This window comes from Schistosoma haematobium, chromosome 5 (assembly GCF_000699445.3).
Source record: "Schistosoma haematobium chromosome 5, whole genome shotgun sequence".
NCBI lineage: Eukaryota > Metazoa > Platyhelminthes > Trematoda > Strigeidida > Schistosomatidae > Schistosoma > Schistosoma haematobium.
Genome location: NC_067200.1, coordinates 3,803,921 through 4,092,278, shown reverse-complemented (window position 1 = coordinate 4,092,278; position 288,358 = coordinate 3,803,921). Strand labels below are relative to the sequence as shown.

The 288,358-nt window shown below is 36.6% G+C and overlaps 7 protein-coding genes across 9 annotated transcripts; 5 read left to right on the top strand and 2 right to left on the bottom strand.

The window, feature by feature from the left end:
• The first annotated feature begins 2,072 nt into the window (after positions 1-2,072).
• On the top strand, positions 2,073-33,285 carry MS3_00008986 (uncharacterized protein). The gene is made up of 7 exons (XM_035729578.2): positions 2,073-2,118; positions 4,365-4,509; positions 15,076-15,206; positions 19,727-20,072; positions 26,849-27,326; positions 31,088-31,161; positions 32,344-33,285. The coding sequence occupies exons 2-7, from the start codon at positions 4,384-4,386 to the stop codon at positions 32,758-32,760; spliced, it is 1,572 nt and encodes a 523-aa protein (XP_035586387.2). The 5' UTR covers positions 2,073-2,118; positions 4,365-4,383; the 3' UTR covers positions 32,761-33,285.
• Positions 33,286-42,699: 9,414 nt separating this feature from the next.
• Positions 42,700-67,762, top strand: MS3_00008984 (uncharacterized protein; the record flags this gene model as incomplete). 2 transcript variants are annotated; one of them, XM_035729577.2, is made up of 10 exons in its annotated part: positions 42,700-42,957; positions 42,997-43,110; positions 45,764-46,014; positions 51,915-52,047; positions 54,799-54,988; positions 56,353-56,944; positions 60,450-60,723; positions 62,479-62,635; positions 65,736-66,392; positions 66,499-66,567. In XM_035729577.2, the coding sequence occupies exons 1-10, from the start codon at positions 42,788-42,790 to the stop codon at positions 66,565-66,567; spliced, it is 2,607 nt and encodes an 868-aa protein (XP_035586386.2). In that variant the 5' UTR covers positions 42,700-42,787. The 2 variants fall into 2 exon arrangements, with proteins under 2 accessions (XP_035586386.2, XP_051064714.1); XM_051217328.1 differs by lacking the exons at positions 42,700-42,957; positions 42,997-43,110; positions 45,764-46,014; positions 51,915-52,047 and adding exons at positions 48,577-48,860; positions 48,913-48,994; positions 53,246-53,347 and having other exon boundaries at positions 54,761-54,988; positions 65,736-67,762.
• A 3,622-nt stretch (positions 67,763-71,384) lies between these two features.
• MS3_00008983 (uncharacterized protein) lies at positions 71,385-76,717 on the bottom strand (the record flags this gene model as incomplete). Its single annotated transcript, XM_035729576.2, has 4 exons — positions 71,385-73,759; positions 73,801-73,869; positions 75,557-75,622; positions 76,576-76,717. 4 exons carry the CDS (start codon positions 76,715-76,717, stop codon positions 73,614-73,616), a joined length of 423 nt encoding a protein of 140 aa, XP_035586385.2. The 3' UTR covers positions 71,385-73,613.
• Positions 76,718-111,805: 35,088 nt separating this feature from the next.
• MS3_00011108 (uncharacterized protein) lies at positions 111,806-124,690 on the top strand (the record flags this gene model as incomplete). The annotated part of the gene is made up of 17 exons (XM_051219514.1): positions 111,806-111,842; positions 111,891-111,947; positions 112,581-112,619; positions 112,903-112,968; positions 113,430-113,489; positions 113,577-113,666; positions 114,475-114,531; positions 115,648-115,704; positions 118,472-118,525; positions 119,338-119,400; positions 119,521-119,568; positions 119,617-119,673; positions 120,306-120,344; positions 120,628-120,693; positions 123,584-123,643; positions 123,731-123,820; positions 124,629-124,690. The coding sequence occupies 17 exons, from the start codon at positions 111,806-111,808 to the stop codon at positions 124,688-124,690; spliced, it is 1,002 nt and encodes a 333-aa protein (XP_051064713.1).
• Positions 124,691-158,483: 33,793 nt separating this feature from the next.
• Positions 158,484-183,399, bottom strand: TTBK2_1 (Tau-tubulin kinase 2). Of its 2 annotated transcripts, XM_051217326.1 has the most exons (3): positions 182,874-183,399; positions 166,432-166,842; positions 158,484-164,561 (listed from the first exon to the last, which is right to left on the bottom strand). In XM_051217326.1, the coding sequence occupies exons 1-3, from the start codon at positions 183,162-183,164 to the stop codon at positions 160,842-160,844; spliced, it is 4,422 nt and encodes a 1,473-aa protein (XP_051064712.1). In that variant the 5' UTR covers positions 183,165-183,399; the 3' UTR covers positions 158,484-160,841. The 2 variants fall into 2 exon arrangements, with proteins under 2 accessions (XP_051064712.1, XP_051064711.1); XM_051217327.1 differs by lacking the exons at positions 158,484-164,561; positions 166,432-166,842 and adding an exon at positions 182,479-182,683.
• A 13,226-nt stretch (positions 183,400-196,625) lies between these two features.
• On the top strand, positions 196,626-256,219 carry SEC31A (Protein transport protein Sec31A). The gene is made up of 20 exons (XM_051217325.1): positions 196,626-196,665; positions 199,230-199,373; positions 202,308-202,400; positions 212,216-212,570; positions 215,040-215,135; positions 216,941-217,078; positions 222,567-223,002; positions 225,978-226,486; positions 228,137-228,199; positions 228,666-229,154; positions 232,475-232,550; positions 234,081-234,177; positions 235,865-236,193; positions 240,044-240,234; positions 241,392-241,748; positions 244,701-245,005; positions 246,485-246,805; positions 248,657-248,990; positions 250,057-250,812; positions 252,577-256,219. Exons 2-20 carry the CDS (start codon positions 199,246-199,248, stop codon positions 252,856-252,858), a joined length of 5,355 nt encoding a protein of 1,784 aa, XP_051064710.1. The 5' UTR covers positions 196,626-196,665; positions 199,230-199,245; the 3' UTR covers positions 252,859-256,219.
• Positions 256,220-256,714: 495 nt separating this feature from the next.
• Positions 256,715-275,760, top strand: MS3_00000671 (uncharacterized protein). The gene is made up of 2 exons (XM_051208351.1): positions 256,715-269,806; positions 274,645-275,760. Exon 1 carries the CDS (start codon positions 269,498-269,500, stop codon positions 269,798-269,800), a length of 303 nt encoding a protein of 100 aa, XP_051064709.1. The 5' UTR covers positions 256,715-269,497; the 3' UTR covers positions 269,801-269,806; positions 274,645-275,760.
• Positions 275,761-288,358: the final 12,598 nt, after the last annotated feature.

Here is a 288,358-nt window from a genome sequence, read left to right as displayed (position 1 = left end):
ACTTCGCGAAATGCTGTCATTATTTTCTGTGCCGGAGGATGACCCTAGACAAGTGAGTTTGGATTCCCTCAGAATCGCATCGCACTCTTCGTTTGTTATGACGTAAAAGACACTACTGGATGGGATACAAACGAACTAGTAACAACAGTGCATTCGGACAATTCAAAACAAGTAAGGAACATATGCACAGAAGCAATAAAAGAAGACAGGCTTCAGTATCAGCTAAGGTCTATCAATGAATTTGTAAACAATCCGAAGAATTTAATCCGTTATGCAGCCTCTCTTCTACAAGCCAAAACTGAAGTTTCCCAACTACAAGGTCCTAGTGGTTCGACTAATAACGACGGTGACGCCTCTACTGGCTAAGCAGTACTCTCGGACATTTCGACCGACCCACACTAACTCTGTTGATGAAGGCTTCAACCGCCTCTTCACAGGACATTAAGAAGTGAACCTGAGCGCTGACTTGCTGTACTGGAAACTGCAGTACCTAAACAAGGACACTTCTATTGGCCCGCATATGGTTGATTCTGCTATACTCAGGGAAGTAGTTTCAATTTTGGCAATACTGCTTAGCGTGCTGTTCTCACATTCACTAACCTTGGACAAATTATCGGAAATTCGGGAGCTGGCTCACATCAGACCTCTTTTCAAAAAAGGTCGACTTAGCGAACCTTCGGGCTACCAACCTGTGGATATTCTCTCTATACCTTCAAAAATTATGGAGTCCCTGATATTCAACGGTTTACATGAATACTTACTATCCATAAATTTTTTTTTAACACAACAGCACAGGTTCAGAAAAGGTCACATGCTGACTGAATAGACAGATAGACAATCATCCTTGATCGAAAGGGGACGTCATGTACCTTGACTTCTCTCAGGCTATGGAATGTCCTAGTGGGGTCCCCCAGAGCTCAGTACTAGGGCCCCTTCATTTCATGATCTATATAAACGATCCTCCACAACAAGTGTCGTCTGACTTAATGATTTTGCCGATGATGTGAAACTCTGAGGAGAGATATGCAGCCAAGAGCACATACTGGCACTTCAGGAGGATCTAACTCGATTTTCAAAGTTGGGCAGATGACAACGAACCTACCTTTAACACTTCAAAGTGTAAAGTAGTCCATCTGCGTCATGTTGCAGATTACAGTTACAACTTAGACGACTCCCCTCTCGAAGTATCCCAAGTTGAAAAAGATTTAGGAGTGCTCGTACCCTACGATTTGAAGTTATGCTAACTGTGACAAAAATGCCATTCGAGCAAGTCTTCCACTGGTAACATTGAAACGCATTTTTGGTCAATTAGACGGAAAAACTTTCCACATGATCTTCAAAATTTTCGTTCGTTCCCATTTAGAGTACGGAAACACAGTATTTCCTCCCTCACTCTAAAAAGATAAGGACACCCTAGAGAGTATCCAAAGGCGAGCCACGAAATCAGTTCGGAGACTCAAATTCAAGCTTTTTGAAGAGCGCCTCCAATCACTAAACCTTCACTCGTTAAAGAATAGGCATCTTAGAGGTGATCTAATGGCTTACAGTATCCTTAACACTTCCTAAAATCCCGCTTAAACACCTACTTAGGTTCGGCTCCAACTGAAAACTAAGAGGTAACACCCAGAGACGTGCGATACAACACAGAAGAATGGACCTTAAACACAACCTCTTCTCCTTAAGGGTTGTCAAATGCTGGAATTTGCTGCCGGCCGAGCTAGTTCAAACGACTTCGCAGGAGAAAACGGCTTCTTCTTAAGGAATAAGGCTAGAACCTTAATGTGACTTACAAACATATTTTTCTTTTTCTTCCTTTATCGCTGATATACCTAGGTTCCTACCCGGAGGCATCGGCGATACACTGCTACTAGACACGGAAGCCCGTTATGAGAAAGCTTCTTCTATTCCGTCCAGAACAATCTGAGCTATTCAAATCAGTAGTTTTCCTGTGAAATTTTCACTTTGTTTCCATGAAAAACTGTTAACGCAATTATCAGAAGAATTGCACTTGAGAAATACAAGCATATGAAAATCGTAGTAGTTACATTGAGTGTTGAATTGAATATTGAAATGCGATACTTTGAGCGTTGCGTTTCTCAGTTGCAGGAAGTTTAGCAGGTTGTTTGACCATGTCGCATTTGCATAATTATTTGTGTGGTATCGTCAGCTTCTTAACTCGTAGGAATCCGTGTGTACTAGTGTTAGTGGCGATAAAAAATTGAACACTAACGAATTTCTAAAGGGACAGAAAAGTTATTACTTTCATAGGAGAGTATAGGGCTATGTTCAAATCGAAGATTTACAGTATACGTGGTATTGTGACCTCCACTCACACTACTTCCAGGTTCCGCTCATGGTTTTAGTTACTTCGTAAGCATCAATCACGATTTCTAATGAGTTATTCGACAATGTCTTCATTAAGCTATTGTCAGTTTGTTAAACCACTTATTATTCCTTATACCCTGCTCCCATTCTACTCGAACTAAAATCAGGGAAAGCAGCAGGTGTAAATAAGTGAGCATCTTCGTCATTTTATTGTACTATCCCGGAAATGAAGTCAATAGACAGTACATATTAGGTTAGTACTTAACGTAAGATAACTCATGGTTACTTCTTTCGGGAATTCGGATTACTAACATAACCTGGTGTTCACAATATCATACGGTTTCGTTTACGAAAATTGTTACTAAAATTTCGGGTTATATGATTGATAGCGAGTCTGCGAGTTGCATATAAGCCTAAAGCACTTACTGTTTTGTTTTCATGAGATCAGTCGCTCCTTATCTTCTGTGGTAATAACAGAGTTAAGCTGAACAATAGCTTCCGGATTACGTACTCATGCTGCATAAAACCGAAGCTAAAAACTAAAGAACGGAACAGTTTCTGAATTTTATGGTAAATAAAACAATCATTTCCTGTTAAATACCTAATAGTAAGCAAGAAACTGTCAGTCGTGTTCTTCAATCAGAATATAGGGTTCGAATTGTCATTCTCAGTGCGGCAGGTGCCTAACCAGAGCATCGCCCTAATGAAAATGCTTTTTAAGAAAATCAGTTACCTTAAAGCTAACAGAAAATTTTCATTGAAGTCTTTTGTAGGGTTGTCATCACCAAACTAGGGAAATTCAAATAAACCCAGGGGATTTTTGGCGAATAAACTACCGACGGAACTGTTTTTATATTATGTTATTTATTTGAACACAAATATTGGTACAAAGGGGCACCGAATACATATGAGCCATACAGGTCACTTGACATGTGTGTGGGCTGTGGTACTGCTCGGGTGCCCAGACCGAAGCAGGAACTGTTAGATCTGTTTCCTGATTCCCACTTTTCTCTTGATCAGAATATTCAGTGACAAACATGCTTAACAGTGGTTAACTGTCTAGGTTGATGAGAAATACAATCACATGATGAACGAAATGCATTGGTTATTATCATTTTCAAAGTGATATCCAAATGTGATAAAACGATTAAGCAATTAGTCTAAGTGTTAATTGTAGAGTAACAGGTAATTTTATATCAGTTTGTCTGTTTGTGATGCTATACTACTATCGACTTAGCTGACGATCGCATTACGTATTCTCAGTATCATGTACCGTTCGAAATGAAGATGAGGTGACTTCATTAGACTACAAGAAAATATAACGTGTCTATGCGAAAAGCTCTTGTGAATCCAAGTAATCGGAAACTATTGATGTAGCTCAAAGTCAGTCACTATTCCAAATACATCTCATATTTACCGCACCGTATTTACTGAATATCTGATTATATTTTAAATTTGTTATCAAATATTGTCGACAATAAGTCACATTAATATCATGTTTTGGATCATCAGTCAGACCATATTCAACAAAACGTCAGTTGTCATACTTGTTGGTCATCAGCGTACAGTCCACTAGACATCATTTTATGTAAACGGAGCTTATATGATTGCTTTCTTTTTCTTAGTTACGAGAGTGGGTCAGTTACTTAAAACCTTCAAGTGGTATTTCACGCTTTATTGATTTAGATACACTTCAATAAAATCACATGCTCGAAATGTACTAATTTTTTAAGAATCTTAGTGGTTAAGACATTCGTCATCCAACCGCTAGGTCAAAGGCTAAAGTCTCACTCCACTTAGTTCGATGTGGGTAACCTAATAGTATCACTAGCTCAAAGTCTCGAATACGCTAATCTGTACTTCGTAAATGATTTATACTCATCTCCATACCATTACTTCTACTCTTCTTTGTTAAATGAATCTTTCTAATCTCTCTGTTAATGTTGTGGCAACTTGAGATAATCCAATTGTTTACCTAGGTTTCAAATTGCTTATGACTGAAAATTCAATTCATTTAACGATTAGCTTTTTCATTGCAGAAAGAAAATGGGTGGTAGTATGACAAAAATATTACCTGGTTTGTATGTTGGAGGTTTCGATAATGCCAAAAATGAAGAAGAATTAATGGCAAATTGCATATCTCATATTATTATTGTTCAAAATTCGAAAAACGACATTGAAAGAGTAAGTATTTTCGAGATGGTTTTAATTGTTGGTTGATACAGCATAGGGGAGTTTTTGGTATTTTTTCCTTAAATGTGGATATTAAGACCTCTTCCATCCGCTCAGAATTTGTGCTGATTGTCTCCCATTTACTAGATGTATCTAAAAAGCGGTGGATGTATACACACTTTGAATCGAAAACCGCATCAATGTCTTCCATTTTGAACCGGTTTACGTTCATGTAGTCGGTCAATAACAATGTAGAACTTCGTACGTACATACCTCAGTTCGAGTTGCCACACCACATTAGCACACAGATGTAGTGGCTGATTCAAATCCCGTAGTGGTAGAGGTAATAAGAGTATAAGCAGTAATCGGGAAAATTAGGGTTTGGAGATGTTATTTAAAGAGTATAATACAGTGAAATAAATTCGGAAAGAGAAAAAGAAAGGGACATGAAGAATTCAGAAGATCAAAATTTCGGAGAACACAAAGAGTGTATGCATCTGCGCCATTGCAAACGATTTTGAGCCATGTCATTCAGGGTCTCTAACCATCGGTTGCTATCGTCTCGCGGTCCCCAACCAGGTAGTCTACACCTACCAACATGACTCAGTCCACTTGTCAGTGACTTCATAGACTTTCTTCCAACCTACTCCTATACCACTGAACATCTCACGTCGAGGCAGTCGGTGGTTGGACATACGTCACACATGTCCCAGCCATCTCAACTGATGAAGTTTCACTACATCACCAATTGATTTGCCATCCTTACCTAGTACTCGTTTTTTGACAACTGCGTTACTTACTCGATGGTCCCAAGATATACGAGCAATGTTTCGAAGACACCTATGGTCAAATACAAGTAACCTACGAATATCCTCTACTCTTACCGGCCATGTTCCACTGCCATAAATTAGGACAGAACGAACTGCTGTACAGTAAACACGTCGTTTGTTTGATAGTGAAAATGACGGGACGGCGAAGGAGGTCCTTTCGGCCCACTGGTTATGCAGGCCACCCACCGGAGCAGGCGTAATTCTCGGTAACAAAGTAACCGCCTCCATTGCCCGACGTTCATGTAAGATTAACGATACCTAATTTATTTGAACCACTGAATTTCGTATATACTATGACATAAAGGATGTTTCTTACAATGTGATAAATTGAACTTCAGATGAATAAACTGATAAAGTATGATGATCAGCAGAGCCGTTTGATAAGGTTGCCATTATCTTCAAATGTGTTAATGTATGCTTTTTGTAAAGTAGGTTTAAAAAAATATATGTCAGATGCTTTATTTCCCATTTCTTGTGTTTTAAAATTATCTTTTATTTTTTGGATTCATTCTCGGGTCATTGTCTGTACATCTACTGTGCTAGCATTGATCATATAACTCTATAAATTGTCTTGATAACTTCGTCTGGCTGTACTGATTGTGGTGTGATGAATTGAACCGATTCACTTATGTGTCAGTTTCTTCGTTGCTTATTTCTGACTGACTGGCTTAATGAATTTTAGTGTTGTACTCCGAATGACACACTCCACAGTTCATTATTATTATCACTAAATTGCAAGAAGATCCAGAGATTATCATTTCAACCTATTTAGTGTGTACAAGGCTCCACGTTACTTATGACTAACTGAAAAAAGCAGTTATATATATATATATATATATATATATATATATATATATAATTATGAATCGGTCAGTTTATGTATTACAAGGAATTTCTTTCCTAAGTGTGTGATAACGGTTGTCTTTAGTTTTCTAAACAATACTAATGGCAATACAGGTTATTTCATGAATGTTTAAAATGTGATTACTAGTTTAAATAACTTGAGGTATTAATTTGCTGTGGTTTTTTGCGTATTTGATGTCGAATTTCTTGAATGTAATTTTACATTTGTTAGTACTCATCAATGAGGTACCTATGCTAACTCAAAGAAATCCTTCCTTCTAGTATCTGAACTAACGTTCAATACTACATAAAGGTGTTGTAATTAAATTGTTTTGCTTGTGATCGGTCCTACAAAATCTATGCAGTCGTCCTATACACGAATCCGATCAGCTTCTTAAACAAAATGATGGAGTGAGAAAGGAAGTTTATTTGATCAACTGAACAGTCTTATTTATATATTCATTCATGTATTTGTTCGCCCTTAGCAAATGTAAGCTATTTCTTATCCAATCGTTTTCACTTGTCAGTTGACCGATTTTGAACTAATGTATCAGCACTACTACCACGTTTTTTTAAATTTTTCCTCTGTTAATTTCCTTTTGGTTATCCTAATTTGAAATATAATAACTTGAACTGATGCTAATTTGTACCAGCTTCTAGATTGTTCATAACTGATTAATTTATATACTCCTTTCCATCAATGCACTTTTATATAAGTTATGAGTGAGCACACATGGAATTTTCAATTGTTATTTATGATCATTCCAAAGAAGAATTTTTCGCTTTTGAAGTAAATGATCAATTTTGATGGAGTTTTGTTCTCTGAGCTGGATGGTTTGTTCGTGGAGCTTTCATCGTTCTTCTGAACGACATCATCAGCAAAAAAAATTCAGGTAGAAATGAAGTGTTCGTATTTAACGTCAGCAAGAACCAATCAACATCGAGGTGTACACGATAAGCTGTGAACCACATGTGGAGAAATCCGAACACTTTTACCTGAAGTTCGTGCTGCTGATGATGTCTTTCAAAAGAACAATGAAAACTTCACTACCAAACCATTCAGCTCAGAGAACAAAACCCCATCAGAATCATCCACCTGTGCTACAAATCTCCACCATCTCAAAACGATCAATTTTTGGAGACTTTTATATTTTGCGACCATACTATTATCAGTATTATTGTTTATAACAATAGTGTGAAATAGTCTCTTAATCGTATACTCTGATATTTTTCTCAAAAATTACTTTTTGTACAAATGAATTTCTGTAAGTCTTATGATAAACACACACAATCAGTCAGTCAGTCAGTCAGTTACAACGTAGGTCCATTTATAAAACGATTAATTTCTGTAGTAGTAGTAGTAGTAGTTTGGAATAAAACTTTGACCTTCAATAAATAGTATTTCATTCATGAGTTGATCAATCGATAATCCAGACATAGATGAATTATATGTGCTTAGAGGTATTCGATAAACAACCCTAGATATGTGTTAAATAGTAGAAATATTTACAAAAATGCTCTATCCGTTTTAAAGTATAGTTGTCATTTGAATACATACACTAAGTAGTAGGGCAATTAGTTTAATGAATTAGTTCTTTTTTTCAATGAGTTTACTTTTAAAGCTTTATATTTACATATAATTGCCCCGACCGAAGCTGCTACCTTGACGCGGTGGTCGAGCTTGCCTATCGTGATGACCCAACCGAGCTATATTGGCTGGAACATATGTTCCTACAGGCTCCACCATGCCAGGCAGGTCGATTGGAGAACGGTAAGACTAAAAGCACCAACTCAAGGTCTGAGGGCGAAGTCGTACTGCTGACTGTAGAGGGGTGTGATAGCAGTAAGGTGTTTCCCTCGGACAACCAGCATCTGCAGCGATGCTGCCTTCCCACAAGGAGGGGTGGGGTTAGAAAAGGTCGACCCTAAAAATGTCAAATCACACGGATTTCCGTCTCCGGCGGTAAGGCCCTTTCAAGAACGGAGTTACCACAATAAAAACATTCCACGAAGAATCCGTGCGCGACCGGCCTCAAGCAATTGTCCCTTAGGCTCTGAGGTCACGCTCCCAGGTCGTTAAGACCAATAATAATCCAATTTCTTTTTCAGGTCCCTCAAGAAATACCCTTCCACGGTGTGGGCAGCCGGGAAGAAATATCAGCCCTCATACCCGTAACAGCACACGAGACCAAGTTGGTCACATTCAAATCCTTCCTACACCTCCTAATACCTCTCTTATCTTCATGACTAACCCTCCTCACGTCTCTTTATCACCTCGCACCGCTAGGGCAAACGATCGGAGTAAGCGGAACGCTATTCCTGGTCTCCTGAAGTTACGCTCCAAACTACACGTAGGAGATTTTAATGTCCGAACACTGTGTCGAACAGGACAACTGGCTTCCTTAGCTAGGACTTTAGAATCTCGCGCCATCGATGTGTGCTGCGTCTCCGAAATGCGCATACAGGATCCGAGTAGCGTTATTCATTTGACCTCATCATGTCATAATAAAGAATCAACTCGATTTACGCTTCGTGTATCTGGAAGCCCTGATTCTGCTTCCCGTGGCCTCGTCGGCGTAGGTATAGCATTGAGTCCTAGGGCAGAACTAGCTCTCTTAGAGTGGATCCCAATAGACAGTCGTTTGTGCGCTGTCCGACTGAACGGAACAGTAAGGATCCGAAAAGATAGGGACACTCGTCGTTGCCTCTTCGTCGTCTCTGCCTATTCTCCCACTGACTGCAGCTCAGATGATGTAAAAGATGAGTTTTACAGAAAGCTCTCTGACCTTTTCCGAAAAGCTAAGCGCTCTGATGTAGTAATAGTGACTAGTGACTTTAATGCTCAAGTAGGTAAACTAAGCGATAGGGAAAGACACCTAGGTGGATCTTATGGTGTCGTGGCTCAAAGAACAGATAATGGCGACCGTCTGTTGCAGCTATGCTCAGATAACCGCCTGTTCCTTGCAAATACTAACTTTAAGTATAAGGAAAAACATCTTTTAACATGGCGACCCCCTAATTCGTCCCAACATTGGACCCAAATATATCACATCACTATCAGCCACCGATGGAGGGGCTCGATAGAAGACTGTCGCTCATTCTGGAGAACATGCTTAGATTCAGATCATGCTGTAGTACGAGCGCGCATTTGCCTGCGTCTTACTGGGGTAGGAAAGACGCTGCAAGGAAACCTCTTAGGGGCCTACTTAATGATAGTCAAGCTAAGAGTATATTTCAGGAACAACTAGGAAAACAGTTGGGCAGCCATGTATGTGATGCCCATCGCGAGGCAGCATGGAATGATATCCGAAAGGCTGTGGAAACAGCAGTGATATCTGCAAGTACGGTAAACCACAAGGTAAGGGAGCAACACTGGATCTCAGCAGCATCTACCGCACTGATAGATGCTCGAAAACTCATTCCATCTGTCTCTGAACATAACGAAGAGCAGCAGGCCCTGACAAGTTTACTCCTGAGATTTGTAAGGATGGTGGTCCAGTATTAGCAGTGAGATTAACTGAGGTCTTAGGTAGAATTTGGGAACTGGACGTAATCCCATCTGACTGGTCTCAATCACTGATTCTGTCAGTCTATAAGAAAGGACAAAAGTCCTCTTGTGACAATCACAGAGGAATCAGTTTGACTAATATAGTGTCTAAGATATTAGCTTCAATAATACTTCGACGCCTAATGAAAGCTCGTGAAGAACAGACCAGAGAAAATCAGTCTGGTTTTCTACCTGGACGTGGTTGTATAGACCAGATATTCACACTACGTCAGGTTCTAGAACACAGACACACATTCAGACGCCCCACAATCGTAGTATTCCTCGACTTTAAGGCGGCATTCGACTCTGTTGATTGTGAGGTTCTATGGCAGTGTTTGTCACTGAAAGGAGTACCAAAGAAGTACATTAACCTTGTAAAGGCTCTCTATTCGAACACAATTGGTAGAGTGAGAGCTTATGGCGAACTGTCATCAAAATTGATTACCTCAAGTGGTGTTCGTCAGGGTTGTCCACTCTCCCCTTTCTTGTTCAACTTTGTCGTTGACGTGCTTTTAGAGATGACACTTTCCTCATCTAAATTTCCAAGGGTTGAACTTGCACCGGGAGGTTCACTTGTTGACTTGGAATATGCTGATGACATAGTTTTATTTGTTGAAGACGCTGACAAAATGCAGAGTCTTCTGACCACTCTAAGCAACAATGCAAGCATGTTCGTGATGCGATTCTCCCCCTCGAAATGCAAAATGTTGCTTCGGGATTGGGTTGCATTGACACCCGAACTAATGATAGGGAGTGATGTAATTGAGCGTGTCGATCGCTTCACTTATCTTGGAAGTCTTATCAGCCCTTGTGGTTTGGTGTGTGACGAAATCTCAGCACGGATACAGAACGCCCGATTAGCTTTTGCCAACTTGCGTCACTTATGCCGTGGGTGAGATATCCGTCTACCAAGAAAAGGACGTGTTTGCTGCACAACAGTTCGTTCCATCCTACTTTATGGCAGTGAAACGTGGCCGGTAAGAGTAGAGGATATTCGTAGGTTACTTGTATTTGACCATAGGTGTCTTCGAAACATTGCTCGTATATCTTGGGACCATCGAGTAAGTAACGCAGTTGTCAGGAAACGAGTACTAGGTAAGGATGGCAAATCAATTGGTGAAGTAGTGAAACTTCATCAGTTGAAATGACTGGGGCACGTGTTACGTATGTCCAACCACCGACTGCCTCGACGTGAGATGTTCAGTGGTATAGGAGTAGGTTGGAAGAAAGTCTATGAAGTCACTGACAAGTGGTAGGTGTAGACTACCTGGTTGGGGACCGCGTGACGATAGCAACCGATGGTTAGAGACCCTGAATGACATGGCTCAAAATCGTTTGCAATGGCGCAGATGCATCCACTCTTTGTGTTCTCCCAAATTCTAATCTTCTGAATTCTTCATGTCCCTTTCTTTTTCTCTTTCCGAATTTATTTCACTGTATTATACTCCTTGAATAACATCTTCAAATCCTAATTTTTCTGATTACAGCTTATAATTTTATTACATCTAGCACTACGGGATTTGAATCAGCCACTACATCTGTGTGCTAATGTGGTATGGCAACTCGAACTGAGGTATGTACGTACGAAGTTCTACTTTGTTACTGACTGACTGACATATAATTGCATGTTTGTAAGCAAATTATAAGTGTATCAGTCAGTCAGTCAGTCAGCTACAACGTAAGACGCCAGCAATATTTCTGAGGCATCTGTGGTCAAATACTAGTAGCTTACGAGTGTCTTCTACTCTTAGTGGCCATGTTTCGCTACCGTAAATTAAAACAGAACGGACTGACGCGCAGTATACTCGTCTTTTTATTGATAGACGGATATCTCGCCTTCGCCATAGGTGACGTTAGTTGGCAAAAGCCAAGCGAGCTTTTCGAATCCGTGCTGAGATTTCATCAGACACCAACCCATTAGGGCTGATGAGACTTCCAAGATAAGTGAAGTTGTCAACGCGTTCAACTACTTCACTCCCTATTCTTAGTTCAGGTGTTGACACAGACCAGTCCTGAAGCAACAACTTGCATTTAGAGGGAGAGAAGCGCATTCCAAACATTATGGCATTGTTGCTCAGTGCTACCAAAAGACTCTGCATTTTATCAGCGTCTTCACCAAACAGGACTATATCATCTGTGTATTCTAAGTCGATAAGTGGACCTCCTGGAAGGAGATCAGTACTCGAGAATTCAGTAGACGAGAATGTTATTTCCATCAATAGGTCTATGATTAAGTTAAACAAAAATGGAGAAAGTGGACAGCCTTGACGGACACCACTTGAGGTTGCAAAAGTAGATGACAGTTCGCCATAAGCCCTGACTCGACTAGTAGTGTTCGAGTAAAGAGCCTTCACAAGGTTTATGTACTTCTGAGGTACGCCTTTCAATGACAGACACTGCCACAGAATCTCGCGGTCTACAGAGTCAAATGCTGCTTTTAAGTCAAGAAAGACCACCATTGTTGGACGCCGATAAGTACGCTTGTGTTCTAGAACCTGACGAATGGTGAATATGTGGTCGATGCAGCCACGACCAGGTCTAAAGCCAGCTTGGTTCTCTCGAGTTTGTAGTTCACGAGTCTTAGTTAGGCGTTTGATAATTATCGAGGCCAGTATTTTAGATACTATGTTTGTTAAACTAATCCCTCTGTGGTTGTCACAGGATGATTTTGACCCTTTCTTATATATTGGGACGATAAGTGATTGCGACCAGTCAGATGGGATAAAGTCTAATTCCCAGATCTTAGCTAAAATATTAGTCAACTTAATCGCTAAAATTGGACCACCATCCTTAAAGACCTCTGGAGCCAATCCATCTGGACCAGCTGCCCTTCCTCGTTTCAGATTAACTATAGCCTTTTGAACTTCAGCAAGAGTCGGGGGACCTACTTCACTGTTCCATTCACACTGTCTGGTAATGGTGGGTAGTTGTAGAGTAGCTGAAGGCCAGCTGAACTGTTCTCTGAAATGTTCCACCCATCGTTCTAAACGTCTGGACTGAGAGCAGATGAGAGTGTCGTCTTTTTCCAAAATAGTCTGATTTACACTTGATTTATTAATTCCAGTTTCTTTTATTAGTCTGTAGAGCTGTCTTGTGTTCCCTATAGCCGCCGCCTTTTCTATCTCGTTTGTTTTCGTTGCCCACCACTGCTCACCGTTGTTCCTTAGACTTTTGCTTAACCTAGATCTGATTTGTTGTCGCTCTTCATCGTGTTCAGAGCCTGATGGGATGAGTTTACGAGAATCCATCAGTGCAATAGACCTAGAGGAAATCCATTGGTTCTTTGTAACCCTGTGGTTTAAATCACAAATAGATGTCACCGCTGTTTCCACAGCTGTTTGTATAGCTTTCCAAGCAACATCTGGGTCAGCCTCGTTTTCAGAACTACCTAAGTGTGACCTCAGTTGTTCCTGGAGCCTACTTTTGGTTTTCTTGCTACTCAATTCAGTTCTAATGGGTCTTTTTACTGAGGTTTTTTTGCGTCCAGTGAGGCGCAAGCAGATGCGTGCCCGTATTAGGGCATGGTCGGAGTCCAAGCATGTACTCCAGAATGAGCGACAATCTTCTACCGACCCTCTCCAACGATGACTGATGGCAATATGGTCTATTTGAGTCCATCGTTGGTTTGGTGTAGGGGGTCGCCATGTTAGACGATGTCTCTCCTTATGCTTAAAATTTGTGTTTGCTAAAAATAAACGATTGTCTGAGCACACGGAGGGTGTATCTCGTCGGGTCTCCGTTTTGTCGAGGTGAGGTCAAGTGAATGACCGCACTGGGATCCTGTATGCCTGTTTCAGAGACACAGCATACATCAATGGTATGAGATTCTAGGGTTCTAGCCAAGGAAGCCTGTTGACCGATTTGACATAGGGTGCGTACATTGAAGGCTCCAGTGTGTAGTTTGGAGCGAGGTTTCAGTAGACCTGGGACAGTGTTTTGAGCATTAGAATCGTTGGCTATGGTGACATTTGAGGAGGAAGCCGAAAGAAGAAATTTAGAGTTGAAAGTCGATGTAAGAGGAATAATAGGAAGTGAAGACAGAGGTTGATTATGAATACAGTGGTCTTGAGTGCTGTTAGAGGTATGAGGGCGGTTATCATTTCCCGGATGCCCACACCGTGGAAGGGTTGTTCTGGAGGTACCTTAAAAGGAAATTGGATTAGAGGTGGTCTTAGTAACCTGGGAGCGTGACCGCAGTGCTCAAGGGACAACTGCTTGAGGTCAGTCACACACGACCTTTTTGTGTTAGCTCCTTACTTGTTGAGACCCTACCGCCGGAGATGAATATCTGTGGGATAAGGTGAGGTGTGCATTTTTGTGGCCGACCTTCTCTAACCCCACCCCTTGTTTTGGGAAGGCAGCATCTCTGTTATGCTGGTTGTTTGGAGGAAACACTTTACTGCTGTCACACCACTGTACTGTCAGCAGTACGACTTCGCCTTCGGACCTCGGGTTTGTTGCTTTTAGCCTTACCGCTCTTGAACCGACCTGTCTGACATGGTAGGACCTTGAGGAACAGTTGTTCCAGCCAGTATAGCTTGGTTGCTTCATCACGATAGGCAAGCCCGATCACCATACCTGACCACCACGTCATGATAGCAACAACGGTCGGGGCATTAGTTTGTAATTGCTTCGGTCTGGGCACCCGAGAATTATCACAGCCCACGCACAAATCAAGTGACTTGTGTAGCTCATGTGTATTCAGTGCCCCTTTGTACCAATATTTATGTGTTCAAATAAATAAATATTAAATAATAATTGTTTTAAGTGCGATCTATCATTTTTCTCAATATAAATCAACTGATAGTGTATCATGATTTCTTTTCGCTGATCCATAAAGTTTGAGGAATTCACTGAGATTCCTGATAAAAAGACAACAGAGTTGCTCGAATCAATAACCAAATAGTGGTTTATTTGTGTGCTAGAATTTGAGTCACTCCTACTGATACTCCTTATTTGTCTAGACTGAAATTAAGTTAAGAAAAACAACCCTTTGGATAAAAAAAATCAATATAGTCTACTCTGATTGTCAATGATTATCAAACCGGGATTAATACTAACCTAGTTAAACTCATTTGCCAGGTACGAATTCATTTATTTGTCTCCGAGCCATACTATAAGTATGCATGCTAATGAGTGATACGACCTAGTTGCACAAACTAAACCAGGGGTTTGAACTCGTCGACTTGTGGCTAAGAGTTGAATGACCTTACACATCGAGTTACTGCTCTACAAATACTGTCTAGCTCATTATTTCACAATTCATTTGAAGTATAATTTCCTATTTAATGTGATCTTCCTCCTTTTATTTTGCTTTATACTATCCTTTCTTTTTTTGTAACTTTCAAAATAATATAGTCAATAAGTCGTCAATATTTACATCTTATTGTCAATGAAAAATTAGAGAATAGTTTGCTAAATCAAATTCAATTGTCTAATGATTTTATTCATCGGGCCCGATTGGATAGTGGAAATGTATTAGTGTGCAGGTAAGCTCTCTCTCTCTATATATATATATATATCATTCGATCATATTGTGTATTTGTGCAGGTGTAGTACTATTACCCTTAAATCCGAATTATATATATATGCCTTGGTACGGCTGAGGGTGGAAGGAGTCCGCTCTCCTTCTCGAAATGCCCTTACTTGGTCACGTGTATACAGCCTCTGCCAGGGAAATCCTACTCACTGCCTTCTCGCGGCATTACTGTTGTTTACGAAATTGAGAGGACAAAAAGCAAATGCCCGACGCTTGGACCGGATTAGTGGTTCAGTCTTGTGTGCTATTAGAGGTATGTGGGTGGTTATCATTCCCGGGTTTCCCACACCGTGGAAGGGTTCTTCTGGATGTACCTGAAAAGGAAATTGGACTAAATGTGGTCTTGATGACTTGAGAGAGGGACCACATTGTTCAAGAGGGCGAGGACACACTGCAGCACACTGGCAGCACGAAAAAATGAAGAGAAATACCTGAAGGACATATTTCAAAAGAACGGCTACCCAATCAACTTCATCAAAAAGCACCAACGGCACACAGCATCAGAACCCAAGTCAAGCACAAAAATCAACAAAAGAATCACCCTACCGTACATACAAGGAATATCAGAAACCGCAACGAGACAGCTGAAAACCTTCGGGATAGGTGTGGCACACAAACCAACAAAATCACTACAATCAATCTTATGCAGACCAAAGGATGAAATAACAAAGGAAAACAAATCAAACATCATCTACAAAATAAATTGTACCAACTGCGACAAACACTACATCGGACAAAGCGGACGCCCCCTCCACCTACGCCTACATGAACATCAATTAGCAGTCAAACGCCATGATATCTCTTCACTTATATCAATACACGTGGATAACTACGGACACTCATTCGATTGGAAAAATGTAGAAATCTTAGACAGAGGAAACTCCAAAAACACCAGAGAATTTCTAGAAGCATGGCACTCAGGTCAATCAGCGATCAACAAACATATTGAAATCAATCCAATTTATCAACCAATCAAGAAGATCATGCATAAATATAGGAACAAGAATCAAACCAATGGGAGACACAACCAAAACAAAGAAGTAACCAATGATAAATTTAAGGTCAACAAGAAGCACTCAACATCGAGGTGCACAGAACAAGCTGTGAAACACATATGGAAAAATTCGAACACTTCACTTCTATCTGAAGTTTGTGCTGATGGTGTCGTTCAGAAGAACGATGAAAGCTCTATGACCAAACCGTCCAGCTCAGAGAACAAAACTCCACCAAAAAGGGACCACAGTGCCCAAGGGAAAACTGCTTGAGGTTGGTCACACACGACCTTTTTGTGAGTAATTTTTGTGTTAGCTCCGTACTTGTTGAGACCTTACCACCGGAGACGGATATCCGTGGGATAAGGCGAGGTGTGCATTTTTGTGGTCGGTCATTTCTAACCCCACCCCTTGTTTTGGGAAGGCAGCATCTCTGTTATGCTGGTTGTTTAGAGGAAACACTTTACTGCTGTCACACCACTGTACAGTCAGCAGTACGATTTCGCCTTCGGACCTCGGGTTTATTGCTTTTATTCTTATCGCTCTTGAACCGACCTGTCTGACATGGTAGGACCTTGAGGAACGGTTTTTCCAGCCAGTATAGCTTGGTTGCTTCATCACGATAGGCAAGCCCGATCACTATACCTGACCACCACGTCATGATAGCGACAACGGTCGGGGAAATAGTAGTTACACAGGATCCAACCAAGAGAGTTGGCGAGTCCTGTTTCCAAACCAATCTTACACATGGGCTCTAGTATCAAATGGCGTATGAACCTATTGTTGGTCACTGGCTACCATGAGACTGCATCTCTCGACGTTACCCCACTGCCTTGTGGATCAGACTTTCAGGTCGAAGGCTTAGGGTGTTGTCTCTTAAGAAAATCACCTGCTTCGATCTGGGCACCCTGTTAATATCACAGCCCACACACGAATCAAGTGACTTGTGTGGCGCATTTGTCTTCGGTACCCTTTTGTACCAATATTTATGTGTTCAAATAAATATAAATAAATAAACGTTTATCAACTTCTGCGCCTGCTTACGACTGATTGATTGTTATTGAAAATACCATACTTAGTAATAAGGAAATAAGTTTGTATGCTCAGTTTTAAACCACATACATTTTGGGACCACTAAGGACATTACTTGGTCATTACAACCACTGTAGTTAATCAAACATGATTTGAACTTGTGAGCTCATGTTAATTAAAATTAAAATGCTTTACACATTACATTATCGCCTTAAATCTTCTGTTTCAAATATAATATCTAATAAACATTATATGTTTCCAACAAATCAATATAACCTCATTTCTTTAGTTGGTACCTATCGATTGTTCTGGCTATTATGAGTTATTAAATAACATTTTGATTAAATTGTTTAAATCGTGCCTAATTTAGATAGTTCTAATGTGTATCTGGGCTACCTGTTCCTGCCATCTAGATATTTCAACAAGTTCATTCACTGAAGTGCTAACATCTAACTGGCGATTCCTCAATATTTATCGCCAGGACCGACCAAGAAGAAAGAAACGGAAACTTGTTGAAATACTTTGCGCTGAGAATTCTATATTGTACCAAAATTATAATATTGAATAAAGCTAATAATAATAATAATAATAATAATAATAATAATAATAATAATAATAATAATAATAATAATAATAATAATAAATAAACACTGAATGAAAACTAGTATGTCGATATTTGTTTAAGATTATCCATCTGTACAACCATTGACGATAGTTTCACAAAATTGCCAATTGATTGAAATTAGAAATGTAAACTATCGGCTACTAACTCACTAATTTAAAGGTTGAACATTCATTACCAGACCTAGTGATCTTATGTTCCATCCTCGGTAGGGTAATGGACATTGATTTCAAAGTGGTCGCATAGTATGACAACATAGTTGTTCAGTGCTTCCTGGTTTGTAATTATTATGACTTTTGCCTCTATCAGTTATCACGTGACAGAATCACCAGTCATGATACTGACTTATGTGATCTTGTTCTTGTTCTAAACCAGTGATACGTCAAGTAGCACTAGCAGCCCTGCGTCAACTCTGAAACCTTATTGGTCTTCGTGTAGCCCTTCCCGCTGAGTCCGGCAATCAATCTTAACCTCCACTGTATGATTAGTGTATATCAAACATACGTAGTTTATGTACAAGCAAATGAGACTGCAAAATACCATAGAGTAGAAGATAACAATTATACAAGATCAAACGAAAATGTGGCTGTGAGTGTAAAAAAATCTGTAACTAATAGATTGGGAATAAGTTAAGAATGGTAAATCGTATTGTAGGTTAATTGAATGCTTATATATATACATAATAACAGTATTAATAGTTCCCGGAAGTTATCCATTATTTAATCTTCCTACGAATACAACAGTAATGTTTATTAAACTATCATCGTCTGTTGGTGTAAACTATGAAGATCGATATCCTGTTATGTTTTTGTTGGGGTGCTATCACAAGAATGAATCCAACATATAACTAGATTGATTGAACAACTCATACAGAACAATGACACTTCAATGATTTCATAAAAATGAACATTAGCTATAAAAACGAAAATTAAACTTTATAAAATAATTCTTTACTTCAAGTAAACTCAATGAAATTAGAAAACACTACTCAATACATTTATACAGTATTTTACATAATCGTGGGGAAAACATTTGTCAATATTTAATGATTGGTTATTACTGAGAATTGGGATGTTGTGACTGGTGTCACTGTCTAGTTGATGAGCCTGAATAGCAGAATGATATAATAAATATACTACTACAGGAAGTTTGTGGAGATTGCTAAATTTCATAGGTTACATCATAGACTAACATTAGTTAGACAGCCGTCGAAATTTAGATAGTACTGAACAGCTATCTCATCCCAGTTCACGACTTCTCAGCTGTACACAATCTCAACTCCAGTTGGGTTAATACCAGTTATCTTTAGGTCTCATGGTGAATGCTTAACTTTCAAACATCCGGTCAAGCTTTCAATAGTGTGCATGTTTAGTTTATCAATACGAGATTATCGTCAATTATCTTTCAATACTTGAGTTCAATCCTATATGCAGTCGTGGATAGGCACTACGAAATAGTCTTATACTAGGATAAAATAACTATCCAATGCTTTCTGACTTTTAACAGTTGGTTAACCAAGATTATATAAAAACTTTATTAAACAATATAAGCAAAGATAAATTGTGGCTAGTAATGAAATCCATGACGTGCGTTTCGTTCTATTTTGGGGCTCATCGGCTGAATGTGCCTAGATCCAAGGGTTCATGTTCATTCCGTGACTTGAACTCAATACTGTTCGCTTCAAATGCCATCACATTCTCCATTTAGTTACTGAGTTCATATAGTCACTAACTTGTGCAATGGGTTGAAATTGTAATTCATTTTTGTATTGATTTGTTTATTAAACAATTTTTTTTTGTTGAAAATTTTTCTTTTTTTAATTAGTGATTCAGGTCTATCAGCTAATGTAGCTGTTGTTACAGCTTATTTAATGACTGTTTATTCATTAGATTATTATTCAGCTATTGGAGCTTTAAGAAGTTTACGATATGGTGCACATCCAGTTGAACCTTTACAAAAACAATTAATAGAATTTGATAGTGAAACTAATGAAAAATTAGTTAATAAACAAAATCATACAAATAACACTCATCGAGAACAACAACAACAACAGACTGAATTATTAGATTCTTCTAAACATCCATTGAATTCCATAATGTATTTAACTATCACATCAGCATCAGAACGTGAACGATTGAATTCAATTTACGGTGAATGGCCATATCTTGAAGTATGTTTTCTTTTTTTTCTTTTACTTTATTATATTATAATCGATCATTATTATCTAGTGTATCTTCCAGTTAACTTGTCTAGATTTCTTCAGGATAAATAATCGAAATTAAAATAGTTCATGTTATATAATCAAATCTAGACACTAAGTGATTATGCAATCCTATTAGGAAATGAATTGGCTTTAATTGTTTGCATAATCTAAGTCAGTTAAATGTGTATCATGTGAAAAGTTCACAATGTCAATTGAAATGAATGAGTGATTGTGTGTGTGTGTGTGTGTGTAAGTTCGAATAAATAATAGTTAATATTTAGTGTTAATTTGTTTAAATTTTCTCGAGTATTGATCTCCTTCCAGGAGGTCCACTTATCGACTTAGAATACGCAGATGATATAGTCCTGTTTGGTGAAGACGCTGACAAAATGCAGAGTCTTCTGGTAGCACTAAGCAACAATGCCAGGATGTTTGGAATGCGCTTCTCTCCCTCTAAATGCAAGTTGTTGCTTCAGGACTGGTCTGCGTCAACACCTGAACTAAGAATAGGGAGTGAAGTAGTTGAACGCGTTGACAACTTCACTTGTCTTTGAAGTCTAATTAGCCCTAATGGGTTGGTGTCTGATGAAATCTCAGCACGGATTCGGAAAGCTCGTTTGGCTTTTGCTAACTTACGTCATCTATGGCGAAGGCGAGATATCCGTCTATCAATAAAAGGACAAGTGTAGTGCGCGTCAGTCCGTTCTGTCTTAATTTACGGTAGCGAAACATGGCCATTAAGAGCAGAAGACACTCGTAAGCTACTAGTACTTGACCACAGATGCCTTAGAAATATTGCTCGCATCTACTGGGATCACCGAGTAAGTAATAGTGAGGTTAGACGCAAGGTATTAGGGAATGATGGCAAATCAGTTGATGAAGTTGTGAATCTTCATCGAATGAGATGGTTGGGCCACGTGTTACGTATGCCTGAACACCGATTACCACGACGTGCAATGTTAACCGGGGTAGGGGATGGTTGGAAGAAAGTTAGGGGCGGCCAAACCAAAACGTGGCATCAGTGCCTGAAGTCACTAACTTCTAGTCTGAGCCATGTTGGTAGATGCAGACTACTTGGTTGGGGTCCGCGTGACCATCGTAACCAATGGTTGGAGACTCTTGGTGACATGGCTCAGAATCGATCACAATGGCGTCGGTGTATACACTCCCTGTCTTCCCTTAAACTAAGAGACTAAAACCACTTCATATCTTTCTTTCTACGAACTAATTCTTTCTTCCTGTACTATATCCTTATTGCAACCTTTGACCTAACCACTCCTATGAATCCGGTGTTCATCTTGCTGTGCTAATGAGGTATGGCAACCTGGACCGATGCACATATGTGCCTGGTCCTACGTTGTAGCTGACTGACTTAAATTTTCTTTTGAAACGTTTATTTGTATATGGTCAGTCAGTCAGTCAGCTACAACGTAGCATCAGGCACGTATGTTCATCGGTCGAAGTTGTCATACCTTATTAGCACAGCAAGATGAACACTGAATTCATAGAAGCAGTTACTTCAATTGTAGTGATATATGAAAAAAAACGTTTGTGTACATGGATATAGTACAGGAAGAAAGAATTAGTTCGTAGAAAGAAAGATATGAAATAATTTTATTCGCATAATTTAAGGGAATACAAGGAGTGTATACACCGACGCCATTGTAATCGATTGTGAGCCATGTCACCAAGAGTCTCCAACCATTGGTTACGAAAGTCACGCGGACCCCAACCAAGTAGTCTGCATCTACCAACATGGTCCATACTAGAAGTTAGTGACTTCAGGCACTGATGCCACGTTTTGGTTTGGCCGCCCCTAACTTTCTTCCAACCATCCCCTACACTGGTTAACATTGCACGTCGTGGTAATCGGTGTTCAGGCATACGTAACACGTGGCCCAACCATCTCATTCGATGAAGATTCACAACCTCGTCAACTGATTTACCATCATTTCCTAATACCCTGCGTCTAACCTCACTATTACTTACCCGGTGATCGCAGCAGACGCCAGCAATATTTCTGAGGCATCTGTGGTCAAGTACTAGTAGCTTACGAATATCTTTTACTCTTAGTGGTCACGTTTCACAGCCGTGGAGCAAAACAGAACGAACTGCCGCATAGTATATTCGTTCTTCAGTTGATGAACGGATATTTCATCTTCGCCGTAGGTAATGTAAGTTGGCAAAAGCCAAACGAGCTTTTCGAATCCGTGCTGAGATTTCGTCAGACACCAACCCATTAGGTCTGATCAGATTTCCAAGATAAATGAAGATGTCAACGCGTTCACTCCCTATTCTTAGTTCAGGTGTTGACGCAGACCAGTCCTGAAGCAACAACTTGCATTTCGAGGGGGAGAAGCGCATTCCAAACATTCTGGAATCGTTGCTCAGTGCTACCAGAAGACTGCATTTTATCAGCATCTTCACCAAATATGTGAAATAAATATGTTGGTTAGAGATAGGGTTTGATTACTTGTTAATGAACATTTGCCATGTGGTAGCTAATTGAATACCATTTTTCCTGTTGAGTTTTTTGTTATTAGCTCATATATACGGCGCTTCTGCTGCCAATCCTTCTGTATACATGATAAATCCTTTCTGAAGTATTTTAATCTCTTCAAATTTATTCTTGTGTCCTGTTTCCAATGCATATAACTTTATCGCCGACCTATTCTCAAGTTTCTATAAATCATCCGAGGTTTAGGAACATATTTCAAACACTAATTGTGTTCTTTCAACCTCACATTCAATTATCCCGAAAAAGCCTCACTTCAGTCATAACAATTGATCTCTCCCTAACTTTCATTAATGCTGATCCTATACTATCACTAGGCCGAAAATACACTCTCATATATTATATATTCCTCACCATTTCTTTCGATGCTTTTTTTTCACGGCACGGGATGATCATAGTTTTCTTCCTTAATATTCTCTTCTAATATTTGGTTCCCAATTTCTGTCAAACTATTCATTTAAATATTGACAAATACTTGTATACATTGATAACATTTATTCTTCCTTTCATTCTTTTCTTTTTGGTTTGTGTTTGTGCTTGTTTTTTCTTCTTGTTCATCATAAAATTTCAATAAGACAATCAAAAGAGATAGAGTTATGCTTTCACAAACATATGATCTATTTATGATATCACTCATACTTTTGATCAATCTAATCACACACTACTAACTGTGAAGTCATTCTGTTTTTTTAGGAAAATTTATAAAAGATAATGAAATAAATAAAATTTCTAATAAACACAAGGTGATAATTGTAAATAAAGAAGAATAAAAAGAAAAGAAAATTGATTATGTAAAAGGATATGAAATTATCACATCACTTTAGGGGTGTAAAATCAGTCAGTCTGGAGTGGTGTTAAAGGTATGAGGGCGGTTATCATTTCCCGGTTGCCCACACCGTGGAAAGATTCTTCTGGAGGTCTCTAACCATCGGTTGGTATCGTCTCGCGGATCTCAACCGGGTATTTTACACCTATCAACATCACTCAGTCTGCTTGTCAGTGACTTCATGGTTTTGTGCCATGTTTTGGTCTGGCCACCCCCAGCTTTCTTCCAACCTACTCCTATACCATTGAGCATCGCACGTCGAGGCAGTCGGTGGTTGGGCATACGTAACACATGTCCCAGCCATCTCAACTGATGAAGTTTCACAAAAACGGTCGGGAGTGTAAAATGGCTTGAAGATTACCTAGGGACAATTAATTCTGGCTCATGATAAGCTGTTTTTGTACAAATAAGGGATGAGTCTAAATTTGTGTATAGGCAAAACTTTTCTAAACCTAATTATTCATCCTTCACTATTTCTATATGACATTTTTAAAGGTTAATTGATGTTAATTCTACGATTTATTTCAGTGATATATAAAACAATTAGTCACCATCATCCTCTATTGCTAAACATATAATTGAAACAGATCACAAGATTGATCTAAATTCAGCTTTCGTAGTGTTGTATAAAAGTGTAAAAGGGTGTATACTAAGGTTTATTGAAGCCTTCGCTATACGAAAATTCAAACCCCCTTTGTGTGTTCAAAAACAGTTTGTTCTTACCCTAAACCTACCCTGGTAATATTAACTTATTATCCAGAGTGATTAGGTTACGAATTGTGTTCACATTATTATTATTATTATTATTATTATTATTATTATTATTATCATTATTATCATTATCCTTATCTCCTCTTACCCCATTTCCAGTCTAGTTGACCTTTTATTTATATGTATAAATGCTCTTATCAAGTATATGTGTGATCAGATTGTTCGAAATGTATTGCGCTAATATATCACATAGTTCTGATAATCTTCGTCTTCTTATTACATTAGTGTTCAATTAAGCGGACTGATAAATACATTCAGTTATAATTATTTTCCTCATGATCAAGTTTATGGGTAAATGTTCTCCAGTTCTGCAACACTATTTTACAATATGAATGTTAGACACTAACACCATTGGATGCCGGCTTAATGGTCTAGTAGGTTAAGCGTTCGCGCGCGAGACTGAAGGCCCTTGGTTCGAATTCTGCGAGCAGGATCGTGGATGCACACGGCTGAGGAGTCCCACAATAGGACGAAACGGCCGTCCAATGCTTCCAGGTTTCCAACGGTGGTCTAACATCAATCGGTTCATGATCTCAATTAAAAAATTAATCTCCACAACCACTATACTGGTAATATAGATGTAGGTAAATCGATACAGTCATTCATGAGGGCATTTATAACATCATTTAGTTGGAGTTATCCTGCAAAAAGTATTAAAACTCGTTATAACAGGTTGTAGATTTCTATAGGTTTTTTTCTTTCGAATAGTACACCAATGAATGAAATCGCTATTAGTAATTTAGTCATTAACTATACGTTAATTAGTTGGATTTCCGTCTCCGGTGGTAAGGTCTCAACAAGTACGGAGCTAACATGAAAATTACTCACAAAAAGTTCCTGTGTGACCGACCACAATCAGTTACCCCTTGGACATGACTTTCTACTTCTTATATTTATCGGAGTTATTTGACATTAAGACGACTGCTTTATTCACAATTAGATAATTAGAAGGAATAAATAAAAATAATATATTTGTAATATCCCAATGAGTAGAAAATTGGATTTTCTGATGTTTCGTGACTTAGTGTAAGTCACTTCTTCAGAGTAAATAAATAACCAAATTAAAATTAATCCAAGTTTACATAGTACAACGGAACAATGCAATAATAATATTTGATCAATCAAAAACAGGTCTGAACAAGTTAATGTCATGTCATTTCGGTCAGGGAGATTCATAGGTTATATGCATGTGAATTTGTGTGTGTATGTGTGCATTGTTTAAGAATGAAAAAAACTTGTGTGACCTTTATGGTAAGACAGGATAGAGTTTAAATTTGTAATATGATAGTGTGTCCACACAGAACTGCGTCTACAAATTAGGTTGTATTGATTGTGATGCCTATTATATTGGAGAGTCATCCCGCGAAATCGTGACTAGAGCCAAAGAACATATTAGGTACACAAAGAAACCTCCTAACAATCCTGTAGAATTGAACGAACTTCAAATTAAATCGGCAATAGCAGTTCATGCCATTTTCAACAACCACCAAATCGATTTGAAAAATATCAAAATATTGCAAAAAGGCTTTTCCAACTACAAAGAAAGGAGGATAGCTGAGGCGTTCCATATAATGCTTAACCCTACTTCTCTCAATAGAAAGGAAGGTCTTACTATACATCCTACTTGGACCATCTATCCTAACCATTCAGTCTGATCGTATTCACAATTTCACACTATCATATTACAAATTTAAACTCTATCCTGTCTTACCATAAAGGTCACACAAATTTTCATTCTTAAACAATGCACATATACATACACACACAAATTCACATGCATATAACCTATGAATCTCCCTGACCGAAATGACATGACATTAACTTGTTCAGACCTGTTTTTGATTGATCAAATATTATTATTGCATTGTTCCGTTGTACTATGTAAACTTGGATTAATTTTAATTTGGTTATTTATTTACTCTGAAGAAGTGACTTACACTAAGTCACGAAACATCAGAAAATCCAATTTTCTACTCATTGGGATATTACAAATATATTATTTATGTATTTATGACAATCAACCCAATGCTCAATTTATTCGAAATTATCAAATCAAACCTTGGTAATGACACCTAATTAGAAGGAATATTGAACTATATGAATGGCTACGTCAGTTCAAGTAGCCATAACTCATTAACGTAGAGACTTGAAATTCTCAGGTCAAATTCCAGAATGGTAGAGTTAGCAACAGTATGCATATTAATTTAAAAGATAAAATGTCAAAGATGCGATTCAAGAAATTATAAATTAGTGAAATAAAAACACAAAAACTAGTTATGAGGAATTCAGGAGTTCAGAATTTGGAGGAAGACAAAGAATGGATGCACCTGCACCATTGCAAATGATTTTTGAACCATGTCATTCGAAGTCTCTAATCGTTGGTTACGACAATCACGTGGACCCCAACCAGGTAGTCTATACTCATCAACATGGCTCAGTCCAATGTTCAATGACTTTATGGACTGATATCATTTCTTGGTTTGACCGCCTCTAGTTTCCTTCCATCCTACTATTATGTATAGTCTTGAATGCAACATACAAAGTATACAATTTGAAGCATTAAATACATGGATCTACATGCAAATTGTGTCATTTTTTTTTATTTTTTTACTTTTTTTTTTAAAAATCAAGGAAGATTTACAAATTCTTCATACTGCTTTAAATTCTCACTTGAATTCAACTGAAGAGTCAGAATTTCTATTTAATAATGAATATGATAAAACTATACAAAATGACAAAGAATATGATGTTGATATTGATAATAATGAAAATAATCCAACTAATACTCGTACTACTGTAGTAATAGCTAATGTTGAAGATAATCATATTAATCCTAGTATACATGGTATCAGTGATACTTCTTCAATTCTCAGTGTTATTGAACACACTAAGGATCATGGTAGCCTAACTGATTCAGAGTCAATACAATCTAGTTCAAAATATTTGGATAAACGACAAGATAATACAATATTGAGTAATAATGATAACAACAATAATAATAATAATACTGATGACGATGAAGATGGTTGTGGTAGTGTTGGTGTTTGTGGAAATGATCTAGATAGTATACCGTTTGTAACTGTCCCGATAAATGGTGTCCTTATATCAGGTTAGTTTAATATTCTATTTAAAACAATTAATCCCCTTGATATATTTGGATGATTCGATAAGAAGACGACGGTTATCAGAATTATATGATATATTTATGCAATATATCTCAAACAATCGGATCATACATATACTTGTTAAATACACTTATATATGAGAAATTAAATGGTAAGTGGAAACAAAGATGATAACAATAAAATACACAATATGAAAACTATAATGTATAATAAGTCAGTATTACCAGGGTAGGATTAAGGTTAAGAATAAATAGTTCTATGAATTTGACGCTCATCTTGTTTTGCTAATAAGGTGTGACAAGTTGAACCAATGCATATATGTGCCTGGTCCTATGTTGTAAGTGACTGACTGACATAAAATGAATTTCAGTTTTCGTATAGTCAAGGCTTAAAAAAACACCTTAATATACACCTTTTAAAATTTTGTACAAAATTACAAAAGCTGACTTGATATAAACAGTATGACCAGTTTCAATCAAATGTTTCACAATTGTGAAGGATATTTGCCTATCCTGTGTTCTTATTTGACTGTTGGAATTCATTTATTTTTGCAGCCATTTAGGTATGTGTTTGGCTACCCTTATTCGCAGCTCGCCATTGCTCCTTCCTATGTACGTGTTTTTACACATACACATAAATTGATAGACAAAAGGGGATGTGACAGTATCGCTTACATGCTGTTTAAATTTTCAGTTAAACATGAACCTTGACTTTTCGATAAGGACTAATTGATAGTTAGTTAAAGTATTCATTTGAACATGAGACTATTTGAGACACCTCTGAATAGTACGATATTATAGACTCGTTTTTCGGGTTTCATAAACGTCATATCTCTCATCATATTAATGTCTTCCCAACGGCTCATAAACTTCAATAAATGACCATTATTCATCAGTGTTTCAGTTAAGAGCCTCACGTCTCCCTCAATAGTATCGTTAGTACAAATACGACTGATCCTATTAAATAAGCCCTTTAATAACCCACGTTTGTACTGAGTTGAACAGTGGCTATAAAAACTAAGATATTGACCTGTTCATAATGGCTTTCTATATTCGCAACGTGGAGCCATCATCTGTTCTACCAATCAATATGTCTAGAAAAGGGAGCTGATTATCCATCTCTTCTTCGTATTGTAAAAGAAATATTTTTCTTGATTTATTTTGAGTTCCCTTAATAAGCAGATTACATTTTAACTGCAATTCGTTTTATGTGTTCGAAAACAATTTTTTCTTAGCCTTAACCCTACCCTGGCAATACTGACTTATTATCCACCATAGTTTTCATATTGTGTATTTTATTGTTATCATCTTTGTTTCCACTTTTTAATTCTTCATATATAAGTGTATTTAACAAGTATATGTATGGTCAGATTGTTTATAATGTATTCGAGTGTTTTGCTAGATTATTTCTTGCAAGATGTCGAAATTCATTCATTTTATGATCGAGATCATGAAACGATTGATGTTGTACCACCATTGAAAACCTGGAAACACTGTACGGACGTTTCGTCCTATTGTGGGACTCCTCGGTAATGCGCTTCCACGATCTCGCTCGCGGGGTTCGAACCCATGGCCTTTGGTCTCGCGCACGGAACCCTCAACCTCTAGACCACTGAACCGATTGGCATCCAACAGTGTTAATGTCTAACCTCATCCAATTCATTTTACATTGACAGATCTATTTACTTTGTAAATAATGCAAAATTATGGTTTTTTTCACAGTTATGGCTGAATATCTTAAGGCTGTATTGGATAAAGCTCTTAATTTTCATTTGGTGAATCTCAGCTTTTTATTTCAATTCGAGTTGCTTGAATATTATGAATTAGATACATAAAGTATACATGTATTTGTGAGTAGTTGTGAACAAATGATTAGTTTACTGAATTGTTAAATTGATTTAATAATGACTCGATACCACCAAATTAGTGGATATCAAAAAACAGAACAAATCAGTCGGTTATAAAAGTAGAACAACACATATAAGCGTTTACACACACCAATTTTCATTCACCTTTTAAAAGCTATGCTGGGGAATGTTCTGAAATACGTTTAGAAAGTGTTCGATTTGTTCAGGCTATATAACTTGCCCCTCAAGAACAAGTAAACTTATAGATTCACATCGATATGGCCCTAACATATATGTGAATAGCAGACCTGCTTAAGAAGAAGACAATATGAAGCTTAGTTGAGTATAAATTTTTTTTATAAAGTATTTTGTAGCTCATCTTTTCAAGATTTCTGTAGCCTTTAAATTCGATATTCATTAAAGTAGCTTTCTTTTGAACTGTTAACAGTCTTTTAGCCCGTAATTTTGGGTGGTAAGTTTCTATTGATGAATCAGGATAGATAGTCATTTACGATGAATATTTGTTGTCAAAATGAAAACAGTTGGTTGTATGTCGTTTCATTACGGCATATTTGCCTAGTCGTCCACTTACTCTTACTGGACAAGTTACCTTTAACATAAAAAGCAAACGCTTTACAAAAATATGCTGATTATTAATAAGAAAAGTAATCATGATTAGATGTTATTTAAAACATGGACAGTTACATGATATGGGCTTTGTGAGTCCACTCCCTAGCAAATGGAATTGAAAACTAGCTATCAAGTTTTGTTCTTGTCAGCGATTTAGCTAGTTAGTACCTGTGTTAGACTTTACATCTAAAGTACGGCGCAAGTTGAAGTAACATAGGATTGTAATTTGATTACTGAACTATATTGATTGTTGTAATTATTCTCAGTTATTACTATAAACATTTTCTTGAAGATTGTTGAATTTACATTGAATCATCAACGGGGATCAAACCCGCAATCTCCAAGTTTGTAGCAAGCACTTAACATTCAGACAATTACTTAGAGTCATACAATGACTTGAGTTTTCGTCTTCTTCATATTCAGTTACTTTAAATTCATATCGATCATGCAGTCTACTAACTTGAATCAACTTTGTTGAGTTGCCAGTTCATATTCATTAGTATTGTTTTTTTCGGAAAGGTTATGCAACATAAATGTGATAATTGTAGCTAATGGAGCGTATATATATGAATACATTTACTATTATCAGTACATGTAATTCCTATCGTAGAACGTTTGCATTTCCTTTCATATACTGATAACCATAATCAAATTGTTCATACTACATATATTAGGATTATAATGTCGACGATGTACAAACCTTAAATTATTTTTGGAAAGCCATTAGTGAATATTGTAATCTACTTGGTCTATTCTTAGTTTGTATTTATGGCACATATGTTGATTGGAATTGAATATAACAGTCTTACGTTTCTATCATTATTTAAAGTGCATATTTTGTTTCATTTGGTATTGTTTGTTTGAATCCTTCCATTTATGTTTAGGACTGCAATTGATCAGTCTCTTATAGGTATATGTGTATCGCGTGAGGATTGCCTCGACAATGCTTTAAGTGGAATCCAAGACACGAACTTCATCTTATTTAAGATTCATCAACTGGATGTACCTGCATCCCAGAGTTCGAGTCCCTGAGTGAACATCAATTCTAGGATGCAGGTACATCTGGCTGATGAGTCCCAAATGGGACAAAATTTACGCCTTGGATTCCACTACCAGTTAACATTCGTTTATGCCTATAATGTATATTTCGTTGCTTACATATTTTCTGATCCTAATCTTGGCTCTGTACACTACTACTATTAATACCAATGTTTTTTTTGAAATAAAAAAAAACGATTAACTGATTTATGTTTTTACTTTTCCATACAGATAATGTAATTGAAAAGAGTTCTTCCAAACCATCTTCAAATGAATCTGACGTATTCATCGTTGATTCAACACAGGTCAAGTCGTTTTTGACAGACAAATTTCTATTTTTTTATATTATTACACGTATTTTTACTGAAATAGTTTCTAATCTGGATTAAGGTTAGTTTTCTACACAATATCTAGGTAATAATGTCTACTTTGACGTTGGAATTTCGCGAACTATATTCATTCCAAAGTTACTTTACACCAAGTATTTTTAAAGATAGGGAAGCGCTTAACAGGTATGTTGTTTTAGTATGAGACCGTTTTAGTCGATTGGTTCTTTGACCTCGTCAAAAATCAGGTCTATGAACTTGGGGCTTCGTGAGGAACACCCTACTTTTAGCTTATCGTATCATATATATTTTTTCACAGTTGAAATCACGAACTGATTTTAGCTAGTCCATCATTGATAACCTTGAAGTATTAGACGGACACTTTGTCCTAATACGGAACTACTAGGCAGTGTGCATCCACAATTTTGCACATGGTACTCTAACCCTTGACCTTCAGTTTCGCGCGCAACCTCTCAACCTCCAGATCACCAAGGATTGTTTAATATCATGGACTGATTGAATTTAGACATTAACATCGCTGGATCCCAGCTCAGTGGTCTATAGTCTGAGCATTCGTGCTTGAGACTTAAGGTCAAGGGTCAGAGTGTCACGTGCGGGATTGTGGATGCACACTGCCTAGTAGTTCCATATTAGGACGAAATGTCTCTTTGGTGCTTCCAGGTTTTCGATGGTGGCTTAGCTAAGATCAGTCCGTGAGTTCAACTATGAAAATACTACAATCTCCACAAATACTCCATATATATATATCAAATAGTTCACATTTCTAACTCACAACAAAGATTTATTTAGGTTCTGTATTCTATCCAAATTCGATAGCGATGACGTCTAATTTGAAGTTGATAATGCAGTTAATATATTCCATCAATACATCGAAATTCTCATATTAACTCATTATATACTAAATGAATTGGATAATTCCTGCCATCAAAATTTATCTATTTTGTAAGTAAGAGTATTTTCGGATGCTAATTTATACTTGGAACTGTTTATGTTATCAGTAAAATTCAATAGTCTTCACAACTTTATGCTACTACTTATAAGTAGTTTAGATAGTTTCAGTAAATATTTAAATGGACATTTTTTAAAAATGACTCTTGCACGAGTACTTAGTCTATTCTTTTTCAAATATCATTTTTACAGTTACCTAAAAGTTTGGATCGTCTTTCCAATGCTAGTTCATCAATTCAAAGTGAAAATTCAATTGAAATTGGTTTTGAATTGAAAGATGATCTTGATGACAATATACCTGGAGCTATTGAAATTCCAGCAGTTGATTCTATGCATATACGTAGTTATGGTACAGCTCATACATACAATAATCAATATGGTCGATCGAATCCATGTCATAGTATATATAAAACTGCTCATAGTTTATATCCTAATACTACTACTACTAATATAAATAATAAATTTACATATCAACAAATATGTCCAAATACCACTTTATGGAATCCTTATAATTATGATAGAACTGAATTAATGCATACTACTCAATTAAAAAATTACAATAATCTGTCAACTACTGCTCCAAATTGTGACATCTATTTTAGAACTTGATCTTATTTAGTGATTTGTTATTGTCTTTGTTTACAATTGCCTTCAATTTCATTTATTATTATTACTATTATTCTCTAAACATGTGTATCATGTTTATTTATTTAGTTAATTTCAATTATTATTTTCATTGCTATACACATCATTTGATGCATAAAGAAGTTACATTTTGTTGTAGAGCTTAAAAACGAACTAGATTTTATTTTATAATTAATCAATGTGAAAGCATCAAAAAAAAAGAAAGAACAAATATTGTCGGGATTTGAATATCACGAAAATATTTTCACTTTTCTTTGTAAATATATATGTTGTTATCTATTTGAATGAAACTGTGGTTATCTTTATTATTCTCCATTGATTATAATACTATGTGGGGGGATTTTTGATTGATAAGAATGATAGGGTCCCCAAATGCCCTTGTACACGGCCGAGGATGAGGAGAATCAGCTCTCTGTCTTGAAATGCCTTTATCTGGCCACATATATACAGCCTCTGCCAGGGAAGTCCCACTCAATGCATGTTCTGGAAGAGATAATCCTAGCTTTGTTATTCGGTGATGTTCGTAAACCAATATTCCACAACTGTGAATTTTTGGCACAATAAACACACTATTGTACTGAAGTATATTACAGTTGATTAATCAGTTATGCCTAGAACAACTCCATGTCCCAGCATCAGTGGTCCTGCCACGTTGAAAGAAATAATGTGATACATCGCTTAAATTATTTGTTCAGAACATAACTCAGTAGTAAGTCTTAATTTGTACTTCCAATAGAATTCAATATGAAACAAAGCTGCTATACCAGTTACTTGGATGCCAACCCTAAAAATAGCCGAAATATGGACAACATCCCGTTTTTTATAGGCCGTATGACTCCTAGAGAATGCAGCATAACATACTGATGACCTTGAGTTCCTTTCTGCCAGTCAGAAAACAGCACCTAGTTAAATCGAGTTAACAGCAGGAAGCCATATTATAACAGTGGTATGATAACTTCGATCTCAATGATCTACTCATATGTCGAATTATTATTTTTAGTAAGACAAAACCGCTACGTTTCGCAGGTCGAGTATCGAAGTAGTGTTTTTAGCTAGGGTTATAGTCCCATGAAGTTTTCATCATCTACTAACTTCATAGATAATGCAAAACGTTTGAGTATTAGGGTTCGGGCTGGAGTTCTGGGGTGATTTTACAAGCTGTTGAAGGTTTTCGTCGCAAACTGACGTCAGCTATCATGTGATATATGTTACTCTTCCGTTTGCAAACATATGTGTTGTATCCAAGTGAAGATTAAATTACGAGTAACGTCTGAGACCTAATAATGGGGTAATATTAGTTATACATTCTTATGGTATAAATGTTCAGTAACTAGATTATGTATATCTATATTCCCACTGTTATAAGCTTTATTTTGACCTAGAGATTATTATTATACGATTTAATGCTCTTATGTTCAGTCTATTGACTACAGTCTCCCATGTTCACAGCCACTTTTTGTCTTGAACTTGTATAAATGTTATTTCCTATTTTATGGTGTGATGCGGTCTGTTTATCTGGTATATAAACTCAGTATGTTTGAAATACATAACTCGTATAATGAAAGCTGTTATTGGCGTTCTGGACTCAAGTGGACAAGCTTAGCGAACAAAGGATCAATAAGGACTCTCAGCTGCACATACCAGTCGAACGTCATTAGTTTAGCACAGTGTCTAGACTGTATAAACCGTATTTCGACTGGCGAACTAATCGCGTGATAACTAGCCGGGCTTAAAGTCACAACTATTCTAGTTTTATGACCTTATATCCAGACAGTGTTAAGACAATCAGAGTGACATGAAAATGAGGGAAATATTAAAGGGCTTCAAAATAACTTAAACATAGTACCCAATTAGTCTGACACTTAACAAAAGTTAATCAATGATACTAAATGTATTGTGATTATGAAGAATTGAATGAATACATTTGTGATGACGTTATACTTTCTACTTTACTAACTCACGGAGATCCAAAGCTTATTATTATTACTATCATGAAATAGATAAATACTAAACACTGTTCCACAGTTACTTCAACAATATTTGGGAACAATCCTGGGCAATATATAGAGCGTTCGACTATAATAGAGTATTACTAAGGTAAAAGATACAACACACCATGTACCAGTCGAATCACACTTATTGGAGAAGCTTCGGAAGATGAAAAAACCCTCACATATCTTGGTAGCATCATTGATGAATACGGTGGATCTGGTGCAAACGTGAAGGTGCAAATCGGTAAAGCAAGAGCAGTATATCTACAACTGAAGAACATCTGGAACTCAAAACAACTAACAACCAACACCAAATTCACAATTTTCAATACAAATGCCAAGACAGTTCTACTGTTTGGGGTGGAAACCTGGAGAACTACGAAAGCCATCAACCAGAAGATACAAGTGTTTTGTAACAGTTGTCTACGCAAAATATTTCGGATCCGTTGACCGGACACTATTAGCAACAACCAACTATGGGAGAGAACAAACCAGATCTCAGCGGAGGACGAAATTAGGAAGAAGCGCTGGAAGTGGAAGTGGCGAGCAACGGACCAATAGGACGTTAAGCTGATCAGACCGGTCGGACGTCATTGGTTTAGTACAACATAAGAGCGAATAAGTTTCATTTTGATTGGCGAATGGATTACATGATAACTAGCGGGCCATAAAGTCACAACAATATGAAACTTGGAATTAAAAGTAGAAATAAGAACCAGAGAAGAAAAAAATCTGACATCGCGTAACAATCTTGACTACGTATTGAATCACGTCAAGTACTTTGCCATACATTATGCCTTAGGAAGATGTATGTCCTGGAATTCAGCCCAAGCACCATTTTAGATCCAACTTCTAGCTGCATGAAAGAGATTTTGATGGACAAACATTGCCGGCATTAGCTTCCTTTTTAATAACGATAGGGTTTTCTATCACTTGACTTTAAATTCTGCCCAAGATACACTGGGCTTCATCGTGGATTTGAGTAGCATAAGCAAAGCCGTCAATACAGCGTAGTTTTCCTAGTATCAATAGCTCATATTTTTCACTCAGAATCCATATGACGTCATCTGTTTTACCGAATATTACGACCTGAGTTCCATAGATTTTTGTTCACCAACATTTTGTCATCCTGCTTCTGCAACGGAACCTTTTTTAAACGCGTTATTAATACTAAGTTGACGGGTTTTTCAGCAGTAAATATCGCAACATGTACTTCGGATCTTCCACGTTCATCGACGATGTTGTCTACTTAAAAGTTTCTAGAGTTTCTCCATCAACTGTGATTCGGTTGATGGTTCTCCGTGTTGTTTTTGAGGATCTTGATTTTCACTTGTGTATATTGAGGCCTACTGCTGCAGAGTCTACGGCTACACTGGCTTTCTTTACCTGCCTTTTTGGTGTGTATGGAATAGAAGGGTCAGTTCATCCGCGAAGTTCAAATCATGCAAGCTTTTTATTGTATTCCGTGTTTCCTCTGAGGTATATTCTTTGTAATCCAGTCGACCGACAGAAGAATGAGAAAGGAAGAGGGTAGGCAGTCTTGTCTGACACTGATGTTTACTTGCAATGCATCTGTGAGTTCTCCTCCGCGCACGACCTTGAAGTGTAGTCCGTCGTGTGAAATCTGTATGATATTGATGATCTTCTCAGGAACACCATAGTATCGAAGATAGTTCAATGATTTTCTCCTATCCACACTGTTGAATGCTTTCGCATAATCGATCAGGATGATGTATACGGAGAAACTCCATTCACTTGGTTGCTCATCAATGATCCGTATTGTTGCGATTTGGTTTGTGCACCACCGATTCTTACGGAACCCAGACTGTTCGTTTTGAAGTTGGGCATCTACTGAATCTTTCACTGTTGAAAGCCTTTCCTGATACTGATAGTGGTGTGATTCCCCTCTAGTTTTTCCATCTGCTCAGATCTCCGTTTTTGGTGTATTGATGAGGTGTCCATGTTTCCAGTCCACCGCCTCTTGGGTGATTCAAATACAATCCATTTCGTTCTCTGTATTGTGATCAAATAGTAACCATGTAGCTTTGTGTATTCATTTGTGGGGTATATTGTGCTGTTTATGATCATTTTTTTCGAATGCATATAGATTTGAAAATCTTTTACCATTCCACTTCCTTTCTCCCAGTCAGTTCATATTGTCGCATTATATATTCACACCCGGTGTTGTCCATTCCGACTCTCACGTTTAGATCTCTAATCAAGTTATTCCAGTACTTCAAGCACTGTTATAAGATTGACTGCATCCTCTCAGGAAACTGATCTTCATTATTCTCATCTCTATTATTGGCGATTGTTTTGCACTGGTTAACATTCATTGTGGTCCTCTCATTTGTTTCGGGGGATGCTTTGATTATCCTGCATCCATGAGAATCCCATTCTACAAGTGAATTTTGCGCTTTTTGGACAGCGTCAGTGCAACTTCTTGTGTCTATAGAGAATTTCACTCTCCATAATCTGAGTACAACAGTATATTTTCCCAATATATTCCGTTCTGTCTAACTTGGGTTCTATCATTTTTGCATCTACTCGACCAATCCTTTCGGCCTTAAACAATGTCTGGTTTTTTCATGTTATAATGTAAAGAGAGAAATAACGGAGAGATGCTAGACAATGAAGGTCAGTTTATAGGTCATTGTTTTTCCTCATTCAAAAGGTCAATTACTAGAATCTAGTTTTGAAACGAATCGCAAACTTTTGTTAATGGTAAAGATTACTGTCATCTTGTTTTGCTACAAAAATTGCTATTTCAAACATAACTACCGTATTTGATGTTTCCATTCTAGAGTCGCAGTCAGTATATAGACATATTCTTTGCGTTTCTTGTGGATTACAGCTATGTTAATTATGCATCAATTTGAACATTTTTATACATTGTCAAAACACTGGTTACGGTTTTATAACTCGTAGTTGTGACGGACAACAACCAGTTTTCATAAGGCACTACTGATATCGAGGATATTGTTAGTTTTGTTTGATTGGTAGATTCACAAATCTGCTTTGTTTAACTACTTGTTTTCCCAAGATAATTTGTACCCACCTACTCTCTACTGGTCGTGTTGAAAAAGATTATTAGGGAAGCACTACAGGCTTTGAAGCTTTTAGCTTCTCTCCATTTAATTTTTCCATTTATACTCGTCGTGTTTATGACTGGAACGCGACAGTACCTGTTAGCGGAAAACGCCTTGTCCAGATGATATTTCCCTTAATAGTAATATATTTCCGACACGTCAAGTTAACTGTTGAAGTTTTACACTTATTTTTATACGTCTCACTCAATACACTGCTCTTCGTTCTCTCACGCACATATTGAACTTCATAACGAATATCATAATCACCTCAGCAGTTAAACATATGTCCCCTAATGTGTGAAGCTCAAAGGGTGTCTGTACGTTGACTAAAAATCTCCATCACGCTTATTTTATATTGTGCCGAGGCCGTATAAAAACATAGATCATTCGCAACCTATGGTTATTGCAATAGATCCAAATCCATTAACAAAGTAGAAAACGTGAGGCCAAAAAACATGCTGACCAATACACAACAAACTCTGGCCTCATTATAACTTGATTAGACATGCACCATGTACTCGGGTTTATTTATTGCTAACTTGCATCTCGCCCATAGATATAAACAAAACCAACAACAAACCGTGTAGCTCGGAATCATTTAGTACTTCTTAAAGTTTACTCAAAAGCGTCAGACACTGTGCACAGCTTTTAGAAAAAGCGGCTAACCCTAATCCATCAAAAGACTGACAGTGGGATACTCTTTATAACGCCTTACAGGCTAGAAGTCCGCTTGCAACAAATGGTTCACTGATGTAGATCGAGACTGTTCACTTCAAGATAGTATTTTTCTCACATATATATACATATGCATGTTGTAATATGAGTATCTCATAAATAGCTTCTACCACTCACTTATATTCATCGTTTGATGAACAAGCGGATCAAAATCAAACGGCTAGTATGCATATTTAATCTGTTTTAAAATGTCTGGGTTCTTACTATTTTATCAAGTGAAGAAAAGTTATTGCGAACTCATTACATGAACATATATTCAGAAATCACGATGAAAAAATATATATGTTGGTTTGTGAATAGCATACTTAAGAGCACCAATAATAAGGCTGAGTAAATGGTTTTTCTAATAGTAAAACCGACCGATTTCAAACATATCCGGTTTTACTCTTATATTCTAAACAAAAGCTTGAAAAAAATCAACCTCGTGATGGCGAAGAGTAACTCATATTATTTTTAAGCAGTTCAATGTCTTAGAATTCCACCTGATAATTGAATGCACCACGTTCACAGCTGCAGGATTTTTTAAGTGGTCTGAATGACTAACCACGTGGTTCTCAACCTGGTTATCGTCATCTGCCGACAGTAGATGCGAAACATCGTCCTTACGTTCGACAGAAACACAGTAATACAAGACTGCCCAGTCACTCTCCTGACCGCAACTCTGTAGCAACAAGTCGATGGCTATGTAAATTAATGACGTAAAACTGACGATGTAGTCTTATAGTGAGATTGATCCCCAGCTATACGATTCTCGAAGCTAAATATATAACTACTGAGAGAAGATTAACATTCAACATGTAGCACTTGGAGGAAGTCGATAATGGTGAACGTGAGAACAATAATTCAAATTGGCATTATTCAGCTATGCAGGCGTGGTCACTCTATATAAAACCTACTGCATCTTGCATAAAATATATTACTCTTAATCCAGCCCAAATGTGTTCTTCAGAAGTATTTAACATCACATCGCTTATTCTTACGATAGGACCAGTCAATATAGATAATGATGTGGCTTCCAAGTAAGATCTCATAAACTAGTTTTTGACATCATGACATATCTACAATTTTGAGATTAAGTGTATTACTTGGCAGCTAAGGTAAATGTACTTATATAGAAGTAGACCATAATTCAACAGTCTCTTCCTTATCATCAACTATATCCATAATTTATGTTTTTAAATGCTTTAAAGGATGAATTTATAAGTTTACCGGACCAAATTTCATTAAGAGCTTGAAGTGAGTGGTAGTCATTAACCAACTTCTCCAACGGATCTTTACTCTCTGTCGAGCCCAACATGCTACCGAACACATAAGGAGCGAAGTACTTTATGTATGTCTTTGTCCAACGATCTCTATGTCAAACTAAATCTATTACGGTCAAAGGTATCAACAAACCCGCACTTACTTTCACGAACTAGATCCTTGGTAAACACATACAAAACATGACCACATGTCAACATGTAGTCATTGAAACTCTTACAATCAATTCGTGAGCGCGAAGCATCATAAACATAAATTACGGTCTAGTCACAGAAGCTAATATATTCATTCCCTATTCGAATAATTTTACTTCGCCGTTTGACCAGACGAACTGTAAGATACCGTCGGTGCGTTTAACGTGTAAGATCTAATAATGATAATGTAGGTTTAACAACTTGGATATAACTGAGACCTCATTTTGAAGCCGTAGTCCCTAATCTCTTTATTTCAGAGAAAATTTGGCATTTTCATAAATGTCATATTAAAATTCATGGGTTTTCTTAAAGTCTATGGAAACTTTGGGAAAACCCAAACTTTTTCGAAAAGTTTGAGGTTTTTGTATCATTTCCTTAAAATTGATAAACCTGTGTCCAAAATCGTCGACTTCTTTGTCACTGTGTTTACGTCTATATGTACAACCATAGATGACGTGAAATACTTTAAAATTGGGTCATTTCAGCCCTTTTACAGACTGATGGGACACAACAAGTATGAATATATTGTACAAATAATTATTGTTAACATGTCTCATTAACACATATGCTTCTTTCGGGAAGGTTTTAGAATAAACCCAACTAACAAATAGACGCGATAGCATAATATCACAGAAGGTTTATTCTATAATATCTTTTGTTCGGTCCCGAAGAAATGGTCAGCCTGCGACACTTATGTAGTACAAAATACCTCATCGGCGACAACAGATAAAAATAACTACAATGGAAACAACTTATTTTAAGCGTTGCGGAACTACAAACAAGAATTTGGCGGAAAGTCATCGGCATGATGAGCAATTTATCTACACACTGGCCTCCAGTTCATGGAACATGATGTGAATCAGTCTCAGTCTTCTGACGCCTCAAGATATCATTCTGTAGCTGTTGCTGAGTATTGTATAAGTCAGATTCATGGTCCAAAACATCTTTAAAATGTCACGGGAACTTGAAGATTAACAACGTCTTTACACGTGACATTTTTATGACCGAAGTAGACCAACACAGTCACATCAGAAGCGAAGAGGCCCGAAGTTATATTTGGAAGGATGTCGGTAAATCGAGAGGCGTTTGATATCAGCTGATTAACTGTTGCAAAGGATGAGTGGTATAGTGTACCTAATCGTGATCTGATGCGGGTGCGTGACAAAGCGCCTTTAGCTAGGTGTGCCCAGTAAAACTAATGACATAAGCATCGAGTGACGAAGACTTACGGAACTGTTCATTTTTGGGACCTATTTACCGCTACAAAGGATTGAGAAGTATGATAGCATAACTTTTGTCACTTGAATGATCGAGACTTACTTGTTCAAATTCAAAATTAGAACGATATATATGGACGAACAACATTGTTTACTGTTAGAAATTCATCAGGCATTAGTGTGTAGGTCACTAAGGTAGATTATCTATGACTTGAAGCCTACTCGAGTTAGACCGGAATAGTGTGACGAACCAGCTAACATCAAAGTCACACCACACGGTCAGCACCTAACATGAATTACCAAAGTGCTATGGTTGCTTTGTAGACCGTATAACACAAAGGACATTGTTACAGAAATATATTAGTGAAAGTAGTTGCTAGTGAGAGGCTGTGACCACCACCGCGTGGGCCAGCCCACGGTGTGCGATAAATTGGTGCGCATTGGTTGTCCTTGGCTTTGAAAAAGATAGATGAGCTTTCGACACTCAGTGACTCGATTGTTGGATGATTTGAATAGAGCTCGGTGACATTTTACAAACCCTACAACTGTAACGTACTGTAATATTCATACGCGTATACGACCTGGTTAAATCAATCAAGACAGTCTAGGATACAATAATAACAGTGGAATAGAATACGTAAATAAACATAATAAGTAAAGAGTACAAATTGATTGTGTGATGACAAGTGTACGAGATGTGACAAATATAATAAAATCTCGTATCCATATTTCATAATGGCAACTTGATCAATGATCTAAAAAATTTAGGTGATGAAATAACACTCACAAAAACCACAAGACTATCTTGATTTCTCTTCACTCCCTCCCGCCTATTTATTCACAGGTATATGCTTCATTGTCCAATTGTCTGAACACTTCTCACTACATAGTCTTATGATCCTTATGTTCTTTCAGCATCTGTATTTTTCATATCATTGATCAAATTACCACTATTAAAGGTGGATGCAAGGCTTTATTATTTTTGTCACAGCTAGTACACTTGTCATCACACTGAAGATGGCAAAGGTACTCAGTGCTTGACAACGCTTTAATCAGTAACACCTTCTAATATGAAGCGCACCCATCAAGTGAAATCAAAAGACAGAAGCGAGGAGGTTTGAAGATATATTTGATAGGCTACCAATATATCGAGGATCGTCTGATCTAATCTGGCTAGCGATTGCAGGGGTTGTTGGGCGCGGCGTTCCCACTCGTGATCTGGTGCGCATGCATGATCGAGTGCCCTCAGCTAGGTGAGTCCATTAAATTTAATCTGGTCAGCATCCAATGTCGAAAACTTATAGAGCCATTTATTTTGAGGATTTATTTACCGCTACAGACCACTGCCCCCTAGTGGGGTAGTGATGACCCTAAGACGTGGCCAGCCAGAAGTTTAAACCCAACGAGTTTGTCGTTGGTAAACACTCTTCTGATAGCTTGCTTCTGTGAACGACTCAAATCATCCAGGTGACGCACTAGTCGTCTTACGGCTATTTGACCTTCAAATGCACAGTGACCTCTACAATGAACAATGCCACTGGGTCGTTGCCGCGTTTGCACGTTTGCAAGGTGCTGGCATGGCTAAGTGTTCGTTCATCCGACAGCTGAAGTTTGCTACCTGGTCATTTTGCATCTACTTCATTGTTTGCATTCTTCTCGGCGCGCCAATATTCGAGTAAGCTGGTTACATCACGTATTTTATAGTTATATTCAGACAATGGAAAGAAACTGGTTTAATGTCACTTGTGCTCACAATATGTACCAACATTCCATTCCTCATGTTTTTCGAAGGAAATCTTGATAATCTGAGATCAGTTCTTGCTCCGTCGTAAGTCACGTTTTCTACATAAATCTGTTGATGCTAAATTTCGCTACTGGTTTATGCTATAAATCCAAGTAACTCGAAATAGTTTCATGGGTTCATATCTATCTACATTAAATTATGATTGTCAGTATTACGGCTTAATTCACTTAATTTTGCGCACTTGGCTATCTTTTATTTTGAAATTTTTATTGCAATTACTGAACATGTGCTTTATGTCGTAGGATTATTTTACTAGTAGTATTTCCAAAACAAGTTTTTGGGTCAATTGACCAGTCAAACTAACTATTCTAGTTTATATACTTAGGAATAATTTAAAACTAGAACGATATATCTCGACTGTACTCTAAACTATTGTTATGTATAACTGTAGTTATTTTTACGCTATGCATATAGATATATTTTTTGTAATCTGACACGCTCTTTTAATGTTTGTCATTTTTCTATGCAAGTCACTATCAACCGACTTGGGTGTTCTTACGTTCCGTCTACCACGTCATCTACCCTTTTTGTTAGATTCTGGCAGAATACTTAACTGCTTACCTTATGTAACAAACCATATGGACAAAGCCAAAACGCAGACTCGGTTATACAGTGAAACGTATCACAGGCTATCAGATCGGTCTTACAACTCACTTTGTAGAGCTGCAGAGTAGATAGTTGTACTTGGAATTTTATTGGTGTTGTGTATTTGAACCCGTCATAAACTGTTTCAGTCACACTTTGTAAAGGACAGTAGGCTAGTTGGTCTGTCAGTCTTGGCAATGGTCGTCTCTCAGTTGATGAAACTTTCTTTTGAGAGTGTCAACATATGGAGTTTCAATCACGTGTTGAGGTAATGAATTCTATTCGTTGATGATTCGATGGGAAGATTGGTAATCTGCTGACAAGTGATTTGTTATGGACTGGCAAACGTTTTTAGAGTGCCCTCATAAATTCCCTGTTTTGGAAGACAAGGATAATGAGGGCGTACCAAATGCAAATTTATCACTAAGTGATTTGAAAACTGACCAAGTCGCCTCTGTTTCTTCTATATGACGATGGAAATAGTTCGGGTTTAGCCTCTAGCGCATTATACGGGAGCTTCGCCATTCCAGGAATAAGCTTAGTCGCCGTTCTCTGAACTTCTATAGAAAGCCCAGTCTTTTTTCAAGCAGGGACTAGCCGCTTGCATTCGGTACTCAAGTTTAGGAGGCACGAATACTGTATACAAAGTCAAAGTTTTTAGCGTCGACCTGGCTAAAGGCCCTACGTATTGACCATGGGGTTCTAAAACCTTTGGTGGCTATCGCACGGCAGTGTGCAGTAGCTTTTAAGTCCTAAGTTATTGTGTGTCTGGTCAACAGGTAGCTCAGTGTTATTCATCATGTATGTATCTGTACCTTGATGACCAACATGCATCACAATGCACTTGAAAGTGTTTATCGGCAGCTGCCAAGTTTGAGGCCATTCATATAATTTCTCCAGGTCATTTTGAAGCTCTAAGCTATCACTTTTACTCTTTATTGCCCTCCATATCTTAAAATCGTCGGCAGATAACAAAACCGATGATGATAGAAGACAACGAAAGTCATCTACATACAGGAGGAACATCATTGACCCGAAAGTTGTATCTCGAGGCACTCCATTGAGCACAGTTTCCCAGCTAGACAACTTGGAGTTCACCCGTACGCCTTGTTGACGCCCAACTAAGAAGTTCTTTTATCCACATTAATAAATCGCCTCCAATCCCAATATTACTTAACTTATATGACATTTGGTTGTGAATGACTTTGTCAAACGCCTTGCTGAAGTCAATGTGAGCTACATGTATGAGCAACTTTTGATCTTTAAGAGCGTACCGGCTTTCACGGGCTACTAACATGTTTGTGAGACGTGAATGACCTGTTCTAAAGTCGTGCTGCTCACCAGAAAGAATCCCGTCTTTGTTAAGATACTGAAACAACTTCCGAATAATCTTTTCTAAAATCTCTCGCAATTAATTCGTGGTTGGAGACTCAAACATGGCAAATTGAAATCTCTAAAGCTCTAGTTAACACCATTGACATGGTAAACACTCTTTGTTAACGTTTAGTTATTTTTATGGTTCTTCTTAAGTCCTGGATTATTGTATAATTTCTGTTTCCTGATTTCATTCCTTCTTCCACTTCACCTCGTCACGTTGACCATATAGGCTGATAAATATTTTCTCCAGGTTATAAAATGACCTACATTTACTATTGGTCTAAGGCAGTTTGGTAAGTGCAGATTTCCTGTTTTTAAGCTGGAAAACCATCTTTAATTATGTGGTCAGAGACTTTCTGGTGACTTGAAATTGTTCTCAATGGTCGAACTGCATTCATATTATTTCCACAAGATTTTAATCTTAGTTTCTTCATTCTTAGGGTGTATTCGTTTATTTTTAAATCATATTTGTTGCTTGACTTTTGCTGTTAATAATATTATCACTTCACTTCTCGTTTAATTAATGTTCACTGCACTTATGTGATGTAGAAACATTAACTAAATAAGGCTTATACTGTATTCGACTTCCAGAAATGATTGCAATCTTATTGTACTACTATCAAACCAAACGTGTATATCTTAGCTTGGAAATGTCTTTTTAACCAGTCAGTTATTTTCTTATTCTAAGAACTATATTTTTATTTGTTATTTTTAGGCTACCAGAAGAAAAGTTTGTTGCCTTCATTGGTTATGGTTGTGTTATTGGGGCTTGGTTATCAGCTGGTTTCTTAGTTTTAGATTGGGACAGACCTTGGCAAGCGTGGCCTATTCCATGCATCATTGGAGCTGTTTTGGGAACTTTCACGGGATGGGTGATCTTCAAGTTAATCTCTTATTTATCGCGATATCGAATTTCAAGTGCTTCAAGCTATGGATCGTTTTCTCAAGTCTCTTCTGATAAATATCGTTATGACTAGGTTTGGTGATATATATACAACAGGAAGTTTCTGTGATAAACACTCTAGTGTCCCTAACTGTTTCTTTTCTTACGAAAACTATCTAATTTATGTACACTTTTTGCCTAATATATATATTACTTTTTACAAATTTGTTTTATAATTATTCTAAGCCACTGTTTGGTTGAACATGGTGCGCATTCTAAAAGTCCACGAGCATGATGTCTTCACATAGTACTTCGCTTACTTGTACAGAATTGTTAGCTGTTATGAATTCATTGGTGAACATATATTTGTCATAAGGTTTCATAAACATTGGCCACAGAACTTAGTGTCGTTAAAAGCACTTTTGTGTACTTCTATAAGTTCATGTCACAGATATAGTATTATATTCTCTGAACTGGTTATTTTAATTGTTGAGCTTCAATTGTTCTCTTTAATAACATCATAAGCGAATTCCTAGAAAAGAATCGTACTGTTTAAGTTATTCGCCATTGACTGACAGCTTGTTCAGTCTAGCTACAATTGATAAAGTATTATTTATAATTGTGAGGCCATTGTTTAGTTTATTTTGGTTATCTTCTCCCCTGATGTGATCTCTACCTTAGAGTTTGTCTTTTTTTAATTAGCTGATAGATTTGGCTAGTGTTCGTTTATCTGTTGACAGTGCCTAAATCAAGTGTTAATTTTCTAAACTCTCACTGTCTTTCTTTATATATCTTTTGCTCAGTGTTTCGACACTTTCCTAGTTGAGTTCGTCTGTAAGTATCCACGTTCATTGGTATAAGTTGTAGGATGTTGTAACGCTTACCAGCTACCTAACCTTAACTTGAACAGATATAGCGGCCACTTCGTCCACTGTATTACTTATCACAGTTTGCTTCAGTTTATCCTGGGAATGGTATTTTGTTTGTCTTCCTTTGTCATTGTGTCCTTTGAATTAGATAATATTGATTGTAAAACTTTTGTGTGGTGCACCGATTTTCAGTGGCGAATAGTTACCGATTTGTGTAAGTTGGCTCCGGTGAGATTATGATTTATGGACTACCTTTGAGCGACGCTGAATTGACCTTGAGAGTGTCCACCAAATGAGAGTTATAAACTAGCGTGAGGAAATGGAATTATGATTTGCAGTTGATGGTTAAGTTTAAGAATTAGATTTAGGGTTTTCATCACGAACTCTATTTAGCCAAATGGATGAATGAATTTCGCGGCAAAATCCGAGACCTGTTATCTTATACTTGATTGGTTCGTCCATAAATTATAGTCTCACCGCTGGCTCCTCATGTTTGTATTATGTAAACACGCTAATTGTTTGAAATCTGGATTTACTACTTACAAGTTCTGTGTTGTATGAATGAAACCGCTAGTTAATATTTAGAAGACTCGTCGGATTGACGAAACTTTTTGTTTCCTAACGTGTTGTTACATTTTGTATTACGCATTATCAAGATTTATGATAACATTTAGTCAGGTTTTATGAATTTCGAGTGTGATGTGTCTGAGTCTTTAAACCGAACACAATCTAATTCACTAGTCTATTCAGTATAAGAATTTTGTAGGTTATTGGATACAATAGGTGGAATGTGGCTGGTAGTGGAATTCATGACGCACAGTTAGTCCCATTTGGGGCTCACAGTCTGGATCTACTTAAATCCTTGAGTTGATATTCACTCTGATATGAAGGTACGTCCAGTTGACGAGGTTTAAATAAAGTGAAACGCTTTCTGGATTCCACTGCCAGTCATATTCAATCTGTCCTCTATTAACTTGTTGCATAATGGCCATATCAAGACAATCCGCGCGGGTTGCACATTCGCCAACCAAGACTGATCATACACATAGTTGGTGCAGAATAATATGGTGGAAATTCCCATTTTGACATTTGGTAAATAAAAAAGGAACGAATCGAGTAAAGAATTTTCTTTTAAATTGGTTTTTCATTATGGCTCTACACTAAAATATTTATGCATGATTTACAATAATGAAATAATACTCATCGAGTAGATACGTTACATAATAATTATATAAAGACATCGATTATAAACTAACATTGAGTAATTGGAAAAAAGAGGATTATAATAATCAAACGAACTATTCGAAAACCAAGCAGTTGCTACGTTGCATGATGTATAAAAAACAAGAAGGAACTAACAAAATATTTTGATGAATGGTTAGTAATATAGTAGTTGTGTAATAATCAAGAGAAGAATGTTGAAAATAAGTAAAATACAAAAAGCGGAAGGAATACGAAAATAGTTTATCAAAGTTCTGCTACAAACACCCCTATACCAATGGCCAGGGTAGCGAGAGCGGTTGTACGTACTTATTTTGTGTTGTAACGTGTGAATTGCAGTTTAGATGGAGCAGCGTTTATATATCGATCGATTACAGTGACACGTAAAACACGTAGTGAACGACCTAGAGTCCCGATTGGTCCCGCTTCCCTGTCTAGCCCAGCCAGTTGAGTCTAGAACGTAAGTCACAGCCTCTGAGTTATGAATCATTATATTTCAGCCATACTCTATTTATATACCAAACAAACAAACCACATCGTACCATAAAATAGAAAACAACATTTACACAATATTTACCGAGTGAAATAAATAACGGCCAATAGGAAATGTTCATTTAACGTCCAAGGACATCATTAGACTTAACATGATAATGATTGGCACATTATTCCTCAGCATCCATAACATTTTGGATGCAAAGATTTGGTTTGTGAACATGTATTCCAATGGCTGCAGAAATGTGCTAAAGACGACCTGGTAAACCATACGGCGAATTTGATGGAATATGATGGATAACCTTAAAAACTTTATTCACTTCGACTTGATGACCTGTGTCCACCAAGTGAGCGAGAATAGAACTCTTAATCACTCTTATCTTTCCTTGCTCAACCAAGACAGATGATGTTCTGTTATGCGATGACGGGTTTGTCGAGCTTTACGCTCTATATAACTGGTTCCGCAGGAGCAGTTGAATCGGTAAATGCACATGGATGTGGCAAATTTAGACAAATTGTCTTTATTAACCTTTCTTATTTTAGATCGGTTTTAGAAAATAGCACGCAGTCTGGCTTCATTAAATGTTTTCTGTACCGCCTTTCTTAACCTTTGAGTCACAGTTTCCTCGGTAGCATCGTTTAGGAATTTTAATTGTAAGAACAGTCAGTCAACTCCAACGTAGGACCAGGCAAATATATGTATCGGTTCAAGTTGCCATACCTCATTAGCACAACGAAATGAGCACCAAATTCGTAGAAGTAGTTGCTTCAATGATAGTAATATATAAAAGATTGTGTATAAGGATATAGTAAATGAAGAAAGAATTAGTTGATGGGAAGAAAGACAGCAATTTTAATCTCATAGTTTAAAGGCAGACAGTGAATGTATACACCAAGGACATTGTGATCGATCGTGAGCCAAGTCACCCACACTCTCCAACAATTGGTTACGATAGTAATCTTTTTCATGTGTTTGTCAATGAATTTTGTTGGGTGTCCATTCTTACTAAGCAAATTACGAATATTAACCAATTCATCTACAATGATGCCATCCGAGCAGATCATTCCAGCACGGATGAGTCAGGATCTTTAATTTTTTTTCTGTATCCGATTTGTACAGTACTATAGAAATGAGTGTATTGTCCAACTGTAAACTTTTTATGTATCCCTCTTTTTAATGTTCCATCTGATCCTCTAGTTAGTTGGACATCTAGAAGCGATATGCTATTATTCTGTTCTTCCTTTAGTTTTAAAGTAATCGATGAATGAATATTATCAAATATATTAAGTAAATTCACCTTTTCATGTTCTTTTTCTAATACTATGAGAGTATCATCTATATAGCGACAATAAGATATTAGATGGTTAATTGTGTCCTTAATTGGTTCATTTTCTAGTAGAGGGCCCAATGGTGACCCCATGTCTACCCCATCCAATTGTCTATAGTATTCATTGTCAAATCGGAAATGGACATTCATGGTACATCTAAGAATTAACTGTTTTATTGAGGATGCGGAAATTAAAGTCTCTATGCGCTTCTCTGTTAATTCATTACAAATAAAATCCATCGTTTCAAATAGGCTCATTAGCTGCTTACAACCTACAATATTTAAAATCAACGTTATAACAGATATTGACATACTTTTAAATATAAGGGTGATTAGAGATGAATATGTGTATCATGATGTAGTGAAGATTCCGATAGAGTGAATAAGGTCATAGAAAATTTTGTTTCGGATAAATAACGTTTGAGAAGGAAAGTTTCAGAACATTGAAATAACAACTAGAACTCATGGAGTTAGTTGTATAATGAAGCAATTGAAAACAGATTAATGGTAGTAAAGAAAGATCTGAATTGAAATCAGTCAGTTATGAATTGAAGAAAAATAACAATAATTTAATCAAACTTCAGAAAGAGTTGAAATAATGAATGACGTAATCAGTAAAAAAGGGGTGTAATGTTACCAGGGCAAAGAAAGATTTATTACTACCTCGTTTTAGATACATCGGAATCTTCGCTACATCATGATACACATATTCATCTCTAATCACCCTCGTATTTATAAGTATGTCGATATCTGTAATAACGTTGGTTATAAAATATTATCGACTGTAGGCAGTTGATTCGAACCTAACGAAACATAATGAATTCATATTATTCTGCATCAATCTTCGTTCTTACTCTTTTCAAGACTAATCAACTTTCAGTCCAAACTATCAACAACTGGGTAAGCCAATGAATTTCACATTGAATTAGGTTACTGAATATTGTTTAGCTATAAATAATTGTATAGAATGTGGTATGCTACTTCTAGGAGATTGTTTTCAACAGTGATGTAGATTTTCACACAGTTTTAACTTGTATTGCTCATACTTTCACATGTAAATTTAGTAGTATAACAATTTTTGTAGTTTCAATTCCCCTTTTTTGTATACTGATTCGAAGGATTCTATGGTTGTAGACGTCCTATATCCAATTTATTTTTAAAGTAATAAGTTCCTTTTATAAAATTGGATAGTGTAATAAGAAGACGAATATTATTAGAACTATGTACTATATTAGCTTAATACATTTCGAACAATCTGATCATATGTATACTTGTTAAGAACATTAATATATATAAAAATAAATGGACAAATAGGCACATCTAAGGTAAGAGTAAGCAAAGATAATAAAGGAAACAATGTGAAACTCATCACGTTGGATGACAAACTAGTATTAACAGGGTAGGTTTAAGGTGATGACAAACTGTTTTTTGAATACAAGATTTTAATCGCTGGGAAATTTCTGTCATATTTGATGTGTGAGAGTGAAACTAAAGGACGACTGATTGTTGAACATGGACAAATAGCCACATCCTACAGAGTGTTACATGTGTGATTTCTAATCTTGACTTACTGAGTGTGACTGCTCATAATTGTTAATCTGATCCTTTATTTTGGGTCGTGAATCTTGTTTCTGATATAACGTGATTAGCCTTATAAAAGTATTATTGTAATATACATGTAGAGGGAGGAATATATTGTAAACCTTACGTTATATCAATAATAAAACACAGATGTACGGGAGAATATTCTTTTCAATTATAACAATTTCTCTTCAGGTTCTACAATTACTTATCCAAATTAATAGTCCAAAATTTTAGTTATTTATTTGATCAGATAAACAATGATACAGGGGGAGCACCAAACAGACATGCACCATATAAATTACCCGATCTATGTGGGGGTTGGAATACTACATGGGTGCTCAAACCTAAGCAGGTGGTTTTCTTAGGTGCCACACCCGGAGCTTCCGACCTAAAGGTCTAATCCACATGGTAGTGTCGTAACGTCAGGAAATGCAGTCCCCATGGTAACCGGTGACCAACTATTGGTTCATACGCCACTCTTTCCCTCAGGATCCTGTATCCCATGTGCACCATCGGTTTGGAATCAGGGTTTGCCAACTCTCCTAAGTGAATCCTCCGTATCCACCAACCCGGTTCAAGTACTGAACATTCGGTTTTCGTCCTCTCAATTTCGTAAACAACAGTAATGCTGCGAGAAGGCAGCGAGTAGGACTTTCCTGACAGCGTCTGTATACGCGTGGCCATGTAAAGGCATTCGATGCTCCTTTGTGACAATATTTATGTGTTCAAATAAATAATTGTAGAACTTGAAGAGAATTTTATTGAAAAGAATATTCTTCGTTCACATATCTATGGTTTTCAATTCATCATAGGGCGTTTGAATTTTCGTATGGCCAAGTCTTCATTAAACCTTAATATTTTCCCTTTACTACTTGTATTACACCAAAAAAGCCGTGTTAAGATCAATCTTATTATCTATTTCAACTTTATGTTTGGTAATAGAGGATTTTGGATGTTTATTGTCTACACTTGTAAGGTCATTTGATTTTAATTGTTTTTGAAATCATATAGATACATAATCAGACACACTAATTTGAAGATCACGATTATCCTTCCCTATATACGTGTGGCCACGCACATATTTAAATTGGTAAACAGAGTAGAATGTGACGCAATCGTTTCCATACCTTTTAGGTTTTTGGTGATGGATGGACCTTGTTTTTTCTTTGATAATAACGTTTTCTGTGTAGTACGTTTTGTTAGTAACTGTTTTGACCCTTTAGTTCACTTGATATTGTTTTACTTGAATCTTCCCATTGATGTTTTAGGACTGAAATTGATCAGTCTCTTATTGGCATATGTGCATACTGTGCGTATGCCTCGATATTGCCTTAATTTACAAACATTATAAGCAAAGATGGATAGTGGCTAGCAGTGGAATCCAGGACGCGCGTTTCGTCCTGTTTGGGACTCGTCAGCTGGATGTACCTGCATCTCAGAGTTGATGTTCACTCTGGGACTCGAACTCAGTGCCGTTCGCTTCAAACGCCATCGCGTTATCCACTTAGCTACTGAGTCCTGGATTCCACTGCTAGCCACTATCCATCTTTGCTTATAATGTTTTAACCCATTGTTTGAATAAAAGGCTATTTTATTCACCTATGAACGGTAAGGCGATGTAGACAGGCTTTTTTTATATCCTAAATATAATAGGTTTCACTATACCTTTCCATAGATTTAGGAATTTTAAAGGATAACCATTTTCCGTTTATGTTTTGTTTAATAACGTTTCTTCGTCATCAATAAAGTCTTTTGTACAAATACGATCAATCCTGTTAGATAGTCCCCTTACCAAACCCCGTTTGTATTGAACTTTGTAGTAACCACAACACAAAGAAGGTACGGGCCTGTCCAAGTTAACTTTCAAAAAATCAATCGTTTGGTTGAACCATCTTCTCTTCTACTTATAAGTATATCTATGGTAAGTAGTTGGTCATTTTTCTCCTTATGTGGTTTTCAAGAGGGTTAAGTTTATTCAATTGACAATTCATATCCTCCGGCCTTTCATACATAACCAAGATGTTATCTCTATATCTCTTTTAAAAGGACATGTTTTCGATTAGGTATTCAGCTAGATTTTTATCATGTACCATGAACATGTTATTTAATATTGGTTCTAATGAACTATTGATAGCGATCCCATCGATTAGGCGAAAGTATTTACATTCAACTATGAAATGGACTTCGTCATTGCATAATATTAATAAATCTTAAAGAATTTTTAAAGGAAAGATTGTAAGAATACATTGGAAATTTCATGTAGACTAATTATCAAGTGGGTTGTTTTCAGACTTGTTATGTCATTTTTTTCGCCGAACTGGACTAATTGCTTAACAGGTTTCATAATTTAAATCACGAATTATTCTTAGTTGGAATACCACTGAAAACATGAAATCATTGAATAGCTTTCTCAACCTGGTATGATACTCTTCAGCAGAACGCATACAATACTTCGCAGTGGGGAATCAAACCTAGGACTAATCTCATGTGTTAACTCGTAACCCTGGGACCACTAGGTTGGCATCCTATGGTTTATATGTCTAGCTCGTATCGATACACCTCCATCCACTATCTGTGATGAATAACTATCTCATACCTGTTATAGTTAGAGTTTTGATGCCGGCTCAGTTATTTATTTATTTATTTTAACACATAGATATTGGTACAAGGAGGCACCAAATACATATTCGTCACATATATCTCATTTGATATGTATGAGGGCTGTGATACTTCCCGGGTGCCCAAACCGAAGCAGGCGGTTTTCTTAGGGGCCACACCCAGAGCCTTCGACCTGAAGTTCTGATCCATAAAGCAGTAGAGCGATGTAAAGAGATGCAGTCCTATGTTAGCCGGTGACCAACGATTGGTTCATACGCCATTTATTTCTTCAGGAGACTAGAGCCCATGTGCGCCATTGGTTTGGAATCAGGGTTTTCCAACTCCCCTAGGTGGACTCTTCATGTCTATCAACCCGGTTAAATCACCAGACATTCGCTCTTCGTCCTCTCAATTTCGTGAATAACACCCCCACCATGAGAAGGCAGTGAGTAGGACTTCCCTGGCAGAGGCTATATACACGTGTCCATGTGAGAGCATTTGGAGAGGGAGAGCGAACTCTCCTCACTCTCGGCCGTACCAGGGCATTTGGGGGCTCAGTGGTTCGAAGGTTAGACGTTTTCTTACACGTAAGATCAAAAGTTTTTGGTTCGATTTCCCGTTACAAAGTTGTGCATGCACACTGTTGAAAAGTTTACGGTTTCTATAAATCTCCGAAGATTAATTTATCAATCATTTTATTCTTACCTTCTACTTATCTACTATTTTGTTATTTTGTAGTGGTATATATATATGTACACAATATGTCATCCAATAGTTTAAATGAACTCATTCATAATCTGCTCATATTCATCTTAGAATATAATTGGATATATAATTTTCAATGGATTGGTGATTTATGTAAGATTAATAAAGATTCTTCTAATTTATGTATATCATCTATTATTGAAAGTTTACCAACATCTTGGAAAAATGTATTAAAGAGTGCAAGTCTTCAAGAATTACAAGTAAGTTGATTAGAAAAAGAAATGTTGATAATAATTAAATGAAGAGAATAATTTGTTAAAGTTTAACATTGTTGTTGTTGTTGCTGTAATATTCACGCTGACTGATTGCTAAATAGTAGTAATGATCAGTGTTATACTTGTCTAACCTTTATCCATTGATCGAATATTATCAATTTAGTTGCTTTGTGTTGAGCATTAAGAGTAAAAGATATTCGTAAACTACTAGGATTTGATCACAGATGCCTTACAAATATTGTTCGCATCTGCTGGGATCACCGGGTAAGCAATAGTGAGGTTAGACGTAGGGGATTAGGGAATGATGGTAAGTCAGTTAATGAGTTAGTGAATCTTCATCGACTGAGATGGTTGGGCCATGTGTTACGTATGACCAACCACCGATTACCACGATGTGCAATGCTGACTAGTGTTGGGGATAGTTAGAAGAAATTTAAGGGCGGACAAACCAAAATGTGACATCAGTCGTTGAAGTCACTAACTTCTAATCTGAGCCATGTTAGTAGATGCAGACAACTTAGTTGGGTTCTGCGTGACTATCGTAACCAATGGTTGGATTATGTGGGTGACATGGCTGAGAATCGATCACAATGTCGTTGGCGTATACCCTCACTGTCTGCCCTTGAACTATGAGATCAAAATTACTTTATATCTTTCTTTCTACGAACCAGTCCTTTTTTCCTGTATTATATTCTTACATACAACCGTTCTTTTATATATTACTACCATTCCAGCAACTGCTGGAACAAGTACACGAGTGGGGACAAACGAATGTAGTTAAGTACAAAATTACAGAATATTTCAATAAGATCTGAGAACCATATAGTCAATGAGCAATGATGGATAATGGTTAGCAGTGGAATCCAGGACGCGCGTTTCGTCCTATTTGGGACTCGTCAGCCGGATGTACCTGCATCTCAGAGTTGATGTTCGTCTCAAATTTGTCTGTTTCTTTTGCAAGTATCAGTCCATTGTCTCAGATTTAATGGTTCATGCATTTTCATACCAATTGCGTCCCGTCTCCTTCCTTTCCTTATCGATCTTCTACTGAAATACATTCTATGCCTGATTACCGTTTTATACTAATTATGTGGATATAAGTAACCCATATCCCACAACTACTTCTATGAATTTGTTGTTCATCTTGTTGTGCTAATGAGATATAGCAACTTAGACTGATACATATATATGCCTAGTCCTACGTTGTAATTGACTGACTAAACCGCAATCGTAAACATTAACCAATACAAAAATGAATGATCATCAAGTATCTTATTTACTTTGTCTACTAATCACTATATTATCAATAAAATCATATATGGTCCCCATTTACATCTTTATCATTTTAGATGTTTGTTTTGGGTACTTCAAATTTATCCCATTGGCCTAATAGTCTTATAAATTTATCTAATCAATGTCGTCAATTCACAAGATTATTATTTCAATATATGATATTCAAATCAAATAAACAATTTCCTTGTTGTTATTTCAATTCTAATAGTATATGTACAGATTTAATAACATGTATACAAATGAATAATATAGAAAAGAATTATCTATTAAAATTATCCAAAAAGAAATCATATGAACTTAAACAAATATCAATACTTATTCAAACAATCTTATTATCAGTTGTGAATAGTACTACTACGACGACGACTACTACTGCGACGACAACGACGACGACTACTGCGACGACAACGACGACGACTACTGCGACGACAACGACGACGACGACTACTACTACGACGACGACAACAACGACGACGACAACAACGACGACTACCACTAATAGTAATAATAATAACAATGAAGTTGTTAGTTCTTCACAAGATATATTCCACTTTAATGAATTTCTACTGAATAATGAACATATTAGTGATCATTTTCAAAATATTCCTTTAATCAGTAATGAATTGATAGAAAATAGTATTATGAAAGGTTAGTGAAATGTTCATTATTGTTATTTATGATTAATTCAATTCCCCACTTCGACAAATTGTTGTGAGTTTATGTCCGACTTTTTACCATGTGATTTATCCACTAATCAAAATACGACTTATACAATCTTAACATTGTGCCAAACCAATGACGTTCGAGTGGTGTGAGCTGTCTAGCGTCCTTATTGGTTCTATCTTCGCCTAGCCCGTCCAGTTGAGCCCAGAACACCAAATACCAGCTCCCAGTATGCGAATCGAATCATTTATTTCAGACATACCGAGTTTATATATCAACTAAACAGACCTCAACGTACCATAAAATAGGAAATAACATTTGTACACAATAAAGTCAAAAAGTGGCTGTGAACGTGGGAGGCAGTAGTCAATAAACTGAACATAGCTTAAGAACCGTAAATCGTACAATAATAAGTTATAGGTCAAAATATAGCTTATAATAAGAGGAATATAGATATACATGATCTAGTTACTGGATATTTATACCATAAGAATGTATAGATAATATTGATCAATTAATATGTCTCAGAAGTTACTCGTGATTTAATCTTCGCTTGGACATAACACAAATTAGTGATGTTGTTTAGAAGTTAACGCTGATGTTATTATTATTAATAATGGTTTTATTCAATAGTATATTTTTGGTACAATATGGAATTCTGAGCACAAAGTATTCCAACAAGTTTCCTTTTCTTATTTTTTGATCGATCATGATCACCAGTTAAATGTTAGCAGTTCAGGAATCGACATCTGATTAATGTATATTCTTTCGACGATGGATACGGAGAAGTTTATTTAGGAGAGTTGTAAAACCTTGATTTCAAACCAATGGTTTACATGGGCTTATTGTTGGTTATCGGCTACCATAGGACTGAATCTCCTTACATTGCTCCACTGCCATGTGGATTAGACCTTTAAATCAAAGGCTTGAACTGTGGCCATATAAAAAAACCACCTGGTTCGATTTGGGCATCTGTGTAGTATCCCAACCCTCACATAAATCGAATGATTTATGTGGTGCATATCTATCTGGTGCCTTCTTGTACCAATGTTTATGTGTTTAAATAAATAATAAAAATTGAATTGAGCATCTGTCATTAACCGACATAATGAATGGGTTAAGTTAAATAATCCCTTCTACTTAAAATGTGATTACATGTTGCAGACAATTTAAAAAGTAACCAATTACACATACTACATAATTCCAGTCAATTCAGTACACTTGTTCACTAATAATAAGCTATAAAAGTTTTGTTTTGTTTAAGATGTTTAAGACCATTGTTCAGTTAGAGAACAATGAATTTTGGTGGAGTTTTGTTCTCTGAGCTGGATGGTTTGGTCGTGGAGCTTTCATCGTTCTTCTGAACGACACCATCAGCACAAACTTCAGATAGAAGTGAAGTGTTCGAATTTCTCCATATGTGTTTCACAGCTTGTTCTGTACACCTCGATGTTGATTGGTTCTTGTTGACCTTAAATTTATCATTGTTTACTTCTTTGTTTTGGTTGTGTCTCCCATTGGTTTGATTTTTGTTCCTATATTTATGCATGATTTTCCTGATTGGTTGATAAATTGAATTGATTTCAATATGTTTGTTGATTGCTGATTGACCTGAGTGCCAAGCTTCTAAAAATTCTCTGGTGTTTTTGGAGTTTCCTCTGTCTAAGATCTCTACATTTTTCCAATCGAATGAGTGTCCGTAGTTATCCACGTGTATTGATATAAGTGAAGAGATATCATGGCGTTTGACTGCTAATTGATGTTCATGTAGGCGTAGGTGGAGGGGGCGTCCGCTTTGTCCGATGTAGTGTTTGTCGCAGTTGGTACAATTTATTTTGTAGATGATGTTTGATTTGTTTTCCTTTGTTATTTCATCCTTTGGTTTGCATAGGATTGATTGTAGTGATTTTGTTGGTTTGTGTGCCACACCTATCCCGAAGGTTTTCAGCTGTCTCGTTGCGGTTTCTGATATTCCTTGTATGTACGGTAGAGTGATCCTTTTGTTGATTTTTGTGCTTGATTTGGGTTTTGATGCTGTGTGCCGTTGGTGCTTTTTGATGAAGTTGATTGGGTAGCCGTTCTTTTGAAATATGTCCTTCAGGTATTTCTCTTCATTTTTTCGTGCTGCCAGTGTGCTGCAGTGTGTCCTCGCCCTCTTGAACAATGTGTGTACGCAGTTGATTTTGTGAGCTCTTGGGTTGTTGCTGTTGTAGTTGAGAATTTGATCTGTATGGGTCGGTTTCCTATATACTTGAGTTTCCAGTTTTCCTGTATCAGTTCTAGTGATCAATATATCCAAGAATGCTAGTTGGTTGTTTGACTCCTGTTCCATTGTAAACTTGATGTCGTTGAAAACGTTGTTGATTAGTTTGTATGTGTTTACCAGTTCATTCTTTTTGACGATGACGAAGGTGTCGTCTACGTAGCGAATCCAAATTTTTGGCTTGATCACTGGTAATATCGTGGCTTCTAGTCTTTGCATCACTGCTTCTGCGATCAGTCCTGATATTGGTGATCCCATTGGTGTCCCTTTTGTTTGTTCGTAGATTTTGTTGTTGAATTGAAAATATGTTGTTAGGCATAAATCGATGAGTTCCTGTAGACTTTGAATTTGAAGCTTCGTGTATTTGGTGAGATTTGTGTCGTTGTTGAGTAGCAGGGATATAGTTTCTTTTGCTAACTGTGGTTCAATTGAAGTGAACAGTGCTGTTACGTCGAAGGATATCATGAGTTCGTCGTTGTTGATTTGAATATCTTTAATTTGGTAAACAATGATAAATTTAAGGTCAACAAGAACCAATCACCATCGAGATGTACAGAACAAGCTGTGAAACACATATGGAGAAATTCGAACACTTCACTTCTATCTGAAGTTTGTGCTGATGATGTCGTTCAGAAGAATGATGAAAGCTCCACGACCAAACCATCCAGCTCAGAGAACAAAACTCCACCAAAATCATCCACCTGAGCTACAAATATTCTCCACCATCTCAACAATGAATTGTTTGAAAGATAAAAAAAGCTGACATCTACTTGTTTCACTGAATACCTATTCCAAAGAACCTATGTTTTAAAGGATAACAAAGTCTTCGTAGTATGGTTAAACACCTTTTACTTGGTATAGGATACGACGTTGATAAGATGAGCTTATTCATAATCAACACAATTATATAATATTGATAGTCACAGTGGCTACAGGAGGATAAAACCATGTCCTTTTCTAAAGTCCTAAATCCAGCACTACTGATTAACCATTCCTACATTTATTTATCCAGAGTTAGAATTAAAAATTTGGAGTTCGGCTCAGGATTGAAGGCTAGCAATTAAGGGTTTGTTTGATTTACGTGTTATATATAATCTAAACAGCAAGAATTTAGCATCCGATATGTTTTACATTATCAAATATACTTTATATTTGTAGATAATGACTTGTTATTATCTTATGGTTCGATGATTTATACTTTCACCTTTATGATTTACTGTTTTCCAGATGGAAATTCAAGCATCCCACTTAAGATTGTTGATATTGGTTCTGGATTAGGCTATTTATCTAATTATATTGGTTATCATCTAATACTTAAATATGGGGATTTATTTACAGAACCTCAAATTATTGCAGTTGAATGTGATGAGGGTTTACATCTTAAAGCTTTGACGAATTTAAGTCAGTATAATTCAATATTTCAAGTGAAATCTTTAACTTCAGTTGTGAAACGATTACTATTTCGTGTTGAATCGACGAATTTAGATTTGTTACAAACAAGGTTTGTTAATTTTTGTAAATTAGTTTAACTCTTTTAAACTACTTATAATTAATTCAATAGTATGCTATGACGTTAAAATAATCCTTAGATGAATAGCATTTAATCTAACTCGTCATAGAAAGGAATGTATTGGTAAGTTGAATAGTCGGTAGCAGAGGAATTCGAACTCACGGTTTCTTCTTTTCGTCAACCTTCAGCTGGATCTACTGGACCTAACATTCGAGTGATAATTTGACCTGAATTCACTATGTTTTGCTTCAAACACTATCTCGTTGTCCATCTAGCTACTGAATTCAGCCCACAATCATGAAGCAATCCATTCAAGACGTATATATAGTCATGAAGACTGATCATTTGAGGTTTGTGACATTAAAGACATGAAAATATAGAGCCGTATAAATATTAGTATTGATTGTCTGGTGTTCCATGTCAGTGATTCTGTGCTGAAAGCGATAAATTCTAGGTTCCAGTCTTTTTCTACTTATTTAACTTATCATAAAGAATCAAGCACACTTCATAGAATCCACTGTTCTAACCCCTGTCAGATATAAGCACTTTTGTACTCGGTTTTTAAGTTAGTTTCACTCATAATTCATTGTTTTTCATGTTAATCACTTCCAGGATTTCTGAACTTAAGTATTTTCATTAAGATATTGAAATTGTTTCTTCTTAAGCTGATTATCTTGTTCTTTTAATTTTTTGTTACCTTTTCTGGTAAATATCATTATTGTACTAAATTATCATTCATCGAATGAGCAGTGATGTAGTCGATTTGAATCCAAACTGAGTGCCCATATGATCTAACTGTACTACTAATTAAATATATAAATTAAGCGGTTTAGGAGTTGTGGAGAATGTCAAGTTTTTTTATTTATTGAGATTATGAACCGATTGATGTTAGACCACCATTAAAAACCTACTTACTGCCTTCTCGCAGCATTACTGTTGTTTACGAAATTGAGAGGACAAAAATCGAATGTCAGGCGCTTTAACGAGGTTAGTGGATATGGAGGATTCACCTAGGGGAGTTGGAAAACCACATGGGCCCCAGTATCCTGAAGGAACAAATGGAGCGTGCACCTATTGTTGGTCACAGACTATCATGGGACTGGATCTCCTGACGTTGTTACACTGCCTTGTGGATCAAACCTTTAGGTTGAAGGTTCTGGGTGTGGCTCCCTAATGAAACTACCTGGTTCAGTTTGGGCATACTGGTAGTATCACAGCCCACACACAAATCAAGTGACTTATGTGGCGCATATGTATTCGTTGCCCCTTTGTACCAATATTTATGTAATCAAATAAAAATTTTTTATCCTTAAGCATTCAATATTACAGTTTACCATTTATCTAACAAATATGATTGTAAGCTAATGTTCCAATTATTCTCTTTAAATTTGAACTGTTTAATCTGATATTACTCTCCATAAAGGCTGTGGAACACACAAAATGTCACTACTATTTAATAAACAACTAATACATCTTCACAATCTTTCTAATTAGCGTTTTTGTAGCGACTTAGTTTTCTAAGGGATGAGGTCATTAACCCCATGTTCAACCCTCCTCCTTTATCTCGGTTGGGGACTGGTAGTAGCCTCAGAGGGTCTCCAGGCGGAGTTTCTTCACAATATGATCCATTTGAATTCAATTTCAATGAATTGATTCAATTAATTATTGTAAATTTTTCGAAATCTTCCAATTCTATACGAATATTTCATTTATCATCTAAATAGGTATATTCTCCTTTTTTTCCAGACTTTATCAATTCACTTCTGGTTATAATTACTTATTACTTGGTTTACATTGTTGTGGAGATTTAAGTCAATCTATGATTGAATTATTTCATCAAGATTGTTCAGCAAAAATTCTACTATTAGTCGGTTGTTGTTATCATAAAATGACAGTGGAAAAGGTAAGGATTTTAATTAGTCGATCATTCATTCATTAGTCGATCTATGCTAGACTACCGTTGAAAACCTGGAAGTACTGTACAGCCGTTTCGTCCTAGTATGGGACTGCTCAATAGTGCGCATCCATGGTTGCACATACAGGACTCGAACTCAGGACCTTCGGCCTCGTGCGGGATTATAGATGCGCACTGTTGAGTAGTCTAATCCTAGGACAAAATGGCTGTAAAGTGCTTTCAGGTTTTCGATGGTAGTCTAGTTTAGATCGACTCATGAACTCAACTATTACAATTACTCCAATCCCTACAGAAGCCTTATTCTAATAATACTGTTGGGTTATTTTCGATATTACATTGAAACTCTTTAACAGATTTATAAGTTAGGTAAAATGTGTTATCGAAAATATGAAATTTAGATTTTACTTTCTTCCAGAATAGAAAGTTTGTGTTGATTACTTAGTTTTAATTGGTTTGGTTGTAAGTCATTAAAAACAAGTGAGAGGATTAAAGGTTTGTTTCCTGCTAGTTGTGGACTTCTCAAAAGCACTCACCTACAGCCATTTTAAGTATCGAACTTAAGACCGTTACTTACTTTTAGATAACTCAGTTGTTATTAAACTATTCATATTTCCAACTTTAATCATTTCAAAAACTCTTATTCTATTAATAAACATTTTCTCATTGACGAGTTTTTTTTTGAAAAACTATAATACCGGTGACGTCCAACGTCGATCAGGGATGTTTACTGTGAAATATTCTGTATTTACTAGATTTGAAAATGTAAGCAATTAGTTACCAATACGTTCATCTGAACGTGATGTACTCTTTGTGCAACCTGACAGTTCTGACTTAAACGTCTAGCAGAGTAATTCGTTTATTTATTTATTTAAACACATAAACATTGGTACAAGGAGGCACCGAATATATATATTTTTCTGGTTAGCGTTTTTTTAGCGAGTTAGTTTTCTACGGGATTGGGACGCTAACCTCATGCTCAATCCACCTCCTTTATCCGGGCTTGGGACCGGCATTAGCCCCCGGAGGGACTCCAGGCGAAGTTACCGAATATATATACACCACATAAATTATTCGATTTATGTGAGGGTTGGGATGTTACTTTGGTGCCTAAACCGAAGCAGGTGGTTTTCTTAGGGGCCACATCCGGAGCTTTCGAGCCAAAGGTCTGATCCACAAGGCAGTGGAGCAACGTAAGGAGATGCAGTGCGATGGTAACCGGTGACCAACAGTTGGTTCATATGCCGTTCTTCTCCTCAGGATACTGGATCCCATGTGCACTAGTGTTTTGAAATCAGGGTTTTCCAACTCCCCTAGGTGGATCCTCCGTATCCACAAACCCGGTTAAAGTGCCAAACATTCGGTTTTCGTCCTCTCAATTTCGTAAACAACAGTAATGCTGCGAGAAGGCAGTGAGTAGGATTTCTATGGGAGTGGTTTTATGTACATGGCTATGTGAGAGCATTTGGAGAGAGAGAGAGCTGACTTTCCTCACTCTCGGCCATACCAGGGCATTTGGGTCAGTCACTGGTTTACACTGAATTGGAGTTTTAAAATCAGATTAAAACATCTGGTTTTATTTGGATGCATTCTTAAATATTCGGAGTACTAACTCGGTGTGTTTTTTAATCGTGTTATCTCTACATGGCTTTTGTTATCATTTAACCTCAACACAAGATCTGTTGAGTTTTAGCCCAAATGGTACAGCAGAGAGTGGGGAAAGTCAGCTCTCTCTCTCCAAATGCTCTCACATGGCCATATGCATAAAACCACTCCCATAGAAATCCTACTCACTGCCTAAGGAAACCACCTGCTTCAGTTTGTGCACCCGGGTAGTATCACAGCCCTCATACATATCAAATGAGATCTGTATGGCGCATATGTATTTGGTGCCTCCTTGTACCAATATCTATGTGTTAAAATAAAATAAATGATAATTAATGATTCAACCACTTGAATACGATCCGCTTAGTTCCAACCTGATAACTCGATCTATCATACTCAATCTAGGCAGCGTTATAGTATCGATTCTTCTTAAATGAAATGTTTATGTGAAAAGCTGATTGTATAATTTAATATTTGGCAAATATGTTGTCAATCAAATTTTCTCAATTTTGTGGGTTTTATTCTGTCACTTACTTACTTTCGCCTGTTACTCCTTATGGGGCATAGGCCACCGACCGGCATCCTCCAACCCATTCTGTCTTGGGCCTTCCCTTCTAGTTCTATCCAATCTTTGTTCATTCTTTTCATGTCTTTCTCCACTTCTTGGTGTAATGTGTTTCTTGGTCGTCCATTGGCCTTGAAGATTCCATGTGAGGGCTTGCCTTGTGACTCAGTTGGGTGATTTCCTCAATGTATGTCCTATCCACACCCAGCGCGTATTCCTGATCTCTCCGTTCACTGGAATCTGGTTTCTTCTCTCGCACAGTAGGTTGTTGCTGATAGTGTCTGGCCAATAGTTCCGAAGTATTTTGCGTAGGCAACTGTTAATAAACACGTGTATCTTTTAGATGATGGCTTGACATTTGTATTGAAAATTCTAGTTTTGGTGTTGGTTGACAATTGTTTTGAGTTCCAGATGTTCTTCAATTGTGGATATGTTACTCTTGCTTTGCCGATTCTGTTTCTTATAGATTTTTAGCTAATCAATTGTGATAAGTTTGACATAGAATATGTAAGTATATTAGAATAAAACCATTTTTTCCTTTCATTCTATCAGTTCAACGCATAATTGTTTTGATTGAGATCATGAACCGATTGATGTTAGACCATCATTGAAAACGTGGAAGCACTGGACGGCCGTTTCGTCCTATTGTGGGACTCCTCAAGAGTGCCCATCCGCCGCCTCTCCCCATGCAAGATTCGAACCTAGGACCTACTGGTCCCGCGAGCGGGATCGTGGATGCGCACTGTTGAGGAGTCCCACAATAGGACGAAACGGCCGTCCAGTGCTTCCAGGTTTTCAATGGTGGTCTCAATTAAAACTTAACAATTTCCACTTCCCCTATACTGATAATTGTTTTCATTTGGAATGTATTTCTTATTGAAGTTTTTGTTGTTGTTGTTGTTTTAATTTCTATTTATTTAGTTTCCTACGAGTGATTACTTACGTAAAGCGATGTTAAATTGTGATATGAACTTTATTGAAAAATGTATTACACCAGCTACACTACGTTTAGCCTGTCAACATTCACCTTTAACATGGTTAAATTGGACAGAATTAGATGCTAATAAACATCGTATACGTGTATTGGCTCGTATAATTTTAGATTTGATATTGATCAAGTATAACAACTTGTCTATGGTATTTGAACGATATAAACGACTTGATCTAGTGACACAATGTGATGCAATAAAGAAATTATTAGCTACTAATTATCATGAAAATGATGCGAATGATAATCCTCGATCACTTCACTTCAATGATGTGTATCCACATATTATCAACTTTTGGCAAAAGTACTTAGCAGATATTCTATGTTCCAATCAGTCGACTAATAGTGACTTATGTTTCACGGAATATCGTGACTATTTTGAACAGATATGGAATCTGATACCAGGTCTATTAGCTTTACAGCAATTATTTCAACCATTACTTGAGACAATTGTACTGTTTGATCGTTTATGGTATCTTAGAGAATATGGCAACATAAATGGAAAATATGATCAAGATGATCCTTATCAATATTCTGGTTATATACGTATTTTTGACCCAGTTTTATCACCACGTTGTATGGCATTGTTAGTGTGTAAAAAATAGGAGAATGTATGGAGATTTATGATGTCCTGTAAGGTGACTTATTTTATATTACCTTTTATAAAGTATATTATTTATAATTTATCATTGATAGCTTTCTAACATTTGTGAAATGATGCATTTAGCTGTCGGTCAATCAGAGAAATGTTTGCATATCAAGTAATCAGTTTTAAGATGGAATTGATTGAAGTTAGTACAGTCATGTAGTACGTTAGATAGCAGCAGCTCACTGATCTAGAGGATAAGTGTTCGTGTGTATAACTAAAGGTGATTGGTTTGATTCACGGATATAAGGGTTGTGGATACTCACTTTTGAGCAGTTCCATAGTAGGATGAAACGTTTGTCTAGTGCTTCCAGGTTTTGAAACATGCTTCATGCTTGATTATAAGTAAATTGGAACGGTAAAAGTATGGTATATTGACGAGTTAATCACGATCAAGAATGACACTTTTCATATGCAACGTAGAATCTAGCACATATCTATTCCCAATCATCTTGGTTACAAGATATAAAAAAATAGAGAGAGAAACTTATCAAAACAAATCCCACGTAGTATATGTGGTTATGGTATCAATGGTAGTGGCAAAGATTTAGAATAAACATTATTGTTCAAGAAGAGAGGATGAATTCACTGAGTAAGAAATATAAGGTCATTTCTAAACTTTGGATCCAAGTTGAAATTAAGAGTGAATGTATGTATTTCATTCCAATCGATTGTGTATCATATTTATCCAACCATTTATTAAAGTAATCTTAAAAGCTTAAGTCATGTTGTTTGCGTCAACCAACACAACTGCTGTTGTTTGTAGAATACACTTTCTACGCCTTATCAAGACTTCTTGATCGAGTTAGCTGAGTCGAAGACAACCGACCAGAATAGTCTATTGAGTCTCTGAATCCTGAGTCTTCATTCCGTTCCGAATAAGTCGAATCAGTAATATCCTCAAGGTTAACGAACCTAACACATACACTAATATCCTATTTTTCCAGATTACTCTTACACCAACCCACAGCGTATACCGATATAGGTGGTGGTCAAGTATAAGTAATATATGTCCATGGCACCTCAGTTGATGATCACTGACTACTGTATCAAACGATTTACCATCTTAGTCTAGTGGTCTCCAACTTACTTCAAGATTCCCATCAAGCGCAAGACATAACTGACCACTTAAAATCTAGAGATACTATCGACAAAGTGAATTGAATTAGTGTGAGTAAATTTCTCTTTTCTACTATAGTCACAGTACTAGATTCACTACTGAGTAAGAAATCAGTGTTACTTGAACATCGAGATCAATATAATTGTAAATATTATAAATATGGAGTTAAGGCCATTTGAACCTCTGTATAAAAGGTAAAAAAAAGTCTTTGGCTTATAACAATGCGAATGATCACCTCATTATTTACGACTATATGGAAATTGTCAAAAATACCATTGACGTTAATCGGCCGATTATTACACAATATCCTGTACACATTAAGTGATAAGTCGTCTAAGTGAACGTATGAATCGGTTTCCTAAGTTCTAATAATCTCAGACTAAATCTACACGACGATTTGCAAATGAGAGAAGACGCAAAGTGTGGAAAAGAGAAGCTTTACTTCTAGCTTGGTCCATGTACAGAACATCGAAGATATTTATGGTATTTCAGATAGTCTTGAGCTTCTAAAAGTTTGTCGAACTATACTGAACATAGCTGCATGATAGGTAATCATAAATAGGACACGTAACTCTTCCTTATCTTAGATATTTCTGTGAAACGTCTGTATAACACTGACTGGATAAAATGTTTCTCAGTGTTTTCATCGCCGTTCTGAAATACTTTTGATCTCCCGAAACATCTTTCTTTGATGAGACTATAATTTATGGACGAACCAATCAGGTATAAGATAACAAGTCTCGGATTTTGGCGCGAAATTCATTCATCCATTTGACTAAATAAAGTCTTGGCATTATAACTGATGTCAGTTTGTGAGGAAATCCCTAAATCAAATTCCTAACCCTAACCATCAACTACAAATCATAATTCTATTCCCCCATATGCTAGTTTATAATCTTCATTTTGTCCTAATTATTAGGTGGACACTCTCAAGGCCACTTTAGCGTCACTCAATGGTCGTTCATAAAATATGGTCTCACCCTTTCTTCTTCTTCTTCTTTTTCTACAAACTAAGACTTCATCTTACGGTCGACTTACCATATCAGTAGATACATATTACCTTATAATCAATAGCGTCAAGTTTATTATACTACTGAAATGGTTAAAAGTAAGACTGAAAAAAAAAGAACTTCATTTCAATAAAGTCACAATCATACAATTAATTTCACTATATAACAGTGAAATGTTTCATTCTGTTGTTTACTACACTATTATCTTCAATCAATAGCGGTAAACTATTCTTTTTGAAATAGACAATCACTGTCAATCATTACATAATATAGAAATGGAATAAAAAAGAAAAAAGAAGGTCTCCTTTTCATTTAAAGTAAACATTTTTTTTCTTTTATATCTTGAATAACTTTATATAGAGATGTAGTCAAGCCTAGACGACAAATGGTTCAGAATTATGTACTAGACAATGTTATTGTCTAGAATACATATTTGTTTATTATAAGGTCATATCAATGATATTTGACATCTTGTATAAACAATATTATTATATTTGGCAATGAGATATACACGTTTGAATTTAAATATTGAGTCATGAATTGGCTCACACATCTATCTAATTCAGATTATTTTGTTTGGCTTCTCTGCACTTCATTCTCTCCTATTATCTGTTCTGATCAATGATTGTAAGAAATTCATTCTGATATTTAACTTACTTTATTCCATTATTCACTAATGTGATTAAAGTCGATGATTATATACGAGAGTTGGCGGTATGTATATCTCGATGACAATCAGAAACGATCTAAGTGGATTGAGATATAGGACCAATAAATTGGTAAGCCTGTTGATAACATTAAAGGGCCTAACATCAGGTATATTATACGTTGTTATCATTCAGTTCGTCTGCAGCATTATCTTGAAATGAGACAAGCACTGCCTGCACCTATTGGGGAGGCTTAGTCGAGAAAAGCTGTCTAAACAGACCATTGTCGAATGTTCGTTGACCAATAACCTCTCTCATTCGTTGCTGAACCACTTTGCAGCCCAATGTTTTGGAAGGGTTCGTCTATTATTTGTCAACCGGCTAATGCTCCACACCTATGAATAGCGATTTTTAAAGTTTCTCAATGTTGCATAACATCGCTAGTACACATACTGGATGTGGCGTATTTTTTAAATCACGCGGTAGTGCTTTCACCACCGAGAGGAATTGTACATGTAGTTCTGTCACGCGTGCTCGTGGAAGCCAGCTTCTGTGTAGCGGAAGCAGACTTCTATATTGTCGGGATAGAATGGCACCAGCTGAAGGATGAGAGGAGAAAGGGATTTAATCTTGAGTGACTTGAATGTCTGATCCATCTGATAAAGATATAATATACCAATACTACTACTACAGTGCACGCTACTTATCTGGACATATATAACTAGTGTATAACACCAGTCAGTAGTGGAATGCCTGATAGTAGAGGATTGAGAAGATCAAATTGAAGAGAACAGAAATGTGAACAGAGGACAATTGTAATAACGATGAAATTTTATAAAAGACTATTTATGTAAGATTTGCAATTCATGTATTTCGCCCTAAATTATGAATTGATCTTCCTCACCTGAATTCTCGTTCACTACACTATCACTGTTACTAATACAATGCTACGACTTCTTCATCATATCAAATTCTGATTTAATAGTTGAGATCATGAGTCAATTGAAGCTAGACCACAATGGAAAACCTAGAAGCACTGGATGGCCGTTTCGACCTAGTATGGGACTTCACAGCAGTGCACATCCAAGACCCCACTCCAGAAATTCGAACCCACGACCTATTGGTCTCGCGTGTGAATGCTTAAGCAACTAGACCACAGAGCCGGCAGGTATCCAACAGTTTTAATGTCCAACTTCAAGTAGTCCACGAAATTGAGCGACGCATCCACCATTGACATCAGTCAGTTACTCTCACAACAAACCCGGCTGAACTCCACCCATCGCTGATCTAAATAAAAACATATCGTTTAGTGACGAAATAATTTATTGTGAGAAATATTTTGGGAATTATGACCTTGTTCAATAGTTTCTGAAATTGAGATATAAAATATTTACAAATAGAAGTAATAGATTTCTAGGTTTAAATGATTGAGATCATGAATCAATTGAAGCTAGACCACCATGGAAAACCTGGAATCATTGGACGACCGTTTCATCCTAGTATAGAACTCCTCAGTAGGGCGTACCCACGATCTCACCCCGCGAAATTGGAACTCAGGACCTATCGGTCGCGATTTCGTGGATTGGCTGAAGTTAGACCTTAACATCGTTGAATAATGGCCGGCTCAGTTGTTAAGTGGTTAAGCATGCGCGCATGAGACTGATAGGTCCTAGATTCGAATAACGTGAGGCGGGATTATGGATAAACACTGCTGAGGAGCTCCGCAATAGAACGAAATGGCTGTGTAGTGCTTCCAGGTTTTCCGTGATGGTCTAGCTTTAACTGACTCATGAATTTAACTATTATATGAAATAATAATGTCATTCTATTCATTTGTTCAAATGAAACTTTAAATTCATCACATTTATTTACATAATGGCATTTGGAAATCTCATCGAGAATTATATATATATATATTGATAGAGTTTTATTTTCTAAGCTGGTTGGTTTGGTCGTTGGGGTTTCATGGTCATCATCAGCATTTCCACCTGATGTTTATACTGATGTAGTTCAGAATAACGATGAAAGCTCCACGATCAAACCATCCAGCTCAGAGAACAAAACTCTATGAGAATCATCCACATTAGGTACCAATCTTCTCCACCCTTTCAAAAAAATATATGTATTATTTGTTATATATTCAAAGGTACTAAACGATAATTTCTTACAAAAGTTTATACTTTTGAATTATTCAATTATGTTGAACGTTTATCAAATTTCTGTAGCATCACTTAGAAACTGGTGATTGACTACTAATTTCTTCAAGAAGTCTCCATAAAAGTTGATGATAAACTAAAAGTTTAGAAAAGAAATAAAACGTTTATGTTATAACTTGTGCCATATGTCCCTATCAATGTATAATGTAATCATACCGCCAATTAGAGAACAGTGATTTATCGACTGGATCAAATGACATATAAAACATGTACGAGTAATCTAGCGTCCTTATCGGTCCTTCTTCCTGCTTAACCGCGCCTTTTAGAGTCCAGAACACCAATCTCAACTTCTGCAATCTGAATCATGTATTTCTAACATACTGGGTTTATATACAAACCAAACAGACTACATCGTACCATAAAATGTGAAACAACATTTGTACAAGATCCAGCCAAAAGTGGCTGTGAATGTGGGAGATAGTAATTGCTAGACTGGGTATAACTCAAGAATGGTAAGTCGTGTAATAACAATTCATAGATCAAAATAGAGCTTATGATAAGAGGAACACGAATATGAATAGCTTAGTCATTTAACAATTATACAATAAAAATATATGTATAGTATTAATCCAGAAATAGATTGCAACAGTTACCATTCATAATCCTCATCGGGATATAACATTTTATGATTGAGATCATGAACCGATTGATGTTAGACCGCCGTTGGAAACTAGGAGCACTGGACGGCCGTTTCGTCCTATTGTGGGAATCCTCAGCAGTGAGCATCCACAATATGTATGATTATAGTATAGCCTATGAATCTAAGAGAGGTCGGTGATACTTATTAATATCATTTAACCCACTGAGCCGGCATTCAATGGTGTTAGTGTCTAACATCAACCAATCCACGAAATTGCGCGACCATCTTCCATTGTACTGAGTTAGATACCTGTCTCTACCTGACACGGATCAGATCCACTGATCATGGCTTCTCACTAGAACTCCGAGAATTACCTCACGAAGCTAGTCGGCCGTCCAGTGCTTCCAGGTTTCCAACGGTGGTCTAACATCAATCGGTTCATAATCTCAATCAAAAACTTAATAATCCCCACAATCCCTATTCTGGTATATAACAGTTTAGTACACATAAATGAATAATTATTATTGACGTAGGATTAGGGCAATTTATAGTGAAATAAATAAGGTGTAAAAAATAGTGAATGCGAAGTGTAAATCGATGTTCTAAGGATGGATGAAGTGTTTAGTTGTGTAGACAATTCAATTATGAAATGGCCATTGTTCTAGATGAGTTTATTAGCAACTTCCTTTTGTAGAAGGAAGTTTTTCAATTATCCCAAAAGAAATGAATCACTTTGTTTAAATGACTTAATTTGTGATTAAATGTATTGTTGATCTTTATGGCTCCCAAATGCCTTGGCACGGCCGATATGGATATGGAAGATCCACATAGGGGAGTTGGAAAACCCCGATTCCAAAACAATGGTGTACATGGGTTCCGGGATTTTGAAGGAACAAATGGCATATGAACCAATTGTTGGTTACTGGCTACCATGAGACTGCATCTCCGAACATTGCTCTACTGCCTTGTGGATCACACCTTTAGGTCAAAGGCTCCGAGTGTGGTCCCCTAAGGAAACCACTTGCTTCGGTTTGAGCAACCGGGCAGTATCATAGGCCATACACAAATCAAGTGACTTGTGTGGCGCATATGTATCCGGTGCCTTTATCTACCAATATTTCTGTGTTCAAATAAATAATAATAAATTACTTTTATGCTACTCTATGTTGATTCTTATCGTTTCTTGATATCTGATCAGCTGATTGATTAACTATTTTCGTATACATTGATAAATTATATGTAAATCTTTGCTTTCATTGACTACAGTTTATCATGAGTTGTCTGATTTGAGAAACATCTTCCAGTTGAATTCATGTTCGTACTTCCACGTGTATATATTATTCATGACAGCGATTTCAAACGGTTTCATTCTACTATTGCTCTATATGTATGAGTACATGTATCGGTAGACTAATATGGTTAGACATTTTCAACTTGGTTGAATAATACAATAAACGGTGCTTTGATATTTCTTATTATTTGATCTGATGAGATGAAATGGAATGATTTTGTTAAGTTGAGAGAAGTAATAATTCGAAATGAATCTCTTTTGATTGATTGAGATCATGAATCGATCGATCTAAGTTAGACCATCATTGAAAACCTGGTAGCACTGGACGTTTATTTCGTCTTAGTATAGGATTCCTCGGTAATGCACATCTACGATCCCCCTTGGCCGGATCAATCAAAAACTTAACGGTCTTCACAACTCCATACTGAAATGAATTTGTTAAAGAATCTAAATTATATATGTACAAAGAAGAATAGTATTTCCCTTACATAGTTCTTTATTGAATGCTCTTAGATAATAGAATCGTTTTGAAATTAAATGTTCGATCACTTTGATATCTGAAATAACATAAATATAATTATAATAGCCTAAAATTTCTAACAAATATCAGTTTATATCAAAGGGTTTTTGTGGTTGAGATTATAAGTCAATTGAAGCTAGACTATCATGGGAAACCTGAAAGCACTGGACTACCGTTTTGTCCTATTGTGGGACTCCTCAATAGTGCGCACCCACGATGTCGCCTCGTGGGATTCAAATCCAGGACCTATCGGTCTCACGCGCGAGCGTTTAACCTCTAGAACACTGAGCTGGCCACTATCCAACAGTGTTTATGTATAATTTGAACTAATCCACGAAGTTGAACGACACATTCACCATTTACATCATTGAGTTACTATCTCACAACAGACCCGGTTGAACTTCACTGGTCACTGATTCTCACTAGAACTCCAGGAAATACTTCTTGAAGCCAGTCACTAGTGAGCATATGTTGATTCATTTCAGAAGGTGTTTTGTGGATATTATAGTAATTTCAATGGTTCAATGAGTTAATTGAAGCTAGATCGCCATGGAAAACCTGTAAGCACTGGACGGTTTATATGAAGAATTCTATTCACTATACAATTATGTTCTTTCAAGGTATGTGCAATGGCACGCATATGTAAATTGACAAATGCAGTAAGAAGTACTGACAAAGAGGACCTGTTAAGTTTTTTTTGTCTGAGTGAGCAGTCAGTTTCACATAATGTCCTCAGTCTTGCTGATGGATAAGTTACGTTCAATGCGGACATTATCCTATGGTTAATTATACCAGTGATTTCATCTCCTTTGAAGCGTATATATAAGAATCAGTTTTTCTTATCATCTGAATGGTATTTAACCTGTAGGTTGGTTTTGGCAAACGTCTTCATGAATTTTGCTAGATATGCATTTCCACATAGGGAATTTGCAACGAAAGCAAGTACTTCTTCAAGGCTTTCCTTCGAGAAAAGTTTACGAACGCCATCGCAATGTTTTCGTACAAAACCCATTTTGTATCTAATCAAACAGAATCTGTTGTGATTAGATAAGCTCCATTTCAGGTGGTTTTGCGTTAAATGTGTCTTAATGATGTGGGTGATTTTCTATGAACAATAAAATATACGATTGTAAATCATGTATAAGAATGTGTATACAAGTGGGAAACAGACATATTCATTAGGAAAATTTACCTCGTATATTGTTAGAAGTGGGTAACTGACAAGTCTCATTTCTGTAGTCATTCTCCAATTCTGGATCGGTGTGAGAATGAAAGGACAAATGTTACAGAATTGCTCAATCTATAAACAATAAGTCAACTATCATTCATTATCACTATTTTAACGAATAGAAACGACGTAGAAGCTACTAGATGAACAGTCTAGATGGACGCTTCTCATATAGAATCAATCACGTTGCACACAACTCAAATAAGTAACCTATTATCACCAATACATGGAATTTCACGTGTCTGTGATTCGCACAACATCGATCAACATTGAATCATTGAGTGATTCATCACACACAAAGTATCATCAATTTCAAACATTTCAGTGATATATTTACTTTGTACACTTCGAACAATCTGATTAAAGTCATAATAGACAAGACATTTCATATGAAAATTAATGAGCATTTCCAGCAATATACACAAAACACATCATCGTTGAATAATTCAAAGGAAACATAAGTGTCAAACACTCGTTAGTAAGTATTCACACTTACTTGTATAAACTGACTGTTCTTCAGTCAAACACGCCTTCATTGTATCAGAATTTCGAACAGTTGTTCCTACAATTCAATAGTCAAATAAGAAGGTTTACATTCGGTAAGATTACAGAACCACAACTATGTAGCACATAGAGTTCGTCATCACAGACATTCAACCACATTATAGAAACATTCACAAGTAAATGGAGTGTTGATGTCAAGTATATTAAATGATGATTGTGTTCCCATACAAACTACACTTATCATCAACACATTTCAAATATTGTGAAAATGTTGATGAAATGGCATGAATACCGTTTCAGCTGTCAAACACGATCAGTACACTGGAGGAAATTACACATACCATGTATGTTTTCTTGTATTCTCATTTCATTGATTAACTCTAAACATTGAAGGAGAAGAGAATGTAAAGTAGCAATGAAACACATTGAGTGAGAGATAAACTCGAGTGATAAATCATGTTTCACTATTCTATCATTTATTTATTTGCTTATTTGTTCCAAAATATTTTATTCGTAATTTCATTACATCATTCCGACGATTGATGTGAGAATTTGGCGACAATGATCGAAATACAATAATGTTGAGATGCTTATCACGAGACTTGATACGAGGCAATATCGGTATTTGTATTGGTGTGAAACCACCAGTTTGACATGTGCCCATTCAACAAACTCTTGGTGTGTGTGTTTGTGTGTGTGTGCGATCACCTCATCTGTATGCATAATTGATGTGAGTCGGTCGGATGTTGAGTGTGTTCGTTGTGAAACACTCAAATACTGTCGAACTCCATGCACACTGTTGCAATGTGTCATGTTACATGTTCTACAGTTGAGTCTAGCTCCAAATCCCATGTCTGTATGATAAACACCTCAAATTTTCATATTAATAATCAAATCATCAGATGCATAAATACTTCACACACACATCATCATCATCGTCAACAACAACAACAATTTGCAGACGATCAAATTCACCAATTCCGAAGTGAAATACATTCGGTACACACTGACCTCCCATAAGTATCTTTTGTTCGATAGATTGATAAAGTTCACTTCTGCACATCATATCTACAATCATGAGGTAAGTTTGTTTGATTAGTTCATATTTCAACATACATTGATCAATTGATTGATGTTCAGTTGACAATTCCATATTGATTTTATCTGAAATGTGTACTAGAATTATATTTGTTATCTTTAAACAATAAATGATGAATGTTAATTTGGGTCACGGCTTCTCACTAGAACTCCAAGATTGCCCTCAAGAAACTAGTTACTAGTGAGCACATTGTTATTATCAATATAGGGTGGTGGAGATTATGAAGTGATTGATTGAGATTATTAACACGACTGATGTTAGACCACCACCGGAAACATTTAAGCGCTGAACGGCCGTTTTGTTCTATTGAGGAATTCCTCAGCAGTGCAGAGCCATGATCACGCTAGCGGGATTCAGCCTATTATCCCTATTTATTATCTTTAAATTTACGTTTTATGCTTAACATTTGAGCTTCATTTTCTCTGAAATTTTCAATTTCTTCTTTTATGTTCTCTGTAAATTAGGTAAAAGAGAATTGAGAATAGATAGTATATGAAACTAATATTATTCTTCACTTCTTAATAAATACATATTTCATAAACATAGTCATTTCTTCTTATAACTGTTTGGACCAAAACTACTAAAATTCAAGGAAGAACCATTCCAAGTACTTTTACGATAGCTAATATTGGAAGGTAGTATGTGTGAATTGTCCTATTCAAGGATTTTTCAGCCGAACGTATATTCATTGTGACTGTGAGGTTGAGTAAAACGAGATCGAATCAGTCAGGGAGCATTAGTTCCCTCAGGATTACAAGTACACCTTGCTGACGAGCACCAACTGGCATAAAATCTAGGTCCAGAGTTTCCTGTTGACTACATACAACCACCATCTCATCTCAACATAGTGCACGCGATTTCGAGCCACCTAGACTGGTGGCCACATTGCAACTTGGTTGATAGGATTCGATCTGCACTATGAAGAACCTAACACGCATGACGTCGATCACCACATAGTGATCAACCAATTGTAAATACATCTCAGTCCTACAGAAGGTCGGTCGTTGTCCGGATTGCTCAGTGCTAATGTCTCTAACTATGAAGTTGGGTGATACAGGATCGAATCCATATATTCATTCTTGTGTTAATTCTCACTCTGAAACTCGAATCCGTCTACCATTTGATTCAATATGATCAAATAATTGTGATGAATTCCGTGAAGTCATAAAAACATAAATGTCAACAGTTTCTTTTATCAAATCCATAATATAAAGATAAAACATTTGAAAGGGAATTTTAATTCTTTAAACTAAGGCATACGTTCTGAATTTTGGAAGTTGAACTCAATATCATCTTTTTTCATTATCAATTTTTCGTCTGTAAAAAAATGAAACAATCATTCAGTCAAAATGTAGATCCTTCACTGTTTTATACATAAAAATAGTATCTGATCGGGTTCTGGGTTGAAGTCTCACAAGGCGAGATTGCGGGTGCACACTGCTCAGAAGTCCCATACTAGGATGAAACGGACTTCCAGTGCTTCCAGGTTTTCCTTGATGGTCCAGCTTCAATTGATTCATGGATTCATTTCAACGAGTGATGTTTAATTTAATACAAATTAGAAAAAATACAAACAAAAAGTTAGTTTTTTTCTGAGAAGAGATGGATAATGACTGGCAGTATAATCCAAGACGTGCGTTTCGTCCTGTTTTGGGCTCGTCAATTGGATGTACTTGCACCTCAGTGTTAATGTTCACTGCGGGACTCAAACCTAGCACTGCTTACTTTAAACACTATAGCGTTGTTTACATAGCTTCTTTGTCCTGATAACCACTAGCTTGTGAAATTGTGTGAAGTTTGAGTTCATTTTTGTATTGGTTGTTTGAATCTTTCCGTATATGTTTAAGATTATCACTTACTTATTGAGATATATGCATCTTATGCAGATTGCCTTGATATTGCCTTAAATCACAAGCATTGTAAGCAGAGATGGATGGTTGATAGCAGTGTATCACAGGAAACGCGTTTCATACTAGTTGAGACACCTTTGCATAAGTCAGTGGCTAACGGACACACAGTAGCTTAGTGGATAATGCAATAGCGTTTGAAGTGAGTGGTACTATGTTCGAGTTCCAGGGTATACATCAACTCTGGAATTCTGATATTTTGGCCAATGAGTTCTAGATAACACAAAACGCATGTCCTGGACTACATTTCTAGCCAATATCCATCTATGCTTATAATACTTGTAGCTTAAGTTAATACGAATCAATCTGCATAAGATGCACATATGCCAACATGAGACTGATCAGTTGCAGTCCTAAACATTAATGGGAAGACATAAACAACTATAACAAAAATGAATGCAACCAGTTCCTTATATTGACTTACATTTTGATAAACGTTTAGTAATTTCATTGGCAATGTTTAATTGAAATTCATATGTAACTGAAATGACAAATTAGAACAATAATTGGATATATACTACTGATAAAATAATCACCATTAGTGTTAATTAAGTAGTTAATTTCGATTTATCCGAAAATTAAATCACTTGTTATATACACTGTACACAGTATGAATAAAGTTGAATAGGAACAATTGTAGTGTATGCTACTGATGTTGACAGTGATATAAGTAGTATGTGTATCATTGATCGAAAGTGAAATGTCTGGTGGTAGTAGAAGATTAAGATCTAAGGAAAAAGAACGACATCAAACAGTGATTGATGTGGAAACGAAAGAAAAAAATCAAGTCTGAGACGATTGATAGACATTTTGCAATTGAAGTATTCAGTGCATGGTTCTTAGATTTTATAAAGATTTTCTGTGATGATGTATTCAAATACATTCGACTGTCTTCATTTATGTACTCATTCATTACAGTATTTATTCATCTGAAAATGTTATTCTTTGGAAAATCTGAACAAAAAAAAATTCTACTTACATAATCTATAATTGTAATCTCGAAGATGGCGATATTGTTTCGAAATCATGGTACGTAATGGACGGACAACTATAAAACATGAAGTTCACACTGTTTAAACCAGGAAATGAATATTGCTTTTATGATACATGAAACATGATCTATCTCTCTTAATATTGATTAATTAGTTGATAGGGACTATATTACTTTGAATCAAACATTCGAATAAAGCGGTCTACTTGAATATCTGGGCTATGTGTTCCTGTCAACTAGATATTTCAACAGGTTATCTGTTTACTTATTTGTTTAAACTCATCAATATACCTATTAATCGCATAACGTATTCAAGTGCATTTGTGAAAAGTTTACAACATTTCAATGTACAAGTTACGATAATGTACAATCAGAGACATCGTGGTTACTGGTAGACAATATGCATATAGTTGAATTCATGAGTCAATTGAAGCTAGATTACCATAGAAAACCTGGGAGCACTGGATGGCCGTTTAATCTTAGTGGACGGTGGCGGAACTTCGTGGATTGGTTGAAGTTAGACATTGAGATCGTTGGGTAACGGCCGACTCAGTTGTCTAGTGGTTAAGCGTTCTCGTGCGAGACTGATCTGGACTCGAATATTGCGAGGCAGGATAGTGGATGCGCACTGGAGTCCCATACTAGGATGAAACGGAGGTACAATGCTTCCAGGTTTCCCATGGTGGTCTAGCTTCAATTGACTGATGAATTCGAATATATTTATAATATATTATTCAGTCTATTCAACTTATTTATATTCATTATATACTATACTAATATATCTTCAAAATACCTTCCAACTGAATTCTTTCATGAAAGTAATTCAAACTGATTATATGTTTATGATTTTAAGTATTAATAGGCTCGTAAGCAATTGATGAGATACAAATGAAATAAGACAGAGTGAATTCATGATATTCTGTTATAGTCATTGTTAATGAATTAAATATAAAACGTTATCCATTAACTTTAATTTATCTCAAATACATAATTAAATATTGTGGTGATCGACTGGATCATGAAGAAGTCAACATCTGGTCGGAAGCATGAGATACAGTGGACAGATACGATACAGCTCGAAGATCTAGATTTCACAAATGATCTGATTCTTCTATCGAACACACAACAACAAATGAAGGAGAAGACGATCAGTGTGGCAGCAGCAACCTCAGCAGCAACAGGACTCTACATACACAAAACGAAAAGCAAGATTCTCTGATACAACACATCATGCAGCAATCAAACTACACTTGATGGGGAAGCTTCGGAAGATGTGAAAACCTTCACATATCTGGGCAGCATGATTGATGAACACGGTGGATCTGATGCAGATGTGAATGCGCGGATTGGCAAAGTAAGAGCATCATATAACCCATCGAACTACATCTGGAAATCAAAACAATTGTCAACCAACACCAAAGTTAGAATTTTTAATACAAATGTCAAGACAGTTGTACTGTATGGGGAGGAAACCTGGCGAACTACGAAATCCATCATCTAGAAGATACAAGTGTTTGGTGACAGTTGTCTACACGAGATACTTCGGATCCGTTGATCAGTCACTATCCGCAACAACCTAGTGTGAGAGAGAAGAAACCAGATTGCAGTTGAGGAAGAAGTGATAAAGAAGAAGAAGAAGAAGCGTTGTAAGTGGATAGGACACACATTGAGGAACGCGACGAACTGCATTGCAAGGCAACCTGTCACTTGGAATCCTCAAGGTGAAACGAGAATAGGAAGATCAACTAACACATTATGCCGAGAAATGGAAACAGACATTGGAAGAATGAACAAAATTTGGATAGAACTGGAAAGGAAGGCGCAGGTGAAAGTGACCTGGAGAATGCTGGTCGGCGGCTTATGCTCCATTAAGAGTAATAGCCGTAAATAAGTTAGTAAGTAAGTAATATGGTATTATAAAATGTGGATTATTCAAGTTTACCTTTTCTAGAATATGTACTATGTCCAATGCATGTATCCTTCGCATATTTAGAACGTATTTCTATTAAGAAGTGGAAAAAATGTTCATTGAAAAGTTAGTATAGATTTAGTTTTATTTTTATAGAATTAAGTTTAGATAATTCTGTTCATTATTTAGTCTATTGTTATGAATTAAATAAGATGAAATGATGATTCATGAACGAATCAATCAGATTTAAGATAACAGGTCTTGAATTTTTGGCGCGAAATTTATTTATCTATTTGGTAAAATAGCGTTTTTTGGCGAGTTAGTTTTCTACGGGATGGGGACGCTAACCCCATGCCCAAACCTCCTCCTTTACCCAGCTTGGGACCGGCAGCAACCCTATAAGATACTCAACATCCATTGGCCGGATACCATCAGCAACAGCCTTCTGTGGGAGAGAACAAACCAACTTCCAGCTGAAGAAGAAATTAGGAAAAGACGATGGAAATGGATAGGACATACATTACGCAAATCGTCAAACTGCATCACGAGGCAAGCCCTAACTTGGAATCCTGAGGGGAAGCGAAAAAGAGGAAGGCCAAAGAACACATTGCGTTGGATAATAGAAGCAGATATGAAAACAATGAATTACAACTGGACGGAGCTAGAAAGGATTGCCCAGGACAGGGTTGGATGGAGAACGCTGGTGAGCGGCCTATGCTCCTTCACGAGGAGTAACAGGCGTAAGTAAGTAAGTAATTTGGTAAAATAATGTTTTGACATTTTAGCTGATGACAATTCGTGATGAAAGCCATGAACCTAATTCCTAACCTTAGCTATCAACTGTAGATCATAATTCGAATTTCTTACACTGGTTTATAACCTTCATTTCAATAAACTTCTCTAATATCTGTCAAATGTTTATCAGTTATCTAATCAAGATCATTCATGATTGATTGATCACTGAAGGGTGAACAATGTCATGTGTGTAAAGTCCTTCTTAGTTCAGATCGAATGATATCGACTAAGTTGCAATGTGGCCACCAGTCTAGGTGACTCAACACTGCGTGCACTATGTTGAGATAAGATAGTGGTTGTAGGTAGTCAACAGAAAACTCTGGACCTAGGTTTCATGCTACTTGGTACTCGTCAGCAAGGTGTGCCTGTAATCTTGAGGGAACTGGTACTACCCTGACGGATTCTATCCCGTGTCACCCAGCTTCACAGTCAGAGACGTTACCACTGGGCTATATGCTGGCCGCAACCCACTTCCTGTAGGACTGAGATGTAATCACAATTGATTGATCGCTGGGTGGTGATCTGTGTCATGTGTATCAGTTTGGTCGCGGTTGGATAAGAAAGATGTTACTCAGTGGAATGATATTGTCTAGTTCAGTATTTATTTGAACACACTATAGATGATACTATAAGGAAATAATTTCTATATTTTCCATAAATATCATAGGGGGAGAAAAAGGTCGTTGAAGTCTGTCATTATCAAACACATTACATGAAATAAAATTTGTTGTTGGATACATAGATTGTGTTAATAGTGACATTGTAGGTGTAACGGAATATCATTTAGATTGATTAATTAGAAACTGTGCATAAATCAAATCACGCACTACGGATCATTGTTGAGCAACCAATTGAATGGAACTCATAAATATACATCAACTTCATTGATTATGAGAAAGCAATTGACAGTGTGGATAGGAGAACCATATGGAACCTTCTTCGACACTATGGTGTACCTGAGAAGATTATCAACCTTATCCGGAGTCAGACAAGGCTGTCTACTCTCTCCCTTCCTCTTTCTTCTGGTGGTCGACTGGATTATGAAGACCTCGACATCTGAGGGAAAACACGGCATACAATGGACAGCTCAGAACCAATTAGGTGATTTGGACTTTGTGGATGACCTAGCCCTCCTATCGCATACACACGAACGAATGCAGATAAAGACAGCCAGTGTAGCAGCTGTCTCTGCACCAGTAGGCCTCAAGATGCAAAAAAGGGAAAACCAAGGTCCTCAAATATAGCACGGAAACCAGCAGTCCAATCACACTTAATGGCGAAACTCTGGAAGATGTTGAATCCTTCACATATCTCGGAAGCATCATCGATGAACAAGGATGTTCGGTTGCAGACGTAAAGGCGAGAGCTGGTAAAGGAATGGCCGCATTCTTGCAATTGAAGAACATATGCAACTCAAAACAACTTTCAACCAATATCAAAGTGAGAATCTTCAATACGAACGTCAAGGCAGTTCTACTGTATGGAGCTGAAACTTGGAGAACTACTACAACCGTCATCAAGAAGGTGCAAGTATTTATAGATAGTTGTCTGTATAAGATACTCAATATCCATAGGCCGGATACCATCAGTAATAGCCTTATGTGGAAGAGAACAAAGCAGCTTCCATTTGAAGAGGAAATCCGGAAAAGACGTTAGAAGTGGATATGAAATACATTACGGGTGGAGAGTTCTGATGGGCGGTCTATTCTTTCTTATGAGGAGTAACAGGCGTATGTAAGTAATCAGAAAGCATCAATTTCCTTGTATTCAAACTGAACAACTATTTGAACAACATCCAACTGAAGAGTTCAAAGTAGGACAAAACAAATGTCCTAGATTCCACTATTAGCCAACATTCATCGTTGCTTAGAATGGTTTTATTACAATTACATATTTCATACAATATGAATCTACTTCAAAATCACAAGTTGTTAGTAGTAAATTTCAGTATTATATTACATAAGTATAAAAATAAATTTACGTTTATATGTTGATTGTTGTTCATTGTAACAGTCGATTAATTTCGAACTTTCCGGTATTATTACTCCTATGAAATATTATTAAAATAATATGAACTTCAAATGAGAATGTATTGTGTACATCAAACTGTTGGGATGATCCAGAAAATTGCTTACAAAAGACAAGCAAACATCAGGAAACACTAAGAAGCATTTCATTCACTCAGTGTTCACTTGAAGTCTTAGCCAAAAATATCAAGGAAGCGAAATGTCACATACAAAGGCTTTGATTGGTTGACTGCTACACTGCTACTATGTTTAGTAGCATTCCAGAATCTTTTAGCAACCCAAAAACATTTAAAATATTATAAAACCCCTGTATTTTCTGTATTAAAATGAATCATGGAGTAAACTACTTCTCGCATACTTTGAGTCTTCTCTTTCATGTTCAGGTCGCTATCTAGTTCTAGCTTAGGGGTTACAGAATAGCTTAAGGAGACGAATATAGCGTTCAATCTGCAAGACTTATCACAAACATTAATTGATCAATTACTCAGAATAATGAATCATTAACAAAACAAAATGATGATAAACTGATGAATGAAATATAATGTGAAAGGAACTAATGATATCCATCTTGTAATTATTTTCACTCCGCCAGGTGCCTCTTTGGGGCTATTGCCAGTCCCAAGCTCAGATAAAGTAGGAGGATTGGGTATGGAGTTAGTGATCTCATCTCATTAGAAAACTAACTTGTTGAGAACAAAAACATCACCCAGAAATTGTAAATATTCTATTGAAATGGTCAATACTGTTAATGTAAATTATGTAATACTAACTAATGATTACCATATTCATTTACACCATTTTCTATAGTCTTGATTATTTCTACAAAGATGTTAAATAAGAAGCGATTACATTTAAAGCTTACCAAAGTATGTATATATATATATATATATACTTGATTTATCAGTATTACGAACAGAATGTTTGCCTAATTAGAACTGCAACTGACCAGTCTCTTATTGACATATATTGTATCATATGCGGATTACTTCGTTATTGTCTGAAATAACAAGCATGGATGGATAATGGCTAGGATGAGGATTTTGCCCTATTCGAGATTCATCAACTGAATATACTTTCATCTCAGAGTTCATGTTCAGTCCGGAGTTTAAATTCATCAAAGTTAAGAATAATTTGACAATCTTATTTAAACAATATTCATTGAATAGACTTGAAGAGTTTCAAACAATTATAATGCATAATATAAAGACACTTATCAGTATGGAGTTGTGTAGATTATTAAATTTTTGATTGAGATCATGAACACGATCGATATTAGACCACCATTGAAAACAAAGAATCACTGAACGGCTGTTTCGTCTTATTGTGGAACTCCTCAGCAGTACTCAGTGAGCCCGCCGGGGTTCGAACTCAGGGCTTTCGGTCTTGCATGTGAACTCTTAACCTTTATTGTATGTAGACAAAGTGACAAACACATAAATATAACTATTCAAATTTATACGATAATTATCAATATAGGATTGTGGAGATTGTTAAGTTTATCGATTGAGATCATGAATCGATCCATGTTGGATCATCATTGATAATTTGAAAGCGCTGGATGACTGTTTCATCCTAGGATGGAACATTTCAATATCGTTAAACAAGATGACTTTAATTGATTACAAAAAAAACAAAAAAATAAATAAATAAACGAAAATAATTGGCACAATAGTTTGTTTAAACTACTTGTCATTAATGAAGCACCAAAAAATGCTTCCGCTTTTATTCTACAACATTCTATATCTAAAATAATTCGTTTGAATTTGTCATAATAAATTTGTTTGTTTACATACAGTTATTAATTGATTTGTTATTACCAGATATTCCTTTATTGAATTGATCTACAATAGAATAGATACAAACAATTAATGTAGTGCAAAACTGATTTATAAGTAAAAATGGATAATGGCTATTAGTTGTAGAATCTAAGTCGCTTGTCACTTCGTCCTGTTAAGGATGGCGTTTGAAACGAACGGTCAGTCAGTCAGTTAGCGAACACGTAGAACTTTGTACGCACAAACATCAGTTCAAGTTGGCATATCACATTAGCACAGAGATACAGTTGTCGATTCAAATCCCGTAGTAGTAAAGGTAGTAAGAGTATAAGCAGTAATCGGATAGATTAGGGTTTGAAGATGTTATTCAAAGAGTATAAAACAGTGAAATAAATTTGGAGAAGGAAAAAAAAGAAAGGGACACGGAGGTTTCAGAAGATTATAAATGGCGAGAACACAGAATCGATGCACCTGTGCCATTGCAAACGATTTTGAGCTATGTCATTCAAGGTCTCTAACCATCAGTTGCTATCATCTCGCGGATCCCAACCAAGTATTCTACACCTAGCAACATGATTCAGTCCACTTGTCAGTGACTTGATGGATTTGTGCCACGTTTTTGGTCTGGCCGTTTCTATCTCAAAAAAGATAAAACGCTCTTCCTGAATTTCACTGCTAGCCACTGCTATCCATCTTTGCTTATAATGCTTGCGAACTAAGATAATATTGAAGCAATACGCACAGTATGCACATATGCCAACAAAAGAAACTGATTAATTACAGTCCTAAACATCAATGGGATGATTCAAGTAAAACAATATCAAGTAAATTTCGGCATTCTTATTTAGTTAGAAAATTAAAAGAAATTTATGAATTTATAAGAACTTTTATCTTAATTGTGATTGAATAGTTTCACAATATTTGGGCGCCGAATCGATGCAAGACATTTAAGAGGAAGAATGTACCTGTAAAATCTCAAGCGAATGAATTTGAATTAGATTCAACGTTTCGTCTGGTAATCTAGTTCAAGGTTTTCAATGAAATATTGCCAGGCGAAACGTTGGATTTACTTCAAATTCATTCACTTGAGATTTTACAAGTACATTCTTCCTCTTTAAATACATGAATTATCTGTGAACAATACAATTTGTCTGAATCATACAGTTATTCTAGTCAGTATAGGGGTTGTGGAGATTATTAGGTTTTTGATTGAGATCATGAACCGATTGATGTTAGACTACCGTTGGAAACCTAGACGCAATGGAAGGTCGGTTTGGTGATTTCGTGGATTGGTTGATGTTTGACACTAACACCATTGGATACCGGTCTAATGATTCAGTAGATTAAGCATTTGCGCGCAAGACTGAATGCCCTAGGTCCAAATCCTGCAAGCGGGATCGTGGATGCGCACTGCTGAGGATTCGCACAATAGGACGAAACGGCTGTCCAGTTATCCTGATAATTCACTAATCAGTATTAATGATGATGCAATACTAATCTAGATCACATTATTCATTTATGTGAACTGTTCAACTCACTGAATGGGACAACATGTTCAGTATTTAAACTATGATATTTTAAGAACCGATCTTAACACAGAATTCTTAACTTTAACAACTTCCAGCGAAGAAAATTCATAACCTTCATTATGATTATTTGTGTATTGTAAAATACAAAGTATAAATTTCAATACTCATACAATACTGTACACTTATTCACAGTTAGTCTTCGTATTCACAATAAACTTACGTTGCCAATCATCACATCTTAAATTACATATCAACATGGATCAAGCTTTTACTCGAACGTTGATCCATGAGTAGATTTCAATTAAAGCTAATCATCTTCTTTAAAATACTATATCAAATAAAATTCACATCAATTGATGCAATCCAAACTACCGTTTGGATGTTGAAGAATAGCCTTCCGGAGACTTTAGACACGCGCCCTTTCCCGTCGAAATCAGAACAAGTAATCGGGTTCTTGATAAATCATATCATTTGGGGGAACCCCTGCAAACTGGGCGGCACAATCAAGGACCACTCTAAGATCTGGTTTTTTCATGTTTAATACTGCACGATGAGGTAAGTACCATCGAGGGCGATAATAAGACTGCAGATATATTTCAAAGACCCTCTCCGCATAAGTCTTAGTAAAATCACTTTCAGTACTTTTGATATACTTGATGTGCAGACTGACATCCTTCGACAACATACCCTTCAAACTTTGTAATCTACGGTTTTCTACTTCATAGTTATCCACTTTCATATCTGGATTCTTTTTCCAAGGCATAGAAACTACAAAATGACCGTTGTCGAAGCGCATGCCACCTTCCACAATCTTTATAGCCACCTTGTCGTCTACTGATAATGATTTATCACTTGAATAAGCATCTGAAAACTCTACGTCATAAGGCTTACGTATCTCGTTCTCTAATGTCTGTATCTTACTGGTATGATTAACAACTCTTTTCCTATATTCCGGGCATGATGGCTTATCATTTACGACGTTGCTTGTCGAGTCAGTGTGCAGCAGAGCGTGATGTCTCCTCTCGCAACTGTCAACCTTACAGAGCCTTGTCATCTTACATTCATTAACCTTATGTCCTTGTCTAAGACAGACTAAACAGATACCCTTGCTTTTAGCGTGAGACCATCGGTCTTGAACTGTAAGCGCTAAGAACTGTGGACATTTATCAATGGCATGGTCGTAGGAACACATACTGCATTTAGTTTTCATTGTCGAACTATTCCCTTGCTCTGATTGCACGTGGCAGTTCGTCTTTACGTTATGTCCTTTTCTAGAACGGTTTGCTAACCGTCCAAATCTACTACAAGCCACTCTCGCACGCGATGCGATAAACTGAGTGAGCTCGTCGAAGGTCGGTTCCCTGTTATCTTCAGTCAATTTATCCACTCAGTCCGCCTACTGGGCTTGCATAGGTTGAGGCAAGAGTCTCACTATTCTTTCCAAGGTAACTAAGAAATTTAGATCAGAAGTATAATTCATCTGCTCCAAGACCATGGCACAGTTTTCCATCTTAATAGCCAAATTTGATAGTTGGTCCCCGTCAATATACTCAAAATTCACAGCACTGAATAAGTCCTCTAGTGTTTCTCGAGCAATTACGTGAGACTGTCCGAAAAAACGTTTTAAAATCTCCCTTGCTCTTTTATAGCCAGAGGATGCCTCCATCATGACGCAACCTTCAATAGCTGTTTTAGCCTTGCCCTTACAGTAGTGTATCAAATAGAGCAAGCGATGGCTATCATCCGTGACTCTTGATGCTACATACGTCTCGAATTGCTTTATAAACTTCCAATAACTTCTTGGCTCTCCATCGAAATAACTCAGTTCAACCTTTGGTAGCTCTGGGCCAAAAACATGGACTCTAGACAACATGCTCTTTCCTAGTAATTCAGACCTTTGCTCCTCCTTTAAACTAAGATTTTTTACATCATCTGACATCGAATTAAGACTCGAATCACTGCCATGATAATTAACCCTATTTAAGTCTGAACCATGACCCTTAAGGACGTCAAAAGGCACTTGCTTGACAATGGGGGATTCTTCGTTAACATCGACGAACTTTGAGTCTGATCTCCTTCGACGATTAACTGGCATTATAAGCGACACGACCAATTATTTCCAGAAAATCCGTGAACGATTACCAAAGGATTTCGGCCAAGAACACATCTACACAACTTCAAACTCTGTGTATAAAGTACAAATGTCTCATTCGAAACTCTCTCTCTATACGAATTACTATGATGTAAGCTATTCGATATTGTGGAACGATTTATGGCCATATGTATGTGTGAAATGTGATCACTATCATTCGTTGTTTGCTTAATTGATGTTTATCTCTTTACCGAAATCTATTTGAAAATGCTTACACATCTGATTTGATTGGATTGTACTAGATTTGTACAGCTAAATAGACATTGAATATTTGATAATTGTTTGTATCGAACACAATAATGAAACTGCTTAGCTCGACGATACTTAGGTATATTTGCGTCTTCCATAATAGATTTCATGAATCTCGACAATAATGTTATCATTCTTTAAATCATGAAATAGATTAGCAATTGTATAAATGCAAATCTATCACAGTGAATTATGTTCTATCACTTGATATACTACTTTTACATTTAGTCATTTACTTATTTGTGACACGTTTCCATTACATCAAGAATTGAGAGTAGATATGAATAGGATGAATAGTAACTGGGAATAATTGCCCAGGAGACAGTTAGAAAGAGAATAGTGGTAAGCGGCATATGCTCCTCCATGAAGGCTAACAGGCATACACTAAGTAATTAAGATTTGTATGTTAGTATAGTATACCGAAGTGATGATAATATAATAATAAATGTCATTGTATATATATATGTGTACATCTATTTAAAAGGAGAGATTTGAATTACTTTGTAATGTCTCAATTTCATCTAAAGCGTCTATTGCATATTTCACATCCTGTTTAGTTTGATCTAAAAGAAACAACATATTGAAAAGAAATATTTATTCATGATACTTCTACATACTTGAAGAACTCTTCAGGTTGGTAGTGATCGCTTGCCTTTGCTGGTTCTTATTACTGTAGTCTATTTATCATCTTAACGTAATTGATAACCCATGATTGATTCAAATTCTACAAGGTATAATTCACTTTATGTCACCTGGTTTAGTTATTCCAGTGTTATAATATTCGGACTGTAATGAAAATTGAATAGTTATGATAATGACATACTACTACTACTACTAATACTACTACTACTACTACTACTACTAATACTACTACTACTACTACTACTACTACTACTACTACTACTACTACTACTACTACTACTACTACTACTACTACTACTACTTAATAATCAGTTCATTTGTATCTTAGACTTTCAAAATGTTATAGTTTTATTAACTCAATACTAAACTGTATTCATTGAATTTATTCGGTACTAATATTATTATCATTGAGGTGAACGGTACAGTGTTCAAGTCTGGTAGTGAACATCACCTCTAGGACGCAAGTATATTCAGCGGACAAGTTCTAAATAGGACAAAATATACGTCTTGGATTCCATTTCTAGCCAGCATTCATATTTTTTAGTATTCATTAAAATTAATAAAATAATTAGTTAACAAGGATTATACTTTCAATATAAGTTTGTCCATCTGAATTTGTCCATATCAAACGAAATAAACGTACTTCTAGTTTGTTCAATTGAATATTCAATGGATAATTTCTTGGATCTCAAATGTTCAACTGAAAGTCAATAGAATTAGATGAGCTTAATAATATCGTTAACGATTATTATCAGAATGGGTTTTGTGGAGATTTTTTAGAAATTTCACTTGTTGAAATCATGATTCAATTGAAGCTAGATTGGTTGAAGTTAAACATTAACACCGTTGGATGCCAGCTCAGTGGTCTGGCGTGAGACTGATATGTCCTGGGTTCGAGTCCCACGGGGTGCGGGATCGTGGATGAGCACTGCTGAGGAGTCCCATACTCGGACGAAACGGCCGTCCAGTGCTTCCAGGTTTTCCATGATGGTCTAGCTTCAATTAACTCATGATTTCAACAAGTTAATGATTATGTTGAACTCTTGCTTATATCGAGTATAAATAAAGATAATATATATGATATGAATAATATTTTGATAATTAGTAAATATCAGTATGAGAATGTGGAGATTTAAACGACTCATGAATCCACTCATGAAATCATCAAAAAAACTCGCCTTCTGATAATATAGTTTTCTTTTTTTAAATAGTTGAGATCATGAGTCCATTGAAACTAGACCATTATAGAAAACCTGGAAGAACTAGACATCCGTTTTGTCCTATTGTGGAACTCTTCAACAATGAGCATCCACAACCCACTAGTACGAAATGGCTATCGAATACTTTCAAAGTTTTCCATGATAATCTACCTTAAACTGACTCATGAATTTAACGATCAAGTTAATAGAATAGTGATACGTTTATGAATGATAAACTACATTCATCATTATAATATGGTATAAACAATATGAATATAGACAATTGAATAGTTAACTATATACGAATAATAATACATACCATCTTGGATTGATAAATTAATTAACGAAAAAGTAATGAAACTGACAATAAACAGTAATGTACGATACATTGTTGTTGTTGTTGTTGTTGTCGAAACTATTTCCTTTCTCTTCTTATGATTATTCTGTATTTATAACCTTAGAAGATCATATCGATGTGTTGCTATGGCATCATTCTATGGTACCATTCCATGTGTCATTGATTGGTCAACTGCCAGAAGAAAAAAACAAAGAGACAAACATTTGAATACTTCATCACAAAACTGAGTAATATTCGTTCATACAAAAAACAAACAAACAAACAGTCTATTGTGGCCGGCGATCTGACTTCAATCTGATTATATAATAATGATAATGTAATAAGATTTTCCGCCTTTTGTCCTACATATTTATCAACTTTATTCATATTATTGAATAATAGAATAAAATATGAGTACAATTTTGCCATATAAATATTTCATAAACTCATAACTGTAGACAGACAACAAAAGAAACTATGCGATGAAAATGTGGTTGCCAACTCGATTTGATAAGGTGACTAATTTGAGCAAAATAGAAAAATAAGCTGAACATATATGATGAATGGAATAAGTGATAAAAGTATATACACAAATGTATATGTTTATGTAAAATTAGTCAAGTTAAGGTTGCTTACTCTCACCCTTTCTCTTTCTCCTGGTAATCGACTGAATCATGAAGAAGTCAACATCTGGGCGGAAGCATGAGATACAGTGAACAGATACGATACAGCTCGAAGATCTAGATTTCACAAATGATCTGATTCTTTTATCGCACACACAACAACAAATGAAGGAGAAGACGATCAGTGTAGCAGCAGCAACCTCAGCAGCAGTAGGGCTCTACATACACAAAACGAAAAGCAAGATTCTCTGATAAAACACAACGTGCAGCAATCAAACCACACTTGATGGGGAAGCTTCGGAACATGTATAATCCTTCACATATCTGGGCAGCATGATTGATGAACACGGTGGATCTGATGCAGATGTGAATTCACGGATTGGCAAAGCAAGAGTAGCATATCACCCATCGAAGTACATCTGGAAATCAAAACAATTGTCAACCAACACCAAAGTTAGAATTTTCAATACAAATGTCAAGACAGTTGTACTGTATGAGGAGGAAACCTAGCGAACTACGAAAACCATCATCTAGAAGATACAAGTGTTTGGTAACAGTTGTCTACACGAGATACTTCGAATCCGTTGATCAGTGTGAGAGAGAAGAAACCAGATTGCAGTTGAGGAATTAGTGAGAAAGAAGAAGAAGCGTTGTGAGTGGATAGGACACACATTGAGGAACGCGACGAACTGCATTGCAAGGCAAGCCGTCACTTGGGATCCTGAAGGTCAAAGGAGAATAGGAAGATCAACTAACAAATTATGCCTTGAAATGGAGACAGACATTGGGAGAATGAACAAAAATTGGATAGAACTGGAAAGGAAGGCGCAGGTGAGAGTGAGTTGGAGAGTGCTGATAGGTGGCCAATCTGTAAGTAACTCAATTTTCTTCTTCTTTGAGTAGGTCTTATAACGCTTGAAAACAATTGCTGAGAGTTATCTTAAATTCTTTGAGTTTGACAGTATTTTGAATGAAGGCTGTATTGAACCTTTGTAATACTGTCTCCACAGTTGTCCGGTGCTTCTTTCATCTTGGCAGTTTCATCTTGGCGACCATCAGTTGGTGGTGATCTGAAGCTACGTCAGCTCCTCTCTTGTTTCTCATGTCCTCCATTGACCTTCTGAATGTCTTAGTGATGCAAATATGATCGGTCTGGTTCTCTGTATTGTGATCTGGTGTGACTCATATAGCTTTATGCATGCGTTTGTGTGGGATTATTGTGCTGCCTATAATCATTTGCTTGAATGCATATAAATTTGAAAATCTCTCGTCGTTCTCATTCCTTTTACCTAGTCCATGCCGTCCTATGATATCTTCATACCCGGTGTTGTCCATTCCGACTTTTGCGCTTAGGTCTCCTATCAGGGTGGTCAGATCATCTCATGAGTACTTCACTACGATCAATTGCAGCCTCTCATAGAACTGATTTTTATCCTCGTCATTGCTATCATTGATAGATGGATAACACTGGATAACATTTACTGGGATTCGCTCCTTCTTTGTTTTGAGAGATACTTTGATGATCCTGGATCCATGAGATTCCCACCCAATAAGTATATTTCTTGCTTGTTTGGACAGCATCAGAGCAACTCCCTGAATATGTGTACAACAATATCTTTCCCAAATCTAGCCTTTTCTGTCCAGCTTGAGTCTAATGAGTTTCACCGATTTCGAGCACCGTCAAGTAGTCTACTCGGTCTCCCAAATTGTCCGAACATTCCATGTACCTATAAAAAGTGTTGCTTTGGTTGTTAGACGGGGCATCGGCTTCGTGACTTCCAAAGGATCTCAGCTTACATTATGAGGCGTTATAGCTGCTATGAAAGAAGATCATTCAATTCAGAGGGCAGGGTTTAAATGATTTAATTTATTTATTTTGGTTGACGTATTTTTAGCAATGTTGTTTTCTAAGGGATGGTATTACTGACTACATGCCCAACCCTTCTCCATCACCAGGTCCTGGGACCGGCAGTAATCTTAGAAGAGCTTCAGGTGGAGTTTAGCCAGTTCATAATCATGATCATATGAATCATGTTTTAAATTGTCATTACGATTTACTTCTTTCATGTAGTCAATGAATTCGAAAGTTTCATGTGGAGAACGGATACAAATACGTATCCTTACAGAATCCCAGGGATCTGCCAGCCTCTATGTTATATAGTGGTAGGTAGATTCGGATATATCTTGAATTGGTTGAAGAGTTAATTCAGGTTGGTTCACTTTAAGCAAACTACACAGTCGTGGACTTGTTGATCCGGTTGGCCTAATGTGCTTGTAGATTTCTTGCATATTTTATTTAAAATAATTCAAGAGCATTATCTGGTTTGGGTGAACAGAGTCGGAAACCCCTCACCAAGAAGCTCTTTCATCAAACATAGGTCATCCGATCAGAACGCACTCATTACATAAAGTCATATAGAAGATTAGTAGAAAGCTCCTTAAAACAGATTTCATCTTTTCAGTTTTATCGAACCATTTACCATACATTTGGACAGACTGTAATTATGTACAAAATATACCTCTACAACCTCTTATTCTATCATAGTTATAATTTCTCATGACTTTTTGTGTCTTTTCTCTCTTTACTTTACAGCCATCTAGTTTACTTCTGTCTACTTCTCCATAAACCTTCTATTGCAATTTAGTTTGTTTCAGTTTCTATGATCGTTCTGACTATAGTTCAACACAATATCAACATTGTATCTTATCAAACAGAGAAATTCCTTTTCAATTATAACACTTTATCTGTCGTTATGATAAATATTTAAGCATACTATTTGGTAGTAGTAAATAGTAAGTAACCAACTTGGCCATCATTAGTGAAATGTTGGTACAATATTAAGTATTTTAATCTATAGTGTACAGTTAGTTATTGTTTTTAATTCTAAATAATCTTCATTCTGTATAACCTAATTTAAGTTAATAGTAATGAAAGAAATGAGGTCATCGAAGTTCTTGACTGAATGCTGATAGTTTACTGTGTGGGCGAACATGATAATGAATAGTTGTTTGCTCAATCTGACTTGTAGAGATAGTCTAACAGTTATGCATTGTCTTACTGTGGTTGTTGTCCATTTTTGCTGTGGAAATATGCTTATGTTCTAGTCAGGCGAGTCACGTGTGTTTGATCTGAATTGTGTTAAATTCCTGTAGAATAAACACTGGAAAGGCATTTAGTGTAGGTATTCTTCTAAGTTAAATTAACGTCACATTCCAGTAGAGATAGAAAGCCATGCGTTATAACATCTACTTATAGAATTCTTTGTTGGTGTGTTGTTTTAATGACTTTCTATCTTAACATTTGTTATTGTGATACATTTCTGACAATTAATTTGAACTATTTATGGTATAGATTAGAACAATTTATCTGTTATTGTATTCATCACATTAAGAATTACAAGCAAAGATGGATGGTGGCTAGTGATGGAATTTAGGACGCGTACCACTTCGTCATAGTTGGGACTCGTCAACTGGATGTACCTGCATCTCAGAGTTGATGTTCACAGGTGCATCCAGCGGCAACTCCTAAATAAGACAAAACGCGTTTCCTGAACTCCACTGCTAGCTACCATCCATCTTTGCTTATAATTCGTCTATTTCCCTTCTATTTTTAAATTGTCTAATTGTCCCAAATTAACGATTAACTATTTATAAAAAAGTATAGATAAATTCATAGAAAATACTGTCAATGTCTGGCAAATACTAATGAATAACTAAATTAAACAATAGAAGATAGTTCATTAGTAACGGCTCTGACAGTGAGGCTGACCGACATGGGATCGAATCCGTCAGGTAGCATCACTTTTCTCAAGATTACAAGTACACCTTACTGACGAGTTCCAAGTAGCACGGAACCTAGGTCCATAGTTTCCTATTGACTACCTCCAACCACCATCTTATCTCAACATAGTGCACGCAATGTCGAGTCACTTAGACTAATAGCTACATTACAACTCGATCGATAGGATTCGATCTGCATTAAGAAGGACCTGACAAGTATGACATTCATCACCACCCAGTGATCAATCAGTTGTTGATATAATCTATACAAATTAATCCGTGAGCCCTGGTTAGTCATTAGTTAGTTTCTATTGATTGTAATCTTTAGTTTTTTGCAATAAAAATTGATGTTGAAGAACAATTAAAAAGGACACAACATAAAAACACCCCACCATCAATGAAGTCAAGCATCGGTAAGCACAACCATCAAAATAGTACATATCAATAAAGGTGAGCATTATAGGGGTGAACAAGATGAAACTATAATTTATGGAAGACCTTTAAGTGACGTAAAAACACAATTTTCACAATCTAATTTACTACTTTTTATTATTAAACAACGAATACAGTTTTTGGTTGAATTTTGTTCTCTGAGCTCGATGGTTTGATCATAGTGCTTTCATCACTCTTCTGAACGACATCATCAGTACAAAATCCAGGTAGAAGTGTAGTGTTCGGACTTCAGGTCAACAAGAACCAATCAATATGGAGGTCTGCAGGACAGGCTGTGAACCACATGCGGAGGAATTCGGACACTTCACAGCTAACTGAACTTTGTGCTGATGATGTCGTTCAGAAGAACGATGAAAGCTGCACGACCAAACCATCCAGTTCAGAGAATAAAACTCCATCAAAATCATCCGCCTGAACTACAAATCTTCACCATCATCTCAACGAATACAGTAAGAGTATTAATCGAATATCATGTTATCAAGATGTATTCTCCGTAGAATCTTTCAGTCAATACAGAAACTTCATTTTATGTATATCAATGTCAGAACCAAGAAGAAATCAGTGTATTTTAGTCAATTCATGTCTCTGTCTGTAGTCGAACATTCATATTTAATATTGTAACAAACTGAAAATCCACTTTTCATATTCGATCATTTATCACCTTATGTGGTACTATAGTGAACGAGAACACAGTTGGGGGCAACCATGTGCACACTAATTTAACACATCAAAATATCTTGGTAAAGTCTTAGAACCATACTATAATGCTTCATTTGTAAAATATCCATCCATTGTCTCACACTCTGTTGTTCCTTCCTTTACAAGCCAATCACTCTTTGTTCTCGTTCTCGTTTCTTCGATTTTATCAACCCTCTGCTATCAGACATTCTACTTTCGATTGGTGATACATACTACTTATATCTATCGACAAGAGTAGCACATACCACAGTATTATTTATGATTTGAATGAACTGAACTGTTGATTAGTTCCGATAGATAATTTCACGTGTCACGACTTGCTAATAAGTGTTAAGGTTGTTGCAACGCAGAGACCAACTCAACTGTATTCATATTGTAATTTGAGTCGTTATCATTCACTCATAGTCTGATTACATTACGTTTATAATCTGGTAGCTGAAATGAACATTGGAGGCGAACAGAGAGAGAAATCATAAATAGACAACATTTAACAGTCAATGATAAGATGAAGAAGAAGAAGAAGAAGAATCAATGATGAAATTGGCATCTAACGAATTAACTTCATTGACAGTGACGTTGTAAATGTCAGTGAAACATAGAGACATGAAAACTGAATGGTCAAAACATGTACACACCAACCCAGTGAACTGTTGATAAGATCTTCTTCCAGATCTCATTGATTTGAAACTAGGAATAAATACATGTTGAAGGAAATGAAATCATCGTTATGGGTTTTGTGACTGACAATAGAATCCCAGTACTGTTGAATGAATATAAATAGATATAATGCTTTTATATAAACTGTTTGAACCTTGATGTCGAGGGAGGGTCAATCATTTTGCTTCATTCCGTTGAATAAGAATGCACATTTGAAAACAACATGATTTCGTTATGATCTCATTATTATTATTTATCGATTTATTTGAGCACAGACATTTTGGTACAAAGACCCATCGACTACATATGCGAAATTTACCAACTTCTGAAACGATTCACAGCCTGTTTTATGTTGGGAAGAGTCTGCCTGTCTTTACAGTAGCTTTGATACTTGAATCAACTATGGTATAGTAGTTTCTTATCCATTTCACGAACTATCAGCAGTTAGGATATTGTTTAAGATCGTTTATAAAGAGACTTGATGCACAGTAGTAATCTTACATGCTTGTTGTACAAGATTTTCATTTTACGCCAAGCAATTATTTGAACGCTTTTAGCCCATCTTCATTCAAACTTTAGATGAGCACTTTGAATTAAGAACAAATGTATACGACGTAGACTTTGAATCAGATCATAGTACTGATGGGATATAACAAGGAATACATTTTTTATAAAATATTTGGGTGAGACTATAATTTATGGAAGAACATTGAACGATGCCAGATTGACCTTGAATGTCCACATGATAACCAGGACCAAATGAGGGTTATAAACCAGTGTGATGAATTGAAATTGTTATTTACGATTTTCATCACGAACAGACATCAGCTATAATGCCAAAACTCTATTTAACCAAATGGATAAGTGAATTTCTCACCGTAATTCGAGACCTGTTATCTTATACGTGATTGGTTCGTCCATAAATTATAGTCTCGCCAATATTTGTCTTATTACTAGATTCCCTTAACTAATTAGTGGCAAATCTCAGTAATAAATTCTAAAGTGATCACTTAAGCTTTTGTTGTTCTCCCAAGACAAACTTAAAACTGATTGTAGTTTCCTGTCAAGCTAAACAAAGTATTGCTTCAAGGTACTACAACTCACTGACAAAACGAAAGTTGACTTGTGAAGTAGAATAAAAACTTGTGTATTCAAGAATTAATTCTTCCTTTACAAACTTTGATATTACTAAATGTTCATTTATTAACTTATTTATTTTATTAATTTGATCACAAAAATATTGTTACTAAGGGGCACCGAATACATATGCACCACACAAGTCATTTGATCTGTGTGTGAGCTGTGAAACTGCTCGGGTGCCCAGACCGAAACAGGTGGTTTACTTAGGGGGCCACACCCCGACCTTTCGACCTTAAGGTCTGATCCACAAAGCAATGGAGTAAGGTAGGGAGATGCAGTCCCATGGTAGCCGATAAACAACAATAGGTTTATACGCCATTTATTCCTTCAGAATCCTGGAGCCCATGTGCACCATTGGTTCGGATTCTGTGTTTTCCAATCTTGTGTACCCATTAAGCCGGTCCAAGCATCAGGCATTCGCTTTTCGTCCTCTCACTTTCGTAAACAATAGTAATGCCACAAGAAGGCAGTGAATAGGACTTCACTTGCAGAGGTTGTATACACGTATACACGTGAGAGTATTTCGAGAAGGAAAGTATACTCGCCCCACCTTCAGCCGTACTAAAGTATTTAGAGACCTACCCTCATTACAAACATATCGATACATCTCCTGAATATCAAACTTTCTAGAAGAACATTCTAAGTACAAAATTTATAATAGTCATTCATAACTAAGAAACTTGACTCAATTGAATTCCACCATCTAAACTAATAATCTATCAAACTATTAATTAATATAGATTTAAGTAATTCATTTTATCAGAAGGGGCTTTGTGGAGATTTTAGTTATTTCAATGGTTTAAATCATGGGTCAGTTGAAGCTAGAACACCATGGAAGATCTAGAAGCACTGGATGGCTTTTTCGTCCTAGTCTGGGACTCATCAGCGGTGTGCATTCACTATCCCGCACCGCCCCGCCCCGCCCCACGAGACTCGAACTCAGAACCTCTCAGTCTCGCGCGCGAACGCTTAACCATAAGACCACTGGGCCGGCCGGTATCCAACGGTGTTAATGTCCAACTTCAACCAATCCACGAAATTGCACCACCGTCCACCATTGTCTTCAGTGAGTTACTATCTCATAGTAGACCCGGTTGAACTACATTGGTCACTGTTTCTGACTAGAATTCCAGGAAATACCTCTTAAAGTCAGTCATTAGTGAGTACATTGCACACTGCCACGGAAGAGTCCTACACTAAGGATGAAATGGCCATTCAGTGTTTTCAGGTTTTCCATGATGGTCTAGCATCAATTAACTCATAATTTCAACTCATTCATTTTAATTTAATCTTATCACCTATTAAATTGTAATTCATATGGTTAATCAATCATTGGACTGATCATTGGATTCAGTTATCTTGTTTTAACCTAATTATTACATAATAAACAAGATCCGTTAATAAATTCCTTCTTGAAATGAACCAGTCAATGATAATTCTTGTATATGATAATATAGAATAAAACAACGAATCAGTATCATTTAAGTAAACATCTATATATTATATAATTTCTATTATTAACTATTCTGAATAGATAAATAATTACACAGAATACAATGAGAAGTAGTTCAGTACATATGTGTTACACCTTTATCATTTATATTCATTTCTTACTCTTTTGGATCCATTCATCAAGTCAAAATGGTAAGTTATTATTATTATTATCATTGGTTTTATTCAATTGGTTCATCAGAGTGATGGATACCTGTGTGGTTGCATCACAGGATTGAGCTATATTGTTTAGATTGTAATGTTGAAGCGTATATGATGTCTGGTTCTCCTGTGAAGTAGGATTGAGATATACTGTTCGGTTTATAAAGTTTAAGCGTGAATAGTATCTGGTTCTCATGGTGATGAACTTGAGCCGTACTGTATGGATTACAAATTTTCAGCCTGTGTAGTGTCTGACTCTCCTGCAAGTAAGACTGATCTGTACTGATTGCGTTAAAACTGAGTGATGTTTGGCTCTCTTGTTAAATGGGATTGAGCTTTACTGTTTGGGTTGTCACGTGAAAGTTTGGATGGTGTCCGGTTCTCTTGAAAACCAATATAAAAGTACCCTGGCCTACAAAGGTATATTACATAACTATGAATATATAACTTTATTCAATATTATATTTTTAGTACAATATAGAATAATTCCCAGCACAAAATATTACGACAAATTTCCATTTCTTATTTCGTGGCTGATCTTGACGATCAATATTGACTGGTCTCCAGCTAGATGTTAGTAGTTCAGGAATCAACATCTGAATAATGTTCATTCTTTTCAATGCATTTTGCTAGCAACTATGATGTCTCTGATTAGGGTTTTTTGTAACTTGTACAGTAAAATGTCGTCAACGTCTCACAAGCGCACATGCATAGGTTATGCAATTAATTGACAATAATGATTTATTAAAACAATCAAAGAAACAAATAACTAGTTAGAAATCACTTGGTATTGTTTTAGGTGAATCCTAGAGTCCCATAGTGAACATCAACTCTGAGATGCAGTAATATTCAGCTGACGAATCCCAAATAGAACGAAATGTACGTCTTGCATTCCACTGCTAGCCACTATCCAAGTTTGCTTATAAAACTGGTTAGAATATCTAGATGGCAGGATCAAATAGCCCAGATATTCAACCAGGCCCCCTAAGTTAATGAAGTGTTTAAATATAAGCAAGCATATATATTTGTGATGAAATCCATATTTCAAAACAAAAAAATAGAAGGAATAAGATAGGAATATATTCTTATCAGAATTATTTAAAATTACATAATTAATGTTTATATCAGCGTATCAATATTCAATTATCAATAGTTTAAATAAAGATACATCCAAATTATTACCAATCGTTGAACATTGAAACGTCAATCAAATAGGCATTATATTTGATTTTTAATGATGTTCTGATTTCTATCATCGTTTGTTAATGGATTCTCTTTATTTCACTTACTGTACTTGATTATAGTTGATAAGTGGTTATGATTGTACTCACTATTGATTGATCACTAGGTAGTGATCAATGTCATGTATATCAGGTCTTTCTGAGTGTAAATCGAATCCTATTGTTTAAGTTACAATGTGACCACCAATCTAAGTGACTCGACATCTCTGGTTGTGAAGGTACGTGACAGAGAATTGAGTCCGTCAGGGAGTATCAATTCCATCAAGATTACAGATACGCCCTTGTTGATGAATGCAAAGTAGCATGAAACTTAGGTTCAGAGTTTCATGTTGACTACCTCCAACCACTATCTTATCATTCTCCTCATGAATCTCACCTTTACTTACAACGGTATATCAAGAAGTAGATTGCGTTATTCAAAATCATTTGATTAAACACACTTGTTATACTACTACTACTACTACTACTACTACTACTACTACTACTACTACTACTACTACTACTACTACTACTACTACTACTACTACTACTACTACTACTACTACTACTACTACTACTACTACTACTACTACTACTACTACTACTACTACTACTACTACTACTACTACTACTACTACTACTACTGCTGCTGCTGCTACTGCTGCTACTACTACTACTACTACTGCTACTACTACTACTACTACTACTACTACTACTACTACTACTACTACTACTACTACTACTACTACTACTACTACTACTACTACTACTACTACTACTACTACTACTACTACTACTACTACTACTACTACTACTACTACTACTACTACTACTACTACTACTACTACTACTACTACTACTACTACTACTACTACTACTACTACTACTACTACTACTACTACTACTACTACTACTACTACTACTACTACTACTACTACTACTACTACTACTACTACTACTACTACTACTACTACTACTACTACTACTACTACTACTACTACTACTACTACTACTACTACTACTACTACTACTACTACTACTACTACTACTACTACTACTACTACTACTACTACTACTACTACTACTACTACTACTACTACTACTACTACTACTACTACTACTACTACTACTACTACTACTACTACTACTACTACTACTACTACTACTACTACTACTACTACTACTACTACTACTACTACTACTACTACTACTACTACTACTACTACTACTACTACTACTACTACTACTACTACTACTACTACTACTACTACTACTACTACTACTACTACTACTACTACTACTACTACTACTACTACTACTACTACTGCTACTACTACTACTACTACTACTACTACTACTACTACTACTACTACTACTACTACTACTACTACTACTACTACTACTACTACTACTACTACTACTGCTACTACTACTACTACTACTACTACTACTACTACTGCTACTACTACTACTACTACTACTACTACTACTGCTACTACTACTACTACTGCTACTACTGCTACTACTACTACTACTACTACTACTACTACTACTGCTACTACTACTACTACTACTACTACTACTACTACTACTACTACTACTACTACTACTACTACTACTACTACTGCTACTACTACTACTACTACTACTACTACTACTACTACTACTACTACTACTACTACTACTACTACTACTACTACTACTACTACTACTACTACTACTACTACTACTACTACTACTACTACTACTACTACTACTACTACTACTACTACTACTACTACTACTACTACTACTACTACTACATGAGAGTAGCACAAATAGTGTGAACATGATAAGAAAATTTATAACAAAACGGTGTGTAAAATATTTCGTTTCGAAGATAATTAATTTATAATTACATCTTATTTGAAATTATGATAAGTAGAATAAGAACATGCTTTAGTAGATTGTGTAATAAACAAATATATAGTTTGTAGATTCAGTTCTCTCAGAACAACAATCAAGTGTCATATGTTCCATTGTCTTATTATTATTCATGTCCTATCCACTTATATCCAAATGAATGGATAGATGAGAATTAACGAGACCTCACTATAGTTTATCGGTTGTGTTATCTTCGGACGAGAATAATGAATGGTAACTGATCGGATCTATTTATCGACTGATATTATACGTATATTCTTATTGTATAACTATTAAGCAACTATAGTATATGTATATTCATATTTCTTTCTTGCTAAGCTTTTATTTGACCTACAGACTATTATCATATGATTTACTATCCTTGAGATATACCTGCCATTCATAGCTACTTTCTGGCTAGATCTTGTACAAATGTGTATTTTCTATTTTATGGTATGATATGGTCTGATTTATTTGTATATAAACCTAGTATATCTCAAATAGATAATTTGTATCTCGGAGACTGAGATTGGCGTTGTGAACTTAACAAGCAAAACTGAGAGAAAAAAGAAGCGATTGGGACTCTAGGCTTCCCGTACCGGTATATGCCTCATTAAGTTGATCGTATAAGTCAATGTACCTAAATTGAAAATCGTATTTCGTGATAATTGTTTAGCTTAAAACACAACAGGTTACCTAATACGTTTCACGGATAAACATTAAAGAAATGATTGAACATAGGCTCTACTACTGTCATTCATAGACGAAAAAGACGTCTAGTGTGATTAAATAAGAATATCAGAAGGGGTTTGTGGAGATTTTTAGAAATTTTTACAGACTGAAATCATGAGTCAGTTGAAGCTAGACCACCATTGAAAACCTGGAAGTACTGGACGGCCGTTTCGTCCTAGTATGGGATTCCTCAGCAGTGCGCATCCACGATCCCGCACCACGCGGGGCTCGAATCCAGGACCTACTGGCTTCGCGCGCGAGCACTTAACCATTAGACCACTGAGCCAGCATCCAACGGTGTTAATGTCTAACTTCAACCAATCCACGAAGTTGCGCCACCATATACCATTGTCTTCAGTGAGCTGATATCTCACAACAGACCTGGTTGAACTCCACTGGTAACGGCTCCTCGCTAGAACTCAGGAGTATTTCTTGAAGTCAGTCACTAGTGAGCAGATGATTATTATCAGAAGGGGTTAAGTGCTCGCGCGAAGCCAGTAGGTCCTGGGTTCGAGCCCCGCGTGGTGCGGGATCGTGGATGCGCACTGCTGAGGAATCCCATACTAGGACGAAACGGCCGTCCAGTACTTCCAGGTTTTCAATGGTGGTCTAGCTTCAACTGACTCATGATTTCAATCTGTAAATAAGAATAAACAAACACTGTAGCGAAAAATAATATTCTTTATGACGATTCCATTTGAATGGAATATAAAATCGTCTTTGTATTCAATCAATTCACCTAAATTAGTATTGTGTGATGGAAGAGGATGCTGTTGAATGATGAAAAACAATTGTGGTGGTATCGAGTCATGCTGTTCCGGAATTGTCATTCGAAATCATTCAAACAGTCAGCGAAATTCGTTCAAAATGAGCACAAATGAGAACTGATGTACAGAAGAGGCTATAGTTTCTCATCAATTCAAAAATAACCTTCGTGTAAAACAAAAAACACTATGTACAATTCATCATTTACCATGGTCTTAACATTCTTCTCCGTCTTCCATAATCTCTTAATTTCCTTTCTGCTCCTTCACTATAATTATTCACGATCAATAAATTACGATGACTACAACTGTTGTCTACTCTGTTTTTATCGTCTGTCCAGTGGCTGACCACCTTGGATAAAACATTGTTCATAAGCCATCGCATCAGTGCACAACTTCCTCTCAATTTTTTATTTTTGTAAGCAATTCATCACTCAAAATCATTGTAATTATTTACAGTTATTCAACACTATTCTCTTTTCTTGAAGACTAGTACATGTGGTCAATAATTTACACGTGAATAGGATTGGGCACCTTAACTAAACAAAATTGTTATATCCTTGATCTGTCTACCTACTTTTGTGCAGAGGATAACTTGTCTAATCTAGATTAAAACCTTAATGCGATAGATTGACTGGCTTAACCATGAGGCCAGTATGTATGAGTTTGAAGTAAGACCAATTGCTTGGAGTAGAGAGACGTGAACTATTCTATCACCTGACTGACTGAAAAGCACGCGAGTGAGAGAAGACAAGTCAACTGGAAAACTACACGATTTATTCTCAATTCCGATCTGGTTTCTGATTTCAGATTAGTGTAAATAAATAGATGACAAACCAGACAATAACGTACAAAAAGTTAGAAAAATTTCACTGATTGAAATTATGAGTCAATTGAAGCTAGACAACCATGGAAAACGTGGAAGCACTGGACAGTCGTTTCGTTCTAGTACGGGACTCTTCAACAGTGCGCATCCACGATTGCGAACACCGTGAGGATCAAACCCAAGACCAATTAGACTCGCGCCAGACGCTTAACTGATTGGAAACCGAGCCGGCATTCTGCGGTAGTAGCTTGTCATAATTACGTCAATGAAAGTGGATTATATTTACATAAAAACTGAATTTATTTTTGAAAAAATTTCAAAAAATCACCATTCATATGGATGGTTGAGAATTATCCATTTCACTATGTTTACAGATAATTTAGAAGAGAGAAAATCTAAGGTAGAAATGGCAATAACAAATTGTAAACGTACGTTGAATATATCATGTTTATCTATCCTATCCTATTTTATACTATCCTATCCACTACATTTTATGAGGCGTATTAATTTCGTATATTTAAAATGAAATTGTAATATTTGATCTAGGTCCAACAGATATTCAGTTAGTCAGTCAGTCAGTCAGTCAGTAACAACGTAGAACTTCGTACGCACGTACGTACGTACATCAGTTCGAGTTACCATACCCCCATTAGCATAAAGATACAATTGTCGATCCAAATCTCATAGTGGTATAGGTAGTAAGACCATAAGCAGTAATGGGAATGATTAGGGTTTGAAGATGTTATTCAATGGGTATAATCCAGTGAAATAAATTTTGAAAGAGAAAAACAAGAAAGGGATATGAAGAATTGAGAAGATTAGAATTTGGCAGAACACGAAGAGTAGATTCAACTGCACTATTTCAAACGACTATTATTACTATTATTGGCTTTATTCAATATTATATACATACATATATACAACATAGAATTCTCAACAAGTTTCCTTCACAAAACACGGAAAAACAGAAAAATGAGAAGAAAGAAAAGAAAAACGTGAAAACCTGATCTGCATCTGTACAACCTTCCAAACTAGAGATATATTTAAGAATACAGATTATTGAATGGGTTCACTCTAATAACCTATTCGACACAGAATACATTTGCTAGGTAGGGTATTATAGAACTTCCATATCTTTGCTTGAGTCAGTCAGTCAGTCAGTCAACTACAATGTTGGACCAGGCACATATATGCATCAGTCCAAGTTGTCATACCACATTAGCACAACAAGATGAACACTAGATTCATAGAAGTAGTCGATTCAATGGTGGTAATATATAAAAGAGAGATTGCGTATAAGAATATAGTACAGGATGAAACAACTAGAAAGAAAGGTATGAAGCAACTTCAATCTCACGTTTTAAGGGAAGACCTTGAGTATGGGGTTAGCGTTCCCATCCCGTAGAAAACTAACTAGCTAAAAAAACGCTAACCAGAGGAAATAATTCAAACCTTTTAAACTCTGCCCCGGGAGTCAGGAGGTCTTCATTTAGAAGAACTATGACGCCTCATGATGAAAGCCGAGTTCCTTCGGAAGTCGTGAGGCCGATGGCCCTTCTGACAACCAGAGCAACCATTTATTTAGGTACATGGAATCCTCGTAAAATGTGGGAGACCGGGAGAATTTACAAATTGAGGAGATACAACCTGGAGGTGCTTGAGATCAGTGAAACACATTGGACGCAAGTTGGACAACAACGAATAACTTCAGAGGAGCTTTTGTTATACTCCGGCCATGAAAAAGAAAATGCCCCACATACACAAGGAGTTGCATTGATGCTGTCCAAACAAGCACAAAAGGCACTTATAGGATGGGAATCTCATGGACCACGGTTCATCAAAGTCTCCTTCAAAACAAAGAAAGAGGGCATTTCAATGAACATCATCCAATGCTATACGCCTACCAACGACTACAATGAAGAAGCTAAAGATCAATTCTACAATAGGCTGCAGTCAATCATCGAGAAGTGCCCAACAAAGGACCTGACCATTCTGATGGGAGATTTCAATGCCAAGGTTGGAACGGACAACACTGAATATGATGAAATCATGGGACGACATGGATTGGGAGAAAGAAACGAAAATGGTGAGAGATTTGCAAACCCATGTGCCTTCAATAAACTGGTCATAGGTGGCACCATATTCGCACATTAACGCATTCACAAAACCACATGGACTTCACCGGATCACACCAAGCAAAACCAAATCGACCATATTTGCATCAACAAAACGTTCAGGAGGACTATAGAAGATGTGAGAACCAAGAGAGGAGCTGATATAGCATCAGATCATCACTTGGTGGTCACCAAGATGAAATTGAAACTCAAGAAACACTGGACAATGAGGCGCATAATATCACAAAAGTTCAATTCGACCTTTCTTCAGGATACTAACAAACTCAACAAATTCAAGATAGTCCTCAGCAATAAGTTCCAGGCCTTTCATGATCTACTCAATGGAGAAGGAACTACTGTGGAGAGCAACTGGAAGGGGATCAAAGAGGCAATCACTTCAACATGTCATGAGGTCCTGGGTCACAAGAAGCACCATCACAAGGAATGGATCACTGTTGATACACTGGATAAGATTCAAGAAAGGAGTAACAAGAAAGCAGCAATCAATACCAGTCGAACAAGAGCAGAAAAAGCCAAAGCACAAGCTGAATACACAGAAGTAAACAAACAAGTGAAGAGGAGCATCAGAACCGACAAACGTAAATATGAGGAAGATTTAGCAACGACGGCGGAAAAATCTGCAAGAGAAGGAAACATGAGACAATTGTATGACACGACAAAGAAACTCTCTGGAAATCGCCGCAAACCAGAACGACCAGTGAAAAGCAAGGAAGGCGAGGTAATCACCAACATTGAAGAACGGCGAAACAGGTGGGTAGAACACTTCAAAGAACTCTTGAATCGACCAGCTCCACTGAACCTACCCAACATCGAAGCAGCACCAACGGACCTCCCAATCAATGTTGGCCCACCAACAATTTAAGAAATTAGCATGGCCATCAGACTAATCAGGAGTGACAAAGCAGCAGGACCAGACAACATCCCAGCAGAGGCACTAAAAGCAGACGTAGCGGCAACTGCAAGGATACTCCACATTCTCTTCAATAAGATTTGGGATGAGGAACAAGTACCAACAGACTGGACAGAAGGACTCCTGATCAAAATACCGAAGAAAGGCGATCTCAGCAAGTGTGATAACTACAGGGACATCACTCTTGTCTGAATACCAGGAAAAGTCTTCAACAGGGTATTGTTAGACAGGATGAAGGACTGCGTAGACGCCCAACTTCGAGACCAACAGGCAGGATTCCGTTAGGATAGATCGTGTACAGACAAAATCGCAACTCTACGGATCATTGTGGAACAATCAATTGAATGGAATTCATCACCCTACATCAACTTCATTGACTACGAAAAGGCATTTGATAGCGTGGACAGGATAACACTATGGAAGCTTCTTCAACACTACAGCGTGCCTCAGAAGATAGTCAATGTCATACGGAATTCCTATGATGGATTAAACTGCAAAATCGTGCATGAAGGATAGTTGACTAAGTCGTTCGAAGTGAAGACCGGTGTCAGGCAAGGTTTCTTACTCTTACCCTTCCTCTTTCTCCCGGTGATCGACTGGATCATGAAGACATCAACATCTGAAGGGAAACACGGGATTCAACGGACGTCTAGGTTGCAGTTGGATGATCTAGACTTCGCAGATGATCTGGCCCTACTATCCCAAACGCAACAACAAATGCAGGAGAAGACGAACAGTGTGGCAACAGCCTCAGCAGCAGTAGGTCTCAATATACACAAAGGGAAAAACAAAATTCTCCGATACAACACAGCATGCACCAATCCAATCACAATTGACGGAGAAGATTTGGAAGATGTAAAAACCTTCACGTATTTGAGCAGCATCATTGATGAACAGGGTGGATCTAATGCAGATGTGAAGGCGCGGATCGGCAAAGCAAAAGCAGCATATTTACAGCTGTGGAACATCTAGAACTCAAAGCAACTCTCTGTCAACCAACACAAGGTCAGGATTTTCAATACAAATGTCAAGACAGTTCTAATGTATGGGGCAGAAACCTGGAAAACTACGAAAGCCATCATCCAGAAGATACAGGTGTTTATTAACAGATATCTACACAAAATACTTTGGATCCATTGGCCGGACACTATTAGCAACAACGTACTGTGGGAGAGAACAAACCAGATCCCAGCAGAGGAAGAAATCAGGAAGAAGCGCTGGAAGTGGATAGGACACACATTGAGGAAAGCACCTAACTGCGTCGCAAGACAAGCCCTCACATGGAATCCTGAAAGACAAAGAAGAAGAGGAAGACCAAAGAACACATTACGCCGGGAAATGGAAATAAACATGAGGAAAATGAACAAGAATTGGATGGAACTAGAAAAGAAGATCCGGGATAGAGTGGGTTGGAGAATGCTGATCGGCGGTCTGTGCTCCATTGGGAGTAACAGGCGTAAGTAAGTAGAGTATATACACCTATGCCATTGTAATCGATTTTGAGCGATGTCACACACAGTCTCCAACGATTGGTTACGATAGTAAGTGGACCCCAACCAAGTTGTCAGCTTGAGTGTATAGATTTATATGTAGTTACGTCATGTTCTACCAGAACATATACAAAGATAAAGGTATGAATGGAAGGGATGTTTAGTATCTGATAAGATTACACCTGCCAGCAGTTTGCAACAGTTTAAATGTCTATCTATAACTACTGAACTTGATTAGAATAACTTAAGTACGATGAGTGTAAAGGATACTTTCGGACAATTATTATTTTACTAGAAAGATTCGAATTCACAAGTATAGTTAGCTATACGTTATGATGAATGCTACTTCAATCTGTATTCTTAAAATAGAATGCAATGCATCATATCCAGATAATCATCATTTAGTACTAATAATTATTGTTGTTCACATTCCATCGATTTCTAAATTGTAGAACGTTTAGATGTACTAATCGAACAATTCAGAACAAACGAGAAACAATTACAAGATCTGAGAAGTAAGTTCATTTAAGCAAGTAGAAATGTACACAGCATAGACGGGTAAGCAATTAACAGATAAATGATCATATTGTCGGTTAAATGGAGACACGACTTATCACTTATCGTTCATCTTTCAGATGAAATCAATATGGAATTGTCAACTGAACATCAATCAATTAATCAATGTATGTTGAAACATGAACTAATCAAACAAATTTATCTGATGATTGTAGATATGAAGTGCAGAAGTAAAATTTATCAATCTATTGAACAAAAGATACTTATGGGAGGTCAGTGTGTACCGAATGTATTTCACTTCGGAATTGATGAATTCCATCGTCTGCAAATTGTTGTTGTTGTTGTTGACGCTGATGATTTGTGTGTGAAGTATTTATGCATCTGATGATTTGATTATTAATATGAAAATGTGAGGTATAGATAGGGTACAGACACGGAATTTGTAACTAGATTCAATTGTGTAACATGTAACATGACACATTACAACAGTGTGCATGGAGTTCGACAGTATTTGACTAGTTCACAACGAACACACTCAACATCCGACCAACTCACATCAATTATGCATACAGATGAGGTGATCGCACACACACAAACACAAACACAGAGAGTTTGTTGAATGGGCACATATCAAACTGTTGGTTTCACACCAATACAAATACCGATATTGACTCGTACCAAGTCTCGTGATAAGCATCTCAACATTATTGTATTTCGATCATTGTCGCCAAATTCTCACATCAATCGTCGGAATGATGTAATGAACTTACGAATAAAATATTTCGGAACACAAATAAGCAAGTAAATAAATGATAGAATAGTGAAACATGATTTATCACTCGAGTTTATCTCTCATTCAATGTGTTTCATTGCTACTTTACATTCTCTTCTCCTTCAATGTTTAGAGTTAGACAAAGAAATGACAATACAAGAAAACATACATGGTATGTGTAATTTCCTACAGTGTACTGATCGTGTTTGACAGCTGAAACGGTATTCATGCCACTTCATCAACATTTTCACAATATTTGAAATGTGTTGATGATAAATGCAGTTTGTATGGGAACACAATCATCATTTAATATACTTGACATCAACACTCCATTTACTTGTGAATGTTTCTATAATGTGGTTGAATGTCTGTGATGAAGAACACTCTGTGCTACATAGTTGTGGTTCTGTAATCTTATCGAATGTAAACCTTCTTATTTGACTATTGAATTGTAGGAACAACTGTTCGAAATTCTGATACAATGAAGGCGTGTTTGACTGAAGAACAATTAGTTTATACAAGTAAGTGTGAATACTTACTAATGAGTGTTTGACACACATGTTTCCTTTGAATGATGTGTTTTGTGTATATTGCTGGAAATGCTCATTAATTTTCATATGAAATGTCTTGTCTATTATGACTTTAATCAGATTGTTCGAAGTGTACAAAGTAAATATATCACTGAAATGTTTGAAATTGATGATACTTTGTGTGTGATGAATCACTCAATGATTCAATGTTGATCGATGTTGTGCGAATCACAGACACGTGAAATTCCATGTATTGGTGATAATAGGTGGCTTATTTGAGTTGTATGCAACGTGATTGATTCTATATGAGAAGCGTCCATCTAGACTGTTCATCTAGTAGCTTCTATGTCATTTCTATTCGTTAAAATAGTGATAATGAATGATAGTTGACTTATAGTTTATAGATTGAGCAATTCTGTAACATTTGTCCTTTCATTCTCACACCGATCCAGAATTGGTGGATGAATACAGAAATGAAAATTGTCAGTTACCCGATTCTAACAATATTCGAGGTAAATTTTCTTAATGAATATACCTGTCTTTGTCATCCATACACATTCTAATACATGAGTCACATTTGCATATTTCATTGTTCATAGATAATCAACAACTACAGCACAAATTCCGTAGACTGGATGGTCTACTACGACATCGATATGGGAAATTACGTGTATGCAACATTTATTTATGTGAGTATAGTAATTCTTCTCTGGATGTACATTGATTATGACAGATAAGAAATTATTCAGGTAGATTTTTAAAATAATGGACAAATACTTCTCATTCAGTTCACCAAGTCATATGAATTCATACTATCACTACATTGAGAAATGTTCAGTCAGTTAGTCAATTAGAACATGAAGATAAATGAAGATATGGAAACATGAGAATACAATTCATGTTAGACTAGACCATTAGAACTGAACTTTTTGTTACTTGTATGATAGTTGAAAAGTTCTATTCAAACGGAAACAGACACTGACATAGTTGTTGATTGCAACAACAAACACTGTGAATATGAATTATTTCTCTCAAACATTACATTATCACTTACATTATAGATCTACTCACTATTCGATTTTCATTAATCTACCATGTGCTCACTAATGACTAGCTTCGTGATAAAATTCTCGGAGTTCCGGTGAGAAGCCGTGACCAGTGGTGTTAATCCTCGTCCTGTAGAAACAGGTGTCTACCTCAGTACAATGGAATATGGTCGCACAATTTTGTGGATTGGTTGCGGTTATACATTAACACCATTAGACGCCGGCTCATTAGTTCAATAGGTTGAGTGTTCGCGTGCGAGCGGGATCGTGGATGCGCACTTCTGGGGAGTCCCACAGTAGGACGAAACAGCTGTCCAGTGCTTCCAGGTTTTCATTAGTGGTCTGACATCAATCGGTTGATGATCTCAATCAAAAACTTATCAAGTATTTCACTATTCATACCTGTGAATTTAGATTTCAGTTAAATTTTATTTGTTTTCTTACATTTCAGTTTCACATGACATATTGCAAACTATTCATAAACAAATTGATAATCAGTTAAAGAAACGTTAGTCGATTTTCTTGTTTTATTTTTCTTGGATTTTCTTCTGCAGTGGCTGTCATTGAAAGGTGTACCCCAGAAGTACGCAAACCATGTGAAGTTTCTTTTTTAGAATGCTATCAGTCAAGTCAGACCTTATGTCAAACTGTCATCTGATTCTGCAACTTCATGCGGTTTCTTGCAAGTCTGTCCATCATCTCCATTTCTGTATAATTTCATCATAGACCTATCGATGGAAATAACGATCCCGTCGAATGAATTTTCAGGAATCAATCTCCATCCAGGAGGTCCACTTAGAATGTGTGGATGACACAGTTTTGTTTGATGATGACGCTGATAAAATGCAGTTACTATTAGTAACACTGAGCAACGATACCAGAATGTTTGGGATGCGTTTCTTCCCCTCTAAGTGCAAGCTGTTGACTGCCTCAACACCTGAACTAAGAATAGGGAGTAAGGTAATCGAACTCATTGACAACTTCACTTATCTCGGAAGTCTGGTTAAGCGTAATAGGTTGGTGTCTGATGGATTCAAAAACCTTGTTTGGCTTTTATTAGCTTACGTCACTTACTGAGAATGCGAGATATTTGTCTATCAATTACGGGACGATTATACTGCTCTGCTGTCCGTTATGTTCTACTGTACGGCTATGAAACGTGACCATTATGAGTCGAAGATACTAGTAAGCTACTAGTATTTGACCACAGATGTCCTAGAAATATTGCTCGCATCTTCTAGGATCACCGCGTTAGTTACAGTGAGGCTAGACGCAAGGGATTAGGGAATGATGGTAAATCATTTGATGAGGTTGTAAATTTTCATTTACTGAGATGGTTGGGATACATTAGCACCATTAGACGCCGCCTCAGTAGTCCAATAGGTTAAGTGTTCGCGCGCGAGACTGAAGGCCCTAAGTTCAAATCCCGCGAGCGGGATCATGGATGCGCACTGCTGAGGAGTCCCGAAATAGGACGGAACGGCCGTCCAGTGCTTCCAGGTTCTCAATGATGGTTTAGCATCAATCGGTTGATGATCTCAATCAAAAATCTATCAAGTATTTTACTATTCATACCTGTGAATTTAGATTTCCGTTAGATTTTATTTGTTTTCTTACATTTCAGTTTCACATGACATATTGCAAACTATTCATAAACAAATTGATAATCAGTTAAAGTCACGTTAGTCGGTTGTCTTGTTTTATTTATCTTGAGTTTTATTTGTTATTTATTGTTAGTTCTTTCAATTGATTCATTGAAAGACAGTAATTGAAATTTAGTTCTGAATGTCGATCTTTTTTACGCTTTATTCTTTATTGAAATCTCTAATGATCTACTTGTATTGGCAGTTACGATAGTATGATGCACTTGATTTATTGATGTATAGGTGAGAATTTCGTTCGTATGACTTCACTTTGGGATCTATTTGAAAAAAAAAATCTCGTTTGGTTCCGTTCCCCTGATCACCTTTGCCTTACTTTCTGATTTCAGTCTCTTTTTTCTCATTTGAACTTGTAGTGGTGGAATATTAAATGTTATCACATTATATTTCCATTAGTAAAAGTTTAGGTTTAGATGACTGAAAAACTTTTTTTTTCTATCTCTCAGTTGATTTTTGTATCCAATAGTTAGTGTGCTTTCGACAATCACTTCATCAAATACTGTCCCACGTCTTTTTTTATACACCTAAATATCCATTTTGGCTTGCCAGGCCGAAATTTACGTGCATAGACTAAGTCATCTGCTTCAAATTCTCGATTGTCCGGACAATTCCTTTTCTTATTATTTTGTAGTCCACTTATTCTGTCTTACGGGTTCAAAACATCAAAAATGTCGTAATTGGTCGGCCAAATATTATTTCGAATGGTGATTCCCCGTCTTGACACTCTGGACTAGGTGTAATTCTGTAAGAAATTAGAAACTGATATAGAGTTTCTTCTATGTTATCTTCTCCTCCCATCTTTAAAAGAACTCGCTTAAGAATATCAACAAATTTTTCGGCTTGCCCTTTTGACTGAGGGTGATACGGTGGGATTCTTATATGTTCAGTTCCATTTTGTTTACAGAACTCCGCAAACTCTGACAACGTGAATTACGTCCCGTTAACTGAAACCAAAATATTAGGTGTCCCAAACCTACCAAATAGTTGTCTGAGATGTAACAGTGTTTGAGAAGTAGACGGTCTTCGCACAACATAAATTTTAGGCCATTTTGAGTATGAATTTACCACCACCGAAAATATGGTCCATTTATTGGTTCAGCATAGTCGATGTGTTCTCAAATACAAGGCTTGTTTATCTCTGGCCATGGCTGGGATTTTAATTTCAGTGTATTCAACAGTAGATCCCGCAAAACAAATTTATCCATCCAATCAATACCTAATAGGTTGGTATAACAGTCCCCAGAAATACAACATTTTCCGATCATAGTCTTGTCACCCAATGTGAGAGGCAGCTGCATTTCCTCAAGAAGAGTAATGTTAGTTTCTGTCGCACTCTTAGCATTATATTATGTAGATTGAAATCGAGGTCGACCAAGTTTTATCCAAGTCTCTCTAGAAATTAATGTTATGTCAGACCCCGTATCAACTTGCAGCTTAACCGGATTCGCTGGGAGTACAGACCATTATTTCCGTTAAAAGATTTACGCAAGACACTAACTTCCCCAATCCACTGTTCCTTTCTACTAGAGTTGTGTCATGCTTCAAATTCACCATTCTTTGACGATCTTCAGAAACTGGTTTCAGACTGATAATGGGATCTTGTTTTGATCCTCGCTAAAATCCGTGTTCTGATGTTTGCATCTACTGCCGATTGTAACCGTCAGACAAAAATAAGGCATTGAAACTGATCGGAAGATATTTATTGAAACAGGAACCGCTCACATTCCCGGTTCACGATGCTTGTATACGTCACATAATCGTCCTGTGGTTCTTTTACAAGCTGGAGACACTGATATCTAGTGTGAAAAAATTGATGATCGTCCATCAAACATACGTGTCAGGCATTCTACTATTTCTCTGAAGGTAATGTTGGTTGGCTTCTTTGGGCACAGAAAATTGCAGAACTTTTCATGGTCAGAAACTCCGAACTTCGAACCTTTGTCCCACTCTTTAAAATTATTGATAAACAAATCCTCATGGCGCTTAAATCATGTCTCAAAAGTAATCCCACTTTCTGGGTCAAATCTAAATTCATTTATTGAATTCGCAATAGAATCCGGAGTCAAAATGGAATCACATACCTGAGTTCTCCAGGAGACTGACATTTTCTTGACCAATAACTCGATAAGAGAATTTCGCTGTTGCAATAAAGATTTCAGATCATCCATTATATTGTACCGAAATTCACTTTAACTGAATATATAGGCGCAGATCAGTTTTAACCACCGTCGCCAATGTTATAACGCTCGGTTTTACTTCGTCTACACGTATACGATGTTAATTTACCTTAAGTGTATATCTACACTCAGTTCCCTCCCAGTGTCTATTCTATAGAACTTCAACACAACTCAGATCAAGAACTCGTGATTAGTCTGACTATTTCTACACCAAAAGCCAACACAATCCAACAATAATGAACAATCAATAACAATTAATAATAATTATTGGGGTATATTTAACTCAACTAACACTTTTCAGACTATCTACATGTATAACTAAGCAAACAAATAATCATTATCATTCTCTTCTAAACATCACCTATATTCTTGTGAAAATATCATTCAGATTTGTATTCGTCTTACAGACCACACAAATAGATAAAAACTATTGAGGAAGTGAACATATGATTGACATGTTTATTCTTACAAGTTGAATGTAATCGATTGTAATGTGTATAGAATATGTCACTCATAGTGGATCACATTTACATGGAAACTGAGTTTATTTTTCAAAAAAATCACCATTCATATGGATGGTTGAGAATTATCCATTTCACTATGTTTACAGATAATTTAGAACCGAGAAAATCTAATGTAGAATTGGCAATAACAAATTGTAAACGTACGTTGAATATATCATGTTTATCTATCCTATCCTATTTTATACTATCCTATCCACTACATTTTATGAGGCGTATTAATTTCGTATATTTAAAATGAAATTGTAATATTTGATCTAGGTCCAACAGATATTTAGTTAGTCAGTCAGTCAGTCAGTCAGTAACAACGTAGAACTTCGTACGCACGTACGTACGTACATCAGTTCGAGTTACCATACCCCCATTAGCATAAAGATACAATTGTCGATCCAAGTCTCATAATGGTATAGGTTGTAAGAACATAAGCAGTAATGGGAATGATTAGGATTTGAAGATGTTATTCAATGGGTATAATCCAGTGAAATAAATTTTGAAAGAGAAAAACAAGAAGGGGATATGAAGAATTGAGAAGATTAGAATTTGGCAGAACACGAAGAGTAGATTCACCTGCACTATTTCAAACGACTATTATTACTATTATTGGCTTTATTCAATATTATATACATACATATATACAACATAGAATTCTCAACAAGTTTCCTTCACAAAACACGGAAAAACAGAAAAAAGAGAAGAAAGGAAAGAAAATCATGAATACAAGATCTGAAGAGGTTAACTCTAACAACCCATTCGTCACAGTCTATAAGAATTACATTCGGACAATTATTATTTTACTAGAAAGATTCGAATTCACAAGTATAGTTAGCTATACGTTATGATGAATGCTACTTCAATCTGTATTCTTAAAATAGAATGCAATGCATCATATCAAGATAATCATCATTTAGTACTAATAATTATTGTTGTTCACATTCCATCGATTTCTAAATTGTAGAACGTTTAGATGTACTAATCGAACAATTCAGAACAAACGAGAAACAATTACAAGATCTGAGAAGTAAGTTCATTTAAGCAAGTAGAAATGTACACAGCATAGACGGGTAAGCAATTAACAGATAAATGATCATATTGTCGGTTAAATGGAGATACGACTTATCACTTATCGTTCATCTTTCAGATGAAATCAATATGGAATTGTCAACTGAACATCAATCAATTAATCAATGTATGTTGAAACATGAACTAATCAAACAAATTTATCTGATGATTGTAGATATGAAGTGCAGAAGTAAAATTTATCAATCTATTGAACAAAAGATACTTATGGGAGGTCAGTGTGTACCGAATGTATTTCACTTCGGAATTGATGAATTCCATCGTCTGCAAATTGTTGTTGTTGTTGTTGACGCTGATGATTTGTGTGTGAAGTATTTATGCATCTGATGATTTGATTATTAATATGAAAATTTGAGGTGTTTATCATACAGACATGGGATGTGTAGCTAGACTCAATCGAGAACATGTAACAGTACACATTACAACAGTGTGCATGGAGTTCGACAGTATTTGACTAGTTCACAACGAACACACTCAACATCCGACCAACTCACATCAATTATGCATACAGATGAGGTGATCGCACACACACACAAACACAAACACAGAGAGTTTGTTGAATGGGCACATGTCAAACTGTTGGTTTCACACCAATACAAATACCGATATTGCCTCGTACCAAGTCTCGTGATAAGCATCTCAACATTATTGTATTTCGATCATTGTCACCAAATTCTCACATCAATCGTCGGAATGATGTAATGAACTTACGAATAAAATATTTCGGAACACAAATAAGCAAGTAAATAAATGATAGAATAGTGAAACATGATTTATCAATCGAGTTTATCTCTCATTCAATGTGTTTCATTGCTACTTTACATTCTCTTCTCCTTCAATGTTTAGAGTTAGACAAAGAAATGACAATACAAGAAAACATACATGGTATGTGTAATTTCCTACAGTGTACTGATCGTGTTTGACAGCTGAAACGGTATTCATGCCATTTCATCAACATTTTCACAATATTTGAAATGTGTTGATGATAAATGCAGTTTGTATGGGAACACAATCATCATTTAATATACTTGACATCAACACTCCATTTACTTGTGAATGTTTCTATAATGTGGTTGAATGTCTGTGATGAAGAACACTCTGTGCTACATAGTTGTGGTTCTGTAATCTTATCGAATGTAAACCTTCTTATTTGACTATTGAATTGTAGGAACAACTGTTCGAAATTCTGATACAATGAAGGCGTGTTTGACTGAAGAACAGTCGGTTTATACAAGTGAGTGTGAATACTTACTAACGAGTGTTTGGCACTTATGTTTCCTTTGAATTATTTAACGATGTTTGTTGGGATGGCTTCTGGGAACTATGGCGTTGCCTTCATAGTCCCTAAAAGAGCCGAATGTGTTCCATTCGCTCAGAACTTTATTGAGCTTTCCAGGTTATCAACGTGACATGATACTATTTTACAGTAGTATAATATACGTCTTCGTGGATTGGATGAGCCATAATTTTGGTATAACAGACGCTGATATCTATAAATACTCACGATTTCCTATTCATTTTGATTATTACCCAACAAGCACTGCAGTAGTCTTCTTCCGTTTTGTGGTTTGCAACTGTTGGTTCTGTACGCTCGAGTGCCGTTGTTGTATTTTGTGTTCTGTGTTAAACAAGTAACTAACCTGACACTGGCGATGGGATGTACCAATAGTAGCGTCAATTACTCTTAAACATTCAGAATCTATGCTTGAACTCCAGGAAAAACGGTACGAACAGTTCGAAGTGAGTGTCCGGGAGATGCTGACGCAACACATGAATCTTAGTCATAAACGACTTGCTGATTATTCATGAAATTCACCGATTCCATCATTCATTCTATCCATGAATTTAATTTTGATGGTTTGGCTAGTAATACTTTTGAATTCTGGTTCAAGAAGCACGAATATTTGTTCAAGGTCAACCTCCAAAAACTTGGTGACGCAGTCAAGATCAGGACTGTGCTACGAATACTTGGCATGGTTGAAAACGAATGTTAGAGTAATCGCATCGTTCCAAATAACCCATGAGATTTTTCGACGAGACTATAATTTATGGGTGAACCAATCACATATGAGATAAGACGTTTTGGATTTTGACGCGAAATTAACCCATCCATTTGGCTATATAGAGTCTCGGCATCATAGCCGATGCCAGTTCGTGATGAAAACCCTATATCTGATTCCTAATACTAACCATAAACTGTAAATATTATTTCTAACTCTTCACGCTGGTTTATAACCCTCATTTAGCCGTAGTATGTAGGTTAACATTCTCAAGGTCTCTTTAGCGTCGCTCAAAGGCCATCCATAAATTATAGTCTCACCGATTTTTCTTTTAATGCAACAATTGATATCTTATCGGAAGTCTTTACTGAAACGTCATTTTAGTTTACTATCCGCTATCAGTGCCTCAAGATAATAAAAGCCGGTAATAATGACTGGGTAAAACATGCAGATTTACTAAAAAGTGAGTGTGAGCGGTTTAAACTATCAACAGTGACAGCAGATCAGTTTAAGTGTCTCGTGTTTGTATACGGTCTCCAATCTCCCGAAGATGCTGATAATAGAACCAGAATTTTGTGTAAAATGGAACAATCCCCGAACTAAACGCTACAGGAAGGAACCACCTTGAGCTCCCAACTTTGGCGAAATTTTGGGGTTTTGATGCCATTTCCTCAAATTTTCCCCAGACCTGTGGAAATTCCCCAATACTTCCCCAAAGTTTGGAGATTGGGAAGGAGTGTCAGAGATTGACTAACTTGTAATACGACATCATGATTAAAAATAATACCCGGCCGCCATACGTCCATGTTGTAAGCAAAAAGGAAGATTCCGGCTCAAGAAAATTATCGCACAGAGACAATCATCCCTCACCTTCATGCTGGCAATATGGAGATTGACATTGTAAGAGGTTCTGCCCATACTGAGAACATTGTCGCACTAAATGTCATCTCAAGGGTCATAAAGAAATAAGTGGGGTAGGACTACAATTTATGGACGACATTTGAGCGACGCTGAAGTGACCTTGAGAGTGAGCATCTACTAATTAGGACTAACTGAGGGTTGTAAAGCAGTTAGAATTCTCTTTTACTGTTAACGACTATGGTGAAAAGTTAGATTTAGGGTTTTCATCACAAACTGACATCAGCTATAATGCCAAAACTCTATTTAGCCGAATGTATGAATGAATTCGTGATTCCTTATCTCATATCCGATTGGTTCGTTCATAAATTATATTCTCGTCACAAGGTGCAGAAAAAAACCCATAAGAGACATTCTTCGAAACCTTGCTTCGAGAAGTACAGATCCGGAGCAGAAACTAACAAAATCTTGGCATCACATAACCGATTACGAATTTACCTCCAAAGAAAGTATCTAACTTCGGATATTAATAAACAACGTACTCGTCTTGAACTCGATACAGTATCTGATATTACTCTGGTCAACCCAGAAACTTGGAGGAATATTGAGAGACCCACAGTTTATCTAACAACACAACTAGAACACAATGCATCTGGTGGGAAGTTAAATACTGTTGGAGGGGTATCTTGTACTGTTTCTAAAGATGATGTGAGATTGAATGCAACAGTACACCTTACAAAGAATCCAGCATTCGACCTGTAGGGGTTAGATCTTATAGTGACACCAAAACTAGCAGAGCATTCGACTAATAACAGCTGCAGCCGAATAAGAACTCATAGCTCCTTAGAGCACGATCAGAAAAATGCCAAGCTACAAAGACAATACCACGTGTTTACAGAAGGATTGGGAGAATGTACAAAAGCCAAGGCATTACTAAAACACAAACCTGGAGCTACTCTCGTTTTACGAGCTAAGAGACCTGTGTTATATGCTGCCCTTACAGTAGATAGATGGAAGTGACTAATGGGGCTCATTCGAAGTGTATAAAACTTGAATGATGTATTTGCGAAGGATCTATTCAGACTGTTCACCTAGTGGCTACTAAGTCATTTCTATTCGTTCAAAATCATTTTTCAAGTAATGATGATGATGATGCTAGTTAACTTGTCGTTTATAGATTGAGCAATTCTACAATCGAATATTATAAATCCATATAATTCTAATATTTCCTGCAACATTTGTCTTTTCGTTCTCACACCGATCCAGAATTGGTGAATAAATACAGAAATGAAAATTGTCAGTTACCCGATTCTAACAATATTCGAGGTAAATTTTCTTAATGAATATACCTTTCAAAGTCATCCATACACATTCTAATACATGAGTCACATTCGTATATTTCATTGTTCATAGATAATCAACAACTACAGCACAAATTCCGTAGACTGGATGGTCTACTACGGCATCGATATGGGAAAATACGTGTATGCAACATTTATTTATGTGAGTATAGTAATTCTTCTCTGGATGTACATTGATTATGACAGATAAGAAATTATTCAGGTAGATTTTTAAAATAATGGACAAATACTTCTCATTCAGTTCACCAAGTCATATGAATTCATACTATCACTACATTGAGAAATGTTCAGTCAGTTAGTCAATTAGAACATGAAGATAAATGAAGATATGGAAACATGAGAATACAATTCATGTTAGACTAGACCATTAGAACTGAACTTTTTGTTACTTGTATGATATTTGCAAAGTTCAATTCAAACGGGAACAGACACTGACATAGTTGTTGATTGCAACAACAAACACTGTGAATATGAATTATTTCTCTCAAACATTACATTATCACTTACATTATAGATCTACTCACTATTCGATTTTCATTAATCTACCATGTGCTCACTAGTGACTAGCTTCGTGATAAAATTCTCGGAGTTCCGGTGAGAAGCCGTGACCAGTGGTGTTAATCCTCGTCCTGTAGAAACAGGTGTCTACCTCAGTACAATGGAAGATGGTCGCACAATTTTGTGGATTGGTTGGGGTTATACATTAACACCATTAGACGCCGGCTCATTAGTTCAATAGGTTGAGTGTTCGCGTGCGAGCGGGATCGTGGATGCGCACTTCTGGGGAGTCCCACAGTAGGACGAAACAGCTGTCCAGTGCTTCCAGGTTTTCATTAGTGGTCTGACATCAATCGGTTGATGATCTCAATCAAAAACTTATCAAGTATTTCACTATTCATACCTGTGAATTTAGATTTCAGTTAAATTTTATTTGTTTTCTTACATTTCAGTTTCACATGACATATTGCAAACTATTCATAAACAAATTGATAATCAGTTAAAGTCACGTTAGTCGGTTGTCTTGTTTTATTTTTCTTGGATTTTCTTCTGCAGTGTCTGTCATTGAAAGGTGTACCCCAGAAGTACGCAAACCATGTGAAGTTTCTTTTTTAGAATGCTATCAGTCAAGTCAGACCTTATGTCAAACTGTCATCTGATTCTGCAACTTCATGCGGCTTCTTGCAAGTCTGTCCATCATCTCCATTTCTGTATAATTTCATCATAGACCTATCGATGGAAATAACGATCCCGTCGAATGAATTTTCGGGAATCAATCTCCCTCCAGGAGGTCCACTTAGAATGTGTGGATGACACAGTTTTGTTTGATGAGGACGCTGATAAAATGCAGTTACTATTAGTAACACTGAGCAACGATACCAGAATGTTTGGGATGCGTTTCTTCCCCTCTAATTGCAAGCTGTTGACTGCCTCAACACCTGAACTAAGAATAGGGAGTAAGGTAGTCGAACTCACTGACAACTTCACTTATCTCGGAAGTCTGGTCAGGCGTAATAGGTTGGTGTCTGACGGATTCAAAAACCTTGTTTGGCTTTTATTAGCTTACGTCACTTATAGAGAATGCGAGATATTTGTCTATCAATTACGGGACGATTATACTGCTCTGCTGTCCGTTATGTTCTACTGTACGGCTATGAAACGTGACCATTATGAGTCGAAGATACTAGTAAGCTACTAGTATTTGACCACAGATGTCCTAGAAATATTGCTCACATCTTCTAGGATCACCGCGTTAGTTACAGTGAGGCTAGACGCAAAAGATTAGGGAATGGTGGTAAATCATTTGATGAGGTTTTAAATTTTCATTTACTGAAATGGTTGGGACACGTGTTACGTATGCCTGAATACCGATTACGATGACGCGCAATGCTGACTAGTGTTTGAGATGGTTGGAAGAAAGTTATGGGTGGTCAAACCAAGACATGGTACCAGTCTGTCAAGTCACTAATTTATGGTCTGAGCCATGTTGGTAGATACAAACTACTTGGCCGGGGTCCGCGTGACATGGTAGGTGTATATACTCTTTGTCTTCCCTTACACCGTGAGTTTTAAATTGCTTTATACTTTTATTTCTACGAACCACTTGTTTCTCCCTGAATCATATCCTTCTACACACATTTTTTATATTTACCATCGTTGACTTAACTAATTCTATGGATTCAGTGTTCATCTGAGTGTACTAATGAAGTGTGACAACTTGAACCGATGCATATATGTGCCTGGTCTTACGTTGTACCTAATTTACTGATTGACTGGGATAATTTATCGTAAATTGATACCGTTTAGAAATGAGAAGTGATTTATTGTTTACAGATCTAATATTGATTGAATGTAATTGATCAACTTTGTACCCAACTATACATCTTTTTTTTTAATTTTTAGTTATTACTTGATGGTGTAGTAGAAAACATTCACATATGTTTGTCAATTGGACATTGTTTTAATTAAAATTATGTTCAATGATTTTTTAATAGTTTTAATGAATCGCTTTGTGGATGACAAGTCTTCGAAATGAACGGTAGATACAATTTCCTAAGCTTTTCTAGTAACCCTCAGCATAAATCTACACAGCAATTTGAACACGAGAGAAAAGGTGGGAAAGATTCAATCATGTAGAGAAAATCTAGGGTTTTTACAGTATTTTAAATGACCTCGAGTTTCTCGAAAATTCTGGAACGCTACTAAACATAGTAGGTAGGTAAATATCTGTTGATTGCCAATGTAGATTATCTATGTCGAGTGATTGAAGGCCTACTCGAGTTAGACGGGAATGGTGTGACAAACTAGCTAACTTCGAAGTCACACCTCGTGGTGAGCATCTATCATGAATTACCCCTTCGACGTATCAAGGTATTATGGCTCCTTTGAAGAATGTATAACACAAAGGACGTTATTATGGAAATATATTAGTAGGAATGAGTACAGAGAAGATAGTAGGACCACCACCGCATGAACCAGTCTATGGTATACGATTAACTGACGCGCGTTGGTTATCCTTGACTTTGACGGGGATCGATGATTCATTCGGCATTCAATGACCCAACTGCCGAATGATTTGGCCAGGGTTCAGTGATATTTCACTGAAATGTGACTTTTTACTTTGTAGATGTTTCTGGCAAAACGTCTAGTGAATGTTGACAAGATAAGATATTTCTCAGCGTTTTCAGACCCTTTTTGGCTTTATTAGAGAAATTTTCTGGATCATTCCAACAAAGAATTTCTTTGTTTAGTTTTTGTTCAAGTATAAATTGAATGGTTGCTTATTGTGTTCCCCTACAAAGAATAGTAGAAGTTAAGTTTTCATTTGTAAGGTTTACTTGAAATAATATTTATAGGTTATTAGCTAAGAACTAATTTTGAATCAAACAAATGACACATTTATATAGAGATATTATCTTAAATCGACTCACGAATTCAACCCATAAGTTACTACAATTTCACAAACCTTCATTATGGCATACACGTTTCATAGAAAACAAGAACCACAGTATGTTTGATTCATAGTACAGACTACTGAAAATAATGATGAGTGACATAAATACTAAAATGTTAATCAATTAAAGAATGGATGGTGCTAAAGAGTTCCTCTTCGTTCACTTTGTACTCCTCCAAAATTAACTTTAGGATGCTGTACAATTGATTGTGCTTCGTGTACAATTACTTACTTACGCCTGTTACTCCTCGTGAAAGAGCATAGACAGCCCATCAGCATTCTCCATCCAACCCTGTCCTTGACAATCCTTTATAATTATTATTCATCCTTTTCATATCTGCTTCTATTTCCCGATGTAGTGTCTTCTTTGGCCTTCCTCTTTTCCGTTTCCGTTCAGGATTCTAAGTTGGCACTTGTCTCCTGATTCAGTTTGTTGATTTCCGTAATGTTTGTCCTATCCATTCCCAACGTCTTTTCCTGATTTCTTCTTTAGCTGGAATTTCGCTTGTTCTCTCCTACAGAAGTCTATTGCTGATGATATCCGGCCAATGGATGTTGGGTATCTTGCGTAGACTACAATTTATAAATACTTCAACCTTCTTGATGATGGTTGTAGTTTCGTGTAAAATCCTGAAACCAAAGTACAAGAAACTATAAGTGCTAAACGTCCAAATATTTTTCGGTTGTTAAGTGCTAAATAGGTTATTTCACAGTTGAAACAGTCAGAAAATAAAGTAAACTATTCATGCTTTTAAAAGAGTAATGTAGAAGGGGAGAACACAGTCAAGTTACTAGCCCCCGAATGCCCTGTTACGGCCGAGAGTGGGGAGAGTCCGCTCTCCCTCTCGAAATACTCTCACACGGTCACGCGTATACAGCCTCTGCCAGGGAAGTCCTACTCATTGCCTTCTCGTGGCGGGGGTGTTGTTTACGAAAATGAGAGGACGAAAAGCGAATGTCCGGCGCTTTAACCGGATTCCAAATCAATGGTGCACATGGGCTCCAGTATCCTGCGGGAACAAATGGCGTATGAACCAACCGTTGGTCACCGGCTACCATGGGACTGCATCTCCTTACGATGCTCCACTGCCTTGTGGGTTAGACCTTTAGGTCAAAGGCTCGGGGAGTGGCCCCTAAGATAACCACCTGCTTCGGTTTGGGCACCCGGGCAGTATCACAGCCCACACACAAATTGATGAACTCTTTATGCCTATGGAAATTACCTTTCTCGCTTTGAAAAAAAAAACAAACAATTGATTCAGATTATTATTATTACAATTATTGTCATTATTAATACTATTATTATTATTACTACTACTATTGTCATTATTATTATTATTATTATTATTATTATTATTATTATTATTATTTCCCACATTATTCACCCTCTTTCATACTTATACAGCGGCTCGGCTTTGGTGGAAATCCGACTGTATCCAAACGTTCTCGAGTCACTGTCCGGTTGAAAGTTGTATGTTACCATCGAATATGAGTACTGAAGCAATTTTTCTGAAACCACGTGCGCCATTCAAACTGGCTGCCTTCAACGTTCGCACACTTATGCAGGTTGGTCAACAGATAGGGCTGGCTATGTCTTTGGAAAGTCTTAATATTGATGTTTGTTGTCCATCCGAGACCCGTATTCAAGAATCTAGCGAAGTACTACAAATTCGCTCTACATCTGTCACTTCAAAAAGCTTGTTTTACGTGCGCTTATCCGGGGACCCTGTGGCATCTTCGTCTGGTCTTGCAGGCGTTGGTGTCGCACTAAGCGCTAGAGCTGAGGCAGCACTAGTCGATTGGATCCACATTAACAGTCAGTTATGTGCTGTTAGATTAGAAAGTTCCATCAAAGTGAGAAGAAATCGGCGTGAGAAACGATGTCTTTTCGTCATCTCCGCCTATGTTCCGACAGATTGCAGCCCGGATGCAATCAAGGATGAGTTTTACCACCAATTATCTGTTCTTCTCCAGAGAGTGCGTTCGACAGATATTGTAGTACAAGCCGGAGACTTGAATGCTCAGGTCGGGCGTCTAGGCACAGAAGAGAGTCGTTTAGGTGGCCGATGGGGACTCGTTGGTCGCAGGTCAGATAACGGGGACCGTCTACTGCAACTGTGCACAGACCACAACCTGTTTCTGGCTAGCACTAACTTTTGGCACAGTCATCGCCGATGTGCCACCTGGCGTCCTCCCTCTGCATCCCAAGCCTGGACTCAGATTGATCACATCGCGATCAGCTACCGCTGGCGTGGTTGTGTAAAAGACTGCCGCTCCTTCTGGAGTACCTATCTGGACTCTGACCATGCCTTGGTCTGCGCCAATCTTGCCTTACTTTTCAGTGGCCAACGAAGTGACCACCACCAAAAGATTGATGTTAGCAAGCTGGTTGCAACTTCTGTTGCAAATAAGTATCGAACCGAGCTATCCTCTAGGCTAGCTACCACTCCACCGAAAAGTATAGATGAGCATTGGTTGGAATTTCATGACGCCATGAAAATGGCGGGAACAGTCAGTTGTGGGTTCGCGAAACGTCCCGCTTATAAGCACTGGGTTTCTTCTGGTTCCTTACAACTCATTGAAGCCTATCGGTCTACTCCGGGTGACCGTGAGTTTGACCATAAACGAAGGATGTTACGTAATGAAATCGGGCAAAGCTTGCGTAAGGACCGAGAAGCCTGGTGGTCGAAGCGTGCTAATGAGCTGGAAGCAGCAGCTGCATCTGGTAACTACCGGAAGCTCTTCCAGCTCATCCGAGCCACTGGTAGCAAGAAGTCTGGTGTGAGTGAAACAATCTGCGAGGATGATAGGATGCCAATCACTAACATCCATCGACGTCTTGGACGGTGGGCAGAATTTTTCGAAGGGCAGTTCAACTGGCCTGCTGCTCCGGCAACATCAGTCAGACTGTCCTGCCCTCCATGGCCGGTGACGACTGATCCACCAAACGAGGAGGAAGTCCGCAAGGAACTCCAACTCTTGAAGCGTTACAAATCACCTGGCCCAGATGACTTACCTCCGGCTCTTTTTAAAGATGGTGGTGACTTTCTGACTAAGGAATTGACGACGTTGTTTACAAAGGTTTGGGAACTAGAGAGTGTACCAACGTCATGGAATGAGTCGATAGTTGTCCCTATCTTTAAAAAGGGTTCACTTCGTTCCTGTAACAACTATCGGGGGATAAGTCTACTTCCGATTGCGTCCAAGCTATTGGCATCCGTCATACTTCGTAGGTTGTTCAAAACCCGAGAAAGATTGACTCGCGAGGAGCAGGCTGCGTTTCGTTCTGGTCGAGGATGTACTGATCATATCTTCACCCTCCGCCAAATGTTAGAACACCGCCATACTTTTCAAAGGCCAACAATCGTAGTGTTTCTTGACATCAGGGCTGCCTTCGATTCGTTGGACAGGACTGTTCTCTGGGATTGTCTATTGAAGAAGGGTGTGCCTGAGAAGTTTATTAACATCCTAAAAGCCCTATATAAAAACACGTCAGGCAGAGTGAGGGCATATAACCACCTTTATCCATTGTTCCATTCGAGTAGTGGGGTTAGGCAGGGTTGCCCAATCTCACCATTCCTCTTCAACTTTGCCATCGATGACATTCTGGAAACAGCTCTGATGAATGTAAGTAATGGTGGTGTGGATCTGTTGCCTAGAGAAAGACTTCTCGACCTTGAGTATGCGGACGATATTGTCTTATTGCGCGATAATGCCCAAGCCATGCAATCCTCACTTAATCAGTTTGCAATCAGTGTCCGTAGGTATGGTATGTGCTTTGCACCTTCGAAGTGCAAAGTACTTCTACAAGACTGGCAGGATTCCAATCCTGTACTCACTCTGGATGATGAGCAGATAGAAGTAGTCGAGAAGTTCGTGTATCTGGGTAGCTGTATAAGTGCTGGTGGGGGTGTGAATGATGAGATCAATGCACGTATAGTGAAAGCCAGAGCGGCGTATGCCAGTCTGGGCCACCTTTGGTGCCTTCGTGATGTTAGTCTGGCTGTAAAATGTCGGATCTACAACGCGTCGGTGAGAGCAGTTATGCTCTATGCTTGTGAAACCTGGCCTCTCCGAGTTGATGATGTTACACAACTCCCTGTGTTTGATCATCTCTGTCTCCGAAGGATTGCTGACATCCAGTGGCAACACCATGTCAGTAATGCAGAGGTTCGGCATCGTGTGTTCGGGCACAGAGATGATAATTCAATTGGTGTCACCATCTTGAAACACCGACTTCGGTGGCTTGGACATGTTCTCCGAATGTCGTCCCAGAGAATTCCACGTCGTGCATTATTTGCCGACTCTGGGACTGGTTGGAAGAAGCGGAGAGGTGGTCAGTGCATGACATGGTGTCGTGGGATGAAAGAAAGCTGCAAAGGACTGGCTTCTGTTGGTCCTTCACGACTCCCTGGTTGGGGTCTGAGAGATGGTGCTACACAGTGGCTAGAGACGTTATCAGATATGGCTCAGAATAGAAGCCAGTGGCGATCCTGCTGTAACCTTCTTTTACTTTCTTCATAAAAAGTGGTTCTGTCTCCCTTACCTGAAAGATTTCTTCTGATTGTACCTTTGCGTTCCCTGATTACTAGCACATTACCTTACACCATTCTCTTCGTTATTGTTCTCTCTATTTTTTGTTGCGCTCCTTAGCTTTTTCTTTCTTTCTTTGTATTCCTCTCGAATTTTCATTGTTTTGTATGGCGCATATTTATTGGCGCTCTCCTGTACCAATATTCATGTGTCCAAATAAATAAATAAATACTAGGAATTAAATGTCATTCACAAAAATAATTAACGTTCGATAAACAGGATATAGGAAGCCTATTCAAAATAAGAGAAACCCAAAGTAAATAAAGGTGAATAAACGTTTAAAAGATGAACAAATATTGTTTAATATGTGGGAACGAACTAATGTGCCAAAATAAAAGACAAATAGTGTGAACCAAATTATCTGTTAGAAAGACTGTAGTACAGTCAAAACATTAAATTTGTTGCATGAAACTCAAACTACTGATTAAGATTAAGTAGTATAATTCTAAATACTACTTGATGTAGAAGTTTGTCATTGTAATTCAGAACGAACAACTGAATTACAATACACTTTTGTCATATTAAACTCAAATATTTAAAAAATAAACATAACACATGGTTAAGCTAATGCTTTTTGTATGATTTCAATCTCAAAATGGTTTATCTGATGTATATTAAATAATTTAGTGATCCAATAATGATGGAATGTCGACTAGATGTTCTTCAGAATATTTGTTGATAATATTTAGCTGAATATTTAAAGAGCAATGTTATAATGATGTGGTGATGCGTCGAGTCGTGGTTGACTATGACTACCACTGCAGGAAGACTACGTGCCAGTTAATCGATAAGATCCCCCGTAGGCCAAATATCAGAAAGCAGTCGATGGCTGTAGTCGAGATGTATTTGTGGGCGATCACGTGGTATCGAAAGAATACCGAGATCGTGCCAGGTTATAAGTGTGGTTACTGAGCGTAACCGAATTCGTGCAAGGTCACAAGCAACGGAAGAATGTATGTATTTTGGTACGGTTAAACAAATAAGTGCGGTAAAACAATCCCTGGTACAATTGGTTATGATAATAATTGTTTCCATCACACCAATCGCATTCTCTTGATAAAAGCAGGTCACTACAATGGCGATCCTTAACCCTGAGTTATATATAAGAGAGTTCTATGAGTTTAATTTATATAACAAGTGAGCCAAATATATCTTCATAAGCACTAGGATTTGATAACACCTCTAGCTTGTCTACTGATTTTGGCGTTTTGTTTTCCCATCAGTATGGTCATGTCCTTTCCTGAGCATTTCACTACGATCGATTGCAGCCTCTCGTATAACTGATCCTTATCGTCATCATTGCTATCAATGGCGGATACATAACATTGGACAACATTCATTGTGATTACCTCCTTCTTTGTTTTGAATGATGCTTTGTTGATCCTGGGTCCATGATATCCCCATTCTATAAGTGTTTTACGTGCATTTTTGGACAGCATCAGAGCAACTTCCAGAGCATGCGGAACATTTTCCTCTTCATGATCGGATTACATCAGCATCTCTCCTGAATCTCTCCTTTTCTGTCCAGCTTGAGTCTACTGGCTTTCACTGATTTCCTCAATTTCGTACCTATTTGATTGGTCCTCGTGGTCTCTCACACTGTTCGGATGTTCCATGTACCAATAATTATTGTCACCCTTGTTGTTAGAAGAGGAACAGGCCTCGTGACCTCCAAAGAATCTCGGCTTTCACTATGAAGTGTCATAATTCTTCTGAATGAAGATCCTTCTCTCAGAACACTTCTGACGGATATCAGAATTTCAGCAAAAGAATCACATTTACCTTCATAGCAGTGATATCACCTTCATTCATTATATCAGTGGCAATTCTGTCTTGTTTTACTTCTATTAACAGATGCATAGGTGACGACATCTACGTATCTGTATTTTCTAAACATGGCTATTGAATGAAAACACAAAACTACAGTAGATACACAATGACTGTAAATAAACAAGGCAATCTGTGGATTGGACAGTTTAGCTACAACATTGTCCTCGTCGTTTGAATATACAGTGTTACAGGTTTGTCTATTAGTGATAGTCAAGTCGTAACCCATCTCCTAACTTCTTCGAGCTCCCATAAGATAACGACCTGTGGCAGCCTGTCAAATTTAGCAGTCTTTTGACTGTCACCAATCTCTCATCTCTGTCATATCCTTCAAAATTGTTGGTCTAAAAGAAACAGTTACCTGTAGTTAGGCTCGATGAAATGAGTATTCAAAGTTTACAACAGTAACAATATCTCATCTGTATGGCATTTAGATTTTGAAAAACAGACATGAAGCAAACGCTTTTTTATCTATTGACTATGTGAAATAATAAATTAAAGCGAATTCACTGAAACTGGAAAGTGTAATTATTTTGATTTCTTATACACCAAAACAATAGGATTAATAGTAGTTATGTTCGAAAAGACTTAAGCAACACTGTATATAAGAAAGTTTTTTCCATACAATAGCTCTACATCAGTTTTAAGGTTATTCCCTGGAAACTTAAATGACTTATGGTTAATCACCGAGATTCTCATCAGTCTTCAGTTTTACATTATCTTTGAAGTTGAGAGTGTAATTACTGAGGTTTACATTCAGCTTGGAACATCAAGAGCAGGTCAACAATGGTGAATAGGGAAGAAATGTATCAAAATGTCTTGGCTCAGTCATGAATCAATGCTCATCCTCAATAACATCTTGCCTTTTAAATTAAATATATTACTCTCTTCCCAGCTCCAATGTGTTGTTTAGAAAAACTAGACATCATATTGCTGATCGTCAAGATAGGATGAGTCAGCGCAGAAAATTATGTGACTTATATGTTTGGTTTTATGAGATAGATGGTCACATGATGACAAATTTACATATTTGAGGATTTCTTTCTTTATTATTTTAGTCCTATTACCGTATATAACCTTCTAATTCAACAGAGTACTATTCTGTATAACAGAAGTCTGAAAAAGTCCTAATTCAGCCGCAGCATGACTGGGAAATGCTAGATTTCATCGACTATTATTGTACGTGGTATGCTAGAGTCAAAAGTTCCTGATCCATTAATTTGAAATGTGCATGATTTAAAAAATTTCGGGGAGTTTATTCGTAGCATATTACCTGATGAATATACAGAAGTTCTGGTCAAAATCTTGATAGGAATAAATATGCAAACCGACGAGGATGGTGAACCCCAACCATGTGGACTTCTTAGTTTTATCCCAGGATCGAAGAAATAACGAAATCTTCTGTCGAATGGTGCTCAAAGTCACTATAACACCGACATTTGACTGAGGCTAGAAGATAGGGTAGAAAAGAATGCGGCACTAGATGAACAACGAACACGTCAACAAAATAATGAAGAAAACGTTCACTTAGCGAGTTTTCTAGCAGCCGGGTCCTCGATGTGAGAGGTACGAAGGCCTAAATAGATAGATCGTGCTTTTTAGGTGTGTAATACACAATTGCTCGTAGCCTAAGGAATAAATTACTTGACCTATGTATTTGAGTGAAAGAATTGAATCCACTCATCGTACCTGTGACTGAAACTTGGTTAGTCTATGACACAACGTCACTCCAGAACTTTCGCTATACAGCTGTCCAAGAAGTGATAGGAATAGACACAAGAAAAGGGGTGGAGTACATATATACATAGGTAATAACATAAACATCCGTTCTTTTGGCTGTGAAGTTCATGATGGTATAGCCTGTCAATCACTAGCCGTGAACTCATTTTTGAAGGTTGTGAATTTATAAATGGTGTTATCTGTCGTCGCGAAAACTGCCTACAGTATAACTCTGTTTTGTAGCACATTTACGATGAAGTGAATATAACAGGTAATCATATTCAGAGATGCCCTTGATATTGGTTGGACAGGGATGACTAGGGGTATTAATAGTTTCACTGTGTTTTTGGATGTATTTGTTTAACTCAACTTCTGAACTTGTTTGTTTATATTTTTGACTTCGGAGACTTTGGTTTCTTTTTGTCTTTGGTTTGGTGTTTGGGAGTTTTTACTAACGTAAGAGAGCAGAAACGTGGATTTAAAAATGAATGCTGTCGAATCTAAAGCTCCTTTCGATAGTAAGCATTCATTCACCAGTTAGACATCAGAAACTATCCAGTGAAATTGTCCATTGGAGTTCACTGAGCACTTGAAGAATAAATCGTCATGAAACGATCGGTGTGTCACCTCAACCTTTTGTAATTTTTTTGAGAAGCGAGCAAATCAAGACAATTTTAAACTTGATTTTATTTTGGTTACACTATATCTGATATATTCCATCATTCAAGTGACAAAAGTGTTGTCACCGTTGTGATGCAGTTATAAGACGAATCTTCAATCTCCAACACAAACGCTATTTAAAAAGAACAGTGATATTTTTCCTCGCTAATTTTATTTTATTATTTTGATAGTTTATTATGCATCAAGACTACTGCTTCCGATTGAAATCACAAACTAATCAATGTTAGACCACCATTGAAAACCTGAAAGCACTAGAGGGTCGTTCCGTCCTAGTATAGGATTCCTAAACAGTAGGCATCCATGGTCACGCTCGTAGAGCTCGAACCCGGAACTTTCAGCCAGGCGCGCGGACGCTTAACCTCTAGACCATTCAACCGACATCCAACGGTGTTAATGTCTGATCTTAACCAATTCACGATATTGCGCGACTATTCTTCATTTTCTTCAGTGAGTAGATGCCTCATAATAGGCATGGATGGACTTCCTTGGTCACTACTTCCCACTAGAACTCCAAGAAATCCATCTTGAAGCGAATTAATTTTCTTCAATGATTTTACTCTTTAGGCTTTATATTTACATAAAATTGCATGTTTATAAACAAACTATAAGTGTATAATTATATTAATATAGTGAATTATGATAATAAATTGATTATAAAGTTTCAAATAACTAATTATAGAAGAAGGAGGGACTTATGTTACTTAATCATTGGGATAATTTATTTATTTGAACACATTAATATTGGTACAAAGGAGCAACGAATATATATGTGCCACACAGCTCACTTCATTTGTGTGTGGGATATAATACTGCCTGGATGCCCGAACCGAAACAGGTGGTTTCCATAGGGGGCCATACCCTGAGCCTTCAACCTAAAGGTCTAATCTAGAAGGCAGTGGAGCAATATCAGGTGATGCAGTCCCATGATAGTCGGTGATCAACAATAAGTTCACACACTACTTTTTTTCCTTCAGGATCCTTGAGTCAATGTGCACCATTGGTTTGGAATTGTGGTTTTCCCCACCCCCACCCCCGCCCTAAGTGGACTCTCCATGTCCACCAACCCGGTTATCAATACAATAACTTGAAACACTCTGAACAGGGTCGACACATTTCAAAGAGTACTGAAGTGCTGAATAAATCAAAGTATAAAGATATATATATATATAAACTAGAAATAAAAGCTGAATAAATCTGTTATATTTATGATTTGAATTATTTAATGAGGTCATTAAATTGACAATTCATTGATGACATTTATTCTTTCTATTCTTTTCTTTGTTTTACTTCTATAGTAGAACTTAATGCAAAATAGTATGTTGTTGAATGCACAAAACAATAGATAATGACTAAAATAGTAATAAATGAAAGAATTATGACCTACTTATACAATTAAACACTTTTTTACACACACACACTTGCTCACACACACACACACACAATTCCTTTGAACATTATAACAGTACACTGAATACATAGATATACAACTATTAGGAAGATAATATAAGATTATATAAGTGTAATTCTTCTTCTTCTTACATTATTGGTTTACATAACAGAATATATAACAATGTAATAATATGAAATTCCAAACTAATTTATTCATTCAGCTCTATTTAAAAATCATAATACAGAACTTTTTTTACTAATCAATTAATGAGATTATAAACTTATATCAATCTTAATAGTTGAGAGATAAGGTATCTGGCCTTAACTCCGCCTGGAGCCTTTCTCGGGCTACTACCGGTTCCAAGCGCGGATAAAGGAGGAGGGTTGGGCATGGGATTAGCGTCCACATTGTTTCCGCAGAAAACTAATTCGCTGAAAAAAAAACGCTAACCAGAAAAAAAGAATTCAAACCATTTAAACTCTGCCCTGGGAGTTGAAAGGTCTTCATTTAGAAGAGTTATGACACCCCATGGTTAAAAGTGAGTTTCTTTGGAAGTCATGAGGTTGATGTCCCTTCTGACAACCCGAGCAATTATTTATTTACGTACATGGAATCCTCGTACAATGTGGGAAACCGAGAGTCTTTCAAATTACTGCAGAAATGAAGATTATAATACAGAACTTCTTAATAATCGATTGGTGAGATTGTAAACTTACATCAATCCTAATGGTTCAGAGATAAGGTATAAAGTATATTTAGCCAGTTGTTTTGATAAAGTTTTGTTCTCTGAGCTGGATGGTTTGATCGTCGAGCTTTCATTGTTATTCTGAACGATATCATCAGCATAAACTTTAAGTAGAAGTGATGTGTTCAAATTTCTTCAAATACTGGCTCATAGCTTATCTTGCAAATCTTAATGTTGATTGATTATTGTTGATCAGTTTGGAGAACAAAAAATCTATCAAAATCATCCAATATGAACTAAACATCTTCTCTACTGTCTCAATATTTAACCAGTACATAATCTGACTTTATATTCTGAATGTTATAATGGTAATTTTAGAGGAAAGTTACGATTTGATAAATGACGAAATCAAATTCATCATGAATTGATAGATTGTAGAACTTAGTCATATTGATAGGTGTATAATTCTTAATTGATATTTTCAATATATGAGAAAAGGATGTTTGTGGAGATTGTAGTAATTTAATAGTTGAAATTATGAGTTGTTTAAAGCTATTTCTAGTAAGAAACCATAACCAGTGGTGTTCAACTGCGTCTGTTGTGAATCAGTAACGCGCTGAAAATAATATTAGACGGTGGTGCAGTTTGGTGGATGAGTTGAAGTTAGACATTAACACCGCTAAATGCCGGCCGATTCAATGGTCTAGAGGCTAAGTGATCGCGTGCGAAACCGAAGGTCTTAGGTCCGAATCTCGCGAATGGGATTGTGGATGTACACTATTTATGAGTCCCATTCTAGGACGAAACGGCCATCCGTTCAAATTCACATCAGTAACAAATTGACTACTCACTGGATACTTAATTTATTCTCACCCATAAAACTTGTAGCATCAGTTGCTATGTTAAATCCGCACAACTTATTCTAGCTTTCACATTTTAAAACTTTAATAATTCATATCTTTAGTTTATGTAATTCATCATGAAACAGTAATGAATCATTTTACTACTGAATGGAGTAAATATGTAGAGGCTGGTATTATGTCAAGCTCACATAGGTTACTCTAGACTCTGGACAGATAAATCTATTCATTCTTCTCAAACCACATTTTTACCCTGTCACTTATTCGTTTATCAACCTTAACTGGTTTTATGTAAATGTCGATATGTACACTTCTTATCTAACTCATCACATGTTTGTAACTGATTTTTGTTCGATTCATGTTTGACTAAATTGAATTGGCTAACTTGCATTCTCCACTGTGTGTCATTTACTTACACTTCTCTTTCTCTCCTCATCTCTTCGCCTTCCTGATTGTTCGTTCAGATCAACGATTGTATGAAATATACTCATTCACACTTTATTCTCCTATTATGAGTGGTAACTGCTGGTATCTATTTCTGGACTAATACTAAACCTATATTCTTTTATTGTATAATTGTTAAGTAACTAAACTATGCATATTCATGTTTCCCTTATTATAAGCTTATTTCGACCGATAGACTATTATTATACGATTTACCATTCTTGAGTTAGGCCCAGCCTATCTCCCACATTCTCAGCCTCATTTGGCTATATCTTGTACAAATGTTGTTTCGTATTTTATGGTACGATATGGTCTGTTTGGTTGGTATATAAGCCTAATGTGTTTAAAATACATGATTCACATCGCGTAGGCTGAGATTGATGTTCCGGAATTAACAGGCAGGGTTAGGTAGGAAGAAGAACCGATAATGAATCGAGACTACTATTATGGGTTTCATGAGTCTTTGATCCGGACGACAAATCACTGTTCTCTAACTGGCGGTATCATTATGTTATATATTGATAGGGGTACAATGGCACAATTTATAACAATGAACTATAAGATGACTTATCAAAACTGTAACATATCAAAAGAATTCTTAGAAATATTGAAATTCAATACAAGAACCAAATAGTAAAAGGTTGTAAACATAAATCAATATGCAGAATAACTCATCAGATAACATCTAATAATCACAATGATGATGTCACAGGTATTCAGTGTTTGACAACGCTTCTACCAATAACACCTTCTAATGTATTTCGTTCCCACCCAGAGAAATCAAAAGACAGAGTCGAGGAGATCGGAAGAGTATATTTGGCGATGAACAATATATCGGAATTTTCTGATCTAATCTGGCTAGCGATTGCGGCTGATGTTGAGCACGGCGTTACCACACGTGATCTGGTGCGGATGCCTGACCTAGCGCCTTCAGCTAGATGAGTCCACTAAAACATATGGTCAGCACCCAATGTCGAAAACTTAGTGCTATATATTTTGGGGATTTATTTACCGCTACAGATCACTCCCCCCTAGTGGGGCAGTGACGACCCTAAGACGTGGCCAGCCAGAAGTTTATATTTATATATCGGGAGGGGGGGAGATAGTAGAATGTTTTAATCAGTTCTATGAGCAGATGATGCAATAAACCCTAGTTACTGTTTTGTAAAACTGTCTCTCGCATGGTTTTCAATCACTGATCACTGTTATTACAAGGACACTAATCAACAGATCTCTATGGGTTGAGATTGTTTAGATTAGAAATCATTGATTTTATGAAATGATGCTAGTTTAAGTAACTAAACGGATCAAATCAATATATATTCAAGGAGTTCCCTATTGAAATGAAATAACTATTAAGAGCTTTCAAGTTATCATTGATAGTCTAAACAATCAATATAAGTTACTCTTGAAATCATATCAGTTCTTTGTAGATAAATTAATTCTTCACAGATGACCTGACCCTTCTATCCAATAAACACGAAAAAATGCAGATGAAGACAACTCGTGTAGTAGCAGCCTTTGCATCAGTAGGCCTCAACATACACAAGGGAAAAAGCGACATTCTCAAATACAACACAGAGAACACCAACACAATCACACTTGATGGCAAAATTCTGGAAGAGGTCGAAACTTTCACGTACCTGGTTAACATCATCCATGAATAAGGAGGAGTTTTCATTGATAGTCTAACTATCATTCGTTTGTAATATAAACAATCAAAATCAGTATAAGTTACTCTTGAAATCATGTCAATTCTTTTTAGATAGATAAGTTAATTCTTCAATTAAATCAGGTTGAAAAGAAAAAAACCCAATGTATAAACAACTCAGCATCACTTCACAAACTATTTCAACGGATCTTGAAAAGTAGAAAATGCTTCTTCTTCTTCTTCTTCCTTTTAGAATTGGAACAAACTGATGATATTTCGATATTTATTATGTTTATCGAGGAATTCCACTCGGTTGGTTGGTTGACTGGACAGCTGACAAATGCATTCCAAGTAAGGACTGGAGTCAGATAAGACTGTTTATTCTTCCCCTTCCTCTTTTGCTTCTGGTGGTTGACTGGATTATGAAGACCTCGACATCTGAGAGAAAGCACGAAATACAATGGACAGCTCAGAATCAATTAGAAGAAGTTAATTATCAACTTATTACCAGATTGTCTTTCAAATGTGACGGGATTATATCCGTATTGTAACCTCCTAATGATATTGATATATGGTTTTGAGATTAATCTATATGATCACACTAGTTTGAGTGATGAACTCAACTCCAATTTAGAAGCTTATTGGGTTTCTGTGTTCCTTATTTGATTGTGGTTCTCGGGGTAAACGATCCTCAAAACCAGTATACTAGACCAACAAGCTTCAAATGTTGATCTCACTATCATTGAGTCATTGATCAAAGTAAGGTTAGCATGTATTGGTCAACAGGATGTTATAGGTTCTATGCTGGCAATCATGGTGAATAAATGAATATAATTTTAATGGTTGAGATCATGAGTCAACTGAAGCTAGACCACCATTGAGAACCTGGAAGCACTGGATAGCTGTTCCGTCCTATTGTGAAACTTCTCAGAACCGCGAATCTAGGGTACCGCCTCGCCAGTTTCGAACCCGGGACCTATCAGTCTCGCGCGAGATCGTTTAACCTCTAGACCACCGAGCCGTCATTAAGTTTCAATTGAAATATTAGTGAAAAATAATTTTGCCTCACAAGCTTGAAATTATATTATACGGTTCCGTAGATCAGAATAATCCTTCAGTTAAATCATAACACCTAAGAATAAACTCGGGAAACTTGATTTCATTATCATAAGCCAGATACTTGCAAGATACGACAATTGACATCAATTAATCAATAAATGTTCTTCAAAAACATTTAAAAATTCACTCGGCACTGTTTACTTGTATCCTCCAGAGTGAACATCAACTCTAAGATTGAGGTACATCAACTTGACGAGTTCGAAATCGGATGAGATGGTGAGCGTCTTGGATTTCACTACTAACCACTAATCATCTTTGCTCATAAAGATACATTCTACTAAGATGATGGTTGGAGGTAGTCGACAAGAAACTAATATCGAGTCACCTAGACTAGTCACCACATTGCAACTTGGTCGATAGCATTCGATCTGCACTAAGAAGGATTTGACACAAATGACATTGATCACCACCCAATGATCAATCAATTGTTGAACACATTCTGCTCTCTGAATTTATTCTTAGGGTCATTAATAACACTATAAATACACTTGTTTCTATCAATAAACTAATCATATCACCTGATATTTTTGATTCTATCTATTGTATAATTCAATGAATGTTATTGTTTATTTTTCTACCTAGTTCATAGTAGACTCTTAACGAAACATGTTATTACTGATTTCATAAATAGTAGGCAGTCTTGTATCGTGTAATTTGTTTAAGAAAGATCATGAATTTCATTCATGTTGTATTCTGACTACTGTTTTGTAGAGTGATTTTGTCGATATTGTAGTGTCGGTTATTATGTTAAGCCCATATACCTTATTCTAGCTTTCAGACAGTCCATTCTATTCATTCTACTTGAGCCACATTCTGACCTGGTTATTCATTCCCTTATCAATCTTGACTGTTTTTATATGATCGTGTAGGTGTGTGTACATTTCTTATCCCATTACTCAACACATGTCTGTTACTTACTTTTGTGCAACTATAAATATTGATTAACACTTCGTTAAAGGGGAGTTGACTTACCCACCATCTCCACTGCGCGTCGTTTTGCTTCGTTCTATTCCATTCGCTTTATATACAAAATATATATATTCACAAGTCCATTCTCGTTATTCGACTTATTTAATTCCGTTATTGACTAACGCGATTTGAGTCGATGATTGTATACGAGGATAGGCGATAATATTACATTCATTACGATCTTTTTGGAGTCAGATCAACAGGCCACTAAAATATTAAACCAATTTGCCACAGAAAAGTAATAAAAGTCGTCAACAAGTTTATCTATAGTCTGATGTAGAAAAGAGATAATAACAGAGTCCTTCAATAAATGAATTGAACTTTGATAACCGATTTCTTTAAAGTAAAGAATGTCGATAGTCAACTTTAAGAAAACAAATTCACACCGATATATTCTTAATTTTGATGATTGAGTAATAAGAGACATGAATGTTTCAACTGCTTTCTTTTAATATAATACTTAAATTCATAAGTCGATTAAAGCTGGACCACTATGGAAAACCTAGAATCATTGGATGACCATTTCGTACTAGGATAGGACTACTCAGCAGTGACCATTCACGACCCCGCCTCGCCAGTTTCGAACCCAGGATCTATCAACGCCTGGCTCGGGACAGATAGGTCCAGGGTTCGAATCTCGCGGGGTGCGGGATCGTGGATGAGCACTGCTAAGGAGTCCCACAACAGGACGAAGTGGTCGTCCAATGATTCCAGATTTTCCATGATAGTCTAGCTTCAGTTGAATCATGATTTCAATCAGTAAAATTTATTATTAACAGAAGGGGTTTTGTGGAGAGTTTTTTAGTAATTTCAATAGTTGAAATCATGAGTCAATGGATGAACACTGTTGAGGAGTCCTATACTAGGATGAAACAGCCGTCCTGTGCTTCCAGGTTTTCCATGATGGTCTAGCTTCAATTGACTCATGATCTCAACCGTTGAAATCATCTACATAAATCTGTTTCCGATAAACACATTCACATGTTCTGAATTCAAAAGAGAAGCACAAATATTGTGGATGTTAGAATGTGTAATAAAATCTTCTATACATTATTAACCTAATAAACTAATAGAAAATTACCTGAAGATATTGAATTCTTCATGCTTATTGAATATTGAATGAAATGAATGGATAATCTCTTATTCGACTGAATCTTAACATAATTATTATATGATCAGAATGGTTGTTTATGGAGATTGTGGTGATATTGATAGCAGAATTCAGAAGTCGATATAAGCTAGACCATCATTAAAAATCTGGAAGCACTGGATGGTCGTTTCGTAATAATATAGAAATACTCAACAGTGTACATCCACGATCCTTCACTAAAGGGATTCCAACTCAAAACTATCTGTCTCGCACGCGATCGTTTTACCTCTAGATCACTGAACTAGCTGCTTACAACCAAATATGTAATAGAATTTTACATTGAGATAAAAAAATAGTATGGAACAATTGACATAAGTGAATGTAAAGGATTGGAATGACAAATGTTATCAATGATAACTATATATATATATATATACATATGCAAGAACAGGTCAGAGGTTATTAGTTGTTAGAATCGAGGAAATATTAAGGATGGGTGATGTAATAGTGGAGTTCAGAGATAGATAAGGTAAATTGTGTAATCACAATTGATTGATCATTGGTTGGTGATCAATGTCATGCGTGTCTAGTCCTTATTAGTGCAGATTGAATACTATCGATCATGTTACAATGTGGCCACCAGTCTTAGGTGACTCGTGTGTAGAAGTAATAAAAGCATTCATGGAATGAAAAAAATTGATAAGATGAGTTATGTAATAATTGAATAGAATTTGAAGAGTTCACATACTTTAAGAGAATCAAATGATTACCAGGGTAGTAATAAGTTTATTACTGTCTATTTTGGAATATATGGATAATTGTAGAAAAACCATTCATCCAGTGTCTGAAGTAGATTCTTGTCACTATCCTACACGGATTAAACTCTATTGTTCATAGTTTCTCATTAGAACTTCAGAATATCATCTTGAAGCTAGTTTCTAATGTGCACATAATGATTATTACTATCAGAATAGAGTTTATAGATATAGTAATAATTTCAATGACTGAATTCATTAAGACGAAATGATTGTCCACTACTTCCAAGTTTTCCAATGATGATCTAACTTACATCGACACATCAATTCAATGAATAAAACAATGATTTTAATCAATAGAAATCAATTTATACGTCTGTATACACGTATGAATCTATATACTAGTAATCTATATACTAGTAATCAACATGTACTCACTAGTGACTAGCTTCGTGAGGGAATTCTCGGAGTTCTAGTGAGAAGCCGTGACCAGTGGAGCTAATCCTTGTCGGGTAGAGACAGGTATCTACCTCAGTACAATGGAAGTTGGTCGCGCAATTTCGTGGATTGGTTGATGTTAGAAACTGTCACCATTGAATGCCGGCTCAGTGGTCCAGTAGGTTAAGCGTTCGCGCGCGAGACCGAAAGCCCTGGGTTCGAGTCCCGCTCGTGAGGAGTCCCACAATAGGATGAAACGGCCGTCCAGTGCTTCCAGGTTTTCAATTGTGATGGTCTAACATTAATCGGTTCATGATCTCAATCAAAAACTTAATAATCTCCACAACCCCTATACTAGTACAAGATATACTTTTAATAAACAAAATAATAATCATAAATGTACTTTATCTAAACACTATTTAGCATTATCAGTTATCTCTTTCGATATAAGAAAGAGATTGCACATAGTAACATAGATTATATATATATATATATACACCTAGATACTTTATCATAATTCTAAATGTGACATAATCAATAATTTACATATGAATGAATCTAGTACGATCCATGAATGAATGTCTCTTAAATAGGAGATCTATGATACTTGTTCAAAAATGTAATAGAATAACAGAAGAAAATTTATCTTCGATACTACATCTAAATGTATAAATGTGCTGTGCAAAGAAAAAAAATACAAAAACAAAAAAATGTTCTTTATTTCTAACCCTGATAGTTTATTGAATATAAGCTATGAAGACGTAGACATACACACGCACATGCACACAAACAAACAAACACACACACATACATACACAGAGACACAAAATGATCCTTAAAAGATGGTAAATGTTTGTGTACATAGTCGTAAGATCAAGTTTAATATGTTTGTCATGTATTGAATTGTTTGTCTATATAAAGTGTGTGTGTAAGTGTGTGTGTTAATGAGTGTTACTGTGTAAATGTGCCTAACATAGTTTTGTCTAATGTAACTTATATTCACAATTGTGCAAAAGTTCATGGTCATATGAAGTAAAAGTTCCATAATTTATTATTGAAATAAAAACTTTTAGTAAAATTTATTATTAACAGAATGGGTTTTGTGGAGATTTTTTAGAAATTTCACGGATTGAAATCATGAATCAATTGAAGCTAGATCACTATGGAAAATCTGGAAGCACTGGACGGCCGTTTCGTCTTAGTATGGGACTCCTTAGCAGTGCGCATCTGCGATCCCGCACCCCGAGAGATACTCCTGGAGTTCTAGTGAGAAGCCGTTACCAGTGGATGAAATCATATTGATTTGTGTATTGAATAGGATCCGGAAGTCATTCATATATGAGTAGAATATATATATATATTACATAAAGATAATCAATAGACTTTTATACACATGTAGCCAGCTGACTTCCATTTCTTCATGACTGTTAACAACATAAGTTTAAGAATTGAAATAGTAAATCTTTAAGTTTTGTATAATAACTAAATGTGATAGTTTAAAGTATTTGAATTATAGTACAAACTAAGAATCCTTTAGTTTAACCAAGAAGTATTAAAAGTCTAAACAGTAATCAAATTGGATAATAAACGAATAGTAAGCAATGATGGATAGTGGTTAGCAGTGGAATCCACGGCGCGTGTTTCGTCCTATTTGAGACTCGTCAGCTGGATTTACCTGCACCTCAGAGTTGATGTTCACTCTGGGACTCGAACTCAGTACCATTCGCTTCAAACGCCATCGTGTTATTCACTCAGCTACTAAGTCCTGATAACCGATGGGAAGATACAAGCCAAACAATACCAAGAGAAACAGAATAGGTTGTTATTAGATGACTTGAGGATAAGTTTTTTCAGAATTTCCTTCAAAGTATCGTTTTAGATTCAGTTTCCTTAAATACCATCTTACTTGGTAATATATGACATCCCTCAAAATTGTCATCTTCTCTTCAATTTTCTTTTAATGAATCTAGGAAGGTTACCATTCTCAACAAGTATTTGTTACAATTTAACTAATGATCATCCATTTTATTCCTTATTATTGAGTCGTTTAACCATCGAGGATAAAGAAGGATATACATTTTCCTTACAACTGAATAGAAACTCGAAAACTATCGGTTTTAAGTTGACTTATTATCTTTTATTGAGCTATTCATTGACAATTCTATCGTAGAACATCTAAGAACTGAAATGTCAAGTTCATCTTCGGTTCTAAACTAAACATTATTGATTAATAAATTGACTTAATATTATTTTATTTGAATCTTGTTATTGATTTTTAGGACTGCAATCGATCTGTCTCTTAATTCACAAGTATTATAAGCAATATCGAGACAATCTGTACAGTATGCACATATGCCAACAAGAGACTGATCAATTACAGTCCTAAACATCAATGGGAAGATTCAAGTAAAATAATACTAAGTGAATATAACTTCATCTCATTGCACAAGCAAATGGCTATCAGGACTCAATAGTTAAGTAGATAACACGATGGCATTTGAAGCGAACGGTACTGCGTTCGAGTCCCAGAGTGAAGATCAACTCTAAGATACAAGTATATCTAGCTGACGAGTTCCAAATAGAACGAAGTGGCACCTGTCAAGGATTCTATTGCTAGTCACTATCTATCTTTGCTTATAATTATTGATTATTGTTAGTTACTAAAGTATGAAATAATTGATATATATTAACAATGAATTACGCAATCACTTATGCATGTAATCAAAATGAAACTACATTTTATAAACGGAAAATTGATATGATGGTAGAAATTTTACTTAATTAATCAATAAGTCTAGTTGGTTTATGTAATATCTATAAGAAAAATATATCTGAATAATAGAATTTCAATCTCTTATGTAATTTTCACAGATTGAAATCATGAGTCAGTTGGAGCTAGACCACCATTGAGAACCTGGGAGCACTGGACGGCCGTTTCGTCCTGGTATGGGACTCCTCAGTAGTGCGCATCCACGATCGCGCACCACGCGGGGCTCGAACCCAGGACCTACTGGCTTCGCGCGCGAGCATTTAACCATTAGACCACTGAACCGGCATCCAACGGTGTTAATGTCTAACTTCGAGCCCCGCGTGGTGCGGGATCGTGGGTGCGCACTGCTGAGGAGTCCCATACTAGGACAAAACGGTCGTCCAGTGCTTCCAGGTTTTCAATGGTGGTCTAGCTTCAACTGACTCATGATTTCAATCTGTGAAAATTTCTAAAAATCTCCACAAACCCCTTCTTATGTAATTGTTAATGACAAGATTACAATTTACTACTTACTCAATCCAAAATCTGAATTGAATAATATTAAGAATTCTTACTTACTTACTTACTTACGCCTGTTACTCCCAATGGAGCATAGGCCACCGACCAGCATTCTCCAACCCACTCTGTCCTGGGCCTTCTTTTCTAGTTCCATCCAATTCTTGTTCATTTTTTTCATGTCTATTACCGTTTCTCGGCGTAATGTGTTCTTTGGTCTCCCTCTTTTCCTTTGACCTTCAGGATTCCATATGAGGGCTTGTCCTGTGACGCAGTTGGGTGCTTTCCTCAATGTGTGTCCTATCCACTTGCAGCGCTTCTTCCTGATTTCTTCCTCCGCTGGGATCTGGTTTGTTCTCTCCCACAGTACGTTGTTGCTAATATTAAGAATTCAAGTAGTAGTATATACTATCCTAGTATTAACTCTTATATTTAAGAAGCTATAAACGAAAAGATAAAGTAAGCTTGAATATGAACCTAGGGACTTCGGTCTCGCGCATGAACACTTAACCTCTAGATCACTGAGTCGGCCAACATCCAACAGTGTTAATGTTTAACTTCAACCAATCCATGAAGTTGTGCGATCATCGTCCATTGTACTGAATTAGATACCTGTCTCTACTTCTCTCCACTGGTCATGGCTTCTCACCAGAACTCCGAGAATTCCCTCAAGAAGCTAGTCATTAGTGAGTACATGGTGGTGTAACATCAATCGGTTCATCATCTCAATCAATCAATCTCCACAAACCTATACTGATAAGCTTGAATAGTTCATTATAGCTTTAATCAATATAATGAGTCAGTTATCACTTTCTCCATCATCTTAAGAATTATCATTTATGTTTATGTTTAGTTCTTTGAGTTGATAGTTTTAGTGAATTAAGTTGACATATGGTAATCATTATAAATGAATCGACAACATATACACTGAATTTTCATTTTACGTGATTGAAGATCAATCGCGAATCGGACAACTCAGATATAAAGTCTTATATTATGAAACTTAGGGACTCTAAATTTGGATCTCACATGCTCCATAATTCACATAGTAACTAAAGATGTACCTCAGTGGCAAGTACTGGCTGGAACAAAATCTAGTTAAAAGGTTTACTATATTCAATTACTTAACATATGAACTATTATTTATCAATTTGGTTGTTTAAAGGCCACATGTTCACCAATTAAACGTCTAAAATTTAAGAAGGTCTTTGGTCTTCAATTATTCACTTACTTACTTACTTACTCACTTACTTAAGAACTTACTCACTCACTCACTCACTCACTCACTTACTTACTTACTTAAGCCTCTAACCCCTAATGAAGCATTGGCCGCTGACCAGCATTCTCCAACCCACTCTGTCTCGGGCCTTCCCTTCTATTTCTATCCAATTTTTGCTCGTTCTTCTCATGTCTGTCTCCATTTCTCAGTGTAATGTGTATTTTGGTCTTCCTCTTTTTCTTTACCCTTCAGGATTCCATATGAGGGCTTGTCCTGTGACGCAGTTGGGTGCTTTCCTCAATGTGTGTCCTATCCACTTCCAGCACTTCTTCCTCCACTAGAATCTGATTTGTTCGCTACCACATTAACCAACGGATCCAAAGTATTTTGCATACACCACTGTTACTAAACACTTGTATCTTCTAAATGATAGCTTTACCTGAAGCCCCTCAGCAGTTCCTACAAGTCTTAAGCCCAAATAAATGAGAAGAATTAAGCATAGGGGTTAACGACCTCATCCTGTAGAAAACTAACTGACTTTAAAACAAAAAGTGCTAACCAAAACAAAAACAACAACAATCCAAGTGAATAATCTAGATAAATGAATTAAATTTGTTTATTTCAATGACCTAATTTGTCTCATTTGAAAGAAAAATCTTTCGATTGAAAAAACAATTCACTCAAATACTTTTACTACAATTAACCCTAAAATCAATATCAATCTGATCAAATAGTTTTCAGTCAGAAAAAAATTTTTTTTTAATTTAAAATTGATTCTTATCAGTTAGTAACATAAACTGAGAAAACGAGTACGTTGATCAACTATTTCTTCTTTGTATATCGTTCTTCACTAGCTTATGGTTATACGTTAGGAGGTGATAAGTAGGATACTAATGTGCAAGTGATTAAGAGTTAAGTGATTGATAGTAGTCAAGAGGAAACTGTGTTTGTGTTAAAGATGATAGACCGTTAGAAATTATTTGACAAAACGTCTCATTTTCGTGCTAGAAGTACCCATTTTTACTTTTAGTTTGTATGTTCCACTCAGAAGGATCTTAATGTCATTGGTTCGTTTCATCATTTACTACTCTATTTTTTTGATGTTTTTCTAGGACACTTTCGACTTGTATATATACGCATGAGGTGTATGTTCGTTTGCCCAAATTTCTGGCTACTTGGAGAACATATATTCATATTTAGCTGAATCTGGTCTTCTCGCCATAGTTAGCAAGGTTGAGGGGTAAACTTAGTTTGTTCTGTTGTAATTTCTTGAAACTTAGCAGCTCGACATAGTTATATCTAAGTTAAAAACGTATCTGTAATCTTTAAACAACTGATACGCTTTATAGGAGGTAAAAGTGTTGTCAACCAACTTTACAGGTGTTCCAGCTTCTACTGACCCATTGTGGGACCGACATATTTACAGTTGTTCTATCATTAAGTAGTGATCAATGTCATGTTTGTCTAGACAAACTATCTCCAACCACTCAACATTTCACCATTGTGTATGGGATGTTGATTCACTTAAAATGGTGGGCACATTACAACTTGGTCGATTATTACTTTACATCTAGAAATTCAGGAGCCGCTGAAGTAGCGCATTCATAGATGATATTTATTGATAACTTTAGATGACTGGAAGCATCATCGATAAACTCAAATCCCTTTTCAACTGAGGTTCGTAGTCGACCAGATTTATTTCTGAATTCTACGAATACATTCACTTTAATTTAGTTCCATTTCATCTATACTCGAAGCAACTCATAGAACAAAGCAAAAGTAATGAATTAACTGAATTTGATACTAGAAAATATTTATCAGATTTTGTCATTATACTTTCTATCTTTTTCACTTAAAGTATGAATTTCTTTCAAATAAAGTATATTTGCTATTAAATCAAATTATCACTGAAGTTACTATGTTACCCACTTATATGACAAACAACGTAGATCTTTACCATTTATTCCGTAAAATATATTACTTAAATCCATTCTTGAGTTTGAATACGCTCCATTAATTACCTCAAAAGACAATCAAATACGGTTGAACGATATCATAAACATGATTTGTATTTTCAATTAGTTTCGGTCTTTGATTACACAGAAGTGACTTCCTTGAAGATGTGTTGATGTGATTCCAATGAAAAATCATAACTGGAGAAGTTCAAACATGTCAAGATTGAAATAGTAATCACACAGATGGGTAGTTAACGGTCAGCAGGGTCAACTGGCGAACTCACTAGAGTAGCATAAATGAACTGTCCTGAGAGAGATTCTCTAGGAAAACCATATAAGTCTAAGGAACGGTTACTGCATGAAACATCTTTTGAATTCATCTATCTAAAGTACTTTCAAATTTAATTATCTACATTAAACTCAATATTACAGGTACACCTTGCTGACGAGTGCTAAGTAGCATGAAATCTAGATCAAAAGTCTCCTGCTGACTACCTCCAAACACTGTTTTATCTACACATAGTGTATGGAATGTCGAGTCATCTAGACTAGCGGCCATATTGCAACTTGGTCGATAGGATTCTATCTACACTAAGAATGACCAGACACACATGGCACTGATTACCACCCGGTGATTAATCAATTTTATAAACAAGTATAGTGTGTTCATTCATTTTATGCTAAAATCATACTCGACTCTAATAGCCTATTCACCATACCAACATAATTGTTTAGTGATCAAAGTCTGTTTAAATAAAGATTAAGTAATCTCCTGGATGATGAGCAACGATGGATCAGTTTACAAAAAAAAAAGGTCAGAGAATTTTCGAAACTTTATCAATTAGATCAATAAGAAATCAATAAAAATATATCAAAAACTACCCAATTCATTGACTATTCAGAAAAACTATATATAACTATAAGGTCAAGAATCAGGTCAAATAGGTATAACTGTCAAAATAAACTGTGCAATCAATGACAAGTGTCAATAATAATCAATCAAAATAAAAGTTCGACAGAATAAGTTATTAATGATATATTCAAGAATTCGAATAGCTCATTTTTCAATATAGGGGTTGTGGTGTTTATTAAGTTTTTGATTGAGATCATGAACCGATTGATGTTAGACAACGGTTGAAAACCAGGAAGCACTGGATGGCCGTCCGGTTCACAATCTTAATCATAACTTAGTTCTACACTATCAAACTTCGTAATAAAATGAATACCTCCGCTAACAAAGTCAATATATCATTATTATTGTAACCGGATTGAAAGAAGTAGTAACTTTCATAAATTATTTTTGTTGAGTTCAACCATTCTCTTAATCATATCACTTGAACTGAATTTTATCTTAATTTCTGGTTATTGAACAAAATATTTACTCAAATATTAGTCATAAGACTTACTGTACTTGAACACATAAATATTGGTACAAAGGGGTACCAAAATACATATGCGCCAAACAGGTCACTTGATTTGTGTGTGGGCTGTGATTCTGCCCGAGTGCCCAAACCGAAGCAGGTGGTTTTCATAGAGGGCCACATCCCGAGCCTTTGACCTAAAGGTCTAATCCACAAGGCAGTGGAGCAGCGTAAGGAGATGAAGTCCCATGTTAGTCGGTGACCAACGATTGGTTCATATGCCATTTGTTTCCTCAGGATCCTTGAGACCATATGCAAATTGGTATGGAGTCTGGATTTACCAACTCTAGGTTGACCTTCCTTGTGCAACGACCCGGTTAAAGCGTCGGACATTCTCTTTTCATCTCAATTTGGTTGACAACAATAATACCACGAGAAGGCAGTGAATAAGACTTCTCTGTCAGTGGCTGTATATGCGCAGCCATGCGAGAGCATCTCGATAGGGAGAGCGAAATTTCCGTAGCCTCGGCCGTGCCAGAGAATTTGAGGCTATAATACTACATCTAATTCTTGGTAAGTCATAAATAGATTGAAAGTTATATGTACATTACAATTGATAATACTTAAATATTTATCAGTTTAAACTGAGACTAACTTTTATCTTATCAATTCAGGATAGCCTATGCTCCTCCACGAGGGATAAGAAGCGTAAGTAAGAAAAATTATTTACTTTTCCATGCATTTCATTCACAAAGGCCCTAAGAATGCATAATAATTTCTGTTGTGTTATTTTGTAAGTCAAATTCTCACATTTATTAACCGAAAGTTTGTCGTTACCTAAAAGTATATATACACTGCAATGAATATGCAAATACTCTATAATCTGTTCAATTAATTAGACATTCGCAAAGGTCACTAGTCAGTTCGAGGTATGCCATTAGTCTATGAGATCACTGACTTAGGCTAAGTTGTATTGAAACCAGACTAGGCCCTTATAATCAGTAGTTGGAAATGTTGAGTAACATGGGTCAAAATCAGTAACAGGGACATTATTCCACTCATTTCTTATTTCCCCCATGATCTTTAGTTTGAATATATTCTTCTATGTAAACTTTTTAAACCCTGTTTTTTAATGTTAAGTCTTTCTCACTATGCATGATGTGCACTCATCTCAAGTCATACAGCTAAATCCAAGAACTCAAACCTGTTTTCAGGAAGGAAAGGTTTTACATCGAGCCAATTAATGAGCGAATATGACTGTCCAAATTAAAAAACTAGAGTTCCCAAGAATGATATATTTATACATTAACACTATTGGATACCGGCCTGCTCAATGGTCTAAAGGTTAAGCATTTACTCGCGAGACACACAGGTCCAGGGTTCGAATCTCGCAGGGTGGGATCATGAACACACACTGGTGAACAGTCCCGTACCAGGACGAAACGGCCGTCCAGTGCTTCCAGGTTTTCCATGATGGTCTAGCTTCAATTGACTCATGAATTCAACTATAAAATATATATATATATATTCCTTGTATGATTTGGTCAATAAATTTCCTTATCACTAGAGTAGCCGATTAGTTTGTGCATAAGAAATTTGCATATCAGTATTAAAGTCGATCACGATACAACATAACAATTTTCTGAAGATGAATGTTCAAATTGAAGTAAGAAATAAAAGTCATTAATGTTAATTTCAACTAAATTAACTCTGTTTAATCAACAGAATCGTAAAAATTGTTATCCGAATGTAAAATAGCGATTTACATTGAAGGATATTTATAGCTGACTGAGATGAAGATTTGTAACTCAGGCGGATGATTTTTAATGGAGTCTTATTCGACTGAATAAATACAATCATTCATAAAATTGTATATTTCAGTGTGCTTGGGGTTTTTTTATATATAAAACTATGTTACGTCATTATTTACTAACTTATAAAAGTAATATCACATCACATGAATAGGAAAAATCTCCCCTTGGTGATATTATTGTTATAGATTTTCTAATGCCTATACTTCTATTGAATGAAATAGAGATTAACGGTTTGTACTGTGATATATATATAAATATATGTAGAGAGAGAGGGGGTAAGGACGAATGTAGCATGAAAGAATTGCGCACAATTTGTAAAAGTCTGCTTTTAGAATAAGGTACAATGTATCAGTTTGTCCAGCCAGTCAGTCAGTCAATCAGTAACAACGTAGAACTTCGTACGTACATACATCAGTTCGAGTTGCCACACCACATTAACAGTTTGTCCATATGTTTACATAACATTTATCCTATAAAATTGTCCGTCTTTTACAGGTCCTTAGATGCCATCAATATTTCAGATGAACAATCTAGTTTGGAAAGTCACTTATACTATACAATGATTTTCTCATCATATAGATATATTAAATTTCACAGATTGAAATCATGAGTCAGTTGAAGCTGTACGGTGGCGCAACTTCGTGGATTGGTTGAAGTTAGACATTAACACAGTTGGATGCCGGCTCAGTGGTCTACTGGTTAAGTGCTCGCGCGCGAAGCCAGTAGGTCCTGGGTTCGAGCCCCGCGTGGTGCGGGATCGTGGGTGCGCACTGCTGAGGAGCCCCATACTAGGACGAAACGGCCGTCCAGTGCTTCCAGGTTTTCAATGGTGATCTAGCTTCAACTGACTCATGATTTCAATCTGTGAAATTTCTAAAATCTCCACAAAACCCATTCAGATATATTAAACTTATCTAGAGTAAACGTATTAATTCAAATACAATCTGTGACATTGAAATCGAAGTCAATTCAATAGCTTATTGAGAAAATTATTTGCCTACAATAATTGTCAAGGCTCCAGGTATTATTTTACATAAATATTGTTATTGTATAGTTGGAAAATTGTTACCATAATGAATCATCATATGAGCTAGAATACCACAGAGAATCAGGTAGTTTTAAATAGCTGTTTCATTCTAGGTTGGGATATCTCAACAGAATAGAAAGTGGAATTTCGAAATTGTGTAGAGTGTAACATACTTCGCTACTATGACTCACATGAAATGATGTATCGACTATTAATAGGATTTTAAGATCAGATTTCTGAAATTCTAACGAGGTGTCACGCTATGAATGAAAGTATTACTGACTATACATAAGATAACCAGGTAGCTAGATTATAAATTAAATACAGTTGAAGATATAGACCGTTGAATTCCAATATAATTGGTTTAAACTATTGTGGTAGTGATAAAATCTAAAAGCAGATTAATAAAAGAGAAGTTGAGTTAGGGACTTCCAAACTAGAATATGCTTATCCAGTATTCTGTAATGGAAAATCACTTATGAATTGAACACATGGATATTTTTTATTATTTGCATACATTACATCTAACATGCTGGACAAAACTGTACAAAAGAAACATAAACTCTATGTTAAAACATCATACTATAATTTGAACAGTTATTCACTAATTCGAAGGCTTAATACAGAAAATATACTTGAATATTAAATTCTCTTGATGTTGTTTTGCTTGAATCTTCAAATTGACCTTATTGGCATATGTGCGTACTGTGCAGATTGCCTCGATAATGCCTTAATTAGTGGCTAGCAGTGGAGTCCAAGACGCGCGTTTCGCCCTATTTTGGACTCATCACCTGGATGTACTTGCATCTCAGAGTTGATGCTCACTCTGGAACTCGATCCCAATACCACTAGCCTCAAACACCATCGCGTTACCCACTTAACTACTGAGTCCTGACAGCCACTTGCTTGAGCATTGGGTTCGAGTCCCAGATTGATCATCAACTCTGAGATGCAGGCACATTCAGCTGACGAGTTGCAAACAGGACGAAGTGGCACGCGTCCTGGATTCCACTGCTAGCCACTATCCATCTTTGCTTATAATACTTGAATATTGTCCAGACGTTATATTAATGTCACTTGGACAATATAAATAGACAGCTTGTACTGAATTAAAAACCCAACAATATTGATCAATTAGAAAACAGTTGATCCCATTTTAAAACATAAGAGTCAGTTGAACAAAAAAACGGGAATTATCCACAAGAGCTCAACTTCAAAGTACAGATATTTATGTGTCTCATTAAAACGAACTTTCTTTTGATAGAAAAATTTCCATTATCTCAAAATAAAGACCATATTCATTAAGCCATAGGCACTTTACGAGAGGAAAAACAAATCGTATCAACAAAGCATACCTCATACATATGATCGGTCACTGTTTGTTTAACCATTTACTATTGAACTAATCCTATCGACAAACTTCCAATGTGACTTCATATTACATACGCTATGTAGACACGTCAGTTGTTTGGAAATGCCAACTAGAACGAAACCTAAGTCAAAGATTTCCAATTAACTTCTACTAACCATCTGATAACTCAACATATAATGTATTTGATAATAAAGCACTTAAAATAGTGGCTATATTAACACTAGGCCGATAAGATCTGATCCGTTCTAAAGAACTAAACAAACATGCAATCAGTCAACACTGATTGATCTGTCGTAAACATTCCGATCCTATAGAAAGTCGAAGTTCAAATATCACAGGGAGTATCAGTTCCGTCAAAAATTACAAGTAGATTACCCTGACTAGTTCAAGAGTTATGGTTGTCTAACTTCAATCACTAAACATATCAATGAAATTCCTTTCATAATAATTCACAATCACTAATTAAGAAAAGTTTATTTAATCATAAATAACTCTATATGGTCATTTTTCATATACACTTATTGTCATATACTAGTGAAGATTAAGTTACGGGCAACTTCTGAGAACTGTTAATGGATTAATATTACATACACATATATACCTATCGCATAACTATTCAGTAACTAGATTATGTATAACTATATACCTCGTATTATATGCTTCATTTTGACTTAGAGATTACAATTATACGATTTAATGTTCTTATGTGCAGTTTATTGATTACTGTCTTTCAAGTTCACAGCTAGTTTTTTTGGCTTGATCTTGTATAAATGTTATTTCCTATTTTATATTGTGATACGGTCTGTTTGGCTGATATATAAACGAAGTATGTTTGAAATAAATGATTCGCATACTGGAAGCTGTTACTCGCGTTTCTGGACTCGATCGAACGGGCTAAGTGAACAAAAGAACGCTAGGCTGCACATACCGGTCGAATATCACTGGTTTGACACAGTACTAAGATTGAATAAGTCATATTTCGATTGGCGAATAAATCACATGATAATTCGCCAACCTTAAAGTGACAACACTTATAAATACAGAAGATGAAATGAATCAGTCCATTGTAAACAGTACAATGTTTTTTATGTATTTTTTTAATAAATGAATCTTTAATACGACCAATAAGGATGTTAATACTTCCGAAAAACACGTGTTCTCGCTGGACGTTAACTCTTTGTTTACTAGTATATCTCTAACCGACATAAATCTTGGGGAGGTAATTTGTGTTAGTTTTGTCATAGTAAGAGTGAGAATCATAGTTATCATTATCATTATTATTAACACTATTATAAGCAACTAAACTAATCACATCCTTATTATTTTTTTTGTACATTCAACAATAAAACACCATAACAACAATAGACAACAAGTAAAGATAAAAAAACAGATTGTTACCATCCTCATCATCATCATCATCACCATCAGTGATTGAATCAATTACATAAACAGTAAACAAATGTATCTTTCTTTTTCCCTTTTTTTTTATTTTTTTCATGGAGGCAGACTTAAAAAAATAATTGTTCTTCTACATAGAGATAAAGATTAAAATGAACAAGATAAAGAACAACTACAAAAGAAAGAAAAGAAGTACAATAGATCAATCTATTTATTTATGTAATTCTATGAAAGATGCACAATGAAAGTCAATCAGTTACAATATAACACCAGGCACATATATGCATCGATCCAAGTTGCCTCATCACGAACAGTACTCAAAATCATTGTCATAAATATTAACATTAAGAGTATCTAAGACGAAATGAAATAGACAGAGGTCATATTATAGGTTTTTTCTCTCTCTCTCTCCGAAAATTTAACATCAATAACAGACAATAAACTGATTATGATAGAACTATTTAAGTATACAAATAAATTTGGGAGAATAGTTACAGATTGAATAAGATTTACATAAACAATCACTTTCTTTTTGGCACTCATGGAATAAATACTTCTCTTTTTTCTAAATATACTATAAAGGTACTAAATCGAAAGTATTTGTTTCTCAGCTTTGGAAGAAAAAAAGTAAAAGACAGAAAATCATCATAGAAATGGAGTAGAAGCATTAACTAAGCCATGGTATTATCTAGTCTAAATGGTTTTTTTTTCCAAGATCAAGAAACAAAAAAATGGTGGTTAGTTAGAGGTATGTTTAATTCTATACAGGAAGAGAAACACAGAACTCTTCTAATGAATTACTATTTTTCAATGAAGAATACAAATGTTCTTTAATTAGACGCACATATGCACAGTTCAATGAATGATCATACGAATTAAGAAAGACTAAAATAAACAAATCAACCATATAAGATTAAATGAATTCTCTATTCAACAAAATAGTTAATTCATAGACTTGTTTATAGTAAAAAATACAGTGTACACATAGGAGAAATGAATCTATACCTATGATCCATATTTTCAACAATAGATCAATATACCGAAATGAATATGCATATACAAAACCTATTTGTGCGTATATTATCATCATCGTCATCATTATCATCAGTTGTATAATATAATCAGTATTATATTGAAGTCTATGAAAGAATTCCAACTAACATCAATTCTCAATAATAATAATAATAATAAATTGAAGTGATGATAATCAATAAGCTTTATACACTGAAAAATGTTAAGTCAATTACAATACAATAAAGAATAATTATGAACCATATGACAGAAGCAATTTTACACCTATTTCTTATTCTGTGTGAATATAGACAGATAACTATGCATAAAGAAATAAGCGACTATAGGATAAAATGAGTAGTATAGTTGGTTGGTTGTCAGCCAACTTTCTTAAACTTTATACAGAAAAACAAAAACAAAAAAAATCATACACATTAAAAAGAAAGACTTCTGGTAAATATATTTGAAACAAGAGATTTGAACAAAAAAAAGGTAATCGTCGATGGAAATGTTTCTCTCTTGTTCCTTTCTCTCTCTCACTCTCTCTTTCTCTCTTTCTTTCTTTCTTTCTTTCTCAAATAAACAACAGTAATCTAATAACTAAATAAATAAGTGAATATATCTGTAATCAAGGAAGCACTAATCAATCTTTATTGATATTGATTAGATAGGCATAGAAAAATAAATTTCATAAGAAGAATATTGTATAAATAAATTAAAATGAGAAACAGATTAATGTAGTTGAGATGATCTTAGCAACAGCAACAACAATAACAACAAAAATAATATTCAAGAAGGCATAAACAGATAGTTATGTACAGAATGTTTTAGTTTTGTTTTGTTTTTTTTGAAAAAAAAACAAAGTTGAATAGCAACTGGGAAAGATTGTCCATGACTAAGTTCAATAGAGTATCCTAGTTAGCAACCTACCTCTATATACTTCCTCCACCATAAAGGGGATAATAATAACATAACATAAGGAAATATGTACAAAACATTCAGTATATATCTATCATTGTTTCTATAAATGCTTGATCCCTTTTTATTTATCCATTCCAATCCTATCACATCAATTGATTTGTTGTTGTTGTTCAAATTGATATGATGAATTAGATGACCATAATTGATTATCATTATTGATTAAATTGGATGATTGTATTTCTTTATTTAATGTATTCAACAAGCATTGCTCATTATTATTATTATTATTATTATTACCATTACTATTATTGTTAGTAGTATTATTATTATTATTAGTAGTAGTTGATTTCATTGTTACATTCAATTTCATTTTATCATGATTATCTAATAGAGATAAATTTTTTAAATTATGATAATTTTCATTATCAAATTCATTGAATTCTATTGTTTGTAATAAAGATGATGATAATTTCGATGATAATTCAGACGGTGTACGATAACGTCTTTGACGTGCTATAATTGCATTATTTGTACATAATATAGGATTTGTTGATGGTCTAGGAACAAATACAATTAATGGTGATGTATAAGAATCATTATTATTACTATTATTATTATTATTATTATTATTATTTATTAATATATTTGAATCATTTGTAATTTGATTATGTAATTTAATTAGACCATTTGATGCAATAATATCATAGGATGATGTTGAAGACGATGATGAAGATGAAGAAGAATTAGAATGACAATTATTATTCATAGAAGTAATAGGAAAAGATGATTGATTTTCATGTAATAAATGATTTTTTATTTGTTTATCTGAATCAATAATAATCTCTTTATTATTATTAGGATAATAATGATTATATGGATAATTTTCAATTCCATTATCATTACAATGTTGTATAAATGGAGATGAATGATTATTCATAATATTTGATATATCTTTATTATGATTATTATTATTATTTTTCACATGACGATTTACCTGTAAACATTTTGGATATTTATCATCGGAATCAATATCACTTGATGATTCACAAGGAGGTGGAGGTAATGGCTGTTGTGATGATGTACACGATGAATGAGGTAATAATGTTTGAATACATGTTCGACGAAAACGTCGACTACTAATTACATGACCAATATCATCAGTATTGATTTCGTTCGATGGACGTCGTTCAAACACATTGTCATCATATGGTGATAGACGATTGGTTTTATTATTCTCTTGAAGTTCAGTTAAACCATTACGATTCCAGTTAACATGTGATCTACTATTACCGTTTGTATTATTATTATTATTATCATTCACAGAAACAGTGCTTAAACTACGTGACTTATTATAACTACTATTATTTGAAGTATTCTTATTCCATAGAATTCGACCACGACTTGGATTGTATAAACGAGTATCAATGGACTGAGAATTATTTACAAAGATTTGTTGATTTGTATTATTATTAGTAGTAGTATTATTTTTATCTGGTCGACTGAGTGGGCCAGTTGTACTAGGACTGATTAGACGATTATTTATTGATGGTTTTGATTGATCACAGGATGATGTAAACACTTGATGACTATTCACAGATGATTTATCGTGATTTTCATTCAAACTATTATTATTATTGACACTACGATTACGAGACGGTTGTTGCCAAGATGTAGGTGTTAAACTAAGTCGTTGACGTGATGGTGCAGGAACTGGTTTACAACCGTTAACTACTGAATATTTATGTAACAAATTACAACTGTCATTATCATGTGGTGATGATCCATTAGAGTTTGTTAATCTCATAGAATATTTTCCATCATTATAATTAGAATTACTGATAGAGAATCGTCTTAAACCTTCTGAATGATGAGATACTTCATCTAAATTACATCGAATTAACCTTGAATGACGTCCAGATGATGTTGATTGTGTTGTTGTTGACGTAGTAGTGGTGGTGATCAAACGTCCAGACAATTTTGATTTTAAATTCGACTTTTTAAGATTACTGCTTGATAAAGATTTTACATTAGTTGGCAACCCCTTGTCATTCGTACTAAATGAACTATTAATATAATCACCACATCCAATATCATCATCCAATGCACCGGCAATGGTAATATTAATGTTAGTGTCATCGACTTTTTTCATACATTGCGAATTGGTCGTTGTTGCAGTCACGATAGTGGCATGATTCGTTGAAACCTGATGAGTAGATTTGACATCTGATGTTCCAATATCTGAAACATTATTTTGAGGCTGAGCAGAAACATCGATAACAGGACATTTATCAGTCACAGTTTCACCAGGTTTCTTATCGATCGATTCATTTGGTAAGTCAATATTTGATGAGTCTAACATTAAATTCTGATTATCATTTACAGTTTCACCTAAACCACCATCAACGCCACCGCCAATGTTGATATCTCCATCGATATCAACTAAATCTTGACTCGATAAACATAAACCAGCTAGCTGGGTCATTGAACCTGCTGCATTACTATTCAATCGGGTTAAGCGAGACAATGATCCCGATGCATAACGTCCACCTACAGTACTAATTGCTATAGCATTGGTCATTTGAGCAATACTAGCTTGACTTTGGTCAACGGTGTATCCGAAATTCCCAGTTAAAATGCTTACATCGTTACCACCATTATCAATGACATTATATCCTTCTTCTCTAGGAGAAGACATGAAAATACATTTATCAGCCACAACAATGGGTGAACGTGTATTTGAACAAGCAGGACGTGTTGACTTCATGGATGAATTATTATAAACATCTACAACGCTACTTTGTTGGTCACGATGACATTGTCTAGCAGGCATGATAACAGGTAATCGTGAGGGTCTGTGCTCAGTAAAGTTATCATTTTTGCATTGTTCACAGTTGGACCTAGATACTGAATTGTGATAAGCTACTTCGACTGATTTTCCAAGTTCCGTTAGGCTTCTATTATGCGGTACAGCCATACCATTTGAACGTCTCAATGAAGCTCGACGGTTTGAAGTACCAACAGATAGACCTTTAGTAGAAGTTGAATGTCTACTACGTCTTAAATCGTTGTTATTATGTACAACAGGATGATATCCTAATACATTGTGAGTTGTGTTTGTACCATTATCAATATCATTTGTACCTTTATGACGGCTATCTAAATTTTCTTTAACAGTAGCTGTGACTAGTTTCCCAGGATCATGATTTCCAAAGTCATCGACTACATCAGCTGTTTGTAAAGGTGGAAGGTGGGAGTGAATTTTATTATTATGCTTTGAAATGTCTCCACCTGGTATTAAATCTGGTGATATAGTTTTTCCATTCAAAAGTTGCGGCACATTATCCTTTAAAGATTCATTCACACTACTGACTAGATGATGCATGAGATTCCCTCCATTGTTAATACCAGTAGTACTCAAACCCACATTATCAAGTCCTCGTTGATGTTGACCAACAACATCATCAACGTTACGATTATAATGACAGATAGAGCGCTGAGGATGATTTGAAACTAAATTTTGATTTGTATGAGTTCGTCTGTCAGTGAAACCAGTAGGTTGTGCATTACCTACATCCATATGGTGATTATCTTGTTGTTCATTTACTGCAGGTCCGGGTGGAATGGAAGATGTATTTGTTGGATTGGTTTGTTGATTATCTATTGCTGTTACAGGTTGTTCCCAATCAAAAAGATCAGTCTCATGAACATCACGACGAATCATGGCTTGTTTTATGAGACCATGAAGCATAGTATAGTCAGGTCGATCCGAATAACTACATTCTTCAATGTGCTCTAGGAAGGCACGATATTCACTTGGAAGGCAACGTGTAAGCGTCATATGATTAAAATTGTTCTTAATTTGACCAACCTAAAATAAGAAAACATTAATCATCATCGTCATTAATATTACCGTAAACGCTTGCAAGAGTCTTGTTAAGTTATCAAGCTTTTAAGTCATCTTCGATACTAATTCTCGTCTCCCAAGATGCAGTACACGATTTTTAAAGCCTATTTTTGATTATATGACAATAAGTAACAGTTAATAGTTATTCCACAAACTGGTGAATAGTTGTGTTTAATGTAAACTCTTTCACTCTCTCTTAAGCATTTGTTATAAAACCGGGTAGTAGTGGCATTTGCACATATGTATGAGAGGTTCCTCAAGTGCGTTGGTTTAAAAGGAATTGTGACTTCATTTCTGCAACATGAAACAATACAACATCTAAACGAATAATTTTAGATGGTGGATGGAGGTAGTCAACAGGAAACCCTGGACCCGGGTTTCGTGCTAATTGGCACTCGTCAGCAAGGTGTACCTGTAGTCTTGAGGGAACTGGTGCTCCCTGGCGGATTCGATCTCGTGTCACCCAGCTTCAGAGACGTTACCACTGAGCTATCCGAGCCGTGACTAACCTCCTGTAGGACTGAGATGTAATAAGGACTAGACAAGCATGACATTGATCACCACCCAGTGAACAATCAATGAATATTAAGCTTACGACTACTTATGGATAGATACACAATATGAACATGGTGACAATAAATTGCAAGTTCAAAACTCATTCGACATATATCAATTTGGACTGCTCAGTAATGGTATTAAAAAACCTCACATATATAATGTAGTTCAAGACTCAAAGATGGCTTATTGATTGAGACATTTAACTTTCAACCAAAAAAGTTATAGGTTTGAACCCAGCTCAACAGATTTCCGTCTAGGAAACCGGGTAATATTGTGTTACTAGTCCTCAAAATTGGGATGTAACTCAAAGTCAACTACGCAAATCTGTACTCAACAAATAGATTAATTCAACTATACTATTGATTGATTGATTAGCTAGGCCAATATACAATAACAACACTTAATAAATTGAAAACCCGATAAGAACGTATGAAGTTGACTTGAATGCTTAGAATACCAAATTCAATCAAATATACAATTGTTTAAAAAGTATCAGATGAATGGTGGAGTAATTGATGATAAAGATTCGAAACCTCACATCAATTGATTTAGTCTAGCTGATCGATGAAAAGTGACTTTAATAAAGCCGACTTATTTGTACTTTACTAGTATTCGGTCATGGATGTCTTGAAAACAACGCTTGCATATGAGGTTAGATGCAGAATACTAAGTGAAGCTATAGAACCGGCTGACAAAGTCAAATTAGTTGTTCTGAAATATATATATATATATATATATACTTAATCACCACTTACCACGACGTGCGATTTTTGCTGGTATAGATGCAGGTTGGAAAGATTGATGCTGACAAACTGAAATATGACATCAGTTCATGAAATTAATGACTTTTGGACTGAACCGAGTTTATAAGTGAAGACTACTTGATTGAAGTCCGCTTGATTACAATGGTCAATAGTTGGAGAGTCTATGTGACATGGCTTGAAATCGGTCCAAATGGCATAGATACATTCACCACATGCCTTCAGATATTTAGTTTCTAAACTAAACTGTGCTTTTTTTATTCCAAGAATTCCTTCTTTCTTTTCGAAACATATTGTCAATTCCTAACCTTCTCTACTAATACTACTACCATTAATATTGTTACTAATTCTACTACTTCGGGATATGTCTCGATAAATTCATATCACTATTCTGTAGTCACTTTAATATATGTACCATGTTCAACGATGCTCCAAATTGGATTAACTGACTAAGCTAACAGGCTGTCAGTTTTCATACCTTGTAATATGAACGGAAACACACAAAATACACTCACCTGTTCTTTATCTTTAATTCTACGCCATGGTAATTGACCTGATGCGAATTCAACAAGCACGTAAAACATCGACCATAAATCATCATGTCGACCCATTTCACGATTCATATGAGCATTACGCGATGCATAACGTACTGTTCCACGAAAACCAGCTACTGGACGTGCAGGTCTAACATCTCCCTTAGGTGTTGTATATTGACGAGCTAAGCCAAAATCTAGCATATAAATTGTTCGACAGTTTGTCGGTAATCTACCAACAGCAAAATTTGAAGGTTTAATATCACGATGTAAAAATCCAGCATCATGAATAGCCTCGATAGCGCTTAAAATTTGTAAACTTAAACGTATTATTGTGGATGTGGAGAATATTCCACGGGGCGTACTACGTCGTAAGTCTGCGAGATTTCGGCCCTGAAAAAGGCGAAACATAGGTACGAATGAGTTCACTTTCATCCATATTAGGCATTCAGTTAAATATAAATTACAGTTCAAATCAGTATAATTAAAACGACTCATGAATACAAATCTTAAAATATATTGAAAAATATTCATGTTAGTAGGATAGAGTGATAAATATTTAATGTTCAGAATAGAAGATGCAGAGTCATCCGATTTTTAGCCAATCGGCACTGTGCTAAAGCACGAATCAAGAAGGAATTAGGAGACTGTCATGTACATTCTGCATATACTATAACGTTTTTACTACACTATCTCTTGTTAAAGTAACGACCGCTTGCACATGATCAATCCAAGTGTTTCATACTTGTCTGTGGACTGCAATCACCAAGAGATGCTGATACTCGTAAAATCTTCCTGAATAAAGTTGAACAAGACTAACGGTAATGCCACAAACAGTGACTGTGGGATACCAACGACTGATAAATTTGATAAACGTGGAACAAGACACAGTAATGTTGCAGTAACTAGGATAATTGAATGAAGTATAATCCATTGTGGATTCAAAACGATTAATTAATTAATTAATTGAACAAGTTTTCCTTCGGACACATAACGAGAAAATTATAACTTGAATAAGATTTTGTGACGAAATGGAGACAAAAGTGGTATTATTATTATCACTATTATTACTATTAGTAGTAGTATTAGCGTTAGTAACGATGAATATTTTACCATATTTATCAACTGAACAGCTATCGTACCAAGAACTTGTAATGACAAGGTTAATTCCGAAATACTTTTAAAAGACGTTTCGATAATTCACTAAGTGAATATCCTATTTATAAAGTAAACATTAAATGGCAAATGTCACATAATAATGCATAGTATTACCATATATAAATAGAAGAAAATTCAAAAACATAAATTACACAAGTCAATACAATTCAATGAAGAGAAGTAACCCAGAAATTAGGGTGTTTGGCATGAGGCTACTACTTCATCTAATTTAGTTTGAGCAAGTTTACAGTATCACTAGCTTATTCACATATAATGTGTCGCAAAACCAAGTATAAGGATCTATAACATTGTTATGTTTCGTTATTGGAAACGGCGTACTGCAAACACAAGAGCCAGAGCCTCTTTTTCTATTTGACTGTACTTTCTTTCTGCTGGGGTTAGTGTACGGGCTGTATGCATAATGGCTTTTTCCGACGCATCCGGAAACTGATGGGAGATAACAGCGCCTAGGCCATGCGCTGAAGCGTCTGCAGCTACGATGATCGGCAAGACTGGATCGTAGTGTGTCAACAGCAATTCCGAACTAATAATGGACTTCAGTTTACAAAAGGCAGCGTCACATTGTTTAGTCCAGTTCCAAGAGCTGTTCTTCTGCAGTAAGCTATTGAGTGGAGCGCGAATATCATGCATCGATGGAACGAACGCTGAGTAATAGCTGACAATTATTGGGCATATAAGTCATAGTGTTTGTGTGGAAGTTAATGTACTGATTATTCAAATCGATTTTCGATGTTTATAGGGTTCAACATACTATTTTAAAGTCCAGTTCACAATAGAAAAAGTTACTGTTCAAAGTTAAATCCATAAATCTTTACAAGTATATAATATAAATCATATCATATGTTATAAATTATCACTTTTGTTATAGATTGTATAGATTAGCTGACTATTGTGAAAGGTTATTCAAAACACACTTAGTAATAATAAGGATGATAATAATTACATATTATGAAATATTATTAGGGTTTTACATCATTAAGACATAGACGCTAAGGATAGACACAATTCCTTTTTGTAAAAACTATACATTATTGACCTACTTTGACAATAATAATAATAATAATAATAATAATAATAATAATAATAATAATAATTAGACAGATATTTACTTTATTAAAAAGAGATAAATGAAAATATGTAGAAATGACTGTGTTTTCTTCTTGAAAGAAAGAAATATAAACTGGCAGTGAAAGGAATTTTAACTTAAAATATACAATTAAAGTTAGTTAGTTAGTTAGTTAAATACAATATACAATCTGAAACATGTTGATTAGTTCAATCTACTACATCACAATAGAATAGTGAGATGATTTAGTATGAGTAATTACAGTAGAAACAGTAGTTAGTGATAGTATAAAACAACACAATTTGTGAAGAATGAGATTATAGAATAAAAAAGTTATGACATAACTTAGATACCTAGAATCCATAAGAAGATAAGAAGTGAAAGTAACTGGGTCACTCAAATCGATTCTGAGTTAAGTGTCCTAAAGTTATCAATCAATGTTCAGTAAAATTAAAAACTCTAACCAAGTAGTTTGTACCTACCTACATGATTCATTCTAACAGTTACTATCTTCATGAACTGAAGCCATGTTTTGGGTTGGCCGCCTCTAGCTTTCTTTAAGCTTGCTTCTATACCAGTCAACATTGACCGTCAAAGTAAACGGTGGTTGAACATACATAATACATGTTTCAAACACAATTCACAAGGACTAACTATTTCGTCAAACCATTTACCAACCCTTATTTATTTAGTACCCGGTAACTAACCTCAGTAATCTCCACTCAATAAGTTCCAGAAAAAATAAGTAATGCTTCGAAGGCGCCTATGAACAAAACACTAGTTACCTACATATATTCTGTATTTTTCAAGGATACGTTTCACACTCTTAAAGTAAAGAGAGAGAACTGCTGTACGGTATACTCGTCCTTTTGCTGACCATGTCACAACTCAAACCATTAGTTGACCCAAAAATAGTTAATTTATCAAGTAAATGTTGGGCCGCAATGTAGAATGTATTAGTTATTGGATAATTGATTCAACTGAATTAAAGATGTATAAATATACAGACAATAGTCAAGCCCCTTGCTAAATACACAAAACACAACCAGTAAATATAATTAGTTTGGTTAAACAAATATTTAACAATTGTACGTTTTTGTGAACAACTTAACAACAAAATCAACGGAATACTTCGATGACCAATGAATATCAGATGTGAATAAAAAATTCAACTCTTCAAATAACATTTCAAGTTTGGAACAGAATTTTAAACGAATTACAATAGTTATAACTATCCCCTTACATGGAATCAACCACAAGTCATAATAACATAGAACAAAATGTTGACAAAGAAAAATAACAAAAGATAAAACAATAATAGGAAGAAAGCGTAACACTAAATGGAAAGCATTATCGAGTAACCAATAAATTTTTGTTTGAGATCATGAACCGATTGATGTTAGGTCACCATGGAAATCCACGATCCCGCCTCACGGATGCGCACTGCTGAGGAGTCCCACAATAAAACGAAACGGCCGTCTAGTGCTTCCATGTTCTCAATGGTGGTCTAACATCAATCGGTTCATGATCTCAATCATAAACTTAATAATCTCCACAACCCTATACTGATAACCAATAAATTGTTTGATTGTTTATTTTCTACATAAAATTATAACCATCTTTTTATAAAAATAACAGAAAGTTAACTCCTACGAAAAAATTCATGCTAACTTGGTAACAGTCAGCTACAGCGTAGGACCAGGCACATATATGCATCGGTCCAAATTGCCATACCTCATTAGCACAACAAGATGAATACCAGATTCATAGAAGTAACTTAGTAACCTTCAAAAGATTTATATTTTCCACTTTACTTTTAATAAAATCTGAAGTAGAAACATTAATGAAAATAGTTATAAGCAACGAAAAAATTCGTGATGATGTAGAATACTGGAAAAATGTGTATTAGTTCAAGTGATCAAATCATACAGATAATATAGAGAAAGGAAGTAGAAATAATGATAAAACATGGAATACAGTTTAAAAGTAAAAAAATTCAAGTGAAACGTTGTAAATATGGAGTATTAGATTATGATGAAACTCAAAATTTCAAAGGAAATAAGTAAATGAACATATCTAAGTCACTGTAACTGATCAATAGTTAAGCTATACACCCATTAAGTATTTAATAGCTGATAAAGTCTACAATAACTACATCTGTAGCTTTTCTCCGGTTACTACCGGTCCCAATCCCGGGTAAAAAAGGAGGGTTGGGTATAGGGTCAGCAACCTCAACCAGTAGAAAACAGTCTTGATAAATAACTGCTAACGAGAATATATAATTTAAATCATTTAAACTCTGTCCTGTGAGTTGAAGGATCGTCATTCAGAAAATTTATGACGTCTCATGGTGAAAGCCGAGATTCTTAGGAAGTTACGAAGCCGATGCCCCTTCTAACAAACAGAGCAACTATTTTTATGAGTACAAGGAACGTCCGAACAATACAGGAGAATTAATCAAATAGCTGTGTAAATGAGGAGATACGAATTGGCAGTCCTTGGAATCAGCGAAAACCATTGGACCCAAGCTGAACAAAATAGGTTAGATACAGGGGAGATGCTGATGTACTCTGGTGACGAAGAGGAAAATGCTCCACATACTAATGAGTCGCTTTGATGCTGTCCAAAAAAGCACAAAACACACTTATTGGGTGGAAATATCATGGATCAAGGATCATCAAAGCAAACAAAGAAGGAGAGAATAATAGTAAATGTTATCCAGTGTTATGCACCCACAAACGATAGCAATGACGACGATAAAAATCAGTTCTATGAGAGGTTGCAATCGATCGATCATATTTGCATTACTAAGAAATTCAGAAGGTCAATGGAGGACGTGAGAAACAAGAGAGGAGCTGACATAGCTTCAGATCACCACCAACTGGTGGTTACCAAGAAGAAACTAAAGATAAAGAACTACTAGACAACTGGACAAACACCATTACAAAGGTTCAATGAAGCCTTCCTTAGACATACTGACAAACTCAACGAATTCGAGATAACTCTCAGCAATTGTTTTCAAGCGTTATAAGATCTACTCAAAGAAGAGGAAACTTCGATGGAGAAACACTGAAAACGGGTCAACTAAGCACCAACTTCAATGTGTTAGGAGGTGCTGGGTCAAAAGAAACATCATCATAAAGAGTGGGTCTATTAAAGCCCTGAGCAAGATTCAAGCAAGAAAGAACAATAAGTCAGCAATTAACAACAGCCTACCAAGAGAAGAGAAATTCGAGGCACAGACCGAACTGACCGAAGTAAACAAGTAAATGATGAGGAGTATTAGAACTGACAAGTAGAAATACGTGGAAGATCTGGCAACGACAGTGGAAGAAGCTGCAAGAGACAAACATATGACATCACGAAGAAAGTGGCAGGGGAATATAGCAAACCAGAGCGAACAGTCAAGGAAAAAGAAGACAGACCAGTCACTGAGAATGAAGTGTATCGGAACGGGTGGGCAAAAAAATTGAAGAAATCTTGAATAGGCAAGTTCCATTGAATCCACCGGATATCGAGACAGCACACACATACCTTCCTATAGACGTCACTCTACCAACGATCGAAGGAATCAGGATTGTCATCTGACAAATCAAGAATGGGAAAGCACCAGGACCTGACAACATGCCAGCTGAAGCACTGAAGTCAAATATAGAAGTAACTGCAAAATTGCTTCATGTTCTATTTAGAAAGATTTGGGAAGAGCAGAAAGTACAGACAGACTAGAAAAGATACCTCATCAAAATAACAAAGAATGGAGATGTAAGCAAGTGTGAGAACTCAGCTTCAGAGACATCACACTATTGTCAGTACCAGGAAAGGTTTTCAACAGTGTTACTGAACTGGATGAAAGATTCAGTTGACACCGAACTTCGAGATCAACAGGCTGGATTCCGTAAGGATCGGTCGTGCACAGACCAAATCGCAACAATACAGATCATTGTAGAGCAACCAAGTGAATGGAACTCGTAAATATACATCAACATCTTTGATTATGAGAAAGCACTTGACAGTGTGAATAGGAGAAGAATATGGAATCTTCTTCGACACTATGGTGAACGTGAGAAAATCATGAACAACAAACAGAATTCATACGACGGACTACACTGCAAAGTCGTGTGTGGAGGACAACTCACAGATGCATTTGAAGTAAAGACCGGTGCCAGACAATGCTGGTTACTATTACTTTTTCCCTTTCTCCTGGTGATCGACTGGATTACGAAGAACACATCTCAGGGGAAGCACAGAATACAATAAACAGCTTGCGTGAAACTAGATGATTTGAACTTCGCAGACGACTTGGCTCCAATACACAGCAACAAATCCAGGTAAAGAAATCCAGTGTAACAGTAGGCCTCAACATTCACAAGGGAAAAAACAACATCCTCAAATACAACACGGAGAACATCAACTCAAAGCACTTGATGGAGAAACTCTGAAAGAGGTCGAAACTTTCACGTACCTGGGTAACATCACTGGTGAACAAGGAGAATCTAATACAGACGTAAAGGCAAGGATAAGCAAAGTAAGGGAACGCATTCTAACAGTTGAAGAACATATGCAACTCAAAACAACTGTCAGCCAACATCAAAGTCAGAATCTTCAATACGAACGTCTAAACAGTTTACTGTACGGAGTTGAAACTTCGAGAACTGCTACAACTATCATCAAAAAATACAAGTATTTATAAACAACTGCCTTCGCAAAATACTCAATGTCCGTTGGTCGGATGCCATCAGCAACAGCCTATTGTGTGAGAGAACATACCAGGTTCCAACTGAGGAGGAAATTAAGAAAAGACGTTGAAGGTGGATAGGATATACTTTGAGGAAATCATCGAGTTGCATCACGAAGTAAGTGCTAACATGGAATCCTGAAGTGAGAAAGTAAAGAAGACCAAATTACACACTGCCGACAATTGGAAGCAGACGTGAAAAGGATGAATAGCAACTAGAAAGGATCGCCAAGAAAATAGTTCGATAGAGAATCCTGATGGGCGGTTTACGCTCCTTCACGAATGGTAAAAGGCAAAAGTAAATCTACAATCTCAGTCAAATGGTCAGTGACTAATTGACGGGAATTAGTCATATACAACAAATAACTTACGTTTAAAAAGGGAATGTTTTCTGTTTGATCGATTAACCATGTAAAAGCAATAAATGACAATCAACAAGTGATCATGAAACAAAGCAATAAGTATGTAACTACTAGTCTACTCTTGTATAGATCATTAACTTAATCGTTACAGCACTCAGATTTTAAATACTTTAATTACAATTATGAATTATCATCTACAGACTATATTTCTGACAGTTAAGTAGTACCAATAACTTTCATATAAAATGTAGTTAGTTGAGTATGACTTGCTACTTTTTTTTTTACTAAGTTCCAACAATTAAGTAATCCCATAAAAATGTACCTATTTAGTAGTTGTACGAATTAATGATAGCACTTCCTATAAATGACAAACGTTTCGACGATAATCCCTCATCATCATCAACAACAACAACAACAAGAAACAATAAATATAACTCAGTCATTGTACACCCTATAAATATATACAAGTTATTTTCAACTAAATTGTAAACTATGAGGATATAATTAACTGATTGTCCAAAATATAGATATATTGTAAAAATTAAACCATATGACCTAATTATAATTAAAATAAAGTGATTGGATTAGTGTAAATTAATGTATTACACCAATAGTGGGATAATAATTACATATTGATTAATACAAATTACACAAGGTTGGAAAAGCAGTACATATATATATAACCAATACAAAGATATAACCAAAAAGGAAATACAATTCATTAATTTGTTTTTGTTGTTGTTGTTGTGTGTGTGTGTGTAAACAACATGAATGAATTTCTTTAAACAGAATAATGTTAACTAATTTATAAGGACAAAGTGGTTGCGAACTTAAACATAGTTTAAACAGTTAACACAACTAACTGGTTATGCATATGCATAAAAGTAAATAAAAGAGAAGATAAAATAAAATGTTAGGGATTTATTAACTATGATTTAACCTATGAAAGCAATAAGAGCTTCATTTTTTATGCGTAGAAATCTGTACCAACTTGATATGAACATGACAAAAACTGGATAAAAGGTGTTAAACTTAGTATATATAGATAGGGATCAAATCAACAGAAATTTGTGAAATCGATAACCCTGAGGGAAGAAACCCTGTTTTTTTCGGTCTCATTTTAAAGTAAACTTAATTTATGGATAACATTAATGATATGACTGAATGAGAACTTTATTGAAAGACCTAATGAATACCTCTAATTACATTGATTAAATTACATATGCCTATTAAAGCACGAACTTTAGAAGGACAGGAAAGAGATGAGTAGTTACCTAAATTCAAAATCATTTTAAACTGTTCATCATCCGGAACCTGATAAACATGGAACATAAAACTGAAACTTTTGATACATAAGAAAGGGGAAGAAATCAGACAAAATGAGTTGGTCATCATTCCATTATTCTATACTTTCTTCTGTATACATTACATGGTAGAATTAAGACTGGCTGATTGTATAATTTATTCGTAATTGACTGATACATTGGTAGTTCCCAATTTTTGACGTATTTACTTTTTATAAAAAAGGATAATACAAGGTCAAAAAAACATGCGCCCTTTTAGATGAATCGATAATGCATTTAAAAAATAAAGCTGGAAATGGTCGTATAATCGATAAGGAAATATACAGAAATACTATGTTGAAAGAGATAGAGTTTGGTAAGATATAAGAGCAGGAAAAACTTACAGTTTAATATCATTTGACTATTATGAAGAGTGTAGCAGGTAACTAAAACATGATCATCATTACCCTCTATTATCAGTCACATCTGATAACATCTCAAGCCATTGAGTTGGAGTATTTCTCTACAACCTCAACTACAGAGTATTGATGAACTGATAGATGTCAGTTCCAAATAGCTTTCATACTATGACATCGTATAAACTGACTACCTAATTCTCCACTTTTCTTATCTACTCCCATTATTCAGAAATAAAATGAAATGGGAAGCATCTGGAATGACAATTTACAAAATACAAACAGCTCAGTTATTAAAATAGATATTTCAATATTGTAATACGAATTATACGTTAATGGTTACTCTAGAAAAATTACCCAATAATTCTATGGTAGTTATTTTAATGGAATATTTTCTTAAAAACACTATATTTTACACTAACCACTTAGTGATAAATAAACACATAATTGAAGATTCTTTATGAAAGTACTATATCAACTTGAAAGGAATTTAATTAAGTTCATCATTAAAAGAGGATAATAATTCACATCTGTATCGTTAGTTAAAGTGAAATTAACAAATACCAATACATTTGTTGTAATCTACTGCATTTATTTACCTTTTTACTATAGGGAAACTGATATTAATTTGAGTTCATTAAAATGAAATTGTATTAAACTAATATATAACCAGTAAATATATAAACAGAGATGCATGGTGGCTAATAGTGGAATCTATTACACGCATCTCGTCCTATTTAGAACGCGTCAGCTGGATATACCTGCATCCCACAGTTCATATTCACTATCACATAGATATACTTTGGTAATAAATTTATAAAAACTAAAAGCTGTAAACATTTCTAGGTAGTTAAAAGAAATATCAGACCTGGGACCGATCTTAATCAGCTAAATTTACCACAATTCACATCAGAATAAATAGACATAATATCATTAATCCCTGTAGGGAACCAAGTAAATGAAATACTGTTTAAAAGGAATAAGTGGAATCGAAAGAAAAAAATGAAACGCGCAAAATAAAGACACGGTCAACTTTAAACTATGTGCACTGATGTCATAAATCACAGTAGTCCCTTAGTTATCGATCAGGAAGTCTTCAGTCCTACTAACATGGTTCAAACCAGCAGTCAGTGATTGTATAAATTAATCGCATCCTAAGCCTTCTTTTAATCAACTCATACATTAGCCAATGTAACAGATTGGGATAAGCGATGGATTGTTGTACTCGAACAAAATACTTTCCAGAATGTTTATTAACCAAACTCAAGATGGATAATAATATAAAGCTTGATAGTCATTAGCGTATGAATACTTAATAAGGATATGATATTCAAAAATAAACCGAATTAGTCTAAAATCAATACGTGACATAGCTACACATTATTTATAATTTTTTTATAAAGCAGGAAAACTACATTACGAGGTGATGGAGAAGATTTGTAGTTCAGGTGAATGATTTTGATGGAGTTTTGTTCTCTGAGTTGACTAAACCATCCAGCACTACATTACGTACAAAAAAAGGTTTCATTAACAAATATGACCAACAAACTTATTAATCAATTATAATGTATGTATAGGCATTGTTTCAAAATTTATCAAAAAACAAAACTTAACAAACAGAAATCAATGCGATAATTCCATCATCACATTCTTTCATAGGTAACAGAATTGTTACAATGTAATGAAGAGTTCTTTATTATCAAAAACATTCGGCATTCAATGAACTTCAGAAGTTGAGATCATGCGTCAATTGAAACTAGACCACCATGGAAAACCTGGAAGCATTGAATGGCCGTTTCGTCCTATTGTTCACATCCGCAATCCCGCCATTCAATAAATTAGCAAAATTCTGATAGAGATTTTATATCTAATACTAAAAGATCGATCTCTATTCTTGGAACTGATAAACTACAATAACAAGCATCGTGTGATATCATATTCGGAAGAAGTGAATATTTATAAATCAAATATTTATTTATGGGTAATACTTCATATTACTTATTGACTGTATATGTGTACGTGAATATACATTTGCAAAGTAACCGGAAGTTACTTTCAACACAATAGTTCAACTGGAATTATGTAACTAATTTTAACTTATTTGTTGTAATCTAAATACGACTTATTATATGGTAATTTGAGTCATTAGTTAAGTAGTTAAACTGATACAGTTAGTGCTAGATTGAAATTTCTAAGAAATTAGTGACTTACAAAGTGCTTAAAATATTAAACCATAGATCTTGTTAAACGATAATAATTTTTTCCTGACAACTCTGATCAAATCAAATGGTGCGATAATTTAGCTCTGATGAAAATGACTACAAGCCATATATGCTGTCACTATTACGTTCAACACAAATTATGCATCACACAACAATATGCACTGATATATAATACATAGCAAAGTTAGAACTAAGTGAATTCAGTATTATGTATAGATGTTAATCTCAACCGCAATTAAAGTTATGTTGCGCAATACAAAATTTTTAACAGGACAGACTGGAATTGTGTTGAAAAACATTGATTGCCCTGTTTTTAGTCAATCAGAAGTGGTGGATAAATGGTGAAGACTCTAGAATCTTCTTGTGTAAAATTATAAAATAGCATTTTCCCTACCAAATATTTATTCTCAGTCAGCTAAGTCCGTTTTAGAATATAACCACGTTTCTGTCCAAACCGTGTCCTGATTTTGGGGACCGGTCGAGTGAGGTAGTATCCGAAAACGCTAAGCAGTAAGAGTAAGAAAGTATCATCAAAAACATTCTAAACGAGAAATCTATTTAGTGTTTGTTTTACTTAGACCTAATAAACACAAATATATGTTGTCCCTAATCTACGCAACTGAAAGTTTAAAACAATCCAAATAAAATGATTAATCTAGGTTTGAAGAAAAGGAAAGACGCTTGCTTAGATCGATTTTCGATGAAGTAAAAGTTATTTGATGTTAGTCTTTTCCGTAGAAAAAAATTCTGTATAAGTATGGTTAATTAGTTTAATATCATACTGTTGTAAAAGTAATAATGAGTCTTAAAGTGTTACCATTAAATATTTGATTGGTTATTTCACCAGGTGCATATTTGTGTGCTTGGCTTTGGAGTCACACTTCTCTAAGTGTGAGGGCTAGTGATACTGCTCTATTGCCCAGGCCGAAATAGGTGAAGAGGAGTTTGGACATGAGACTTAGTGGCTGAAAACCGTAGAAGATGAGCCACCACTCCATGACCATTAAATGAAGGCTAATAGGCTATCTTTCAAGAAAAAGACATTCATTGATATAAAGAAGCTTTCATAGCAAAATACCAGTTCACACAAACAGCTTAGTAAAGAAAAAGTGAATAAATTATCGGAAAATAGTATAATACTTGGCTCAATATCAAGTATAATACAAATAAACAACCTCAGGAGAAACGTCTTTACACTATAACCCAATCTAATTATTAGTGGTAATATGATCAGGAAATTTCAAGTCATTTGAGGAACCACTAAACCAATCCACCTCTAATAAACCCTTAACGAGCGAGAAAAAATATCGAAATTCACCAAATAGAATAAAAAGCGTGGATAGTTATTAAAAGAACTTAATAATTTACTCTTCTGCAACTGTACACCTTGAAAAAACTAGCGTATTATTAAATGGATATGTAGACCCCGAACGACAGTAGATATTTTGCTGTTAATGAACAAACTAGTAGCGAATGAGGCATTCTTATGAAAGACGCTGTACGTATGATATCACAAAAATAAGTCATTTAAATAAAGCACTGAAGTGATTTTGGTGATAATGGAAAACGTCATGTTTGTGGTAATAGGTGACTCAAATTACTAAATTATGGGATTTGTTTAGCGGAACGGATATAACAGTTTATTATTATTATTATTATTTGAGCACATAGATATTGGTACAAAGAGGCACCAAATAAACAATAACGAACAGATTACTGTAAGGTAGTGTAATAATAATAATAATAATAATAATAATAATAATAATAATAATAATAATAATAATAATAATAATAATAATAATAATGGGGGAGATCGAAAGGAACAACCAGAAAGAATTTTTTCAGTTAAAGTAGTTACGGTCACTTTTTACGAAGAAAGTAAAAGAAGGTTACAGCAGGATCGCCATTGGTTTCTATTTTGAGCCATATCTGATAACGTCTCTAGCCACTGTGTCGCAACATCTCTCGGACCCCAACCAGGGAGTCGTGAAGGACCAACACAAGCCAGTCCTTTGCAGCTTTCTTTTATCCCACGACACCATGTCATATACTGACCACCTCTCCGCTTTTTCCAACCAGTCCCAGAGTCGGCAAATAATGCACGACGTGGAATTCTCTGAGACGACGTTCGTGGAACATGTCCAAGCCACCGAAGTCGATGTTTCAAGATTGTGACACCAATTGGATTATCGTCTCTGTGCCCGAACACACGATGCCGAACCTCTGCATTACTGACATGGTGTTGCCACTGAATGTCAGCAATCCTTCGGAAACAGCGATGATCGAACACAGAGAGTCGTCTAACGTCCTCAACTCGGAGAGGCCAGGTTTCACAAGCTTAGAGCAAAACTGCTCTCACCGACGCGTTGTAGATTCGACCTTTTACAACCAGACTAACATCACGAAGGCACCAAAGGTGGCCCAGATTGGCATAAGCCGCTCTGGCTTTCACTATACGTGCATTGATCTCATCACTCACGCTACCACCAGCACTTATGCAACTACCTAGATACACGAACTTCTCGACTACTTCTATCTGCTCACCATCCAGGGTGAGTACAGGATTGGAATCCTGCCAGTCTTGTAGAAGTACTTTGCACTTCGAAGGTGCAAAGCACATACCATACCTACGGACACTGATTCCAAACTGATTAAGTGAGGATTGCATGGCTTGGGCATTATCGCGCAGTAAGACAATATCGTCCGCATACTCAAGGTCGAGAAGTCTTTCTCCAGGCAACAGATCCACACCACCATTACTTACATTCATCAGAGCTGTTTCCAGAATGTCATCGATGGCAAAGTTGAAGAGGAATGGTGAGATTGGGCAACCCTGCCTAACCCCACTGCTCGAATGGAACAATGGAGAAAGGTGCTTGTATGTAGGGCTTTTAGGATGTTAATAAACTTCTCAGGCACACCCTTCTTCAATAGACAATCCCAGAGAACAGTCCTATCCAACGAATCGAAGGCAGCCCTGATGTCAAGAAACACAGATTGTAAGCAGCTGACGAGAAGCAACGAAATAAAAATGAATTCATGCTATTCTGCTAGAATGTTTGTTCTTGCTCTTTTCAAAATGATAAAGGGAACTATGTGTATGAAACACTACGATTGTTGACCTTTGAAAAGTATGGCGGTGTTCTAACATTTGGCGGAGGGTGACGATATGATCAATACATCTTCTACCAGAACGAAACGCAGCCTGCTCCTCGCGAGTCAATCTTTCTCGGGTTTTGAACAACCTACGAAGTATGACGGGAGCCAATAGCTTGGACGCAATCGGAAGTAGACTTATCCCCCGATAGTTGTTACAGGAACGAAGTGAACCCTTTTTAAAGATAGGGACAACTATCGACTCATTCCATGATGTTGGTACACTCTCTAGCTCCCAAACCTTTGTAAACAACGTCGTCAGTTCCTTAGTCAGAAAGTCAACACCATCTTTAAAAAAAGCCAGAGGTAAGTCATCTGGGCCAGGTGATTTGTAACGCTTCAAGAGTTGGAGTTCCTTGCGGACTCAGTCGTCACAGGCCATGGAGGGCAGAATACTACGCTCGCTTCGATCAGAACTCAGACATTTCACTTTCACTTGATAGCACTCATTTTTATTATTATTACTTTTGTATATACTACATCACTTATCTACCTCCGGTGCCCCTTTATGCTAATATTTGCGTTCAAATAAATAAGTAAATAAATGAACATCTAGTAATATTAAAGTCGGGAAACGAAAAATTAATTCTTGAATACACAAGTTTGTCTTCTACATTGCAAGTCAACTTTATTTTCTTCAGTGAGGGGTAGTACCTTAAACCAATACTTTGTTTAGCTTGACACCATACTACAATCAGTTTTAAGTTGGTCTACACTCTGTCTTCTCTTAAACTATGGGATTAAAACCACTTCATATCTATCTTTCTATGAACTAATTCCTTCTTCCTGTACTATGTCCTTATATGCAATCTTTCTTTTATATATTACCACCACTGAATTAACTACTTCTATGAATCCCGTGTTCATCTTGTTGTGCTAATGAGGTATGGCAACTTGGACTGATGTACATATGTGCCTGGTCCTACGTTGTAACCGACTGACTGGTCTTGGGATAACGACAAAAGCTTGGGTGATCACTTTAGAATGTAGTGCTAAGCTATGCCACTAAGTTGTTAAGGGAATCTAGTAATAAGACAAATATATTATAAAAAATATATTTCTTGTTAAGTTCCATCAGTTTTATGATCTGATTCAAAGTCTACATCGTGTGCATCTGTTCTTAATTCAAAGTGTTCATCTAAGGTTTAAATGAAGACGGGCTAATAGTCCAAATAATTTCTTTGCGTAAAATGAAAATTTTGTTCGACCAGCATGTAAGATTACAACTGTGCACCAAACCTCTTTACATACAATTTTAAACAATATCCTAACTCCTGATCGTTCGTGAAACAGATAAGAAACTGCTATACTATATTTGACTCAAGTACCAAGACTACCGTAAAGACAGGCAGACGCTTTTCACCGCAAAACAGGTTGTGAATAGTTTCGGAAGTTGAAGAATCTCAGTTTTAGTGAAATCTGATAAAACGTATACAGAGTGGTATTAAAATTACTACTTTAGAAAAACCAAAAACCTCATAAATATATAACGGTTCACACTGCAGTCTTTTAATAGTAAATTTATGCGAATTAATGAGACAAAAATAAATTTTAAAAGTACTTCCTAAACATCAATACTGATGCGAAATCAAGGAAAAGACACTGCATGACCCTAAGCATATATTTATACCAACAGCTACAGAGAAACCAAGTAAACCGTCCACACAACGTCAATTGAAATCCAAATGGGAATGTTAGATTGATTTCTTCCGAAGACTAGCATTTCAAAACATTTGCCTAGGCCCACCTCCAAAGGGACTTTCGAAAGCGTATTTGACTGATGTTTACTATATGAATGGCATCAGATCAATAAATCTATGAAAAGTGAGAAAACGACATGGTAGCCGTAATACCGATCATGTGAACCTAGATGAAACGAAATCATACCAGTGAATAGTACTAGTGTAAAAGAACACTTTTTGCGAACAACTTATACAACTATGCAATCATCTCTAGCCAGTAGCACATAATTTCAAGAAAATAATAGCGTAAGTAAGAGACTTACTTGAAGTGACATTACGACATAACTATAACGGTCATTCCTTCCACAACCCAAAAATTTGCACACATGTTCTTTGCCCTGTAGTTTCCTTAAGACTGCGACCTCCATTTTTAGAACTTGCTTGGGTTGTCGTGCTGATTCTAATTTTAAAGCTACTTTTTCTTGTGAACTGACTTCTTGAGCTTCGTATATCTCTCCAAAACCGCCACCTCCAATCTTTTTGATAATACGCCATTTCTCTTTAATTACGTGTCCGGGTAAAACTAAATCACTATCCGATGTAGCTGACGTCATCCCACATCGTTGTTAGTTGGTTCAAATGAAATAATATTGTGTTCCCGCCCCCGTATTCTGCGAAAATTTGAATCTTTAAATATTCAGAACGTCAAATTTGGTATTGAAACCAAAAACAGCAAAAGCGAGCACAAAGTCAATACAAGCAATGTATGAATTTGACATCCAACCAGTTGTCAAAGCTTCATAAGCTCGCGCTGTCAAAATGTATGCTGATATCAGCTGATGAAACAAAATCAGCTTTGAATAAGTACAAAGATTCAGTAAAACTACACACACAGAACTAAAATCTTAAAAATTTTAAAAGCATGGTTATGAAGAGATCTTAATGTACTGGAAGTATTTTCTGACACATACCAAGTGCTAGATGATACTAAAGTGGTTAATAAGTCCACTAAATAAAATATCTTGAGAGTGATGATAAACTATACAGTCTTAAGTGATGCACTTGTCTGACGTTTCACAGTTAACTATCCCCGTAATGTCATGATAAATGACATCTATTGTAAAATGATTCAGCCATCTGCTCGATAGCTGTACTATCCCACTCTTCTGTTTCTACCAACATGAAATTTCATTACGACTATGACTGTCAACTTCGTTAAAAATGGTCCACTAGGCTTATATATGTCGTTCGAGTACAAGGAACAGCCCATGTTCATTGTACAAAGTAATCTGAAGCATGCACTCTGATGGAAAATGTTTTGAGGCAGTACGAGTCAATGAGGAGCTGTGAAGCGAATTTTGAAAACCTCAAATATATAAGCATCTGGTTCGAGATGGCTTCTAAAAGATTTAGGTGTTTTTATACTTTCTTAATAACGTGTATAAGTTGGAGACTATTATTTCATCAATGAATGAGTCATTCTCTTAGCTGCAATCTGAACAGAATGAAGCAACACAACACCGACATTTTAAACCATTGACTTATTTTTAATAAGAGAACTGGTATTAGTAATGATTCAATCAAGGAGTAATACTCGTGGCTTGCGTCTCTACTATTTTATAAGATGATATACTAGCTATCCTCAGAGCAATCACATATAACTCAAGGTTTAGTAATACGGAGTGATGTAAAGGAAGTATTCAGTCGTATACAGACGATTTGTGTTAGAATGTTTGGTAATATTTTCAGAAAATTCTGGTGCACTATATCGTCAAAGAGTGAAAATGAGAGGAGAATATCAAGAATTAGGTTACAGTTGTGTCATTTATATTTGGATAGTCGGTTGCCAACGTAAGCCTAGGGAGACTGGTCAAATATTTTAAGACAAGGTATACCAAGAGGAGGTTCGTAGTGTCTGATACTAATTCAGGCCCATATAGATTATTCTAGCTTCTGGACAGAGCGATCTATTCACTTTTCTCAATCTACAGTTCAACGTTGTCACTTATTTGCTCATTAACTCTGTTTTTGTTTGATCATACGTGCACTAGTTACTTACCCTATTCGTCATGTGTCGAATTTACTTTTGTCTATAAATATATATAAATATTGAGTAACGCTTGATTAAATCGAGTTAGCTCACCCTCCTTCTTCACTGCACGTCATTTCTTTTCGCTTCCCTCGCTTAGATTCCTTCTTCGTCTGTTTAAATCAATGAGTGCACGAAATATACATATTCAAAATCTATTCTCGTATTTGACGCAACCACAAGAAGGCGCTTGGTACTTGATAGGACAAGAGGATATTAAAGGCTATCTTGATAGAAAATCAATCCCGATATAAATTTTGTAACATAAGCCTGGGCAGTAGCAAGCGTAGGAAAACAATCTCAGCATATATGAGTGGCTGACTCGACCCTAACAACGAAGAACCCCAAACAAACAAATGTTTCTCCTCATCAATATGAGTGGATTGAAATCGTCGTCTTCGCAAACGATGCCTCCTGATCAGCAAACTGAATCATAGGCAGTAAAATTGGTAATCAAAACTGAATCCCAACGCAACCAGAAAATGCAAAACGTAGACCAATTTTTATCAAAACCGTGTCAACAAACGAAACAGGAATCCCACAAGTTAAATTGTTAAGGGAAGTTCGTTTTCTTGAAGGACCTTTTGTCAAGTTTGTAATAGTGGGACATAGATTGGGTTAGAGCATGCTCAATGCATGATTGAGTTGGTGCACCCTGATTGGCCAATTCTTAGCCAGTCAGCGCTAGTCGATACTTTGGGAACACCCTAGAATCTCATGCAAAAACTATAAATATACTAGCGTTTTTCCTACCATGCTTCTTACTTCCATCTACCCTTGTAATTTGGAATAAAATCTCTTTCCTGTTCGACCGCGTTCTGATTTGGGGACCTGTCGAGTGAACTGGTGTCCAAGAATACTAAGCAATAGGGATAGCTGGGTTGTAATAAGAGAGAATTATAACAGTTTATGACAAACTAGTAACAGTTGTAAGGCTGATTTATTACTACGAAAAGAAAGACAGTCAAATAGCTCTTTCATACCTCAACGTAATTTACCAAAATGAGCTATAAAATAGATTTACAATAGAAGGTGATACAAACCAAGTCTATAATCCAAACGACGGGAAAGCTGTAAATTTATTGTATATTAGTGCTTTTTAGCCGAAGATAAATAAATCCTTTAGTGCACTCGGGTAAATACATGTAGATTTATGTAATAATATACAGAGTAAAACCGGATATTAGTATAAAAATTTGTGCAATAATAATTAAGAATGATGCTATGAAAGTCACAATTAATTTCAAAGGACAATCAGGGATCAAATATGTTTAGAAGGATAGGAAGAGATTAAAAGAATATCTAATGTGTCGGGAGGGGACCTATAATGATATTAATAACAGTAATAATCATAGATGCTAACATAAGCAGGAGTCATATATTAAGATGAGTAGAAATGAAATAAAATATACGTGAAAGTTTTCAAAGTTTACAGACATGTGATGAATGGGATAAGAAGTGTACACACACATATGCACTCACATAAAAACAGTCAAGATTAATAAGCGGATAATTATTACTAAGGTCAAAATGTGACTCAGGTAGAACGAATAGATAGGGCTGTTCGAAAGTTAGAATAAGGTATATAGGCTTAACATAATAACGGACACTACACTTTGACATCCATTTCATTCAAATAGGGTGAGGAACAAGAGCCATGCTTATGAAGTCTGATAACGCTTCCTCAACGTGGTTCTGTTCTTCGAACTTACTGGCCCAGTGTATATTTTGTACTTATTACTGATTCATCACCTGTGCACATTGGTGCAGTTTTGGAGCACGAAGGTAGATAATTTATCTGTATTTCACACAAACTTACTGTTGCTGATCAAAGCTATTCAGAAACTCAGCAAGGAGCATCAGCTATGTTTTGGGTCGTCAAAAGATTTCATAAATATTTTTTCGGAAAGAAATTCACTATGGCTACTGATCATGAACCTTTGAAGTTCATTTACCATCCTGAAAAATCCTTAGATCGTCCCCCATCCACTATGTTTCAACGATGGAGTATTGCTTTGAGTGCCTATAGCTACACGGTTTAGCTCAGTGCTGAATATGTAGAATTATGGTCTACTATGGTATTAGTGCTGCTCTAATAATAGACCTAATCCTAAATTTGTAGATTTGTCATGATATAACTGCCTAATCTATAAGATCTTACGTGGAAGTCACACCATCGACTACGCCAACTCACTGTGTCGTATCAATTACCAATACGTGATGTAGAACAAGGTTAGGCTAGAGGAAGAACAATATATTTATTATGAATAGAAGATATAAGATAACATTCAGCAGGGACCACGCCTACATGGCCGAGCCATGCCGTTCTGGAAGCATTTCGTGCCAACAGACGTCGATTGCCACCTGGAATCCACATGCACCCAGATAGGCCATATGAAGCTAGGACCAAACACAAAAGCAAGTTGGAGCTGACCATTCCACTTGTGGACTGTCTAAATGATAAAAAAACGAGTAAAGGACAGAGCCTACCACCTCGGCAAACCTCATATAGGTGGGCTACCTGTCCATTCACATAAGGCTCATACAGAAAAACAGGACGAAGCTCACGCGTTCCAAATTGAAAGCATAAACTGCTTATATATGAACGCCGCGAGTCTACCAAACAAACTGGATGAACTACGTGAACTTAGCAACGCTAATAAGGCCCATCTGATAGGAATATCCGAAACCTGGATATCTTCTCAGTTCTCGGACCAAGAGTTAGCATTACCTGGGATGACTTTGTTCCGCAAAGACAGAAAAACAGGAATTGGGGGCGGAGTAGCCATATACATAAGCTCTTGCTTGGAGGTGCACCAAGTTCACAACCTCGATTTTAACAATCTTGAGGAATCCATGGTGCTCTGTAAGATTGTCTAGTACTTCGAGGTGTCTAGTCGGAGTCATTTACAGGAAGCCAACTGCCGACATCGAATACGATAGTCGTATGTTGGAAGGACTATCCCGCTCTACCCGTCTCGGTTTCACACACATCCTGATTCTGAGGGACTTTAATCTCCCTAGAGTCAACTTCGCGGAACACACATACACTGGAGGCGACAACTCAATTGAAGCTCGGTTCTTCAACCTCATCGATGACTTGGGCTTATATGAAAATGTGAGGTCGGCAACTCGTTGAAGAAACAGTCAGGCACCATCGTGCTTAGACTGTGTATTGACAAACGAAGAATTCCTAGTTGACAACCTCTCAATCCTGGCTCCCCTGGGAAAAAGCGATCATTCCGTCATAGCCTTCAGTTTTGTCAGCAAAACTAAGCTAAGATATCCCAACAATAATTTGCGTTGGAATTTTAAACGGCTGAATGTGCCAGCTCTACATGACTATCTACTGTAGTGGCATTGGACAATTACCATTAAATGGTGTTGTTTTCTTGGTATCTTCATCCATCACAGATGATTACAGTATGTTTCTCTATCACTTGCTCATTCAGTAAATATCTCAAAACCTTATCAGTCTAATTGATGGTTTAGCGACACAATCATGCATGCAAATAATCAGTATAAGCAGTCGAGCAAATCTCCTGCAAACTGAAAACATCAATGTCGAATTTACCCCAACACTGACTAAGGTTCAAGCCATTATCATAGACATGAGTTGGGAGTGTACTCCCCCTGGTTACAACTTATGTTCTCCCTGATAATCACTTGAGCATCACTCACTATTAATCATCTTGTAAAAAGTTGTTTAGCTAAATACATCTTGCAGCACCACATCACTTCGTAATATGACCCATTGGCTTAACTGATTTTAATAACTTATAACCACTATATCTCAATTAAATCGTATTCCGCCTTATAATAAACTGCATACTTGCAACTAACTTGTATGCCCAATCAGCCGGCAAGTATAAATACAAATAAATAGTCTGCCACAGATCAGAACATTGAGTCTAGAGCATGTCTCTTACGAATACACTCATGTTTAACGATTTGTTCCTAGCTATCTGTCCAAAATTCATATACTCATCACTCACGTATTTAAATTTTGTTTTGATGAACATTCATGTGTATTAGTAGTATTACTAAATTCTATCACGGTCAAGTAAAAATGAGGTTGAGAAAATCTCCCCGTAACTAAATAAACCGTATCAAACTAACTGGAACACTAGTTGGAATTCTTCTCCACGGTATACTTTTGTTCCTTCAGTTAGCCTACTAATACAGATGCAATTGGAATTCAACTCATATGGACAACTTACCGGCATAATCGTTATCCGATTTCATAATTTAAACCAAAACTAATACCAATATTAACATTTCTACAATATTCATTATTTTAATATTTCTAAACACAAAATAATTACTGCCTATAAGTCAAGTTATTAACACGCATCGTTTTATTATTATCATTATAATCTCATTTTTTATAGTTCGAATAATCTTCACCCAAATTTTCATTTCAAGCGTTTTAAGCATGAAGGCAGATATTTTAAAATTATTACATGTATTTCCCGACCAGATGCTGCCGCTTTCTTTTTGATTTATCTTTCAGCTTACCAATACCCGGAGGATTCTTATTATCCTTGGTAACCTCCGGCGCGCGACGATCCCATCCGATTTGGTATCGAACCAACATCACGTTGATTCTGGTGGGAGAGTAGTGTAGTGGCATTGGACAATAGCCACACAATCCACAAAGCTGTGAAGACGAGACTAGTCAGAAAATAAATATTCAATATTTAACGCCGAGAAATACCTAAGAATGAAGAAGGCGCGGAGAATGAATGGAATGGACTGGAGTTGATCGAGTGGCATGGCTCGGCCATGCAGGCGTGGTCTCTATTCATATTAAATATATTGTTCTTTCTCTAGCCTAAGCTCGTTCTTCATTATGTATTGGTAGTTGTTACGATACGGTGAGTTGGTGTAGTCGATGGTGTGACTTCCACGTAAGATCTTATAGATTAGGCAGTTATATCATGACAAATCTACAATTTCAGGATTAGGTCTATTATTAGAGCAGTACTAATATCGTAGTAGATCATAATTCTACACTACAACAGGTGGTTAGGGATATTCACTCTTAAGTCGATATGGACGGTCATTGGGACTTCTTACTGCACACGCTCTTATGTGCTACAAACCATTCAGTTCCTCAAACGGTTCCCAAAAGCTGCAAGCCACATACAGTAATCAAGAACCTTACCCTTCGCCTGCTAAGCCGCAAAAGGCACTGTTGGGCGGAATACAAACGAACTGATAACGACGGAGCGTATAGGCAATATAAACATATAAGGAACTTATGCACGAAGGCTATAAGAGAAGACAGGCTTCAGTACCAGACAAAGCTTATGGACAAATTTGCCTCTAACCCTAAAAGCCTATTCCGCTATGCAGCCTCTCTTCGTCAAGCCAAAACAGGAGTTTCTCAACTGCTAGGTCTTAACGGCCCGACCAACAACGATGGCGACGCCGCTAACCTTCTGGCTGAACATTACTCCCAGACATTTCAACCGACCGACATCAACTCTACTGATGACAGTTTCATCTGCAATTCCACAGGACTTTCCGAAGTAAAACTAAGCGCTGACTGGGTGTTCCGGAAAAAGCAGCACTTAAGATTAGACACTTCTCCTGGCCCGGATGTCGATCATTCTGACATACTAAGGGAAGCAGCCTCAATCCTGGCAACGCCGCTTAGCGTGATGTTTTCACAATCGCTAAGCCGAGGCAAATTAACGGAAAATTGGAAGTTGGCTCACATCACACCAATTTTCAAAGGAGGTCGACGCAATGAACCTTCAAGTTATCGGCCGGTGGCTCTTCTGTTATTACCTTCAAAACTCATGGAGTCCTTGATATGCGATGGTTTAAACGACTATCTACTGTCCTTAAATTTCTTCTCACCCCAACAGCATGGTTTCAGGAAGGGTTACTTTTGTATAACCAACCTGCTGACTGCGGTGGACAGATGAACAAGCATCATTGATCGCAAGGGAAAGGTTGATATCATTTACCTTGATTTCTCAAAAGCTTTTGATAAGGTCAACCACTTGTGTCTTACCAGTAAACTCAAACGACTAGGTATCAAACCACCTCTAATCGATTGGCTTACTTCATACCTAAAAAATCGACACTTTAAGGTTAGGGTTAATTTTACTTTATCTCAGGCTATGGAATGTCCTAGTGGAGTCCCTCAGGGCTCAGTACTAGGGCATATTCTCTTCTTGATCTACATAAATGATCTTCCTCAACAGGTAACGTCAGACTTATTACGTTTTGCCGACGACGTGAAACTTTGGAGAGAGATACCCAACCAAGAGGATATACAGGCACTTCAGGAGGATCTGACTCGACTTCAAAGTTGGGCAGACGATAACGGACTTACCTTTAACACATCAAGGTGTAAAGTGTCCCACCTGCGTCATGTTGCAGGCTACAGTCACAACTTAGGAAACTCCTCTCTAGTAGTATCCCAAGTCGAAAAAGATTTAGGAGTTTTGGTACCCTACTACATGAAGTTACGCTAACTGTGACAAAAATGCCTTTCGAGCAAACCTTGCACTGGTAACGTTGAAGCGCATTTTTGACCAGTTTGACGGGAGGACTTTCCATATAATCTTCACCAGTTTTATTCGTCCCCATTTAGAGTACGGAAACATAGTACTCCCTCCCTCACTCCAAAAGGACAAGGTCACTTTGGAGCGTATCCAACGTCGAGCCATAAAATCAGTTCGGGGACTCAAATTTAAACCTTATGAAGGGCGCCTCCAATCACTTAACCTTCATCCATTAGAGTGTAAACGTCTTGAAGGTGACTTTCTGACGGCTTACAGTACCCTTAGCACTTCTGAACATACCCTTAAACACCTACTTAAGCTTAGTCTCAATACAAAACTAAGTGGTGACACCCAGAAATTGGAGATACAACATAGCAAGACGGAATGTAGACACAACTTCTACTCCTTAAGAGTTGTCAAAATTTGGAATTCGCTACCAGCCGAGCTAGTCCAAGCGACTTCTCAGGAGTCCTTCAAGAGGCAACTTGACCTATTCTTAAGGACCAAGGACAGCATCACACTATGATTTACCAATTTCTTTTCCTCTTTTATTGTTAACATACCTAGGTTCCTGCCTGGAGGATTTGGTGATCCCCTGCTACTAGACACGGAAGCCTGTTAAGCGAAAGCTTCTTCTATTCCGTCCACAACCATTTGAATTTGAACCATTTGAACTCTAGTCCATTCAATTCATTATTCGCGCCTTCTCCATCGTTAGGTATTTCTCCGCGTTAAATATTGAATATCTGTTTTCTGAATAGTCTTGTGTTCAGCTTTGAAGATTGTGTGGTTATGGTCCAATGCCACTACAAATAAGTTCACCATGTTGACTACATTTCTCGACAATCAAGACAGATTTGTTAATACTTCAGACTGTTTGTCAGTACAACCTTTACCGATAAGACGTCCAGATCTTATTAGAGAAACTCGTAGATACTTTGGATGTATACTCGGTGCTATACGGAAAAGTTGAAATGCTAATCTCAAACGTAAATGTCCTGTCATGTTTTTAAAGCGAGATGCGTTGTCCACTACTCCTGATGGTAGTTTGTGTCTAAATGCTCGTGTTGTTATTCTTACTTCATTACGTAAATCTTTCCTTGAAGATCTTAGTAGATTTTAAAGTGTTGAGAAAATGAAGTCCTTGGCAAGGCTCACATGTTGGTGGCCAGAGATAAATGTAGATATATGTCATACAGCAAGTAATTGCGGAAAATGTCATAAGTTGAAAAGTCAGCCTTCGAAGTGGACACCATGACCAGTATCATCCAAGGCCCGGCAAATACTCTGCACCTGTAGTTATTGATTCCTTTTCTAAGTGACCTGTAGTTTTTTCACAACGTCACCTAATTCCGGCTTCAAAATCCAAGCATTAAGAAAGGTGCTTAGTTAAGGGAGGGTTCCTATAATGTCAGTGACTGATAATGGACCTCATTTTGCTGCCGAACCATACACTACCTGGTAGAGTGGTATAGGGTGCAGATATCTGTTCACTGCTCCCAGGCACTCTTTTTATGTTGGTCATGCAGAAAAGTTTGTCAGGACATTGAAAATTGCCATCGATTCTATTGCCGCTTCAACATTTAATGGACCGGAGAGATGAGTAGATACATTTCTACTGCATTATGGAAATGCTAAACATTTTGTAACGAAAGAGACTCTATCAAAGCTACTAAAAGGAAAGATTCTTCGTCCAAATATGAGGTGTTTTTGGTCGTTAGAAGTTACTTATCATCGTGGAAATGATCTTCGACCGGCCACGAAGATTGTGGTGAAGAATGTCGGAAAACCTATGGTGTGAAATTTATATATCAATGTTATAAGTACACACAACGGGCATGTTGATCAAATACAATTCTAGAAACCAGGCGAGTCTTTTTCAATTTCGGGTGTTAATACTAATACCAGTGAGTAGATTCTATATGATACAGAGTATACACCCCATACACAGTCAGACAGATACATGATTGACTCAAAAAGAAGATGTACAATCGATTACAAAAACTTGGATTGTAATTTAAGCTGTGGTAGTTATAGTACTTGCATGAACTAATGATTCCTTTGTACTCTATGACTGCCTAATTTCGAATTCAAGATACAACGCATTCATTTGTGCTCACCTAGTTCCATTCGCTGTAAATTTCACTATTTTGATAAATCCTAGTTAGTATAATAATTCAAATACTTTCAAGTGTCACAGTAGACATTTTGTAAATAGGTTTTTTTATTATCTGCATTTTTCATCAGTTTTTACACTATGTACAATTATAATTACATGACCGGTTTCGGTGCACACACAACATGACACATGGATTGTCGCTCACAAATGCTCTGCTGCACACATAATCTGTTCAAACTTCTGTACAGGTCGATTTATTTATTTTTTCTAAAATACGTTTTGATCTTGTCACTTACTGACTCATTAACCCCGACTATGCGTGTTGATCGCCTACACTATTCATTACGTGTCTGTGACTTAGTTTTGGTCTGATGATAAATATTGAGTACCGTTTGATCTAATGGAGTTGGCCCACTTTCCTTCTCAGACCCGCTTTGCCCTCCCCTTTTCGTTTCGTTTCCTTGATTGTCTGTTCAAATCGATGAGTGCATAAAATATACGCATTCAAGAATCCATTCTCATATTTGACTTATTTTTACTCCATAATTCACTTTTGAGATTTAAGTCGATGATTATATATGAGGATTCGAGACATATATATTTCGATGCCAATCAACTTACAATCCAACCAGTCAGATATAGAACCACTAAAAGTTGTCCTAGGTAAGAGATTATCTAGGTCTTCTAGTACCCTACTAATTATAATCCGGTGCTGTTTTAAGCTGTTCTTAAGAACTCGGGACAGTACACCATAATAATACAATAAATCTTCATCTATTTCTAGTCGCTTCGTATATCGAGGCCTCTTCATAGTTATTCACTGCTAGTAGACAATATATTCTAGCGATGATTTGGATAACTTGAAATCAATGTACGGAATATTGGGAATTGTTAACTGGACATCTTACCGTGATATAATAGACTTAAAGTGGGGTCCCGTTTTTCTCATCGAGTAGTTAGTGACTGGAACGCCTTACCCAAACACGTGGTATTAGCACCATCAGTGAATATTTTAAAAAGAAAGCTGAACCTTCATTGGAAGGCAATCTGTCAAGATTAACACAGGTTCACCAACCTACTATCATTATTACTGAAGACTAAATACTACTCGATGTTCCTGTATTCTGAGCGCAATCTCATCTTGAACATCTCTAAAGAATCTCGCGAGACGTTTTTCTGCTGGAGAAAAACAGGATTTGGGGATGGAGTAGCCTTTTATAAACGATCCTACCTGGAGGTACGTCAAGCTCGCAGACAGAGTTTATCAATCTTGATGAATCCGTATGGTGTTCAGTAAGATTGTCTACCAATTCGAGGTATCCACTTGGGGTCATCTACAGGGAGAACACCGTTAACATCGAATATGGCAGTCGTATGATGGAAGGATTATCCCGCTCTACGCGTCTCGGATTCACTCATATCCTGATTCTAGGGGACTTCAATCTCCCTAGAGTCAATTTCGTGGAACATACCTATATTGTAGGTGAAAACTCAACTGAAGCTCGGTTCTTCAACCGCATTGAGGATCTGGGATTATCCGAAAATATGAAGTCGGCAACTCGTTGGAGAAACAGTCAGATACCGTCACGCTTAGACTGAGTATTTACAAACGAAGAATTCCTAGTTGACAACCTTTCGATCCTGATTCCTCCAGGGAAAAGCGACCACACTTCATCTGCAACTGCACAGGACTTTCCGAAGCGAATCTGAGCGAAACTGCAGCACCTAAGAAAAGACGCTTCTCCTGGCACGGATATGGTTCATTCTGCTATACTGAGGGAAGCAACCTCAGTCCTGGCAACACGGCTTAGCGTGATGTTCTCACACTAGTCAAGTCGAAGAGAACTACCGGAATTTCTGAAGCTGGCTCACATCACACTAATCTTTATTAGAGGTCGACTCTGTGAACCTTCAAGTTGCCGACCGGTGGCTGTTCTCTTTATACCTTCAAAAATCATGGAGTCCCTGATAAGAGATGACTATTTACTGTCCTTAAATTTCTTCTCACCCCAACAGCATGGTTTCAGGAAGGGTTACTTTTGTATAACCAACCTGCTGACTGCGGTGGACAGATGAACAAGCATCATTGATCGCAAGGGAAAGGTTGATATCATTTACCTTGATTTCTCAAAAGCTTTTGATAAGGTCAACCACTTGTGTCTTACCAGTAAACTCAAACGACTAGGTATCAAACCACCTCTAATCGATTGGCTTACTTCATACCTAAAAAATCGACACTTTAAGGTTAGGGTTAATTTTACTTTATCTCAGGCTATGGAATGTCCTAGTGGAGTCCCTCAGGGCTCAGTACTAGGGCATATTCTCTTCTTGATCTACATAAATGATCTTCCTCAACAGGTAACGTCAGACTTATTACGTTTTGCCGACGACGTGAAACTTTGGAGAGAGATACCCAACCAAGAGGATATACAGGCACTTCAGGAGGATCTGACTCGACTTCAAAGTTGGGCAGACGATAACGGACTTACCTTTAACACATCAAGGTGTAAAGTGTCCCACCTGCGTCATGTTGCAGGCTACAGTCACAACTTAGGAAACTCCTCTCTAGTAGTATCCCAAGTCGAAAAAGATTTAGGAGTTTTGGTACCCTACTACATGAAGTTACGCTAACTGTGACAAAAATGCCTTTCGAGCAAACCTTGCACTGGTAACGTTGAAGCGCATTTTTGACCAGTTTGACGGGAGGACTTTCCATATAATCTTCACCAGTTTTATTCGTCCCCATTTAGAGTACGGAAACATAGTACTCCCTCCCTCACTCCAAAAGGACAAGGTCACTTTGGAGCGTATCCAACGTCGAGCCATAAAATCAGTTCGGGGACTCAAATTTAAACCTTATGAAGGGCGCCTCCAATCACTTAACCTTCATCCATTAGAGTGTAAACGTCTTGAAGGTGACTTTCTGACGGCTTACAGTACCCTTAGCACTTCTGAACATACCCTTAAACACCTACTTAAGCTTAGTCTCAATACAAAACTAAGTGGTGACACCCAGAAATTGGAGATACAACATAGCAAGACGGAATGTAGACACAACTTCTACTCCTTTAGAGTTGTCAGATTCTGGAATTCGCTGCCGACTGAACTAGTTCAAGCATCTTCCCAGAAGTTCTTTAAGAGGAAACGACCTATCCTTAAGGACTTAGGATAACATCTTATTATGATTTGCCAATTTCTCTTTTCCAGTATTATCGTTAATATACCTAGGTTCCTGCCTGGAGGTGTCGGTGATCCACTGCTACTGGACACAGAAGCTTCTTCTATTCCATCCTTACCCATTTGAACCCTTTGAAGACTGAAGACTTACCAAGGTCAATGCCAACGTATTATTAGGCGGTACCAACAAGTTCTGTGTAAACGTGTCTGTAAGAGTTTGTGTTGTTATCTCGCTTTTTTGACGTTGAGAACAAGTCTTTTCATAGGAAAATAAGCTCTTTTACATTTGGGTTTTAACTAGTAGAATTGTGTTTACTTCCAGATTAAACAAATCTCCAGACATCATGATGTCTACCGTTGCAATTGCAACGAGAATGGAACTAACCATGTACAATATTCGGTTACCGATTCCTTGGGAAACATCTTTTAGGCAAAAGTTAAGCAGTGTACACGGGACCATAAGTGTAATACAAAGAACATCCATCTAGATGATGGTTATCTTGCTAAATTGGGATGTAACTTTATTTCCACGAAAGCCCCTTCAGTGTTTACCTATATTTGTCAAATATGGTCATTTGGTGATTTTCTGGTTAGATATCCTGAGGAACTAGTGGTAAATTAACTTTTGTAAGTTGGCCAAGGCCATAAATAGTTGTTCACAAAATTGATTACTAGCAGGGGTCTTCCGTCACTTTTGTTCCTTCGCATCTTTGTCTTTGTTTTCGGGTATTATTTCAACCAGTTTTTTGTGATTAGAAGTGTAATAATAATAATAATGGGGGAAACGGAAAGGTACAACCAGAAAGAATTCTTTCAGTTAAAGCAGTTACGGTCACTTTTTACGAAGAAAGTAAAAAAAGGTCACAGCAGGATCGCCATTGGTTTCTATTTTGAGCCATATCTCATAACGTCTCTAACCACTGTGTCGCAACATCTCTCGGACCCCAACCAGGGAGTCGTGAAGGACCAACAGAAGCCAGTCCTTTGCAGCTTTCATCCCACGACACCATGTCATATACTGACCACCTCTCCGCTTCTTCCAATCAGTCTCAGAGTCGGCAAATAATGCAGTGGCCAACGAAGTGACCGCCATCAACGGATTGATGTTAGCGAGTTGGTTGTAATTTCTTTTGTAACTAAGTATCGAACCGAGCTAGGTTCCAGGCTAGCTACCATTCCACCGAAAAGTATAGATGAGCATTAGTTGCAGCTTCATGACGCCATGAAAATGGTGAAATAAGCCGCTTGTGGGTTCGCAAAACGTCCCGCTTATAAGCATTGGGTTTCTTCAGGTTCCTTACAACTCATCGAAGCCCGTCGTTCTACTCCGGGTGACCGTGAGTTTGACCACAAACGAATGTTGTTACGTAATGAAATCGGGCAAAGCTTGCGTAAGGACCAAGAAGCCTGGTGTTCGAAGCGTGCTAATGAGCTGTAAGCAGCAGCTGCATCTGGTAACTACCGGAAGCTCTTCCAACTCATCCGGGCCAATGGCAGCAAGAAGTCTGGTGTGAGCGAAACAATCTGCGGGATGCCAATCACTAACATCCATCGACGTCTTGGTGCAACACAGTGGCTAGAAGCGCTATCAGATATGGCTCAGAATAGAAGCTAGTGGCGATCCTGCTGTAACCTTCTTATACTTTCTTCATAAAAAGTGACCGTAACTGCTTTAACTGAAAGAATTCTTTCTGGTTGTACCTTTCCATCTCCCCCATTATTATTATTATTATTATTATTATTACACTACCTTACAGTAATCTGTTCGTTATTGTTCTTGTTTTTACGCTCCTTACCTTCCTTTTTCTCTCTTCGATTTCTCCTTGTTTTGTATGGTGCATATATATTTGGTGCCCTCTTGTACCAATATTTGTGTTCAAATGAATAAATAAAAAATTATAAAATGCTCTGAATTTTACTAAACCAACTGAAAGTTCAGAATGATATAGATATCAAAAGACAACATGGAATCTGTCCATAAATTCAATGACTGTTGAACTGAGTTTTGTCAGTCACTGCAGGGACTTTGGTTGCTATCCGTGACATAGCCGTACTCTGTGGTTCATTGTCTTAAAAATACATTAAACAATATCATATCGATTGAACCTAAAGTTATTCTCTCTCCTTTGCTTTTCGTCTTATTTTCCACCCACTGTGCTAATACAAGGTATAAAAACATAGGTTGATATACGTTCTTTTCAGCTTCTACTCAGTCTCGTTGTTGATCGATCGACCATTAGTATGTTACGGTACCAGCAAACTTTCTTACTGCATTTGATCAGACTTTCTGTAGATTGTGTAGCATATCATCGTGTACCATAACACACCATGTAGGCTGAGTATATCAAAATAAGTATCAACGGGGTAGATGGGTAAGCCCGTATTTATTACTAGTTCTTAAGGTTTCCATTTACCTGGGATATATAAGATATTGGACATTAAACGAAACTTTTAATTCTGTTCCGGACCTATTCACATTAGATGACTACCGTCTGTCCAGTAACTTGCCTTAAATATCTCTCCGTCAAAATCACGCTTACGTCGTGTCTTTTAAGAACAGTTTGGTGGATTTTTTCTTATGTTAAATGGCTTCAAGGAAGCTATGTTGATATTTTATGGTTTTGAAAACAGAATTAAAGTATGGATGATATTGTGTGGTAGATATTTCAGGTACTAATTTTTTTCAAACCTTAAGCATTTGTGATGAAATTTGTTTTGTTTAACAAGCTGTACATTTATAACATATACTTCCTTAGTATTGTTTTTTCTTTAGATTTACTAAACTGACAATGAAAGTCAAAGAGTTGGAGAAGTTTGCTCATTCGGCCTGGTCACCTCTTTCATGCAATCGTACTTATTTGGCAACTGTCACCGCAGAAAATGATCGCGAGGCAACTGACTCAAATATAAATACTAGGTAAGCGTGTTTGTTCAGACAATTGCTTCGAAATTAATCGAATTGAGTATTAATATGAAAATATTCAAACTATCTGTTGATGATAAATACAGGAATGTTAAGTTTTTTTATTGTAGTCTCGTCCTAATTTTTTGATGATAAAGAAATAAGACCGTTGTTGACACCCTTAATCAGTGCGTGGTTTAACCGTAGGAGGTGAATTAGTCGATCAACCTAACCATTTCCCTTATCTTCATTATATCAGCTTCAACAACTTGATTGGTGGGAAAATCTCGGAACAGATACCAAAGGATCATTTCGATTTTACTAAACTAGGCCATTTGTGTCTGCGGTAGTATGTTTGTCGGTCGGTCAAAGTGATAAAGTACTCCTCAGTAGTTCTTTTTGTATTACCCTATGAGTATGAAGCATGAACTTTGAAGATACAAGTGAAGGTTACGAGTATTTGGTCATATTCGGCATCCGAGCATTATTTATATATCCTTGATCCATCAGTCAGTCAGCTACAACGTAGGACCAGGCACATATATGCATCGGTCCAAGTTGCCACATCTCATTAGCACAGCAAGATGAACATCGAATTCATAGAAGTAGTTACTTCAATGGTAGTAATATATAAAAGAAAAATTGCGTGTTAGGATATAATACAGGAAGAAGGAATTAGTTCGTAGAAAGAAAGATATGAAGCGATTTTAAACTCATAGTTTAAGAGAAGACATAGAGTGTATACACCTACATCATTGTGATCGATTCTCAGCCATGTCACCCACAGTCTCCAATTATTGGTTATGATAGCCTGCATTTACCAACATGGCTCAGACTAGAAGTTACTGACTATACAGACTGGTGCCATGTCTTGGTTCGGCCACCCCTAACTTTCTTCCAACCATCCCCAACACCGGTTAACATTGCGCGTCGTGGTAATCTGTGTTCAGACATACGCAACACGCAGCCCAACCATCTCAGTCGATAAAGATTCACAACCTCGACTGATTTACCATCATTCCCTAATACCCTGTGTCTAACCTCACTATCACTTACCCGGTCATCCCAGCAGACGCGGGCAATATTTCTAAGGCATCTGTGATCAAATACTAGTAACTTACGAGTATATTCTACTCTTATTGGCCACGTTTCGCAACCGTAAAGTAGAAAAGAACGAACTGCAGAGCGGTATACTCGTCCCTTAATTGATAGATGGATATCTAGCCTTTTCCATAGGTGACGTCAGCTGACAAAAGCCAAACAAGCTTTTCGAATCCGTGCTGAGGTTTCGCCAGACACCAACCCATTAGGGCTGATCAGACTTCCAGGATAAGTGTTGTCGGCGCGTTTGACTACTTCACGAGTATTATGTCTGAGCGTTTAGCTTTTTGAAGAAGTTCGGAAAGCTTTCTGTCAAAGTCACCATTCACTTCATCTGGGGTTCAGTCAATGGGATCGTAGGCATAAATGACGGAAACAGAACGACGTATGTTCCTATCCTTCCAAGTTCTTACGGAGCTGTTTAGTTGAACAGCACATAGACGACTGTTAACGGGGATCCACTCTCTTAGTGCTTGTTCTGCCTTCGTACTCAGTGCTATGCCTACATCTGCCGGTCCACTAGAATTAGTCATCGAGTCACCAGATACACGGAGGGTGTATCTCGTTGGCTCTCCGTTTTGCCGAGGTGAGGTCAAGTGAATGACCACACTAGGATCCTGTATGCGTGTTTTAGAGACAGTATATATCCATGCTACGAGATTCTAAGATTTTAGCCAAGGAGGCCCGTTGGCCGATTTGTCATAGAGTGCGTGCGCTGAAGGCTCTAATGTGTAGTTTGGAGCGAGGTTTCAGTAGACCTAGGACAGTGTTTCACACACTAGAATCGTTGGCCATGTTGACATTTGAGGAGGAATTTCGAATAAATTGAGCATTGGGTTGATTGTTATAAATAAAAATAATATATTTGAGGAGGAAGTTTAGAGTTGAAAGTCGACACACACAGAAGTTTACAACAATAAAAATTATCCAGATTGTATTCAGTAAGGAATGCACTGTCTCATGTATTGAGTGATTTAAACAAACCATACATACTTTTAACCAGAAAAAGCGTTTTTCCATGGGATATAAATATTTTTATTTCTACTGTAAAATTACCTGCCACAAAGTTATTATTTTCATGCTGCTTCGGTTTGGGCACCCGGGCAGTATCCTAGCCCTCACACAGATCGAATGGTTTATGTGGCGAATATCTATTTGGTACCTTCTTCGACCTGTGTTTATGTGTTTAAATAAATATAAATAAAATTATCTTCATACATAAATTATTACGATAAGTTATTATAAGATATTCGGTAGCTATAATTTCTTAAAGATTCTTATTTATCACTGCATATTCGCTGATTCACATCCTCTATATGACTGAATATTTCTTTATGAATAGCTGCCAAATGCCCTGGTACGGCCGAGAGTGGAGTGGTCCCGCTCTCCCTCTCGAAATGCTCTCACACAGCCACGTGTATACAGCCGCTGTCAGGGAAGTCCTACTCACTGCCTTCTCATGGCGAGGGTGTTGTTTACGAAAATGAGAGGACGAAAAGTGAATATCCGGCACTTTAACCGGATCCCAAACAAATAGTATACATTGGCTCCAGGATCCTGAAGGGACAGTTGGCATGTAAACCAATTGTTGGTCACTGGCTACCATGTGACTGCATCTCCTGATGTTGCCCCTCTGCCTTGTGGATTAGACCTTTAGGTCAGTGACTCGAAGTATGGTCTCCTACAGAAACCACCTACTTCGGTTCGGTCACCCGGGCAGTATCCCAACCCTCACACAAATCGAATGACAAAGTGTGGCGCATGTCTATTTGGTGCCTCCTTGTACCAATGTTTATGTGTTTAAATAAATAAGTTCTTTATGATTTCATTATATCTTTTATAATTTAGCATGACTTCTCCAACATTAGATATTTATGAATTCAATGTTAAAGAAAATAATCTGTCTATGCAAATGAATATTAGTTTACAAATTAAACAAAAGTAAGTCAATGTTTTATTCTTTTTAAATGAAAATTTAAAAGAATGTCGTTACATTTACAAGTATGATAATACTAACTGATTGCATAAACAAAAATAGATGGGGTGGGTTTCGAACCCAGGACTTTGTGGTTGAAATTTAAGCTTCTTAATCACTAAGCTATCAAGTATTTGTCAATCTTTTTATTTAAAGCATTATCGTACTACCATGGATCAGACATTATTCATAAATAAAACTACAATTAAATAGGCTATAGGAAAGTTTCTTTTTTTTTCGTATTGTGATTTGTATGTGGATCAGTTAGTCCATAATTAACTATTTCCCCTTAACAATATGATTTATCCTAAGAATATCCTGGTACAACCGTGTTAGAATCAAGTCTAATTTCTATCTTCATGTACATTTATATGGATATGTGTTTATAATCCATACCATGAAATCCCTTTCCTTCATGTGAAATCTATATTTCCATAAAAGTGGAAAGTGAATGCAAACTTCCAGTACTGAAATGAGATAAATAGAAATGGTAAATCATCTCACTTATAAGAGTTAGAAAACTATAGTTTCCTTTTTGTTTTATGTAGCACACGTCTTGGTTCCATGTTTGTTTTTCTATGCTTAGTCATAATTATCATTCCATCTTCTAGTCTTAATGCCATAGTTCATTTTTTTTATCTTGTCGTATATGTGTAAAGTTTAGTACTAGTCAAGTCAAGTCACCAAGTGATAATCTCAACTTATGCACTGACTGATATATAGTTTACATGACTAGAAAACTTCAGATAAACAGTATTTTATTGAAAGTAGGTAAACGTAAAATGTTTTGTTATTTGTTATTAAGTGGGTTTTTTTACTCAAAATTGTATTGTTGAGTGATGATTGTCTTTAATTTATTGGATTAATTCATTCTCCTGATACTTCAGTATGAGCCAAACTTGAAGCGTAAGCGCTAATGATATACTACTCGGTTGCTGAAAATAGATTAGGTGGAGCAGAGCTGGAATCTGGTGCTTATTGACTGAATGTCGATCGCCTTAAGCATTAACCCATCACTCTGCGATGATTTCGTGATAGTTAAGTTAGCTGTGCTCTTAAAATATCTATCTTTTCTAGTGATAACATGTTGTCATTTGATGATGAAAGATCAATGCACTTAGTCAGTAAGTTACAGGTTTCAGCCCCACCCTTCTACTTCTGTTTGGACAACCAGATGGTACTATTGGCTATTGTATTCAGAGTATGACTCAAAGATAAGTATACACATTTGTATCTGATTGATTAGTGAATAAAATCAAAATGCAAAGAATTTTGTCAAATAGTCCAACATCAAGTAGCCTAGGTAGCCTTCATTTGTGAAGACGTTTCTGTATAATACTCTCAAACTTTCTCCTACGAAATTCTATACAGACTACTAGTCAACGAAGGTAGTATTTAGAAGAAAGAAACATGATTAAATTATTGTTTCAGTTCACTAACTTTTAACATTTATTTCCTTTTAATCAATGGCATTATCTGTATTTACTAACTACCACTTTAAAACACAATATTTAGACTCATAGGAATACTTCTAATTATCCGTGACTAATAATAATTTAGGTGAAGTAAAATTTGTTTAAACCTACTGTCTGTTATGTGGTATAAATGTGCATGTACATGTCTAATCGAAATAACATATATATTGAACTTGTAAATATCTACTTAAGATACTATTCCTATGTATATAGGTATTCACCATCGGTATATTACCCCGAATGTATTGATCCGTTCTATTTTATGACAGTTTATATTTTCTTTTGCGCCTATTTTACCGTATAACCACCATATTGGATAAATGACTATTTATCTTATAGTTTATTGTCTTCAAGAAATTTCTAGGTCTTCATATTACACATCAGTAAATAAATATCAGGGGCGTCTTTGTGTTTGTGTGTAGAAGAATGACCATCTTTCATATATTTGGTGAGATCATATATATATATATATATATATATATATATATATATATATATATATATATATATATATATATATATATATATATATATATATATAAATGTATATTGTAGTTAGTAGTTCACTTGTTTTACATTTTCGTGATTAACATTATTTAGTCAGAACTTAAAACTAATTCTCCATTGATATATTGTTATTCATGGTAAAATAAATAAGGCGGCCAGACCAAAACATGGCACAAATCCATTAGGTCACTGACAAGTAGACTGAACCACATTGGTAGATGTAGACTACTTGATTGGGATCCGCGAGACGATAACACTCGATGGTTAGAGATCTTGAATGACATGGCTCAAAATCGTTTGCGATGGAGCAGGTACATCCACTCTTTACGTTCTCCCTAATTCTAATCTTCTCAATTCTTCCTGTACCTTCTTTTCTCTTTCTGAATTTATTTCAATGGATTATACCCATTGAATAACATTTTCAAACCCTAATCTTACTGATTACTGCTTATACTTTTACTACTTCTACCAATATGGGATTTGAATCGGCAACTGCATCTCTGTGCTAATGTGGTATGGCAACTTGAACTGATTTACATATGTATGAAGTTCTACGTTGTTTCGAAGATACCTATGATCGAATACTAGTAACCTACGAATATCCTCTACTCTTACCGGCCATGTTTCACTGCCATAAAGTAGGACGGGACGAACTGCTGCGCAGTAAACACGTCCTTTGTTGATAGACGGATATCTCGCCTATGCCATAAATGACGCAAGTTGACAAAAGCTAGTCGAGCCTTCTGTATCTATGCTGAGATTTTGTCACACACCAGACCACAAGGGTTGATGAGACTTCCAAGATAAGTGAAGCGGTCGACAAACTCAACTACTTCACTCCCTATCACTAGTTCGGGTGTCGATGTAACACAATCCTGAAGCAACATTTTGCATTTCGTGGGAGAGAATCGCATCCCGAACATGCTTGCATTGTTGTTTTGAGTGGTCAGAAGACTCTGCATTTCGTCAGCGTCTTCACGAAATAGAACTATGTCATCAGCATATTCTAGGTCAAGAAGTAAATCTCCCGGTAGTTCGACCCCTGAAAATTTTGATGAGGAAATTGTTATCTCTAAAAGCATGTCAACGGCAAAGTTGAACAAGAATGGAGAGAGTGGATAACCCTGACGAACACTACTTGAGGTAATCAATTCTGATGACAGTTCGCCATAAGCTCTCACTCTACCAATTGTGTTCGAATAGAGAGCCTTTACAAGGTTAATGTACTTCTTTGGTACTCCTTTCAGTGACAAACACTGCCATAGAACCTCACGATCAACAGAGTCGAATGCCGCCTTAAGGTCGAGAAATACTACCATTGTGGGGCGTCTGAATGTGTGTCTGTGTTCTAGAACCTGACGTAGTGTGAATATCTGATCTATACAACCACGTCCAGGTCGAAAACAAGCCTGATTTTCTCTAGTCTACTCTTCACGAGCTTTGGTCAGGCGTCGAAGTATTATTGAAGCTAATATTTTATACACTATATTAGTCAAACTGATTCCTCTGTGATTGTCACAAGAGGACTTTTGTCATTTCTTATAGACTGGCACAATCAGTGATTGAGACCAGTCAAATGGGATTACGTCCAGTTCCCAAATTCTACCTAAGACCTCGGTTAATCTCATTGCTAATACTGGACCACCATCCTTAAAAATCTCAGGAGTAAACCTGTCAGGGCCTGCTGCTCTCCCTTGTTTCAGATTTTTTATGGCTTTTTCAACTTCGTAAGGGGACGGAGGACCTTTATTAACTTGCCATTCAGGTTGACTAGAGATCGTGGGAAACCGAAGTGTGGCTGAAGGCCAGTTGAACTGATCCCTAAAGTGTTCTGCCCATCGATCCAATCTCCTGGATTGAGAATGAATAATATGTCCATCTTTCTCTGAGATTGTTTCGCTAACAGTTGGTTTCCTAATACCGGTTTCCTTAACGAGTCTGAACAATTGTCTGCTATTACCTATTGCCGCTGCTTTTTCCATCTCTCTTGCTTTCGCTACCCACCACTGTTTGCGATCATTGCGTAGACTTCTTGTCAGCTTGTGCTTAAGCTGACTCCGCTCTTCATTATGCTCAGAGTCAGGTGGAATGAGTTTCCGAGCAGTTGAAGTGATGAGACTTGACATCGTCGTCAAATCTTTAATTATAGTATTTGTCTTGTACTCATTAGTGTTAAAACTCGATTACTGTTTTATGAAATAAGAAATCCAACAATTAGAATTTGTATCTTCAACAATGACAAAACATCATTGATTTAGTGGTTAGAGGACTGCATTTGCATTCAATATACCATACATTTATAACTATATTTTAACAATACGTTGATACTAATAGCTTTGTTATACCGCTCACACAAATGGGACGTTAATTTACCTTAGACGAATACTTACACTAGATACCCTTCCAGCGTCTGTTATACAGGAATTCAACACAACTCAGATCAAGAACACATGACTAGCATAAATAGAACATAAATATATTTCTACTTTTTAAAAAACCGACAACAAAACCGATGATAATAATAAGGGTAGAAAATGTATAACTTATCTAATACCTGTCAGACTATCTCTACTCGTCTGACTAAGCAAACGACCAATCATTATTTTGATCGCTTACACATCAAGCTTTCACGTAGGCTTAATTACTTGCGCCTGTTGCTTCTTGCGGAGCAGCATAGGCCGTCAATCATGATTCTGTCCTGAGCAGTTCTTTCCTGTTGCTAATCATTCTTATGATGTCTGCTTTCGATTCCTGACGCAATGTACTCCTTGATCTTCCACTTTTCCTTCTCACTTCGGAATTCCAAGTAAACGTTTGTCTCGTGACACCCTTTGATAATTTCCAACTTCAGCATCTTTTCCTAATTTCCTCTTCATCTGGATGCTGTTCTCTCCCATAGTACGTTGTTACCTAAGACCTCAGTTAATCTCACTGTTAATACTGGACCACCATCCTTAAAAATCTCAGGAGTAAACTTGTCAGGGCCTGCTGCTCTTCGTTATGTTCAGAGTCAGATGGAATGAGTTTTCGAGCATCTATCAGTGCGGTAGATGCTGTTGATATCCAGTGTTTCTCCCTAACCTTGTGGTTTACCGTACTTGCAGATATCACTGCTGTTTCCACAGCTTTTCGGATATCATGCCTGGCGATGGGCATCACATACATGGCTGCCTAACTGTTTTCCTAGTTGTTCCTGAAATATACTCTTAGTTTGACTATCATTCAGTAGGCCCCTAAGAGGTTTCCTTGCAGCATCTTTCCTACATCCAGTAAGACTCAAGCAAATACGCGCCCGCACTAAAGCATGATCTGAATCTAAGCATGTGCTCCAGAATGAGCGACAGTCTTCTATCGAGCCCCTCCATCGGTGTCTGATAGTGATGTGATCTATTTGGGCCCAACGTTGGGACAAATTAGTGGGTCGCCATGTTAAAAGATGTTTTTGCTTATGCTTAAAATTAGTATTTGCAAGGAACAGGCGGTTATCTGAGCATAGCTGCAACAGACTGTCGCCATTATCTGTTCTTTGAGCCACGACACCATAAGATCCACCTAGGTGTCTTTCCCTATCGCTTAGTTTACCTACTTGAGCATTAAAGTCACCGGCCACCATTACTACATCAGAGCGCCTAGCTTTTCAGAGAAGGTCGGAAAGCTTTCTGTAAAACTCATCTTTTATATCATCTGAGCTGCAGTCAGTGGGAGAATAGGCAGAAACGACGAAGAGGCAACGACGAGTGTCCCTATTTTTCCGGATTCTTACTGTTCCGTTCAGTCGGACAGCGCACAAACGACTGTCTACTGGGATCCACTCTCAGAGAGCTAGTTCTGCCCTAGGACTCAATGCTATACCTACGCCGGCGAGGCCACGGGAAGCAGAATCAGGGCTTCCAGATACACGAAGCGTAAATCGAGTCGGTTCTTTATTTTGGCATGGTGAAGTCAAATGAATGACGCTACTTGGATCCTGTATGCGCGTTTCGGAGACGCAGTGCACATCGATGGCGCGAGATTCTAAAGTTTTAGCTAAGGAAGCCTGCTGTCCTATTTGGCAAAGTGTTCGTACGTTAAAAGCTCCTACGTGTAGTTTAGAGCGTGGTTTCAGGAGACCAGGAATAGCGTTCCACGTACTCGAATCGTTTGGCCTAGCGGTGCGAGGTGATAAAGAGACGCGAGGAGTGTTAGTCATGGAGATAAGAGAGGTATTAAGAGGTGTAGGAAGGATTTGAATGTGACCAACTTGGTCTCATGTGCTGTTACGGGTATGAGGGTTGATGTCACTTCCCGGCTGCCCACACCGTGGAAGGGTATTTCTTGAGGAACCTGAAAAGGAAATTGGATTAGTGTTGGTCTTGACGACTTGGGAGCGTGACCGCAGAGCCCAAGGGACAACTGTTTGAGGCCGGTCGCGCACGGCCTTTTTGTGAAAGGTTTTCAATGTGTTAGCTCCGTTCTTCAAAGGGCCTTACCGCCGGAGAAGGAAATCCGTGAGGTAAGGTGAGGTGTGACATTTTTAGGGTTGACCTTTTCTAACCCCACCCCTCCTTGTGGGAAGGCAGCATCGCTGTCATGCTGGTTGTCCGAGGGAAACACCTTACTGCTGTCACACCTCTCTACAGTCAGCAGTACGACTTCGCCCTCAGACCTTGAGTTGCTGCTTTTAGTCTTACCGTTCTCCAATCGACCTGCCTGGCATGGTAGAACCTACAGGAACATATGTTCCAGCCAATATAGCTCGGTTGGGTCATCACGATAGGCAAGCCCGACCACCGCGTCAAGGTAGCAGTTTCGATCGGGTTATTTCAAGTAACTGATGTACTGAATACAGGTTTATGTATACAACTTGGGGTCATAATTTGTGTGTGGGTCATCGATATTATCCAGTTTCTTATGCCAAAGTAAGTGGAGAAAAATTTATTCCTGTGCACTGCTGGTAAAAAGTTGAGCGCTTAGTCATTAAGCCACCACTTAGTAATTCTTGTTAGTTCCTCAACATATTTCCTGGGACTAATTTATCTCGAATGACCTGCCTTAAATGAGTGATGAATGCCTACTCATAGCTTGCTTTATTCTGTTATGATACGAGTGAACCGATGTTAATTTTTAGACAGTAAATACAAATTTATTCATAACTTTGATTAACCAATGATCATTTGTGCTGTCTTCACTAGTGGATTGAAAATTTCTGTCGTGTTAAATATCGATATTAGCCGGGTGACTTCGAACTAGTTTCCCAATATGTAAGTGCTATTTGTCACTGATCGACATCAGTTGGGGTTCCTTTTTAGAAGGAAGATGCACTAGATTGCTGTTTCACTCCAGTTTGGAACTTATCAACAATGAATACCCACAACCTCTAGGGATCAAATCTAGGATCATATGGTCTCTTGAAACATTCCTAGAATTTATAGAACTGAGCTGAATAATTGTTGTTTTGTAACACAAAATAACGGAAGTCGGATATGTAGACCATTAGATTGAAGCAAAGTAATTCAAAAGCATCAAGATCACCACAAAACCTGAAGGTCTTGAATTCGACCCCTAAAGGATTCATGGATATGCAGCGCTGAAGAAGCTTAGATTACAAGAAAGCACCTACCTAGTATTCCATGATTTTCACTGACACACCAGCTGATATCGATCCATCCCACAAACCATCTCAACCAAAGTATGGCTCCCAGTTGTTACTTCCTTATCTTCCACTGTTTAATGTAACACATATTTTTTTTAACTCGGTTAAATTTCTGGCTATTTGTTTAATATTGCAAATAATTAAGCTTAAAAAAGTGGCGTTGAACAATGTTTCAATATGAATCAATAGTATATAACATCAATTCATTGTTCCCTATCTTATTTGAAATCCTCTTGTCACTTTTGACATTTCGGTTAATTTTCCAATCGATTTTTATTTATTGACTTATGAATACAAAAACTAGACACAATAGGTCATTGAATGAATGTTTAACACAGAATGGATCTGTCGATCGATATTCACTGTGAATGAATTACTATGCATTACTATATTTGTTTACTCTTATATTAAATTATAAAATTTAGCAGTACTCTGTGGAACGTGGCCGATAAGCGTAGAGGATATTCGTAGGTTACTAGTATTCAGTCATAGGTGTCTTCAAAGCGTTGCTCGTATATCCTGGGACCACCGAGTAAGTAATGCAGTTGTTAGGAAACGGGTACTAAGTAAGGATGGCAAATCAATTGATGAAGTAGTGAAACTTGATCAGTTGAGATGTCTGGGACACGTTTTACGTATGCCCAACCATGTTTTATGGTGTAGGAGTAGGTTGTAAGAAGGCTAGGGGCGTCCAGACCAAAACATGGCACAAATCCATTAGGTCACTGACAAGTAGACTGAACCACATTGGTAGATGTAGACTACTTGATTGGGATCCGCGAGACGATAGCACTCGATGGTTAGAGATCTTGAATGACATGGCTCAAAATCGTTTGCAATGGAGCAGGTACATCCACTCTTTACGTTCTACCTAATTCTAATCTTCTCAATTCTTCCTGTACCTTCTTTTCTCTTTCTGAATTTATTTCACTGGATTATACCCATTGAATAACATCTTCAAACCCTAATCTTACTGATTACTGCTTATACTTTTACTACTTCTACCAATATGGGATTTGAATCGGCAACTGCATCTCTGTGCTAATGTGGTATGGCAACTTGAACTGATGCACGTATGTATGAAGTTCTACGTTGTTACTGACTGACTGACTCTGTGATATCCACAGTTCATTGGGCGAAAGCTAATAAACAACACTTCTCTTCCACGGTTTTTGTACATGTATTTCGATCCGTGTTGCTTGCCTAAATTATTTTTTTGTCGCTATCAGTAAACCCACCTTCAGAGAATTGTCTTTTGACGTATTTCGGGCTAGAGTTGAAAAGAAATCTGTAGCATTCAAGTGTTGAAGTGAAGCTAGAAGTTATTTCTGTTGGTTCAAGATACATCATTAACATGAAATATCTATCATAACATTTAATTGTGAGAGTTTGAATCTTCTCATTATTGATATTAGGGAGTACTATTGATCAGTTTATTTGAACGTGTAGGCATCTTGAAAGGATTGCCTGAATACTACAATTCAGTTACATCCATTTCTAATCATAGATCAATATTAGCTAGTAATAGAATAAAAAATTCACGTTTTATCCTATTCGGTGCTTGTCATCCGGATGTACACACATCACACTGATGGTGTTTTAAAATTATCTTATTACCATTTCATCTTGTAAGTTCTTTCTTCCTTTAGTCATCATATCGTCCATGAATAATCTTTTCCATTACCGGTGATACTTTTATTACTCTACAATTAGTCCTGATTATTTCATATTTCTAAAAGTTTAAATCGATATGTGGTGTATGCTACTTATATTGACAGATATAAGTAGTATGTAACACCAATCTGAAGTAGAATGTCTGACAGTAGAAGAATGAAAAGATCGAATTGAGGAGAACAAAAATGTAAACAAAGTGTAACTGTGTAGTAACAACTGGGAATGATAAAAACAATGAAGTACGTTAGAGACAACTGATAAAAGATATATAAATGAAGTATTTATTATATGGTTTTCATATTTTATGAAGTCACTCTGTAATTTTGCATTAAACAATAAATTGGTTATACCCATCTGAGTTGATCATTCACCACAAATGTATATCTATGAGAGATTTTACATAGCATATATCTGACGAAGTTATTGATGACAACAATTGGTAATGTTATTTAACCTTTCTTCTTCTTCTTGTTATTTATTTATTTAACAACAGAGCCACAAGTTTATTATGGACAGCACCTATTAATAATGATCATTTAGACATTGGTTTACTTATAATTGGTTCAATGTCAGGTAGTTTATATTTATATGATAGTCAAAAACTAATATCTATGAGTCAAAATAGAACATCTTCACAGATTACTACTAATACTATTCATAAACCATATCATATTAATACCATCGATACTATTATTGAGAATAATGAAAATGATAATTCTATAATGTCATCTTGTCAACAATTATCATCTATTTATATTACTGAAAATAATATGTCAAATTATCTGTATACATCACGTGAAAATATTCATAATAATGTTGTAAGAAGTTTGGATTTCAATCGATTTCAAGTTAGTAAATTTCTTTAGAATATTAATTGAGATCATGAACTGATCTAAGTTGGACTATCATTGAAAACCTGGAATTACTGAACGGCTGTTTTGTTTTGGTTTTGGATTCTTCAGCAGTGCGCATCTACGATGCCTGCATGTGGGATTCGGAATCAGGATTTTCGGTCTTGCACACCGTTGAGGAGTTTCATACTAGGACGAAACAGATGTTTATTGCTTCAAGGTTTTCAATGCTGGTCTAACATTGATTGACTCATGATCTCAATTATTTATTTATTTGAATACATAACTATTGGCACAAGGGAGCACCAGATACATATGCACTACACAAATATTATTTGATTTTTGTGAGCCCTCTGATACTGCCCGGGTGCCTAAACTGAGGCAGGTGGTTTCCCTAGTGGGGCCATAACCCTGTACTGATGATGTATAAGTCTGTTTATTTATTTACTTATGAGAAAGGGTTTTGTGGAGATTTTAGTAATCTCAATAGTTGAATACCGTTTGAGTAGACACAGTTAACCCCTTATAATAATCATTTGCTCACTAGTGACTGACTTCAAGAGGCAGTTCCTGGAGTTCTAGTGAAAAGCCGTTACCAGTGGAGTTCAACCAGGTCTGTTGTTAGATATCAGCTCACTGAGGACAATGCTGTACGGTAGCGCAATTCCATGAATTGGTTGAAGTTAGACATTAACACCGTCGTATACCGGCTCAGTGGTCTAATGGTTAAGCCCTCGCTCGCGAGATAGGTCCTGGTTTCGAATCTCGCTTGGGGCGGGGTCGTGGATGCTCGCTGCTGAAGAGTCTCATACTGGGACGAAACGGCTATCCAGTGCTTCCATGTTTTCCATGGTGGTCTAGCTTCAATTGACTCATGATTTCAACTAGTAAATTAATACTTGTCAATTGTTGATGTGATTCGATACTTATTGGGTTGCTTTTATTCATCTACATTAAACGCATGAAAGTTTCATCAGAATAATAAGCGCAGTTACATATTTAATTCACCGATTCGTCATATTATGCTCGTGCTTATTTTAAGTTTGCTTTTGTTTTGCAGTTAAGTTGATAATATATCTATAAGTTGCGTTACATTTAATTTATATTACTTTTTAATAGTGAATAATTGTAATAAGTAGTAAGTAGTAGTGATAGTATTGAGTGTGGTGTGCAAATTAGTGATTATCAAATCTGTTCAATATCATACTCTATTAGTCATAGATGCATCAACACTCAAGCAACAAATAACACCATACTCATTGTAATGACCCGATTGAGCTATATTGGCTGGAGCAATTGTTCCTTTGGGTTCTGCCATGTCAGATAGGTGGGTTGGCGAACAGTAGAATTAAAACAGAAAACTCATGGGCCGAAAAGTAAGTCGTTCTGATGACTGTACTGAGATGTTACAGCGATAAAATAATTCTCTCGGCCAATCAGCATTTGCAGCGATGCAGTCTTTTCATAACGGAAATAGTAGATTAAGATTGATTGGCCTGAAAAATGTCACATCTAAACCCACCTCACGGATTCCGGTCTCTGGAGGCCTTTTGAAGCATAGAGTTATCATACTTCAAACTTCTGACAGAAAGGTCGTATGTGACTGGCCTTCAGCAGTTTTTGCCTAGACTCTGTGGTCACATCCCAAGATCTGTACGGTGACTAGTAATCCAGTTTCCTTTTCAGGTCTCGCGAGAAGAAATATACCGTCAAGGCTTGAGCAACCGAGAAGTAACAGCCGCCCCCATACCTTTAACAGTACCAGAGATCCTCTTGTTCATAATGAAATTGCTCTTACTATATTTTTGGATTTCACGAATTTTGTAGTTTTAGGATTTATAGTGCATATATAGAATGGAAGTGCAATGATGTTATGTAATCTGCTGATGGTTGCTCACAAGATGGAATCAGTGACACAACACCTCAAATCAACAGGTGTTAAAGGCAAGACCACTGGCCAACCGAATTGGGGGTCCTTTCTCTGGCAAAAAAACATATTTATTTAAAAATTATCGGGCGCTAAAGTAAACATAATTAGATATTATGTACGATTAAATAATGTGTTGTTTTGTCGATCACTCACCCACTGTTCAAGGTGAATTAAGATCTCGGTTTTAGACGTAATTTTTGCATCCAACATATCGCTTCTTCTAATGGATATATTTCTACTGAAGTTGAAAGATGCTTGTAGAATATGGTGAGTCGATTGAAATTAGACATGTAATCTATTGGATACCGGCTCATTGGACTAAAAGTTCATCACTTTCATCGAGGTCGTAATGTTTTGAGTTTGAACTGCATTGGGTTCGTGGGTTACACATTGTCGAACTGAGGTGTCTCATACTTGGGTAGAACGATTATCCAGTACTTCCAGATTTTCAATTATTGTCTAGTTAGCATTAATCTGTGATGTAAAGTATTCATTTTCTTTCTATCGTATTTTTTCCCATTCTTCTTTTGTAACAGACAAATCTTTTTGCTTCAGCATCAAACGATGAAGAAATATTTATTTGGGATGTTGGAAAAATGGAACATCCAATGTCGCCTGGTTCAAAAATACAAGTGAGTAGGTTTTATGTGATTATAAATTGTTAGTGATAGAAGTGTGGAATTTAATGCTTCTTGATGAAAATCGTTCTTTTTTCTTCATCATTACTTTACATATTGAATGAAGTGTTACCTGATAAAACTATGTATGTGTATGCATGTATGTAACGGAGGGAACTGTCGATTCCTATCTTATATTTTTAACCAAATTGTAAGTGCTTTCAGTCACGTTAGGCACATGAAAATGAAAATTCATCTTTATGAAATAAAAATAACACTTATGTAAGTGGTTTTCTGAGAGGGAGTAGGTTAACATTCCAAACATGTTTATTAATGTCTCTTCATTTAGGTAACTTTATGTTATATTATTAGGCACGATTAATCAAGTAATCGAAAGGATAGTTGGTTTATGTCATAAATTAGCTTACATGAATGATCATTATTATCAACTGTTAACAAGTCATAGCTTAACGTACCCTTAAATTGTGTTAGACTCGTTGCGGTTGTAGATTTAGGTCGATCGATTTCTATTCTATTAAGCTCTAAATATATCAGTGACATATAAGATGTTTTTATCTTCTCTGTTAACATATCGGAATTTCTAACGTTTACTTACTAAACGATATTCTATCATTCAATATTGTTGTGTATAACTGTAAAACCAGTAGCTATTAACTTACCGCTGTTTTGATGGAGTTTTGTTCTCTGAGCTGGATGGTTTGATCGTGGAGCTTTCATCGTTCTTCTTCTTCATAGCGTTTGATGCCATGATATTTTCTCACTTATATCAATACACGTGGACAACTGCGGACACTCATTTGATTGGAAAAATGTGGAAATCTTAGACAGAGGAAATTCCAAAAACACCAGAGAATTTTTAGAAGCCTGGTACTCAGATCAATCAGCGATCAACAAGCACATTGAAATCGATTCAATTTATCAACCAATCAGGAAAATTATGCACAAATATAGGAATAAAAATCAAACCAATGGTTGACACGACCAAAACAAAGAAGTAAACAATGACAAACTGAAGGTCAATAAGAACCAATCAACATCGAGGTGTATAGAACAAGCTGTGAAACACATATCGGGAAATTCGAACACTTCACTTCTATCTGAAGTTTGTGCTGATGATGTCGTTCAGAAGAACGATGAAAGCTCCACGACCAAACCATCCAGCTCAGAGAACAAAACTCGATCAAAATCATCCACCTGAGTTACAAATCTTCTCCACTTACGGCTGTCCAACTAACCCGTTTGGAATTGTAAAACCTAAAGTAACAAGTGTTCCAGCCAATATAGATCTATTACGTGGTCAAAATATGCAACCTTAACAACACATCATGGTAAGAGTTATGATTGGTAAAGTAGTATGTTAGTCCTCAAGGTTATACAATGCGAGGACTATCCGTGGACCAGGTTGACGAAGCTTATCGTGCTCATCAAAGGGGGAAAAATACAGGCGATTGGCTAAGAAATGGCCAATCAGCGCTAATTAGAGAAGATTTGGGAATCTTCTCGTGTAAGATTATAAATATACTAACGTTCTTCTTATTGTGGTTCTTCCTTCCATTCTACTTTGTTTATTTAGAATGTAATTACTTTCCTATTCAATCATGTTCTGATTTGGGAACTAGTTGAGTGAAGTGTTCGACGAATACTAAGCAATAAGAGTAGCTGGGTCATCGTAATAAAAGAGTTTATAACAAGCCAAGAAGTGATAATGACTTCATTTAGTCTCAGTATTTATTATTATCCCTTATACTTAATTTGAGAATAAAATCCTTGTTTTTTTTTTTAAAAAACTGAAAAAATAGCCTTTAGAAAATGTAAATCAAGTTGCATGGAATCCGCGTGTTCAACACATATTATGCTCAACTAGCATTGGTCGTTGTGTTATATGGGATTTACGTAAAAGTGGACCAGTTTTACAACTTACTAAAACAATGTGTCAAGTGAGTTCATTATCTTCTTCTTATGATTTCATTCTTGTTGGTTGTATTAGATAATAGTTGTATATGAACTGTAATTTCTCAACACTTAAAAATACAATCTACACCATGTTTTATTCACAAGAAAGAAGCTCAACATTTAAGTGAATTTCTGCTACAAATCAACTTAAACTGTTGAATAATATGGTTTACGTAAAGTTTATTTGTGTATTTGTAAGATCGCTGACCCCTACTCGTTTCATCGTACCTAAAGGGAGTGAAACATGATCTTTAAGAATAGAGGATATTCAAAGGTTTCTAATATTCAACCATAAGTGTCTTCGAAGCACCATTCGTGCATTTTGGGACCATCAAGTGAAGAAGGCTGAGTTTATGGTTTAGGTATTGAGTAAGGATAGTGAATTAATTGATAAGATATTAAATCTTCTTCAACTGAGGTGATTGGGCATACGTAACACACGCCCCAACCACCACGTACATTGATGAGCGATGTTGTGTGATGTCGGAGTAGTCTAGAAGAAAGCTGATGGCGGCCAAACCAAAGCATGAAGTTACTGATTATTGGATCTGGCCGTGTTAATAGGTGTAGACCACCTGGTTTGTGTCCACGCGATAATCGTAACCAATAATCAGAGACTCTGAATGACATGGCTCAAAAGCGTTTGCAGTGTCGCAGATGCATCCATTCGTTATCTTCCCTCAAATTCTGAGCTTATGAATTCTTCACAACTTGTGCGTTTTTATTTCATCAATTTATATTTTGCTTGCGAATCGTATCTTCGATGGTTTATCTTTCCAATCACCATTCACACTGCTACTACCTCTATTATTCAGGGATTTGGCCTGACAATTTTATCTCTCTGTGCTAATGGAGTATGAAGACTTAAACCGATGTGCATACGTACCAGGTTTTACGTTGTGATTGACTGACTGAATTTCATAATATGAACTGTTATAACTCTCTTTTTCTTACGGTTAATGACCCAGCTATTCCTGTTGCTTAGTATTCTCGGACACCGATTCACTCGACAAGTCCCAAAATCAGAACACGGTTGAACAGGAAAAAGATTATATTCCAAATAGCAAGTTAGAAGCCAGTAGGAAGCACAATAGGGGAAAACGTCGGTATATTTATAGTTTTTACATAAGAAGATTCCAGAGTATTCTCCGACTATCGACTAGTGCTGATTGGATAAGAATCAGCCAATCAGCGTGCACCAAAACAATCATGCATTGAGCATGCTTTAATCTAGTCTATGTCCCGCTAACATGAACCATAAGATTAAATTTTATCAGATTGATCTAGCTTTCGTGTTGATCGCAAAACTCAAAACTCTTGGAATTCGATATTATGTGCGTTTGTGAGCGTACACTTCTAAAGATTGCCGAATATAAATTGAAACTTTAAAGCTGAGTTACGCATATCCGAACCCCTCATGAAGCATCATTTTTCACGATTGCAAGTGTACCTTGGCGATGAAAGGTGATTAGGACGGAACTTATGCGTATGGCATCCTGTCAACTGCCACCAACTATTAAATATGGGACCTGACTTAATTAAAATCATTTACTTACTTACTTACGCCTGTTACTCCTCGTGAAGGAGCATAGGCCGCTCACCAGCGTTCTCCATCCAACCCTGTCCTGGGCAATCCTTTCTAGCTCCGTCCAGTTGTAATTCATCCTTTTCATATCTGCTTCTATTATCCGACGCAATGTGTTCTTTGGCCTTCCTCTTTTTCGCTTCCCTTCAGGATTCCAAGTTAGGGGTTGCCTCGTGATGCAGTTTGACGATTTGCGTAATGTATGTCCTATCCATTTCCATCGTCTTTTCCTAATTTCTTCTTCAGCTGGAAGTTGGTTTGTTCTCTCCCACAGAAGGCTGTTGGTGATGGTATCCGGCCAATGGATGTTGAGTATCTTGCGAAGACAGCTATTTATAAATACTTGTACTTTCTTGATTGTGGTTGTTGTAGTTCTCCAAGTTTCAGCTCCATACAGTAGAACTGCCTTGACGTTCGTATTGAAGATTCTCACTTTGATATTGGTTGAAAGTTGTTTTGAGTTCCATATGTTCTTCAATTGTAGGAATGCGACCCTTGCTTTGCCGATCCTCGCCTTTACGTCTGCATCTGAGCCTCCTTGTTCATCGATGATGCTTCCCAGATATGTGAAGGATTCTACATCTTCCAGAGTTTCGCCATCAAGAGTGATTGGATTGCTGTTTTCCGCTTTGAATTTGAGGACCTTAGTTTTCCCTTTGTGTATGCTGAGGCCTACTGATGCGGAGACTGCTGCTACACTGGCTGTCTTCATCTGCATCTGTTCGTGTGTACGTGATAGTAGGGCTAGGTCATCTGCGAAGTCCAAATCGTCTAATTGATTCTGAGCTGTCCATTGTATTCCGTGTTTTCCTTCAGATGTTGAGGTCTTCATAGTCCAGTCGACCACCAGGAGAAAAAGGAAGGGAGAGAGTAAACAGCCTTGTCTGACTCCGATCCTTACTTGGAATGCATCTGTCAGCTGTCCTCCATGCACTACTTTGCACTGTAGTCCGTCGTATGAGTTCCGGATAATATTGACAATCTTCTCAGGAATTCCGTAGTGTCGAAGAAGTTTCCATAACGTCCTCCTATCTACACTGTCGAATGCCTTTTCATAATCAATGAAGTTGATGTATAGTGGTGAGTTCCACTCAACTGATTGTTCGACGATGATCCGTAGTGTTGCAATTTGGTCTGTGCACGACCGATCCTTACGGAATCCAGCTTGTTGATCTCGAAGTTGGGCGTCTACTGCATCCTTCATCCGGTTCAGCAACAATCTGTTGAAGACTTTCCCTGGTATTGACAGTAGTGTTATGCCTCTGTAGTTTTCACATTTGCTCAGATCTCCTTTCTTTGGAATCTTGACGAGGTGTCCTTCTTTCCAGTCCATCGGCACTTGTTCCTCCTCCCAAATCTTTTTGAATAGAAGATAAAGCATGCTTGTGGTTGTTTCGATGTCTGATTTCAGTGCTTCAGCTGGTATGTTGTCGGGTCCTGCTGCTTTGCCGTTCTTGATTTGTCTGACGGCCATTCTAATTTCTTCCGTAGTTGGTGGATTGACATCTATAGGAAGATCTATGTGTGCTGCTTCGATGTCCGGTGGATTCATTGGAGCCGGCCTATTCAGGAGCTCTTCGAAGTATTCTACCCATCTGTTACGTTGTTGTTGAATTTCGGTGATTGACTTGCCTTCTTTGTCTTTGACCGGCCTCTCTGGTTTACTGTATTTCTCTGATAGTTTCTTCGTTGTATCGTAAAGCTGTTTCATATTTCCTTCTCTAGCAGCTTTTTCTGCCGTCGTTGCTAGTTCTTCCACGTATTTCTTCTTGTCGGCTCTAATGCTCCTCTTCACTTGTTTGTTTGCTTCTATGTATTCAGCATATGCTTGGACTTTCTCTGCTCGTGTTCGGCTGTTGTTTATTGCTGCCTTCTTGTTCTTCCTTTCTTTGATCTTGTTCAGTGTTTCTGTAGAGATCCATTCCTTATGATGGTATTTCTTTAGACCGAGAACCTCTTGACACGTTGAAGTTAATGCTTCCTTGATGCCTTTCCAGTTGTCCTCCATAGTAGTTTCTTCTTCTTTCAGTAGATCTTGTAAGGCTTGGAACCTGTTGTTGAGACCTATCTTGAATTCATTGAGTTTGACAGAATCTCGAAGGAAGGCTGTATTGAACCTTTGTATTGCTGTTTGTCCACTTGTCCAGTTCTTTTTTAGCTTCAGTTTCAAATTGGCTACAACTAGGTGGTGATCTGAAGCTACGTCAGCACCTCTCCTGGTTCTCACATCTTCCATTGTCCTTCGGAATTTTTTGTTGATGCAAATATGATCTATTTGGTTCTCTGTAGTGTGGTCCGGTGAGATCCATGTAACCTTGTGTATACGCTTGTGTGGAAATATTGTGCCTCCTATGACCAATTTGTTGAATGCACATAGATTCGCAAATCTTTCTCCATTTTCGTTTCTTTCTCCCAGTCCATGTCGTCCCATAATATCTTCATATCCAGTGTTGTCTATTCCGACTTTGGCATTTAGATCTCCCATTAGAATGGTGAGGTCCTTTCTTGTGCATTTCTCTATCACTGACTGCAGCCGCTCGTAGAATTGATCTTTAATGTCGTCGTCGCTATCATTGGTGGGTGCATAACATTGGATAATATTCATTAAGATCCCCTTCTTTGTTTTGAATGATGCTTTGATGATACTGGATCCGTGAGATTCCCATCCTACAAGTGCATTTCGTGCTACTTTGGACAGCATAAGAGCGACTCCCTGAGTGTGTGGTGCATTGTCCTCTTCGTGACCGGAGTATAGCAGCATCTCTCCCGTAGCTAGCCTTTTCTGTACAGCTTGGGTCCAGTGGGTTTCGCTGATTCCCAGTACTGCTAAGTTGTATCTCCTCATTTCCATTGATATTTGACTGGTCTTCCCGGTTTCCCACATTGTTCGAACGTTCCATGTACCTATAAAAATTTTTGCTCTGGTTGTTAGAAGGGGCATCGGCCTCGTGGCTTCCGAAGGAACTCGGCTTTCACCATGAAGCGTCATAATTCTTCTAAATGAAGACCTTCTAACTCCCAGGGCAGAGTTAAAATGGTTTGGATTATTTTTTCTGGTAAGCGTTTTTTTAGCGAGTTAGTTTTCTACGGGATGGGGACGCTAACCCCATGCCCAACCCTCCTCCTTTACCCGGGCTTGGGACCGGCAGCAACCCTATAAGAGCTACAGGCGGAGTTAATTAAAATAATTTACTAAATAATATTCAGAGCTGCATTGCAAGGCGATTTTTAACTGTAATTTACGTAGAACTTCAATGAAATCAGTCAGAAATCTTTTGTTGAATAGTCCATTTTTTTACACTTCAGTCAATCAGCTACAGCGTAGGACCAGGTACATATATGCATCGGTCCAAGTCGCCATAACGCGTTAGCACAACAAGATTGATAGAAGTAGTTAATTCAGTGGTGGTGATATATAAAGGAAAGATTTTATATCAGGATATAGTACAGGAAGAAATAATTAATTCGAAGAAAGAAAGATATGATGTGATTTTAATCTCATAGTTTAAGGGAAGACAAAGCGTGCATAAACCTAAACCAATGTGATCGACTCTGAGCCATGTCACACAGTCTCCAACCATTGGTTACGATAGTCACGCGGACCCCAACCGAGTAGTTTGCATCTCCCAACATGGCTCAAACTAGAAGTTACTGACTTCAAGCACTGATGCCACGTTTTGGTTTGACCGCCCCTAACTTTCTTCCAACCATTCCAGACACTAGTCAGCATCGCGCGTCGTGGTAATCGGTGTTCGGGCATACGTAGCACGTGGCCCAACCATCTCAGTCGATGAAGATTCACAACCTCATCAACTGATTTACCATTATTCCGTAATACCCTGTGTCTAACCTCACTATTACACTTGTTTTCCTTTTTAAATTTACAGTTAGAACCACAAATGATGGCATGGAGTCCGGATGTTGCAACTCGTTTGTGTATAGCTGATCCAAATAATCCAAATGCTAATGTTCAGTTATGGGATCTTCGTTATCCAAAACATATGCTTTGTTTATTAAGTCATTGGCCACCATTATTATCATCTAATTTGAAAACAACTAACCCATTAAATAATTATGCATTAGGGAATGCAGGTACAGTAAATTCATTATGTTGGGGTATACCAGAATGTCAAAAATCAATGAATAAATCAAATTTCTACGATAAAGATATGATTGTTATGACAATTGGTGCTTCTGGTGCATTACCAACATTAAACGGTAATTATGGTACAAAATTAAATCCAACTTATGCTGAAATGTTGGTTGTTTGGAGTGTTAATCAAGCATTAAACTCTACACCGGATAATGTAACATGTCAAGAAGGTTTGTGTTTTTGTTACTAATTAATCAATGTAATCAATTTTAATGAGATTTTTTCTATTATATTTTTTATTTTACCGAATTCATTTTTCTGTTATTTTTTTGGATAAATAGGACGGAATATGCATTCTAGATTCTACTTACTTACTTACGTCTGTTACTCCTAATGGAGCATAGGCCGCCGACCAGCATTCTCCAACCCACTCTGTCCTGGGCCTTCTTTTCTAGTTCCATCCAATTCTTGTTCATTTTTCTCATGTCTATTTCCATTTCTCGGCGTAATGTGTTCTTTGGTCTTCCTCTTCTTCTTTGGCCTTGAGGATTCCATGTGAGGGCTTGTCTTGTGACGCAGTTGGGTGCTTTCCTCAATATGTGTCCTATCCACTTCCAGCGCTTCTTCCTGATTTCTTCCTCCGCTGGGATCTGGTTTGTTCTCTCCCACAGTACGTTGTTGCTAATAGTGTCCGGCCAATGGATCCAAAGTATTTTGTGTAGATATCTGTTAATAAACACCTGTATCTTCTGGATGATGGCTTTCGTAGTTTTCCAGGTTTCTGCCCCATACAGTAGAACAGTCTTGACATTTGTATTGAAAATCCTGACCTTGTGTTGGTTGACAGAGAGTTGCTTTGAGTTCTAGATGTTCCTCAGCTGTAAATATGCTGCTCTTGCTTTGCCGATCCGCGCCTTCACATCTGCATCAGATCCACCCTGTTCATCAATGATGCTGCCCAAATACGTGAAGGTTTTTACATCTTCCAAATCTTCTCCGTCAATTGTGATTGGATTGGTGCATGTTGTGTTGTATCGGAGAATTTTGCTTTTCCCTTTGTGTATATTGAGACCTACTGCTGCTGAGGCTGCTGCCACACTGTTCGTCTTCTCCTGCATTTGTTGTTGCGTTTGGGATAGAAGGGCCAGATCATCTGCGAAGTCTATATCATCCAACTGCAACCTAGACGTCCTTTGAATCCCGTGTTTCCCTTCAGATGTTGATGTTTTCATGATCCAGTCGATCACCGGGAGAAAGAGGAAGGGTGAGAGTAAGAAACCTTGCCTGACACCAGTCTTCACTTCGAACGACTTAGTCAACTATCCTTCATGCACGATTTTGCAGTTTAATCCATCATAGGAATTCCGTATGACATTGACTATCTTCTGAGGCACGCTGTAGTGTTGAAGAAGCTTCCATAGTGTTGTTCTGTTCACGCTATCAAATGCCTTTTCGTAGTCAATGAAGTTGATGTAGGGTGATGAATTCCATTCAATTGATTGTTCCACAATGATCCGTAGAGTTGCGATTTGGTCTTCACACGATCTATCCTTACGGAATCCTGCCTGTTGGTCTCGAAGTTGGGCGTCTGCACAGTCCATTCTGTTTAACAATACCCTGTTGAAGACTTTTCCAGGTATTGAGAGAAGAGTGATGCCCCTGTAGTTATCACACTTGCTGAGATCGCCTTTCTTCGGTATTTTGATCAGGAGTCCTTCTGTCCAGTCTTTTGGTACTTGTTCCTCATCCCAAATCTTATTGAAGAGAATGTGGAGTATCCTTGCAGTTGCCGCTACGTCTGCTTTTAGTGCCTCTGCTGGGATGTTGTCTGGTCCTGCTGCTTTGCCACTCTTGATTTGTCTGATGGCCATACTGATTTCTTCAATTGTTGTGGGGCTAACATTGATTGGGAGGTCCGTTGGTGCTGCCTCGATGTTGGGTGGGTTCAGTGGAGCTCGTCGATTCAAGAGTTCTTTGAAGTGTTCTACCCACCTGTTTTGTTGCTCTTGAATGTTGGTGATTACCTTGTCTTCCTTGCTTTTCACTGGTCATTCTGGTTTGCGGCGATTTCCAGAGAGTTTCTTTGTCGTGTCATACAGTTCCCTCATGTTTCCTTTTCTTGCAGCCTTTGCCGCCGTCATTGCTAAATCTTCCACATATTTACGTTTGTCGGTTCTAATGCTCCTCTTCACTTGCTTGTTTACTTCTGTGTATTCAACTTGTGCCTTGGCTTTTTCTGCTCTTGTTCGACTGGTATTGATTGCTGCCTTCTTGTCCCTCCTTTCTTGAATCTTATCCGGTGTATCAACAATGATGCATTCCTTGTGATGATGCTTCTTGTGGCCCAGGACCTCATGACATGTTGAAGTGATTGCCTCTTTGACCCCCTTCCAGTTGCTCTCCATAGTAGTTCCTTCTCCATTGAGTAGATCATGAAAGGCCTGGAACTTGTTGCTGAGGACTATCTTGAATTTGTTGAGTTTGTCAGTATCCCGAAGAAAAGCCGTATTGAACTTTTGTGATATTATCCGCCCCGTTGTTCAGTACTTCTTGAGTTTCAATTTCATCTTGGTGACCACCAAGTGATGATCTGATGCTATATCAGCTCCTCTCTTGGTTCGCACCTCCTCCATCGTCCTCCTGAACTTTTTGTTGATGCAAATATGGTCGATTTGGTTTTGTGTAGTGAGATCCAGTGAAGTCCATGTGGTTTTGTGAATGTGTTTAACCGGGAATATGTTGCCGCCTATGACCAGTTTATTCAAGGCACATAGATTTGCAAATCTCTCACCATTTTCGTTCCTTTCTCCCAGTCCGTGTCGTCCCATAATGTTTTCATATCCGATGTTGTCCGTTCCAACCTTGACATTAAAATCTCCCTTCAGAATGGTCAGGTCCTGCTTAAATTACTTAGCGTTAATGTCAATATCAATGCAGTTTGTACAGGATACACATCCGTCAAAAGTAACCGATCAATCACAGCCCCTAAACATTAACCGGGATAATTCAAACAACAAATACATATATAACTATTACTGTATATTAGAGTAGTAAAGCTTGATGAAGATCTAATTAAAGAAAAAAAGATAATCAATATTGTTCGCTTATATATGTATACGATTTTAATTGTAAAAAAAGTTTTCCTCCCACAAATAGTTACAGTTTATTTTATTCTTTTCTTTTCTTTTCTTCTTTCAATGATTAGCTATACCGGAACCAATATTTATTGGTCGTTTAGAAGGTTTAGATGATCAAGAATTAGTTAATCCATTATTATGTTTTAATACATTACCAACAAATGCTTCTATTCAATGGATACCAAATCATCCTAATTTAATATGTGTTACACAATCAGATGGTTGGATAACAGTATATAATTTATTAAGTGGTATCAATAAACAAATTGAACAAATAAACATTGAACGATATAATAAACAATGTATATTAGCTAGAAATTCATTAAATTTACGTAATTCACATAAAGTAGCTGAAGTATTTCATAATGAACAATTATTAATGGATTATAATAATACTGATAATACTGATAATAATAATAATAATAATGATAATCTTCAATCAGATTCATTATATCCTGTATTTATGAATGATCCGAATGTGAATAGTATTGATAAAGAACAAATCAATTCAGGATCAGATCAGTTATTATTAGATAATCCTAATTCTATGGATTCAGTAAATCTTTCATTACTTCAAGTAAATAGAATTGTATATATTGTATTATTATTTCTATTTCTATTCTCTGATAATAATAATAATAAAGATCATAATGTTTTGTATTTATCAGAAAGAATCATATTTATTCAATGTTTATTTATTTAATCACAATTAACCGAACAGAACATAGACGACTGTTAATGAGGATCCACTGTAATAGTGTTTGTTCCAGCCTCGTACTTAGTACTATGCCTATACCTGGCAGTTCATGAGAACTAGACATTAGGTCGCCAGATACACGGAGGGTAACAATTTCTGCAATGTGTGTTGTATATACCTTCAGTGTTTTTTTTCTTCTTAATTCCCAATTTAGCTGGAAGTTGGTTTGTTCTCTGTCAAAGTAGGTTGTTGTCGATGGTATCCGGCCGACGGACACTGAGTATTTTGCATAGATAATTGCTTTTAAATACCTGTACTTTTTTTGTGATGGTTATAATGTAGTGGACACTACCCACATGATTGTAAGTGGTTTGTAGCGGAACGTGACGTCGAAGTTACTATAACTGTCAGACGGAATGAAGATTTTCGGTGCATCGAAAGCACAGCGTTGTCAAAACACTTGGAGACCAAACGAGATGATAGTTCATATTGGCAGAATACAGTAAAAGATCCAAATGGACGGCTGAAGGTTATACATATGTATTCTGTAAATACTTTGTAAACTCTCTCAATGAATACACATTCTCCTTGCTTACAGTCGCGTTTTACAGTTTTAGTTCTCGAAGTTTCTGTTCCGTACAGTAGAACTGTCTTGACGCTCGTATTAAAGATTCTGAATTTGATGTTGGCTGACAATTGTTTTGCGATGCATATGCTTTTCAACTGTAGGAATGCGGCCCTTGCTTTGCCAATCCGTCCCTTCATATCTTGCACATAGTAGTAATTTATAATGAAAAAAATGGAAAGTTGTACCATTATTAAGAAAGTTACCATTTGCTTATGGAAACTTTAAGTGTTGAACAGTAGTATTTTCCCACTTGACAACGATGAAGAAGCGACAAATGCATATCGAAAATAATTTCTAAATTTAAAACTATGGAAGAGAGGAGTTAAGGTCATGATAAAATAAGTGATCTGACATCATTCCTGAACAAAAAGACGGGATTTAGGTTTAGAATTGATTGATCACTGCGTACTGACGAATATCTTATGTGTTAGCAAGATGTACTTGTAATCTTCAGGGTAATGATACTCCCTGGCTGATTTGACCCCTTGTTACCAAGCTTTACAGCCGCAGACGTTACCACTGAGCTGTCCGGGCCGCAACTGACTTCATGTAGGACTGAATACTGACTGGTATCCCGTATGTCAAGTCCCTTTCACTGCTGACCGAATTTTTCAGAGAGCAGGTACACCTTCCTAACCAGTACCAAACAGTAAGAAACCTAATTCCAGTATATACTGTCAACTACCTACAATCACCATGTTACCATGTTCAAATCGATGAACTACCAGTGCTTCTTCAATGGATAAATCTATTATCATACCAGTTTGCTTAACCTAAGCATGATATATTATCATTGTAAGTGTTATTGCCACTAAACATTGAACTATTTATAATTCTTAAAAGTTTGTTACATTATTGCATTCGTTCCTTTTTACGTTTTCATCATGTTTTAATAATTATAGCCTATGCCATTATTACGTGTTGCACCATGTTGGTTGAAGAGACCCTGTGGTGTCCATTTTGCTGTAAGTCGTATATACGTTAATTTTCATATAAAGTCACTATGCATTATTGATCAGTGTGTTTTACCATGTTTACATCCTGAATGAATTGTCTCGCTATTATTATCTAGTCGCAGGTTTTTAATAAAATTGGATAATCGTTAGCGATATAATCCAATCCATGAAGCGTGTTTCATTTTACTTGTGATTCGGTAGTTGGGATGCATCTCTATTCCGGTGTTAATATTCATATTGGCACTTGAGCTTTAGTTTTTTCGCCACAAATGCACTATTCGTCGCGCTCTTGAATTCAAATGGATTACTGCGTATAAAGCAGATATGAGTTATTATGATATTGTTGGAGAAAATGAGTGGTACAGGAGAGGAAGAGAGAGTGAAGGATTCTGATGATATGGTTTCATTCACAGACCTATGTTTTATTTTTCATCATAAAATGTTTACCATGTCTTTATCATGTTTTGTTGTTTAGTTTGGTGGAAGACTTGTCACTTTTTCATCTTTAACAAATCTTCAATCAAAACGTACTCGTACAAATAGTTCAATGAGTAATTCAAAACGAACTGATCCAAATAGCCGATCATCAGATATAGGAAGTATTGAACAAAATTCAACAGTAGGAACAGTACCTGATCAAAATCATTTAAATTCTACAGAAGTTCAATCATATTATGTTTTTATTAAATGCATTGATGCATTTCAACTGGAACCATCATCATCGCCAACAGTACAACTACATTCTTCTGTTAATAGCAATACTAATGGATCAGATGATCAGTGGAAGAATTCTATACAAGATATAATCGAATGTTTGATTAGTGTACTTGATTGTCCCAATGATTATTTAAGTACAGTTTGTGAAAATGCTAAAGCTTTATTCAAACCGATGCTTAGTAGTAATAATAATAATCCGGCGCTAACAAATGATCAAGGTCATTTGGATTTATGGAATGTAATTCAAGTAAGCTTTCATCTCTGTTGGTTTATTTCCTAACTCAAAATTGTGTCATAAGTAATTGGTATTGTTTTGAACTTAAACTTTTGTACATATTTACTAAATTACTAGGATCTATAATCCATCAATGACGGAGATCTCTTTACGTTTATATTAAATCAATAACCTACGCTTCCATGAATAACACAAATGACCACTAATCAATAACTGAAGTTACTTACATTTATTGGTCCGCAAAACATCTTCCATTCCCAATAGCTAATTACGTAACCGTAATACATTGAAAGTAGGAAATCATAATTTATTACATAATTAGATCATATATTATACAAAATTAAATAATATATGCCTATTTGATTAACGGTAATTACAGAACAGTAAAATATACATCAAATAATTCTTAGTATCAGAAGGGGTTTTGTGTAGATTGTAGTAATTTCAATAGTTGAGATCATGATTCAATTGAAGCTAGACCATCATGGAAAGCCTGGAAGCACTGGACGGCCGTTTCGTCCTTTGTGGGACTCCTCAGCGACTCGCGTCCACGACCCCGCCTCGCGGGACTCGAACCCAGGACCTATCAGTCTCGCACGCGAGCGCTTAATCACTAGACTACTGAGCCGGCATCCAACAGTGTTAATGTCTTAAATAAAATACAATAGGAACGAATTATAACCAACCAAATGTTTAATTATTATTACAGTATAAATATGTATACTGATTTATTGTATACCATTTCTATAATTTCTTCATTATTTACCTAATATCTATCAAGTCTAGCTTGTCTAAAAATAATGTAAACTTAAATTACTCTTGAATATAAAATTTACTTAAAGCAATATTAAAAGTGGGGTACAAATGAAGAATAATGAGTTTATAGGGGAATATTATCATTAACCTTGACACAAATGAAAGATGGTTTCAGTATAGTGTATTAACTTGAAAAAAGTTTGCCATTTCGAATTCCTGTAGGGTGAGATATATTCAGTTGTTATAATAATGTAACTCAGTTACTAAGTTTGCATTGCTTACATGGAAAGAACACCAACTTAGTCACACTTGATAGAGAAACTCTGGAAGATGTGTAAGCTTTCACATACAAGGAGTATCTGATGCAGAAATAAAGGCAAGGATTGACAAAGCAAGGGCCACATTCCTACAGTTGAAGAATATATGCAACTCGAAACAGTTGTCAGTTAACATTAAATTGACAATCTTCAATCGGAGCGTCAAGATGGTTCTACTGTACGGAGCTGAAACTTCGAGAAAGTACAAGAATTTATAAACAATTTTCTACTTAGGATTCTGAATGTCCGTCGGTCGGATACCATCGGTAACAACGTACTATGGGAGAGAAGAGCATCTTGATGAAGAGGAAATTAGGAAAAGATGCTGAAGTTGGATAGGACATACAGTACGGAAATTATCAAAGGGTGTCACGAGACAAACGCTTACTTGGAATTCCGAAGTGAGAAGGAAAAGAGGAAGATCAAGGAGTACATTGCGTCAGGAATCGAAAGCAGACATCATAAGAATGATTAGCAACTGGAAAGGACTGCTCAGGCCTATGCTGCTCCACAAGAAGCAACAGGCGTAAGTAATTAAGCCTACGTGAAAGCTTGATGTGTGGGCGATCAAAATAATGATTGGTCGTTTGCTTAGTCAGACGAGTAGAGATAGTCTGACAGGTATTAGATAAGTTATACATTTTCTACCCTTATTATTATTATTATTATTATTATCGGTTTTGTTGTCGGTTTTTTTTGAGTAGAAATATATTTATGTTCTACTTATGCTAGTCATGTGTTCTTGATCTGAGTTGTGTTGAATTCCTTTATAACAGACACTGGAAGGGTATCTAGTGTAAGTATAAGTCTAAGGTAAATTAACGTCCCATTTGTGTGAGCGGTACAACAAAGCTATTAGTACCAACCTATTGTTAAAATATAGTTATAAATGTATGGTATATTGAATGCAAATGGAGTCCTCTAACCACTAAATCAATGTTTTTTTTGTCATTGTTGAAGATACAAATTCTAATTGTTGGATTTCTTATTTCATAAAACAGTAATTGAGTGTTAACACTGGTGAGTACAAGACAAATACTATAATTAAAGATTTGACGACGATGTCAAGTCTCGTCACTTCAACTGCTGGATAATACGACATGTGATATCAAAAAAGAGACTGGCATTTCATAAAATTATGATTACACAACATATACATATATGAAATCGAAAGGTGATGTGGACAATTACTAATAAAGTGGATATTGTAATTAATTCTAAAATATACTTATCAATGTCGGAGAAAAATCCGTCTATCGTTTATCTTGTTTACCGGTTTTATCATTGCACAAAGCAATAGAAATCTGAATTATGAAACCATGGGAACAATTTAAATATTGCTATGGACACTTGCTTGTCTAGTATCCCTGATCTACGAGACATATTCCATTAAAGTGGAAAAACGCGTTTCAAAAAGGTTTCCATCTAATATTAGTTGGAATATGCTCGATATTCTTGGAACCAATGATGTTGTTTATTGCATTCTGCAGTCGTCCGAGTCTAACGCTGATATATATATATATATATATGCGCTTCCTATAAGCAAGCCAGATCTGTTGTTGTAGTCTGAAAACCAGGATTGGGTGCAGATGCTTAATCCACTCTTTCCTTAGCAAAATATATTCAGATCTCTTTGTTTCTTAGATAGTTAAGACAAATCTTGACTAGTAGAACGTATTCGTCAGTATATCGCATTATTTAGCGTATATCTGGTTAGTTTATCGTATCATCTTTCCATGTTAAATATTATGTTCGACTTTTAAAGTCTTAGTTGTAGGAATCACGGTGGAGTCATATCACCCTTCATGTTTAATTTTGATTGTAACCATGGCGTATACTACTTATATTGACAGATTTCAGTAGTATATAACAACAATCGAATATGTAATGCCTGTAAACAGACGATTGAAAAGATTGAAATGAAGAGATAAAAGAAGAAAACTGAAAGCAATGAAGATAATAAACAGAAACGTGGGAACAATGAAATTTGTAAAAAAAGCACTTCTAAGTAGATATGGAAGTTGATGTATTATTATGTATGATTTTCCATGAAATAATAAATTGGTTGCCTTCACCAAGTCTTCTTTCACTATAGTAACAAAACTAATTTAAATATTATTATCATCACTGTGGCATTACGCAAATTACCTATCATATTTCAATACTACTTTTTTTGTTTTGTTTTTGGTTTTACTCATTTCATCTTATCTCTGTGTCATTGTTTTTAGACATGTTTTTTTGTTTTGGAATTTCATCTAGGCTCGTTTAGATAAATCAACTCCAGTAAAATCATCATTGTCCAATTTGTTAGGCTACAGTAAACAGGATTTTCAAGGTAAATATTTGTTGTTGTTGTTGTCAACAAAATAAAGTCTATTTTCGACTTGATTGTTATTTAGTTTCGTTTTATATATAAAAGACGCAGTAAATTAGAGCAAAAACGATAAATCAGTTAATTAATTAAATAGATTGATTGTTGTAATGGAATCATGTTTTATGTGTTGGCTAAATCGATGTTTACCCTAATCTACTATCGTCAGTCAGTCATCTACAACGTAGAACCATGCATATATATGCCATACCTCATTAGCACAACAAGATGAACCCCAACTTCATAGAAGTAGTCACATCAATGGTAATAATATATGAAAGAAAGACTTAAAATAAAGATATGATACAGGAAGAAAGAATTAGAAAGAAAGGTATAAAATCATTTTAATCTCACGGTTTAAGGGAAGACAAGGAGTGTATACACCACCGACTCCATTGTGATCGATTCTGAGCCATGGTACCCAGAGTCTCTAACCGTTGGTTACGATAGTCACATGGACCTCAACCAAGTAGTCTGCATCTGCTGTCGTGTTTGACCCGTAGTTATTCCACCATATCAAAAAAAAATTATTGATTGCATTTTGTGTAATATGTACAAATAATTTTAAATCTCAGAATCTAGGATTAGACTAAAGAGCAATTTATCTGCTTCATAGGAGCAAATTCTCAGTCAATTCTGCAATCATCGATTATCATAAGTTCATGGGATTGTTACAATCTCCGCTAGAAGAATTTCTCTATAAAGTCTTTCGATTCCATATAACTTTGTTTTTTCGATACATACCTTTCCAGTTTATCTTGTTAAATCATCTTCTCAATATTTAATCTTTCTCGTTTTTATCACTTCTGGATTATTGTAAACTTTTTCTCTGATTCATCTTATTATATTCATCATACTAATATTACATGACAATTTAAGCTGTTATACATCTATGGCACTCTTTATGTTAATAATAAACATGTCTGTCTGTTAATTCAGAATGATTGATAAATGTCGATGATATGCGTATTATCCATTAAACATCGACCTATTATACTGTCTGAGAACTATGGGATATTTTAATGTTATGTTCTTTAAAATTAACTGAATTGTGGGAACATACACTCTACTCTTTCTTTTATCATTACATAATACTTTAGTTTGTATATTAAACCTAAGAAATCCAATTATTGGTAATAGACTGATGAGATAAGAGAATTTATAGTTTTATATTCACTTGGTGTTGTTTACTTGTATCATCCCTTTTGTTATTTAGTATTGCAATTGATCAGTCTATTGTTGACATATTTGCATCCTGTATGGACTGCTTCAATATTGCCTGAAGTCACAAACTTTATAAGCAAAGATGGATAATGGCTAGCACTGGAATCCAGGAGTTCCAGAATGAACATCAACTCTGAGATGCAGGTATATCCAGCTGACAAGTCCCAAACAGGACTGAACGCGCATCCTGGATTCCACTGCTAGGCACTATCTATCTTTGTTTATCGTTTTATGTTCTTTGCTTTTTTAAAAAAAAATATTTTAATTTAGGTTTCAATGAGTCTACACCTTCTCAATTGTTGAATGCGTTGAAATATGCTCTAGTTACTAATGATATTCAAACAATTATTCAATTATGTTTACATCCGTAAGTTTATATATTTTAATGTCTATATAAATACATATAAGCGTAGGCTATCGGTTAAGATATGGCTTCATTTACTGTGAACGGATACGCTTTTTGTTCAAAAGGAGTTTTGTTTTCTGAGGGGAATAGATATAGGTATATGAATAAGTGTATATATATTCTGGATTCAGACTTAGTTGATAAAATTTCTTTCTTACTGAAGTAGCTGATCAGATTCGTGTTTAAGTGTTGTAACGCTATGTGTCCCATAATGGATACTGATACACGAACTACCTATTCGAAAGCTTCCAACTAGCTACTGAGAACGAAGACCGAGAGTGATGAAAGAAGTTCATTGAACCAAACTTCTTCAATTGCATATGAAATCGCCTATATATATCTTGTGTAATAACACCAACTTTTCATTTGGTGACTTTTGACTGACTCACTGTATCAACTAGTATCTGCTGTCATATATGCATCCTGAACTGATCGCCTGAAAATATTGTCCTAGAATCTGTTTCGACGTGTGGAGTCCAAGATTTAATACTGATAGGCAATCCACCTATGCGAGAGTCCAACTGGCTATTCTAATTAAAAGACTCCGAATGAGAAAGAAAGGTTACTAGCTAAACCATATCACAAGCATGTGTATTAGTTGTCGGACACAATACATCATAACACTAACCATTTGTAGTCCTGAATATCAACAACGGAAAACTACAAAACTTTACAAAAATCTTAATACCTTTTAAGTAAGGTAACAGTTATCTGAACCTAGTTTTGTGGAAATTGGTTTGAATCATAATTTGTGTAATTTAGAGTGTAACAATTGTCCTTAATATCAAACGATATGATATCACAATGTATTGAAGCTGAAGGTATATTATTAGTGTTGAACCCGGTGTTACTAATGTTCAGAGGTTCACTGCGAAACCTAAAGACCCTCAATTTCTGTCCTGATAAGGGTCATGGGTAAACACTCCTGTTCAGTTCCATTATAAGATGAACAATTTGTCCATTGCTTCCTAGTTTTCTATGGCATGTTAACTGAAATAAGTTTAAATATTACAGATAACTTGTGATAGTCATGAAAGTCACTGTAACTTATTTAAGTTAAGGATGTTGTTTACTGATACATGATTCTTTGAACTGTAATCTTTTTAAATTAATAATTACAGTATTTTGGTATTAAACCCCCAAATGCCCTCGTAGTGGGTGTATTGTTTATGAAATTGAGAAGACGAAAAGCGAATGCCCGGCACTTTAATTGGGTTGGTGGACATGGCGAGTCCACCTAGGGGAGTTGGAAAACCCTGATTTCAAACCAGTGGTGCACATGAGCGCCGGTATCTTGAAGGAACAAATGGCGTATGAATGAATTATTGGACACCGGCTACCATCGGCCTCCATCTCTTTAGGTTGCTCCACTGTCTTGTAGGTTAGATCTTTAAACCAGGGACTCGTGGTATGGCCCCCCTACGGAAACCACCTCCTTCTGTTTGGGCACCCGGGCAGTATCACGGTCCTTACACAAATCGAATGATTTATGTGGCGCATGTCTATTTGGTGCTTTCTTGTGTGTTTACACAAATAAATAAATAATTTTGGTATTAAACTTATTTATTCTTTGATATCTTTCACAAAAAAATTATCTGTTCCTCTTACCCATCATGTATCGCCTAAATTTCTCTCTCTTTTTTTCCAGAAAATTCTCATCATTATCTCTGCCAAATCTTTCTACATTAAGTATTTTCGCTATTATGTTAACTGATTTACATCGTTCAAAGCAAATAGAATTATATGAAGATGTAAAATTGAAATTATATCAGTCTTTAAATGAAATCTCATTGAATAATCATATTATTCATGATCCAATTTTAAATTCTATCATAATGTTATTTAATTGTGTACTATTACATACTAATTGGTTAAATATTATTGAAAATTGGCCATTATCAGATTGGAAAACTATATTAACAGCATTGATTAATCATTTATGGGATCAAGATATTGAATTATTGAGAAAGTTATGCTGTAAGTCTTTTGTGTGTGTGTGTGTGTGTGGATATTATCTATTTTTGTTACTGACATTGTTGTTGTTGTTGTTATTCATTTACGGGAATAGTTCTATTTAGTTTTGCCGTCAGTTGTAGGTAATTGATTGGTGATTTGAATTTTCGTTTCATATAGTTTCATAGTTAATAAACAACAAGTTATCAGTTTATTATGATTATTATCACGTATGCCCAACCACCGACTACCTCGACGTGCTATGTTCAGTGGTATAGGAGTAGGTTGGAAGAAAGCTAGAGGCGGCCAAACCAAAACATGGCACTAGTCCATGAAATCACTGACAAGTGGACTGAGTCATGTTGGTAGGTGTAGACTACCTGGTTGGGGACCACGAGATGATAGCAAACGATGGTTAGAGACGTTGAATGACATGGCTCAAAATCGTTTGCAATGGCGCAGGTGCATCCACTCTTTGTGTTCTCCCAAATTTTGATCTCCTGATTCCTCCTTGTCTCTTTTTTCTCTTCTTAAATTTATTTCACTGGATTATACTCTTTAAATAACATCTCCAAACCCTAATCTTCCCGATTACTGCTTATACTCTTGCTACCTCTACCACTACGGGATTTGAATCGACAACTGCATCTCTGTGCTAATGTGGTATGGCAACTCGAACTGATGTACGTACGTACGAAGTTCTGCGTTGTTACTGACTGACTTATTATGATCAACATAAAGCCTTTCAGATGTGGATGTTAGTCCAAGTTTCTGTGTCTTATCAGTGTGAGAAAATGAAATTGGTAAGATGATTGCCCCCAAAAGCTCTAGCACAACTGAGGGTGAGGAGAGTCAGCTCTCCCTCTCGAAACGCTCTCATATGGCCATACATATACAGTCACTGTCAGGGAAGTCCGACTCAAGTCCTTCTCGCGTCGGGGGTGATGTTTACAAAATTTAGACAGATATAGAGGATCCACTTAGGGGAGTTAAAAAACCCTGATTCCAAACCAACACAGAATACGGGCTCCAGGATCCTGAGGGAACAAATGGTGTACGAACTTATTGTTGGTCACTGGCTACCATGGGACTGCATCTTCCAGAGTTACTCCACTACCATTTGATTTAGACGTTTAGGTTGACAGCTTGGAGATTATTGACGCTCCTCCCAAGAAAACCACCTGCTTTGGTTTGGGCACTCAGGCAGTATTCCAGACTTCACACAAATCGAATGATTTATGTGGCGCATATATATATTCGGTGTCTTATTGTATCAATGTTTGTGTGTTTAAATAAATAAGACGTGGGGTGATGTTTACGAAATCGGGAGTTGGTTTGGTTAGTATGGTGGATTGACGAAGAGGAGTCGGAAAACCCTGATTCTATACTAATGATGCATATTGGTTCATATTTTAGTCTGTCTATCCCTAGATTTCTAGCCTACTCCTGTACCACCAGACATTGTTATAACCACGTCAATCTATGCAGATCCATAACTTCATCAACCTCACTTGTCCCCAGTACTTCAGCTCTAACCTCAAGGGTGCTCACTTGGTTGTTTAAAGTGTGTGTTCTACAATACCAAAGCTCGTGGTATTAAGCTAAGCAGTTTCAAGTTCACAGATTGTTGTGTTGAAGGAGGAGATGGTGACTGGTGGTTCTCCCAGACAGACTAGTTAATAGTCTAACAGATATTCGATGTTTCATATATACTTCTTTATCCTTGTATTGACTGGATTGCCAGTTGTGAGTTGTTGGCTAATACACGTACTTGTCAGATGATTTGAGTTGTGTTGAAACTTTGTAGATATATAATATAATGTAAGTGAATCGTACACGATAATAATAATGAATCGTCCATTGCCCATCATAAGTAAACTATTGTTCCATTAGTGTAGAGGAGAAATACAACAGTTTATTTTACAGATTTGCTTTACATTAGATCATTTAGGAAAGGTTCCATCTCTCTAATCATGAATGTGGTAATCCGACCTTTAAACTTCTGTCACTGGCTAAAAATTAGGTTTATAATGAACGAATAATCCGAACTTTGACTATTGAGTTGTTAGTTCAAAACCAACCCTATTGATTTCTTTTGAATATCGGGCTAGTACCATTGAAATTTATGATCCAAAACCAAGCACACGAACCACTACTTAGTTACTCAAATATGTTTATTAACCAATTTATAAATAACAAATAATATAGGACTCATCAGAAATTCTCATCCACAACCCCACCGTAAGAGATCGGACACATGATCCTTGCGCGCAAATACCTAGCCTCTAGACCACTGAACTGGCATCCGATGATGCACGTGTTCAACTTCAATCAATACGCGATATTCTGTGATCACCTTGCATTACCTGTTGGTGATTCCTATACTGGCATAAGACAACTGTTTAGTGCTTCTTTGTTTTAAATGGTTGTTTAGCTATTATCAGTTCATGATTTCAATTATGAATATTCTACAATTTCCTCGATGCCCTTCGCTCTTACACTAATAAAAGTATGCTGGATTAGTTGCGGAAATCAAGTAGGTATCAGGATTGTTCAAGTAACACATCAAATAAACTTGAATGTTTAATTGCTTTCATTAATTATCACTGTTATCACATAAATACCCTGATATCGATACTTGTGTGTACATCACAAGTTTATTATTAACTTTTTTATGTCTGTGTGGTAAAACCGATTACTGAACATTACTAACATCTATCAAGAAGAATAGTAAATTAATCATTGATACTATTTACCTGGTTTCTCTAAAGAATTAATATCAAAATTCAGATTACTTAAAAGTAGTTTGATAAATTCAGTAAAATAATCAATATATTTCTGTAATATTCCCAAAACAATTGTATTTCTAACGTTTCGTGACTTAATGTAAGTCACTTCTTCAGAGTGAACAAATAACTGAAATACAATTAACACAATTGCAAAAATTACCATTGAGATATCATAAAAATATTTTTATTATTAATTTTCTATTCAACATTCAATCTATTTGAAACTATCACGTCCAACTCTGACCTTGAGATACATGTTTAAACCCCTCACTCTACTTAATTACAGTTTGACTACTGTTAGGAACTTGAGATCCCCAGAACTCATTTGGGAAAGGACCTAATTTTGTAATTTTATTTAGAGAATTTGAATTTCCTTGTTTTCGCGCCAAAGGCGCTCTTTTCACCTTCACGTCGTATTTTCCACTGGGAAATATCTTAAGTGTTGTTGGTCCGTTGCATCTTTTGATATGCCATTTGGTAACACTCCCCAAGGACGGTTTTGCACTGTATATATACGTTTTAAATTACGTTTGTTATTATCGCTCGTTTCTGGCTGTTCGCAGAATATACTTCCCGATTCGAAGTTTGGACTTTTTCCTCTAGTTAGCGGAGCTGGGATGCATCAAATAACTAGGTTATTGGTTTTGGTCACCGAGTCTTTGTTTCCGTTCGCAGTCAAAGTCAACTCGCAACCTCTTCAAACTTAACAACTACGTGGGTAATATCAATAAGCCTCACATTTAAAGTACAGTTTAAAGTCAAGTACACAGATCTATTCTTGTTAATTGGTTATATGTCTAAACGTTGACCGTTGAAATGTTTTTTGAAAATTTGTGGGTCAGATGTATGAGTTATTAACTATGATGATGAATATGTTGTTTTTAAACAACATTGTTAGCTTAACAAGTCAATTAGTCTGAACATCCTGAATTCTACACCATCAAATCTATCAGTCATGTAATATTGACTAGTACAGTTGTCATCCTAAATCTACTGTATCTAATATCTATATGTATATTATATCTCTGTTCACTGTTATTATATTTTCACTTTAAATTTCTGTTCCTTTTTTCATCGATTTTTAGCGATTTTCGCTAAACGTCTACTTGATAATACAACTAACGATAATAATAATACTAATATTACTTCATTTGAGTCTGGATTAGCTGCATGTATCTGTTGTATTATTGGTGATGATCTTGATCATTTAACAGAATGTTGGTTACGTTTAAATAATATAAATGAAAATCATTCGGATGATGTAATAAAATGTTTGGTAAGTAGTGTTGGAGATGTTAGATCCCCACAACTCACTTGGTAAATAGCTTATTTTTGTAATTCTATTTTAAACATATGAATTTCTTGTTTTCGCATCAAAAGCGCTCATTTTCACCTTGATATCATATTCCCCACTTGGGAGGATCTTAAATGCTACTACTCTGCTGCTTGCGGAATATATTTTCCCATTTCCTTTATTAAGTGATTGGACGTACTCGAAAACAGATCGTTTGTTTTTACCTAAATATCCTGGTAGTTGACACGTATAAACAAAGTATTTGCCTACAGTCTTGAAGAAATCGATATTCTTTTTGTGGAATGCCAACCCAGGTTACCTGATTCTGTAGTAAATAATAATTACTATAGGGGTTTATGGAGATTATTTCAATTTTAAACTTCGAATCACCGACTGATGTTAAGTAAAGCATCATGTTTAATGTTGGTTACGCAATATGATGGTTGCGTGATATTACGAATTGATTGAAGTTAAACACGCAAACTATTGAATGGCGACTTAGTGATATAGAGATTAGTCATCCTTGTACGAGTGCAATCCCTGGTGATAGAATCGTGGACACACTTTTGAATAGTTCTATATTACGATAAAACAACTGCCCAATTCTTCCTGGTACTCGGTGGTTGTCTCACTAATATTAGTCCGTAATGTTTGATATAAGATAATAATTATCCTACGTTAAAATACTAATGTTCAAATTGGTAAATCCCACTATAACGACAATCAACTCTTAACGTAGATAAGTACAATAATGATTCGTTCAATATGACTGAAGAAATAAAATACGTATCAGCCACTGCCTAGGAGTACCATAATAGGACGAACCGGTTGTCCAGTGGTTCCAGCTTTTCCATGGTGCTCTAGTTTCAATTGACATCAATTGAAATAATTTACGATTAATCAATGAAATACAAAATGGGAAATTATACGATAGAAACACTAGTTACTTATGAGTAGTACAATTATAATACATAAAACATTTGAAGTGTTAAGATGTTTGTGATCCACCAAATGAAGTTTGAATTCTGCATCCAAAAAAACGATATGATGAGATATGCATGTTTTAATAGAAGATTCTTTCTTCATTTCATATTTACTTATTATTATTATTATTATTATTATTTAATTTCATTGTTTAGCCATTAGCATTACTACTACTCTTCTTATTTCGTTTATCATCATCTACTGGAATTAATCATTGTACAAATAAATCAAGTCAATTATTAATTCATCTTGCTATATGGTTAATTGAAACTAGATTTGATCATCATCATAATAATAATGATAATAATGGATCAAATGAACAGATTAGTTTACTTGCATTAAATTTATTAACAAAAACTTTATCAATTGTTGAATTATATTCACAAACAATGAATAATTTAATTGATTTAAGACATCGTATTTGGTGTAATCTAAGCATGGAACAACAACAACAACAAAAACAACAAATATTATCCAATGAATTATCTCAACAATTTTTATGCCCATATCCGGTAAGTTTTATTTGTTCATTTTTTTGTTCTTTTCTTCTTCCAATGCTTTCTTTATTTTAAGTATATTTAAGTCAATTGTCGAATGTATGTATGTATCTAACTGAGGAGTCTGAAATAGGACGAAATGTGTATATTGTATTGGACTGTTAGTCATGACCCATTTTTTTGATAATCGAATAGTTAGTTTATATGGATTGTGATGAAAATCAGCTGTTCTTTAAGAATTAATGATAAATAACTAACAGGTAATCTGTTTGTTAAGTCTGTTGAAGCGTCCAAGTCACCCGACTGAGATACGCGCAAAACCGAAGTTTCCAAAACAACGATTTGTCTACAATAGCGGCTCTTTAGTGAATAATAAACAAAATTTAGTTACAAACCTCAACTTGTGAGGTGTCTCAGGTATTTAAACGCTTTCATCCAAATATGAAAATGAAAAGGCTTCCTGTAACAGTAACATAGAGAATAATTATAACATACAATAGTACAAAAGATAGCTGATAGCTGTCTAAATTTGATAACAGTTTATGAGCAACCGAAACTCGAACCAAGAGCAAACAATATGGAAAGTGTTGCGCTTAAACAAATGCACAAAACTGTGGATAACGGCTACAGTGATTAAGATACAGTAATTATAATGATAAATACAATGATAAGTACAATAAACGTTATAAGTATATGTGTACATTTCAGAATATTACAGTACAACTTGCGTTACAATATAAGTCTGAAAATTGTTGGGAATACAATTGCTTACTGAATGTAAATAAGTAGTATAAGACAATATACAAAAGAGTAGAAAGGGAACGAGTAGGAACAATGTAAGACGAACTTAACACTGCTTTAACATTTACATCACTGACAACCATTAACAACTAGGGACCACTAGAAATCTGTTCCGTTCTTATGCGAAACCTGTTATAACTTTAAGCCTGGCTAGTTATCACTTGATATATTCGCCTGTCGAAATATCACTTACACAATCTTAGCACTGTGACAAACCAATGACGTTCAACCGGCATGAGGATTCTAGCGTCCTTATTGGTCCTTTATTCGTCTAGCTCGTCCAGTTGAAACCAGAATGCCAATAACATCTTCCACTATACGAATCATTTATTTCAAACATACTTGGTTTATATACCAGACAAACAGGCTGCGTCACACCATAAAATAGGAAATAACATTTATACAAGATCAAGCCAAAAAGTGGCTGTGAACGTGGGAGACTGTAATCAATAAACTGAGTATAATTTAAGAACAGTAAGTCGTACAATAATAATCTATAGGTCAAAATGAAGCTTATAATAAGAGGAATATAGATATACGTAATCTAGTTACTGAATAGTTATACAATATATATATATATATATATATATATATATATATATATATATATATATATATATATATATAAAATATTAGTCCATTAATAATCCTTAGAAGTTACACGTAATTCAATCTTCACTAGGATATAACAAAACCCTCTGTTAGTACACATCCATGTCTTTACCGGGGACCTAACTCATGGCCTTCAAGTTTCGTGGTAAGCAGCTGATTTTAGTTAGGCATGTACATCAAAAGATACTGACTTAGTGATATGGAGATTAGTCACCTACCACTAAGTCTGGTGGTGATGTGTTTGATACTTTTTGACGAGCACAACTGAGAAATTTCTTGCTAGAATAAAACATCTGTCCAGTGCTCTCTGGTTTTTAATGGTGTTTTGGCTTATTGTTTCGTATATCACTCGTCCTGATAACCGTTATTACATAACTTCAAACGATGTGTAGATTTTAGATGACAATACGAAAAGGTGACTACAATCTATTATTGTACAATTCAGATCACAGAGTTACTAAGCATATGAAGCGAATACGGACAAAAATGCGAATACTAATGAATGAAAAGGATTTAATATGCATACATATATATCAACAAAGTAATGAGCGACTTAAGTAGCTAACATGTAAGATAGTGAAAAAAATCTTTGTGTAGGTCCTAGCGCGTGATCAAGCATACACTAGTACAGCGAGATGAAATCTTCAGGCCAAATTCCAGAGTAGTAGAGATAGCAACATAATGAGGACAAATAAAAAAGATTAGGGATGAAAAATACAGATCGAAGAGATATAAATTACTGAAACAATGAAAACGTTCTTAGATAAGGATCTAAGGGAAGATAAACAGTGAATCCACCTGTACCACTGCGATCGATTCTGCTCCCTGCCATTGAAAGACTTTAAACATTGTTTTTGATAATCACGCAGAACCTAAACAGTTGGTATGAAACTACCTACTTACCTACATGAATCAGTTCAACAAAGTGTGTCTTCATGGACGGATGCCATGTCTTGGTTTGGCTGCCTCTGACTTTCTCGTCACCTACTCCTATACCGGCTATCATCGCGCATCCAGGTAGCCGATGGATGCGTTTGCTTAATACATCTTCCAACCATCTCAGTCAATAAAGATTCACTACCTCGTCTATTGGTTCAGCATACTCGCTTAGTACTCTGCGTCTAACCTAAGAACTGCTAACTCAACGGTCCTAAAATATACAAGTAGTGCTTCAAAGACACCTATGGAAGAATACTAGTAACCTGTGAATATCCTCTGTTCTTAAAGACTACGTTTCACATCTTTAAAGAAGAACCGAGCGAATATCTCGTCTACATCAGAAGTGACATAAGTTGGCAAAAACTAACCAAACTTCCTGACTTCTTGCCAAGGATTCATGAGACACCAACTCATCTTATCTGATAGGATTTCCAAGATAAATGAAGTCATGGATTGAAATGATAGATTTTGATCAAACATCAAACGGAACATTGATATGACCGTTGGATACACTATTGTAATGTTATATATATATATATATATATATATATATATATATATATATATATATATATATATATATATATATATATTTTTTTTTTATTTTTATATTAGCATATACAATGTCATTGTGGTCTATCAAAGGCTAATTCATCCACAGAAATACAATCATCTTTATTTATTAAAACAACTAATACTAATCATTATCAACCACAACAGCCAGTAAATTATCCATCTTTATCTAATCAAACAATGCAATGCACATATCAGTCAAAAATAAATCAAAATCAATTTTATGAACAAAAAAATCTTGATAGTTTCAATTATCCAACTTTTTCTTCATCTTCTACTAATTGTTTGTCGTTTAATGATAGTGTTGTTGGTGTACAGACCAGTATATCTGGACAAAATAAATCTACGTAAGTTTTGAAATCGGTTGCAATTTGGAAAATTCATTCAATTTGATTGATTCTGTGTTAGATTTTAAGTTTTTACAGAACAGTTTTTATGATGTCCTGGTACGACTGAGAGTGGAGTGAGTCAGCTCCCCCTCTCGAAATGCTCTCACATGGCCACATGTATATAGCCTCTGCCAGGGAAGTCCTACTCACTGCCTTCTCGTGGCGGGGATGTTGTTTACGAAATTGACAGGACGAAGAGCGAATGTCTGGCGCTTTAACCGGGTTGGTGGATGTGGCGGATCTATCTAGGGGAGTTGGAAATCCCTGATTACAAACCAATGATGCAAATGGGCTCCAGTATCCTGAGGGAACAAGTGGCATGTGAACCAATTGTTGATCACTGGCTACCATGAGACTTCATCTTCCAACGTCGCTCCACTGCCTTGTGAATCAGACCTTTAGGTCCAAGGCCCCGGTTGTGGCCCCCTACGGAAACCACGTGCTTCATTTTGGGCACCAGGCAGTATCTCAACCCTCACACAAATCGAATGACAAAGTGTGGTGCATATCTATTTGGTGCCTCCTTGTACCAATGTTTGTGTGTTTAAATAAATATAGATTTCGGCTAGTAGTGGAATTCAGGACTCATGTTTCGTACTACTTTGGAGTTTCATCAGCCAGATGTTCCTACATCCTCATTCACAATTTCAATTCAGTACTATTCACTTCAAGCGCTGTCACATTATTCACTTAGCTACTGAGTGTAAATAGTTATTCATTTATTCAATGGTTATGAATTTAATGTAATTTGTTGTGGTTTTAGATTAATCTAGTTGTTGATATTTTCATTGAATTCGGACCACTCTCATACTGTTTTATTCCATGAGTAGGACTTCTTTGGTAGTGGCTATATACGCGTGGTTATATGAATGTATTTCGAGAGGGATGGCGGACTGTCTTTACCGTCGGATGTACCACGGCACTCGGTGGGCCAAGCTTAATATAACGGGTTCGGTCAGTCAGTTAAACGTAAACTAGCACATAAAACCAAAGGCCGAACTATACGTTATAGAGTCATGAGTCTGCACTGCAGAGGTGTCTCATATTAAGATGGAATGTCAAGTCGTTCAACCAATTAATTATGATTAACATAATATCTATCTCAAGTCATAATCTCTGACTCACCATTCATGCTAATATAACTAAATGAAATCAAATAAGTGGGAAGTTATTTAGAAATCAATATAAAAATCTAGACAAAATATGCTGCTGAGAAGAAACGTACATGATTATCCTGGTCTGTCCGGTTTTCTCAGTGTCTCTCAACAGATTGTAGATTATGGTGATTAGTATCAACAAATTATTCATCTTAATATGGTGATATGATGAAGGTTGATAAGATCCTTTTAGTAATTCGTCATTGCTGACGATTTTATAAGAAAGTGATGTTTTTCTTTTTTTTTTACACATATTTTAATAAACTACTTCTTTTTATAGATTCAACTTTTCTCCGCCTATATCATCACATAATGCCGATGTACTGCCATCACTTACTTCTCCTGTTCCATCCACAATAATATCATCCTCCTCCTCCTCCTCCTCAAATATTTACTCTCCACTGGGTTTGCCACCTGTAAATTCAATAAATCAATCGAATCTATCATCGGCTAGACAATTTCCACCTGTTGTCGCACCACCTCTGCTAGATGCCAATTATAACAACAATAATAATAATAGAAACTATCCTGTAATGAACCATCATTATGTACAACCTCCAAATAATAATCTATTAGGAACAGATTCAGTTTCTGGAAATAGGTAGATCATTTTTTTCTTCAAATGTAGGGATACTTGATAATTAAAGTGATATATTTTGTGGTTATTTTTCTCTGTAGTTTTCAGTGTAAATCAAACAGCTTTTTTGCGTTAAACAGGGTTGATTAGCATTTTCACCTTGACTGTTTCGAAGATTGTATTCTAGGGTTATTAGTTGCAGTTATCTATAGTGTGTTTTAAATAGGATAAAGTGTGGCTAGTAATGAAATCTAAAACGTGCGTTTTGTCTTACTCGGGGCTCGTCAGCTAGATGTAACTACATCTCATTCACAACTGGAATTCAATACTGTTCACTTCAAATGCCATTGCATTCTCCACTTAGCTACTGAGTGTAGATAGTTACTCATTTGTTCAATGGTTATGAATTGTAATGTAATTTTAATTGGTTTTAAATTAATCTGGTTGTTATTATTTTCATTGAAATTCGATCATTCTTCGTTGTAATCCAGCTGAAAAGTTCCAAATAGGATGGAACGAGTGTCCTGGATTCCACTGCTAAAGATATTCTATTTCAGCTTGTGTCATGATGACTATACCCAGTCAATCCCGTTACGTTACCCATATACCAACTAATATTGATCAAATTTCAATCAACATCATTAACAACAGGATAATTCAGATAATTTCAAATCAAGTTATAGTGTGTTCTGTTTTTTTGTTGTTGATAGAAAAACAGTCTTTAGTGGAGTTTTTTTGATGTTATTGTTTTATTTCGGTCACATGATCCCGATTGAATGTGTTGTTTTTATCTTTGCTGTTCTTCTACTGTGTTGGTTAATGATTCCTCTTCTATCCGATAAAATCTCTTGTACTTGTCTTTGAGGTACGCTTTAAGTGTAAGGGTTACTGGTAACTACTGCTTGTTTGCTTTAAACAAATCAGATGTAATGCGTTTCAAACTTACAACTATTTAGCTACGAGTTGAAGGTCTTAAGTATTAAGGCATCACTTCATATTAACTGAAACTATTTCACTGTATTAAACAGACAATTGTTTAAAAAGTCTGTACACAATCTTAAGTAAGGAACCATAAAGTGATTTACCTAAACTAATGATAAGTAACTCTAAATAACCAATGAACAAAATGCCATAACCTAATGTGTGTTTATAAATGGTTGTTATAATGATTTTTAATGCCTAAAAGGTTTAACATTTCAAGTCATTTCAACTATATCAGAATGTTTTAGTAGAATTGTTTTTGTATTCTGTACTATGTTGTCTGATTGTACTGTTCAATATTTACCTAAACAACATTGTCGGCAATTGAAAAACATTTGAGCAATTAGTATTTCTCCAATAATTTGCTTTGTTGACATGAAATGTTTTACTTATCTATAGTCCATCACTATATGGTTGTTGTTTGCGTATTTGTTGTGATTGTATTTCTCTCCTGAGTCGATCCCTGACTATTCACTTCTGAAATTAATTCAATCTATGAACTAGTATGAAAGATGTAGAACAGTTAGAATGTCAGAAATGTAAAGAAAGTGTCAGATAGGTGATTACAAACAAAACAAAAATGTTTGAACTACGGCAACATGATTATCAACAACAACTAGTCAAATTGCAGGTCAACAGAACAAGTTGTTAGCCAATTATAAAAAAATGGCTAATTGATAATATTGTCTAGAAGGATACCGAAAACTTCACGACTAAATATCATCTAGCTCATAGGAACACAATACCTGTAAAATCTCCATCCTGAACTGCATTATTTTCGGTGGATAATCCTAACAAACATATCTTAAGATGTCCATCTTATGAAAATCAACGCTCGCACATACATACGTGTGTATACATTGAAAGATTTCATCTTTGATTTTTATTATTTAGTATGTCGAATGTACTAAAGCCACCATTGCCTGCAACACCAGCATCACCAACACAATCAGCCCAAATGAGTACAACCTTTGGGCATAACTTTGGTGGAACAATGCCTCCTAGTTTTCAATCATTAAACAAGGTGCCTTATGGTATGCTAACACCTATTCCTCAGTTCAACACCCAACAACAACAGGAACACATTCAACAACATATGCCACCGCTACTACCAGCACCAATGTCGATACCACCACCACCACCACCAACACAAACACAACATCAATCATCAGTGATATCACCAGGTTGGAATGATCCGCCTATCTTAACAACTGATAAACCACGTCAGGTATGTTGTGTCATTACTAGTGATATTAATTTTGTTGTTATTGTCGATTCCCATTTCGTGTGGAGTTTAGCTTTATACTACATACTGATCGTAGAATGAGTATACTATATATCACTCCGAGAGTAGAGACAGTCCGCTATCCCTCTCGAATTACTTTCATATAGCCACACGTATATAGCCAATACCAAGGAAGTCTTATTCACTGCCTTCTAGTAGTAGGGTGATGTTTACGAACTGACGGAGAGGAGTTGGAAAACCCTGATTCCAAACCAATTATGCACATTGGTTCGAAAATCCTGAGAGGAGAAATGGTGTATGGAGGTATTTTCTGTCACCATCTACCATTGAACCGCATCTCCTATCGTTGTTTCATTGCTTTGTGGATCAAAGTTTCTGTAAATGGTCTCCTAAAGAAACCATCTGCTTCGGTTTGGCTGACCGGCCAGTATCATAAAAACTCAATGATTTATGTGGGGAATATATGATTTGTTTGACTGACAGCTGAGAGGTTAACCGATAAGCTGACTATGATGTTCTTGAGAAGCACTGATGTTGGTATCTGCAGGTATCCCTATCAACTTCACCACTGGAATATATTTGCTGTCTTAGTAATTATATGTGCATGATTTAATGGAATATCATAAACCACGTTTTCAGGGTGTAGAATCTTGAGTTTCTGGTTATACTGGATAACTTGTGAGGGTGTATTGTCGAAAATTTCGAAGGTTTGTGACCAAGATCATATTCATAGTGATAGAGCGAGTTAGCTCAGCTCCATCTTGTTCTCTGTATACTTTCGCTTTGCAAGACGCCAAACCTTTTTTTTGCTGCATATGCTGGCTAAACATTTTCAGTTATTTATGTCCTTATAAATTGTTCAATATCTATCCGGTCAGTTATTGTAAATGTTTCACAAATCCTGAGTAAAACTTGTGGCAGAAATTTCCTTCATGAAAAGTGCTATTATATCTAGGAACTACACGAATACACTTAGTGTGTGTGTATTCTAACCAAATGTTGGCTGATGCACCTACAAATGTTTACATTTTATTTACAATTTTTCTAGACAACTGTTTCACACAACCCTTATTATAATCCTATGGAATTTATTAGTTCACCTTTGCCTCAACCGAATAATTCCGTATCACCTTCGAATTTTCCTCAACCAATGATGGAACTACACACTACTCCTTCAAATCCTCCTTTACCACCAGGTTGTCCTGCTACTGGATTAAATGTATATCAACCTGCGCCACCACCAATTCAAAATTCTATCTCACCTATAAATGCTGGTATAATTCATCCTCAGCAGCAACTACAGCAGCCCTTGCCACTGTCATCAACACATACTCAACAGCAATCATTATCATCATCATTCATGGGACCGCCTGTTCAACAGCCATCGTATCCACAAGTACAAGGAGTATATCATCAACAAGAACAGTACCCAAATTATTTCCAACCACCGATTGAACAAAATTCTCAGTTTTGCACTATATCGTCAACACTACCACCTATGTCATCAGTTGTTCCACCGAATTCCTACACCGAACTTAATCTTTGGCCTGCAGCTCAACCTTTATCTACTACCGTTAAATCTGGGATTACCAGTCAAACTATTATTGAAAATGCTATGCCATCGAATTCTTTCACTTCTTCGAATGATGACCATACTGATTTACAATTATCACATAAGTTAGATTCTATAAGTTTAAACTCTGATCACAATAATGTTAATGATTATTCATTGCCAACAGAATTTCAGCCCATAAAAAAAGTGTTATTTGACTTAATTGAAAATTGTCGTAAGGTTGGCGACAAAGTAAGCATATTTATCTAAATTTTACCTTAAATTAATTTATGCATAATACTTGCGTTATTTGTTCTTCACTTCTGAATCAGATTCAAACATGATGGCACAAGTCTTGAAGGCACAGAATTGAAATATATAATAATCCCACTACTATTGTAGTAAAAAATCTATTAAAGTTCACAGTTGGTTGATCACTGAATAGTGACCAATGTCATGTTTGTCTAGTATGTTTCTTGTGATGATCAGTTTCTATTGATCAAGCTTCAATGTCGTGAGTTGTCTATTTGACTTGGCATTTCGTGTGCTATTTCAAGACGTTAGGTGGTTGTAAGCATTCGAAATAAAACATTCCTTAACCTAGATTTCATCGCGCCCTATATCAAATTACGAATTTCAGGGATATAAGTTCAAATGCTATAGAGATTGACAGTTCCTTTTAAACCACAGCTACTCCCTACTTACAAGTGCCGACTCGCTCAAAGTGTAATTCTAAAGTTTCCTCCAGACTATCTTCAATCACTTAGTGATTTTTCAATATTCAAAGTAAATTATCAGGTATATATTTTCACTTGTCACGTCTATCTAAAATGAAGACATCTTTTGGGTTGCAAATAAATATCACTGAATTGTTTTAAATTACATTATTAATAAGGACTATTCATTAATTAACTGTACATAGTTACCAACATCGGAAATTTCCGTAATTAGTATAACTGTACTACATGAGGACTTGGTGGGGTTATTCAAGTTAATACTTCATACAAAACTACAGAGTACCTTTATAAACATCTTCCACCTAATTATATTTCATAATTTTTTTCGATTCCTTTGTTGTCCCAATTTCTTTCTGTTCCCCATTCCTGTTTTCGTAAATTCAATCTTTTTTCGGCAAGCATTCAAAGCATAAGTAGCATACATCACATAATCACTATGTCCTCTTAATTTAAATTAAGGGAGGTTTGTATGTATTTCAATAGCCTATTATAAATGAGTATAACAACTTCAATTAAAACATTCTTGGCGCATAGATAAGCACTATTCTAACTAGCTTGATTTGTTCATTTTTGTAATGGTTGTTTGAATATTCCCATTTACGTTTAGGACAACAGTGTGCACATGGGTCAATAATAGACTGACCAGTTGCAGTTGTAAATATCAAGGGGTAGAAGAAAATCGGTTGAAGTATTGAATATAAACATTTCTTGTTTAATTGATCATTATCACAACAAGGAACTGACATTTTTTTGTTTCTCATATTTATACTATTTAATGGTAATATCAATCAATCAGTTGAACTATCTTCAATCAAGATATGATACAAACAATATTGATTTATTTAAACCATTGATTTTAATCACTAATAATATCTCAGTAATTAATTAAATACTGTGGTGTATGCTACTTATGGAACAGGTTAAGTAGTATGTAGCAGGGATCGGAAGTAATAAGAATAACAGCTGGATTGGAAGAAGTATGTATGTATACCTTAAGACAATAAACGGGTTTATATATAAAAATTATATATGAAATAATCTCGGCGATTGAAATTTAAATGATTCTAATGTTTCGTCCAACACACTTGTCTGAGCTTCGTCAGGCTAACAATCAACACTATTTTTTTGATATTGATTATAAGCCTGAAGAAGTGTAAATAAGTTTGATGGACGAAACATTGAAATTGTTTCACATAAATAATTGTTGCTCTATACTATCAGCAACCTAATTTTTTTTGTTGGTTAAACTATTCATTGTTGTTTTCCTTTATCATTTAAGCAAACTCATCATAAATTAATGAATGTTGAATATTGTTTAAATCAATTCTATAATAATATATCTACTGGTCAATTACAATTAGATCACAATTCTATGGAATATTTACAATTTTGTATTTCATCTATTCAATCTAATGATTATGTTAATGCATTAAAACAAATAAATTTATTTATACAATCTGCTATAGAATTATCAGATATTCAATATTATGGACCAGCATTAAAAAGATTAATTCAAACTGCTAAACAATTATCTATTAATATGAATAATATTAATCATTGATAAACATATGGATCATATTGATGATGATGAAGATAAGAATTCAACAGTGTCTAACTGTTCTAATCTAAACATCTATTGAAGGATTAGAGTGAGTTTTCTGTTGTTGTTGTTGTTAATGGTTTAAAACTATATTAGTACAGTATAATCATTCATTTGGCAATTAGATCTTTTTGTCTTTCCTTTCCTTTCGTTTTCTTTTTTTCCTTATTATTTATTATTCAATATTTTTCGTCGTAGAAAATTCACTGTCAGTGGTTGAATTCAGTGTATACTCATTGAATGTAAGCGATGAAGGTGGGTAGGGGGAAAGGGGGGGTCATGCGTTATATGATACTTTTAACTTTGTTAATATATTAATCAAATGTCATTATGCTTACTAATTATGGGTGATGATAACTATTATGATTGTTACTATGCTATTACTACTATCATAGGTATAAGTAGTGCATGTGTTTTTTATGGTTTCTTTTTTTTTTTTACCGTACTTGTCTTTGCTTTTTTGTTTGCAATTATTCTGCTTATCTGAGATGTCTTTTATTAAACACACATTAAACTTTCATGATAATAATCTCTTGTTTTCTTAATTCATTTCCTTGTTATAATTTTTGTTAAAATGTAATATGTATTGAATATTTAAATAAAAAAAAAACTAGTTGCAGCATGGATATATATACATCCCTTGACTGTCGTTTATATCTGTCGTAATGGTCAGTCAGTCATAAACAACGTAGAATCTGGCCAAGTTGTCTCACTATATCTTACTTACTTTCTTGCTTACACTTGTTACTCCCAGTGAAGCATAGGCTGCCGACCCGCATTCTCCAACACACTCTGTCCTAGGCCTTCCTTTCTAGTTCTATCCAGTTGTTGTTCATTCTTCTCATGTCTCTTTCCATTTCTTAGCGTAATGTATTCTTTGATCTTCCTCTTCTCCTTTGACCTTGAGGATTCCATGTGGGGGGGGCTTGCCTTGTGACGCAGTTTGGTATTTGCTTTAATGTGTATCCTATCCAGTTCCAGTGCTTCCTCTTGATTTCTTCCTCCACTGGAATCTGATTTGTTCTCTCCCACAGTCTCACTTTATTCTTCTTATTATTATTGTTATTATTATTAGCTTTGTTCAATATTATATTTTGGTACAATATAGAATTCTCAGCACAGGGTATTTCAACAGGTTTCTTACACAGAAAACAGAAACAAAGACAAAAAAAAGTTTTAAAAAATCTGAAAAACTGTACAACTTTTAAAATTAAAGTCATGTTAAAAATGCAGGTTATTGGCTAGGTTAACTCTAACAACCTGTTCGTCACAGAGTATATTTGCTAGGTAAGGCACTATAGAACTTTTATATATTTGGTTGCGTGCATGGATTTTAATGTAATTACCTCTCGTTTTACCAGAAAATATACAAGGAGAAAGATAAGAGTGAAGGGGATGGTTAGTATCTGATAAAATAACACCTGTCAGGATTTTGCATGACTTTAGATGTCTATCCACGTCCATATTAATTTTGACCGCGAAAGATTCACTACACATCTTGCTAACTGCCTTCATCACTCTCTGCAATACAGCAAAGTCTTTCCTCAAAAGCCCGAGAAAAAATAATGGAGAATAGTAAAGAATAATAGGTAATATGCAAGAATTGACAAATTGTAAGAGTAAATGACGAGTAATTCCAAAAGCATGCAATCTCTTTATGTAGTAAGTCAGACGGAAAACCTTCTTTGATAACGATAAAACGTGGGAAGACCAAGAGAGATCAGAGGAAAAGGTGACACCAAGATAATTGACCTTCGACACTGAGTTTATCAAAGAGTCTCCGATGGTACAAGCACTATGGGATCTCAAAATAGTGTTTATATTCCGTTTATGTCTCATGCTAAAGTTAACACCTTGACATTTATACGGATTAAGTATAAGACCATTACCAACAGAGCAACAATCAATGCGAGACAAAAACTCATCCATTTTTGTGGGATGTAAAAAGGAAGGGATAGGCATACATACAGTGAGATCAACCGCATATTTCACAAAAGTGTTTTCTGTGGAAGATGGCAGATCATGCAGAAAAAGAAAGAAAAGAAGAGGTGAATGAACATCTCCTTGTAGTACACCTTCATGAGACAGTAGAGACTCTGAACACTTTACTCCAAACACAGTGTACTGTTCCCTTCCAGAAAGGTAGGAACATAGCCAGTTGGTTATTCAGATGTCAGTGTTGACGGTGATTAACTTGTTAATTAGACGTTGTCTTGGTATAGAATCAAAAGCTGAAGTATAGTCTAGAAAAGTGCATTGAACATACTTCTTACCCTTTCCTAAGTTAAACACTATATTGTGATGCAGAACAGCAATAGCATCTAAAGAGCTTCTTTTGCATCTGTAAACAAACTGATACGGATCAATATGCTCTTTTATCGCAGGTTGAAGTGGAAGTATCAGTAATTTTCCCTGTGGATAAAGGGAGCATCACATCAAATGACTGACGTACAAAAGACTTATTTAAGTCACAAACATTCAGCTGGTTATCGCTCCTAATCTATCTGTCACCTGTCAGTTTTTTAAAGAGTTTCCACATACTTGGAGAGTTTTTGCAAGACAAGAGTTTTTGAGTAAACATACAGTTGAGACGTCTAATCTCTAGGTTTATCAGACTACTTAGCTTACGAACTTCATTAGAGTTCTTCTCCTTGTACATTCTTTCTTTCATCCTTCGTAGTCGTTTTAGTTGTGGAGATGTAAGTCGATCAAAACTTACAAAAATGGTTTCAGTGGGACAACAAATATCAAAACAGAATTTAAGGTAACAAGTGATAACATCAGTAGTGTTTTCGAGTGAGTCATCTGTAAATAATTCCCAGTTAGTCGTATGAAACATGTTTTTCAGATTTCGGATATTTTCTTCTGAGTAATTCCTATATTTGACTTTCTTGGTTTGATGTAAGAGTGTACTCGCTCCATGCTTTCCATATACTTTAAGTAGAACACGAATTATACAGTGATCCGAGCTAGAAAATGGAGTACGTTTACGAGTCACATATATACCCACATCATTAACGAAAACAAAGTCTAAATGAGCATCCAAACGAGTAGGAAAATCTACTACATTTTGGTGACCTAGTGACATAAGGAAGCTACAGTCACATGAATTAAAATCACCACATACAACTGAAAGTGAATCACTAAAGGCAGTAACAGAGAGCTCAGTGAATTCATCAACGAAAACAGATGGCGCAGATGATGTGCAGTCTGGAGTCGCGTAGATATTGTTAACATAAACATATTTGTATTTATTCAGATGTTTTGGACGGCATCTTAGAGTTAGAAAGTCGATAAAGTAATTTGAAAACTTGAAACACGCAAACGATAATCGGCGTCAGTTCACGTTTACACACGTAGCTACATCGCCGCCACACCTCTTTTTATTGTTTGATCGATCCTGACGATAAATTTGGAAATCACGTAGTGATACAAGGCAGTCATGCTGTAAATCATTTAACCAAGATTCTTGAATTGTGATGACACCACAATTACGATACATATTTTGACTTAATAGGAATTGAAGATAGTCCACTTTGTTGATTAGTGGTCGGCATTTAGAATTTAGGAGCTCGAGAATCGACATACGATTAATGTTCATTCTCATTATCGCATATTGCCAACCACCACGATGTCTTTTATAGTACTTTTTTTGTAACTTGTGCAGCGAAAGGTCGTAGGCTTTTCATAAACGCACCTGTATAGGTTTTGCGATTAATGGACGTAATGAGACGTTAGAACAAAATGAAAAAAACAGATAACTGGTTGAAATAATTAGATGGCAAAAACAGGTAGCCCAGATATTCAAGCAGGCCGCCGTTCTCTTCAATATTATATGAACTAGTATTTGAACGAAGAATATTCTTTTCGATAAATTCTCATCAGGTTCTACAGTTATATATCCAAATTAATAATCCGAAAAAATGGCCAGGTTAAGGGCAAAATACATCGTTTAGAGCATGTGAATTTAGGATTGTGATAAATAAAATACAATAAAATTCTTAATGTTAATATGACTCATATCCATGATCTTGGTGGAGCTTTGTTCTCTGAGCTGGATGGTTTGGTCGTGTCTTTTGGTCCTCTATGACGTTGGTATTTGCGGATTCTGTAGTGTGCATCCGTTATCATTAGGTGCACCATTTTTCTTCCACTTTGCTCAGCTATTTTCCATCCTAATGGGCAGTTGATTGGAGGTCTATATCTTACATTTGTTGGTAGAACATGCTGGCGAAGACATTCATGGAGAAAATATAGTTGTTCTCGAGTGGAAGCCTTCCTTTTGGCGAAATTCTCCCATTTTCGAACAACCAGAAGCGTATTACGCTCATATGATTTTGAGATGGTGGAGAAGATTTGTAGCTCAGGTGGATGATCCATGATCAGAATAAATATGGGTCAAATAAGGTGAGACAGAAATAATAGTGCAATTACAATTCGATCAAATAAGTAAGACGTAATACGGAGGGAGGAATGCGAAGTGAATGAATCATGTATAGGGAGAGATTAATGATGTTTAACCAATAATACGAATAATAATAATAATAATAATAATAATAATAATAATAATAATAATAATAATAATAATACAAAGATTTATGAATAAAGATAACAGGAACAATTACAATTGACTACGAAAGGTCATAGTCAAATTGGGTCATTCAATAGTTAAGATTACGATTGATTAATTGGCCTTGATGTTGGCCAGGGGAGGGGGAGTGGCTGAACATATTTCTTCTGTACGCATAGCCCAGGTTTCTTAATTCGGATGGCTACTGCTTCAGCTGTTTGAAGGACTTTCAGTCTGACCGATTTTGGCAAAAAATTACCTTATAAATAATTGAAAAAGATTGGTTTATACTGGCACTATGACCCGTTTGTACTAAATGGGCCAATATTGAGCTGTTCAGCTTCTTCATCGAACCTTTATTTAGCCACACTGGAAGGTGTTCACGAGCACGAAAATGTAAATTCCTAGAACTTCGACCAATATAACTCACTCCACAGGAGCAGTTGAACTGATAAATACAAAATCAGGTGGTCATTCTAGGTAATTCATCTTTTAGCTTCGGTGTAACCATTGGGCGCGTAGAAAATACTAATCGTAGTTCTCCGGCGTTAAAAGACTTTTGTATTGTCCTACGAAATCTCTGAGTTAGTATTTCGCTAGCCGCATCCCCTCTGAATTGTAGACGCATGAACAGGGATTTCTTCTTGACTGTTTGTATTTCGCCTACTTTCGCCTTCGTGATCATATATTTAATTATAAACTTTCTAGGGTAGCCGTTCTCCCTGAGATTATTATGCAAGGTGGTAAGCTCTTGTTCGACTATATCAGCAGAACATATAGTGCGAATACGGTAACTAAGGTTTTTGATCAAATTTCGTTTGTACTGAAGAGGTACAAAGCTCAGGAAATTCGTATACTGCCCAGTCCATGTACTTTTTCTGTTTATACTCCTTTTTAACGATCCATCCACTTTCCTAGTCAAGAGAACATCCGAAAAGGCTATTCGGCCATCACTCTCTTCTTCAGATGTAAACTGAATGGCTGGATGCACTTCATTAAATCGCCTAAGAACCTCTTGCCGTGACGTAATATCTTTACAGAGGATGAAGGTGTCATCCACGTATCTACAGTAAAATGTGAAGATTATTCGCAACTTCATAGCGATGAGGCTGCCTACCCGTTTGAAACGTAAGTGATTACAAGCTGGTTCTAGGATGGAAAAGAAAGGTGTTGAGCCAATTTTTTCTAACAGACTAAATCTCGTACAAGATAGTTTAAACCAGTCGACAAAAAGAATGTAGTTTGGGAATATGCAACTTAGTAATTTAGAGTTAGATCCAGAGGGATGTGTCTTACGGAAAAAAACAATATTAGCTAGAGCATTGCGATAGATCTATGAGGCTTACTGTGCGTCAGTAGTTAGTGTATGCAAGCAAGGAATATCTGTGTTTCGAATACTTGAAATCTGATCACGTAATAGAAGGTAGCACAACACCAGAAATCAGTAACCCTTTACTATTGAAGATTGATGATGGAAGTTGTAGTATAAGTCGAGTAAGCTGCCCAATCAGTTAGAATGTTAGCTTGCTCCCATGTAGCTTTTGCGTGCTATGTAAAACGGACAGATACAGTGGCAATAGCAAGTGTAAGATATACGAGCAAACTTCAATCAAGTTCGAGGAAATTGAAAAACGACGTTTTATGCAGAAGCTAGTATGGCTAGTTTTGACTAAGGGAATTAAACATCATAACTAGTTCCTGTCATATCAGATTTAGTTCTCATTTAGGTGGGCGGACTGTAGTGTCGATTAGCTGAGGTATAGAAGGCAAACTTGTGGTAAGTAGTATTCCAGACCCAGGCTTTGAAAATATATTTTAGAGTGACTATAACGAAGGTGGTCGATTAGGCGTATCCGTGTACGTTCTACTTCTTTCATAAGTATGTATATCAAACTGTGCATTAATACTGTCAACGACTTAGACTATTTGGTTATGTTTCATTTTATTAGTGTGACCATCACTGCTCGTCGTCGGGTATATATTGTTTCCAAACGATTAGCCTGGATACAAGTATTTTGGAAATAGCTTAAATGTTTTTGTATTTTGTTTTCAGATTATATCGTCCTACATTGTCTATAATAAGTTGATATTTTATTCAGCTAGTTTTTGTTTTTGGATATATGCATTGAGTTCTCGTCAATTTAGTTCTAGTGTGAACTACTTGCTTTGGGATTAGGGAAATCATAGTGCCCTAATACTGTTATCCATCGTCATACACATCAATAGTTTTAAGTGCAGACTAGATAAGAATCTTCCTGTATGTTTTTCTTCTAATTCAACCCATGGCGTTATCAGTGAAGTTACTTAAAAGGAGCCATCGGTCCGGACATTTTGAATACTGTTGTTTCAGTCAGTCAGCTACAACGTAGGACCAGGCACATAAGTGCATCGGTCCAAGTTGCCATATCACATTAGCACAACAAGATGGACACCGAATTCATAAAAGTAGTTAATTCAGAGGTGGTAATATATAAAAGAAAGATTGCAATAAGGATATAGTACAGGAAGAAAGAATTAGTTCGTAGAAAGAAAGATAAGAAGCGATTTTAATCTCTTAGTTTAAGGGAAGACAGGGAGTGTATACACCGACGCCATTGTGATCGATTCTGAGCCATGTCACCAAGAGTCTCCAACCATTGGTTACGATAGTCACGCGGACCCCAACCAAGTAGTCTGCATCTACCAACATGGCTCAGACTAGAAGTTAGTGACTTCAGGCACTGATGCCACGTTTTGGTTTGGCCGCCCCTAACTTTCTTCCAACCATCTCCAATACCGGATAGCATTGCACGTCGTGGTAGTCGGTGTTCAGACATACGTAACACGTGGTACAAGCATCTCAGTCGATGAATATTCACAACCTCTAACAGCACTCAAGTCCACTCTACTGTTGTCTCAAATAATTTAAAACTATTCTAAGCCGTGACACTACTCTGACTAATCCCACGCAAGCCAAATAACAAATCCGAAGTGTAAACGGTTTATAAATACGAAAATTCATAGTGGTTCTGGTTGTTGAGTGCTTTAGTATCTGGTCGCAAGTAGTCAGCAGATATGATCAACTTGCATTTTACCAAAAAAGAACTAGGACCTCTCAGTCAAACTTCAAGTTCTCTCTCTCTTTCTGCAGGCCTTGAACGAACCAGTATGCAGAGTTTTCAGATTTTGAATAGCATCGAGGTACTTTAAGGAATCATTGATAACGGGTTTTCCCATAAATTTACTGTAACCTATGAATTTCTGGTTACTGATAATGGACCATCTGTCACTGGTCTAAAAATGTTGAAAATGCTTCAAGTATAATTTTCCGTAATGAACTGCTTAAAAACTAAGTAACTAAAAAATTGCACATCGAAAAATTGTTCACAGCTTCAAAAATTGCATATTCTAATATTGACACAGAGAATATTCATTTTTTGAAACTACAATCTGATTTATGGACGATTGAATCAGTTCTAAGATTACGATTCTTGGATGGTGTCTCATTTTAACATTATAACTGGTGTTAGTGTGTAGTAATAACCTTAATTCTATATTTTTACTCTTAATTTATAACTCTAACATCTAGTCTGTATTCCTCATGCTAATTTATAACCATATTTTCACAGTAGTCAGTGGTTGAAATTCATCATACACATATCATTAAAGAAATGGTCTTTCTATATGATGAAAACTAATTTGAAGATTATTCAACACATATGTATTTCACAGATTGAAATCATGAGTCAGTTGAAGCTAGACCACCATTGAAAACCTGGAAGCATTGGACGGCCGTTTCGTCCTAGTATGGGACTCCTCAGCAGTGCGCATCCACGATCCCGCACCACGCGGGGCTCGAACCCAGGACCTACTGGCTTCGCGCGCGAGCACTTAACCATTAGACCACTGAGCCTGCATCCAACGGTGTTAATGTCTAACTTCAACCAATCCACTGTGTTCTTTCTGACTTGTATGGTGATCGATCCGTTTATGACTGACTATCGGAATATGTATTGGAAAGTTATGGGAATTACTTAATAATATATCAGTTACAATTTACCTTATTCTGTTTTCGAAATGCAATTCAATTCATCAACTATTTTCTTTTATGAGAAAAATTTCTAAGGTCTTCTGGTTAATCTTATCGGTACTTTCAACATTCTATTAAATGTGTTACATGTAACGTCTAATCCACGAATATAATACTTTAATTTAGTTAAAGTACTATATCCACAAATTGAAGCTGCGGTTATAAGAGACTATAGATATGAAATGTTTTGAGGTGTATATTGTATCTAAACAAATTATCTTTTAATGATTCACTATAACTTCAATCAAATACTATTAACTCATTGTCATTCACAGATACCTTTATAGGTTATTTTTTTTATTTCAACACAGATATCGGTACAAATAGGCACCAAATACATATGCGCCACACAAATCTCATTCGATATGTGTGAGGGCTGTGATACTGCCCGGGTACCCAAATCGAAGCAGGTGGTTTTCTTAGGGGGCCACTCCTCGATCCTTCGACCTGAAGGTCTGATCCACAAGGCAGTGGAGCATCGTCAGGAGATGCAGTCCCATGGAAGCCGGTGACCAACAATTGGTTCATTTGTTCCCGCAGGATACTGGAGCCCATGTAAACCATTGGTTTGGAATCCGGTTAAAGCGTCGGACATTCGCTTTTCGTCTTCTCATTTTTGTAAACAGCACCCCCTCCACGAGAAGGCAGTGAATAGGACTTCCCTGGCAGAGGCTATAAACGCGTGGCGGACTCTCTCCACTCTCGGCCGTACCTGGGCATTTGGGGGCCTTATAGGTTAGGGTAATTTTATAATGGTTTTTAGGAGAACTAACCGGATATCATTTAAACTTTTACATGATAACTAAAAACAATAAAACTCAATCCTATTTCATAAGAGAGTCAGACACCCACCCCATCACCAACAACCACCTACTTGACTAGAACGAGTTCCATCCCACATTATTCTCATTGTGAAGAAAATAATAAAAAAAAATTTATTTATTGCAATATAAGTTTTATTGAAAATAAACTATTCACTACAAAAAAAAATGTACTTCATTAAAAAAAATTAATAACAAACATTAACTAAACTAATATTGATTAAGATAAATTAATAAACAATAATAAATCAATAAACGATAATAAATAAATAAATAAGGAAAATTTATGGATTATTTAAGATGATTTAATGTTAAAGCGGCATTTCTTTGACGATATTTATAAATGATTCCAATAACAATTGCAATTAGTAAAATTCCAGTAGCAGCAGCAGCTATGGCGATGATAGTTCCGGTGTGATCTTCTGGAACTAATGAGTAAATAATAATAACAAAAAAGTATAATTAAAATCAGATTTATTTATATATTTAAACACATGAACATTAGTACAAGGAGGTACCGAATAGATATACGCCACATAAATCATTCGATTTGTATGAGGGCTGGAATATTGTCCAGGTGCTTAAACTGAAACAGGTGGTTTTCGTAAGGGGCCATACCCGGAACCTTCAACCTAAAGTTCTGATCCACAAGTCAATTGAGCAACGTCGGGAGATACAGTCACATGGTATGCAGTGACCAATAATTGGTTCATATTGTCATTTTTTCCTTCGGGATACTAGAGCTCATGTGCATCATTGGTTTAGAATTAGGGTTATCCAACTCCCCTAGATAAATCCTCCATCTCCAATAACCCGGTTAAAGCACCGGACATTCGTATTTTGTCCTCTCAGTTTCGTAGTTAACATTGATGCCGCGAGAAAGCAGTGACTAGAAGTTCCGTGGGAGTGGTTGTTTACGCATGGTCATGTGAAAGCATTTCGAGAGAGAGAGGTGGCTCTCCTCACTCTCGGCTGTACCAGAGCATTTGGGGGAAGAACTAATCAGGTATAAGATAATAGGTCTTGGACTTTGGCGCGAAATTCATTCATCCATTTGGATAAATGGTGTTTTGGTATTATAACTGATGTCAGTTCATGATGAAAACCCTAAATCTCATTTCTAACCTTAAGCCCATCAATTGTCATTCATAATTCTAATTCCACAAACTGGTTTATAACCCTTATCTGGTCTTAGTTATTAGGTGAACACACGTAGAATTTTTTACAAAAAGAATACACCACTAACTGGTTCTTTATTCAGTTATTCAATACAAATCTATCATAGTAGTATGTTTTATAACCTAAACGTAACTTACACAATCTGTTATAGCAGTATTGGGTTGTGGCGATTATTATATTTTTTTGATTGAGATCATGAACCGACTGATGTTAGACCGCCATTGAAAACCTGTAAAAGTAATGGACTGCCGTTTTGTTCTGTTTTGGGATTTCTCAGCAGTGCTTATCCACGATTCCGCTCGTGAGGTTCGACTCATGATCTCGACCAACATATAATTATCTCCACAACCCCGTACTGATAATTACCGTGTGCTCACTAGTGACTAGCTTCGTGAGAGAATTCTCGGAGTTCTAGTTAGAAGTCGTGACCAATGGAGCTAGTCCGTGTCAAGTAGAGATAGCTATCTACCTCAGTATAATAGAAGATGGTCGCGCAATTTCGTGGATTAGTTGAGGTTAGACATTAACAGTGTGGGATGCCGGCCGGCTTAGCGCGAGACCGAAGTCCTCGGGTTCGAATCTGGTGATCGGGATTGTGGATGCACAATGATGAGGATTCCCATACTAGAACGACATGGCCGTCCAGTGCTCCCAGATTTTTATTGGTGGTCTAACATTAATATTAGTATTGTAGTGAACGAGAACACTAGTTGGGACAATCAAATGTATTTTATTATCATACTATGAATATTTTATTTGCAAAATATCCATTAATTGTTTCGGATTTTGTTATTATTTCATTTCTATATCAATCACTCTCTGTTCGTTTTCTCTTCTCTTCTCAACCTTCTACCTTCAGTCATTTCACTTTCGGTTGATGACACATACTACTTATATCTATCAACATCAGTAGCATACATCACATTATATGTGTAAACAAACAAAACGAAACAATGAATAAGGATTAATTAATTCAGTGTCAATGTGTCACTAATATTAGTAAAATGAACGTTTCTATTATCTTAAGGTATATAGGTTTCTTTCTTTATATCATCTTAAGGTATAAGTCTAATCAAAATATGTTTGAATGTTTCCATTGATATTTATGTCTGTAATTGATCAGTCTCTCTTATTGGCACATGTGTATTCTGTGCTGATTGCGTCGATATTGATATTTAGTCAAAAAGATTATCAGCAAAGATAGTATATAATGAGTAAGATAAGAAGTGCACAAACCTACGTTTACATAAAAATAGTCAAGGTTGATAAACGAATAATTAGGAAGATCAAGAATATAGCTTGAGAAGAATGAATAAATTGCTCTGTTCGAATGTTAGAATAATTTATGTGGGCTTGACATGGTACTAGACACTACAAGCTAATTAAATGAGCATTAATATAGATTAATTGATTGAGAAAAAGAGACTAACCTTTTTTCGTACGTTTCTTCTTCTTCTTTATTATTGCTATATGATAATTAAATAAAAGAGACAAGAAATGATCAATTAATCTCATAGGATTACTACCCTCTCAGTGAATGCAAATAAACACAAACCAACAATGAAAATATAAATCAATGTATTAGATGTGATACAAAGAGTATGATTGAAGCAGGAAATTGTGTACAGTGTAACGTGTGTGTGTGTGTGTGTGTGGGTATGTATGATGTTAATCGTTATGGTTGTGTTGATTGTATTCTACCTGAATCTTGATATTATGAATACGATCTGATCAAATCAGCATGGATATTAATTAATGAAGGTATAAAACGAAACTCACTTTTAGTTTTTAATACAATCGTTTCTATATTTTGATTAAAAATAGTGAGAAAAAGATTAATGAATAGATAAATGTGTTAGTTCAAAATGAGACAGAATAATGTATACCACAATCGTCATAAACGTAGATGCTTCTATGATATAATGGTTTAACTTACCTACCCTAATAACTCAATTGAGGTGCATTAGCTAGAATACGTGTCTCTTGATGTCCCATCATACTAGACAGGTAGATTGGAAAATGATAGAAGGAAAAGCAGAAACTCGAAAGTGAAGTCGTACTGTTGGCTGTATATAGCTGTGTTGAATGAAAGGTATATTTTTCAGACAATCAACATCTAAAGCGATATTACTTTCTTTCAACGATATATATGTGATTTTTTTCCCCAGTCCTTTATTTATGTGGCTTTCCTAACTCTTTTTCTACCACTTTATCAACCATTCACTTAGTCAAATATCTTAATTGCTTTTTTAATTGATGTCCCGAACGACTATAAGTTAGACAGCAAAAATCTCGGAGAGTTGGATGTCTGTTTCGTTCTTGTATAAGACTCCCCAGTAGTACGCACCTACAATACCACAACTGAGAATCAAACCTAGAGCAAATGATATCACGTACAAACTCTTAACCTATAAACCACTGAGCTGAAATCTGAGAGTCTTAAAGGCTAACGCTAATCAGTAGACTATATTGTTTTCGGTGGGTAACGTCATTGCATCATCTTGCTTTTGAGATGGTCAGATATACTTAGTTTAAAAGAAAAAATAATAATTCCATGAAAATTTTTTTTACTAACTTTTAGTTTCCACATTAGATAACTTCAGTCCGGTTTTGTTGTCTGATTTCTCATTACCAGAATTAATAATATTTGTAAATGCTTCTGTAGTCAGTTCTTTTCCTTGAGGAGTTGGAATTTCTATATTCGCTGTTCCTTGAATACCTTGTTCTCTATTTTGATTTAAGGTCGCGTCTACCTGTCTTTTCAGACGATTTGAGGACTCAACTGGTGTGAATGTAACATTAGTACATTTTGCATCGTTTGACAATGATGGATTTCCAAGTTTCAAACTACTTAAAATCTGTGAATTTTATAAAAACGGATAACAAATTACTAATTAACGTTTTAATCAATGAAGGAATCATTGGATTTTAGAAAATTATGAGTGACAACTATTCTTGTGCGTTGGTCATATGTGCCAATCAGTAATCATTACTACTATAAATATATTATTTATTTATTTAGTTGAACACATAAATATTGGTACAAGGGGGCACCAAATATATATGCGTCACATAACAACAATGAGAATGGGAAAACAAAAAAGGAAGGTAAGGAGCGTAAAAAAAAAGAACAATAACGAACAGATTACTGTAAGGTAGTGTAATAATAATAATAATAATGGGGGAAACGGAAAGGCACAATCAGAAGAAATCTTTCGGTTCAGGAAGATACAACCACTTTTTTATGAAGTAAAAGAAGGTTACAGCAGGATCGCCACTGGCTTCTATTCTGAACCATATCTGATAACGTCTCTAGCCACTGTGTTGCACCATCTCTAGGACCCCAACCAGGGAGTCATGAAGGCACAACAGATGCCAGTCCTGTGCAACTTTAGTTCATGCCACGACACCATGTCATATAACGACCACCTCCTCTTTTTCCAACCAGCCCCAGAGTCGGCAAATAATGCACGACGTGGAATTCTCTGGGACGACATTCGTAGAGCATGTTCAAGCCACCGAAGTCGGTGTTTCAAGATGGTGACACCAATTGCATTATCGTCTCTGCGCCCGAACACACGATGCCGAACCTCTGCATTACTGACATGGTGTTGCCACTGGATGTCAGCAATCTTTCGGAGACAACGATGATCGAACACAGAGAGTCGTCTAACGTCCTCAACTCGGAGAGGCCAGGTTTCACAAGCATAGAGCAGAACTGCTCTCACCGACGCGTTGTAGATCCGACCTTTTACAGCCAGACTAACATCACGAAGGCGCCAAAGGTGGCCTAGATTGGCATAAGCCGCTCTAGCTTTCACTATTCGTGCATTGATCTCATCACTCTCACCCCCACCAGCACTTATGCAGCTACCCAGATACACGAACTTCTCGACTACGTCTATGTGCTCACCATCCAGGGTGAGTACAGGATTGGAATCCTGCCAGTCTTGTAGAAGTACTTTGCACTTCGAAGGTGCAAAGCACATACCATACCTACGGACACTGATTACCAACTGATTAAGTGAGGATTGCATGGCTTAGGCATTATTGATAAGTATGACGGTGTTCTAACATATGGCGGAGAGTGAAGATATGATCAGTACATCCTCGACGAGAACGAATATTATTATTAAATAATCAATCGTCAGTGAAATTCCCACACTTTCTCTCAATTCTAATCTTGATGATATCAGTTCATAATTCACTAGACAAGTATGACTCCTTCAATTGATTATGGAATAAACTTATCACTGATGAAACCTTTTATTTAAAAAAATACAATTACTAATTTTAAGTAATGGATTGTGGAGATTGTTAAATTTTTGATTGAGATCATGAATCGATAAATGTTAGATCATCATTGAAAACCTGAACGCATTGTACGATCATTTTGTATATAAATTCTCAACAGTGCTCATCCACAAACTTACATGCAGATTCCACAGAAAATTTTATAATTCTATATAAATTTATTCATTAAATACATACCATCTTTCCATGTAAATCAATCAATGCCCAATACGAATGATTAACAAGTTAAATGGAGAGTAAGTGATGGCAACTGATTCATATGTTTACTATGAAGTCTAGAATTACATTCACATATACTATCTATAATTAACTATCTATTGAAAGCAAATTTACAAAAATAATATTATACTCACTGAATCACAAAATATAGCTGCCAAATTAATATAAGCTGGAGTACTTGTATTTGTCAATTCAACTGACCAATATTGTGGTAATGTTTCATTCTCTATAGCCAATACTGACTTCACTTCAAATGTTGGTACTATAGAAATATATAGAAAATCAAATAGTCGTAGTTTCTGTATTATTGGCAAATAAAAGTTAAATTATAATAGACATTTACAATTATTAGGAAATTATGTAACCAGTGGAGCTAATCCTTGTCGGGTAGAGACAGTTATCTACTTAAGTACAATGGAAGTTGGTCGCGCAATTTCGTGGATTGGTTGATGTTAGAAACTATCACCATTGGATGCCGGCTCAGTGGTCCAGTTGGTTAAGCGTTCGCGCGCGCGAGACCGAAGGCCCTGGGTTCGAATCCCGCTCGCGAGATCGTGGATGCGCACTGCTGAGGAGTCCTACAATAGGACGAAACGGCCGTCCAGTGCTTCCAGGTTTTCAATTGTGATGGTCTAACATCAATTGGTTCAAGATCTCAATCAAAAAATTATGTAAAAAGCGAAAATAGATTTAAGAATTATGTGTATAATACAATAGCAACTATCAATATAACAGGACTGGCAAAAAAAAATTGCAAAGACAAATTAAGAGAAAAGAAAGAAGTATACAGGAAAAGACAAAAGAAAAAAGTATAAAAATGAAAAGAAAAGAAGACTGTAAAAGATGAAAATATACAAAAAAAATAAAATAAAATAAACAATAAACCAGTTTGAAGGATTTGACAAGCATATTTAATAAATAAACAAGAGTAAAACATAAGAAATTCATAAGAATTAAGATAGAAACAAAACAAGATTTCATAAGAAGCCAGATCGAGAGAAACAAAAAGAAAATCTGTGACAATGAGAACGTGAAGGAAAAAATATTAAAGCAACAGTAAATAGAAATAAAGAACGTGGAATATCTAAAATATAAACAGATACATAGATGTATGAAGTAAAACTCGAAGCCAAGAACAAATGATAAACATCAGAGTGTACGTATAACATTGAATGTGTCAGGCTAATAAAGCATATACCAATATGTATTGAAAAAAACAAACAATTATCGATTAAATTGCGGAAAAAACAAATGAAATATAAGTAAACAAAGAAAAGAAAAGGAGCATCAATAAAAATTGACACAAATAAAACATCGCATCCTCACCTTCAACAATAATATCCACAGCAATTTCGCGAACAGGATCACCTTCATTGATATCTACAAGGTGATTGATTGAAAACCGTGAGTCAAGTGGTCAATGCACACATGAATATTCCACTCGACAATGAAAGTGATCAAATGAGATTGACTTGTGCGTGTCGAGTGATCAATGAATGTTGTGTGATTGTGAAATTGTCAAGTGTGAATGTGCAGAGAGAGAGACAATGTGTGTCAGACAGTTTGTCAGGTGGAAACACAGACGGTGGACGAACAGACAGAAAGACAGTGAGGCGGATAGACTGTCAGACAGACAGAGAGAGACAGACAGACCGACCGAGCAGTAATCGGCAATATTGTGTGACGACCGACGTTGTTGTGAATGGAGAAGGAGATTGTGAGCGCTGGTGATGTGAGGTGGGAATGTCGTGGATTCATGTAGATTTGAATATAAATATGTTTATGTTTATATGGCTATATGTTTAGTTGGAGAGGGAATGTGTTATATGTGGAGGAATGTGAATGAAGCAATGATTGATTTGATAGTGAAATGTGTTTAATGTGTGATGTTTGATGGTTGTGTATGTGTAGAATAGAGGTGATATGAAGTGGTTGAGTGAGTGATTGTGTTAATAATTGAGTAATCTAGTGAGCGAGTCAGTGAATGTGAGTGATTGTGTTTCGCAATGTGTGCGTGTTCACTTGTGTGTGTATATATGTATGTATGTATGTGTTTGTGTGAATGTGTCAGATAAATAGAGCGTTTGTGTGTAGTTGTACCGGACTGATGGTTCACACGTGTGTCAGATAGTCAAAACAATATGAATATACATTGATGCAAATGATTTATGAGACACTTACCACCATCATTAGAATCCTCCTTTGCTTCTTCTTCATTGTTGTCACCTAGATTCGCACCTACAAGGTGATTGATTGAAAACCGTGAGTCAAGTGGTCAATGCACACATGAATATTCCACGCGTATACAGCCTCTGCCAGGGAAGTCCTACTCATTGCCTTCTCGTGGCTGGGGTGTTGTTTACGAAAATGAGAGGACGAAAAGCGAATGTCCGGCGCTCTAACCGGATTCCAAACCAATGGTGCACATGGGCTCCAGTATCCTGCGGGAACGAATGGCGTATGAACCAATCGTTGGTCACAGGCTACCATGGGACTGCATCTCCTTACGATGCTCCACTGCCTTGTGGGTTAGACCTTTAGGTCAAAGGCTCGGGGAGTGGCCCCCTAAGATAACCACCTGCTTCGGTTTGGGCACCCGGGCAGTATCACAGCCCACACACAAATGATGAACTCTATGTCCATGGAAATTACCTTTGTCGCTTTGAAAAACAATCAATTGATTCAAATTATGATCACTACAATTATTGTCATTATTAATACTAATATTATTATTACTACTATTATTGTCATTATTGTTATTATTATCATTATTATTATTATTTTCCACATTATTAACCTTCTTTTATACTTATACAGCGGCTCGTCTTTGTGGAATTCCGACTGTATCTAAACGTTCTCGAGTCACTGTCCGGTTGAAAATTGTATGTTACCACCGAATACGAGGACTGAAGCAGATTTTCTGAAACCACGTGCACCATTCAAACTGGCTGCCTTCAACGTTCGCACATTTATGCAGGTCGGACAACACATAGGGCTGGCTATGTCTTTGGAAAGTCTTAATATTGATGTTTGTTGTCTATCCGAGACCTGTATTCAAGACTCTGGCGAAGTACTAAAAATTCGATCTCCATCTGTCGCTTCGAAAAGCTTGTTTTACGTGCGCTTATCCGGGAACCCTGTGGCATCTTCGTCTGGTCTCGCTGGCGTTGGTGTCACACTAAGCGCTAGAGCTGAGGCAGCACTAGTCGATTGGATCCCCATTAACAGTCGGTTATGTGCTGTTAGATTAGAAAGTTCCATCAAAGTGAGAAGAAATCGGCGTGAGAAACGATGTCTTTTCGCCATCTCCGCCTATGCCCCGACAGATTGCAGCCCGGATGCAATCAAGGATGAGTTTTACCACCAGTTATCTGTTCTTCTCCAGAAAGTGCGTTCGACAGATATTGTAGTACTAGCAGGAGACTTGAATGCTCAGGTCGGGCGTCTAGGCACAGAAGAGAGTCGTTTAGGTGGCCGATGGGGACTCGTTGGTCGCAGGTCAGATAACGGGGACCATATACTGCAACTGTGCACAGACCACAACCTGTTTCTGGCTAGCACTAACTTTCGGCACAGTCATCGCTGATGTGCCACCTGGCGTCCTCCCTCTGCATCTCAAGCCTGGACTCAGATTGATCACATCGCGATCAGCTACCGCTGGCGTGGTTGTGTACAAGACTGCCGCTCCTTTTGGAGTACCTATCTGGACTCTGACTATGCCTTGGTCTGCGCCAATCTTGCCTTACTTTTCAGTGGACAACGAAGTGAACGCCATCAACGGATTGATGTTAGCAAGCTGGTTGCAACTTCTGTTGCAAGTAAGTATCGAACCGAGCTAGCCTCTAGGCTAGCTACCACTCCACCGAAAAGTATAGATGAGCATTGGTTGCAATTGCATGACGCCATGAAAATGGCGGGAACAGTCAGTTGTGGGTTTGCGAAACGTCCCGCTTTTAAGCACTGGGTTTCTTCTGGTTCCTTACAACTCATTGAAGCCCGTCGGTCTACTCCGGGTAACCGTGAGTTTGACCATAAACGAAGGATTTTACGTAAGGAAATCGGGCAAAGCTTGCGTAAATACCGAGAAGCCTGGTGGTCGATGCGTGCTAATGAGCTGGAAGTAGCAGCTGCATCTGGTAACTACCGGAAGCTCTTCCAACTCATCCGAGCCACTGGCAGCAAGAAGTCTGGTGTGAGTGAAACAATCTGCGAGGATGATGGGATGCCAATCACTAACATCCATCGGCGTCTTGGACGATGGGCAGAATTTTTCGAAGGGCAGTTCAACTGGCCTGCTGCTCCGGCAACATCGGTCAGACTGTCCTGCCCTCCATGGCCGGTGACGACTGATCCACCAAATGAGGAGGAAGTCCGCAAGGAACTCCAACTCTTGAAGCGTTACAAATCACCTGGCCCAGATGACTTACCTCCGGCTCTTTTTAAAGATGGTGGTGACTTTTTGACTAAGGAATTGACGACGTTGTTTACAAAGGTTTGGGAACTAGAGAGTGTACCAACGTCATGGAATGAGTCGATAGTTGTCCCTATCTTTAAAAAGGCTTCACGTCGTTCTTGTAACAACTATCGGGGATAAGTCTACTTCCGATTGCGTCCAAGCTATTGGCTTCCGTCATTCTTCGTAGGTTGTTCAAAATCCGAGAAAAATTGACTCGCGAGGAGCAGGCTGCGTTTCGTTCTGGTCGAGGATGTACTGATCATATCTTCACCCTCCGCCAAATGTTAGAACACCGCCATACTTTTCAAAAGCCAACAATCGTATTGTTTCTTGACATTAGGGCTGCCTTCGATTCGTTGGACAGAACTGTTCTCTGGGATTGTCTATTGAAGAAGGGTGTGTCTGAGAAGTTTATTAGCATCCTAAAAGCCCTATATACAAACACCTCAGGCAGAGTGAGGGCATACAACCACCTTTCTCCATTGTTCCATTCGAGCAGTGGGGTTAGGCAGGGTTGCCCAATCTCACCATTCCTCTTCAACTTTGCCATCGATGACATTCTGGAAATAGCTCTGATGAATGTAAGTAATGGTGGTGTGGATCTGTTGCCTGGAGAAAGACTTCTCGACCTTGAGTATGCGGACGATATTGTCTTACTGCGCGATAATGCCCAAGCCATGCAATCCTCACTTAATCAGTTGGCAATCAGTGTCCGTAGGTATGGTATGTGCTTTGCACCTTCGAAGTACAAAGTACTTCTACAAGACTGGCAGGATTCCAATCCTGTACTCACCCTGGATGATGAGCAGATAGAAGTAGTTGAGAAGTTCGTGTATCTGGGTAGCTGTATAAGTGCTGGTGGTAGCGTGAGTGATGAGATCAATGCACATATAGTGAAAGCCAGAGCGGCGTATGCCAATCTGGGCCACCTTTGGTGCCTTCGTGATGTTAGTCTGGTTGTAAAAGGTCGGATCTACAACGCGTCGGTGAGAGCAGTTTTGCTCTATGCTTGTGAAACCTGGTCTCTCCGAGTTGAGGACGTTAGAGGACTCTCTGTGTTCGATCATCGCAGTCTCCGAAAGATTGCTGACATTCAGTGGCAACACCATGTCAGTAATGCAGAGGTTCGGCATCGTGTGTTCGGGCACAGAGATGATAACTCAATTGGTGTCACCATCTTGAAACACCGACTTCGGTGGCTTGGACATGTTCTCCGAATGTCGTCCCAGAGAATTCCACAACGTGCATTATTTGCCGACTCTGGGACTGGTTGGAAAAAGCGGAGAGGTGGTCAGTGCATGACATGGTGTCGTGGCATGAAAGAAAGCTGCAAAGGACTGGCTTGTGTTGGTCCTTCACGACTCCCTGGCTGGGGTCCGAGAGATGGTGCTACACAGTGGCTAGAGACGTTATCAGATATGGCTCAGAATAGAAGCCAGTGGCGATCATGCTGTAACCTTCTTTTACTTTCTTCATAAAAAGTGGTTGTATCTTCCTTAAATGAAAGATTTCTTCTGATTGTACCTCTTCGTCATTAATCTCTTTGTTTTGCGTTCCTTAGTTTTTTTTTCATTTTTTTTCTTTCTAATTCTCTTCGAATTCCCATTGCTTTGTGTGGCGCATATATATTGGCGCTCTCTTGTACCAATATTTATGTGTTCAAAAAAATAAATAAATAAATAAATTGTTGTCACCTAGATTCGCACCTACAAGGTGATTGATTGAAAACCGTGAGTCAAGTGGTCAATGCACACATGAATATTCCACTCGACAATGAAAGTAATCAGATGAGATTGACTTGTGCGTGTCGAGTGATCAATGAATGTTGTGTGATTGTGAAATTGTCAAGTGTGAATGTGCAGAGAGAGACAATGTGTGTCAGACAGTTTGTCAGGTGGAAACACAGACGGTGGACGAACAGAGGAAGAGACAGAAAGACAGTGAGGCTGATAGAGAGGCAGAGAGAGGGAGAGAGAGAAAGGGAGCGAGAGAGACAGAGAGACCGATCGATCGATCGATCGACCGAACGAGCGAGCGACTGAGCAGTAATCGGCAATATTGTGTGACGACCGACGTTGTTGTGAATGGAGAAGGAGATTGTGAGCGCTGGTGATGTGAGAAGTGGGAATGTCGTGGATTCATGTAGATTTGAATATAAATATGTTTATGTTTATATGGCTATATGTTTAGTTGGAGAGGGAATGTGTTATATGTGGAGGAATGTGATTGAAGCAATGATTGATTTGATAGTGAAATGTGTTTAATGTGTGATGTTTGATGGTTGTGTATGTGTATAATAGAGGTGATATGAAGTGGTTGAGTGAGTGATTGTGTTAATAATTGAGTAATCTAGTGAGCGAGTCAGTGAATGTGAGTGATTGTGTTTCGCAATGTGTGCGTGTTCACTTGTGTGTGTATGTATGTATGTATGTATGTATGTATGTATGTATGTATGTATGTGTTTGTGTGAATGTGTCAGATAAATAGAGCGTTTGTGTGTAGTTGTACCGGACTGATGGTTCACACGTGTGTCAGATAGTCAAAACAATATGAATATACATTGATGCAAATGATTTATGAGACACTTACCACCATCATTAGAATCCTCCTTTTCTTCTTCTTCATTGTTGTCACCTAGATTCGCACCTACAAGGTGATTGATTGAAAACCGTGAGTCAAGTGGTCAATGCACACATGAATATTCCACTCGACAATGAAAGTAATCAGATGAGATTGACTTGTGCGTGTCGAGTGATCAATGAATGTTGTGTGATTGTGAAATTGTCAAGTGTGAATGTGCAGAGAGAGACAATGTGTGTCAGACAGTTTGTCAGGTGGAAACACAGACGGTGGACGAACAGAGGAAGAGACAGAAAGACAGTGAGGCTGATAGAGAGGCAGAGAGAGGGAGAGAGAGAAAGGGAGCGAGAGAGACAGAGAGACCGATCGATCGATCGATCGACCGAACGAGCGAGCGACTGAGCAGTAATCGGCAATATTGTGTGACGACCGACGTTGTTGTGAATGGAGAAGGAGATTGTGAGCGCTGGTGATGTGAGAAGTGGGAATGTCGTGGATTCATGTAGATTTGAATATAAATATGTTTATGTTTATATGGCTATATGTTTAGTTGGAGAGGGAATGTGTTATATGTGGAGGAATGTGATTGAAGCAATGATTGATTTGATAGTGAAATGTGTTTAATGTGTGATGTTTGATGGTTGTGTATGTGTAGTATAGAGGTGATATGAAGTGGTTGAGTGAGTGATTGTGTTAATAATTGAGTAATCTAGTGAGCGAGTCAGTGAATGTGAGTGATTGTGTTTCGCAATGTGTGCGTGTTCACTTGTGTGTGTATGTATGTATGTATGTATGTATGTATGTATGTGTGTGTGTGTCAGATAAATAGAGCGTTTGTGTGTAGTTGTACCGGACTGATGGTTCACACGTGTGTCAGATAGTCAAAACAATATGAATATACATTGATGCAAATGATTTATGAGACACTTACCACCATCATTAGAATCCTCCTTTTCTTCTTCTTCATTGTTGTCACCTAGATTCGCACCTACAAGGTGATTGATTGAAAACCGTGAGTCAAGTGGTCAATGCACACATGAATATTCCACTCGACAATGAAAGTAATCAGATGAGATTGACTTGTGCGTGTCGAGTGATCAATGAATGTTGTGTGATTGTGAAATTGTCAAGTGTGAATGTGCAGAGAGAGACAATGTGTGTCAGACAGTTTGTCAGGTGGAAACACAGACGGTGGACGAACAGAGGAAGAGACAGAAAGACAGTGAGGCTGATAGAGAGGCAGAGAGAGGGAGAGAGAGAAAGGAGCGAGAGAGACAGAGAGACCGATCGATCGATCGATCGACCGAACGAGCGAGCGACTGAGCAGTAATCGGCAATATTGTGTGACGACCGACGTTGTTGTGAATGGAGAAGGAGATTGTGAGCGATGGTGATGTGAGAAGTGGGAATGTCGTGGATTCATGTAGATTTGAATATAAATATGTTTATGTTTATATGGCTATATGTTTAGTTGGAGAGGGAATGTGTTATATGTGGAGGAATGTGATTGAAGCAATGATTGATTTGATAGTGAAATGTGTTTAATGTGTGATATTTGATGGTTGTGTATGTGTAGAATAGAGGTGATATGAAGTGGTTGAGTGAGTGATTGTGTTAATAATTGAGTAATCTAGTGAGCGAGTCAGTGAATGTGAGTGATTGTGTTTCGCAATGTGTGCGTGTTCACTTGTGTGTGTATATATGTATGTATGTATGTGTATGTTGTGTGAATGTGTCAGATAAATAGAGCGTTTGTGTGTAGTTGTACCGGACTGATGGTTCACACGTGTGTCAGATAGTCAAAACAATATGAATATACATTGATGCAAATGATTTATGAGACACTTACCACCATCATTAGAATCCTCCTTTTCTTCTTCTTCATTGTTGTCACCTAGATTCGCACCTACAAGGTGATTGATTGAAAACCGTGAGTCAAGTGGTCAATGCACACATGAATATTCCACTCGACAATGAAAGTAATCAGATGAGATTGACTTGTGCGTGTCGAGTGATCAATGAATGTTGTGTGATTGTGAAATTGTCAAGTGTGAATGTGCAGAGAGAGACAATGTGTGTCAGACAGTTTGTCAGGTGGAAACACAGACGGTGGACGAACAGAGGAAGAGACAGAAAGACAGTGAGGCTGATAGAGAGGCAGAGAGAGGGAGAGAGAGAAAGAGCGAGAGAGACAGAGAGACCGATCGATCGATCGATCGACCGAACGAGCGAGCGACTGAGCAGTAATCGGCAATATTGTGTGACGACCGACGTTGTTGTGAATGGAGAAGGAGATTGTGAGCGATGGTGATGTGAGAAGTGGGAATGTCGTGGATTCATGTAGATTTGAATATAAATATGTTTATGTTTATATGGCTATATGTTTAGTTGGAGAGGGAATGTGTTATATGTGGAGGAATGTGATTGAAGCAATGATTGATTTGATAGTGAAATGTGTTTAATGTGTGATATTTGATGGTTGTGTATGTGTAGAATAGAGGTGATATGAAGTGGTTGAGTGAGTGATTGTGTTAATAATTGAGTAATCTAGTGAGCGAGTCAGTGAATGTGAGTGATTGTGTTTCGCAATGTGTGCGTGTTCACTTGTGTGTGTATGTATGTATGTATGTATGTATGTATGTGTGTATGTGTCAGAATGTCAAATAGAGCGTTTGTGTGTAGTTGTACCGGACTGATGGTTCACACGTGTGTCAGATAGTCAAAACAATATGAATATACATTGATGCAAATGATTTATGAGACACTTACCACCATCATTAGAATCCTCCTTTTCTTCTTCTTCATTGTTGTCACCTAGATTCGCACCTACAAGGTGATTGATTGAAAACCGTGAGTCAAGTGGTCAATGCACACATGAATATTCCACTCGACAATGAAAGTAATCAGATGAGATTGACTTGTGCGTGTCGAGTGATCAATGAATGTTGTGTGATTGTGAAATTGTCAAGTGTGAATGTGCAGAGAGAGACAATGTGTGTCAGACAGTTTGTCAGGTGGAAACACAGACGGTGGACGAACAGAGGAAGAGACAGAAAGACAGTGAGGCTGATAGAGAGGCAGAGAGAGGGAGAGAGAGAAAGGGAGAGAGACAGAGAGACCGATCGATCGATCGATCGACCGAACGAGCGAGCGACTGAGCAGTAATCGGCAATATTGTGTGACGACCGACGTTGTTGTGAATGGAGAAGGAGATTGTGAGCGATGGTGATGTGAGAAGTGGGAATGTCGTGGATTCATGTAGATTTGAATATAAATATGTTTATGTTTATATGGCTATATGTTTAGTTGGAGAGGGAATGTGTTATATGTGGAGGAATGTGATTGAAGCAATGATTGATTTGATAGTGAAATGTGTTTAATGTGTGATATTTGATGGTTGTGTATGTGTAGAATAGAGGTGATATGAAGTGGTTGAGTGAGTGATTGTGTTAATAATTGAGTAATCTAGTGAGCGAGTCAGTGAATGTGAGTGATTGTGTTTCGCAATGTGTGCGTGTTCACTTGTGTGTGTATGTATGTATGTATGTATGTGTTTGTGTGAATGTGTCAGATAAATAGAGCGTTTGTGTGTAGTTGTACCGGACTGATGGTTCACACGTGTGTCAGATAGTCAAAACAATATGAATATACATTGATGCAAATGATTTATGAGACACTTACCACCATCATTAGAATCCTCCTTTTCTTCTTCTTCATTGTTGTCACCTAGATTCGCACCTACAAGGTGATTGATTGAAAACCGTGAGTCAAGTGGTCAATGCACACATGAATATTCCACTCGACAATGAAAGTAATCAGATGAGATTGACTTGTGCGTGTCGAGTGATCAATGAATGTTGTGTGATTGTGAAATTGTCAAGTGTGAATGTGCAGAGAGAGACAATGTGTGTCAGACAGTTTGTCAGGTGGAAACACAGACGGTGGACGAACAGAGGAAGAGACAGAAAGACAGTGAGGCTGATAGAGAGGCAGAGAGAGGGAGAGAGAGAAAGGGAGCGAGAGAGACAGAGAGACCGATCGATCGATCGATCGACCGAACGAGCGAGCGACTGAGCAGTAATCGGCAATATTGTGTGACGACCGACGTTGTTGTGAATGGAGAAGGAGATTGTGAGCGATGGTGATGTGAGAAGTGGGAATGTCGTGGATTCATGTAGATTTGAATATAAATATGTTTATGTTTATATGGCTATATGTTTAGTTGGAGAGGGAATGTGTTATATGTGGAGGAATGTGATTGAAGCAATGATTGATTTGATAGTGAAATGTGTTTAATGTGTGATATTTGATGGTTGTGTATGTGTAGAATAGAGGTGATATGAAGTGGTTGAGTGAGTGATTGTGTTAATAATTGAGTAATCTAGTGAGCGAGTCAGTGAATGTGAGTGATTGTGTTTCGCAATGTGTGCGTGTTCACTTGTGTGTGTGTATGTATGTATGTATGTATGTGTGTGTGTGTGAATGTGTCAGATAAATAGAGTGTTTGTGTGTAGTTGTACCGGACTGATGGTTCACACGTGTGTCAGATAGTCAAAACAATATGAATATACATTGATGCAAATGATTTATGAGACACTTACCACCATCATTAGAATCCTCCTTTTCTTCTTCTTCATTGTTGTCACCTAGATTCGCACCTACAAGGTGATTGATTGAAAACCGTGAGTCAAGTGGTCAATGCACACATGAATATTCCACTCGACAATGAAAGTAATCAGATGAGATTGACTTGTGCGTGTCGAGTGATCAATGAATGTTGTGTGATTGTGAAATTGTCAAGTGTGAATGTGCAGAGAGAGACAATGTGTGTCAGACAGTTTGTCAGGTGGAAACACAGACGGTGGACGAACAGAGGAAGAGACAGAAAGACAGTGAGGCTGATAGAGAGGCAGAGAGAGGGAGAGAGAGAAAGGGAGCGAGAGAGACAGAGAGACCGATCGATCGATCGATCGACCGAACGAGCGAGCGACTGAGCAGTAATCGGCAATATTGTGTGACGACCGACGTTGTTGTGAATGGAGAAGGAGATTGTGAGCGATGGTGATGTGAGAAGTGGGAATGTCGTGGATTCATGTAGATTTGAATATAAATATGTTTATGTTTATATGGCTATATGTTTAGTTGGAGAGGGAATGTGTTATATGTGGAGGAATGTGATTGAAGCAATGATTGATTTGATAGTGAAATGTGTTTAATGTGTGATATTTGATGGTTGTGTATGTGTAGAATAGAGGTGATATGAAGTGGTTGAGTGAGTGATTGTGTTAATAATTGAGTAATCTAGTGAGCGAGTCAGTGAATGTGAGTGATTGTGTTTCGCAATGTGTGCGTGTTCACTTGTGTGTGTGTATGTATGTATGTATGTATGTGTGTGTGTGTGTGTCAGATAAATAGAGTGTTTGTGTGTAGTTGTACCGGACTGATGGTTCACACGTGTGTCAGATAGTCAAAACAATATGAATATACATTGATGCAAATGATTTATGAGACACTTACCACCATCATTAGAATCCTCCTTTTCTTCTTCTTCATTGTTGTCACCTAGATTCGCACCTACAAGGTGATTGATTGAAAACCGTGAGTCAAGTGGTCAATGCACACATGAATATTCCACTCGACAATGAAAGTAATCAGATGAGATTGACTTGTGCGTGTCGAGTGATCAATGAATGTTGTGTGATTGTGAAATTGTCAAGTGTGAATGTGCAGAGAGAGACAATGTGTGTCAGACAGTTTGTCAGGTGGAAACACAGACGGTGGACGAACAGAGGAAGAGACAGAAAGACAGTGAGGCTGATAGAGAGGCAGAGAGAGGGAGAGAGAGAAAGGGAGCGAGAGAGACAGAGAGACCGATCGATCGATCGATCGACCGAACGAGCGAGCGACTGAGCAGTAATCGGCAATATTGTGTGACGACCGACGTTGTTGTGAATGGAGAAGGAGATTGTGAGCGATGGTGATGTGAGAAGTGGGAATGTCGTGGATTCATGTAGATTTGAATATAAATATGTTTATGTTTATATGGCTATATGTTTAGTTGGAGAGGGAATGTGTTATATGTGGAGGAATGTGATTGAAGCAATGATTGATTTGATAGTGAAATGTGTTTAATGTGTGATGTTTGATGGTTGTGTATGTGTAGAATAGAGGTGATATGAAGTGGTTGAGTGAGTGATTGTGTTAATAATTGAGTAATCTAGTGAGCGAGTCAGTGAATGTGAGTGATTGTGTTTCGCAATGTGTGCGTGTTCACTTGTGTGTGTGTATGTATGTATGTATGTATGTGTGTGTGTGTGTGTGAATGTGTCAGATAAATAGAGTGTTTGTGTGTAGTTGTACCGGACTGATGGTTCACACGTGTGTCAGATAGTCAAAACAATATGAATATACATTGATGCAAATGATTTATGAGACACTTACCACCATCATTAGAATCCTCCTTTTCTTCTTCTTCATTGTTGTCACCTAGATTCGCACCTACAAGGTGATTGATTGAAAACCGTGAGTCAAGTGGTCAATGCACACATGAATATTCCACTCGACAATGAAAGTAATCAGATGAGATTGACTTGTGCGTGTCGAGTGATCAATGAATGTTGTGTGATTGTGAAATTGTCAAGTGTGAATGTGCAGAGAGAGACAATGTGTGTCAGACAGTTTGTCAGGTGGAAACACAGACGGTGGACGAACAGAGGAAGAGACAGAAAGACAGTGAGGCTGATAGAGAGGCAGAGAGAGGGAGAGAGAGAAAGGGAGCGAGAGAGACAGAGAGACCGATCGATCGATCGATCGACCGAACGAGCGAGCGACTGAGCAGTAATCGGCAATATTGTGTGACGACCGACGTTGTTGTGAATGGAGAAGGAGATTGTGAGCGCTGGTGATGTGAGAAGAGGGAATGTCGTGGATTCATGTAGATTTGAATATAAATATGTTTATGTTTATATGGCTATATGTTTAGTTGGAGAGGGAATGTGTTATATGTGGAGGAATGTGATTGAAGCAATGATTGATTTGATAGTGAAATGTGTTTAATGTGTGATGTTTGATGGTTGTGTATGTGTAGAATAGAGGTGATATGAAGTGGTTGAGTGAGTGATTGTGTTAATAATTGAGTAATCTAGTGAGCGAGTCAGTGAATGTGAGTGATTGTGTTTCGCAATGTGTGCGTGTTCACTTGTGTGTGTATGTATGTATGTATGTATGTGTGTGTGTGTGAATGTGTCAGAGAAATAGAGTGTTTGTGTGTAGTTGTACCGGACTGATGGTTCACACGTGTGTCAGATAGTCAAAACAATATGAATATACATTGATGCAAATGATTTATGAGACACTTACCACCATCATTAGAATCCTCCTTTTCTTCTTCTTCATTGTTGTCACCTAGATTCGCACCTACAAGGTGATTGATTGAAAACCGTGAGTCAAGTGGTCAATGCACACATGAATATTCCACTCGACAATGAAAGTAATCAGATGAGATTGACTTGTGCGTGTCGAGTGATCAATGAATGTTGTGTGATTGTGAAATTGTCAAGTGTGAATGTGCAGAGAGAGACAATGTGTGTCAGACAGTTTGTCAGGTGGAAACACAGACGGTGGACGAACAGAGGAAGAGACAGAAAGACAGTGAGGCTGATAGAGAGGCAGAGAGAGGGAGAGAGAGAAAGGGAGCGAGAGAGACAGAGAGACCGATCGATCGATCGATCGACCGAACGAGCGAGCGACTGAGCAGTAATCGGCAATATTGTGTGACGACCGACGTTGTTGTGAATGGAGAAGGAGATTGTGAGCGATGGTGATGTGAGAAGAGGGAATGTCGTGGATTCATGTAGATTTGAATATAAATATGTTTATGTTTATATGGCTATATGTTTAGTTGGAGAGGGAATGTGTTATATGTGGAGGAATGTGATTGAAGCAATGATTGATTTGATAGTGAAATGTGTTTAATGTGTGATGTTTGATGGTTGTGTATGTGTAGAATAGAGGTGATATGAAGTGGTTGAGTGAGTGATTGTGTTAATAATTGAGTAATCTAGTGAGCGAGTCAGTGAATGTGAGTGATTGTGTTTCGCAATGTGTGCGTGTTCACTTGTGTGTGTATGTATGTATGTATGTATGTATGTATGTGTGTGTGTGAATGTGTCAGAGAAATAGAGTGTTTGTGTGTAGTTGTACCGGACTGATGGTTCACACGTGTGTCAGATAGTCAAAACAATATGAATATACATTGATGCAAATGATTTATGAGACACTTACCACCATCATTAGAATCCTCCTTTTCTTCTTCTTCATTGTTGTCACCTAGATTCGCACCTACAAGGTGATTGATTGAAAACCGTGAGTCAAGTGGTCAATGCACACATGAATATTCCACTCGACAATGAAAGTAATCAGATGAGATTGACTTGTGCGTGTCGAGTGATCAATGAATGTTGTGTGATTGTGAAATTGTCAAGTGTGAATGTGCAGAGAGAGACAATGTGTGTCAGACAGTTTGTCAGGTGGAAACACAGACGGTGGACGAACAGAGGAAGAGACAGAAAGACAGTGAGGCTGATAGAGAGGCAGAGAGAGGGAGAGAGAGAAAGGAGCGAGAGAGACAGAGACCGATCGATCGATCGATCGACCGAACGAGCGAGCGACTGAGCAGTAATCGGCAATATTGTGTGACGACCGACGTTGTTGTGAATGGAGAAGGAGATTGTGAGCGATGGTGATGTGAGAAGAGGGAATGTCGTGGATTCATGTAGATTTGAATATAAATATGTTTATGTTTATATGGCTATATGTTTAGTTGGAGAGGGAATGTGTTATATGTGGAGGAATGTGATTGAAGCAATGATTGATTTGATAGTGAAATGTGTTTAATGTGTGATGTTTGATGGTTGTGTATGTGTAGAATAGAGGTGATATGAAGTGGTTGAGTGAGTGATTGTGTTAATAATTGAGTAATCTAGTGAGCGAGTCAGTGAATGTGAGTGATTGTGTTTCGCAATGTGTGCGTGTTCACTTGTGTGTGTATGTCTATATGTATGTATGTATGTATGTATATATGTATGTGTGTGAGTGTGTCAGAGAAATAGAGTGTTTGTGTGTAGTTGTACCGGACTGATGGTTCACACGTGTGTCAGATAGTCAAAACAATATGAATATACATTGATGCAAATGATTTATGAGACACTTACCACCATCATTAGAATCCTCCTTTGCTTCTTCTTCATTGTTGTCACCTAGATTCGCACCTACAAGGTGATTGATTGAAAACCGTGAGTCAAGTGGTCAATGCACACATGAATATTCCACTCGACAATGAAAGTAATCAGATGAGATTGACTTGTGCGTGTCGAGTGATCAATGAATGTTGTGTGATTGTGAAATTGTCAAGTGTGAATGTGCAGAGAGAGACAATGTGTGTCAGACAGTTTGTCAGGTGGAAACACAGACGGTGGACGAACAGAGGAACAGACAGAAAGACAGTGAGGCTGATAGAGAGGCAGAGAGAGGGAGAGAGAGAAACTGAGCGAGAGAGAGACACCGAGCGAGCGACCAAACGAGCGAGCGACTTAGCAGTATTCGGCAATATTGTGTGACGACCGACGTTGTTGTGAATGGAGAAGGAGATTGTGAGCGATGGTGATGTGAGAAGAGGGAATGTCGTGGATTCATGTAGATTTGAATATAAATATGTTTATGTTTATATGGCTATATGTTTAGTTGGAGAGGGAATGTGTTATATGTGGAGGAATGTGATTGAAGCAATGATTGATTTGATAGTGAAATGTGTTTAATGTGTGATGTTTGATGGTTGTGTATGTGTAGAATAGAGGTGATATGAAGTGGTTGAGTGAGTGATTGTGTTAATAATTGAGTAATCTAGTGAGCGAGTCAGTGAATGTGAGTGATTGTGTTTCGCAATGTGTGCGTGTTCACTTGTGTGTGTGTGTATGTATGTATGCACGTGTGTGCGTGTGTGTCAGAGAAATAGAGTGTTTGTGTGTAGTTGTACCGGACTGATGGTTCACACGTGTGTCAGATAGTCAAAACAATATGAATATACATTGATGCAAATGATTTATGAGACACTTACCACCATCATTAGAATCCTCCTTTGCTTCTTCTTCATTGTTGTCACCTAGATTCGCACCTACAAGGTGATTGATTGAAAACCGTGAGTCAAGTGGTCAATGCACACATGAATATTCCACTCGACAATGAAAGTAATCAGATGAGATTGACTTGTGCGTGTCGAGTGATAAATGAATGTTGTGTGATTGTGAAATTGTCAAGTGTGAATGTGCAGAGAGAGACAATGTGTGTCAGACAGTTTGTCAGGTGGAAACACAGACGGTGGACGAACAGACAGAAAGACAGTGAGGCGGATAGACTGTCAGACAGACAGAGAGAGACAGACAGACCGACCGAGCAGTAATCGGCAATATTGTGTGACGACCGACGTTGTTGTGAATGGAGAAGGAGATTGTGAGCGATGGTGATGTGAGAAGTGGGAATGTCGTGGATTCATGTAGATTTGAATATAAATATGTTTATGTTTATATGGCTATATGTTTAGTTGGAGAGGGAATGTGTTATATGTGGAGGAATGTGATTGAAGCAATGATTGATTTGATAGTGAAATGTGTTTAATGTGTGATGTTTGATGGTTGTGTATGTGTAGAATAGAGGTGATATGAAGTGGTTGAGTGAGTGATTGTGTTAATAATTGAGTAATCTAGTGAGCGAGTCAGTGAATGTGAGTGATTGTGTTTCGCAATGTGTGCGTGTTCACTTGTGTGTGTATGTCTATATGTATGTATGCATGTATGTATATATGTATGTGTGTGAGTGTGTAAGAGCAATCGATTGTTTGTGTGTAGTTGTACCGGACTGATGGTTCACACGTGTGTCAGATAGTCAAAACAATATGAATATACATTGATGCAAATGATTTATGAGACACTTACCACCATCATTAGAATCCTCCTTTGCTTCTTCTTCATTGTTGTCACCTAGATTCGCACCTACAAGGTGATTGATTGAAAACCGTGAGTCAAGTGGTCAATGCACACATGAATATTCCACTCGACAATGAAAGTAATCAGATGAGATTGACTTGTGCGTGTCGAGTGATCAATGAATGTTGTGTGATTGTGAAATTGTCAAGTGTGAATGTGCAGAGAGAGACAATGTGTGTCAGACAGTTTGTCAGGTGGAAACACAGACGGTGGACGAACAGAGGAACAGACAGAAAGACAGTGAGGCTGATAGAGAGGCAGAGAGAGTGAGAGAGAAAGATAGCGAGAGAGATAGACTGATCGACCGATCGATCGACCGACCGAGCAGTAATCGGCAATATTGTGTGATGACTGACCTTTTTGTGAATCGAGAGGACGTGTTTTATCATTGTTTATATTGAAATGTTTTATCTTGCGGATTTTTTTGATGGATGTTTCTTGTTTTCTAGTCTATTTTTGCTTGATTTTTTTAACGCTTATTTTTAGCATTTTTACACTATTAGTTAAATGCTTACCATTTAATTCTCTTTTGTTGATCATTTTTATTTGTTTCTCATTATGGTATCGATACGGTGTCATTTCGAATAAATAACATTGTATTATGATTAATAGAAGTATGTTAAAGAGATTCATTTTCTTCTCTTCGCTATTATGTATCGTTGTTCGTCTGTATTCTACTGAACTATAGAAAAGATGGATATATACATATATATATATATACATATATAGAAGTAAAAAGGTATTCATGTTATAATAGATTAATCAAATAGTAATAATAATCCAATTCTATATAATGAATTACTTTTAGTTCAATCTTAAATGTTATTGTATAGATCTTATAGCATTATACTTTACTTTATAGTTTGGATAATATACAAATTTTAAAAGAGCAACTTAAAATCTTCTATGATTTATGGAAGCTTTCAATGTTAGAATTAATGATGATAGCTTGATCATCTTTTTTGTTTGTTTATAATACGTTTCTTATATCATATTTGATATGGTTAGCCTAGTTTAACTATCATAATTGATTGATCACTGGGGTAGTAACGTCTGTGACTGTGAAGTTTGTGTGACATGGGATTGTAATCCACCAGGGAGCATCAGTTCCCTCAAGATTACAGGTACACTTTGCTGACGAATGACAAGTAGCACAAAACTCGGGTTCAGGGTTTCTTGTCGACTACCTCCAACAACCATCTAATCTAGTTTAACTTATTTGACTGTTTATTAGAAGTGTTTTGAATACTTTTTTGAACTGTGGCTATTACTACTACGACTACGATTACGAGTACTACTACTACTACTACTGCTACTGAGGCGGAGTATAATGACGCATATAACTTAACTTCAATTAATTTCTGACATCGCATGACGATATTCCACTGCTGTTACTATTATTATTATAGCTCATAAATTTGTTATGAAAGGTCTATGAACGACGAATTCAGTCATAAATATATTTGGATAAATATTTCTTTTCCATATACCATAGAAATAATAACTTTGTAGTGAATGAGAATAAACGTGGGAATAATTGTATTATTATCAATTATAGAATATCTATCAAGTATCTCAAAATTTGTTGTTTATTCATTTCTATACTAATCAATATATGTTTTCATTCTCTTCTGTTCGATTTTCTTTAATTTCTGTCGTCAGACATTTCACTTTCAATTGGTGATATATACTCTATTGTGAACTACTTATATTCATATAAGTAGTATATAACGGTAGGCACAAATAGAATGTATTTCAGTGGAATATCGAGAAGAAAAGAATGAAAACGGAAAGTAATTAGTATAAAAATTCAGGACTAATGAAATCTGAGACGATAGGCTGATAGTTGCCAATGAAACAGTAAAGTGTTTATGACAATGGATTAATATTTTGCAAATTGACTATTTACTATATGTTTCTCAGATTATTTTATTAAGTTGTTTGTTTAAGTATCCTCACTTGTATTCTTATCCACTACTATACTACTTAGGTCTGATGATATCAGTAGCATACACCATAATCAGTCGTACTTCTATTAAGACTTATTCAGTAAACTGACATATTACACCAAAAACAAAAGACCAGTAACAAGATATTCTTGATAAATTTTAAAAAATCACAATATGAATTTTGACACCTTTTGGAGTCATTGTATCTTGTATACCAACAGCATATATATATAAACTAATATTAAGTGTAAGTAGTGACAGTTTA

Coding starts and splice junctions, on each gene's coding strand:
- MS3_00000671 (XM_051208351.1), top strand. CDS start 269,498: ATGAATATTCCACTCGACAATGAAAGTGATCAAATGAGATTGACTTGT.
- TTBK2_1 (XM_051217326.1), bottom strand. CDS start 183,164: ATGACGTCAGCTACATCGGATAGTGATTTAGTTTTACCCGGACACGTA. Junction 166,843..182,873: donor ATGTCGTAATGTCACTTCAA/GTAAGTCTCTTA, acceptor CGCCTTTTTCAG/GGCCGAAATCTCGCAGACTT. Junction 164,562..166,431: donor GAATTAAAGATAAAGAACAG/GTGAGTGTATTT, acceptor TTCTTATTTTAG/GTTGGTCAAATTAAGAACAA.
- SEC31A (XM_051217325.1), top strand. CDS start 199,246: ATGAAAGTCAAAGAGTTGGAGAAGTTTGCTCATTCGGCCTGGTCACCT. Junction 212,571..215,039: donor TGGATTTCAATCGATTTCAA/GTTAGTAAATTT, acceptor CTTTTGTAACAG/ACAAATCTTTTTGCTTCAGC. Junction 234,178..235,864: donor ATTCAATTATGTTTACATCC/GTAAGTTTATAT, acceptor CTTTTTTTCCAG/AAAATTCTCATCATTATCTC.
- MS3_00008986 (XM_035729578.2), top strand. CDS start 4,384: ATGACAAAAATATTACCTGGTTTGTATGTTGGAGGTTTCGATAATGCC. Junction 4,510..15,075: donor CGAAAAACGACATTGAAAGA/GTAAGTATTTTC, acceptor AAAATAATATAG/TCAATAAGTCGTCAATATTT. Junction 20,073..26,848: donor GTGAATGGCCATATCTTGAA/GTATGTTTTCTT, acceptor TTAAAAATCAAG/GAAGATTTACAAATTCTTCA.